Source organism: Leucoraja erinacea, chromosome 22, assembly GCF_028641065.1.
Source record: "Leucoraja erinacea ecotype New England chromosome 22, Leri_hhj_1, whole genome shotgun sequence".
NCBI classification, from domain to species: domain Eukaryota; kingdom Metazoa; phylum Chordata; class Chondrichthyes; order Rajiformes; family Rajidae; genus Leucoraja; species Leucoraja erinaceus.
The window spans coordinates 12,067,688-12,284,172 of record NC_073398.1 but is presented as its reverse complement, the minus strand read 5'-3'; the positions used below and the strand labels follow the sequence as shown (position 1 = coordinate 12,284,172).

The 216,485-nt window shown below is 44.2% G+C and overlaps 1 protein-coding gene across 1 annotated transcript; it reads right to left on the bottom strand.

Annotated features, from left to right (window-relative positions):
• Positions 1-22,085: 22,085 nt before the first annotated feature.
• lrrk2 (leucine-rich repeat kinase 2) lies at positions 22,086-211,280 on the bottom strand. The gene is made up of 51 exons (XM_055653579.1): positions 210,570-211,280; positions 210,384-210,469; positions 207,883-207,992; positions 204,832-204,920; positions 201,542-201,676; positions 200,461-200,595; positions 200,070-200,201; positions 199,828-199,947; positions 197,522-197,631; positions 166,252-166,331; positions 166,026-166,132; positions 165,798-165,927; positions 162,821-162,945; positions 160,325-160,449; positions 159,166-159,307; positions 157,601-157,740; positions 149,171-149,287; positions 148,901-149,071; positions 147,065-147,326; positions 143,989-144,186; positions 142,824-142,915; positions 141,107-141,170; positions 140,007-140,245; positions 136,256-136,500; positions 128,924-129,072; positions 123,399-123,492; positions 115,232-115,418; positions 112,070-112,251; positions 110,173-110,408; positions 105,565-105,692; positions 98,120-98,338; positions 96,067-96,268; positions 94,219-94,307; positions 93,471-93,658; positions 90,488-90,642; positions 89,333-89,485; positions 85,594-85,785; positions 66,733-66,879; positions 66,303-66,415; positions 64,423-64,613; positions 63,099-63,259; positions 59,835-60,005; positions 58,141-58,241; positions 50,103-50,297; positions 44,041-44,234; positions 41,900-41,972; positions 36,004-36,185; positions 32,140-32,289; positions 29,524-29,696; positions 28,088-28,168; positions 22,086-24,337 (listed from the first exon to the last, which is right to left on the bottom strand). Exons 1-51 carry the CDS (start codon positions 210,703-210,705, stop codon positions 24,216-24,218), a joined length of 7,518 nt encoding a protein of 2,505 aa, XP_055509554.1. The 5' UTR covers positions 210,706-211,280; the 3' UTR covers positions 22,086-24,215.
• Positions 211,281-216,485: the final 5,205 nt, after the last annotated feature.

Sequence of the window (216,485 nt, the reverse complement as noted above, 5' to 3'; positions counted from 1 at the left end):
TTAGAACATAGAACAGTAGAGCACAGGAACCGTCCCTTCCGCCCACAATGTTTGTGCTAAACATGATGCCTAATAAAACTGACTTCATCTGCCGGCAGGTAATCCATACCCCACGATTCCCAATACTTCCACGTGCCTATCTTAAACTTCTTAAAGCTTCTTAAACACCAATATCATTTCTGCCTCCAGCACCACTCCAGGAAATGTGTTCCAGCCACACACCACCCTCTGTGTAAAATTCTTTCCTCTCACTCCTCCATTAAACTCTCTCCCCTCACCTTATAGCTATGCCCTCTAGTATTGGGTATTTCTACCATGCAAAAAAGGTTCTGACTGTCTACCCTATCTATGCTTCATAAAATACGTCTCCCCTCAACATCCAACATTCAAAAAAAAACAATTCAAGGCTATCCAAGTTCTCCCTGTAGTTGAAACCCATTCATCCAGGAAGCATTCTGTTAAACATCATGGTCCCTGGAGAGGCTGGTGTTCACTCACCTGCGACCTCTGGTTAAACCCTACCAGGACCCCCTGCAGCTCGTTTACCAAAGAAAGATGGGGGTTGAGGATGCCTTCATCCACACCTGCTCCATCGTTCCTATGCTCACCTGGATAACCTGGGAAGCACTATAAAACTCATGTTTTTTTTTCTTCTCCAGTGCTCCGGACTACACTGCTAGGGAGAAAACTGAGGAAGATGCGGGTGGACATTCCATTGGTGTCCTGGATCACCAACTATCAGACTAGACGACCACAATACGTCAGGCTACAGAATAATGTCTCGGACATGGTAGAGAGCAACACAGGGGCCCCAAAGGGGACATTCCTCTCTCCCTTTCAATATATACACCTCGGACTTAAGATATAACTCGGACTCCTGCCACCTGCAGAAGTATTCAGATGACTGCAATTCTGGGCTGCATTGGTGAGGGGAGGGAAGCTGAATACAAACCTTTAGTCAACGACTTTGTTGAGTGGTGTGGGCTGAATCACATGCAGCTCAACACCGACAAGACTAAGGAGTTTGTGGTGGACTTTTGGAGGAGAGGAAAACCCCTGTTCCGTCTCCATCAATGGTGTGGATGTGCAGTTTACTAGGGAGTACAAATAACTTGGAGTGTACCTGGACAGTAAACTAGACTCGTTCAGGAACTCTGTAGAAAAGGCCCTGTAGAAGAAGGTCCAGAGCTGGTTGTACATTTTGAGAAGGCTCCACTCCTTCAACGTCTGCAGTGAGATGCTGCAGATGTTCGATGGTAGCCAGTGCCATCTTCTTCACTGTTGTGTGCTGGGGCAGCAGGGCAAAGGCCACTGACGCCAATGGGATTAACAAACTCATCCAGAAGGATGGTTCCTTCCTGGGGCCAGAGTTGGATTCATGGGAGGTAGTCTTGGAGGAAATGCTCCTCAAACTGCGGAGCATCTTACAATACAGCTCATCCCCTCCATGACACTCTGGTCAACCTGAGGAGTACCTTCAGCAACAGAATGAACCAAGATAGTGTAGAACGCCACAGAAGATCCTTATTCCTTGTGGCTATAAAATTGTACAATTCCTCCCCCTTCTGTCATGGGGTAGACTGACTCCCTTTTTAATAAATTAATAGAAGTTTTAAACTGAGGTGATTAATTCAGTTATTTTACCAGTAACAATTTTACCTATTAAAATTTAAATAACTGCGGATGCTAGAAATCTGAAAAAAAAAAAAAAAATTACCGGAAGAAGTCTGCAGTTTAGGCAACATTAGTTGAAGAAGAAAGAGTTTCAGATTGAAGGCTGTTCAGATGAAGGGTTTTTGGTTTGAAAAATGAATTGTTTCTCTTAATAGAAGTTAATCAAAAGTAATGAAATCAGATGTTGATGTAATCATTGTGCAGGATATAAAATAATTTGTTCTGTTAGCATTTAATTCATCATTGTATGCTAATACCAGTGAGGATTGTTTGATAATAAATATTAGTTTTCTCACAGAAGATTCATTATCTTTCAACCGGATCTAAAATTATATCAGTGGTGAATCTTTCAGAATGCGTGAGAAATGTTTCTGGCTTATTTACTATAATTAAAATATTCCGGTTAGTAATCTAACCGGATGCCACGATGATAGCTACAATTTCACCTGTTCCCTGATGGATGCCATTTTTTTGCTTATCTCTCCATATCACTAATCTTGGCTACTGTTAAACAATACAGTACATCCCTAGAATAAGGAGGGATTATGTTTCTAGAAAACTATCTGTATCATAATTTTCCACAATGCAAACGCTTGACAAAAATTGATATAATTTGGTGTTTTTCACTTTTTGTCCATTTATTTCTTGATTTGTTTTCACCTAAACGCCATGAGTCAAAGTGTTGTTTGATATCGAGTCAGAGTCCTACAGCGTTCAGTCCAACTTGCCCACATCGACCAACATGTCCCATCTACGCTCGACACTAACCTGCATTTGGCCCATATCCCTCTAAACCTGCCCTATCCATGTGCCTGTCTAAATGTTTCTTTAAAAATTGTGATAGTACATGCCTCAACTACCTTCTCTGGCAGCTTATTTCATTCACCTACCACCCTTTGCGTGAAAATATTATCCTTCAGATTCTTATTAAATCTTTCCCACCTCACCTTAAACCTATGTCCTCAGGCTCTTGATTCTCCTACTGAAAGATCCTCTGTGCATCTACCCAATATATTCCCCTCATGATTTTATACACCTCTGTAAGATCACCCCACATCCTCCTGCACTCCAAGGAATAGAGTCCAAGTTTGCTCAACCTCTCCCCATAGCTCAGGCCCTCGAGTCCTGGCAACATCTTCATAAATCTTCTCTGCACCTTTACCAGCTTGACAACATCTTTCCCATTAGGTGTTGCCCAAAACAAAACACCATACCCTAAATGCAGCCTCACCAATGTCATATACAACTGCAACGTGACCGCCTAAATCCCATGACCTCCCAACTACCAAACTCAATGCTGGGACTGATGAAAGCCAACATGCCAAAATCCTTTTTGACCACCCTATCTACCTGTGATGCCACTTTCAATGAACTATGCACCTGTACTCCTCAATCCTTCTGCTCTACAACACTCCCCGGAGCCCTGCCATTCACTGAGTAGGTTCTGCCCATGTTAGTGCTCCCAAAATGCAAAACTTCACATTTCTCTGTATTAACCTCAAATATCTAAAAATGTTTGGTACTGATTGTACTCAAATTGAAACCTCCATGTACATGCAATGCACAATGTCACCGTCTACTGCTCTGATCCACAATCAGTCCACAGACTGCTCAGAATCTGCGACTAGTTTGTTAGCATTGGGTGCCAGAGTCAATTACAGTTAAACCGATGCCAGGCTCTTTAGCAACTGGCCCGACTGATCTTCCATCCCCTTCACCATAAGATCGGATATCCTGAAAGTGCTGGGCATCTGGTTTGGAGGGGCCGAGACGTGCAACAAGAATTGACTGGAGTGAATAGCCAAGGTCAAACAAAAATTGTTTCCTTCTCGATAACCGGAAAAAAAAATGGTCATACTGTGTGAGGTGCTCTCGGGTCTGCTGTACTTGGTGCAGGTATGGCCCGTCCCCCACCTCTGCGATTAACTGGGCCATCTTCCGGTTCATTTGGGAATCAAAGATGGAGGGGGTCAGACGGGTCACAATGCAGGTCCGCAAACAGGAACAAAATATGTCCAACATTGCCCTCATCGTGATGGCCACCTTCATGTGTGTATACATCAGGCTATTTTTAGAGCCAAAGCACATGGGCACCAAATTACCTGCTGAGGTTCTACCTGAACCTGCCGTTAGTAAAATGGGCCTTTCCCGAAACAAGGTGAAAATATAAATAACAAAGGATATATAGGGTAGCCTATTATCTCACAGAGAGCCATGAAGACATACCTTAGTATTACATCATCTTACCTCGGATTAGTTGATATTGGCCTTCCAGATACCCTTTATTATGAAAACCATTTGTATATATAACCATCTGCATCTGCAAATTGCTTAAATACCTACTTGTGTTCCTGCATTGGTGTGTATTTGGCATTTCCAGCTGTTGTGATTTGCTAGTTCCAATTAGTGTGATAGATTTCTGGTCTGTGATGAAACTCACATCATTATTCTATTACTCATTGTTGTGTATAAGAATATGATTTGCATATTTGAATGACTTGCGCGATTGTACGCATGTGCGCGGGACCCAAGATGGCGAATAACATGACAACAAGCATTTTAACTACTTGTCTGTTCCGAGTTTTATTTTGAGTCCGATTCCAGCACAAATACATAACAATTTGGCGACGAGGATGGGATTCCGTTAACAGGAGCAGTATTGAGGTCGATTTGAGGTTTTCTCACAATCGGAAATGAAGCTAAAGACGAGTTAAGTATTTGAAGAACTTTGCCGCAAATTTAAGACTGGAACACACGATCGCCATGCAACAAGTAGTACTGTAGCGGTGCAGCGCAGCTCATCGAATTAGCCTAGACAGCAGAACATCAACCTGCCAGTGATATAGCAGCGAATTATTGAGTTTCCAGTGCCGTGCAGCCCATGGCCATGGCCAGCAACAGCCACCTACAATGAGAAGCCGGATAAGGGTAGAACGACACATCATTAACCAGTGCACCCCTGATGCGGTCAACTAGCCTAGCTGTAGGTCTACCGTGTCGCCCAGCAGTAACGTCGCGTAGCCTGAAAGTGAGATGGTGCCAGCAGTAGCATCAGCCACCAAAGCCAACCCGTGAGGCCAGCCTGAGTAGTCACCGACGCACCCGAGTCCTGAGACAGTTTGGTCTACAGTCAAGTCGACCTGTGAATTAATCGCAGCAAGATCTGGATTTAACAAATTCAGTTGTATTGATCATTGATGAAAATAAATTTAGAGGATATATGTTGTGCATGCATGTATATAGCGTTAAATATGGTAAATGTGGCATTTGGTAGCCATGTTTGAAGCAGCTGTGTTACCCAATTGAATGCAGTTAGAGATGAAACAAAGCCCTCTATGAGATCAACTCCAAGATTCAGAGTAAGTAGCTGAGACCTAACATCGATTAGTATACGAGTTATTGGTCGTGAATTTACTTGATACTAATGATGCGTTTGCGTTTTGATAAGGTCTCATACGAGTACTGGAATGGTACTCAGAAAAGTTGGGATAATTTGATCTAATTGTTGATCGTTACACTGTTACTACTCAGCTACACAACGTGCCCTCCTCTTACACCATGTCCTCTTCAATGGACGGCACGTTGTGTAACTGAGTAGTAACAGTGTAACAATGGCTAATCCAATCGTTGGGAATGTGCCCCAGTTAGAATCTGGTTATACATTTGAGGAATGGACCGAAGTCTTAGAAGGAATGTAAGGAGGTGTTAATTGCTCATTTCTCGCCAAACCCAACAGAAATAGTGCAGATATCGATTGTATACATGCACACAAGCAAGTGAAACAATTCCTCAGTGAAGGAGGGGACAATCCCAGAAAAAAGCAAACTACTTGGAGGAGGCCACGTCGAATTCATCAGAGGAATCCATGAGCTACTTGGAAACATAGAAACATAGAAATTAGGTGCAGGAGTAGGCCATTTGGCCCTTCCAGCCTGCGCCGCCATTCAATATGATCATGGATGATCATCCAACTCAGTATCCCATACCTGCCTTCTCTCCATACCCTCTGATCCCCTTAGCCACAAGGGCCACATCTAACTCCCTCTTAAAAATAGCCAATGAACTGGCCTCAACTACCCTCTGTGGCAGAGTGCCAGAGATTCACCACTCTCTGTGTGAAAAGAGTTTTTCTCATCTCGGTTTTAAAAGATTTCCCCCTTATCCTTAAGCTGTGACCCCTTGTCCTGGACTTCCCCAACATTGGGAACAATCTTCCTGCATCTAGCCTGTCCAACCACTAAAGAATTCTGTAAGTTTCTATAAGATCCCCTCTCAATCTCCTAAATTCAAGAGAGTATAAACCAAGTCTATCCAGTCTTTCTTCATAAGACAGTGCTGACATCCCAGGAATCAGTCTGGTGAACCTTCTCTGCACTCCCTCTATGGCAATAATGTCCTTCCTCAGATTTGGAGACCAAAACTGTACGCAATACTCCATGCGTGGTCTCACCAAGACCCTGTACAACTGCAGTAGAACCTCCCTGCTACTATACTCAAATCCTTTTGCTATGAAAGCTAACATACCATTCGCTTTCTTCACTGCCTGCTGTACCTGCATGCTTACTTTCAATGACTGGTGTACCATGACACCCAGGTCTCGCTGCATCTCCCCTTTTCCTAATCGGCCACCATTTAGATAATAGTCTGTTTTCCTGTTTTTGCCACCAAAATGGATAACCTCACATTTATCCACATTATACTGCATCTGCCAAACATTAGCCCACTCACCCAGCCTATCCAAGTCACCTTGCAGTCTCCTAGCATTCTCCTCACAGCTAACACTGCCCCCCCAGATTAGTGTCATCCGCAAACTTGGAGATATTGCCTTCAATTCCCTCATCAAGATCATTAATATATATTGTAAATAGCTGGGGTCCCAGCACTGAGCCTTGCGGTACCCCACTAGTCACTGCCCGCCATTGTGAAAAGGACCCGTTTACTCCTACTCTTTGCTTCCTGTTTGCCAGCCAGTTCTCTATCCACATCAATACTGAACCCTCAATGCCGTGTGCTTTAAGTTTGTATACTAATCTCTTATGTGGGACCTTGTCGAAAGCCTTCTGGAAGTCTAGATACACCACATCCACTGGTTCTCCCCTATCCACGCTACTAGTTACATCCTCGAAAAATTCTATAAGATTCGTCAGACATGGTTTACCTTTTGTAAATCCATGCTGACTTTGTCCAATGATTTCACCACTTTCCAAATGTGCTGCTATCCCATCTTTAATAACTGACTCTAGCAGTTTCCCCACTACCGATTTTAGACTAACTGGTCTGTAATTCCCCGTTTTCTCTCTCCCTCCCTTCTTAAAAAGCGGGGTTACATTTGCTACCCGCCAAATCTCAGGAACTACTCCAGAATCTAAAGAGTTTTCAAAGATTATTACTAATACATCCACTATTTCTGGAGCTACTTCCTTAAGTACTCTGGGATGCAGCCTATCTGGCCCTGGGGATTTATCGGCCTTTAATCCATTCAATTTACCCAACACCACTTCCCGACTAACCTGGATTTCACTAAATTCCTCCAACTCCTTTGACCCACGGTCCCCTGCTATTTCCGGCAGATTATTTGTCTTCCTTAGTGAAGACGGAACCAAAGTAGTTATTCAATTGGTCCGCCATATCCTTGTTCCCCATGATCAACTCACCTGTTTCTGACTGCAAGGGACCTACATTTGTTTTAACTAATCTCTTTCTTTTCACATATCTATAAAAACTTTTGCAGTCAGTTTTTATGTTCCCTGCCAGTTTTCTTTCATAATCTATATTTCCTTTCCTAATTAAGCCCTTTGTCCTCCTCTGCTGGTCTCTGAATTTCTCCCAGTCCTCTGGTATGCTGCTTTTTCTGGCTAATTTGTACGCATCATCCTTCGCTTTAATACTATCCCTGATTTCCCTTGTTATCCACGGATGCACTACCTTCCATATAACCATATAACCATATAACAATTACAGCACGGAAACAGGCCATCTCAACCCTTCTAGTCCGTGCCGAACACGTATTCACCCCAAGTCCCATATACCTGCGCTCAGACCATAACCCTCCATTCCTTTCTCGTCCATATAACTATCCAATTTATTTTTAAATGATAAAAACGAACCTGCCTCCACCACCTTCACTGGAAGCTCATTCCACACAGCCACCACTCTCTGAGTAAAGAGGTTCCCCCTCATGTTACCCCTAAACTTCTGTCCCTTAATTCTCAAGTCAAGTCCCCTTGTTTGCATCTTCCCTCCTCTCAGTGGGAAAAGCTTATCCACGTCAACTCTGTCATTTTAAAGACCTCTATCAAGTCCCCCCTTAACCTTCTGCGCTCCAAAGAATAAAGCCCTAACTTGTTCAACCTTTCTCTGTAACTTAGTTGCTGAAACCCAGGCAACATTCTAGTAAATCTCCTCTGTACTCTCTCTATTTTGTTGACATCCTTCCTATAATTAGGCGACCAAAATTGTACCCCATACTCCAGAATTGGCCTCACCAATGCCTTGTACAATTTTAACATTACATCCCAACTTCTATACTCAATGCTCTGATTTATAAAGGCCAGCACACCAAAAGCTTTCTTTACCACCCTATCTACATGAGATTCCACTTTCAGGGAACTGTGCACAGTTATTCCCAGATCCCTCTGTTCACCTGCATTCTTCAATTCCCTACCATTTACCATGTACGTCCTATTTTGATTTGTCCTGCCAAGATGTAGCACCTCACACTTATCAGCATTAAACTCCATCTGCCATCTTTCAGTCCACTCTTCCAACTGGCATAAATCTCTCTGTAGACTTTGAAAATCTACTTCATTATCCACAACCCCTCCTATCTTAGTATCATCTGCATACTTACTAATCCAATTTACCACACCATCATCCAGATCATTGATGTACATGACAAACAACAGTGGACCCAACACAGATCCCTGTGGCACCCCACTAGTCACTGGCCTCCAACCTGACAAACAACCATCCACCATTACTCTCTGGCATCTCTCATTCAGCCACTATTGAATTCATCTTGCTACACCATTAATACCCAACCATTGAACCTTCTTAACCAACCTTCCATGAGGAACCTTGTCAAAGGCCTTACTGAAGTCCATATATACAACATCCATTGCTTTACCCTCATCAATTTCCCGAGTAACCTCTTCAAAAAATTCAAGAAGATTAGTCAAACATGACCTTCCAGGCACAAATCCATGTTGACTGTTCCTAATCAGACCCTGTTTATCCAGATGCTTATATATATTATCTCTAAGTATCCTTTCCATTAATTTGCCCACCACTGACGTCAAACTAACAGGTCTATAATTGCTAGGTTTACTCTTGGACCCCTTTTTAAACAATGGAACAACATGCGCAGTACGCCAATCCTCCGGCACTATTCCCATTTCTAATGACATTTGAAATATTTCTGTCATGGACCCTGCTATTTCTACACTAACTTCCCTCAATGTCCTAGGGAATATCCTGTCAGGACCTGGAGACTTATCCACTTTTATATTTCTCAAAAGTGTCAATACTTTCTCTTCTTTGAATCTCATAGTTTCCATAGCTACTCTACTTGTTTCCCTTACCTCACATAATTCAATATCCTTCTCCTTGGTGAATACCGAAGAAAAGAAATTGTTCAATATCTCCCCTATCTCTTTTGGCTCTGCAGATAGCTGTCCACTCTGACTCTCTAATGGACCAATTTTATCCCCCGTTATCCTTTTGCTATTAATATAGCTGTAGAATCCCTTTGGATTTACTTTCACCTTACTTGCCAAAGCAACCTCATATCTTCTTTTAGCTTTTCTAATTTCTTTCTTGAGATTCTTTTTACATTCTTTATACTCCTCAAGCACCTCATTTACTCCATGCTGCCTATAATTATTGTAGATCTCCCTTTTTTTCCCGAACCAAGTGTCCAATTTCCCTTGAAAATCATGGCTCTTTCCTATTTTTACTATTTCCTTTCAACCGAACAGGGACATAAAGATTCTGTACTCTTAAAATTTCACCTTTAAATGTACTCCATTTCTCTTCCACATCTTTCCCATAAAATAAAATGTCCCAATTTACTCCTTTTAAATCCTTTCGCATCTCCTCAAAGTTAGCCTTTCTCCAATCAAAAATCTTAACCCTAGGCCCAGTTCTGCCCCTCTCCATAATTATATTGAAACTAATGGTATTGTGATCACTGGTCCCAAACTGTTCCCCAACGTATACCTCTGCCACCTGACCTGTCTCATTTCCTAACAGGAGGTCCAGCACCGCCCCTTCTCTAGTAGGTACTTCTATGTATTGATGCAAAAAACTATCCTGCACACATTTTACTAACTCCAACCCATCCAGCCCATTTATAGAATGTGTTTCCCAGTCAATGTGTGGAAAATTGAAATCTCCCACAATCACTACCTTGTGCTTACTACTAATATCTGCAATCTCCTTACATATTTGCTCTTCCAATTCTTGCTCGCCATTTGGTGGTCTATAATACACCCCTATAAGTGTTGCTACCCCTTTCCCATTTCTCAGTTCCACCCAAATAGCCTCCCTAGACGAGCCCTCTAATCCTGATTTATTCTTTTGCCAAACTGGGATAAACAATTTTTGTAGTTCATCCATGCAGTCTTTAAATGTCTTCCATTGCATATCCACCGTCAACCCTTTTAGAATCAATTGCCAGTCAATCTTGGCCAATTCACGTCTCATACCCTCAAAGTTACCTTTCTTTAAGTTCAGAACCATTGTTTCTGAATTAACAATGTCACTCCCCATCCTAATGAAGAACTCAACCATATTATGGTCACTCTTGCCCAAGGGGGCACGTACAACAAGACTGCTAACTAACCCTTCCTCATTACTCAATACCCAGTCTAAAATAGCCTGCTCTCTCGTTGGTTCCTCTACATGTTGATTTAGATAACTATCCCGCATACATTCCAAGAAATCCTCTTCCTCTGCACCCCTGCCAATTTGATTCACCCAATCTATATGTAGATTGAAGTCACCCATTATAACTGTTTTGCCTTTGTCGCACGCATTTCTAATTTCCTGTTTGATACCATTTCCAACTTCACTATTACTGTTAGGTGGCCTGTACACAACACCCACCAGTGTTTTCTGTCCCTTAGTGTTTCGCAGCTCTACCCATACCAATTCCACATCCTCCAAACTAATGTCCTTCCTTTCCATTGTATTAATCTCCTCTCAAGCCAGCAACGCTACCCCACCTCCTTTTCCTTTCTCCCTATCCCTCCTGAATATTGAATATCCCTGGATGTTCAGCTCCCAGCCTAGGTCACCCTGGAGCCATGTCTCCATGATCCCAACTATATCATAATCATTAATGGCTATCAACTAATCCACCTTAAGACGAATACTCCTTGCATTGAGACACAAAGCCTTCAGGATTGTTTTTACAACGCTCTTACCCCTTATACAATTATGTTGAAAAGTGGCCCTTTTTGATTTTTGCCCTGGTTTTGTCTGCCTGCCACTTTTACTTTTCGCCTTGCTACCTATTGCTTCTACCCTCATTTTACACCCCCCTGCCTCTCTGCTCTTGTACCCATCCCCCTGCCACATTGGTTTAAATCCTCCCCGACAGCACTAGCAAACACTCCCCCAAGGACATTGGCTCCATTCCAGCCCAGGTGCAGACCGTCCTGTTTGTACTGGTCCCACCTCCCTCAGAGCTGGTTCCAATGCCCTAAAAATTTGAATCCCTCCCCCTTGCACCATTTTTCAAGCCACATATTCATCTGCAATATCCTCCTATTTCTGCTCTGACTGGCCCGTGGTACTGGTGGTAATCCAGAGATTATTACTTTTGAGGTCCTACTTTTAAGTTTATCTCCTAGCTCCCTAAATTCATCTTGTAGGACCTCATCCCTTTTTTTAACCTATATCGTTGGTGCTAATATGCACCACGACAACTGGCTGTTCACCCTCACCCTCCAGAATGTTCTGCAGCCGTTCAGTGACATCCCTGACCCTTGCACCAGGGAGGCAACATACCATCCTGGAGTCTCGTTTGCGGTGCAGAAATGCCTATCTATTCTCCTGACAATTGAATCCCCTATTACTATTGCCCTTCCACTCTTTTTCCCCCCCTCATGTGCCGCAGAGCCACCCATGGTGCCATGAACTTGGCTGCTGCTGCATTCCCCTGATGAGCCATCTCCCTCAGCAGTATCCAAAATGACATACCTGTTTAGGAGGGAGATGACCACAGGGGACTCCTGCACTACCTGCCTACTGCTTTGCTGGCTATTGGCCACCCGTTCCCTTTCTGTCCTCTTACGTTTTACCTGCGGTGTGAGCAACTCGCTGTACGTGCTATCCACGACTTTCTCAGCATCGTGGATACTCCAGTATGAATCCAGCCGCAGTTCCAATCGTTCAATGCGGTCTGCCAGGAGCTGCAGCTGTACACACTTCCTGCAAACGTAGTCACCAGGGACACCGACCATATCCCTGATCTCCCACATGTTGCAGGCTGAGCAAACCACGGGGCCAATCTCCACTGACATATCTTACTCCCAAATTAACTCTATATTAAATATTAAAAAACACAAAACTTTATCCTTTAAACTTTACTAATAAATACTAATAAATACTGTACACTCAACTCCCAGAATCCTTAACTCCCAGAATCCTTAACCTGAAGGCAGAAATGTAAAAATGTAAACCCTTTTCCACCAATCAGAGGCTTCCACCAGACTCCTTCTCTGGAACGTTGCCTATTTTGGTGTACTTACAGCGCAGGTACTCCTCCCCTCGCACCAACGGCTCCCTGGGCCTCTGTGAAAGCAAGCCCCGCAATGTATTTTATACTTACAGCGCAGGTACTCCTCCCTGCACTTGGAAGAGGAATCGATTAACAAGTTGACGAACTCTGACCCGTATATAGCCACTTTGATAGTGAACGGCAGTGAGGTACAACTAGAAGTGGACACTGGAAGTCCATGGACAATCGTACCAGAAGAAGTCTTCAGCAAACCTGGTCAAGACCCCAGACTAGATCCCTGTAGCGTCAAGCTGAAATCCTACACGGGCGAGAAGGTTGACATCTACGGACAAGCAGAGGTACAGGTACAGCTCAAACCTCACAGGAAGCCAGAAATGCTGAGCCTAGTGGTAGCAAAGAAAGGTGCAAGCTTAATGGGAAGAGACTGGTTGAGGACGTACCCTGGATTGCTGTCAAATCTAGCCAGCCAGAACACGCGGGTTTCAAGCCAAAGTCCACCAAGTCGTATGCACAGTTTGCAAGATGCCATGAATACAGTACTCAACAAACACGCTAAACTGTTTGATAGCAGCATCCATGGAGCACTGAAGGATTATCAATCCAAGGTGTATCCACAAGACGAAAACAGTGGAGCTAGGTTTTACAAGGCAGCCCGTTTCATATGCTGCTAGACAGCAGATTGATGCCGCATTGGATGATTTGCTGCAGGATGGCATTACCAAGCTTGTGAAGATAGCGGATATCGCATGCCCGATCATAGCAGTTACGAAACCGGGAGCATGACAGCCTGCGGCAATTACAAGCTCACAGCAAATAATGTGCTGAAGTTGAACAGTATCCCCTTCCAACTTTGGAGGATCTCCTGCAGAAACTAGAAGGAGGAGAAAAGTTCTCTAAATTAGATCTCTCCCATGCCTATCATCAGATAGAGTTAGACCCTGAAGCTCGGAAGTTCGCCACAATCAATACGCACAAAGGTCTCTTTGAGTATACCAGGTTACCCTTTGGGATATCCAACGCACCAGCCATGTTCCAGAGAACAATAGAGAGCCTGCTAGCAGATATTCCCATGTGCAAACTGTATCTTGATGATATTATCATCAGCAGAAAGACTGATGAAGAGCACCTCAGGAACCTGGAAGCGGTCCTGTCAAGACTAGAGACCAGTGGGTTACGTCTGAAGAAGGAGAAGTGTGCACTGAAGCAAGAGTCAGTCGACTATCTCGGACATCGACTGAAACAGTATGGTCTTCATCTTCTTCAAGACAAAGTTGGTGCGGTGTGGGAAGCAAAGCCGACTTTGAGCCAAAGCCAACTTCAGGCACACCTTGGCTTACTTGGGTATTACAGGAAGTTTACACCCAACCTGTCACAGGAGATTGCACCGTTGACTCTAATGCTGGAGGATGTGTACAGATCAGCTGATTCAAAGAGTGGGAGGAGAAGCAGCAAGCCTGATCCCGTTCAAATGGGGAAAGGAACAAGAGCAGGCATTTCAGAGATTCAAGCATATGCCCCTTTGGCATAGGTGCTGTGATAAGCCATGTTGAATCAGATGGACAAGGACATAGTTTTTGCTTCATTCACTCTCAAGCCCAGCAAAGTGAACCACGCACAATATGAAAAGGAGGGTTTATCCATAATCTTCGGACTGAAGAAGTTCCACAAGCAGTTACTTGGAAGGTCTTTCACCATTGTCTGCCTCTCATGGGGCTCTTTGGAGACCACAAGCCTGCCAGACCAATGGCCTCTGCTCGCGTAGCAAGATCGTATATGATCCTGTCTGCCTACAGTTACAAGATAGTCCATAGAGAAGCAAGAAACACCAGAATGCAGGTGCGTTGTCGCGCTTGCCGATACACGAAGAGGACTCTTCATGAAATCACCCTGAGCTCGTGGATCTTGATGAAGCACCACAAGCACTCATCAACATGCTCACTGATCTGGGCACACACCCTGTTGATGCACAGGAAGTGAAGGGAGCCACCAAGAAGGACAGAGTTCTTTCCAAGGTGAAGAACCACATCATGGAAGGGTGGCCAAGTGCAAGGAATCTTCTATAAGAAGTAACGCCCTTTGCCAGCAAGAAAGAAGAGCTGTTAGTTGAGAATGACATAATCCTGTGGGGACCACGAGTTGTCAACCCAGATAATCAGGAGATGAGGACTAGAATCCTTGATGAAATTCATAGCAAGCACCCTGGCATCGTGAAAATGAAGGCATTGGCAAGATCATACGTCTGGTATCCAGGAATCAACAAAGAGTTGGAACAACAAGTGAGAAATTGTTCAAGCTGTCAGCAGAATCAACATAGTCCTGTTGCAGTCCAAATCCATCCATGAGAGTTTCCTGAGAGGCCGTGGAGTAGGATTCACTGGGGCCAGTCTCGACGATGAGAATTTGCTGATTGTGGTCGATGCTCACAGCAAATGCATTGAAGCCATTTGGGTGAAACACGCAACAGCAGCAGCAACAGTGATTGCCCTGAGACGGTTGTTTGCAACTCGTGGGTTTCCGGAAACGGTGGTCAGACAATGGTACGCAGTTTGTGTCTGAAGAATTTGCCAGCTTCCTCAGCAGCAACAACATCTGCCACATTCAAACATCACCCAAACACCCGTCCAGCAACGGACTAGCCGCAAGAGGTGTACAGACGGTGAAAGCAGGTGTGAAGAAAGGAAAATGATCAGACCTGGAACTAAAGATCCAGTAGTTCTTGCTGACATACCGAGTTGCACCTCAAGGAACGACTGGAAAGTCACACAGTGAACTGATGTTCAGACAAAAGATCCGCACTAAACTTGACAGTCTGCGTCCTGATCTAAGCAAATCTGTCCGAAGGAAGCAAGCCTCAATGAAACAGGCAGCAGATCGAGGAAGCAAGATATGAGTCTTTGAGGTGAATGATCATGTCATGGTAAAAACTTCACATCAGGTCCAACTTGGCTTTACGGAATGATAGCAGATGTCAACAGTGAAGTCTTGTACAATGTAAAGATGAGTGAGGGAAGTTGTCATGTAGGTCTTCGGTTAGTCATCCAACATTTCTTTAGCTTTGGATAGTCTGTGGTTTTGCCTGGTTGTATGTATACAGTTCACAGTGCCTTTTTTACACAGTATCCATTTTCCTAGTCTGGACTTGAGGATTTCATATGTAGTCTGATCATAGATGAATCAGTCCAAACGGTGAACAGAACAAGGATCAAATTCACTTGAAAATCACAATAAAATGTTAAAGAAGGGACAGAGCCAGCTGTACTTTTTGAGAAGGCTGTCAACGTCTGCAATAAGATGCTGGTAGCCAGTGGCATCTTCTTCGCTGCCGTGAGCTGGGGCAGCAGGTCAAAGGCTGCGGACACCATTAGGATCAACAAACTCATTAGGAAGGCTGGCTCCATCCTGGGGGTCAAACTGCGGAGTATCTTGGACAATACACTTCACCACCTTCTGTCGTAGGGGAAGACTGAGACTGATTCCTCCCCCTCCCCCTCCCCAATCTTTGCACATTCCTAATCCTTTCCACTTGACACTTTAATTTCATGTTTCATGTATTTTGTGTTTTCATGACTGTTGGCAGATCAAATTCCCTCCTGGGATAAATAAAGTTCTATCATATCGTAGTATTGTATCGTAAGTATTTGAGCAATAATTGGGGAAGATTTCAATTATCCTGATCCACACACAAAAACAAAGAGAAATTAAATTTAAGGATTCCTAAAGCAAGGCCAGGCAAGAGAAAATGATTTCATGTTTCTGACAGACTTGCAGATGGAGAAAAACTTGAGTTCAGAAGAGGAGTCACTTACAGAGTAGCTGTGAATGAAATTGAACATAGTTCTATAAACAGCAAACATCCCTATTTTTGACTTTATGAGAGAAGGAAGGTCATTGCATAAGCAGCCTAAGGGGTTCAGGTCTTAAGTACACCCTGAGTAACTTCTTCAGCAATGTTTTGGACCTCGGAAGATTGACCTCCAACAAGCATGACCAGCTTTTCTTGAGTATGATATGACTCCAGTCATTGGAATGTTTCCCCCTTGATGGGTTTTCACTGAATCTTTGATGCCACATTCGTTAAATCTTGCTTTAAAGTAATTTTCATATCATCCATATTTGGCCAAACAGTCTGCTGAGTTGAATGGTCTTGGCAAAACTCAAAGAAAGGATTGGGTGAGAGTTATTGGGCAGTATATTATTTTTGAAAGTGCAGCCAACAACCCTTGTGATCTCTGCTCAAGACTGAGAATAGACATACTTCATAATAGGAGCAGAATTAGACCATTCGCCCCATTAAGTCTACTCCACAATTAAATCATGGCTGATCTTTTTCTCTCTTAACACCATTCTCCTGCCTTCTCCCCTTAACCCAACACCCATAGTACTCATTGCAGAGTAATCAGTCAGAGATTTCTCCAACTTTTTGTGAATAGGATATATTCACGAAAATGTCCACATTGTCAGATAGACAACTTACTGCTACATCTGTACAGCTTCACAGCATGGCTAATTCTGGACCAACAGCTAGCAGTATCTTGCAGCCACAATGATGGCTCACAGTTCTTGCAGTATCCGGTGCTTTCAACCATTTCATATCGCAGGGAGTAAATCAAATTAGTTGAAGACTGCAGATAAACACAAAGTGCCGCAAACTCAGCGGGTCAGGCAGCTTAAAGACTGAGATCAGAGCTGAAGGTGGTACTGGAAGCAGCACATTCTGCTGAATCATCCACAGACTGAAGATGTTTTTTTTGAAAGGTTCAACTTTGTCTTAGCATCAAATGCGACAGTAGTAAAGCATAATTATTTGAGTATGTTGTAGACTTTATGAGAATATTGGCAATTTAATGAACAAGTACGCAGATATAATGAAGTATGATTTATTTTATGAAAAACAACAAAGCTGAAGCTATAAAATGTAAATATTATTTTGATGGTAGTAGATGTGGTGGAGAATAAAAAAAGAGGCAAATAGTTACAAATCTTTGGGCAAGCCCCAAGTAGAAGGGCATTATGGAAAAAGAGTTAAGAAAACAATTGGCGAGGCAAGGAAGTCATATATTTTTTTTAAACTGGTTAAATTTTAGTTGGAATACTATGCAAGAAGAATGCCAAAGCTCTGGCAGCCTACAAAGATTTGGCAAGGATAAAGGAGTTCATATGTGTGGAGTGATAGGAGAAGCTCATTGGAAAATAAATAAAGATGTGTTTATAATTAGGAGGATAAATTACTTCCCGTCCCAGTTATCTGAAACTAATACATACAGGGAAAGAGCAACTTGTGGTCATTGTTCACAGCCATCAAAAACCTTCCATGCAAGGAAGCAATTGAAATTATTTATATACCAGGTTGGCTGCAATAGCTGATGGAGCACGACACAGACATTTATAGAAGAGGTAAATGCTTACAGAATGGCTCAATGGTGCTTTATTGTCACATGTGCAAATTGCAAAGGCACAGTGAAATTATTTTCTTGCAGTCCAATAGAGTATCACTTACCATCCATGACCAACAATTGTACAGAAATAGTCTGCTGAGCCCGCATGCAAGAAGTGCCATGTTTTGGCACCATTTTCCAAGTCCAGTTGTTATGAGCAGTGCTTGATTCGGGCAAGCTCCAAGCTGCTGTGGACCTCCAGCCATTGCCTTCATTGGTTGTGCTGCAATCGACCTCCTCTCCTCACCTGTGCACCTTTGTTTCCCAGGGGCACCTCTCGTGGCTGACCTCTTCTACTAGCCTTGTTCCTTTCCCGTCACTTCCATCATTGCCACTGGCTCCATCCTCCCGGTCTTGGGTCCTCGGAGGGGGGGGGGCTGATCAGCACCCCCCCCCCCCCCCCCTTCCAGGCCGCCATCCACTGGGTCCTCCGAGCATGGACCGGCTTGACAGCTACCCCCTGCAGGCCATGTTATGCAAACCTATTAGTCTTGCAGCTGCATGCAATCTCCTGGCATATTTATTCTTCAACTTCTCATTGACTATTTGGGGGCCTGTAGTCCACTCCCCACAAGGTCATCATCCTCATTACTTCTCAGCTCTACCCATGTAGCCTCACTGGGTTGAACCATCAGTAATATCATCTTTATTACTCATTACTTTTATCATCGGACTATTGCCATGACACGACAATCTTATAGAATTTTTCGAGGTTGTAACCAGTAGAGTGGATAAGGGAGAGCCAGTGGATGTGTTATATCTGGACTTTCAGAAGGCTTTCGACAAGGTCCCACATAAGAGATTAGTATACAAAATTAAAGCACACGGTATTGGGGGTTCAGTATTGATGTGGATAGAGAACTGGTTGGCAGACAGGAAGCAAAGAGTAGGAGTAAACGGGTCCTTTTCACAATGGCAGGCAGTGACTAGTGGGGTACCGCAAGACTCAGTTCAGGGACCCCAGCTATTTACGATATATATTAATGATTTGGGCGAGGGAATTGAATGCAACATCTCCAAGTTTGCGGATGACACGAAGCTGGGGGGCAGTGTTAGCTGTGAGGAGGATGCTAGGAGACTGCAAGGCGACTTGGATAGGCTGGGTGAGTGGGCAAATGCATGGCAGATGCAGTATAATGTGGATAAATGTGAGGTTATGCACTTTGGTGGCAAAAACAGGAAACTAGATTATTATCTGAATGGTGGCCGATTAGGAAAGGGGGAGATGCAACGAGACCTGGGTGTCATGGTACACTAGTCATTAAAAGTAGGCATGCAGGTGCAGCAGACAGTGAAGAAGGCGAATGGTATGTTAGCGTTCATAGCAAAAGGATTTGAGTATAGGAGCAGGGAGGTTCTACTGCAGTTGTACAGGGTCTTGGTGAGACCACACCTGGAGTATTGCGTGCAGTTTTGGTCTCCTAATCTGAGGAAAGACATTCTTGCCATAGAGGGAGTACAGAGAAGGTTCACCAGACTGATTCCTGGGACGTCAGGACTTTCATATGAAGAAAGACTGGATAGACTCGGTTTGTACTCGCTAGAATTTAGAAGATTGAGGGGAGGGATCTTATAGAAACTTACAAAATTCTTAAGGGGTTGGACAGGCTTATTGCAGGAAGATTGTTCCCAATGTTGGGGAAGTTCAGAACAAGGGGTCACAGTTTAAGGATAAGGGGGAAATCTTTTAGGACCGAGATGAGGAAAACCTTTTTCACACAGAGAGTGGTGAATCTCTGTAATTCTCTGCCGCAGAAGGTAGTTGAGGCCAGTTCATTGGCTATATTTAAGAGGGAGTTAGATGTGGCCCTTGTGGCTAAACGGATCAGGGGGTATGGAGAGAAGGCAGGAACAGGATACTGAGTTGGATGATCAGCCATGATCATATTGAATGGCGGTGCAGGATCGAAGGGCCTACTGCTGCACCTATTTTCTATGTCTATGTTTCTATGACATTCTCCTTAATATATAAAACAAAAGCCCCTCCTTGTTTACCCCCACTCCTATCTCACATATACCCAGTAACATTAAGCTGCTAGTCCTGCCCCTCTCTTAGCCAGGTTTCAATAAAGGCTACAACATTCCAATCGCACATACTTATCCACATCCAGAGTTCATCTGCCTTGCCTTCAGACCTCTCATAATAAAATAAATGCAATTCACTCCACCAGTCCTTCCTCGCTCCGCGTCGTGCACCTGCCCATTGAACGTCCTTCTTTCATCACCTTTCTTACCAACTTCCACCTGTAGTGGCCATTTGGCTAGTTTTGTGTGTCATTGATTATGGCATGCATCTTTAAATTTCAGACTACCCGTTATATTGTGGGTGGGATTTATGACGTGTTTTAGGGCGTGTTTGAAGCTACGTTTCTTGCTCAGAAGCTTAGTTTTTAGTTTAGCTTTGGACCAGCATGGGGAAGGCATACCCTTTGAATATGCGAAGTGTAACGGAGACACGAGGAGCTTTCTGACGTTTAATGCAATAAGCTGGAGTTCTATGAAGATTATAGTATACGAGTCGGAAGAAGTTTCGATGTATACCTTATTGTTTTTCATCAACAATAAAGAATTTATTAATCAAAAGACTGTTATGAAGATTTATCTGTGAAGAAGCTCTGAAGATCCCCAATGGAGAGCTTGCATGCATATAACAACATTCCCCTTAACCATGTTGTCCACTTAGTGGCTTGAGGGAGTAATCTCTTGAACATTATAAAAATCTTCCGCTACGTTAAATCAAAGCATACCTCTGACAGGGGTGTGGAAGCCAATCCCAGAGAGTGGGACAGAACATTTGGCTAAGATCTCAAAAGAGGTTTTGGCCAGAAGACCGGTTCCAGCCGAGGAACTGAAGACAATAGATCTCGGCCAGAGATGGCTTAGAGATTTATCAATAATGACACGACTTAAAGTAGGATTCTGAAGACATTATCAAGATATTGTGAGTAAAATTGACAATTATTTGTTTGAATTTTGAAGCTGCAAAGCTTTAATTTTAAACGGCTTCTGTAGGAAGAGCTAGAAAGCCACTAGCTTGGAAGATAGCATAAAAGCTTTTTTCCACTGTCTGGAGATTCCAGCCAGTTCGGCATTGGATTGTTTTGAAGTCTTGATAACACGCATTCCTTTCGAACAATCGTCAGCTTTAAGCACATGGATGTTTGAGAGATGGTAGACAAAAATGCTGGAGAAACTCAGCGGGTGCAGCAGCATCTACAGAGCGAAGGAAATAGGCAACGTTTCGAGCCAAAACCCTTCTTCAGACTGATTTGGGGGGGGGGGGGAAGAAAGGAAAAAGGAAGAGGAGGAGCCCGAGGGAAGGGCTGAAGATGTTTGAAAGATGTTGTCTACAACATCAGTTTGTTATTGTTTTGAGAGAATTGTTTTCAAAATAGCCACTCGATGTTTACATAAAGCTGAAGCAGAATTCAGAGAAGACATTATTTGTTCACTTTAAAGCCTTTGTAATCTGCCAAGGCCTCTTTAAAATCATGGAGCTAGAAGATGAAAAGCCATGCTTGAGGAACAATAAGGTGACGGTCAAGCTTAGTCAAGGCCAACCTGCCTGTCTGAAGGAAACTAAGTAGGAGGAAAACTTGATATGTTAACGAGTCAATTTAAAGCTACAGAAAACGTATGTATCGAGAAGAGACAGATAATACACATGCTGCCTACTTGAGAGAAACAAATTATGGAAACAGGTTACCAGATTAATTGAGAAACAGAAGAAACTAATGGAATCAGTACAGAATGCGATCAAAGTGAAATCTAATATGAGCCAACTATGGAACCTCTGCCAAGCAGTTGGAAAGGAACAGAATGTGCTGCTGTGTTCACAGCAATCTCGGGAAGAACGCATAAGACACACCCAGTAGTGGGAAGACAAGGTATTCCATGATTTCATGGATAAGGCAGAGGATAGGAGTGGTTATCTGAAATTATACCACAACTTACGAGCTCAACTGGACGTGCGATGCAACACAGGCAGGGGAGTTTAGACTTACACATTGCTCTTTGATCTCATAGAGGAAAGAATGATGTTCCTGGAAAATCTTAGGTAATTTGCTTTCCTTGCCAAAAAGCTTCACCGTTCTTTAGCGAATCCACACAAATTGATAATTCATTATAGAGCGTCCACTTCCTGTCAGACACAAGTTTAACTTGAAGAATACAGAGAACTCAAAAAATATATGCAATGCAATGCACAATGAAATTGTCTGGAGGCACTGATGTTCACTGGGGTTTTGACCACAAGTCTTCATTACATAAGCAAAGTATCTGTTTACATTGAATGGACACATTGTAAGCACTAATAGGATATAATCAACATTTGTCACACTAGTAAATATTGTATTCTAATACCTTATTAAACACCTGTGAGGTCTACAACAGAGAATACATTATGCCTTTGTTTGTCTTGAAGTTTAGTTTGCTTTAAGAAAAGGTACCGCAACAACTGGAATAACTTGTTTAAATCATGAGAATGTGTGAACAAGCCAGCGGCATCCACGGATATTGATCCTGATGAATCAGGAAACTATTTGCTCTGAGACCTACTCAACGAGACTGCAATATATACTGATGATTCAAAGTAAAGTTAGGTAGGCACAACACAAAAAAAAATCTTATTTTTGCAGAAAATAATGTAGCTCACACAAAATCACTATTCTTGCTCTTCAACTTCTTTCAATTATTAATGTTACATATGGGAGAGTTAAGTTATTATTCTAACACATTGAAATCTTTAGTGCTAAAATTAACTAGCAGCTTGCAATTTCTTTCTATGACATAATTAAAATTGGCCACAAAGATATATATGCTGCAACTCTCAATTTGCGTCACTTAATTTAAATAATCTTTTGAAGCAAAATATTCCTACATAAGCTTAGTTATACTGAATTATACAGGACAACGAAATTGGACAATGAAAAGGCCTAAACATTTTCAAATACTTTCAAATGTAAACTGTATTGTACTATCTTTTTTTTATTTGTTGGTTCTTTGCGCTGCTTATCAAAGGGCGTATGAGATGGGAATCCAAAAAAATGAAAAGTGACAGATTAAAAACTAAAATTAAACAATGACAGTTTAACATAAAGCCGCTTTGTTTTTATATGCGTCTTATAAAAATTTGGGATTGCACTTGAAAGCAGATGGGGAAGGAATGTAGAAAAATGGTGAGTGGATGAGGCAGGGGGGTGAGCAGCATAGGATGGGAAAACATAAAAGTGGGAATGGGACAAAAAAGAAATACAGGACACTAATTTGATGAATAGGAAATCCGAGTGAAGCTGTAAGCATTAATTGTGGTGAATGAAATAGAAGTAGCAAAAATTTGTATTGAAATTGTGATTCTACTAGTACAATTATAGGATTGTTAGACAACCCAACAGTTTAAAGACACAAAGTATTATTATTTCACCTCAGGCTATACTTCAAATTGCAAATCTTATCAGGTATGGTTGGAATTTATACAGTTAACAAATAGTTTTTTCCAATGGAGACAAGAAACTGCAGATGCTCGAGTCTCAGACAAAACACATAGTGCTGGAGGAACGTAGCAGGTCAGAAAGCATCTGTGGAGGGAATGGACAATGTTTTGGATCGGGATCCTTCACTGAATGTTCTTTTTCAGCCAGCAATGCGGCATCAAATAAGAACAGTGCTGCCCTTGTCATTTTGCCCCCCAAATGCTCTATAAGTGGTATGCGGTTCAAATCTGTTTTTTAAATATATACATGCAATTATCTCAAGCAGGTGGTTTTCATTTTAAAAGGTAATTTCTCTAGCAAGTTCTAAGCATTATTCCATAAAAATTGAACATGGCTTAATATACATTTCATCAAATTCCCTGATTTCTTTCATTAGCTATTATTGATAATAGGCCATTTGATAGGCACAAATTCCAATGTGGCAACCATCAACTGGATTTGTTCTTTATGGCTCATGAAACTCAGCCCTCTCATATGGCCCTTCAGTGCAGAATTTAGAACATAGATAATGGAACCATCAGATTGCTACTCCCTCAGCATTATTTTGTGTTGCGAAATCACTCAGTTGAGGACAATAGCCAAAAAGGCACATATATTTATAAATAAACATAAAGGTTTAAAACAACATGACAATAACAAAATTATAGTCAGGATGAAAGTATTCCTACTCAAATGTAAAGTTTCAATTCTTACAAAGAACATTTGTGCAATGGGCAAGCACAGGAGACATTGTGTAGCTCTTGTGTGTGTAATACTTTGTATATTGCCTAACTAGAACTTTAAAATATTAGGTTGAGAACTTCATAATTTCAATACATATAAAACATTGTTAAGTTAAAAATATATTCATAAGTATTTGCCCACATGCAATTAGTTCAATGATCCACTCCTCATTTTCGTGGTTATTTCTCTTCGAATATCATTATGATTCTTCAAGTTCTGGATCTCATAAGGCAGGCTCATATCCCATACAAACAGCTGTGATTGTTCTTCTGAAATATGTAATTACAAATAATTAAAACATCAAGAAACAGTGCATCATTTATTGCCAATGTTCTATCTACCCACTATTAGAAGTGTTATATTGTTGTGAAGTTAGAAACATTAATGGAAAAGAAGCTCCCATCAACTGCAATTGGACAATTATTAAGTAGCTGACTTTTATGATGTTCATGAAAATGAAATATTGACAGAATTGTTCTTTTGTAGCCTATTTGTTAAAATTACAGCTTGCATGTTATCTTAAGGCTATGCATATGACAAGGCTAAAGTGGTGTGGCTGCTGAAATTGAGGAATGTATTCATTGATTCCTCCTGATTGATGGAGACAAAAGCTTTGGTGAGGTCAGAAATGGCCATGTGTTGTAGCCAGTGCTGGTCACTCCATTTTTCTTGGAGTTGCACATTGTGAATGATCTATACCATGATTTGGCGACTAGGTCTTTGGCCACCATAGAGGACCGACATTGACACCTCAATAATTAGCAGTGCTTGGCCTTCCTGAAGAGGGGCATCAGGAAGGCCAAGCACTGCCATAAGCTCAGGATTGAGGAGCACTTCAACAACAACTCCGACCCCCGACGCATGTGGCAAGGCATCCAGGCCATCACGGACTACAGACCCTCCAACATCACCCCCACATCCAGCGACGCCTCCTTCCTTGAGGAGCTTAATCACTTCTATGGCCGCTTCGACAGGGACAATCTAGAGACAGCCATCAAGGCTGTGCTACCTGCCGATCACCAACCCCTCACACTCACCCCCTCCGACGTATACGTGGCACTAAGTAGGACTAATGCACATAAGGCTGCTGGCCCTGACAGCATCCCCGGGCGCGTGCTCAGAGCCTGTGCTGCGCAGCTGACAGACGTCTGGACTGACATCTTCAACCTGTCACTTGCCCAAGCAGTTGTCCCCACTTGCCTTAAAGCCACCTCCATCGTGCCAGTGCCAAAACACTCAACTGCGGCAAGCCTCAACGACTTCCGCCCAGTTGCACTTACCCCCATCATCACCAAGTGCTTCGAGAGGCTGGTCCTGGCACACCTCAAAAGCTGCCTACCCCCCACACTGGATCCCTATCAGTTTGCCTACGCAAGAACAGGAGTACGGAGGATGCCATCTCAACGGCACTTCACTCCGCCCTCTCCCACCTCGACAACAGAGACACTTATGTAAGAATGCTGTTCATCGATTACAGCTCAGCATTCAACACCATTATTCCATCAAAACTGATCACCAAACTCGGTAACCTGGGCATCGACCCCTCCATCAAAACTGGATACTGGACTTTCTAACCAACAGACCCCAGTCTGTGAGGTTAGACAAGCACACCTCTTCAACCCTCACCCTGAACACCGGCGTTCCTCAGGGCTGTGTGCTGAGCCCCCTCCTCTACTCCCTCTTCACCTATGACTGCACACCTGTACATGGTACTAACACCGTCATCAAGTATGCAGATGATACAACGGTGATTGGCCTCATCAGCAACAACGATGAGCTGGCCTACAGGGAGGAGGTCCAGCACTTAGCAGCATGGTGCGCTGACAACAACCTGGCCCTTAACTCCAAGAAGACCAAGGAACTCATTGTAGACTTCAGGAAGTCCAGAGGCGGCACGCACACCCCCATCCACATTAACGGGACGGAGGTGAAACGTGTTTCTAGCTTCAGGTTCCTGGGAGTCAACATCTCCGATGACCTCTCTTGGACCCACAATACCTCTACTCTGATCAAGAAGGCTCATCAGCGTCTCTTCTTCCTGAGGAGACTGAAGAAGGTCCATCTGTCTCCTCAGATCCTGGTGAACTTCTACCGCTGCACCATCGAGAGCATCCTTACCAACTACATCACAGTATGGTATGGCAACTGCTCTGTCTCCGACCGGAAGGCATTGCAGAGGGTGGTGAAAATTGCCCAACGCATCACCGGTTCCACGCTCCCCTCCATTGAGTCTGTCCAAAGCAAGCGCTGTCTGCGGAGGGTGCTCAGCATCGCCAAGGACTGCTCTCACCCCAACCATGGACTGTTTACCCTCCTACCATCTGGGAGGCGCTACAGGTCTCTCCGTTGCCGAACCAGCAGTTCGAGGAACAGCTTCTTTCCGGCGGCTGTCACTCTACTCAACAACGTACCTCGGTGACTGCCAATCACCACCCCCCCCCCCCCCCCCCCCCCCCCCGGACACTTATTATTTTTTTTATTCAAATCGTTTGCTATGTCGCTCTTCAAGGGAGATGCTAAATGCATTTCGTTGTCTCTGTACTGTACACTGACAATGACAATTAAAATTGAATCTGAATCTGAATCTGAATTATCCCAGTTAAACTTGTCTATCTTGAAAATGTTAATTATTTCAGCAACGGAAGTCTTCTGAAACATCCTCCTTTTGCTAGATATAGATAGCAAACTCTTTGTCGTAAACAAGGCTGCATGTGTCCCAATACATTTTCTCTATCTTTCTTATTGCAATGTTGCAGATCACCACCATTAAACCCTCTGCAGGAATGAACCTCATCTTTAAAAAAAATAGGTAATTAGTGTGTATTGGTGTCTGCATTGCAGAGCCAAGGTTTACCCACATTTCAGTAATTGCGTTACATTTATGCATTCTCAAAGACTGAACTCAATCCATTTATTTAACACGTTCATTGATCACATGGGCAACACAGATGTCTCATAGCGTCGCCCGGATTCGATCCTGACTATGGGTTCTGTTTGTGAGGAGTTTGTACGTTCACTCTGTGACTGCATGGGTTTTCTCTGGGTGCTCCAGTTTCCTCCCACATCCCAAAGATGTGCAGGTTTGCAGGTTAATTGGCTTTGTAATTTACTCCTACTGTGTAGGATGCAAAAGTGGGATAACATGGAACTTGTATGAATGTGTGGCACAAACGGGCAGCGGTAGAGTTGCTGCTTGACAGCTTAAGTTAATAGGTTTCTGTAAATTCTCCCTGTGTGTAGGATAGTGTTAGTGTATGGGGTGATCACTGATTGGCACAGACTCAGTGGGCCGAGGAGCCTGCTGCTGCACAGTACCTCTTTCCAATGTCTAAAGTCCCTAAAGGGTGATCAATGATCGGCATGGGCTCGGTTGGTGGAAGGTCCCGTTTCCATGTTGTATCTCCAAACTACACTAAAAAGAGGGCAAGCCTTAAACTTAACAACTGCAAGATAAGGATCCACGAACAACCTGCCATACCGCCATACTAAAATTATGGCAAGATTCTGGAGATGGTGAACCACTTCCCATTTCTCAGCAGCCACTGCCAGAGGGAGGGAGACTAAGGTGATATTCACCATGGCCTTCTATGCGCCAGAACAGTCTTCAGTCAATTTGAAGATCAAAATCTTAGACGCGGCACTACAAAGGGAGCAGACCACTTAACAAACTACCCAGCTGCTCACTCTGTCAGCTATCATCCGGCCCTTCTGCCTAACTCACAACACCAGAGTCGAACTAAGTCATCCTTGGTCCTGAGTGATTGTCTAAAAATAAGTAATACTGACTTGGATATTAGGTGTGAACTCTCCTGCTCTTTTTAACCACAAAAACATGACACGTCTCATCCAAATGGAGCAGCTCTGATAGAAAAAGAACAATTTGACACAGCTTTGTGCTCAAGTCTTCGGAATGAAATGTCATTCCAAACCTTTTCTGATTCAGACGAATGAATGATGCTGCTTGAGCCCAGTTCTATTCACTTCAATTATTACAACAAAGTATCAGAAAATGCACAAACCTTTCTGCCATTTGTCGTCTTCGAAATAATCTTTATTAACATTTCCTAGAATCAGCAAGACAGTGCAATGGCATTCCTTTTCTAAAGCAAAAAATTGGAGAAATACATTAAAAAAAAATCTATTAAATGACCAAACTCCTTAATGAAGACAATGCACAACTATTGAAGATTAAGTATGCTTTTGTGTATTAAAAATGTTTATTTGAAAAAATTCACACCATTTTCTATTTCAAATTCATAAATCCAAATTTCATTATCATAGAATCAAAGGATAATAAAGCCATTCTGCATAGAAACGGGCCTTCAGCCCACACTGATAATTAAGCACCCAAATGCACAACCTCAATCCTCTCTTGCCTCATATTGTGGACACCGTCTTGATCCCAAAAACCTAGCACAAGTTACTGGGTAACTGCAGTAGCTTTAATATGTGCTATTGGAGCTGTAATTGGAGTTGCTGGCTGTTCAAGGATTCGGGTGTACTCATTCTAAGCACAGTGCCTCAAATGAAAGTGTACTGATACCTTATGGCACTTTCACACTCCAAATTGGGAGTAAGTCTTTTGTGCACCTGTTATCTTCTTTGGAAGCAGTGGCTTTTTCACAGGCTTCACTTTGGAATTAAAGTTCCTGTAGGTAACCTGCATCCTGTAAGTAATGTAGGTAATCTACATTATCTTTTGAATCTATGGTTGGCATCGATAATACCATCAAAAGTTGAACAGATATTCCACTGTATCATCGCCATTCCAAAGATGTATGAAAAACACACATACACCTGTATGATTATGTCCTGCCAACAGTGGAAGTACGGTAGTAGCGCAATTTATGATAAATCTTCCTGTCAGAAATCCATGCCTATTCCTTGATACTCACTTAATGTATCACATTACAAAATGGAATATTGCTTCAAGATTCTAGAGGCACAACTACTATGTGGCAATGTAAATATACAGTTACAAGATTCAGTCATATGACATACAAACAAGGCCCTTTGGCCCAACTTGCCCATGCTGATCAAGATGCAACATTTAGACTGGTCCCAACGCGTTTGGCCTATATCCCTCTTAATTTTCCCTATCCATGTACCTGTCCAAATGTCTTTTAATTTTTTGTGATGTTGCAGTACCAAATATTCTGCCACACCCCCATTAATGTCTCACCCACGATCAATCAGTTGCAAATAGGAAACATTAAGAAAACAAACATCATGAACATTTTGAGGATGGATCCATGGATGCACATATTGCAAAATAATGGTCTAGAAAAATAAGTGTTTCGATGCAAAAATCTGGATACATCTTTGCAACGATATCAGCTGCTTTCAGAATAAATCTCAACGCAACCTCGTTATTAAAGAACCCAACACAACCTCGTTATTAAATATTATATACTTAAACCTCAGAAATAAAGATTTCTTAAACTCAAAATCTCACCAATTTGTATTGTCACCATGCTTCTAATGGAGTGGCAAAATGTATCCAATACACAAATGGGTTGATGAGTGGAAAGGTCAAATAATATGATGTCACCCCCTCCTGTTCCAATCCAAAGGGTAGTTCCCTTTTGAAGATGCAATGCTTTCACTCTTGCAGAATAGGTGTCATTTCTAAAGAAATTATTGTTATTATAAATATTTTTGCATTCTTCAAATATTTATAAATTTGACAATTCAAGAAAGCTTCACTTAGGCATGAAAATATATCAGAATTATATTAATTTGAATACCATTGAACTATCTATTTTAGCAACATAACACTGAAAATCAATTTAACCTAATGGAAAGGGACAGAAGGGCAATGTACATGTCAATTCACACCAGTCATACAATTCCATGAGGCAATTCCGTTGCATGTCACACTTGCATCACTGATATGATTTCCTCCCTGGAGATGCACATGAAAAAAAAAGTTCAGCCTTCAAAATTTGTTTTGGAGCACTGCAGGGGAACTTATAGACTACATCAGGGGTTGGCAACCTACGGCTTCCCACTTCGAGATTATTTTTCCCCTATTGCATTACATTTAATCTGGTAACATCCCCAACCCCAATCCTTACTCCTCAAACCACGAGTTGTGGCTTAGTAGAGCTGTTGCCCATTGTGCCGGAGACCAGGTTTCAAGACTGAGCTCAGGTTCTGAATGTGCAGAATATACAGGTTTTCTCTTTGACTGTTTGGGTTTAAACTGGGTCCTTCCACATCCTAAACATGTGTGGATTGTTGAGTTAATTGGCCACTCAAAATTGCCTCATGTGCAGCTATGGATGAACAGCGAGGTCAGGCTACTGCTGAAAGCACGGGACACCGCTTTCAGGTCAGGCGATGCTCGAGCCTACAGTTCATCCAGGGCTAACCTGAAGAGGGGCATCAGGAAGGCCAAGCACTGCCATAAGCTCAGGATTGAGGAGCACTTCAACAACAACTCCGACCCCCGACGCATGTGGCAAGGCATCCAGGCCATCACGGACTACAGACCCTCCAACATCACCCCCACATCCAGCGACGCCTCCTTCCTTGAGGAGCTTAATCATTTCTATGGCCGCTTCGACAGGGACAATCTAGAGACAGCCATCAAGGCTGTGCTACCTGCCGATCACCAACCCCTCACACTCACCCCCTACGACGTGTACGTGGCACTGAGTAGGACTAATGCACGTAAGGCTGCTGGCCCTGACGGCATCCCCGGGCGCGTGCTCAGTGCCTGTGCTGCGCAGCTGACAGACGTCTGGACTGACATCTTCAACCTGTCACTTGCCCAAGCAGTTGTTCCCACTTGCCTTAAAGCCACCTCCATCGTGCCAGTGCCAAAACACTCCACTGCGGCAAACCTCAACGACTTCCGCCCAGTTGCACTTACCCCCATCATCACCAAGTGCTTCGAGAGGCTGGTCCTGGCACACCTCAAAAGCTGCCTACCCCCCACACTGGATCCCTATCAGTTTGCCTACTGCAAGAACAGGAGTACGGAGGATGCCATCTCAACGGCACTTCACTCCGCCCTCTCCACCTCGACAACAGAGACACTTATGTAAGAATGCTGTTCATCGATTACAGCTCAGCATTCAACACCATTATTCCATCAAAACTGATCACCAAACTCGGTAACCTGGGCATCGACCCCTCCCTCTGCAACTGGATACTGGACTTTCTAACCAACAGACCCCAGTCTGCGAGGTTAGACAAGCACACCTCTTCAACCCTCACCCTGAACACCGGCGTTCCTCAGGGCTGTGTGCTGAGCCCCCTCCTCTACTCCCTCTTCACCTATGACTGCACACCTGTACATGGTACTAACACCATCATCAAGTATGCAGATGATACAACGGTGATTGGCCTCATCAGCAACAACGATGAGCTGGCCTACAGGGAGGAGGTCCAGCACTTACCAGCATGGTGCGCTGACAACAACCTGGCCCTTAACTCCAAGAAGACCAAGGAGCTCATTGTAGACTTCAGGAAGTCCAGAGGTGGCACGCACACCCCCATCCACATTAGCGGGACGGAGGTGGAACGTGTTTCTAGCTTCAGGTTCCTGGGAGTCAACATCCCCGATGACCTCTCTTGGACCTACAATACCTCTACTCTGATCAAGAAGGCTCATCAGCGTCTCTTCTTCCTGAGGAGACTGAAGAAGGTCCATCTGTCTCCTCAGATCCTGGTGAACTTCTACCGCTGCACCATCGAGAGCATCCCCCCCCCCCCCCCCGCCCCCCCCCCCCCCCACGCGCTTTGTTTTTTTTTTTTTTTTTTTTTTTTTTTTAAATTCAAATCGTTTGCTATGTCGCTCTTCAAGGGAGATGCTAAATGCATTTCGTTGTCTCTGTACTGTACACTGACAATGACAATTAAAATTGAATCTGAATCTAAGTAGATGACCTGATAAGTCAGTAACCAACTGCTCGGAAGTATGATTTAAAACAGTTAAGCAGGTTAGATATCCATATTCACACAAAATCTATAAAAATCTATTTCTATTCACTGACTACCATGTGTATTGTGATACAAGATCACAAAAGAATATTTCAGAGTCGACGGTTGATTAAATACTTACTTAAGAACAGATGCACAGTCAATTATCAGACTTATTTTATCTACATTTTTGTCCCACAGTTCGACAACATGGCTGCCCTTCTTTACCAGATAAATATAATTATCAATCACCATTGTGATAATATTTCCATTATTACATTTCTGTTGTCTTCTGTAAGAAAATAAATGGAAACAATTAATTATCTTCAATTTTTAAATTGCAAATTACACTAAAGTGGGAGGTATCATAAATAGTGAAAATGTTTATCAAAAATTACAGCAGGATCTTGATCAGGTGGGGAAGTGGCTGAGGAATGGTTAACTGAGTTTAATGCAGATAAGTGCGAGTTGTTGCATTTTGGGAAGTCACACCAGAGCAGGAGGAGAGCAGGCGTATATTTCCTTGAAAGTGGCATCATAAGTAGTTTCGGTGATTAAGAAGGTTTTTGACACATTGGCCTTCATTTGTCAGAGTATTGAGTATAGAGGTTGGGATGTTATGTTACGTGTACCACATGTTGGTGAGCCCACAATTAGAATAATGTTTTGATCACCCTGCAATAGGAAAGATGTTGTTAAGCTGGAAATAGTGCAGGGAAGTTTTACAAGAATGTTGTCAGGACTTGAGGGCCCGAGTTATGGGGATAGGTTGGACAGGCTTTATTCAAGATGCACACATGACAAAATATTTTTTAAATTAAATCTCACTGTAAGTGGTGGCAGGTTTTTTATGGGATACTAGGCCACGTGGGATCCGTCGAGTCTTGTCCCCTCAACGCACGGTTGCAGGGGGGGGGGGGGGGGGGGGGGGGGGGGGGGGTGCGTCCTGCAGCATTACACACAAACCACCCCCATACATTAACCACCCCCCTTGACATTATATTAATATTATTCATTTGAGAAGAGGGGGGGGGGGTAGAGAGAGAGGAGGAGGGGGGGAGAGAGGGGAAAGGGGGGGAGAGGGGAGGGGGGAGGGAGAGGGGGGGGGGGGGGGGGGGGGAGAAAGGCGGGAGAGGGTGAGGGAGGGGCCAGGGGGGGGGAGAGGAGGGGGAGAGAGGAGGGGGAAGTGGAGGGGCTTGGAAAAAGAGGGGGGGGGGGGAAGAGGAGAAGGGGGGAGAGGAGAAGGGGAGAGAGGAGGAAGGGGGAGGAGAGGAGGGAAGGGGGGGGAGAGGAGGAAGGGGGGGGAGAGGAGGAAGGGGGGGGGAGAGGAGGAAGGGGGGGGGGGAGAGGAGGAAGGGGGGGGGAGAGGAGGAAGGGGGGGGAGAGGGAGGGGGGGGGAGAGGAGGAGGGGCAGCAAGGAGGTGGGGGTGGAGAGGAGGAGGAGGGGAGCGTTGGGTCCCGTCCCCTCAACGCGCGGTTGCGGGAGGGGGGGGGGGGGGGGAGGGCGGCCAGTGGTGTCACACACACTCTAAGCACCCCCACACTAACCACCTCCCTTGATATTGGAGAGCGGGGAGGGAGGAGGGGGAGAGGGAGAGGAGGGGGGTGGGGAAGGAGAGGGGGGGGGGGGGAAGCAGCGCGGGGGGAGCGGGCATCAACCAGAGGGCTGCGAATTAAGCGGAGAGGGATGACATCACTCGCAGCATGCGGAACACAGCGCTAGGCGTGCGCAGCAGACCCATTGTGACGTCATCAGTGAGACCATCTCGTTTATTTTCAAAGTTTTATCGAATTAGTGAACATTTTCATATACAACTCAAGAAATAAAGCACAAATTTTTCAGATGCCGATTTCGGACTCCAGGGGGTAAATCTCTGCTGGAATATGTAATAATTTTATTACATTACTGCGTTGTTTTATCGAGAAGATGTGACAACACACAAACAAATAAATACACAAATACACACAAATCCAATATCAGAGTTTTATAGTTATAAGTAGAGCCAGGATTTATACATTAATGCCGTGCCTTTTCATGCCTTTTTTGATGATTTCACTGGGATAATGTCTTTTTAACGATCGAGTGCCAAAATCAGCCTTTTTTTTGCCGTTTTGCTAAAAGGTTGTGCTATTTTCTCTTGTTGTACCGTGATTACAATGATGTTTTCTATGTCAACACGTTAATATTAATGTTATTATTAACGTGTTAGCATAGTATAACTTACAAGAAAACTTTCACATGCTGGAGAAACACAGTGAGTGAGACAGCATATATGGAGAGAAGGAATAGGCGATATTTATGGGTCAAGACCCTTCTTCAGACTGATGTGGAGGGGGCTTGAAAAAAAAGGAAGAAGCAGAGACAGTAGGACTAGGAGAGCTGGGAAGGGGGAGAGGGAGGTGGGAGAAGACAAGGGCTATGTAAAATTAGTGAAGTCAAGGTGATATTGCTGGGGTGTAGACTACCCAAGCAAAATACCCAAGCTTGTCTCCTCACTACATTTACTGCTGGCTCCAGTCGCAAATTTTTCTAGTGATCTGTGCAAGGCATTCATTGATGCTGAAATTCCACTGTGGAAATTGGAAAACAAATCTCTCAGAGGTTTTTTTGAGAAATACACAGAGGAACATAAACCAACTGAGTCATCATTACAGAAAAATTATGTTGACAGCAACTTCAACAATGTTGTGCAGAAAATTAGAGATTAAGTTGCATGCAACAGAAATATGGATCTCAATAGACAAGAAAATCGATGCTGTGGGGAGATAAGTTGCTAATGTGGTCATCGGTACACTGAAGGCAGGTCAACCATCAAAGGAATATTTGTTGACATTGGAAGTTTTGGAGAAGTCAAACAGCTCAACTGTTGCTCAGTTGTTTACATCTTCACTTGCTGTACCTTTGGCCAGAAGGTATAAAACATGAGAATATTTTTCCGTTGATGACTTAAAGTTTTATTCCCCAAAATGGTGCATTAGCTTAGCTCAAGGACTTTATGGAATTGCCAAGCACAGACGTAGCTGGTTTCCAAATGTCAATCGCCTAGTTTCCAATGTCAAGAAAATCCTCAGAGTACTGTCACGTGTGCAGTTGTTCAAGGAAATGGCATCCGTGATTCCGCTACCTCCTCAGCCCGTTTTGACTAGGTGGGGTATATGGCTCGCTGCTGTATTCTGCTGCAAATTTTGAAAAGATAAAAGAACAGTTTTTAAGAAGAAGAATCTGCTGCATTCAGGATCGTCAGTGAAATCATGCAGAAAACGTCCCTCCACAGCGATCTTGTTTTTATTGCTTCCAATTTTGCAAAGTTCCCACAAGCTATCACTTCCCTTGAGAAACGTGGTGAAACACTAAAGAATAACTTGCAGGTTGTCAACAAAGTAACTGACGATATTCATAAAGTTCCTGGCGATGTAGGTAAAGGCATACAAGGAAAATGTAAGAGAGGGATTTTAGCTAACAAAGATCTTGAAGAAATACAAAATATAGCTAAAGTTCTCAAAGGTAGTTGTAATACACAATATATCAACATGAATATAGAGTATGTAGCTTGTTTCGAGTATGCACCAGTAACCTCAGCTGGGGTAGAAAGACGTTTTTCACAACTGAAGCATATTCTGTCTGACAGACGGCATAGTTTTAACACCAGATAATTTGAAAAAAAAAATTGCTGGTTATTATGTGCAATCAGGCAACTTTGGTCATTTAATGTAGTATACCTTTATATTATTATTTTTAAACCATATTTTGGTGGTGGAAATAAATGCCTTTTTCTGCCTTTTATGCATTTATCGTGCCTTTTTTGTAATTCTATTATGCCTTTTTAGTGCCTAAACATCCTGGCTCTAGTTATAAGGATAAGGATGGGAAGAAAACGCCATTAAACCCATTGACATACTTTCAAAATGTACAAAAATGTTAAGGAAAAAGATCAACTGATCATATTTAAAGTTTATGCGACAAAATAAAATAATTTAACTTTGAAGAGAGAATCTCATAACTCACAGTGGCCTAGTTTTTGTCTCCATCATCTTCTGAACTGTAAAATCACAGTTGAGTGATACGACTTTTGTTCCACAGCCTGCCCAGTAGGTCACCTGTCCTGAAATGGACGAAATACTCAAACATACTAAAGGAGTACTGATGTCGCCAATTTCCACAACCTTCACTGGTGCACCATCTTGATACTGTTGGATCAGAATAAACCACAAACCGTTACTATGTAAAATAATGCATGGTAATTGGTAAGAATTATGGTTTTTAATGAGATTTCAAAAAACTCTGATAGCATGCTTGATATAAAACGCGCCAATAAAAAGAATCAATTTTAACAGTTCCGGAAATGTTTTTAAAAGAATGTCACTTAAAACAACGTACAATTCTTATTATAAATTTCTTTAAATTGGGGTTTCCTTTGAAATTAGAACATTTAAAGCATAACAGGGGACAGGGGGAAAGCAAGCAATGAATGAAGGTCCTTTCATGTTTGGGGCGGAGCATTCAGTGTCACAAGAGAATGCTCAGAAATGGATGGGACTGCGGGTGGATGTTGAAGGTTTGGGAGGAGTCACCGCTCTAGCCAGTCATGGCTAAAATGGAGATTGGCAATGGTAGTCCCTCAGTTATCCATGTTCTATAATCAAATAACTGAATGTATCCTACAAATAATTGTATATCAGAGTAATATAAGAAAGTTTACTTTTGAGATATGATGGTTAAATATAAGGCCATGTGGGAACCAGTTATGATCTCACTGCCCACCCAGGTTGTCAAATGTTAAGCAATATCAGATTCCGGGCGGGCGGCCACAAAGAAATGTCAGAGATAGCAAGGGAGCTGCTGGAGCAAGAGGTGATTAAGTAACGCTACTTCTGGTTATAACAGCCCCATCTGGCCTGTGAAAAATTCAGATGGGAGCTGAAAAATGATGGTCTATTACTGCCAGCAGAATGAACATGTTCCCCCCTCTGTAGCCCCAATGTTGTCACTATCGTGGATAAATCCTAAGGAGAGAGACTCCTTGAAATGCTGAGGTCGACTTGGCCAATGCCTTCTTCTTGATTCCATTGACTAAGGAGTCCCAAGATGAGTCTTTCATTTGGGATGGACGTCAGTATACCTTCCAACGAATCCCACAGGGATATTTGAATGGGCCCACCATTTGCCACAGAGTAGTTGGCAGGGATTGATACAATGCTCTCTCACCCCAGTCATTCAACTATTCCCCTACATCGCTGATGTGCTATTGCTGGAACTGACCGTGGAGTTTGTGGTGACTGTCCTGGTCACCTTAACAGTACATATGAAAGATAATGGGTGGGCTATTAATCCGCAGAAAGTGCAAGGTTCGAGGAAGGATGTCACGTTCCTGGATATCCTCTGGCACACAGGCCAAGGCATAATTCCCAAAAATGTGAAATGGAAGATCTTGGAGACATGCATCCCCACGAACAATCAGGAAACTCAGAGGTTTGTGGAGCTTTTGGGTTATTGGCACTGCCTCAATTTGCATTTGGCAGTCATTCCAAGGCTGCAGTATGCAGTAACCCAGAGAAAGATAGTTTGAATGGGTGCTGGTACAACAATGTTCCTTTGAGGCTGCCAAGGGCGCACTGGAGCAGGCCTCGTCTTTATTTCCCGTCAATCGTGGCACAACAGGTCATGCCATCGTCCTAGCCCTACACTCATCCCTAGAACACCTGGATAAGAGAAATACCTACATCAGACTCCTATTCATAGACAACAGCTCTGCCTTTAATACCATTATACCATCCAAGCTTATCTCTGAACTCCCAGGACTTGATTACAATCACGTCATTTACAGTGTATAATGGAATAAAAGGAATAAAGGTGGGCGGCGCGGCTCTGGCCAGCAGCGGCCTCTGCAGTCTGTCCGCGTTTTATTATTTTTCTGTCTGTGTTTTAATGTAGTTTTTGTTATTTTTTTTTGTTGGGGTGTGTGTGTGGGGGGGGGGGGGGGTGGGGTGGGGGGGGGGGGGGAAACTTTTTAAATCTCTCCCTGCACTGGAGACCCGACCTTTTCTCGTCGGGTTTCCGTTGTCGTTGGGGCCGCAACGAGGAGCGGCCTCCAACAGGAAGAAGCCGGGGACTCTGGTGCTACAACTCACCGTCGCCGTCGCGGGGCTGGCCGAGTCCGTAGCGGGTGGAGCGGTGGAGGAGCGCTGCTGCTGCTGCGGCCCGACCGGAGAGTCGGAGGCTCCAACGACAGGTCTGTGGACGGCGGCACCGGGAGCCCGCGGATCCCTGGAGGGAGACCGCTTTTCAGGGCTATCGCAACGGCGACTTCTCCCGCCCGAGTTGTGGGGTCGAAGAGCTCCTGGAGCGGGGCCTGACATCACCGCCCCGCGCGGCTTGGAATGGCCGCGGAACTCTGCGAGCGCACACCGGGGGCTCTAACACCAAGACCCGGTGTGCGACCTCGCACCACCCGGCGTGGCTTTAATGCCGGCGGGACAATCGCCATCGCCAGCCGGGGGCTTTGACTTTGACTCTGACATCGGGGGGGGGGGAGAGTGCAGTGGAGAAATAAGTTTATTTGGCCTTCCATCACAGCAATGTGATGGATGTTTATGTAAATTATGTTGCGTCTTGGGTCTATGTGTTTGTATGTATGGCTGCAGAAACGGCATTTCGTTTGGACCTCAAGGGGTCCAAATGACAATAAATGTATCTTATCTTATCTTATATTAAAGTTTGGTGCAAGGTAAAGCCAGTAAAGTCCGATGAAGGATAGTCTGAGGGTCACCAAGGAGGTAGATAGTAGTTCAAGACTGCTCTCTAGTTGTGGTAGGATAATTCAGATGCCCGATAACAGCTGGGAAGAAACTGTCCCAGAATCTGGAGATGTGCGTTTTCACACTTCTACACCTTTTGCCTGATGGGAGGGGGAGTGAAGAGGGAGTGGCCAGGGTTTGACTCATCCTTGATTATGCTGCTGTACTTGCCGAGGTAGCATGAGGTATAAATGGAGTCACTAGAAGGGAGGTTAGTTTGTGATGGTCTGGGCTGCTTCCACAATTCGCTGCAATTTCTTGCGGTTTTGGACAGCACTGTTCTCAAATCAAGCTGTGATGCATCCTGATAAAATGTTTTCTATGGTGCGTCCGTAGAAGTTGGTGACAGTTATAGGGGACATGCCAACCTTCATATACCTTCTAAGGAAATAGAAGCATTGTGCTTTCTTCGTCGTTGCTTCAATATGGGTGGTTCAGGAAAAGAAGTTATTGATATTAACTCCGAGGAATTTGAAGTTTTCAACTTTCTCGACTTCGGCACCGTCAATGCAAACTGGAGTATGTGTACCGCTTTGCTTCCTGAAGTCAATCACTATCTCGTTTGTCTTGCTGACATCGAGAGCAAGGTTGTTGTCTCGACACCAGGACATGAGATTCTCGATCTCCTTCTTGTACTCCATCTCATCATTATTTGATATCCGGCCCACAATGGTGGTAAATTTGAACATTTAATTAGCTTTGTACATGGCTGCACAGTCGTGGGTGTACAAGGAGTAAAAAAAGAGGCTGAGAACACATCCTTGCTGGAGTCCCGTGTTGAGGATTATCGTAGAGGATGATTTGTCCCCTACCTTCACTGATTGGGATCTGTTGGTCAGGATGTCGAGGATCTAGTTGAAGAGATGAGTGCTGACATGAAGTCCTGTGAGTCTGATGATGAGCTTGGATGGTATAATTATATTTAAGGCAGAGTTGTAGTCTATTGAATAGTTTTCACAAGAGAGTTAGATTTAGCTCTTTGGGCTAAAGGAATCAGGGGATATGGGGGAAAAGCAGGATATTCATTGCAGGGGCAATGATTTTAGATGATCAGCCATGATTATATTATCCAGGGGGTCTCGGGACAAGAGTAGGGCTAGGGCGTTGTCATTGTCCGTGGACCTGCTGTGGTAGTAGGTGAACTGCAGTGGGTCAAGGCCGCTGGGTAGACTGAATTTATTGCCTTCCATGACTAGCCCAGGCCCGTGATAACCTTAACAACTGACTATTGCCCAGCAGTTCCCCTCTCCAGAGGATGATAGGGGCTTCTGGGGATGAGAAAAATGACAGGTTGTAACTGGAAAAGGAAGAATCAGGGGATGACAACCTGAAGGTGGGAAATGTTAGAGTTATTCGCCCCAATGCACCGAGGAATATGGGAAGTAATAGCGAAGTGAGCGGGTGATACCTGCTGGGTATTGGAAGATGGACATCCCTCGCTCTCATGCTTAAACTACCAGAGATTGAGGAAAAGGAAGTGATGTGTTGATAAGATATAATGCACTGGTTTTCTCTGCAGGTGACCAAAGGGTATCACCACGTAGGGAGTAAGACCAATTCCACACCTCAGCTGGATGGCACTGACTACCACTAACACACAATATCTTTGTGACCAGTCACAACAACACGCTATTTCCATGCACGGTGGAGAATCCATGTGTTGCCACAGGCCTTATCAGGGAAGGAGGAATTGGACATTGATGAGCCAGGAAGGCAGATGAGCTTGGTTTGTTAGGGACCATGCATTAAAGATCATGCACTTGGAGAGGGAGGGAGTGGCATATGATATGTGGAGATGCCCTGTGCAGATCCAAATGTGATCCTGGTCAACAAAGAATGAAAAAATTACAAGTCAACACCTTTTTGTATTTGTTTTATGCTTATGCTAAAGAGTTCAATGTTTCTAGTTGTTGGATCTCTCTCCACACACCTATCCACTCCAAAAGGCAGAATCCTCTTTGAGGTCCAGTCCCTTTAACGTAATTGAGACACCCGAGTGGTACATCACCCAAAATGGCTCCAGCTCTAATCAGAAAAGCTGCCCACTTACTGATGAGGCAAATAGAATTCTGCATGCTCCCTTTGACTGCTTTCCAGGGATGATATCAGCCAAAGTACACCCATAGCCTGTCCCCTTGCATTTTGACCAATACCAACGTGTCAGGGGTGCACCTATGGGTGGCATCTGCTTGGTTAGGTATTTGACAGGTGGTCATAATGTAGGCTGCATTAACTGTTCACAAAGTTTAAAAAATGATGGAGAGGGTTCCGGGGGCTTCTTTGTTATCACAGCCCTGAACCGTACCAGTGGGAGCTCATTCAACGATACCTGGCTCCCTAGAACCACCCCTTGGGTCTCCACTGCCCTCATTTTCTACAATACCATCTATTTTATTTGCGTCCACAGAGCATATCCTTGGCTGCTGACCAACTGGACAGGGTAATGTTACCTGGGTTTTGTGTTAGCCTACATATACCTCAGTAATGCCCTGCCTGTAATAAGTGGGGGATGGGCTAAAAGGGTTATTTTAGAAACTGAACTACTCTTTGCCATATTGTGTCCTCCTTATGGAATGACTAAATCAGCCAAAGAGACCCCAAAAATGGCAGCCATGAGGGAAAGGATAGCCAATGAAACAACTGATGGATTGGTGAAGGTTGCTATTAATGATGAGATGGTTGCTGTTAGAATGGTGGTTTTGCAGAGCCAAGCTGCCCTAGAATGGAATGTTGGCTTTTAGGGAAAATCAAAAGAAATTTACATGCTGGAGTTATCACTGATAACTACTTTGTCAGGGATAAAGTATATCAAACGTAAGAGCAATTAAAAATTGTCACACTACTAAATTGGTGTCTTGTGGTAATAGTATTTGTTGCAAGACAGATTAAATAGTGGCATAGTTAAAAATACATGACTACAACCAAATTAAGGCAAAGAGAGCAAAAAGTGCATTTCATATAAATGCTTAGAAAGAATACTGGGGTGGCGTGGCATTTAAAACTAATCGAGAAAATTAAAAGACACAGCATTCATGGGTTCAAGTCATGAACAGATTTCAAGCATTTGCCATCAGCTTTAACTGTATTCAATAGAAAGATGAACTTACCTTTACCGTTGTATCCTTAAAAATAACAAGCTTCCCATCTGCTGTTCCCACCAAAAGCAAGTTGTCTTCTTTGCTAGGTACAATGCAATAACATTTTACAAATAATGACTGATGTCTCATTTTAATCTCTGGATGAACAATGAAACATTTTTAAGTGAAGTCACTGTCATAATGAAAAAGGCTTGGCAGCCAATGTGCATAAATCAAGCCCCCATTATCAGCATGTAATCATGAATTTGTTTTAATGATATTTGTAATATAAATTATGACCAGGACACTTTGTATAACTGAACAGCTCTTCTGTAACGTAGTGCCAACTGATCTTTTACAGCAGTCCGAGACAACAGGCAGGGTTTCATTCTAAAGTCTCATCTGAAAGATACCATATTGGACATTATTGCACTTCCTTAAATAATGCACATGGACTGTACCAGCCTTGACATTTGTGCTCAAATGTCTGGAATGTGATTAGAAACAGAGCCTTTGAATCTAGTTCTGGCAGCTGAGCTTTAGACCATACATAGATTTTTTTTTTTTTTAACTTTAATAATTCCAAAACTGAAATAACCTTTTAGGTAGCAAGTTTTAATATGTAATTTACTAGGCAAAGGCATCATATGTCAAGTTCAAGTTCACATTTATTGCCACATGTACCATTTAAGGTACAGTGAAATTTGATTTACCATGCAGCCACACAATCAAAACGAGTACAATACACAATATAATATAACATGAACATCCACCACAGTGGAATCTACATTCTTCACTGTGGTGGAAGGCAATAATATTCAGTCAACCTTCCTCCTTTGTTCATCCGTGGTCGGGGCCATGAACCCTCTGCAGTCGCCACTACGGACGGCCCGATGTACAAGCCCCCTCGGGATGCTCGAAACTGGAAAGTCCTCGCTGCGCCTGCTGCTGAAGCTCTAGGCCAGACTATGGGGGAGGCCACACCAGTACAAGTTCTTAGGCTGCGAGGGAGGGCGAAAATGCGACTGGGAGAAAAGTCGCATTCCACCGACGTAAGCGCCTAAAAAAGTTTCCCTCTATTCCCCCTAAAAAGTCGAAAGGACGAACAGCTGCTGGCGAGGCTGCCGGCTCGCGGCGTCACCCGATGGTCCCAAGTCAAATGTGTATTGTGGGACAAACATCACATGCCATCAGATTTCACAAAGGATGTTTAATTTAATTACAGTAAACCAAATGTGGCAAATATCTAAAGACTGCAGCATTCCTTATTTTTAAATCACTCACACCTGGTTATGATTTTGTAATTTCAGTTGGTTTTCCCATTTATATTTTCTCAGTTTATTTCCGTGTGGGGGTTCTTTTGTCACTGAGGTGAGGATGGTCATGTTATGATATCGGCTACATTGGCAGGGAGCAAATGACAAAGAGGCTGCTATATGGTAGGAACCAAATTCTGAGAGGGAAGTTACTACCCTGCAAACCTGTGACCAGAATGCCCAATCTCTGTGTGCTGCTACTGTTAATTTCAATACAGATCCAGGATACTGTAAGGAGTTCCTTATGTAGCAGTCATACAAACCCATTTTTATCTCACCGTTGGCCATTTTTGTATTGTTTGCATGCCGAATATGGTGTTACAAATGCTTGCGTTTTTTGTTTTATAGTTTTCCAAAGACATTGATTTAACGAGCCATTTTCTATCAATTATAATGCAAGTTATTTTGTACAATGATATGGGACTGTCCTTTTGTACAAGTGTATACATTTGAATATAATCAATTGCATGATTTTATAGCATCAAACCATAATTTCTCATAGATTTCTCATAACCCTTTAATTGCAACTAAAATCAATGGATTATGTTCCGATCCAGCTGCAATCTCCTTCAGATAGGCTGTCCTTCACTCACTTTCATGGAAATGTCAGTGAATTAAATCAAAACACATATGCAGCATCAATCCATCGCTATCTTGTTATTATCATTGCAATATAAATTAATGGAAAACTTGATCAAAAGAAATCAGCAGATTTTGAAAAAGTCCAGCTTCAAGACTCTAGATTTTTCCAGACGCTGCATTTACATGGAGAAATGAACAACTGTAATTAATCAAATCACATATGTTGATAAGTTAGAACTATCAGTGTAATACGGTAATTTAAATCATACCAACCTTTTCTTGGAATGATTGGTGAAGAACAAACATGTAATAGAATCAGACATTTTCCGAAGTTGATGAGTTGATTGTACATTCTCCGCGCTAACTACCCACAAACGTCCGGACTGTGTGCCAGCAACAACCCAGTTAACTTGTTCACCAATCACAGATATGAATGCCAGGCACAAAATGCAATTATCATTAATATCCTGGAAAAAGATTTTTTTTTAATCAGCTGGTGAAATGAGAAAACAAATTGTAAAGGGCACAATTTTATACATTGTTAAATTAAGTAAAACATTCAATTCACACAATTTACAGTAAAAGAAAATAATTTACATTAACACCCTTCTTACCCCATGGCAAATCAACATAAAATTTAAGTCTCAACACCATGAGTAATGTCAGTACATGGTGACATTTATTTGTGTTTGATTCTTAACACTTTTTTTATTTAGTGTAGTGCAGAGTTACAGCATGAAAACAGGCCCATTGGCCCATCGAGTCTACGCCGACCTTCAATACGCCGACCTTCAATCACCCGTCAACACAACTTCTATGTTATCCCACTGCCTACACGGTAGGGAAATTTTATAGAGGCCAACTAACTGACAAACCCACACTTATTTGGGATGTGGGGAACAAATCAGAGCATATAACCATATAACAATTACAGCATGGAAACAGGCCATCTCGGCCCTACAAGTCCGTGCCAAACAACTTTTTTTTCCCTTAGTCCCACCTGCCTGCACTCATACCATAACCCTCCATTCCCTTCTCATCCATATCCCTATCCAATTTATTTTTAAATGATACCAACGAACCTGCCTCCACCACTTCCACTGGAAGCTCATTCCACACCGTTACCACTCTCTGAGTAAAGCAGTTCCCCCTCATGTTACCCCTAAACTTCTGTCCCTTAATTCTGAAGTCATGTCCTCTTGTTTGAATCTTCCCTATTCTCAAAGGGAAAACTTGTCCACATCAACTCTGTCTATCCCTCTCATCATTTTAAAGACCTCTATCAAGTTCCCCCCTTAACCTTCTGCGCTCCAGAGAATAAAGACCTAACTTATTCAACCTTTCTCTGTAACTTAGTTGTTGAAACCCAGGCAACATTCTAGTAAATCTCCTCTGTACTCTCTCTATTTTGTTGACATTCTTCCTATAATTAGGCGACCAAAATTGTACACCATACTCCAGAATTGGCGACCCCCAGGAACCTTTGGAGCTGCTTGCGGGAGTCAGGAACAGGCCAGGTGGTGACAGCAGAGACCTTGGTGGGGTCCATCTTGATGTTCCCTTGGCCAACGACGTATCCTAGGAAGGAGACTGACGGGGAGTGAAACTCGCACTTCTCAGCTTTAACGAAGAGAGAGTTCTCCAGGAGCCGATGTAGAACTGCCTGGACGTGGTGTACGTGTTCCTCCTTGGTCCGTGAAAAGATGAGGATGTCATCAATATAGACGAACACGTACTTGTTCAACATGTCTCTGAGAACGTCACTGACCAAAGCCTGGAAGACGGCTGGGGCGTTGGTGAGGCCAAAGGGCATCACCAGGTATTCATAATGTCCCGTGGGAGTGTTGAAGGCGGTCTTCCACTCATCTCCCTCTTTGATGTGGACCAAGTGGTAGGCGTTGCGGAGATCCAACTTTGAAAAGATGGTGGCCCCCTCCAGGAGCTCGAAAGCAGAGGAGATGAGTGAGAGAGGGTAGCGATTCTTCACCGTGATGCCGTTGAGCCCCCGGTAATCTATGCAGGGACGCAGAGATTTGTCCTTCTTCTCCACGAAGAACCCAGCCCCAGCAGGAAACGAGGAGGGACGGATGAGACCAGCAGCCAAGGAGTCGTTTATGTATTTCTCCATGGAGCCTCTCTCAGGGGCGGACAGGGAGTAAAGGCGACCCTCTAGGAGGAGCGGAACCAGGCAGGAGGTCTATGGCTCAGTCATAGGGCTGATGAGGAGGAAGGGAGGTGGCCCTAGACTTGCTAAAAACCTCCCCAAAGTCATGGTACTCGGCTGGGACCCCCGTCAGATCTGGAGCAGAACTGGAGCAGGTGGCCGGTTGAGGAGCTGAGGCTTGCTTCAGGCACACTTGGTGGCAGGAAGGGCTCCAACCCAAGATGACCCCCATCCTCCAGTCGATATTGGGGTTGTGTCGCCGAAGCCAGGGGTAACCCAGGATGAGGGGAAGACGGGGAGACTGCAGGATGTGGAACTGGATGGTCTCATGGTGATTACCAGACAGGAGCATGTGCACTGGGACCGTCTGGTGAGATGGCCATCGAGGGCGTTGGCGGGAACAGGTTTAGGCAGGGGAACACAACTGATGCCTAGCTGGCGGGCTAGTTCCATGTCCATAAGATTAATGTCACAACCAGAGTCTATGAAGGTGGCGAGGGTGTGAGAACCATCAGACAACAGCAGACGGGCATGACAAAGAGGGCGTCCGGCAGAAAAAGTTCAGAGGTTCGACTGACCAGTAATTCCTCCGCTACTGGCGAGTCTGGCCTTTTACTGGACACTTGGAGATGTAATGACCCACCAGGCCACAGTAGAGACAGAGGTTCCCCCGACGCCGACGTTCCCATTCCTCGGGGGTGAGACTGGTGCGACCCACCTGCATGGGTTCGGGTTGCCTCGACGGTTGCCCCGACGAGGGTAGTCCAGTCTCCGGAGGAAAACGAGCTTGGGTGGATAGCTGGCGGACCGCCTTTCCCTGTCGCCTCTCCCGACGTCTCGCCAGGATGCGTCGGTCCAGACGGGTCGTTAGCTCGATAAGCCCATCCAGAGAAGAAGGAAGGTCGTGGGACACCAACTCATCCTTGATATAGTCATTCAATCCCAGCAAGAAAGCGTCACACTGGGCCGGGGCGTTCGAATCACTCTGACGGGCCCTGGTGCGAAAGTCGATGGCGAAGTCAGCGACGCTCTGGTTCCGCAGGCTCAACCCCAGCAGACCTCCCGCAGCGTCCAGACCCATTGAAACTTCACCAAACACCTTGCGAAGCTCCGCGGCGAAGGCCTCGAAAGAGGAGCAAGCCTGCGTGCGTCGCTCCCATTCAGCCGTTCTCCACAGCCGAGCTCTGCCAGTCAGGTGATTAAAGGTAAACGCCACTCTCGCCGCTTCCTGGGCGAAGGTGTAGGGCTGTAGGGCGAGGAGAATAGAACAGTTCGTGATGAATGGGTTGCAGCCCTCCGGGTCTCCAGCGTAGCGCTCCGGGGTTCCCACCCGGGGCTCAGGTGATGGTCCTGGTGGACCGGGAGCTGGTGATGTCGGAGCCGGAGGCGAAGCATGGGGTGTAGCCTGGGCGAGGGTGGTCGTCACCTGTTGGACCTGGGTGGCTAGTGCAAACAATGCTTGCTCCTGGTTTGACACAGCCTGTCGAACCTCGGAGTTGGAGGCAGTGAGCATAGCTTTGTGCTGCAGGAGCGCGTGCTCAATCCTCTCGAAGCGGCTTGACGGAGACGTTGTGTGCACTGAGTCCATTGTTGGCCAGATTGTACTGTAACGGGTATAGCTTGGACCCAATAGCAGCACAGAATCAGACAGGTATAATTGGTAACGAACTTTATTACGAAACTGTAACACAGAGTAGTAACACAGGAATGGGTACACCGTACTCACACAGAGGCTCAGGATTGAGCGAGGGTTCCGAAGAGGGGCAGGCAGGAGACGTAGTCGGGGTAGCGGAAGGTCCGGTAACCAGGAGATCCAACACACGATGCAAACAAACCAGCGAGGGACAGACGAAAGGAGAGTCGAAGCCAGGCAGAAAGTCGAGGAGCCGTTGCAGGGATACACCAAACAGCCCAGGAGAGAGGCAGACAGAAACCAGGAGGTACGGGACGAAGACTGTGGTCGGGGACAGAAGGCTGAGGTGATATCCGGGAAGACGACAGGACGGAATGGTCAGGGGCAGGCAGGTTCGAATCCGTGTAGGCAGTCGGGAAATTGCTGGAGAGTCTTGCATGAATGCTGAGAAAAATCTGGCACTGTGTGAACGGTGAGGAGAGTCTATATACCGGGTTAATAGGTGATCAGAGGCAACTGAGTGCAACAGGTGAGGAGAGTTGGGCTGATGAGAGGGGAGTGGCAGGTAGGCAGGTGAGGAGAAGGAGGGACCGGTGGAAAAGTACCGGGAGAAGTGGATGAGAATGAGGTGAGGGCAGACTGTGACAGTTGCTGCCTTACAGCGACAGATATCCAGGTTCAATACTGACCATGGGTGCTGTCTGCACGGAATTTGTACTTCTCCCTGTGACTGCATGGATTATCTCGGGATGCTCTGGTTTCCTCCCATATTTCAAAGACGTGCAGGTTTGTGGGTTAATTGGCTTCTGTATATCATCCCTAGTGTGTAGGACAGAACTAGCGTATGGGTGATCTTTGACGGCAGCGACTCAGTGAGCCGAAGGGCCCATTTTCAAGAGGTTTCGCTAAACTAAGGCCAGTTGGAAAGGGAAAAACTGAGCTAAAATTACAAATGGCTATCTGGATGAAGTGGCCATTTCTGAAACATTCAGAAAGAAAGAGCATGTTTTTTAAAAGTCAGAATTCAATATCAAATCTAGAAGGCTGCAACATGCCCAAATGGAAGAGGTGCCTTTCCTCAAAGCTTGCAGTGGACCCAGTGTAACAGTGCAGAAGATGACAGGCAGATATATCAGAATCGGATGAGAATGTTAAGAGGCAGACAACCTATTTGGTGTTCCTGTCTAATACCAAATTGGCTTGCCCAAATTTAGAAATGTAACTTGTGGACCAGCCCTATCTTTATCCAGAACTAATTTAAAGGTTATCGAACTGTGGTCTCTGGTGCCAAAAGGCCTGCCCTCTAACACTTCAGTCTCTTGCCTTGGTCAGTTCCTTAAGCAGTAGGTCAAGCTTTGCCCTCTCACTTTTAGGGCCCTAGACATATTGCCTGTGGAAGCTTTCCTGAACACACTTGACAAATTCCATCCCATCTAAGACCTTAGCCATCCCAGTCCATATTGGGAAAATCAAATCCAGAGTCATATTTGGGGCTAAAGAATCTGTCTGTCCTCCAAACTATTGAGTCTCTTATCACCATAACCATGTATGATTTCACCCTACCCTGTTGTGCCTCAGAGCCCGGCCTGTTGCGACTTGACTGCTGCTCTCCCAAGAATGGTTTGAGAGGAATGGCCGTGGGGGATTACTGCACTCTTTGACTGCTCACTTTATCACACATCCACTTTCTGCCTACGCCTTAGGTGTGATCACCTCACTATCATGCTGATCAATGGCACTCAGTCAGTCATAAGTATCAGCTGTGTGCACTACCCACCGTGGCACTTGGGGATGTGGTTTCCCAGGTCTCCCACATCCTGTAGTAGCAGCACACCACAGCCTTAGCTCTCATCCTTGCAGCACTAAGACTAATGAGGAATCAAGAGTGTTTTATTGTCATATGTCCAGAAATGGAACAAGGAGCAAAAAAAAGACCTTGCTTTATCTTACTTTCTGGCTCTGCTCAGCCTCCTAGCCACAGCCTCTCGAGCCAAAGTTTCAATAATTACTCGTGAAGTCAGTGCTTCACCTTAGAACACAGGTTCATCCAATAGTCCACTCTGCTAGTGCTTGTTTTCTTTTTATACACCATTAGGGGCAGTTATTCCCTAGCGGCTGTTTAAATCTCCCGTGCTTTTCATCCTTGCAGCTATTCACTCGCTTCTGCAACTTCGCAGACTAGGATCCACCCCTCCCACACCAGTCTTCTAACCTTGCATTTGGATGACTGTTTATTAATTGAAGTGAAGAATAAAATAAATTTAATTTCCCAAAACTGTCTCTCAACTTTCTTCTCCCCCATCCCCACCAATCTGGTTATTGACATTTTTGTTGTTATAATCAGTGAACATTTGTAGTGCATTTTATACATATGTTAAAAAATATTCAGACCGATTTTCAAGGCCAATTGACACCATTTACACACTTGTTTTGATATAACGACAAGGAACACATTGGTAGAAACATTAAGCATTTTCAGAAACAATATTCGGAGATGGAAACGTGTGTGAAACATGTGATTTTCACTATTACACATACCATAACAGTCTGGCCTTCAGTATCCAGCTCCAGAGAGGAAAGTTGTGCTTTATCTCTTTTTCCACTACCAATCCAGACGCTAGGCTTTTTGCAAATTGGGTTTGTGGCTACCATGCACTCTGCTGTAAGATTACTGGGTACGGCCATTATTCTCTTCAAACACAACAGTTGCACAGAGTTCAGTCTCTCATATACCTGGAGAACAAAATGGGCAAGAACACAAAGCAATATTTAATATTTTTGGCTCTATTTCTACGAACAGCCTCAAAATTATTTTTGGCATATTATTTCCCCACCATCATACATTTCCATCAGATTTTTTTCAGAGCTATTATAAAGTCATAGTCATACAGCATGGAAACAGGCCCTTTGGCTCTTCAGCCCATGTCAACCAAAATGTCCTATCTCCCATTTGCCTGCACCTGTCCCATTTCTCTCTAAAGCTTTCCTATCCATGTACCTGCCCAAATGTTTTATTAAATGTTGATATTGTACCTGCCTTAACTACTTCCACTAGCTGCATGTTCCAGATACCCTTTGTATGAAAACATTGTCCCTCAGGTTCCAATTAAATCTTTCCCCTCTCACCTTAAAACTGTACCTGTTCTTGATTACCCTACCCTTGGGAAAATAATAGTAAGATTAAACGAGTACTTACCAGTACGAAGTTTGATCTGTATTTTATGAGGAGTTACGATGAGGGATTACGTGAAGAACCCACCCAGCGCGCAGGCGCGGCATACTTCCAAGCAGCGGTGTGGAATCACAGATAGACACAAGTTGAAGTAAAGATAGTAAAGACCAATGAGACATCAGTCCGAGTTTGATCTATACCATGAGGGTGGGAGCGGAGGGCACGTAATCCCTCATCGTAACTCCTCATAAAATACAGATCAAACTTCGTACTGGTAAGTACTCGTTTAATCTTACTATTTTACTTCGGAGTCACGTGAGTGACTACGTGAAGACTTCAAAGGTCTGTGATTTCAAACCGTGTAACAGTTATATCACTCACTGCCGAAAGATCATCGAGGGAGGAAGTGGTATCTAAAGACCAACAAGTTTGTTTAGTTTTAAAAAACAAATGTTTATTAACTACAACAAAAAATAGCTCCCCTGGGCTTTTAAATTATAACTTTGCGGTTTCTAAAATTCTTTCCGCAAAGACGTCCTTTTCCATCAGCGGTTTCCTGTAGAATTTTTGGAATGTCGATTCCCTTGACCATCCCGCTGCTCTGAGGATGTGGTCTAGGGGAACCTGCATCCTATCCGCCGCTGAGGTGGACGCTGCCCTGGTTGAATGGGATTTAAAAACATCTGTGTTAATCCCTGCCATGTTAAGGACCTGTTTCAACCATCTGGATATTGTCTGGCTGGTAACCCGTCCAAAAGGCTTTTTGTGGCTGACCCATAAGGCTTTTTCTCTCCCTCTAAGAGTTTGGGTAGTGTCTAAATAATGATGAAGGTGGGTCACCACACACAGCCTAGGTTCTGGAGGGTATGCCCGGAAGATCAACGGGGAGTTGGATGTACCTGGTCTGCTCTGTTTTACCAACCCCGGCATGGTGAAAGTAATGGTATCTGGGGTGGTCACCATGTGGTTCAGATTTAACTGATGCAGCGACTGAACCCTTTGAGCTGAGACAAGCGCCATGAGCATGAGGGTCTTATAAGTGGACTGTTCCAGGCTCAGGGATCCCACCGGAGGCCAACCTCGAAGGTGTGTCAATACTACACTCACATCCCACATATGGGTGTATCTAGGTGTAGGGGGTTTGGTGTTAAAGATCCCTTTAAGGAGTTTGATCACCAGAGGGTGGGATCCCACACTATGCTGTCCTATGGGCATAAGGTATGCGGACAGGGCGCTCCGAGCTGTATTGATGGCACTGTAGCTCATCTTTAGGTCATGGTGCAGGTGGGCCAGGAACTCCAGCACATCCGAGATCGAAGCCGTCTTGTAGGATGTCCCTGCTTCCAGACAGTACTGTTCCCATTTCCTGATGTAGGTCAGGTACTGTTTTTTGGAGGAAACTCGCAGGGATGCCGACATGGTGGCGATTGTTCTCTCTGATAACCCCAATCCCCGGTAAGGTCTGTTCAGAATCTGGAAACCAGGAGGTTCAATTTTTGGTGGCATGGATGACTAATGCCAGTTACCGGGTGAGTCAATAATTGGGGGTGGTTATGAAGGACCATAGGTGTCTCTACCACCATGTCGTGGAACATTGGGAACCATGGTTGGGTAGGCCAGTCGGGCACGACCAGAATGCCGGAGGCTGAGTCTGCCTGAATTTTCTGGAGTACCCGACTGATGAGGCAGAAGGGAGGGAAAGCATAGAAAAAGAAATTTCCCCAATCCAGCGTGAAGGCATCTACCGCTGCTGCCTCTGGGTCTGGTTCCCAAGCCACATACATGGGTAGTTGGTGATTTAATCTAGACGCAAACAAATCTATATCTGGCGTACCATATTGCTTGACAATTCTAGCAAATAGTTTTGGGTCCAACATCCATTCGATGTTGTCATTGAATTTTCGTGACCTGGTGTCCGCCACTAAATTTAGCTTGCCTGGTAGATAGGCAGCTGATAGCCAAATATGTCTCTCGACACACCATTGCCAGATTATAGTAGTTAATTTGTCGCATGATACTGATTTTATGCCACCCATGTGCTGGATATAAGATACCGCCGTAGTGTTGTCAATCATAATCCTAACATGCACATGCCGCATATCAGATGTATATGCTTTTAGCCCATAAAAGGCGGCGAGCATTTCCAAGAAATTAATGCCCAGTGATTGTAGTAGCGATGCCTCTGAGTTAGTCCATCTGCCACCTGTGCTGTCTATGGAGTTAGTAGCTCCCCAGCCTAAAGCACTGGCATCCGTTGTAATGGTTATGTTAGGATTAGTGACGGCGATAGGACTGTAACTGTGCCAAATATTATCGACCCACCACTGAAGTTCTGATTTGGCTTCAGTGGGTAACTCCATTTTGCGGTCATAATGCCCTCTATTAAGACGTAGTGCATGAGTCCTTGCCCTTTGCAAATTTTGATAATGCAAGGGCCCATGTTGGGCAGCCGGGAATGCTGCTACTATGGAGCCAATAACTCTGGCTACGTGCCGTATCCTTGGTTGCGGTGTAGCAATTAAATTGTTACAAGCTTCGATGAGTGAAACTTTTTTGTTTCTAGGCAGAGTGACAGTCATATGGATAGTGTCAATAGTGAAGCCTAGGTAATCCATGTTAGTAGTAGGCTCCAATATTGATTTATCTGGGTGTAGGATGAATCCCAAAGTTTCAAGGAGTTGTTTAGTGGCTAAAACTCCTGCGACAGCTAGTTCCCTTGTTCTCCCCAATATGAGAACATCGTCCAGATAGGCCACGACTAAATGTTTTTGTTCTCTCAATTTTTTCATGGCCACTTTGAGAATTTTTGTAAATAATCTGGGAGCTGTCGTTAAACCATTGGGCAAGGCTCTGTACTGCCACAGTTGGCCCATCCAGATAAATTTCAGATATTTGTAATAATCTTTATGAATGGGTACTAAATAGTAAGCATCCTTGATATCTATGCTTGCCATGTAGTATCCCTTGGAGATCAGTTGTCTGGCAGTGACAAATGTCTCCATTTTGAAATGTTGATACTCAACAGACTGATTGAGTGACGTCAAATCAATAATAATGCGACACCCACCATCTTTCTTGGATTTAAGAAAAATATTTGATACAAATTCGTGCGGCTCGTGTGTGGTCATTTCTATGATGCCTTTAGCCACGAGCCTATCTAGTTCAGCTTGTCCTTCTACCTTCTCAAATGCTGAGGGAAGGAATACCCTTTGGGGCATGTGCTGAACTGGAGGTTCTAAGCCTGGTTTGAATTCAATTTTGTATCCACTGATACTGTTGAGTATAAACTTATTGTTAGTTAAGGAGCACCAAACATGCTTGAAGAACCTCAAACGTCCTCCTGTTAATACAGCACCCATTGTCTGTGTATGTTGGCAGGAACCAGACCCACCTACCTCCATGTTTATTTGTGGGGCCGTTTTCGGTAGGTTTGGCCCAAGGTTGTCCGTGTTGGTGCTGCGGTGGGGCGGCGCATCTTCCCACGGCTCCGCCCTGGGCCCCGCTCTAAAAAAGAGCTCTGGGGGTAGTGGGAGGCGGTCACCAGGCTTTCACCAGCTCGGTACCTGCTGGTGGATGCCGAGGCGTGCTGCCAACTGGGTGTCTTCACCCTGCTCGGTCCTGGCCCTGCCCTCATGAGGCCTACTGGTTTGGCCGCCTCTTCCAACTCCTTCAGTTTTTTGGCCAAATCTGCACCAAATAGCAGCGCCTCTCGTTCGGGCGCTGGAGCTTTGCAGAGGCCTGCATATGTCGGGTTGAGGGCAGGCCTAATGTTGTCCCGCCGTAGGCTATTGAGCTCATAAGTGGTGCTGCACATCAATGCGAGTGCATCCTGCTGGGGTATGGTTAGATCTTCGTTCCCCATGGACCGAGCAAAGGCGGTGATGGCTGCTGAGTGAAGTTTCAGGACCCGCTGCATCTTTACTTCCTGGGCCCTGATCTGCTGCCCCAGCTGGTTCCATATCTGCCCGTTGACCGTTTTGACCCGCAGCGCCTCGCAATTCTCTGGCGCTGTGTACGTGTCAAGGGCCTGCTGGACGACCTTGTCCTGCAGCGGCTTGTTGGACAGCCTGTTAATGCTGGCCGCCATTCTGGGTGGCAATACCATCCCAGTCGTTGGGGGCGCTGCGTACCGGCCCACTACACCCAGTAGCTCTTCTTCTAGCACGCCCGGCATACTGATGTTATCCTCCGCCTGCCCTTGGGATAGGCCAGCCCAGTCCTGGCCTCCCTTACTGCCCTCGAACATAGAGGGTACAGAAGGGTGTGGTGAGGAGGAGGCCAAAGCCCGTCCTCCTGGGAGATGCCTAGCCTGCATCTCCTCATCGATCATTCGCTCTAGGAGCTGCCTCATGCAGCTGATGCGAGCGTCTCCCCGTTTCGGTGGTGGAGAGCGTTCCCGTTCCTCCGATGAATCGGAGGACACCGGCCGGTCGGTTTTGTGAGTAGCCTTCCTCCCTGAGCGGGGCGTCGATATCTGCAGCACAGGGGGCGGCTCGGTGTCGGGTGAGCGGGAGCGTTGAAATGGCTCCTCCGCTACGAGTGGCTGCCGCCCAGCTATGGACCCCTCCTCGGGTGGAGTTGGGCAGGCAGTCCTTCTGGCTGGTCGCTTTCGAGAGGCCATGATTCTCCCTTGAGCGACTCTGTAACACAAAAAAGGCACTTACCTGAGGTCTTGTCTTTATGCTGCAGCTGGAGAGCCTGGCTCCAGCTGCTGCCGCTGTTGCACTGCTGACGTAATGCCGCGCCTGCGCGCTGGGTGGGTTCTTCACGTAGTCACTCACGTGACTCCGAAGTAAAATTGTGCATTCACCCTATATATGCATGAGGATTAGAATCCCCTCATGATAATATCACCCTTCAGCCTCCCACGCTGCAAAAAATAAAGTCCTAGCATGCCCAACCTCTCCCAATATCTCCGGTCTTCTAAGTTTTGGGCAACACAGTGGCGCATTGGTAGATTTGCGGCCTTACAGCGCCAGAGACACAGGTTCAGTCCTGACTTTCGGTGCTGTCTGTATGGAGTTTGCACATTCTCCCTGTGACTGCATGAGTTTTCTCTGGGTGCTCCGGTTTCTCCCACATTCCAAAGATGTACTGGTTTATAAGTTAATTAGCTTCTTTAAATTGGCCCTAGAGTATAACATAGAACTAATGCATGGGGTGATTGTTAGTTAGCACAGACTCAGTGGGCAGAAGGGCCTGTTTGCACATTATATCTGTAAAATAAACTAAGTCCTGGCAATATCATGATAAATCTTGTCTGCACATTGTCCACCTTAATGGCATCTATCCCATAGCAGAGTTACCAAAATTGAACACAAATTTCCAAGTGTTTAAGAAAGAACTGCAGATGCTGGAAAAATCAAAGGTAGACAAAAATGCTGGAGAAACTCAGCGGGTGAGGCAGCATCTATGGAACGAAGGAATAGGTGACGTTTTGGGTCGAGACCCTTCTTCAGACATTTCCAAGTGTAGCCTCACCAGCGTCTTGTTCAACTATAATATAACGTCCCAACTATACTCAATTCCCAGACTGATGAAGGCCAATGTGAAATGAGCCTTCTTCACTAGCCTATCTTGATGCAATGCCACTTTCAGAGAACTATGTACTTGTACTACTAGATCCCTCTGCTCCACAGCACTTCCAGGGTCCTATTATTCACTTTGAAGGTCTTGCCCTGGATTGACTTCCAAAAATGCAACTCGCAAATTTATCTCAATTAAATTCAATTAAATTTGCAATTCCTTGGACAACATATCCAGCTGGTCAGGGTCTTGCTGTAATTCTTGATAACCAACATGTGCCTGGATAAAGGATTTCCTCACCAACCGGCCCCAGACTGTGAGACTCGGCCCCCACCTCTCCTCCACTCGCAGGTTGAGTACCGGTTCCCCACAGGGCTGTGTGCTAAGCCCCCTCTTATACTGTCTCTACACCTACGACTGTAGTCCGGCCCACAACAACAACCGCATCGTCAAATTTGCTGACGATACTACTGTGGTCGAACTTATTTCGAAGGGAGACGAGGCAGCCTACAGAGAGGAAGTCCTGAAGTTGACAACCTGGTGCTCAGAAAACAATCTGGCTCTGAACACCAGGAAAACAAAAGAGCTCATTGACGACTTCAGGAGGCACAGCACCGACTTAGCCCCCTACACATCAACGGCGAGTGTGTGGAGAGGGTCAACACCTTCCGGTTTCTCGGCGTCCATATCGCTGCTGACATCTCCTGGACGGACAACACGACAGCGGTCATCAAGAAGGCTCAGCAGCGGCTGCACTTCCTGAGGAAGCACAACCTGGACTCTAACCTGCTGCTGACCTTCTACCGCTCGTCCATCGAGAGCCTGCTGACATACTGCATTACAGCATGGTATGGCAGCTGCACCATGGCAGACAGGGAGAGGCTTCAGAGGGTAACCAGGACAGCGCAGAGGATCATTGGCTGCCCTCTCCCCTCCCTGATGGACATCTACACCTCCCGCTGCCTTAGCAGGGCAAAGAAGATCATCAAAGACAGCTCCCATCCTGCGTTTGGACTGTTCGACCTGCTGCCCTCTGGAAGGCGCTATAGGTGCATCAAATCCAGGACAAACAGACTCAGGAATAGTTGCTTTCCGAGAATTATATCTACTATAAATTCAAATTCACACATGCACTGACTACACCGCCCAACACGGACTTCCATCTGTATATATGTATATATGTATGTAGCGCCGCAGAATTTGTGCACCTATCCCCCCCCCCCCCCCCATCTCCCTTCTGTTTTTTGTTTTTTTCTGTTTCTTGTTTTTTGTGCTAAATTGTATGTATGCACTGAGTACGAGCAGCTTTCAGTTTCACTGTACATGTATAGTGACAATAAATGGCATATCTATATCTATCTTCATCATCTATGATGCCACCTATTTTAGTATCATTTGCAGACATGCCTTGTACATACTCATTCAAACCGCTGATATAGATGACTAACAGTAATAGGCCCAGCACTGATCCCCAAGGTATATCACTAGTTATAGGCCTCCAGTATGAAAAACAACCTTCCATCACCACCCTCTGCTTCCTGCCATTAAGCCAGCTGGAGTTTGACCATCCATGAATTTGACCATTCATGGAGTTTGACCATGCACGGCTTATTGATCTTGTTGGTCTTCTTCATTAGCGAAAGATGGAAAAGCTACCATAAGTAACAAAGGTATATCAGAGACCAACAATAAATTCCAGATATTATGAAGTTCATTGTATGTAAATTTTCAAAGCAGTTGCCATAGATATAAATGCAATGAACTGCAGTCCATGTTAATTTATCCATACCAGAAAAATGTTATCCGACTTCCACTTGCTGATCATTACTATCATACATTGTTATCTAGTCTTTTTTAGTGCTTAGTTTTCAACCTTACCTGAGAAGATGTAGGTCTGTCCTCAGCATTTTGCTTCAGACAATGTTCAATTAAGTTCTGTATACCAGGCCATGGTGAACAGTTTAATTCTTTGACTGGATCTAAAATGAAATTTGAATGCTGATTAAGAACCATCATTTAATAGTACGTCAACATGCTCATATAATTGATGACTTAAAATTCACAGGTATGACAATCCATATAGCTGGATTCTACATTACTAGCTGTAGTAGCCATTTAGCTTAACTCGGTATGTTATAAACTATAACCAGTTACCTTTAAATTTTATCTGCCTGTAATTATGTGGGTGGGATTTATTATGTAGTCGGAGGCATGTTTGCAGCTGGGATTCTTTAGTAGTTTAGTTGTAGCCTATGAAATGTGACTGAATTCACTTTGCCTTCTATCGTGAACACTTTTGTGTGGCACTGGGCTTCATTGTCCTGTATCTGGTCCGACTACCTGCCATATCACCCATCCGCATTTACTAGTAGTTTTTAGTTTTGAAGAAGCATGGGGGAGGTCACAGTTTTCGATCATGCACGAGTTTGACCATGCATGGAGTTTGACCATGCATGGGTTTGACTACGAGTGAGATCAAAATGTACTTAAACAAGAAGAAGTTTGGATGAATATCTCACTGTTTTTACTATGACAATAAATAAACTATTAATTAAGAGACTGTTTTGAAGATATATATTTCAACGGCATTGAATGTCTCGTGGAGAACTCGCATGTGCAACAAATCTATCTCCTTACCCCTGTCTTCAATCTAGTGGCTAGAGGAAAGAATTCCTTGAACGATATAATAATCTGCCACTACACTAGCAAACACCATAAACTCAAACAAATCCACTAAAATAAATCATTAATTTAAATTAGTCTGATGAGACCCACAATTCCAAACAGAGAAAACTTGTAAAAAAGTTTCCTGATTCTTAATATTTTAATTTACGAAAAATATACAATTGAAGACCACAATTCACATGAACTAACTGAATATTCTCACATCGGGTGGAAACATAAATTCAATCACATTGCTCACAATAGAGCAGTTGCGAACATGCTAATGCTTTTTAATAGATGCATACAAAGCTATCAAAGTGCCATTGTAAACTAAAAGTAACGGAATTATTAAAAAAATTCGACATCATAAATAAAGATTTGGTATCGATGGATGGACAACCAAGTGACAACCAAGTCTCAAAATTCTTTTTTTTTTCAACTCCCGATGCTGATCTTAGCACTGTTTTAATTTTAATATTTGAATCTATTTGAAAAGTTTTTGAATGTCCCTTCCTAACAGGTAATTAAAATTGTTCAAAAACATTTATACAGCACCCAAGCACTCAAAGCTTTCAGGGTGTTGCAGTTGTGCTCAATGACAATTTGCTGTTCATAGCCACTCTGCCTTGGCTGTGAAGAGTCATCCTCTGCATCCAGATAAAGTAAATGCGGATGGGTGATATCACAGATAGTCAGACCAGATACAGGACAATGAAGTCCAGTGCCACACAATAGTGTTCACGATAGAAGGCAAAGTGAATTCAGTCACATTTCATAGGCTACAACTAAAGTGTAGATCTGACAATGTTTCCACTTTTAGGTTGCGGTGGTATGAAGACAAAATGAATCAATATTTTTGATAGAAATTTCACTCATCTTTTATTCGTTCATTTGTTTGAAATAAATACCTGGCAATCTCCCCTGAACTGCCATCTCATCAAAGTCATTCGGAAACTTCATTCCATCAGAGATTCTTTTACCATTCGTAATTATGTCATATAAAAGTAATCCAAAGGAATATATATCCGCTTGGTGATTGTAGATGACATTTCCTTTTGCAACTTCTGGTGCTCGAAATCCTAACAAAAATAATTATATTCCAAAATACTTCTAATCAAAAAATCATATTTATTACTCCTTCAAATCAAGTTGAGCAAAAGTAGGAATCCATTTTGGTCAATAATCATGGCAGCATTTTCTTTTCTCAAGTTTTGTTCAGATTGATGTTATATTTTACAAGTTATTCACAATTTTAACTTTACAAAATCCCACTTTGAGAAAAATGTCTTCCATCTGCCTGGCAGTTAGCAGCTATGATGTCACAATGGCATTGTAGCCCTGCCTGCTCAATGGTGCAATCCCAGGACACCGAGTCCTGCCAGCCCTAGCAAGTACACTTGCATTTTTTTTTAAAGTTTAAATGAGGGAGGGTGAATAAGGGGAAATGAGCCGCTCCTGCACAGTTGGGGGCTATGGGTGAGAGGCTGAATATTGCGTTGGGGGAAATGGGTCACTTTGGGGGAACGGGTGAGTGGTGGTATATTGCGTTGGGAACGGGTTGCTTTGGGGTACCAGGCTATGGAGGGAGTGACTGAGGGTAGGGGAAAGGAGAGGGAGGGAGAGGTGAGCTATGGAGTGGGGGAGGGGAGGAGGAGAGGGGAAAGAAGAGGGGAGGGTGCCGGGGGATGAGGGGAAATGATCCGCTCCTGTGCAATCGGGGGCTATGGGTGAGTGGTACAATATTGTGTTGGGGGAAACGGGTAGCGTTGTGGGAACAGGTGAGTGGTGGAATATATTTAACCACTTCCTCCCTACATTGTAAATACATTTTCAAAAAAAAAGCTCCCTATATCGCTATGATTTTTTTGCCATCTTACTCAGTCCTCCTCTCCTCCAACCGCCCCAACTGATCGGGGAAATAATTAAAAAATTATGAATGTTTAAAAAATCGTGAGATCAGCAGATTGGTCTTCTCGCCTGTCAGTCACCATGATGAAGGTGGAATATTGCATTGGGGAAACGGGTTGAGTTGGAGGAATGAGTGAGTGAGCGGGAACCCATCACTGGGTGAGTGGTGGAAACGGGTTGCGTTGGAGGAACAGGAGAGTGGTGGAATGTTGCCTTAGGGGAATGGGGCCCAACGGGTCCCACTTGGTGTAGTATTACATAAAAATATGTGCAACGTTGAATGAGTTTGTTCATGTCCAATACAATCCAACAAATGCAGATGCACAGCATAAGGATCACCTCCAAATGAATGATCTTAGCAAACAAGTTGAAACAGAAGGGATGTTTCTCAAATAATTGAAGGGAGTGTGATATTGCTGCACTAAATACCCAATCATGCTTAACAATTGCTTAACAACATTTATTTACAAGTCCAATCAAATCACATTATTTTAAAGGGGGTTTTTTTGCATAGTAATCTAGCTCTGATATGTCTTAAACATGTCCAATCACTGCACATTTACAAGAATTGGACAGGTTCCCAAGATTCATCATTCACTAAAGTAAGGCATTTGATAAAGTACTATGGTAGGCTGATCCAGAAGATTAAGATGCAAGTAATTCACAGTGACTTGGTTGGTTGGATTCAGAAGTGGCTCACTCATATAAAACTGAGGGGTTGTGGTGGATGGCTTGATTCTGCTGGAGGTTGGTGACCAATGGAGTTCCGGTGGGATCTGTGCTGGGACCACTATTGTTTATGATAGAAATAACTGAGTTAGATATAAATGTAGATGGGTTGGTTAATAGGTTTGCATACAAAACCAAGATAGTTGGAGTTGCAGACAGTGAAGTACAAAGTATACAAGTGGGATGTAGATCAACTAGGCGGCATAGTAGTGCAGCTGATAGAGCAGATGCTTCACAGCACCAGAGACCAGATTCTGTTTAGGATGCTGTCTGCGTATTGTTCCCTGCACTGTGTTATCTGTTATCCTTCCAGATCTCAAAGACATGTGGGTTTGCAGGATAATCGGCCTCTGTAATTTTCCCTGAGTGCGTTGGGAGTGAATGGGAGAGTCTAATAATATAGAACTAGGGTGAACGGGTGATCAATGGTCGGTGTGGACTCAATTTGGCTGCATGGCCTGTTTATATGCGGTATCTCTAAACTAAACTACAGATATAAGTGGAGAAATGGCAAATGGAGTTTAATACGAGTAAGTCTGAGGAATAGCACTATATGAGGTTGAATGCAAGGAGAAAGTATACAGTTAATGGCACAATCCTAAATAGCCTTAATGCAGAGGGATCTTGGGATCCAGGTCCATTGCTCCTTGAAAGAGGCAACACAAGTCCATTAAGTGGTAAAGGCGGAGCAAGCTATCCTTCCCCTCATTGGTCTGTGTGTTGAATGTAAGAATTATGAAGTCATGATGCAGCTCCATAAGATTTTGGTTAGACAGTATTCGGAGAACTGTGTGTAGTTCTGGTCACACAATTACAGGAAGAATGTGGACGATTTGGAGAATAGGTTTACCAGAATGCTGCATGGATTAGGGTATATTAGCTAAAAGGAGATGGTGAATTGTTTTCTCTGGAAAGCCATAAGTTTATATAATTATGAGGCAAACATTGTAGACAGTCAGAATCTTTTTTCCCCCAGGTGGAAATATCAAAGACTAGAGGGCATAGCTTTAAGGTGATAGTGGCAATGTTTAAAGGAGATGTGTGGTGCAGGTTTTTATTTTACACAGAGGATGTTGGGAACCTGGAACATACTGCCTGGGGTGCTGGTGGAGGCAGATACGATGGTGGTGTTTAAGTGGCTTTTAGGTAGGCACACGTATACACAGGGGATGAAGGGATATATGCCAGGAGAGATAAGTTTATCTTGACATCATGTTTAGCAGAGACATGGTGAGCCGAATAGCCTGTTCCTTTGCTCAATTGTTCTATGTTCTTTAATAAACATCTGGTCTTCAACTTCTCTATATGCTATCTTTGCAAGTTATTCCAAGAGAGAAGCTGAGAAATTCCAACAGAGAAGCTGAGAAATTCCAACTGAGAAAATTCACCAATTCTGGTTAGAGGCATAAGTGAATGGCAAACAAGATGCATTTAATAACTTAGTAGCATTAGAACCAAAATAAAAAAAGCATTATATATATTCTATAAAACGTACATCAGTTAATTCTACTTTATCGAAGATGGGAAGATTTTACCTGGTGTCCCCTCAGAGTTCTTAATTCCCATTCTACAGCAATATTGAGCAATACCGTAATCAGCAATTTTGGCAATTACAGCAGAATTCGGATTCAAGCTGAACAGTAGCACGTTATGAGGCTTCAAGTCTCGATATATTATCTTTGATGAATGTAGGTATCTGTTAAAATATTATCTTATATAGGTAACATGTCTTTATATAGGCAATATTAAAACATGGGTATAAGCAAACAAACAAATGCATCATAAAGACTATGTTTCAAAGTGAGTTTTAAAAATAAAGCAAATAAGTAGATTCAGCTGCAATCACAGATTTAAAAGAAACTGGATTTACTGTCCCCTGGTTTAAGATTAGACTAAAGTACAAAATCACAAGAAAAACTTTAGAATTCTTTACAGGGCAAAGAAAAGCCCATTGACGCAGATGAAGAGAAAAAACAAAAATAAGAAGCCCACTCAAGGTTCAAAATTGTTCATATCTTTTGAAAGTATATTGGTAACAAATTTTTTCAAAGTATATAGAAAATAAGGCAAAGATTTTGTGAATAAGATCCTAATAAGGACATTTTAAAAACTTCAAATAATAACAAAACTGAAATAAAAACAGAAAATATAGGTGTCCAATCTATGGAAAGAGAAACAGTTAGCCTTTCAGGTCAAAGTCTATTTGTTAGAACTTTGTAAGAGAAACCAAGTTAATTTTAAGTTACAATCTTTGCTGCAACTGGAAATTTGTTTTCTCTCTTTTGCAGTTCTGCCAAAAGATCTGAAATGTTAACTTTGTTTAATTTACTCATGCTGCCAGACTAGCTGAATCTTTCCTACATTTTTTGTTTTTATTGCTTATTTTTCTATATCATTACCCAAATATGTTCTGGACAATTTATGAAGAGCACACAAGTGCTTTACAATATATTTACAATACAACTAAATTTACAACTACTTTACAATACAACTACAATACATTTACAATACAACTAAAGATAAATTTTGACCACACGGTTTTTATATTTATTCATAGCTTGCAGTTTCACAAAATGTTTGCAAACCCACTGATGCAATGTCACCCAAAGTCAAGACTTTTTTGTAAACAGCATGATTACATAATTTTCTTCCTTTTCTGCTTATATTACAAATAATGCATTTCAATTTATAACAATCGTGAATCACAGCTAAAGCTAATATTAAGCGTTCCATGCTGACATACTTTTAAAAGGTATCCAGCACTGCAATTAATAATTTAGATTGTTTTCCAAAATCTATTGTCGTGTAGATGTACTGAACTAGTAGAACCAGATACACAGTGTACTGAGTTATAGATACCTTAAACCATCAGCCACTTGTAGAGCTATCCGATGTTGAAGTTTTTGATTAAGGTGTTCTTTCTCATGGTTAAGACACAGATCTAGGGACCCTTTGGGTGCCAATTCCAATACCAACATCCGAGGCCGAAAGGTAGCCGCAAATAATAAAATTAGACTTGGATGAAGCAACTGAGAAAGAACTGCAAGTTCCTGGATATTATGTAAGTGAAAAAGCATGTTAGTTACTAATAGATAAAAATGAGATTTGAGCTTCTGGTATAAATATCAAAATTTGAACCCAATTGATTGAACCCAAATCACGTCAGGTTTGAAAGCGTTTGTTATCAATTACCAACATGTCAAAAATGTGCAAGCTTCATACAGTTCACATAAGAAAATGTTATATCCAATAGATTTAAGTATTAATATTTGTAATAAATATCAATAGTTTGTAACTGCCAATATGGTACGCATTACTGATAAAATAATGTCCCCCTGAAATATTTGTTTTGTGAACACAGTCACAGGACAGAATATTGTGAAAAATGTATTTATATTTTCATGTTATTAGCAGAGCTATGTTTACATAAATTCAAATTTACCAGATTAGGATTCTAAACTCAACCAAAAACAAAAAGGTATAAAATGTCTTCTAATACTCGCACAAAACACTCACTTCTTCAGAGAATCTGAACATAAATAAAGTGATGCTGCTGTATTATGAATGTTCTGAAACTGTAACATTCATTTTTTAGTTTTGTCTTAAATTGTCAAACATATGAAACTCTGCTTACTTTAGTAACCTATCGCCAATTGCAATCCAAGGGTAAAGAATGAAGGCCCTGAGTTTGCAAAAACTAACATATTCCTTTACTTATTCAAGGATCTGATTATAAATCTATTCCATCCATTCATGAAATCCTGCTTTGAAATAGCATGTCTCCCTCTATAGGCCATCTGGGACACAAGCTGCAGTCTCTCTTTAATCAGACTGATGTATTCAAGGACTTCAGAGCCCTTGCCACAAAATCGAATTAGAACAGTAAATGTAATGTCATATCACACATATAGAGCAGCATTGAAGCAGAAAGGTACAGTATATGGGGAAAGTTAAATTAAAAGAGGGAGAAGAGGTATAAAATAGATCAAACAAAAATAATAGATCCTTATACTTTACCAATAATTAAACAAAGGGATGAGATTCCCTATTTGTAATAGTTAATTAACAAATACAGGCAGATTACGTGGCTATAATTCATGCTAATCACAGTTAAAGGTATATAACTTTATTTTTAATGTTTTAATAGTCAAGAGGATTTTAGTTACAGGCCAGAAGTAATTTCTCCACATGAAGTTGAACATTTCTGATACAATTATTGTGTCTAGTTATAAAGAATTTAAGGCCAAATATGCAAACATCTTAAGATACGGATCACATATGCTGTATTAAACATCTTTACTCTCAATGTTTAATCATCAATAATATATGACCATATCTTTAAAAGATATATAATTATTTATCCATAATACCGTAAACCCTATCATTTTGAGAAAGTGCATTTCTAATCAGTGTTCTAACGAAGTTCCGCTGGGATTTCCATAGGGATAGAAGAACCTTATGGGATAAATGTTGGGAGTTTTCCGGGTCCAGGAAAGTCAGTATGTTCGAGATGTTGTGTAAATAATTAATGGGCCTACCAAACAGAAAAGATTGTCTCCAGAAGTCAAAGCATACATATTTGGAAATAATCAATTTTCATAATTTTAACTGTAAAGTACTGTACCGGCATAGTATTTCACTGTGACAGTTCAAAACATGTTGTCGCTATATACTTGTCTCAAAATGTAGTCACATCTGACACCATCATTAAATATTTTAAACATGCTGCTATTACATACTTGTCTCAAAAGACGATGTAGAAACATCTGTGAAACGTGCTTGTTAAATATTTTAACAGCCACTTCTTTGTGTCTGTAAGTTGCATGATACACAGATCCAAATCCTCCATCACCTTTAAAAGAAAATAAGAATGCAGAAGTTGGCATTTCACCATGGAAGCTAGAAAACTTTTCAGATCAAAGTGTTAAGGGAATTTAATAATCAAATTATTACAAATTCCCAAATAGGCAGATACTCTTTTCAAATAAAATGTAATGGTTGGATCAGCCTATGGTAAAGCAGTTAAAGTGTCAGAGATTAGATAATTTGCTGTGCAAACATTTTCAACAAGAACATAACATGAATGTATCCTTTATTAAATGCAGCTTTTATCTTCATTCACAACAGTTTACAATTCAATGAATATGATGGCAAAAATGTACATCTTACCCAACAGAAAATCAGATGACTGTTCAAGTTCAAGTTGGTTAACATCCAGTATAATATTCTGGGGTAAATCAACCAGCACAAGATCTGGGGCAATTTGAGAAATTGAAATTTTCTGGCTTCTATCACATGGACAAGTCAAAAAATCATCTGTAGAAAATAAAACAGTTGGTTTGAATATGTTTAAAGATGACAGCTTGCTGTTATAAATCACATTCTTCGTCATCTTCATTGACTCATGTTAGGGTATGATTCAAAATAGAAATCAAGGTGATTTGTAAGAAAACACATCGACAAATTAATCAGTAGTTTTGTTTTCATTTAAACAATCGATATTTAATGTCCATTTAACTGTATTATAATTTAATACAAGCCAACTGAAATCTTCAGATCAAATCCACTTCTAAGTAGTTTACACCTTTATGGGCTTGTCCCACTTAGGTGATTTTTCAGTGGACTGCTGGCGACTGTCAGGAGTGGAACACACACACACACACACAAACGCATCGCTTCTTTCACCAGCCCGTTATGCAGGTGGGGGACAGGGCAAGCGGGGGGAGCGTGTTTAAAAAATTCACACGGTGCAAAGCCAAGGTGAAACAGACACACACCGCGATGAACAGGAAGGTTGGCGTTGTAAAAAGACAGCTAAAGCAGTCCTTTAAAAGAGGGGAGGAGAGGGGTGAGGGGAGAGGGGAGGAGAAGAGGGGAGAAGGAGTGGAAACAGCTTTTAAGAAGCCAGAGGTTCATGGCTGTGAAGCTCGGCGGACATTTAACATTACTAGTCGGTTATGTTTGGTGATGAAAACTACTGCTTCCCTTTTTTTCCCCCAATGAGCCAATGAAATTCACCGGTCAGCACCGGCTACAACCTACAACAACCTCCGAGAACCTTCGACCTCCTTGGCGACCCACCTACGGCTCGAGAATTCTCGCTACTCTCCATGGCGGCTTAATTCTCGTCACCACTAATTTTTCAACATGTTGAAAAATTCACGGCGACCATAATGAGGCCGCAACTAGTTCCCAGAATGCGGGAACTCCTCTCAACCATGAAGGCGACTCCCCGGCAGCCACCCACGAACATGCGGCGACCATGTGGCGATTGCACAGACTCCTGCAGTCGCATAAAATGTCGCTTAAGTGGGACAGGCCCATTAATTTACTTGAATTGATCAAGTGTGCATAAATATTAAAGTGGAGAATTCAGAAGAAGTCTTCAAAGATCAATAGAAATGGCAGTAGATAGGGATTTAATCTGAATAGAGGGGGAGTGGGGGGTTCAACAAATTGGAAAAATACGTATAAAATTAAATGGAAGGAGAGCAGAGGAGAGGTTACAAAAGTCTCCAGAATAAGAAATAGGTTCAAAGGTTCTTTATTAGTCATATACACCAATTGGTGTAGTGAAATGCAGATTGCCATTGCAGCACATAAAAATAAAAGAATGCAACATAACAATAATAAAGAAATTTAAACATAAAAAACATCCCCCCACAATGGTTCCCATTATGAGGGAATGCAAAAAGTCCAGTCCCCATCCCCATGTCCATGTCCACCCATAGTCGGGCTTATTAAGGCCTCCGCAGTCGCCTTTACGGAGGCCCGATGTTCCAGGCCCTTCTCACCGGATGATGGTGCTCCGGCGTCGGGAGAATCCTCACAGTCACATGGGAAACCAGGAACGGCCGCTTCCTTACCGCAGACCGCGACAGGCCGCGCTGGATGGAGCTCCACTACTGGCGATCTCGGCGAGAGATCCCAGGCTCCCGATGTTAAAGTTCAGCGCTGCCGCCCGCAGCTGGCTGCTCCACAGACCGCAGCTCCGCGATGTTTCATCGGCGGTCCCTGGAGTTCCAGCGCGGCGACCAGCGGGCTGTTCTGCCGCTGGAACCAAGGTTCTGGCCAGTCCCCTCAGGAAACGCCGCTCCAGGCCCGCTGGTAGGCCACGAGGACGGGTCGAAGGTGCTGCCCGGAGAAAACCCCCCTCTCCGACCAGGTAGGGACCCTCAAAAGCAGTTTCCCTCCCTCCCCCCTCCCCCCCCCCCCCCCCCCCCCCACATAAAAAAGAGACTAGAGCTCCAAATACAAAACACTCAACACACTAAAAATCAAAAAAAGAGGTGAAACAATGGACAGCTGCAGGCTGGGCAGCCATACCCACACAGGACGGCACCCTGAATCTGGACAGAAAGTTTACAAACTGATAAGAGTGTAATGTTAGGCATCAAGGTAACTGATTTGAATAGAAGGGTGGTGAATACAGAACTTACGGTATTATATCTAAAAGCATGTTTTATACGAAACAAAGGTGGATGAGTTACAGCACAGTTAGAAATTAGCATGCACAATGTTATGGACATCACAGAGACATGGCTGAACGAGGATCAGAGCTAGGAGCTGAACATCCAAGGATACACATCCTATTGAAAAGTCAGAATCAGAGGCTGGTTAATTTGCTGAGCAATCATTTTCAGCAAGATCATAATATTAATGCATCCTTTGTAGGCCTCAATGTAGACATGTATCTGAACACTGGAAATGGCTCGATTGTAATCATGTGTTGTCTTTCCACTGACTGGTTAGCACATAACAAAAGCTTTTCACTGTACACGAGACAATAAACTAAACAGGCAGATGGGGGTGGCAGATCAGACTCCAAGGGGCGAATGGCCTATTTCGTCTCCGATATCTTATGTTTAATGTCTTATGTCCGATGGTTTAATTCAGAATATTCATTTGGGATCTGCAATTAGCACATCAGTTTTGGCATCCATACTGTTACCAAATGCTACAAAGATTATGGATAGGTAGATTCATGGAAACGTTTCATAATATGACTACCAAGTCTCTTTGCACCTCTGATTTCTGGATTCTTCCTTTATTCCCACTACCAAAATGCATAACTCCACACTTTGCTACCTATATTCCATCTGCCACTTCTCTGCCCACTCTTCTAACCTATCCAAATCCTTCTGCAGAGTCTCTGCTTACTCCACACTGTCTGCCACCACCTATTTTCCTATCATCCTCAAACTTGGTCCCTAGGCCTTGAATTCCCTTATCCAAATCCAAGTGGTGGCTAAAATGTTGAATGAATAACGGTTTAGGATTTAATTTCTGCCTGGACACCTGACGGGGAATCAATAGAATCAGTCATATAGTCATAGAGTGAAGGGCAAAAGGGCTGCTCTGAAATTCACAGATTATTGACCTTGACAATTGTGGGCAAAATGTCAACCTTTCCTTGAACTCTGCCTTGAACAGCAACAAGACGTCAAGGCAATTGTATTGTATTGTATTGTATACATAAATCCCTTATACTGTTCAAATTCAAGACAGCCGTTTTGCTGCATATCAATTTTCAAATTAACTTTTAAGTAGTTCTCTATAATACAATTGCTTCTACATGAAGAAACAAACCAGGAATGCTGTGGAAGGCAATGGAAAAATCAATTGGAGCAGCTTCTCATAAATAGCTCAACTCTATGAGGGGCATGAGCGTAGTCTGTATTGTTCCATCCACGCCATAGGTCAGGTCAGCAAGTTCTATCAAATCCATTTGACAAAGATAGGTCTCACCCCGAAATGTCGCCTATTCCTTCTCTCCATTGATGCTGCCTCTCCCGCTGAGTTCCTCCAGCATTTTTTGTCTACTTTTGAAACCTATCGATGTTCTCCTCATTGTTCACAGCCAAATTTTATCACCTGCACCATTTTCAGATTTTCCCATCCACAAATTAAATTCCTAAAAATATCAGAAAGTGGTCCTATTGCTGACCACTAGAGGGCACCAATGACTCACAACAGCTGTTTTCTGTGCAGAGCCAATTTTTTCATGAGTTGCTGCTGCCCAATTTATTTGCTAACAAGTTTATCATCCAACTTCATCAAACATTGTTTAGAAACCCATTTAACAGAGAGAAAAAAAATAACCTGACAAAGATGTCATACTTGTTTAAGAAAGAACTGCAGATGCTGAAAAAATCGAAAATGCTGGAGAAACTCAGCGGGTGAGGCAGCATCTATGCAGGAAAGGAATAGGTGACGTTTCGGGTCGAGACCCTTCTTCAGACTGATCAGTTTAAGCAGATAAGTTTAGAGGGCTATGGGTCAAATATAGGTAAGTAGGACTATTGTCAATGGTTGCAACTATATTGGGCAGGTTGTTCTGATCCAGGCACGTGCCATGTGTAATTACTCAAGGTAGGCAGCTCGCGGCTTCACTCATGTCAGTTGCTTCCCGCAAATCCTTAAATTCCCACAACCGAGTAACCTCAATTGGACCCTTGAATGCGCGGTCGGAATTTAAGGATTTGTGGGAAGCCGGCCGGCGAGCGGCAGGGGACAGACGGAGAGCACTGCCAGAGGTGAGCGGGGACCAGCAGAAGGGGCTGTAATGGCAGCCGGTTGTGCTGTCTGGTCCCGGCGGCTGCTCGCAGTCACGCGAGCTGCTTCCTTCATCAGAGGTGGCGGCCAGTTCTGCTGTCCGTGCCCGGAACGCAGCGGCAGCCACCCAAGCTAATTCACTCCACGGCCACAAAGCAGTGGCTCCATGCCCAGAGGGTCGCAATTGGGTTACTGGCCCCGATCCCCTACTTCACAACGCTCCTGCCTTCCTCGCAACTTTACCCCGGGCCAGACTCCTCAAACACTGTGACAGGAGCTCTTCCCCCCACCCACCCCGGGAAATACAGTATTTAAAAACATAAAGTACCAAGAAATGTACTTACCACGGTATTGGTACACAAACTCCATCTTCTCTCTTTGCTTCCTAACGTACACTTCAGATAATGGCAATCCATATTTGAAAAACCTGCCAAGAAACTTGCGCTGCGCATGCGCAGTACAGGAAAGGCAGAATTTCAGCTGCCTTCGGCTCCGCTTGAAATTGACGGCTTCAAGCAGCGCGGACAGCCCGTGGGCTGCACATGCTACGTGCTGCAGTTGAAAGGCACGGAGAATTATGCCTACCAAAGAGATCGATCTCTTAGATAGGCATAATTCTCCTATTTATATTTAATGATTACCATGTAATAATTTTAGTCAGGGTAGGTAGTGCCTACCTTGCCTACCCTGACGGCACGTGCCTTTTCTGATCCTTCCAGTTGCCTAAACTCATTGCCCATGGAGCCTGCCCACAATAATCTGTTCAAAGTGGAGAGCCCAGCAAAGTAACACACTGTATTCAAGAGTGGATCTGGAAAATAAATAGAAATTACTTTGCCTCAGGTGCAAATCCCGAATACAAATCCTGAACTTCTGCCCAAAAAGCACACGTGGCCTGCTGATAGAGATGTAGGGGGATGGAGATGCTGGAATCTTGGGCAAAAAGCAAAGTGCTGGAGGAAATCAGCAGGTCAGGCAGCATAAAATCATGGAGAGTCATAGAGTGATACAATGTAGAAACAGACATTTCAGCCCAACTTGCCCACACCGGCCAACATGTCTCAGCTACACTAGTCCTACCTGCCCATGTTGGGGCCATATCCATCCAAACCTATCCTATCCATGTACCTGTCTAACTGTTTCTTAAATGTTGGGATAGTTCCTGCCTCAACTACCTCCATTGGCAGCTTGCTCCCTACACCCCTGCGATCTACAACACTCCCCAGAGGCCTAGCATTCACTGTGTCGATCCTGCCCATGTAAGACTATCCCTATCAGCCCTTGTTTGATACAATACGATAGAACTTTATTTATCCCAGGAGGGAAATTGATCTGCCCACAGTCGTAAGACACAAAATACATTAAATTAAAGTGACGAGTGGAAAGGATGGAGAATGTGGAGGGGAGTCAGTCAACCCCATGACAGAGGGGGTAGCAGTTGTACAGTTTGATAGCCACAGGGGAAAAGGATCTCCTCTGGTGTTCTGTACTGCATCTTGGTGGAACCAGTCTGTTGCCAAAGGTACTCCTCAGGTTGACCAGTGTATCTTGGAGGGGGTGAGCTGTATTGTCCAATATTTGACGAGTATCCTCCCCTCCAAAACCACCTACAGTAAATTCAACTCTGCCCCTAGGACAGAGCCAGCCTGCCTGATGAGCTGTTTAATCCTGTTGGCGTCCGCAACCTTCACCCTTCACCCTGCTACCCCAGCACATGACTGCGAAGAAGATAGCACTGGCCACCACCAATTGGTAGAACATCTGCAGCATCTTACTGCAGACGTTGAAGGAGCGGAGCCTTCATAAAAAATACAGCCGGCTCTGTCCCTTCCTGTACAGAGCCTCAGCATTCCTGGACCAGTCCAGTTTGCAGTCGAGGTAAACTCCAATGTACTTGTACTGTTTGGTAAATTGCACATCCACACCGTTGATGGAGGCAGGGGACAGGGGTGTTCCTCTCCTCTTGAAGTCCACTACTAACTCCTTAATCTTGTTGGTGTTGAGCTGCAGGTAATTCAGCCCACACCACTCATCAACGAAACCTCTGTATTCAACTTCCTCCCCCCCACTACTGCAGCCCACAATTGCAGAGACATCAGAGAACTTCTGCAGGTGGGAGAAGTCCGAGTTATATCTGGTCCACGGTGTAGATTGTGAACTGGAAGGGAGAGAAGACTATTCCCTGTGGGGGCCCTCTGTTACTCACTCCATGTCCCGAGACACGGTTCTGTAGCCTGACATACTGTGCTCATCCAGTTAGGTAGTTGGTGGATTGAGCATCCACCCGCAATTTTGTCAGTTTGCTCCCTAGTAGTGCAGTATCTGTGTTAAAAGCACTGGAGAAGTAAAAAAACATGACTCTCTCAGTGCTTCCCAGCTTTTCCACGTGAGAATAGGAATAATGGAGCAGGTGGATGATGGTGTCTTCGACCCCCATCTTTGTTTGGTAAGCGAACCGCAGGGGATCCAGGCAGTGTTTAACCAGGGGGCACAGGTGAGTGAACACCAGCCTCTTCAGGGACTTCATAATTACTTCATGATGCTCCTCTTTGGTACAGGAACCAGGCAGGATCTCTTCCATCTGGGTCTGAAGAGGGGTTTCGGCCCGAAACGTTGCCTATTTCCTTTGCTCCATAGATGCTGCTGCACCCGCTGAGTTTCTCCAGCATTTTTGTGTACCTAGGATCTCTTCCATATCCTTGGAACCCTCTCCAGCCTCAGTGTAGAAGAAACATTCAAAATCTTAATTTACTTAATTTTGATCGGAATTAAATATGGTAACGAAAGGGTAAGCGGATGTGGCAATTGGCATCTCTTGTTGACCAGCTGCAGAAGAAGATCGTGGGAAGATCATGGGAATCTGGCAAAACAAGTTTCATGTAATGTTGGTAACTATTGTGATCAAGAAACACAACACCAATAGCTGGGTAGACCACCCATGCCCCTTACCGCTAGTAGTGCAGAAACAGTAAATGGGGGCTTATGATTGGCTCGGGGAGAGGGCAATGGTGCAGTCTGCTTGAAAGATGAGATAGAATAATGTCAAGATGCCCTTGTATTATCAATGACTTGGATTAACCATCTGTTGTTGGATAAGAGTAACATAAACAAAAAGTATATTATGATTAATAACATAATTAATACCCATGTAGTGGATAGTAATAACAGGAAAACAAATAACTAAGGACGAAGTATATTTTCGTATAGTTGTATCGAACAAAAAAAATTGTTTACTACACTGTGTAACTGTTGGCTAATTCTGCTGCAAAGACAGAGAACTGGTGAGCAGTTAGCTGCCGCCATCTCTCCATGATATCATGCAATAAAGCCTTTTGAAGCAAAACTCAAAGTTTCCGTTTTACCTTTAATTTTCCTCTGTCAATTTCCTCGACACTCAGGCTCAGATTGAAGATCTGGAGTACTCGACACAACTGGCTGGCACTCGCCTTGAGCACCCTCGAGCTGACACCATCGGGACCCATGGTTTTGCCTGGGCATAGTCTGCTCAGCTCTTTCCTCACCTGCTCAGCCGCAACAAAGAAAGGGCAGAGGAAGTGGACCTGGGGAATTGAGGGGAAGAATCTGTCGGGGAGCAGGGGAGTGGGTGGGCAGAGGCCCCACCATCAAATCTATTAAAAAACAGATTTAGCTTGTTGGCCAATCCCTGATTGCTTTCCTTCCCCAGGCCACTGGTCATCTTGTAGCCTGTAATGCTCTTCATACTGCTCCACACATCCCTTATGTTGTTCTGCTGAAGTTTCAGCTCCAGATTCCTCCTGTAGTCATCCTTGCCTTGTCTTAATCTCGGCTTCAGATCTTCCTGCACCTATTTCACCTCCTTCCTGTCACCATTCCTGAAGGCCCTCCTTTTCTGAGAAGGGTGTTTATGTCACTTGTGACCCAGGGCTTGTTGTTACGGAAACAGTATACAGTCTCCTCAGGGACAACGTTATCCACATAGAACTTTATGTAATTGGTAACACAGTCCGCTAGTCCATCAATGTCCTCTCTATGGGGACTGCAGAGTGTGTCCCAGTCTGTGACTTCAAAACTGCCCTGTAAAGCGTCACATGCCTCCTGTGACCACCTCCTCACTGACCTTGTGGTTACAGGCAGCCTCTGGAGCATTGGCCTACACCTGGTTAGGAGGTGAGCCAGGTAGTGGTCGGATCTTCCCAGTGGCAGAAGGGCTATGGAGCTGTACCGCTTTAAGATTGGCATACAGCAGGCCCAATGTTTTCATATCTCCGGTGGGACAGTCAACAAACTGAGTGAAAGTGGGTAGGGTAGAGTCCAAAGTCACATTGTTGAAATCCCCTGATAGTGATGAAAGCACTCAGGTGCTGTTTCCGAGGTCTCGCGGTGACTGTGTGGATGACTTCACTCACTCGCAGCAGGTTGGCGGATGGAGGAATGTAAACAGCCATCACAATGGTGTCTAAATGCCTGTATATCTATCCATCAGAATAATCTCTAATAACTTTCCAACTACAGATGTTAAACTCACTGGCCTATAGTTCCCAGCATTTTCCCTGCACCCCCTTCGTGAATAGAGGCACTATGTTTGCCAGCCGTCAGTCTTCCAGCACCTCTCCTGTAATTAAAGATGACTCGTAAGTTTCAACCAGAGCTCCCACAATTTCCTTTCGGGTTTCCCACAATGTCCTCAGATATAACTGATCAGGCCCTGGAGATGTGTCTACATTCATACACAGAGGCAATCATCTATGATCTATGGAGGGAATTGGACAAACAATGTTTCAGGGCATAACCCTTTATCAGTCTGCAGAAACGTCTCAACCCAAAACAATGTTTGTCCATTTACATCCACAGATACTGCCTGATCTGCTGAGTTCACCCAGTACTTGTTTTTTTAATAGCTTGTCACTGTCAGAATCTATAGAGCTAATTTTAAATGTCCTCGATGCACAAAGTTCAGAGTAGATTAGATGCGCAGGAGAGAGCATCTCTCCTCTCTCCTCTAAAGGATGCAACATATGTGACATTAGAGCTAGTGAGGATAGAAACAAGTATGTGTAGGAAGGAACTGCAGATGCTGGTTTAAACCAAAGATAGACACAAAATGATCGAGTAACTCAGCGGGTCAAGGGCTTACACCAAACATCACCTATTCCTTTTTTCCCCAGAGATACTGTCTGACCCGCTGAGTTACTCTCGCTTTTTTGTATCTATATTCAGGATAGAAACAAAGCAGATATTGTCCCAAAATATTCTGCTGCCTGAGCTCATTACACATAGAGCCTGCAATATTCTGTTCAAAGAAGAGATGTGATAAATGATTAGAAAAATATATAGATTGAGGATTGAAAACAAAGATTACCATAAGGAATTACATAGTACCTACAGCATTGAGATAAATTGTTCCACCCAATGTGTATGCGCTATTGAAGTTTCTTCCAATCCTTCTTCATCTGATTCCTAACATAAGGAGGACTTTTACTGCTCAGCTGCAGCTGATGGTCCAGTGCTGGACATTGAACCAGTGGTTGTTCATCAGCACTAGTCCTGGTTATTGACAGGTCCATATAACCATATAACAATTACAGCACGGAAACAGGCCATCTCGGCCCTACAAGTCCGTGCCGAACAACTTTTTTTCCCCTTAATCCCACCTGCCTGCACTCATACCATAACCCTCCATTCCCTTCTCATCCATATGCCTATCCAATTTATTTTTAAATGATACCAATGAACCTGCCTCCACCACTTCCACTGGAAGCTCATTCCACACCGCTACCACTCTCTGAGTAAAGAAGTTCCCCTTCATATTACCCCTAAACTTCTGTCCCTTAATTCTGAAGTCATGTCCTCTTGTTTGAATCTTCCCTATTCTCAAAGGGAAAAGCTTTTCCACATCAACTCTGTCTATCCCTCTCATCATTTTAAAGACCTCTATCAAGTCCCCCCTTAACCTTCTGCGCTCCAGAGAATAAAGACCTAACTTATTCAACCTATCTCTGTAACTTAGTTGTTGAAACCCAGGCAACATTCTAGTAAATCTCCTCTGTACTCTCTCTATTTTGTTGACATCCTTCCTATAATTGTGCGACCAAAATTGTACACCATACTCCAGATTTGGTCTCACCAATGCCTTGTACAATTTTAACATTACATCCCAGCTTCTATACTCAATGCTCTGATTTATAAAGGCTAGCATACCAAAAGCTTTCTTTACCACCCTATCTATATGAGATTCCACCTTCAAGGAACTATGCACGGTTATACCCAGATCCCTCTGTTCAACTGTATTCTTCAATTCCCTACCATTTACCATGTACGTCCTATTTTGATTTGTCCTGCCAAGGTGTAGCACCTCACATTTATCAGCATTAAACTCCATCTGCCATCTTTCAACCCATTTTTCCAAATGGCCTAAATCACTCTGTAGACTTTGGAAATCCTCTTCATTATCCACAACACCCCCTATCTTGGTATCATCTGCATACTTACTAATCCAATTTACAACACCTTCATCCAGATCATTGATGTACATGATAAACAACAAAGGACCCAACACAGATCCCTGAGGCACCCCACTAGTCACCTGCCTCCAACCCGATAAACAGCCATCCACCATTATCCTCTGGCTTCTCCCATTCAGCCACTGTTGAATCCATCTTGCTATTCCTGCATTTATACCCAACAGTTGAACCTTCTTAACCAACCTTCCATGAGGAACCTTGTCAAAGGCCTTACTAAAGTCCATATAGACAACATCCACTGCTTTACCCTCGTCAATTTCCCGAGTAACCTCTTCAAAAAATTCAAGAAGATTAGTCAAACATGACCTTCCAGGCACAAATCCATGTTGACTGTTCCTAATCAGACCCTGTTTATCTAGATGCTTATATATACTATCTCTAAGTATCTTTTCCATTAATTTGCCCACCACTGAAGTCAAACTAACAGGTCTATAATTGCTAGGTTTACTCTTAGAACCCTTTTTAAACAATGGAACCACATGCGCAGTACGCCAATCCTCGGGGACTATTCCCGTTTCTAATGACATTTGAAATATTTCTGTCATAGCCCTGGCTATTTCTTTTTTTTTTTTTTTATTTTATTTTTATTAGCAGTACAGTAAATCACATTAATACATCGCATATATCTTATTATATTATGTTGCACCACTTCATTTTTTGAGCTTTAAAAAAGATAAAAATAAAAGAAGTAAGGAAAGTAAGCAAGAATCGTGAAGGTGCAGGAAAGTGTTGGGAGAAGAGAACCCCTTAGGGAAGGAATTCGAGAAGGAAGCAAAGAAAATAAATAAGACCCTAGAAAGAAAAGAAAAAAGAAAGAAGAAAGGAAAATCAATTGCTCTATTGTAACACAAAACTCCGCAAAAAAGGATATACCAACCGTGTTTTTATTAAAAATGTATTTTATACCCCCCGTTTCCAGGTCTTGGCAGCCTTTATGTTATAACTTATTATTGCACCTTGTGCTTGTAATAGTTCCATAAATGCAGACCACGTCTTTTGGAAGTGATCTGCTTTGCCTGCTAGGAGGAGTCTCATCTCTTCCATGTGTAATGTTTCGGACATGTTTGAAATCCACATTTTTGTTGTTGGTATTGGAGCATTTTTCCAAAATTTAAGTATAAGCTTTTTTTCCGATTATTAGCCCATAATTAAGTAAATTCTTTTGAAACATATTTAATTCTGGGTTACCTTCCGATATTCCAAAAATGATCCATTCTACTTTGGGTAGTAGTTTTGTTTTAAATAATTTTGTGAAGATTTCAATATTTCGTTCCAGAATTTTTGGATTTTTATACAGAAAACAAAAGAGTGCGCTATGTTAGCTTCTTGTAACTGACATTTATCACAAATGGGTGAGACATTAGGGAAAAGTTTATTTATTTTAGTTTTTGAATAATAGTCTATGCAATGTTTTATATTGGATTAGAGTATGTCGTACGTTGATCGAGCATTTATGCACATATCATAAGTGTTTATCCCAGCTCTCTTTTGAAATTTTTATAGCTAATTCTTGTTCCCAATCTCTTCTAATATTATCTGTTGTAGGTATTTCTATATTCAATTTAATATTATATAAGTATGATATTAGATTTGCTGATTCAGCCTTTATCTTCATGGCTTCATCTAATAAGTCTGGGGGCATATTATAATAGTCTTTTGTATATTTTTTCAGATAATCACGGATTTGAAGATATTTAAAATATTGATTATTTTTCAAGTTATATTTCAGTTGTAATTGTTGAAATGGTAATAATTTCCCTAATTCATACAGGTCTCCGAGCATTTTGATTCCTGTTCTTTCCCATTGTGTGAATGATTTATCTATAATTGAGGGTTTAAACGAAGGGTTATTGACTATTGGCATTAGCAGAGATAGATTTCTTAATTTTAAGTTCTGTTTTATTTGTTTCCAAGTTCTAATTGTACTATGTATCATTGGATTTTTATTATAATGTTTGTTATTCAAATTCGTTGGTGAGAGGAGAGTCGCTCCTGTGTTACCAGGAGCGCAGTCCTCTCTCTCCATTATAATCCAGTCCACCTGCTGGGCAGAGTTGTCCAGCAGGTGAATCATATTTTTAATGTTTACCGCCCAATTATAGTACATAAAGTTAGGGAGCGCTAGACCACCCATCTCTTTTGGTTTACTGAGGTGTGCTCTTTGTATTCTGTGGGATTTATAATCCCATATAAAGTTTGTGATGTCTGAGTAATTTTTTGAAAAAAAATTTTGGAAGATATATTGGAATTGATTGAAATAAATAAAGGATTTGTGGTAAAAAGATCATTTTTATAGCATTTATTCGACCTATTAAAGACATCGGCAGCGTTTTCCAGAATTTAATTAGATTGTTTAATTTCTTAAGTAAGGGGCTATAATTAGCATTAAACATACCGTGGTAATTGCTAGTGATTTCAATTCCTAAATATTTAAATTTTTCTGTAGCTATTTTAAAGGGTAATTTCAAAAGATGTGTTGAGTCTTTCGGTTTTATTGACATAATTTCACTTTTGTTCCAGTTTATTCTGTATCCTGAGAAAGATCCGAAATCCTCGATTAGGTTTAATATGTTTGGTATACTGATTTGGGGTTTTGTGATATATAGTAATACATCGTCTGCGTATAAGGATATTTTGTTATTTGAATGTTTTGTATTATACCCATAGATGTCAGGACGTGTTCTAATTTTTTCAGCTAAAGGTTCAATTACCAGAGCGAATAATAGCGGTGATAATGAACACCCTTGTCTATTGCCCCTTGTTAATTGGAATTTCGTAGATAGTATATTATTAGTTAATATTCTAGCCGTGGGTTTGTTATATAATAATTTTATCCATGCGATGAAGCTCTCTCCCATTTGAAATTTTTGCAATACTTTAAACATATAATCCCATTCTACTTGATCAAACGCTTTTTCTGCGTCCAATGAAATGATAGATAACTCTTGTTCCTGAAATTTGTGAGAGTGCATTATGTTAAGTAGACGTCTCAGGTTATTAAATGAGTGTCTCTTAGGTATAAATCCCGTCTGATCCTTATTTATTAATTTACTGACATATTGACTTAGTCTTCTAGCTAGTATTTTCGCTAATATTTTTTGATCAGTATTTAACAATGCAATAGCTCTGTATGATCCTGGTTCTTCTATATCTTTATCTATTTTAAGTATTAGTGTGATCGTTATTTCTACACTAACTTCCCTCAATGTCCTAGGGAATATCCTGTCAGGACCTGGAGACTTATCCACTTTTATATTTTTCAAAAGTGTCAGTACTTCTTTTACTTTGAACCTCATAGTATCCATAGCTACTCTACTAGTTTCCCTTACCTCACATAATTCAATATCCTTCTCCTTGGTGAATACCGAAGAAAAAAAATTGTTCAATATCTCCCCCATCTCTATTGGCTCTGCAGATAACTCTCCACTCTGTCTCTCCAATGGACCAATGTTATCCCTCGTTATCCTTTTGCTATTAATATAGCTGTAGAAACCCTTTGGATTTACTTTCACCTTACTTGCCAAAGCAACCTCATATCTTCTTTTAGCTTTTCTAATTTCTTTCTTAAGATTATTTTTACATTCCTTATACTCCTCAAGCACCTAATTTACTTCATGCTGCCTATAATTATTGTAGATCTCCCTCTTTTTCCGAACAAGATGTCCAATTTCCCTTGAAAACCAGGGCTCTTTCCAATTTTTACTGTTTCCTTTCAACCGAACAGGAACATAAAGATTCTGTACTCTTAAAATTTCCCCTTTAAATATCCTCCATTTCTCTTCTACATCTTTCCCATAAAACAAAATGGCCCAGTTCACTCCTTTTAAATCATCTCACATCTCATCAAAGTTAGCCTTTCTCCAATCAAAAATCTCAACCCCAGTTCTGACCCTCTCCATAATTATATTGAAACTAATGGTATTGTGATCACTGGACCCGAACTGTTCCCCAACGCATACCTCTGCCACCTGTCCCGTCTCATTTCCTAACAGGAGGTCCAGCACCGCCCCTTCTCTAGTAGGTACTTCTATGTATTGCTGCAAAAAACTATCCTGCACACATTTTACAAACTCCAACCCATCCAGCCCATTTACAGAATGTGTTTCCCAGTCTATGTGTGGAAAATTGAAATCTCCCACAATCACTACCTTGTGCTTAATACAGGTGCACAACCTTTTATCCGAAGATCCAAATAACGAAAACCTCCGAATAGCGACATTTTTTCAGTCCTTGAAGAAAGGTCCTTGAAAACGTTCACCGAGGGCGGCCCGCAGAGGTGACAGCGGAACCTCCGGTCGGTCCTCGAAGAAAGGGGAACTAAATCCCCATTCATAAAAGAGAAGGTGAGGGTATATTGCGCGAGGGTTAATAATTGACAATCTGCTGCTGCCTGCCCGCTGAGTTAAAAAAGTTCCCACGGTAGACTCACGATACACAGTGTATCGTGAGTCTTGCATGAGAACTTTTTAACTCAGCGGGCAGGCAGCAGCAAATTGTCGCTCCCTTAAGTTTCACCCCACCTACACCCCTCTGCTTCCCGGCCATGTGTGTGACCCCTTCCCTCCCCTCTCCAGCTCCCCGCCCATTGCACCGGCGCGGGGGTTTTGCACTGTCTTCACGTCGGAGCTAGTGCCAGTCACCGGAGACGTCAGGACCAACGGGACACCGGCCCCCAGGCCCACTGCAAGCACGGAGATCCCAGAGACCCACAGCCAGCAGCAGCCCAGCCCCGTTCCAATTCCAGAGGAACACGCTCCCCGTAGGGACCGAAGCTGATGGTGTGCAAGGTGCGTCTTGGTCTTGGGGTTGCGGATGAGGGGGCGCAGCTCGGGCTGTGACGTCTCCGGCCACCCCCTGTACAGGAGCTGAGACTGGGAACTGTGGGGTTGTTTGCAGTTGCAGAGGGAGGGGGCAAGGGCGGTACAGTTCCCAGTCTCAGCTCCAGTCCAGAGGGGTGACCGGAGACGTCAGGACCAATGGGACACCGACTGCAAGCACGGAGATCCAAGAGACTCACAGCCAGCAGCAACTCCAGCCCAGCCCCGCTCCAACTCCAGAGGAACCCGGGTTGCGGATGAGGGGGCGCAGCTCGGGCTGTGGGCGAACTGCCACTTGTCACTGTAGCGGCGCATCGCGGAGCGGGTTCCTGTTGGTCCTGACGTCTCCGGCCATCCCCCTGGACAGGAGCTGAGAGACGTCAGGACCACCAGAAGCCGCTCCCCGATGGGCCGCTACAGCGACAAGTGGCAGTTCGCCCACAGCCCGAGCTGCGCCCCCTCATCGGGACACCGACCCCCAGGCCCACTGCAAGCACGGAGATCCCAGAGACTCACAGCCAGCAACAACTCTAGCCCAGCCCCGCTCCAACTCCAGAGGAACCCGGGTTGCGGATGAGGGGGCGCAGCTCGGGCTGTGGGCGAACTGCCACTTGTCGCCGTAGCGGCCCATCGGGCAGCGGATTCCTCTGGAGTTGGAGGGACAGGGAGACACAGCGGCTTTTGAGAATGGTGGGCAATCACTTCCAAAGTTCTGCCCACACAGTCAGTACACCTCTCCTACACTTGTCTCCCGCACTAAGATCATCTCGCAGAGAATGATCCCAGCCTAACCCTCCCTATTCTCTCCTATTCTGCAAGAAAAAACTACATTGAAGACTCAAACTCGCGATCGAGTAACTGCCGGGATCGAGGCGCAAACTCGCGACCTTGCGGATATGAGCCGAGCACTCTACCACTGAGCCAGCCGTTAAAATCTACGCTAAAAATCTTCCATTCCGAAAGCCGAAAAATTCTGAATTACGAAAAGTGTCTGGTCCCAAGGCTTTCGGATAAAAGGTTGTGCACCTGTACTAATATCTGCTATCTCCTTACATATTTGCTCTTCCAATTCTCGTTCCCCGTTTGGCGGTCTATAATACACCCCTATAAGTGTTGCTACATCTTTCCCACTTCTCAATTACACCCAAATAGCCTCCCTAGATGAGCCCTCCAATCTATCCTGCCAAAGCACTGCTGTAATATCTTCCCTGACTAGCAATGCAACACCTCCACCTCTTGCCCCTCTAATTCTATCACACCTGAAGCAACGAAATCCTGGAATATTTAGTTTCCAATCACAGCCCTCCTGCAACCACGTTTCACTGATCGCCACAACATCATACTTCCAGGTCCTCACACAATCTGTTGATGTAGTTATTTAAGCTGTATATCCAAAAGTTTTTTCAATCAACAAAAAGCTTACTGATCAAGGATGTCATAGGTATACGATCTATATAATGAATTCAAATTAACTCTCATCAAAATTGTTGAAGTGATTCCAATACTCATAATGACTACACCCGAACAAAATATTAAATGGTCCAAGGCCATTCATTTTACTCTTTGTTTGGGCTATTATTTCAGATTAAGTTCACTCAGCAGGCTACAGAGCCACTTGTCATGAAAAAGTTATAGCAATAATGAAAATATATGACCATCTTAATGTTTGGCACTAGATTTGATCTTGCCTTAACTATTTGAAAATATGAATCTCCCCTTAGAAGAAGAACAACTTTATATGTTTTTTTTCACTCAGTCAGTTCATTAAAAATTCTTGCCAGTGCTGGGTTCCCTAAAAGGAAAGGTCACCTACCAAGATACAGACAGGAATATTATGCTCCCACCAATGTGGTGAGTGATCAGTAAGGGATCCAATTTGCCAGCAGGAAAGAGACATTTTACAAATGGAAACAACGCTGTAAATCATTCCCAGAACTGTCGAAATTTGGCTACTATTACAAATATCACTGAATAGTTTGCCTCATCATAATGGTGTAGAAAATCAGCTTGGTTAAGATGAACATCAGTATCACAGTTATTTTGCAAATTGCTGTAGCTTTAAATGAGCATAAATTCTCTACCTTTCAATTCCATCCCTCCAGAATTCATTATGGCTTATTGACCTTGTGTTTTAGATATGTGCAATCCCACAATTAATTGCTATCCAAATATGGCATTTATTTCCCAACTGACACGTGACTGAGCAACAAACCAGGTCTAATGAAATGATAACCAACTGAAAGCAAATTTGAATGTACAGCAGCAGTAAAGAAGAAAAATAAATTGGATAATTATTGTAATGTAGAATCTTCAGGTCTTTCTGATTTTCAATGTGATTCGTGACAGGTAGAATTAAATGCAGAGAAACTATTATCAGTGCACTTTAAAATGTATTTCTGCATTAAGCAACAAAGAAATGCCATCATTGATGGTAGACAAAAATGCTGGAGAAACTCAGCGGGTGAGGCAGCATCTATGGTGCGAAGGAATAGGCGACGTTTCGGGTCGAGACCCTTCTTCAGACTGAAGATCTGAACATTATTGGTGGCATTATTAGAGTAGATTGAAATCATCAAAACAGAATGGTAAAGGTAACATAGTTATTCCTGAATTAAATATTACAAAATGCTCTCAAGAGTTGGCCTTGGCATATTGGCGCAGAGAACCAGCACAAAGATGGTCAAAGGTAGAAAAAAGTGCTGGAGAAACTCAGTGGGTGCAGCGGCATCTATGGAGGGAAGGAAATAGGCAATGTTTCGGGCCAAAACCCTTCTTCAGACTGATGTAGGGTGGGGGGCGGGGGCTGGGGGAGAAGAAAGGAAAAAGGAAGAGGAGGAGCCCAAGGGCTGAGGGAGAGCTGAGAAGGGGAGGAGACAAGAGGAGGAGACAGCGAAGACTACCGGAAATTGGAGAATTTCCAAACAGTATCAGTAATTTCCCAAAAAGCTAGAAAAATACTATGATTAGAATGTTTGTGCCAAAACACATAACTTTAATATAAAAGTCTGATTTATCATTTCAAACTGATGAAAAGCAGTTACTACAACCTAGAAAAGAACTTCACAAAGTTATCACCAAGTACAAAGCAGGTTCAGAATGGAAAGATCTACAATTGATCAACTTACCATAATTCAAATTTTCATAGAAATAAATACCTTTTGCTGCAACATCTAGTAAGTCATCCAATAGGATCTGCTGGCATTCTTGACCATTTTCAAAACTGTACATGGCATATTTCTTCAATAGACTCCCACCATCACCATTTATATCCGTTTCCAGAAGTCCCGGAAACCACTCTTCTAACAGGGAATCAGTGTGATCCACAATTTGGCCCAACAGAATGTACCCTGATCGTTTTAAATGCAAGAAACACAAAGTAACATTTCTGATTGTAAGCAATTAGACATTTGATGCATGCTAAACATAATTTTACCCTGTTAGGCTGTGGGCCAAGGAGCTTGTTTGTTCAAGTTTGTGACCCAACTCAAGGAACTACCTGAATTTTTAACATATTGTGTAAAAATATTATATAAATCATACCTGAAACTCGTCAAGACCAAAACCTGCACATTTTTTTGAAATACGAGTAAAACTTCCAATTTTCCGAGCAGTAATTGTCCAATCAATGCATGTTTGACATTGAAGTCGGTGCAAATTGACCAATCCCGCGCTTTGTTTTATGGTCGCTAGGCAGCGAGGACCCTGGGATCATGGCTGCCTTCTAATCACATCAGAACAATAACAAGGTTTCTAAGGAATAAAGGTAATGCTAACCTTGCTGATAATTTTGAACTGTTAAATAAAAATAATAAATAACAAATGTAGAGCTAGGGTTAGGATTTGGAGTAGGGTCAGGGTTAGGGTCAGTCGGTCGGTCGGGCTTGTCGGTAGGCCGGTGAGTGCTGCGAGGGGTCGGTTGGGCTGTCGGTAGGCCGGTGGATTCTGCGAGGGGTCGGTCGGGCTGTCGGTAGACCGGTGAGTGCTGAGAAGGGGTCGGTCGGGCGGTTGGTAGGCCAGTGGATGCTGCGAGGGGTCGATCGGGCAGTCGGTAGGCTGGTGAGCAATGCAAAGGGTCAGTCGGGCTGTCACGCTGCCGGTATTGCAGCGAGTGAGAGGGTGTACTGCCAGAGCCAGCGCTATGGGGGTGCTGAAGGCAGCCTGGGCGGCGTGCAGGGCAGTGCTGCTCCCCACCATCATCTCCACAATGATCCAGAAGGGCATGCTAGCCGAGGTAAACTCGCTGAGCGGCCAGATGTACGGTGCCTGCAGCCGGTCCAAAAGCGGCTCCAGTTCCAGCCGTGGGCAGCTCTGGAAGGGGGGACAAGTTAAGGTTAGGGTTAGGCATTTTCCTCTCAATGGAAGATGCCTTAGCCTTCCCCCAGCCTGGCACTGCCCCTGTCCCAATATGGCTGTGATCCCCACTCTGCACACTGGCAGTCAGTGGGGTTCAGTAAATGGGGGAACCCAGAAGAACTGCCGTCACCCATTGATTAGGCTGGTTCAGGAGCAACTTTTGGCCCTCACGTATTATGACTTCCTTCTCAATAATATGTTATCTAAATCTGTGGAAAATATCATGTAGTTCCAAGACATGGGTCACAAAAGTTGATTTCTAAACACATTTTTGATGCTCAGCCCACATATATTCAATTTTTTCCAATTTTATATATACAATTTTTTTATACTTTACATGCAAATCCCATTAAGACCAGTTATAGGACAAATTGGATAATGAATCTTCAGTTATTTAATTGGATAACTTTTTTGTGATATGTATTAATGGCTTAGGCTAGGTTATAGTGATTTGCAAAAAACAAAAATGAGTTAACAGTCAGCAGGAAAGCAGAAAAGACATTGATGGCTTGATCAGTAGAGTAGAAAAGTAATAAATAAAATCTAATCCAGAGAACTGTGAGGTAAATTTGGCATAGTGCAACAAGGCAAGCGAATTTAATGTAAATGGTAAAATGTGGTACAGTTGGTGTGCAGGAATAAATGCATGTTGGAACATACTTTCACGGGTCCTTAAATATATATAGTTATATCAATAAGTTGGTTAACAATACAAGTGACGATTTATTAGTTGTGGTATGGAGAAGAAGAGCTGAGAGTCTATAAGTTGGATGACAGTTTGAGTATTGCATACAGTTCTAGACACCACATTATATGAACGTGATTCCTTCTCTTCTCTTGAACTCTCCCACTTCGCTGCAACTTAAAATAATCTTATTTTCTAGTTTCCCTGGTTCTTGTGAGGTAATCAAAACACCAACTCTTTATCTCTTGTCCCAGTGGCTGCCTGACCTGAGTATTTCACACATTTTCTGTGTTTTTATTTTCAGGTTTCCAGCATCTGCAGTCTTTTATCTTCAAGGCTAAAGAATGATTTTAATGCAAATATACAAAGGCCCAGACATAAATAGGAAGAACATATTTCCCTCATGAGGAGTTGAAAATCTGAAAACATTTTCTTAAAGTAATTGATAGGTTTGAACGGAAGAAGGGTGGAAGAATGTAGATGAGGAACTCTGGAGCACACTGCCTCAATAGGAACCCGAGACAGAACCCTTAAGACAGTTAAAAAGTACTTGGATGCATGCATGAAATACAATGTTATTACTTCAACCTTGGGCAACTCTTTTATAATGAGCACAAACTTAACGGTCTACATTGGATCAACTGGTTGAGGGGGATAGAGAGGGGGGGGGGGTGGGGGGGGGGGGGGGGGGGGGGGTGATTTGTGGGGGGATATGTGAGGTTACCTATAATTGGAAAATTCAATGTCGTATCATTGGGTTGTAAGCTATCCAAGCAAAATATTCCTCCAGTTTGCATATGGCCTTACTCTGACAATGGAGGAGGCCCATGACAAAAAAGGCCAGCGTGGGAATGGGAGTTAAAATTGTTTTCAAGGCAGACTAGGTATAGGTATTCAGCAAAACGGTCGCTGAGTCTACGCTTAGTCACTCCGATGTACAGGAGTCCACATCAGGAATACCGGATACAGTCGATGAGCTTAGAGGCGGTACACGTGAACCTCTGTCTCACCTGGATGGACTGCTGGGGTCCCTGGATGGATGTGAAGGAAGAGGTGTTACATCTCTTGTTGTTTCAGGGGAAAGTACCGGGGAGGAGGTGGTCTGGGCGCGAAGGGATGAATGGACGAAGGAGTTGCAAAGGGAGTGTTCTCCGCAGAAGGTGGATAGGGGTGGGGATGGGAAAATGTGACTAGTGGTGAGATACGTTGGGAGTATGATGTGTTGGATCCAAAGGCTGCTAGGGTGAAACGTGAGAACCAGGGAACTCTATCCTAGTTCCATCCTGGTAGAGGGGGAGCATGAGCAGAACTGCGGGACATGGAGGAGATGCTGATGAGGGATCCATCTATCACAGAAGGAGGAAAGTTACATTTACTAAAGAATGGGGACAACTTGGATGTCCCAGGATGAAAGTCTCATATTGGGAGACAGAGATGGAAGAATTGAGAGTAGGTGGGGGCAGAGGGGTACAATAGTAAGGCCTCTGTTGAGGACAGAACATTCCGTATTGGATAATTCTGCATTGTATAAACACAATAGCTAGGGTCAAAGGTGTGGAAGGAGGCTCTGGGAGGCACTGTGGAGGAATGATGGGGGTTTAGAGGGGAGAGGATTGAGAGAAGGTGTGGGGTAGAGGTAAGAAAAAGCATGATGTTTGAAGAGAGGGAAGGACAGCAGGACCCAGTGGTGTCAATTCTGAGGTTCCCTGTGGGAGGGGGAAGTAGGAAGACCCAGAAGAGTTTAACAAGTGGTGTTGGAGCAAGCAAATAAATATTATTTGAACAGTTTGGTATCCACCCTCGACCCAATTGCAAATAATAATATTTCAATGCAAAATTCAAAAATAGTTGCTTACCCTTTCTGGAGCATGGAACAGTTATTTTGAGAACACTCTCTGGTTTATTGTTCAAGGCTGCTGAGTCTACAAGACAATAGGCTTCGGGTGACCAGATCAGATAGATTCCATGTCTCCAATATGTCCTATTGGAACGGAGAGGCTTCCCTTCATCTGCAACAAAATAATTTTATTTTTCTTGATAATGCACACTGCACTCCACCCATGTGAACAATGTTGTGGAACATAAATTACTTCTGTTCCCATTGCAAACCATCCTAGTTTGTCCATTTTATATGTTACATTCAGTCCCATCTAACGTCGGCCCATAATTTCTTAGTTAACAAATGGCCTTTGGATTATCAAATTATTTTACACCGATAGTTTAAAACATTTCAGAATATGTGGCTTTGTACTACTCCTACCTTTGATAATTGCAGTAACAGGTTATTGAGATTATTAACAAAAGGCAAAGTAAACATTATACTGGATTAATACAAACATTAAAATGCTATCAATTATAAGAAATAAGGTGTTGGGGAAATATTAGCATCAACTTCCTTCTCAAATCAGATTCTGATTATAATTCTGAAATGTTCACTCTTTTTTTTCAATTCTCTGATGTAATTTAAGATTATTCAATTCCAATGATTGTAGATTGACTATCATGTATCCTCCACAATACACAAGCAGTTTTCGAAAATAATAGGTTAAATTCACTGTCAATGGCTCGATTGTAATCACGTTTTGTCTTTCTGCTGACTGGTTAGCACGCAACAAAAGCTTTTCACTGTACCTGAGAACACATGACAATATACTAAACAGAACTGAGTTATAGAGTAAATTTACAATACAGGCAATGCTTACAATGAAACCAAACCACAGGACATTATTACCTCCAAATTTAAATCCTGAAATGGTCATCCATAAATGTTACTAACTTTTATTTGAATACGCTGATATTTTTTTCCATAAACCACCATATAGCCACAATGATTGCAACATTTTATGCAGGTGGTCAATTAACAGCAATTTATCAGTTATGGTCACATCCCAAGAACAGTTTTTTTGAATTTAAATAAACACAATTCCCTCTCAACAGTTTTTTAGTGCTAAGCCCCTCCATCTTGTAACTATATTAACTGAGTATGCAATCAAATAGTAAAAAATATTTACCTTGTCTACGAAACATGCAACCCGAAAATTCAAGCAGTCTGTGGATAAGTCTAGACCAGAATCCTATTGGAATGTAAGGCATTTCATAAAGCCTTACTATCAATTCGCAGTTTTCACTATGTGGAAGTTCAATTGCAGGTCTCCGATCAGACAAGCTACAATACAAATTACAAGTGATAAGGAACCTACAATTCATTCAGATATTGAAAGACAGTTTTTTTTTAAATAAAGCACCCAGCAAATTAAACAGTGTTTGACTTTGTTACACATGAAATTCGGCACGTCTCCAATGATTCTTACAAACTTCTACAGATGCATCATAGAAAGTATACCATCAGGTTGCATCACAGCTTGATTTGGGAACTGCTCTGCCCAAGACTGCAATACATTTCAGAAAATTATACAACAATCAATCAACCTATATTGTCATCTTACAAGCAACAGTTGTACAGTGTAAAATGAAAAGACGTTTCCCAGGGAATACCGGAGCATCGCACATGAAATTTAAAACATTTCCCACCTAATAACACTAAAAGCAATCCAGTCCCTGATGGAACAGTATATATAGTTAAAAGCAGGTAAAATAACAACGTTAAAATACAGTAAAACCAATCATAAAAATGTCCGGGGCAGCTGATTTGAGTGGCCAGTGCCAGTTATTAGAGTGGCCAGTGCCAGTTATTACAAAGTGTCCGTGCCAAGCCTCAGAATCAGGTGACTGTGGGTACAGAGTGACTGTTTAGCAGCCTCACAGCCTGTGGCAGGAAGCTGTTTAGCAGTCTTGTAGTCCGGGCTTTGATGCTGCGATATCTCTTGCCTGATGGCAAGAGATCTAGGTGTATGTGAAGGGGGTGCAGTTTGTCCTTAGCAATTTTCTGATCTTTTTACCCAAGTCCATCACAGACCAGAATCCCCACCATTTACTTAATTTATACTTCATGATGCCTTGGAAAAACAGCCAACATAATCAAATACTTTTCCTAACCCAGTCATTCCTTCTTCTCCCTGCCCCGTTGGGCAAGAGGAACAGAAGCATGACAGCACGCACCACCAGATTCAAGAACAGCTTTTGTCCTTCTGCATGATCCTTCCATAAGCTAGGGTACTGTTCGATCCATCTGTACCCCATTGCGGACATTGGACTTTGGGTAGTTATGTGGGGGGGGAGAGGGGTGTGTGGGCGGGGGCAGTTGTGGGGGGGAGAGGGGTGTGTGGGCGGGTGGGGAGTGAGCTCTGAGGAAAGATGGGGAACAGTCATGGGGCAGAGGGGAGCATCACGGGGGAGGCGGGGGAGGATCGAGCGAGGTGGACCAGAAGGGTAGTGGCTGGAATTGGTGGTGTGATTGGGACTCACAGCGGACGCTGGGTGCTGGTCGTTCTCCTCCGCTGGGATCAGAGTTTCCGCTTTCCATTTGGCGACATCGGCGACATCTCCGACTCCGAGCTGGGCTGGGTCTCCGACTCCGGGCTGGGCTGGGTCTCCGACTCCGAGCTGGGCTGGGTCTCCGACTCCGGGCTGGGCTGGGTCTCCGACTCTGGGCTGGGTGGGTCTGGGGCCTGGGCGGCTGCTTGGGGCCGGGCTGCTTGGGGTCCTACTGAAAGTCCGGTTGGAAACCTCCGCCGGCCACCCTCAGCTCTTGTAAAGAAACGATGGCGCAAGAAGGGACGGACTGTCCCGGGGAGTGACAAGTGGAAGAGAGTAATCCTCGCGGCGCTGACTGGCAGAAGGGATCGATCTGCGCACGCGGGTTTTTTAGGATTTTTAAACCTCGCTGAGCTTTATGACATTCAACCGATCGGAACGAAACTTGGTGCAGTCACAGCAGAGAACCGTGGCGCTGTCACGGACCGTTTTTGCGCAAATACAAAGACCGCCAAACAAGAAGATAACAAGATCAGAGTTTTAGTTATGTACGCCAGCGCATCAAGAGAGAGAGAGGGACAGAGAGGGACAGAGGACACGGGGGGGGACACGGGGGGGACGGAGGGACGGAGAGGGGGACAGAGGGACGGAGGGACGGTGACAGAGAGAGAGAGAGGGGGAGAGAGAGAGAGAGAGATGGAAAGAGAGAGAGAGAGAGAGAGAGAGAGAGAGAGAGAGAGAGAGAGAGAGAGAGAGAGAGAGAGAGAGAGAGAGAGAGAGAGAGAGAGACAGAGAGAGAGAGAGAGAGAGAGAGAGGCAGAGAGAGAGAGGCAGAGAGGGGAGAGGAGAGGAGGGGGAGGGGGGGGGGGAGGGGGGGGAGGGAGGGGGGGGAGGAGGGGGGGAGGGGGGGAGGGGGGGGAGGAGGGGGGGAGAGATGGAGGGGGAGAGATGGAGGGGGAGAGATGGAGGAGGAGGAGGAGGGGGAGGGGGGAGGGGGGGGGGGAGAGGAGGAGGGGTGGGGGAGTAGGGGAGGGACTGAGAGGAGGAGGGGGAGGGGATGAGAGGGGAGCGGGGAGCGGGGGGGGGGGGGGGGAGCGGCCGTCAACCAAAGGACTGTGAGTTCGGCGGCTTCATTCCAGGGCCCGACTTGCTCGTTCTTTCTGCGTTTTTTGAATAATGGGGGGAGGGAGGGGTGGGAGGGTGACGTCACTCGCAGCGCGTGAAAGACAGCAGGCACACAGACCCATTGTGACAACATGAGCGAAAGAAAGTTTTGTCCAATATTTAAGGATGACAAGGCACCTTCAGACTCAACGGTCACATTCTCTTCCGGAATATGTTACAATTGTACCGCTTACGCATTGTTTTGTCGAGAAGACACAGACAGACAGACAGACAGACAGACAGACAGACAGACAGACAGACAGACAGCCACAGACAGCCACAGACAGACAGACAGACAAGATCAGACTTTTAAGTATATAGATATGATAGATGTTCATGTTGAACCACACTGGCACACCGTTAAAACTTTAGTTTTGCCTTTTGTCTAAAATCGTTTCATATATAAATGGTCATTTATGAATTCATCACAAGTAATATTCTTTTGATGAGTTGTACCTGCTTGGAATCAGTAGTTGTTCCTCTCCTAAAGGCAATGCAATTTGAATTTTTTCCAGAAGCCTGATGTATTGTGATAGGCAATTTTGGGGAAGACCATTTTCTTGTGAGAGAAATTTCTCAACATCAGATCGATAAATAATGCCAGAAGGGTGCTTTGGAAAACCAGATGCTTTAATAGTTACAATCTATTTTCAAAACAAAACACACTGGATTAATATTTATAACTTAAAGCACTTTCACATCAAATCTTAAAACATAGAATAATACAGTACAGGAATGCACCCCTCGACCCACAAAGTTTGTACATGACGCATATACCTCTGTTCCCTGCATTCCTATCTGCCTATCTAAAAGCTTCTTAAATGCTATTATCATATCTATCTCTACTACCACCACCCCGGCAATGCATTCCAGGCGCCATCCCCACCAAAGACCTGTGTAAAAAAAACCTGCCCCACACATCTCCATTAAACATTCCCCCTCTCACCTTATAGCTATGCTTCAAGTTTTAAACTAATAATTGTATTTGAAACAAACCCCATGGATTTAGTTACACAAAACTTTACAACTAACATTATTCTGAAGTTTTGTTAAAATCTAAGCCCATCAAATGTTGCATAAATAATGGTGTAGGAGCACATAGCAAGCATTTTAGTTGAAGAAGCAGAAATAGATTCTACAGGACTGAAGATGGTTGATTTTTATTGTACAAACTAATTTCAAAGCAAAGTTCTAAACATTTTACCTGTGAAATTGTTTTACACAGCAATTGTGGATCAATAAAATAAAGATCTTGTAACTGAAGGGCTGGATCACGAAAATGCAGCAGAACACCTGCAAAAGCAAAGTCACCTTTAAAATAGTATTTACACATTTACCTACATTATTAAATTATGAAAAGTGAAAATATTATTTGATTTATGTGTGCACAACCATGATACAGAACACGTAATTCTCTGCCAACATATCACTTTCTATCAGAGACTTTTATTTAATTTAACGTAAACAGTATACAATCTCCTTATATTCAACCTACAAAGGGGCAACACCTCACAATTTCTGGGTTTATACTCTATCTGACATTTCTCCATCAATGTATGTTAATGATATAATGATCCCATCAGAGACCCCTGCAGAACAACATTTATCACAGCCCTCCAACTAAATAACTCATTCACCAACACCTTGTCTTCTATAAGGAAGCCAATTCTGAATCAAAACTACCAAGTTAACATGAATCCATGGAACATAGAACAGCACAGCAACTGTACTCTTTGTACTTCCATGTGCCTATCCAAAAGCCTTTTAACCACCACTATCCTATCTGCCTCCATCACCACTCCTGGCAGCGCATTCCAGGCCCCCACCACTCTCCATGTAAAAAGCACTTGCCCTGTACATCCGCATTAAACTTTCCCCCTCTGACCTTATAGCTATGCCCTCCAATGTACATTTTCTCACCCTGGGGGAAAAGGTTCAGAATGCCTACCTTGTTTATGCCTCTCATAATTTTATATACTTCTGTCTAGTCTCCCCTCTACCCTTGACATTCCAGAGTAAACAATCCAAGTCTTCTCAACGTCTCCCTGCAGTTGAAACCATCTAATCCAGGCAGCATTCTGGTAAACATCCTCTGCACCCTCTCCAAAGCCTCCACGTGTCCTGGAATGGGGTGACCAGAACTGCGCGCGATACTCCACTGCGGATTAACCACAGTCCTATAGAGTTGCATCATGACTTCCTGATTCTTATATTCAATGCCCCTAGCAATAAAGGCAAGCATACCATATACCTTATTTACCTATCTACTTGTGCTGCCACCTTTAATGGTCTATAAACTTGAACTCTAAAATCCCTCCGCATTTAAGTCCTGCCATTAACAGTATACTCCCATCAAACGTTCAACCGCCCAAAGTGCAACACCTCACACTTGTTCAGGTTAAACTCCATCTGCTATTACTCTGGCCATTTCTGTCTCTGGTCTATATCTTGCTGAATCTTCTGCCAGCCTTCCTCGTGGTCTGCAACTCCTGTTTAAGGGAGATGTGCGGGGTAAGATTTTTTATACGGGGATCTGGAATGCATTCCAAGGGCTGGTCGTGGTGGCAGATATGATATGAAGGTTTTAGATAGACACATAGAAGTGCAAGGAATAGAGGGATATGGATGATATGCAGACAGATGAGATCAGTATAGCTTGGCATCAACCTCTGCATTGTGGGCCAAAGGACCCGTTGATGTGTTGTACTGCTCTATCCATGTGAAATCAAAACAAAACACCCTATAGATGGATATTCAGCAAGTCAAGCAGCATCTGTGGTGAGAGAAGCGGTTGACATTTCAAGACAATTACCATTTATTGTTGACTGTCCTAATAAAATGTCATCAACCTCACTTTCACTCTCCACATATGCACTTCACCATCTTTTGCATTTTGTTTCCAGCATCTGCTGTTTATTTCCTTTCTTTTTGTCAAATGCAGAAAAAAATGTCTCCCTCTCCTGTACAGAATTAAACAGAACATTGCAGTTTGATTGAACAGGTTCTTGATTGCTAATACGGCCATTTGAAACGGTAAACATAAAGGAAATACCAGAATCATTGAGGAAGTCAACAACATGGGGCAGTTCATTTTCATCCAACTGCAACTGATTCTCCTGAACTATTTCCAACAGCCTCTGCTGATGAATTACTGGAAATTCTGCCATGACACTCTTTCGCTCCTGTATAATCCTCTTTTCCAGCTCCAAGTATCCCTGAGGGACCAACTTGCCCATTACAGGCTGGTCTTTGATCTGTAAAGACATTATTTGAAGCTGTAAACATTGGCACAACTTAAATAACATGTTGAAGGTCCAATGTAAGGAGAAAGTATACAGTTAATGGCAAGGCCCTTAACACCATTAATAAGAAGGTATATTGGGATCAAGTCCATAAAGCCCCTGTCCCACTTAGGCAATTTTTTCGGTGACTACAGGCGACTAGGCTGTCACTACATGGTCGCAGGGTGACGCCTGTATAGTCGTGAGTAGTCTTCTCAAGTCGCCTAAAGAGTTGTAACATTTTTGTGATCGTCGCTGGATTTTGAAATGTTCAAAACCTTTCGGCGACTGTGGGCTTGACGTAGTTACCAGGATGACGCAGTTTGTCGCCAAATTACATTGGTTGTCGCTCGGTGCTGACCGGTGAATTCCATTGGCGACTACCTACATCAACCAGCAACAGGTACCGGTGACTGAATTGTCGCCGACAGTCATAGCTTGTCGTAGCTTCTCGCAGGTGAACACAAGTTGATTTTGGTTGCCGTAGGCTGTCGCCTATGTGGTCGTAGGTGTAGGTGTGGTCATAGGTGGACGTCCTAATGGGTTGCCGGTTGTCGGTAGCTTGCCGTCGACACGGTGGTAGGTTGGCGTGGCATGTCATAGACATTGTCGGGGGATCCAGTCGCTGCTTTTTCAGCAACCTGCTACAACTGTGACAGTCACCCAAAAAAAATCGCCTAAGTGGGACAGGCCCTTAACTCCCTGAAAGAGGCAACACAAGTAGATTGAGTGGTAAAGAAGGTATATGGTTTGCATTTGTCATCAGTTGATGCATCCAGTATACGAGTCGAGAAGTCACATTGCAGCTTTAAAATACTTCAGTTAGGCCGCATTTAGAGTATTGTGTGCAGCTCTGGGCGGCACATCAGCGCAGTGGTACAGTTGCTGCTTTACTGTGCCGTAGACCCAAATTCGATCCCAACTACAGGTGCTGTCTGTATGAAGTTTGTATGTTCTCACTGTGACCCTGTGGGTTTTCTCTGGGCACTCCAGTTTCCTCGCACACTCCAAAGACTTACAGGTTTGTAAGTTAATTGGTTCTGGTAAAATTATAAATTGTCCTTAGTATGTAGAATTGTGCTAGTGTACAGGGGGATCACTGGTCGGCGCAAACTCAGTGTCTCAGTATCTCAAAAGTGTAAAGTAAAATCTCTGGTTGCTCCATTACAGGAAGGATGTGGAAGCTCGAAGGAGTGCCGAAGAGGTTTACCAAAATGTTGCCAGCATTAGAGCGTATTACTGAAGTTCAACAAGGAGAGGTTGGACAAACTTGGATTGCTTTTTTTTTATCTGGAAGGTCAGAGGTTGAGGGAAGACTTGATAGAAATATGTACAATTCTGGGAGGCATAAATGGGGTAGATAGTCAGAATCCTTTTGCTCAGGGTGGAAATGTCAAAGAATAGAGGGCATAACTTTAAAGGAGATATGTGGGGCACTTTTTTTGCAAAGGTTGGTGGGTGCCTGCAACACGCTGCTGGGAGTGGGAGTGGAGGCATATATATATATATATACATACTTGTGAGTATATATATATATATATATATAAAAACACTAAACATTTTTATCTCTCTCGTTTATCATATTGTTTACTGTGTACTATGTTTACATATTCTGTTTTGTTGCAGCAAGTAAGAATGTCATTGTTCTATCGGGGACATCTGACAATAAAACACTCTTGACTGTTGATAATGGCACTCCACCCGTTGTAATTTATTGTTTGCCTCTCCTATCTCAGCCCCCATCTCCCACACAGACAGATGGAGCTGTAGCCACCTTTGCATAGAGATATCTACACAACTGGATTTTGTTTTAAATAACATCACCTTGAATGTCTGTATTTCGCTAATAATAGCTCTTCGCAGTTTTGCTATAGATTCAGATTCTTCTGTAGCCACCACAAAATGGCAATCACGGATTGAAGGGAAATTATGATGCTGAATGAATTCTGTCTGAATTCTGGGTATACAGCTTTGCCGATGCTTTTCATCAGTCACATCAATATGAGTTCCAACAAGAATTACAGGACAAGACGGAACATGGGCCTATTAAAAAAGAAATTTGCAAATATTATTACAAAATAATTATCAAGTCAAGTCAAGTCAAGTTTATTCGTCACATACACATACGAGATGTGCAGTGAAATGAAAAGTGGCAATGTTCGCGGACTTTGTGCAAAAAGACAAACAAACAAACAACCAAACAAAATCAACATCTTAAATAGAGGCTTTTGAAAAGAGCAATCATAGGTCATATATTTTATTCCCTTCACACTCCAGTGTAAAAAGGCAATATTAAAATACATTTAAAAATGTGCCAGATGCATGGCTAATGCCAGTAGTTAGGAGTGAAAGCACCTCGCAACACAAGATACTGCAGATGCTGGAATCCTGAGGGGGAAAAGCAGTGCTGGAGGAGCTGAGGGGTTCAGGCAGCTGGAGGAACTTGGATGGAATGGACAAACCTCGTTGTGGGTCAGGACTGATTGGAGAGGGGAAAGAAAGCTGGAATAAAGAGCGGGGGGATGGGACGAAATCTGACAAGTGACAGTTGGATACAAGTGAAGGACAGATGGTTAGAGTGAGTAGCAAAGGCTAGAGGTGAAAAGGAAACAAAAGGGTGTCAGATAAGGAAAGAAGAGGAGGAGTGCAATGTAAAGCCAGAGGGAAGGGAGAGAGGGGGAATAAAAGAGGAAATATGCACCCGAGGATGGGAGATGAGCATACAGAAAATAAAAAAGGAGCAGTGGACTGTGTTAGTGAGAGATGATGGGAGAAACATGTGCAAACTAGAGTGGGAAGGAGTGGGGAAAGAGGGGGTTGTAGGAGGGGGGATATTACTTGAAATTAGACAATTCATTGTTCATACTGTTGGGTTTGAAACTACCCAAGTGGAATATGGAGTGTTGTTCTTCCAGTTCAGCTGTGTCGATCAATGACAATAGTTTGCCCCACGCCATCTCTCTTTTCCAGCTTTCTCCCTACTATCCATCATTCCTGCACTTTGTATTTTGCTCATGACATCATTGTCGTTCGGCCATTTAAATTCTCAGAAGACTCAAGCTTCTGTGCATAGGTTATCAAACATGTCAGCCAGTCAGCCGTCAGATGCAATATGGAATGCACAGTCTTGCTGAGTTTCCTCCTAATCACCTCTTAGCGCTATGATTTCAGTGGGGATTCTTCAGCTTTTATTTTGAAGCAAAGGTAAGCAAGGTACATTTTTTGGTACATATTGCTTCAGTTTAAGGATTTTAATTGTTTCTGGTTAACATTAGAGTCGTCATCAGGGCTGTGTAGAAAATAGTTAATATTGCATGATTTCAAAGAGAGTTAATGTGGAGGAAAATGCAATGATATCCATTTCCCCATATTCTGCATCATTCCAGAAATTTAACTGGGCTCATTGTTCATGCGTCAAATCATGCAATTTCCTCGGCAAACCTCTTCAGGAGCATTGTTTGAAAAAGTAGACCCCACTGTCCTGGGATGATCATTGCTGAGCATTACCAAGACAACTAGATCTGCAAAGCATTGTTTGATAGCAGGGCTGTGGAGTCGGAGTTGGAGTCGCAGCAATTTTGGTGCTGCTGGAGTTGGAGTCGGTATAAAAAGTCCCGACTCCGATCTCAACATAAATTTCAAAGACTACGTAAATCTCTGTTTTATCCACTGACTTGGCCTACACCGCCATCTATGGCAAAGAATTCCACAGATTCACCACCCTCTGACTAAAGAAATTCAATCTCATCTCATTCCTAAAGGAATGCCCATTAATGCTGGGGCTAAGACCTCTAGTCCTAGACTATCCCACGAGTAGGAGCAGACTTAGACCATTCGGCCCATAAAGTCTACACCGCCATTCAATCATGACTGATCTATCTCTCCCTCCTAACCCTATTCTCCTGCCTTCTCCCCATAACTCCTGACACTGTACTAACCAATTTTACTTAGTACCATCTGTAAACTTGCTAATCATGCTGTGTATATTCTCAAGATGAATATATGGTAATAAAGCTAAACTGAACAGAATCAGGCCATATTGACCATATGCCTTGGTCCACATGACAATAAACTAAACTCTCCCCAGAAAAAGAAATAAGTTCAGCAAGCATTAAGAAATTGCAGCGAATTGTGGAAGCAGCCCAGACCATCAGACAAACCAACCTCCCTTCCATTGACTCCATTTATACCTCACACTGCCTCGGCAAGGCCAGCAGCATAATCAAGGACGAGCCTCATCCTGGCTACTCCCTCTTCTCCACTCTCCCATCAGGCAAAAAGTACAGAAGTGTGAAAACGCACACCTCCAGATTCAGGGACAGTTTCTTCCCAGCTGTTATCAGGCCACTGAACCACCCAACCACAACCAGAGAGCAGTGCTGAACTACAATCTACCACTTTGGTGAACCTCGGACTATACTTGATCGGATTTTGCTGGTTTTACCTAGCATTAAGTGCAGAGACGGTTCACCAGACTGATTCCTGGGATGTCAGGACTGTCTTATGAAGAAAGACTGGATAGACTTGGTTTATACTCTCTAGAATTTAGGAGATTGAGAGGGGATCTTATGGAAACTTACAAAATTCTTAAAGGGTTGGACAGGCTAGATGTAGGAAGATTGTTCCCGATGTTAGGGAAGTCCAGGACAACGGGTCACAGCTTAAGGATAAGGGGGAAATCCTTTAAAACCGAGATGAGAAGAACTTTTTTCACACAGAGAGTGGTGAATCTCTGGAACTCTCTGCCACAGAGGGTAGTTGAGGCCAGTTCATTGGCTCTATTTAAGAGGGAGTTAGATGTGGCCCTTGTGGCTAAGGGGATCAAGGGGGTATGGAGAGAAGGCAGGTACGGGATACTGAGTTGGATGATCAGCCATGATCATATTGAATGGCGGTGCAGGCTCGAAGGGCCGAATGGCCTACTCCTGCACCTAATTTCCATGTTTCTATGTTTCTATTAAACATTATCCCCTTATCATGTATCTGTACAATGTAAATGGCTTGAGTGTAATCATGCATTGTCTTTCCACTGACTGGTTAACACGCAACAAAAGCTTTTTGTTGTACCTCGGTACACGTGACAATAAACTAAACTGAACTGAAACTGAAGATAGACACAAAATGCTGGAGTAACTCAGTGGGACAGGCAGCATCTCTGGAGAGAAAGGAGTCTGAAGAAGGGTCTCGACCCAAAACATCACCCATTCCTTCTATCCAGAGATGCTGCCTGTCTCTCTGAGGTGCTCCAGCATTTTGTGTCCATCTTCGGTTTAAACCAGCATCTGCAGTTCCTTCCTAGCCATAAATTGAAACTGAACTGAACTACTGGAAACTTTACAAATCCTAGATAGTTCAGTCAGGACGTTCCGGGGAAGAAGCCTCCAACTTTCATCCTTACATAACGTTAAGCCCCAGCAGTGAAATCTACACCCTGTTAGTTAGGGGTGGATCATAAATGCCAATTACACCATCACCACCCACAACCCCACAAATGATGACATTTTGAAATAAGCCCAACCTCGGCCAAACATCTGCTGCCTAATCTCACACATTGCCATGCCGATAAAACCCTGTTGCTGCAAAGCAGCTACACAGAGAGAACTTCAGCACATATAATCAGGCTCGGTAAGGCACTGGTAAGGCTTCATTTGGAGTATTGTGAGCAATTGTGGTCACTATATCTGAGGGAGGATGTGCTGGCTCTGAAGAGGGTCCAGAGGAGGTTTACAAGGATGATCACAGGAATTAGTATGTTTGACCATCTTATCAACCTGTGATGCCACTTTCAATGAACTATGTTCCTGTACTCTGAGATCCCTCTGGTCTACATCACTACCCAGAGGCCTACCATTCACTGTGTCGGTCCTACCTATGTTAGACTTCTCAAAATGCAACACCTCACATTTCTCTGTATTATCAACCAAAACCATTCCTCAGCCCACCTGGCCAATCAATCCAGATCATGCTGCAATTTTTCACAATCAACTTCACTATCTGCAAAACTACCAACTTTTGTATCATCAGCAAACTTGCTAAACATCCCCTGTACGTTCTCATCCAAACCATTGATGTAGCTAACAGTAACGGGCCCAGCACTGAACCCTGAGGCACACCACCAATAACAGGCCTCCAGTCTGAGAAGCAACCTTCCACCATCACCCTCGGCTTCCTTCCTTGAAGCCAATTTTCTATCCATTCAGCTATCTTTCCTTGGATGTCAATGAACCGACAGTGGAACAATTACATTTTTACAGAGCAGATTTATAGGCCAATATACATAGATACCATGCAATAAACACAAAAATAAATGAATTAATAACACCAATACTATTGCATAAAAGCCCTACAAGTGCATACAATGTTGAGGGGAATAGATAAGAGTGAATAGTGTAGATGGGGCATAGAAACATAGAAGATAGATGCAGGAGGAGGCCATTTGGCCCTTTGAGTCAGCACCGCCATTCATTGTGATCATGGCTGATCATCCACAATCAGTAACCCGGGCCTGCCTTCTCCCCATATCCTATGATTCCACTAGCCCCAAGAGCTCTATCTAACTCTCTTTTAAATTCATCCAGTGAATTGGTCTCCACTATCTTCTGTGGTAGAGAATTCCACAAATTCACAACTCTCTGGGTGAAAAAGTATTTTCTCATCTCAGTTTTAAATGGCATGCCTTTTATTCTTAGACTGTGGCCCCTGGTTCTGGACTCTCCCTACATTGGGAACATTTTTCCTGCATCCAGCTTGTCTAGTCCTTTTTAATTTTATGTGTTTTTATAAAATCCCCTCTCATCCTAAATTCCAGTGAATACAAGCCCAGTCTTTCCAATCTTTCCTCATATGACAGTCCCACCATTCCGGGGATTAACCTCGTGAAACTGTGCCTCAATAGCAAGAATGTCCCTCCTCAAATTAGACCAAAACTGCACACAATACTCCAGATGTGGTCTCACCAGTACCCTGTAAAACTGCAGAAGGACCTCTTTACTCCTATACTCAAATCCTCTCGTTATAAAGGCCAACATGCCATTAGCTTTCTTCACTGTCTGCTGCACCTGCATGTTTACTTTCTGTGACTAGTGTACAGGGACAGCCAGGTTGCACATCCCTTTTTCCTAATATGACACCATTGAGATAATAATCTGCCACCCTTGTTCTTGCCACCAAAGTGGATAACCTCACATTTATCTACATTATACTGCATCTGTCATGCATCTGCCCACTCACTCAACCTGTCCAAGTCACCCTGCAACCTCCTAGCATCCTCTTTGCAGTTCACACTGCCACCCAGCTTTGTGTCATCTGCAAATTTGCTAGTGTCACTATTAATTCCATCTCCAAGCCTTGCACCGAGCTTGCGGCACTCCACTCACCACTGCCTGCCATTCGGACAGAGACCCGTTTATTCCTACTCTTTGTTTCCTGCCTTCCAACAAATTATCTATCCATGTCAATACCCTACCTCCAATACCATGTGCTCTAATTTTGCCCACTAATCTCCTGTGTGGGGCCTTATCAAAGGCTTTCTGAAAGTCCAGATACACTACATCCACTGGCTCTCCTTCATCCATTTTACTTGTCACATCCTCAAAAGATCCCAGAAGATTAGTCAAGCAGGATATCCCCTTCATAAATCCATGATGACTTGGACCAATCCTTTTACAGCTATCCAAATGCACCGTTATTACTTTTTAAATAATTGACTCCAGCATCTTCCCCACCACCGATGTCAGGCGAACTGGTCTATAATTCCCCGTCATCCCTGCTTATCCAGAAATAGTAAGATTTACGGCTGTGATAGTAACAGCCATACCACCCACTCAGGTCAGAGTGGAGGGACTGTTCTCAGTTCTGAAAATAATTCAATCAGATTTAAGGGCTTCAATGAAAGAGGATCTGGCAGAAGCAATTCTGTTCCAAAGGACAAGTTATTAATAAATTTTAGGTATGTACTTTTGCAGCAAACTTAACTACCTATGTATTTACTTTTAATTTCACGAGAAAAACATTTTGATCACAATTTAGCCATTTAGCTCATACCTGTGGCCTTAGATTAACAAATATTGGAGTAATGCTTTCATAATTATTATTTAATTCAATGGAATTTTAATTTTGTCATAGTTCTTTCTGTATTTTTTTTCTTTTAAAATAATGAATAATGTTTTTTTTTCAAGAATAAACAATAAAAGCACCACAATAGCAGAGCTACTACTGTGAGACTCAAAATTTTAAGGACATTGGTTTAAAAGGCAGCCTGATGATTCATATGGTTCTTATGAAATACCATCTTGTGTAATGTCATCATCGCAGATTTAGAATTATTATACGTAGGGGTCAGGTCGGAGTCAGATACACAAGAAATCAAGGAGTTGTTGGGTGTTTTGGGTACGACTCCACAGCCCTGTTTGTCAGGAAAATTATCCAAAATATATGAGAATACTAGACCAAGTGCAGGGGGGGGGGAGAGAGAGAGGGGAGAGAGAGGGGGAAGAGAGGGGGAAGAGAGGGGGAGAGGTGGGCAGAGAGAGGGGAGAGAGAGAGAGAGGAAGAGAGAGGGGGAGAGAGGGGAGAGAGGGGGGAGAGGGGGAGAGAGGGGAGAGAGGAGAGAGAGAGAGAGAGACGTTTTACTTCAACCCAAACCCAGACTACCATTTGCAGGCAGTGCGTGTTTACCTCTAACCATACTTTCATTTTCAAACCAAATTAAGACTACTCACAGTGCTGAGGGCATTTGTTACGTGTCATTCAGAGCTCTGATTGAGGCACACCACTTGCACAGACTGATTGAGGTACACCACTTGCACAGACTGATTGAGGTACACCACTTGCAGAGCTCTGATTGAGGCACACCACTTCCTGGTTTTATAGTCCCTTCCCCTGCCTCCAGCGGGGGCAGCAGAGAGAAAGGGGAATTTAGTAAAAACATTAATATCTATTCATATTTAATCGACGGGAAAAATCCTCAGCTCACATACGGCGGAGGGGGCTCTGAGCGAGGTGGCCAAAAATGATGGCCATAGGTGGCGGCGTTCTCTCGGAAATCGCAGCACAGAAAGCCAAAACCGGTCAAGAACAGAGTTTTAGTAATATAGATGTAAAGGGGTACACATCTCAAAGAAACTGTGTAAACAGATAATGGGCCAAGGTGCAAATGTGCCTTTTTCAGATATTTTTTTACAAAATGGTATGTTAACTTTACGGATTACTATGTCCACTGCAGGTAGACATTACTAAATGCAGTAACATGTACAGTCCTCCTCTCCTACCTTAATGTTGAAAAGCCAATGTCTGATAGCATCAATCTCACCAGCTCCTTTACTCAGGTCATAAACAACAAGGTATAGGGCTCGTTGGGAGATAAAGTGGGGAAACGTGCTGTAGAACTCAAACTGGCCTAATGAAAAAATGGTATATTTTTAGTATTCAAAAATCATAATTCATTATTTATAAGCATTTGTTATCTTCAAAATATTTCAATTATCTAAACTCTCCACATATCCAATTTAACTTCAAGGTTAATATAGATCTATCAATGATTTACATACAAAGTAATAAAATATAATTATAATCTATTTAACAAAAATACAATTGAAATGTACTCAGCATACACTGTGATAAGGTTGTTGAAGCATTTTGCATTATCTGAACATCTCAATCACCACATTGTTAAAATGGGGAATATTGTTCGCTGCTTAATATCGTTTGCTGGAGAAGGTTTCAATGGTACTTTATTATCAAGTGCACCCAAGTACAGTGGATTGTTTCTTTGCCTACAGTTCAGTGACAATCCTGCTTTAGAAGTGTAAATAAGCAAGTTTCACAATCTGAAGATCATCTTTAATCAGTACCCATATCATAACATTACAGCAGGTTGGTAGTTGTTAGTTCATCGTTACCGCTTCCAAGACTGACCAGTGTAGGAAGTGGGTGTTAGTATGAATCATACAGTAAGGTGGGGTTGGTGATGCTATTCTACTATGATTGGTTCACATGCAATAACCAATCTACATCCTTCCCCGTAAAGAGCGAATATAGTTAAACACAGGGTGCAAGGTCACCAAATTCAAGTGCAGTTTCCTACCACTTCAAGCAGGGTGGAAGACCACCAAACTCAAGTGCAGTTCCTACCACTTCAAGCAGGGTGCAAGGCCACCAAACTCAAGTGGAGTTTCTTGCCACTTCAAGCAGGGTGCAAGGCCACCAGATTCAAGTGCAGTTTCCTACCACTTCAAGCAGGGTGGAAGGCCACCAAACTCAAGTGCAGTTCCTACCACTTCAAGCAGGGTGCAGGGCCACTAAACGTAAGTGCAATTTCCTACCATTTCAAACAGGGTGAAAGGCCACCAAACTCAATTCAATTCAATTCAACTTTAATGTCATCGCACAAAATACAAGTATCAGTACAACGAAATGCAGTTTTGCGTCAGTCCGTAGTAGTTGTACATAAAGAGAAAAAAACAAGAAAAAAAAAAAAAAATAGAAAGAGAGAAGATACAGAATAATCAGGAAATACAGAATGATTAAACACAGGGGGACGGAGGGACCAGAGAAGTCTATCGTCGGGACTCCGAGTTCAGCAGTGTGATTGTGTTGTTATAGAAGCTTTTCCTCATCCTGCTGGTACGTGCTCCTGTACCGCCTCCCTGATGGGAGGAGGGCAAACAGTCCATGGTTGGGGTGTGAGGGGTCTTTGATGATCTTCCCAGCCCGTCTCAGACACCGTTTTCGGTGGAGGGCATCCATGGCAGGGAGCGGGGCACCGATGATGTGCTGCGCGGTTTTCACCACCCGTTGTAGTGCTTTCCTGTCCGCAGCAGTGCAGCTGCTGTACCATACCGTGAAGCAGGTGGTCAGGATACTCTCTATGGTACAGCGGTAAAAGTTGGTCAGGATCTGGGGGGACAGGTGGGCTTTCTTGAGCCTCCTAAGGAAGTAAAGGCGCTGCTGTGCCTTTTTGATCAGCTTGGAGGTGTTGAGGGACCAGGACAAGTCCTCCGAGATATGCACTCCGAGGAATTTATAGCTGGAGACGCGCTCCACCTCAGTCCCGTTGATATGGATGGCGGTATGACTGCCTCCTCTGGTCTGCCTGAAGTCGACAATAATCTCCTTCGTCTTTTTGGAGTTGAGGATGAGGTTATTGTCGGCACACCAGGTGGTCAGGTGCTGGATCTCATCCCTGTAGGCTGACTCATCGTTGTCGCTGATCAGTCCTACTACCGTGGTATCGTCAGCAAACTTAATAATGGCGTTGGATCCGTACTTTGGGATGCAGTCGTGGGCGCAGAGGGAGTAGAGGAGAGGGCTGAGCACACAGCCCTGTGGCACTCCGGTGTTCAGTGTGTTATAGTGGAGGAGGTGAGGTTATTGACCCTAACAGACTGTGGTCTGTTAGTGAGGAAGTCCAATGTCCAGTTGCAGAGGGAGGTGGAGATGCCAAGTCCACTGAGTTTGGTGATCAAGCTGGCTGGGATGACGGTGTTAAAGGCAGAGCTGAAATCAATGAACAGCAGCCTGATGTAGGAGTTGTTGTAGTCCAGGTGGGTCAGGGCAGAGTGTAGGGCCGCCGATATGGCGTCCTCTGTAGACCTGTTGGTCCGGTAGGCAAACTGATGGGGGTCCAGTGTGGGGGGGAGGCAGGCTTTGAGGTGAGCCAAGATCAGCCGCTCAAAGCACTTTGCAATGACAGGGGTGAGTGCCACTGGGCGGAAATCGTTGAGACTCCCTGTGGCTGACTGTTTGGGCACTGGCACGATGGTTGATGTCTTGAGTGGAGATTCATGCCAAGTGGAGATTCATGCCACTTCAAGCAGGGTGCAAGGCCACCAAACTCAAGTGCAGTTTCATGCCACTTCAAGCAAGGTGCAAAGTCACCAAATTGAAGTGCAGTATCATATCATTTCAAGCAGGGTACAAGGCCACCACATTCAAATGCAGTTTCATACCATTTCATGCAGGGTGAATCCACCATACAACCAGCATAAAACCACACAAAACACCACATAAACACCACACTCACAGTTCAGTAGACATTCAGTGTGTGGAGTTGATTCACAGCTCAGACAGTCGTGACATCTCCCTCTCCCATCTTGCAGAGACTGAGCCACACCCACACTTCCGGGTTTTATAATCCCTCCCCCTCCCACCGGAAGGGTCGTGGCCTTCATGGCGTGATTGACAGGAGAGAGATTCTCAACATTTTTTGAACACTAATAGCACTTTTATTTATAATTGATGGGAAGAATCCACTGCACCTGATGAGTGGAGTGGGACTGAGTAAGATGGCCATAAGTCACAGCCGTAAGTGGTAACGTTTTATCTAAAATCTATATACAGTGCAAAGAGGAATTTCACATGTTTCGACTTTCATCCATTTCCTGTGCTTTATTTCAAACCATCCCCCACCACCAACAACCATTTGCTGTGCTTTATTTCAAACCAACCACCACCACCAACCCCCATTTGCTGTGCTTTATTTCAAACCAACCACCACCACCAACCACCATTTGCTGTGCTTTATTTCAAACCAACCACCACCAACAACCACCATTTGCTGTGCTATATTTCAAACCAACCACATTTTCATTTTCAAACCACATTAAGGGCATCAAGATCAGTAAAACCACACTCACAGTTTAGTAGCCATGTGTTCAGTGTTATTTACAGCTCAGAATGAGAGACATGACCCCCTCGCTCCCCCATCTTGCAGTGACTGACTGAGGCACTCAACACTTCGGGTTTTATAGTCCCTCCAGAAGGCGCGTGGCCTTCAGGAGAGAGAATCTCAACATTTCTTAAACACTAATAACACTTTTATTTTTCATCAATGGGAAAAATCCTCTTGTCCTGCACAGCGGAGGGGGATTCTGAGTAAGATGGCTAAAAATCACAGCCGTAAGTGGCAGCATTTTTTCTAAAATCAATATACAGAACAACAGGAAATGGTCAAGATCAGACTTTTAGTAATATAGATTAAGGGTTCGGACACGCTAGAGGCAAGAAACATGTTCCCGATGTTGGGGAAATCCAGAACCAGGGGCCACAATTTAAGAATAAGGGGTAAGACATTTAGAACAGAGATGAGGAAATACCTTTTCACACAGAGAGTTGTGAGTCAGTGAAATTCTCTGCCTGAGAGAGCGATAGAGGCTGGTTCGCTGGAAGCTTTCAAAAGAGTGTTAGATAGAGCTCTTAAAGAAAGTGGAGTCAAGGGATATGGGGGGGAAGGCAGGAATGGGGTACCGATTGTGAATGATCAGCCATGATCACATTGAATGGCGGTTCAGGCTCAAAGGGCCAAATGGTCCACTCCTGCACCTATTGTTTATTGTCTTTTGTAAAGTACTGTCTATAAACAGCAAATCCAATTAAACAACAACATTATGTGCCCAATCCCCATCCATTCCAAGCAAACAACAGATATAATTTTTGCATTCTCAGGTCTCTGGAGAAGAAATATAATCTTCTGACTCAGCAGTGAGAGTGCTACTTAAAGGACCATCACTATAATGTAGGAAATAGACTGCTAGGAATTCATTTTGAAATCCAATAAACTTTTTAATTAGAGGATTATTTCATTATTTTGCCCCAACCCCCAGTGGTCTCTGCGAGTCGCAAACTGTTTTCCATACAAATTTAAAAACAAAACTAGGTAGTTTGGTCCTTGGTCAACCTTTTGTAGCATGTTAACTTTGTTAAGCCACATTCCAGCATCTTATGTATTAACATATTTCTCATGATATCAAGAATTAACTTTACGTACAGTTGTTAAAACTATGACAAAAATGAACAATAGTAGATTTGAATGTAAAGGTAAAAATAAATTCAACTGCTTTATCAGCAACAAGGTGACTGAAAATTTAAAAATAAATTACCTGCAAAATCCCAGACATTCAACAAGTAATCCTTTTTTTTCCCTATTTTTCCTTTTACATGAATGGTCCACTCCTTAATATCAATTCCAATCATAGATTTCTCTGGTTCAGAATTGGACCATTTGCATTTCATCAGGTGCTGAAGCAAAGTGGTTTTACCACTTCCAGAATTTCCCACTACCATCAGGTTCATTCTGTAATAAGGCACAGCTTTCTTCAGACGCTGATGCAGAAATCTAAAATAAAAAGGCAAACATAAGAGTTTTTGAAATAAAATAGGTGAAGCAATTAAATGAAACGCCTGAAATTTGCTTGGGGAAGAAACAAAAACATACTGGGGGTAATAATAATAATAATAATAATATTTATTTATATAGCACTTTTCAACAAAACCAGTATTTGAACCAAAGTGCTTTACAAAGATTGATTAATTAATTGAACAGATCAATGCAATAAATCCATACAAATCAAAAAAAGAGAAAAAAGAGAATAAGAAAAAAGACACAGAAACAGGAAGTAAGTATAGAATCTCCAAGTTCCCTGCAGAAATTACCCTGGAATGTTGAAATACAGGAGGTGTGCCAGCCAATTTGCCAAATTATTATTTTTGGTGGTGTGCACCAAGGAAAAATACTGTCCATGACTTTGGAGAAAGCTTCGATGCTCCATAGATCTCTTTAAATTCACCTGTGGGAGCTGAAATGGCTTGATTGATGCCTTTGCTAAAAAACGCCAATTCTTGACAGTGTAGCAATCTCTCAGGACTGCAGTGATGTAGAACCCTAGATTTTTTGTACTCAAATATCATTGATATAATTGAAACTACAACTTTGTAATTCAGAAAAAACATAAAACTGTCAAGAAATTTGCACAATTTTTTTTAATGCATAAATTGCTCAGGTTCTTCTAGGCATGATTCCCATTAGTGCTGACAGTTTTTTTATGTTAGTCATACATCTCAGGACATCAGGCATGAAGGGTCCAATGGACTGCACCGCACACATTTTTGATTTCAGAAATCAAGGATGAAGCATTTGAAAGACAATTTCTGATAAAAGGTATGAACTATCATCTGCATTCATAACCCTCATGAACAAATGAAGAGAGCCCCATCAGCAGATCACCCAGGAGATGTAACTGTTTCATTTAACATCATGTCTACTAGTAATTCTGGGTATCATATTACTCTTCCACATAATTCACTGCATAGATAAATGCTGTGAATTCTGCAAGCATGCTGTTAATCTGACCATGGGTTCACTCATGTCATGGTGCACAATCTGTGTGCGTTTTTTAGTGGTGGGATGAGTCACACGGAGAACAAATATCATGTCCCTCCCTGCTCTTAGTGCTTTATTAACAAGGCAGCTTTATCTGTTGCTACTCCCGGCCAATTGTGAATGCGCACAGATATTCTTCATCACAAGATGTCTCCAGGTGCTTTCCATGTAAGGCTGGAATGAGTAACTCACATTCCAAGAGCAGATAGGTTGCTCACCTGTCATTTGCCTACAGTAGTCGTTTAGAGTCAGGTTTGAGGTATTTGCTACCCCAGCAACTTTGAGCTAACCACTTTTGTTCATGATGGAAATCAGTCAGATGGGCAATGGAACTCACTTGCAGGAACACCAGTCATAATTAAATTCCAAATTCAATTAATTGTTCTTTGATATATCTGCACAAAAATCTTTACAATCTAGAATGTACTAGAATTTAGTCCCAGTCATACAGTGTGGAAATAGGCCCTTTGGCCCAACTTGCCCACGCCAACCAACATGTTGCATCTACACTATTGCCACCTGCCTGTGTTTGGCTCATATCCTTCTAAACCTATCCTATCCATATATCTGTCCAAATGTCTTTTAATTCATTGATTTTTTAAGATTAAGTTGGTCACCTGATTATATCTTTTGTTTTGCTGCCAACGTGTTTCAAGTCCAAATCCAGAGACAATCCTTGTAAGTCAAGTTCCCACAACTTTTGCAACTTTCCCATTTCATTAGGCAAGGATCTCAAGTCAGAGTTATGACCCAGGAGTAAAGACGTCACGTTGTTTAGCAGGCCAATCTGAGGAGGTAGCTGAAAATAACATAAATGTGGAAATAATGAAATAACATGGGTTGGTGCCCAAGTAAATACATTTTGAAAATGTTAAACAGGGAGACAAAGAGAGAGGCAGAGAGGCAGCGAGACAGAGACAGAGAGACGATGCGAGGGAGGCAGCGAGAGAGGCAACGAGAGAGACACAATGCATGGACACACACACACAGACAGAGAGAGAGAGGCACAGACAGAGAGAGGCACAGAGAGAGAGAGAGAGGCCCCCACTGAGTTAAAATTGGCATGTAGTAAAAGTAATGCTGTGGTTGTTATGGGAGATTTCAACATGCAGGTAGACTGGGAAAATCAGGTTGGTACTGGACCCCAAGAAAGGGACTTTGTAGAGTGCCTTTGTGATGGATTCTTAGAACAGCTTGTATTGGAGCCTACCAGGGAGAAGGCAATTCTGGATTTAGTGTTATGTACTGAACCGGATTTGATAAAGGCCCTCGAGGTTAATGAGCCATTAGGAGGCAGTGACCATAACATGGTCAGGTTTAATCTACAATCGGAAAGGGAGAAGAGTAGATCGGAGGTGTCAGTGTTGCAGTTGAATAAAGGGGACTATGGGGCCATAAGGGAGGAGCTGGCCAAAGTTCACTGGAAAGATACACTAGCAGGGATGACAGTGGAACAAAAATGGCAGGTGTTTCTAGGAATAATACAGAAGCTGCAGGATCAGTTCATTCCTCGGAGGAAGAAAGATTCCAAGGGGAGAAAGGGACGAACATGACTGACAAGGGACATCAGGGACAGTATAAAAATTAAAGTGAAGAAGTACAACTAGCAAAGATGAGCGGGAAGCAAAAGGATTCGGTAATATTTAAAGAACAACAGAAGATAACTAAAAAGACAATACGGGGAGAAAAGATGAGGTACGAAGGTAAGCTAGCCAAGAATTTAAGCAGGATAGTAAAAGCTTCTTTAGGTATATGACAAGGAAAAAATCAGTTCAGACCAAAGTTGGACCCTTGAAGACCAAAAAAGGTTAATTTATTATGGGGAACAGGGAAATGGCAAATAAGTTGAACAGGTACTTTGAATCTGTCTTCACTAAGGAGGACACAAACAATCTTCCTGAGTGGCCAGAGGATCTAGGGTGACACAGGGACTGAAGGAACACATTAGGCAGGAAATGGTGTTGGATAGACAGATGGGACTGAAGGCTGATAAATCCCCAGGGCCTGATGGTCTGCATTCCAAGGTACTTAAGGAAGTGGCTCTAGAATTCGTGGATGCATTGGTGATAATTTTCCAATGTTCTATAGACTCAGGATCAGTTCCTGTGGATTGGAGGGTAGCTAATGTTATCCCACTTTTTAAGAAAGGTGAGAGAGAGAAAACAGGGAATTATAGACCAGTTAGCCTGACATCAGTGGTAGGAAAGATGCTGGAGTCAATTATAAAAGATGAGATTGCCGAACATTTGGATAGCAGTTACAGGATTGGTCCGAGTCAGCATGGATTTACGAAGGGGAAATCATGCTTGATTAATCTTCTGGAATTTTTCGAAGATGTAACTTGGAAAATTGACAAGGGAGAGCCAGTGAATGTAGCATACCTGGACTTTCAGAAAGCATTAGATTAGGTCCCACATAGAAGATTACTGAGCAAAATTAGGGCACGTGGTATTGGGGGTAGAGTGCTGACATGGATAGAGAAGTGGTTGGCAGACAGGAAACAAAGAGTAGGGATTAACGGGTCCCTTTCAGAATGGCAGGCAGTGACTAGTGGGGTGCCGCAAGGCTCGGTGCTGGTACCGCAGCTATTTACAATATACATCAATGATTTGGATGAAGGGATTCAAAGTACCATTAGCAAATTTGCAGATGACACAAAGCTGGGTGGCAGTGTGAAATGTGAGGAGGATGATATGAGAATGCAGGGTGACTTGGACAGGTTGGGGGAGTGGGCAAATGCATGGCAGATTAAGTTTAATGCGGATAAATGTGAGGTTATCTACTTTGGTAGCAAAACCAGGAAGGCAGATTACTATTTAAATGGCGTCAAGTTGGGAAAAGGGGAAGTACAACGGGATCTGGGGGTCCTTGTACATCAGTCAATGAAAGTAAGCATGCAGGTACAGCAGGCAGTGAAGAAAGCGAATGGCATGTTGGCCCTTATAACAAGTGGAATCGAATATAGGAGCAAAGAGGTCCTTCTGCAGTTGAACAGAGCCCTAGTGAGACCACACCTGGAGTATCGTGTGCAGTTTTGGTCCCCTAATCTTGCTATTGAGGGAGTGCAGCATAGGTTTACAAGGTTAATTCCCGGGATGGCGGGACTGTCATATACTGACAGAATGGAGCAGCTGGGCTTGTACACTCTGGAGTTTAGAAGGATGAGAGGATATTTCATTGAAACATGTAAGATTGTTCAGGGCTTGGACACGCTAGAGGCAGGAAACATGTTCCCGATGTTGGGGGAGTCCAGAACCAGGGGCCACAGTTTAAGAATAAGGAGTAAGCCATTTAGAACGGAGACGAAGAAACACTTTTTCTCGCAGAGAGTGGTGAGTCTGTGGAATTCTCTGCCTCAGAGGGCGGTGGCGACAGGTTCTCTGGATGCTTTCAAGAGAGAGCTAGAAAGGGCTCTTAAAAATAGCGGAGTCAGGGGATATGGGGAGAAGGCAGAAACGGGGTACTGATTAGGGATGATCAGCCATGATCAAATTGAATGGCAATGCTGGCTCGAAGGGCCAAATGGCCTACTCCTGCACCTATTGTCTATTGTCACATATACACTGACACATGCACACATAGACACATAGACACATACACACAGAGAGACAGAGACACACACACACACACACACACACACACACACACAGTTTTTATATTTATAGCTTAAGGGAAAGCAGTTTTTTTTACAAACTAATCCTGCTTTTTTTAAATTTCATAATTTAAAAACATGAGCAGGTTACTTCTTTCACAAAAATAAATTAAAATGTGCATTTTACCTCCTTCAAGTTGTTATTGCAAAGATCCAACTTTTCTAGTCTTGACCATTTGCTCACTCCTTCATGGAGATCCAAAGAACCAATTTGATTATGGCTAAATATGAGCTCCCTTAGGCTTGAAGACTCCCAATGAACCGGCCCAGGAAGCAGTGAAATCTTATTGTGACTTAGGTTTACACTCCTTAAGCTAGGGAGAAAATAAAAACATCTCAATTCATTGGTTGAAAATTAGATTACTAGTAGGGGAAACATGATCAATTCTTCAATATATGGAATATGTTTTCATAGCAAATACTATTTTTTTCCAAAGTATTGATTGGCTTCAATATAATATATCACTGCATTTTTAAAAAGTTGACATTTCATTCCAACTGCATTCCATGATAGAAATGACTAAATATATACTTAATACCGTATAAAATTGTAACCTTCAAGATGGATTAACAAAATTGAATGCTTTCAACATCATTTTGATGGCTGTAGGAAGAAACTGCAGATGCTGGTTTTCACCAAAGATAGACATAAAATGCTGGAGCAACTCAGTCGGACAGGCAGCATATCTGGATAGAAGGAAATCGTCGCATTTTCCCCTTCCCTGACCCTCATTCTGAAAATGGGTCTTGACCCGAAACGTCACCCATTCCTTCTATCCAGAGATGCTGTCTGTCCCTCTGAGTTACTCCAGCATTTTGTGTCTAAATTTGAAGGGTATGGAAGCAAATCAGATTCATTCATTACACAATTGGAATAGGCAAATAGCTCAACTTAATGGCTCATGCAGATGAGATAAAATTGTGTAATGTCTATTGTAGTCGTGGGTATTTCAATTCAATTCAATGCTCAGAATTGACTGCATGTTCTCGGAAAGCGGCGAAGCAAATTGACAATTGGAATAAAACTCGACCTCAAGAAAAACATGGTTGCATCTGTCAGCTTTTCTGTCATGTAATTTATTGCAATTACTAACTTAGAAGAACATTACATACCAAATCAGCACGTTCCAGCAGTTTAACACCTAATGTACCATAATCTAGAAACTTTAAAGTGCGTACAGCAATCATTCAGGCCACTTGACCTGCATGCACCATCAACCAACAAGGAACTTTATGCATACCTGAAATTTCTGACAGCAGGTGAATACCAAATTCAAAAACTTGCAACTTGCTTTGCACATCTCATGGGCAGGTTTTTGGACTGGGATTCATTAAAGGTTTGGGGATTTTTTGGGGGTGGTGGGGGGTGGTGGGGGGGGGGGGGGGGGGGGGGGGGGGGGAAGAGGGGAGAAAGGCCACACTGGAAGGTAGAAAGGCCACGAGGATAAGGAAAGAACAAGCAGTTTGCTCAAAATTAACAGAAAGTTGGTGATCTAATATTTTTGAGGTGTAATAAATATAATTGTTTAGATCTAATTTAGTTTAGTTTAGAGATACAGCACAGAAACAATCTTTCAGCCCACCAAGTCTGTGCCGACCAACAATCACCCGTATATTAGTTCTATCCTACACACTCAAGACAATTTACAGAAGCAATTAACATAGAAACCCTCATGTCTTTGGAATGTGGGAAGAAACAGGAGTACCCAGTCAAAACCCACACAGTCACAGGGAGAATGCACAAACTCCACACAGACAGCACCCATAGTAAGGATCAAACCAAGATCCTAAGGCAGCAACTCTACCACTGTGCCACTATATTGCCCTTAGATCTAGTGTTAACTTCTAATAAAAAACAATCAGGTGGAAGCAGAATGCATGAAAAGGTGAAGATAGTAATCCTAATGCTTGGGAAATAATTTATCCATCTGAAACTCTATGAATAAAGGCTACACAAACAACATTTAAATGGATGTTGAAATAATTCTTGGCTCAGTTATTTTTTTTAAATACTGGGCCAAATGTTTTTAAGTATGGATATAGGCATGACAGATTGTCATTTCCTGGAAAAGATAATAATACAAGAAATAAAAAGTGAAGGCATTCTTATTTTATTTCCTGAGGAAAGGATTAAATGGATACATAAAAACATAACCAAACCAATAAGAGATAAAGCATTGAATTCTGTAATTGATAAAATTATGGCTCATCTTTGACATCTACCCCACTTTTCTCACAAACCCCTTATCTTTTGATTCCTTCAATATCTCAAAATCTACCAATATAAATATAGTCTTAAATATACTGAGGAACTGAACCTCCACAGACCGCATTCACAGATAATTCTAAGGATTCACTACCATCGAGTGAACGAACAACTTTTTATATTGAGACCTTGACCCCTGGTTCCTTCCAATTCGAGGAAGAATCAACACAACATTTTCCCAATCTCATCAAAGAATAAAGGGTTTGCGCGCGTTTGGCGTGACCAACCGGAAGCGGAGATCACGCGAGGTTCGCGCTAACTTCGCGCTAAGCACGCGCATGACGTCATTTATGTCATGTTTACCAATCAGCTGGGCAGGAGGCGGGCCGTTTGAATTTGGGCGTCGGGCTGTGACGTCATCATGCAACGCCACGCCGGGGGTGACATCATCACGCAACGCCACGCAATAGGCGTACGCGGTCAAGACGATGCGTACGCCGTCAAGACGCTGTGTACGACCGCAATGCGCCTGCGTGCCGACAGGCCGTTGGCGCGCAAAGATTTCGGCCAATGCATGAATTTCGGAGCCCCGCACAACTCCGTGCTTCTAAGTGGGACCGCCCCCACGCGGCCATATGGTGCCCGTATGCCTCAAGCGACCACGAGGTCGCGTAATTTGCGAGCCAAGGTCGCGTAAGTGGGACAGGCCCTTAAGAGTTTGTATGTTCTCACTATGACCGCATGCATTTTCTCCAGGTGCTCCAATTTACTCCCATGTTCCAAAGACATGCAGATTTGTAGATTAATTGGCTTCTATAAAATTGTCCCTTGTGTATGGAATAAAACTAGTGTTCCGGTGATCGTTCATCAGTGTGGACTTGATGGGCCGAAGGACCTGTTTCTATGCTCTAGAAGAGAGTCATACAGTAAAGAAACAAGCCCGTTGGTTCCTTAAGTGTTTTATATATTTCTAAGCTCTAGAAAACACAGGCTTTATCTGCCTAATCTTTCATATGACAAACCAGATATTGCAGAAAACAATTGGTGAACTTTTGCTGCACTCCTCTCAGTAGAGAGATAAGACATGTATCCAACATTCCAAATGAGATCTCCCAGAGCAAGATGTCTCAACTCTCACACTAGCCATCATACCACTAGCCTTCCTAACTTAACTTGCATATATACTTTCAGTGATTGAAATACAAAATACATCAGTGTCTCTGTTTACATCAATATTTAAAACAATAATCTGTCTTGATATTTTTGGTACCAGAGTAGATAATGTCACGTTTCCACAATATAGATTGGCATGTCTTTATTTGCCTGATGTCTTCTGGAATCCTCTCAGAGTCCAGAGGACCAACTATTTAGTTTAGTTTAGCTTGTTTTAGTTTATTATAATTGTCAAATGTACCAAGGTACAGGTCGGGGAGAGCTCCCCCCGCCATGGGTACCATGTAATCCCGTGCTACCTACCTGCTCCATGGTTGGATAGCCGGCGACTAAACTATCTTCCCCACCTAGTTTGCCAGGTGAGGAGGGGGCTGTAGACCCCCTGCAGGACCAAAAACAAGACCTGTCAAAGTGCAGATGAGCTGCTAGCGAGCCAATGGCCATCCACACTTCAATAGTAGTTGAGATCACTGCCGTACATAGCATTGTAAGGCACCGTGTCTGTTGATGTTTTTAACGATGATGATGATACAGCAAAAAGTGTTTTGATCTGTGCTATGCAGTCAATGAAAAGACTATACATGACTACACTCAATCCATCACAGTGTACAGTCACAGGATAAAGGGTATAACATTTAGTGCAAGATAAAGTCCATTAAAGATAGCTCAAAGGTCTCCAATGAGGTAGACAGGAGGTCAGGATCACACTCTAACTGGGAAGAGAACAGTTCAGTTGCCTGATAACACCTGGGACAAAACTATCCTTGAATCTGGAGGAATGCATTTTCACACTTCTGTACCTCTTGCCTGATAGGAGAGAGGGGAGAAGAAGGAGTGGCCAGGATGAGACTGGTCCTTGATTGTGCTGGTGGCTTTTCCGAGGCAATGTGAAATGTAATTAGAGTCTATGGAAGGGTGGATGGTTTGCGTGATGGTCTGGGCTATAGCCACGACTCTCTGCAATTTCTTGCGGTCTTGGATTGAGCTGTTCTCAAACCATGCTGTGATACATCCTAATAAATTGCTTTCTACAGTGCATCCGTAGAAGTTAGTGAGGGTGGTTAGGGCCATGCTGAACTTTGTAAGCCTTCTAAGAAAGTGGAAGTGTCGGTGTGCTTTCTTGGCCATAGCTTTGAAGTAGCTAATCCAGGTTAAATTGCTGGTGATATTTATTCCTAAAAACTTGAAGCTTTCAACCATCTTTACTTCGTCGCCAACAATGTATATCAGGGTGTGCGTACTGCATCACTTTTTGAAGTAAATCACAATCTCCTTTGTGTTGCTGACATTAATAATAATAATAATAATAATAATAATAATAATAATAATAATAATAATAATAATACATTTTATATATGGGCACCTTTCAAGAGTCTCAAGGACACCTTACAAAAATTTAGCAGGTAGAGGAAAAACATGTAAAGGGAATGAAATAAATAGTAGAGACATGGCTAGTACACAAAGTAAATACAGAATTCAATACAAAACACAGTATGAGGCAATTAATGCACAGATGAAAAGGGATGGAACGTGGGGCTAAGGATAGGCAGAGGTGAAGAGATGGGTCTTGAGGCGGGACTGGAAGATGGTGAGGGACACGGAATTGCGGATCAGTTGGGGGAGGGAGTTCCAGAGCCTGGGAGCTGCCCTGGAGAAGGCTCTGTCCCCAAAACTGCGGCGGTTGGACTTGTGGATGGAGAGGAGACCAGCTGATGTGGATCTGAGGGACCGTGAGGGTTGGTAGGGGGAGAGGAGGTCATGGGGGGGGGGGGGGCAGATGGTGGAGGGATTTGTAGGTGAGGATCAGGATTTTGTAGGTGATCCGGTGGGAGATGGGAAGCCAGTGAAGTTGTTTGAGGACTGGAGTGATGTGATGCCAGGATTTGGTATGGGTGATGAGTCGGGCGGCTGCGTTCTGGACCAGTTGGAGTCGGTTGATGTAGGTGGAGCTGATGCCAAGGAGAGGTGAGTTGCAATAGTCCAGTCGGGAGGAGATGAAGGCATGGATGAGTCTTTCAGCAGCAGGCGGTGTGAGAGAGGGTCTGAGTTTGGCGATGTTGTGGAGATGAAAGAAGGAGGTTTTAATGACATGGCGGATGTGAGGTTCAAGGGAGAGGGTGGAATCAAAGATCACGCCAAGGTTGCAGGCCTGGGGAGATGGGGAGACAGTGGTGCCGTCGATGGTGAGAGTGGGGTTATTGATTTTGCTGAGTGTGGCTTTGGAGCCTATGAGGAGGAATTCTGTCTTATCGCTGTTGAGTTTGAGGAAATTATGTTGCATCCAGGTTTTTATAGCTGACAAACAGGAGTTGATATGGGAGAGGGGGGGTTTGTGGGGATTTGGTGCCATGGTAGATCTGGGTGTCATCAGCGTAACAGTGGAAGTCCAGATTGAAGTGGTGGAGTATCTGACCAAGGGGGAGGATGTAGATGATGAAGAGGAGGGGGCCGAGTACGGAGCCCTGGGGAACGCCTTGAGTGACTGTGGCTGTAGCAGAGGTGTGGTTGTGGAGAGAGATGAAGTGGGATCTGTTGGAAAGGTAGGAATGGAGCCAGCTGAGTGCAGAGCCTTCAATGCCGAGGTCTTTGAGTCTGGTGAGCAGGATGTTATGGTTCACTGTATCGAAGGCTGTGCTCAGGTCGAGGAGGATGAGGATGTTGAGGGAACCAGTGTCAGCAGAGGTGAGGAGGTCATTGAGGACTTTGAGGGGAGCAGTTTCTATGCTATGGAGGGGGCAAAAGCCAGATTGGAGGGGTTCAAGTAGGTTATACGCAAGGAGGTGGGAATGAAGTTGCGACGCAACGATACGCTCCAGGGATTTTGAAAAAAAGGGGAGGTTTGAGATTGGGCGGTAGTTAATGAGAGAGGAGGAATCAAGCCCAGGTTTCTTTAAGATTGGTGTAACAGCAGCAGTTTTGAAAGCGGAGGGGACAATTCCTTGGGACAATTGAGTTACAGGTCATCTTGGCACCAGGTTATGAGGTTCTTAATCTCCTTCATGTAGTCTGTGACATCATTATTTGAGATACAGCCCAGTCTAAAGATGGATTTCGACCCGAAACGTCACCCATCCCTTCTCTCCAGAGATGCTGCCTGTCCCACTGAGTTATTCCAGCATTTTGAGTCTATATTATGCGATATTATTGCTTCAGCTATGATTTTGTAAATTGCTGATAGTGAGAAACTTCAGAGAGCTTTGGCAATACAGCAAGTTTGTTGTTTTTAAATGCTTTTACACATAGTTTAAATGGGAAGTCAGAAGACATTAAAATATTTTAAATGTTCATTGAATAAAAATGTAATCTGGAGTACATTAGTGGGACTCACAGTAGACGACCTAGTTGAAATGCAAGTGTTAAAATGCTCAGCATCACTTGCAGAAACATCTAAAGCAAGAAGCCATAAATAAAGGATCATCACTCATGAACCCACTACAGAATTCAGGAGAAAATTATCTAGAGAATTCCTCGTAATTTCTTATTTTTCCAACGAGATAATTAGCATTAGTACACTTTTAGAAAGTATGCTAAGTGCATAAGGGAGAAAGCTAGAGTGATAATAGAAAGATCATGCCAAACAAGACGACTCTTGGTATGGATGCGGTCAGATAGAACAGCCAATCATTAAGCTGTAAATTTACTAATTTTTCTCAATTTTACTCTTGGAAAATACTTTTTATGCACCAATGCTGGAGAGAATCAAATGTAATGCCCTTCTGAAGAAACAAACCCAAAGATGTTTCTACTAAGTAGAGAATATATTGAATTGCAGAGTTTTTTCTTGAAGTTTGTATGGTCACTTGTCATATAATGAACACACACATTTGTAACTATATACAGGCACTCTTCGACTTGCATAACAGGCAACTTATGTAAACTCGCATTTATGTAACCAATTCACAACAGGTGGTCCCGTTTCCTGAATGACCTGTGTTACCGCAACGGGATGACGGTGAGTGCTTCCTGTCTGCCTTATAGACATTAAAGCGTCGCCCAGACTCGCTGCTCTTCCAGTTTTGGCAACTCTCAACCGACTCGCCGATATCTTCCACAACGTGTACCAGAGAGCCCTTTTTACCAGAGAGCAAATGCCGCACAACTGTTGTTGCGGCTCACATTGTAGCTGGACAAGAGCACTTTCTTCAGACCACTGTCAGGACACATCCAGTCACCATGCAGCTCCCTCCCCTAGCTGCCGTTTCTTGCTGTTGACCGTGTTTTGTCCACACCGCTTAATTCCGCCTCCTGTCAAATTTTTCCACTCCGCTGCTTCTACCTTCCATCTCTACCTTGGAAGATTTTGGTTGAAGAGACATCATGTGCCAAGGGTTGCAATATGAGCCACAACAACAGCCGCATCAACCGGGAGGTGCAGCAGATGGTGAAGGGGTCGCTGGTGCAGACCAGCAACAATTTGAAGAAGGGTCCCAATCCACAAGGTCACCTACTCATGTTCTCTAGAGATGCTGCCTGACCTTCCGAGCTACTCCAGCACTTTGTATCATTTTATGTATTAACCAGCATCTTCAGTTCTTTGTTTCTATCTAGTTTTAAGGTGATTCCGACGCATAAAATCTGACCCATGTACGAGTTTACAGAACATAGCCCTTACGTAAGTTAGATAGTGTCTGCAGCAACATTAAATTGGAAAGTTAACGATGAATCGCCAAGTTCGACAATGATTTATTAAACTACCCCCTTTAATTCTGATTACCAAAATCAGCACAGATTGGTGAGGTGCAAGATACTCTTCCTTGCACAGCAAAATTAATTCCAGAATCACAACTGTTTCTGATGGAAGCGAAATACCAGGTGACAAAATATTTCAATTGTAACAAAAGCTTTGGTGGTCACATGTATTTGTTCATGATAATTAACATAATAACAAAAAAAGTAAACAGTCTAGGGCACGTACTGTTGAAGCTTGAGAACTGCATCGGGAACTCCGCTGAAATTATTGCTGGCCAAATCAATTGTAGTAATTTTCGATGGTAAACCAAACAAAAGGCCTGTTTAAGTAAAACACAAAGTCAAATCAAATAAAAATGTTATTATGCAAGAATATCTTAACTGTTTGTCAGTGATGCCTCGAATTTTCACCCCAAAAAGTTAAGCAATAAATGGGAAGAAAACAAAACTGAATAATATATACAGAAACAGAATGGGGAAAATATAGTTACTCAAAAGCAAGCATGATGGGGGAAAAATCAAAACTGTGATGCATTGAAATGCAATGTAAACTTTTAGTAATACAACCGCAATAAATTAAAAAATCTGACTTGTTAGAAAAACAAAAGTTTGACACAGGTGAGAGAGGGGGTTTTGAAATGCAGCTGGATGGTACAAAGGCCAAAGATAAGAAAGGAAGTTGTGAAACAGAATAGAAGAGTTGCAGATTGTAAATGAAATAAACATGTATTTCCCCGTGATCCTGCCAAATACAGTAACCCTTAAGTACTTTACAAGTTCTATCCACTATTATGTGTTCAAGTTCAAGTTTATTGTGCAAACACCAATTTGGTGATGTACAGGTACAAAGCAAAATCTTGCTTACAGCAGCATCAAAGGCACACTCAAACAAACATGCCAAAACAAATTATACATAAATTATTACACATAACTAAAGACTCACCTACCACTATGGCTCTGCCTGCATTACCCTTCCCTGCTGAACCTCAGAGCCAGACTGCTCAGAGGCGGGCAGGAACCTCAGAGCCACAACCCTGCCTGGTACTGCTGAATGAATGAATAATGATCAACCTTGATGTGTCATCCCCCACCCCCCTCCAACCCCACAGCACCCAAATGGGTGTACATGTTTTGAAGGGGGATGGTCACAAGGGTCTCCAGCACTTCCTATTTTTTCCTTCTTCATCTAGGCAGCATTTAAGTAAAACTCCTCTGCACCAACTTTAAAACCTTCCCCCAGCCCTCTGCCTCATCCTCTTCCTTTCTTCTTCCCGCCCCCCCCACCCTGCATCAGTCTGAAGAAGGGTTTCGGACTTTATCAAGTGCCTTGCTAAAATCCATGAAAACATCCACTGCCTTACCCTCATCGATCACACTCGTCAGAGTTAAATTCCATTTGCCATTCCATGGCCCACCATCCCAATTGATATTGTGTGCAGTTCGGGTTGCCAGCTATAGGAACAATGTCATTAAGTTGGAAAGGGTGCGAAAGAGATTCACCAGGATGTTATCTGAGCATGCAGGCTTGAGTTATAGGAAGAGGTTGGATAGATGAGGAAGCTGAGAGGTAGTCTTATTGAGCTGCACATGATTAAGAGGAGCATGGATAAAGTGAATGCCAACTATCTGTTTCTCAGAATAGAAGGTTCTAAAACTGGAGGTCATAGGCTTAAGATGAGTGGGGAACTTTTTAAGAGGGAAGTCAGGGACAGATTTAAGCCTCAGAGGCAGGGCCGGCCTTAAGCCGATTGGACCGATTGCAGCCAATTGGGCCCGGCGCCGAAGGGGGGCCCCACGCAGTGCCCGGTTTTGCACTGCAGATACTAGTTTATACCAAAGATAGACACGAAAAACTGGAGTAACTCAGTGTGTCGGGCAGCATCTCTGGAGAAAAGGAACGTGACGGTTCGTGTCGGCGCCGACGATGTAGTGCGGAGCAAAGATAACGGGTGTGGGGTGACGGAGGGTCGGAGCGAATGACGGGCCCCGCACAGCAGCGGCCAACTATAGGATCTTTGGCAGCGACAGCGATAGCGGCTCCTCCTCCTCCTCCTGCACCCCGCCAATCCGCTAACGAGGGAGGGAGGCGGAGGCCCCCTATCGCTGTCTGAGGTGCCTGCACCACTCGGCCCTGCACCTTGCTGGAGGAGGGGAGGCGGTGACGAGGAGATCCCAACGGCCTCCCCCATTGGCGGCGGCGGTGGACAGAGGCGGCCAAGGCTACGGGGCGATGATACCATCCCTGTCCGATGTACGCTGACCTTCCTTCCTCCCCACCTCTCTCTATCTCTCTCTCTCTTGGACGCCCCCCTTATCCTGGGACCCCCCCTCTCCACTGATCCCCATTCCCACCTCTATTCAGTCCTCACTGACATCCCCTGTGCTCCCCTCCCCATCTACCTCCACCCCCCCCCCCCCCCCCCCTATTCATCCTGCACTGATCTCCCCCCCCCCCCCGCCCCCCCCCTCCCCCCCCCCCCCCCCATCCATCCTATACTGGTCCCCCAATTCATCCTGTACTCACTCCCTTTCCCATCCATCCTGCACTGCTACCTCCCATTCATCCTGTATTGATCCCCTCATTCATCCTATATTGATCCCCCCCGATCCATGCTGTACTTATTCTCTCATTCATCATTTACTGGCTGACAACAGGGAAAAAAAGTTAAGTGAGAGCCCTGTGGAGTAATCTACTCTCGGCTCGGGTGGATCTACCCCGGGTGAAGGGTAGAGGGGTGGAGAGAGAGTAGAGGGATGGAGGGGGGAGAAAATCGGAGACGGGGAGGGGGGTGTGAGGGGGAATGCAGGTGTTGTTGGAGGCTAGTCCCTCAGATGTAGATATAGATAGATATGCCATTTATTGTCACTATACATGTACAGTGAAATTGAAAGCTGCTCGTACTCAGTGCATACATATAATTTAGTACAAAAAACAAGAAACAGAAAAACAAAAACAGAAGGGAGAAGGGGGGGGGGGGGGGTTGGGTGTTGGGCTGTGAAGTCAGTGCATGTGTGAATTTGAATTAAGAGTAGTTATAATTTTCGGATTTATAATTTGTCCTGCATTTGATGCACCTATAGCGCCTTCCAGAGGGCAGCAGGTCGAACAGTCCAAACGCAGGATGGGAACTGTCTTTGATGATCTTCTTTGCCCTGCTAAGGCAGCGGGAGGTGTAGATATCCATCAGGGAGGGGAGAGGGCAACCAATGATCTTCTGCGCTGTCCTAGTTACCCTCTGAAGCCTCTCCCTGTCTGCCATGGTGCAGCTGCCATGCCATGCTGTAATGCAGTATGTCAGCAGGCTCTCGATGGACGAGCGGTAGAAGGTCAGCAGCAGGTTAGAGTCCAGGTTGTGCTTCCTGAGGACCCTCAGGAAGTGCAGCCGCTGCTGAGCCTTCTTGATGACCGCTGTCGTGTTGTCTGTCCAGGAGATATCAGCAGCGATATGGACGCCGAGAAACCGGAAGGTGTTGACCCTCTCCACACACTCGCCGTTGATGTGTAGGGGGACTAAGTCGGTGCTGTGCCTCCTGAAGTCGACAATGAGCTCTTTTGTTTTCCTGGTGTTCAGAGCCAGATTGTTTTCTGAGCACCAGGTTGTCAACTTCAGGTGGGCGCTAGCCCATTGAGGGCTTTGTAGACATAAAGGAGGATCTTGAAATTTATTCGGAACTGCAGTTTATTCGGAGCCAGTGGAGAGAGGCCAGGATCGGGGGTGATGTGGTCCCTTTTTCGGGTGCCCGTCAGGATTCTCGCTGCGCCGTTTTGGACCAGTTGCAGGCGGGACAGGGAAGATTGGCTGAAGCCAGTGTAGAGGAAGTTGCAGTAATCTAGGCGGGAGGAGGTAAATGTGTGGATAATCTTTTCGAGGTCATCAAACTGGAGGAATTGTTTTATTTTAGCTATCGTCCGAAGCTGAAAGAAGCTAGCAAGAGAGGGAGGGAGGGGGTAGTGAGAGAGAAAGGGAGGGGGCAGAGGAAGAGGGAGGGGGATAGAGTGGGGGGGGGGGGGAGGGTAGAGAGGGAGAGGGCGAGGGTGAGTGTGAGGGAGGGGGTAGAGGGGGAGGGGGGTAGAGAAGGAGGGGGTAGAGATGGTGGGAGTAAGGGTAAATAGGGAGGGGGCATCTCCCTCCTCGACCCCTCCCCATGTCCCTCCTCCACACACCCCCCCTCCCCATTCCCTCTACCACCCCACTCCCCACCCCATCTCCCTCCTGCTCATTTCCCTCATCCTCCTCCCCTCACTCCCATTCCCTGTCCCAGGACCTACCTTGGTCGTAGAGCAGCGCCAGGGCCTGGAACAGGTTGGTTCTCGGCCCTGGCAATAAACTCCAGCCGCCAGCTCGGCCGCCGCCTGGGCCCAAGTGCAGGCCCCAAATTCATATTTGGGCTCGTCCCTGACCCCGGTCCCAGGCTCGACTTGTTTCCAGCAGCGGCTTCCTTTTTGGGCCCCGGTCACAGCCCCATCCCAAGCCCCGGGCTCGGCCCTCACTCCGGCTCCTGTACCACCCTCCCCACCGGGTGTCGGCAGCCGCCGCCACTCCTCGTTCACTCCGATCGCTGGAGTACCCCTCCCTCCCGGAGTGTCCCGTCCTGCCTTGCGAGTGCAATGTGATGTCACTCGGGTTTTCTTTGGAAATGGGTGAGTTTGAGGGCTGTTTTTAAAACTTTTTAAAACGATTAAAACTTTGGAAATATAGGTGGGAATACGACGGGGAAATGTTCATCGCCTCGACGGGGGAAAATGCGAGTAGGATATGTGAAAATGGGAAGGTTGTTGCCTAGCGTTTGGAAGAAAATAGGAAAAAAGGAAAATTAACCAGATTGACACACAGTCACAAACAAGACGAAGACTCTTAGTATTACAGAGATTTGGACAGATATGGATAGGAAGGGTTTGGAGAGATATGAGCCATATGCAACCAAATGGGACTAGCACAATATGCCAACTTGGTCAGCATGAACATGGTCTGCCAATGGACCCATTTCCATGATGTACAGTTCTGAGTCCTTCCCCCAAGCCAATTCTGAATCCAGTTCGCGAGCTCACTTTGGATATCTCAATTGTATTTGGAATTAATGCCAGAGAAAGCTATAGAAATCAATACAATTACAACTTTTAAAAGAGATTTGGACACAGGTACGATTTAAGGGCTTTGGGTCAAATGTAGGCAAATCGGTCATGCCCAACAAGCCAACTTACTGGGTGGGCAAGGGGGCTGTTTCCACGCAGTGTGATTCAATGACTACATTACATCATTATGTGACTACAAAGTCCATATCCTTTGTGAATACTGTTCATCTGAATTTACCTTAATTCTGTCTGCCAGTGATATATCATGACTTATTTTTGCCTTCCTAATTTCCAATTTAAAGCATCACCCTACATTTTTCATGAAGGCCACTGTAGTTGATAGAGCTGTTGCCTCACAGTGCTAGAGACCAGGGTTCAATCCTGATCTCGGGTACTGCCTGTGTGGAGCTTACACATTCTCCCTGTAACCACGAGGGGTTTTCTCAATGTGCTCTGGTTTCCATCCGCATCCGCAAGATATGCAGATTTGCAGATTAGCTGATCTCTATAAATTGCCCTGAAGTATAGGGTGTGAATGTGCAAGTTGGATAACATAAAACCAGTGGAAATAAATGATTGACGTTTGAGTGGACTCGGTGGGCCATAGGACCTGTTTACATGCAGTATCTCTATAACTATAAATGCAAAGCTGCAATTATAATTGCAAATATACTCACTGAGTCGATTCTCTGAGGCTCTGAATGTTTCCAGCTTTGAGCATTGTGTAATAAATGTATCCGATAGAGTTGAAATGCAGTTTTGACTAAGATCTAGTAGCGTAAGTTCAGTCAAACATAATGAAGGCACGGTTGTGTTAATTTTGTTTCTGAAAAAGGAAAAAGTGCAATTTAAAACCAAAATGTTTACTTTTATATTTCCAACTAATCATCGTAAGAATTAGGGCAGTACAGAGGCATTGCAGTAGAGTTGCTGCCTTACAGTGCCAGAGACCCGGGTTCAATCCTGATTATGGGTGCTGCCTGTACAGAGTTTGTAGTTCTCCCTGTGACTGCGTGGGTTTTCCCCCATGCTATGCTTTCCTCCCACATTCCAAAGACATAAAGGTATGTAGGTTAATTGGCTTCTGTAAATGATCCCCAGGGTGTAGAATAGAACTAGTATACTGCTGATTGTTGGTGAGGGTGGACCAAAAGGCTTGTTTCCACACTGTACCTCAAAACAAAAAAATAAATAAAAATGTTACTGATCCACATGACATTCAAGAAAAACAAAGCATGTAGTTTGTATTGGCCTAATTCTATTGCAAATTAAATGAACAATATCCTCAGATGAATATATGTTTCATGGTTGTTATAACATTTGAGGCATACATTTCTTTCTCATTTGGAAAACTATTATCTGTGCCTTTGCCAAGCCAAAGAAACATCTGAATTTACAACAGACTTGACACCAATACAGGCATTCTAAATCAAAATAGAATAGAAAGTAATCATAAGTTTTATAAATACTATTTATCAAACTCAGCTTTTATGGCATTATAATTAAATGCATTAACGTCCGTGGGTTTTCTTTATTACTATATAATACTCTGTAGTGGTCCACGCGTTGTGTAAACACTCTGTTTAATAATTAACCGATACAGCACCGTCACTCACCCGCGCTTCGTTATTATTTTACTACTACTGTGCCATCCCTTGTGAGCACACCTGAGTTCCACTCCAACTGCCAATCCTTTGAATTCCAACTGCCTAATAGCCCGCCCCCCTGACCGCTTGATTGATTGGTCCCGATCACTCCGGGCCTGTGAGCCGTGCCTTTAGGGATGCCTTCAGGTGCCGGTGAAAACGCTCCACTGGGCCGTTTGTTTGCAGGTGGTTGGTCGTAGTGTGGTTCAGCTGAGCGCCAAGCAGTCGGGCCATTGCTGATCACAACTCGTAGGTGAACTGCGCACCTCTGCCAAGGAGACATCCACTGGCAAACCAAAGCGAGCGATCCAGTGGGAAGTGAGGGCATGTGCAGACGTCGCAGTGGAGGTATCCAAGAGCAGGACGCCTTCCGGCAATCTCGTGAATCGGTCCACGATGGTGAAGTGGTGGGTGACACCTCTGGATGGGGGCAGCAATCCAACGATGTCCACGTGGATGTGGTCGAAACCAAACAAACTCTCTCGGTTTGTTGGCCAGGGCCTTGATCCTGGTTGCATGATCCTGGCAGCTGCTGGCATTAAACAGGTGCTAGAAGTTTACCATGCTGCCAAACTCTTGAAATCTCTTCACCGTAGAGGGTTTGGGAAACTGGCGAATGGCCTTGACCTTGGTCGGGAGCGGGACCGTACCATGCTGATTGTGTGGTGGCCGCGGAAACTGATGGAAGGGAGGCCAAACTGACACTTGGCAAGGTTGATGGCCAGGCCACGCTCGTTGAGCCACTGGCAGAGCAGCCGAAGGTGTGCGCGGTGTTCCTGGTGAGAGCGGCTGGCGATGAGGATGTCGTTGAGGTTAATGAACACGAAGTCCAGCCCGCGGCCGACCATGTCTATGAGCCATTGGAAAGCCCGGGCGTCGTTCTTGAGGCCGAAAGGCATCCGTAGGAACACAAAAAACCCCAACTTGGGGATGTCATCCGAGTGGACCGGAATCTGATGGTAGCCATTTACCAGGTCATTTTTGGAAAAAACCTTGGCACCGTCCAGATTGGCCATGAAGTTCTGGATGTGAGGGACAGGGTCGGCCGTTGTGACATAGTTGAGACGGCGGTTGTCCCCACTGGGTCTCCAGTCCTCAAATGCTTTGGGGACCATGTGAAGCGGAGATGCCCACAGGCTGTCTGAGCAGCGCACTATGCCCATTTCCTCCATCTTGCGGAACTTGTCTTTGGCAAGTTGCAGCTTGTCGGGAGGCAGCTGCGTGCCCGTGCATGGAGTGGCGGTCTGGTGGTGGGGATATGGTGCTTGACCCCATGCTTGGGGCTGGCTGTTATGAACTGAGGGGTTATGATGTCGGGGAAATCGGCCAAGATCCGGGCATACTCGTTGTCAGGGAAGGTCACCGAGCCGAGATGTGGTGCAGTCAATTTGGCGTGGCGCAAAGCGATCGACTCGAACCTCTCAGAATTGATGAGATGTTGTCATTTCACGTCGACCAGCAGGGACTGCGCCCGGAGAAAATCAGCGCCCACCAGTGGTTGGGAGACGTCAGTGACAGTAATGGGCCACTTGAAATGACAGGAGTTGAAGGTGAGCGGGATTGTGCAGACCCCGTATGTCTTGATGTTTCTTTCCGGAACAAGTGTCAGCTCTCGATGGGGGAAAAACACTGACCTCTGCTCCCGTATCCACGAGAAAGCGCCGACCCAAATTAAGATCCCAGGTGTAGCGGAGACGATGCTTCTGGCCGGCCGCAGTAGCCATTACTAGGCATTTCCCTGGATGCGTGCAGGGTGGTCAGCATCAGCAGGCCTCGGAACCCCACATACCTTTGCTGGCGTCGATCGTGGTGGGCCTCACTGCCAAGCCTTCGGTGGGGGACTAGGACCAGCCGCTTGACCCGTTGAGGCACCGCCGACACCGGACTGATTGTGGCACCACCCTGCTGTATGGTCTGCCACAGCACGTCCACACGGGCAGCCAGCCGTCAGGAGTCAGTGAAATCATCGTCTGCGAGCAGGCAAATGTCTTTAGGCATCTGCTCGAGGAATACCTGTTCGAACAGGAGGCAGGTCTTGTGTTCGTCCATCAAAGTGAGCATTTCATTCATAAGCACGGATGGCTTGCGGTCTAGGCCATCCATGTGCAGGAGTCTGTCTGCCCTGTAGCGGCGGCTGAGACCAAACGTGCGTAAGTGGAGCGTTTGAGGCTCTCGAACTTACCATCGGCTGGTGGTTGGTGAAGGTAATCAATTAGGCTCCCGGCGGTGTCCTGGTCCAGTGCCCTGACCACGTAGTAGTACTTGGTGGCATCGGCAGTGATCTGTTGAATGTGAAACTGGGCTTCAGCCTGATCAAACCACATGTGGGGCTGTGATGTCCAGAAAGTGGGCAGTTTGATCGAAACTGCGTTCTGCTGGTCTGGGTTGTCGGCTGCAAACATGATTAAAATCTAAAATAGGTTGTTTTGGATCGTCGGGGCACCACTGTAGAGGTTCACGCATTGTATAAACACTCTGTTAAATAATTAACCGATACAGTCCCATCGTTCACCATCAAGTTAATATTTTACTACTACTGTGCTGTCGCTCGTGAGCACACACAAGTTCCACTCCAACTGACAATCCTTCGAATTCCAACTGCCGCCTTTGAATTCCAACTGGCTAATGGCCCATCCCCCCACGATCACATGATTGGTCGGTTCTGATCACGCCCAGTCCACGCGAGAGTTCGAGCCAGACCAACGACGGTTCGATACCAAAATGGCTCAGGCCGCCACAACTGAATACAAATGGAGGCAATACCCAAAATCACAAACTATTGCATTATTGTAATATAACCTATTGAAATGTAATACCCTAAAATGATGTGGAATACAAAACTAAATAACAATATCAAAAATGCTTTGACATGTACTTTTAATTCATTTTCACCCTTGAAAGTAATCCAGATGGCTGCATCAATTCTCTATATTGGTCACTCAAGGAACCGCAGATGCTGTAATCTTGAGCAAAACACAGTGCTGGTGTGCTCAGCAGTCAGGCAGCATCTGTGGAGGGAATGGTTAGGCGATCTTTTGGGTCAGGACCCGTCTTCAGACTGAAGGCCATTACAAAGACTGTCAAATTATAAAGACGAGGTGGGTTTATGGACCCAATTGGGTGAAGTAAGTGACATAGGTGGGAGATGAAAATGAGGCAAAGTGTCAGATGAGGAGAGGAACTAGAAGGAAGTATATACATGATAGGGGTGAAAGACTGGCAGGATAGCAGGAAAAATGGATGCCCCCTAGGGTGGAGGTGGGGGGTGCACAGTAAAGAGTGAAGTAGCAGTCTGTGTATTAGTTCAAGTTGGAGAATTCAATGTTCATACCATTGGGTTATAACCACCATTGTGTACATTGGACTTTGTCTATGGAACTGAAGCGCGACAATGCTAAGAACTATATTCTGCACTCTGTATCTGGAATTTTTTCTATCTATTCTACTTGAGTTTGACTTGAATGTATTTATATATAGTATTCTCCAATCCGATTGTATAGCATGCATATATAAACAAAGCGTTTCACTGTACCTCTGAATTTTTGACAGTAATAAATTTAAATCTAATGAGATGCTGTTCCTCCAGTTTGCACCCGGCCAAGTATAAAGGTCATTGTGAGAATGTGGAGTTAAAATAGTACTTTTCCCTTTAACCCCAGAAGGTGCAACACTTGTCCCTTTACATCCCCTCTTACATCCATCCAGGAACTCTATCATCCCTTCCAGGTGAGACAGTTCATATGTATCTCTTCAAACCTCATCCATCACATCCATCATGCTCTTGATGTGGCTTCATTTATATTGGCGAGGCGAAGTGTAGATTAGGTGACCGTTTCACCGAATCCCTCTGCTCTGTCCAAGAAGGCCTGCCAGATCTTCTTCTTGCTAACTCTTATAACTCCTCTGTACTGTTCTTTCTTTTTACTGTTCTTTACCTCCTCCGTTGACAGAGTGAGGCCGCACACAGACTGGAAGAACACCTCATATTCTACTGGAAAGCTTACAATGCACTCGGCTGGACATTGAACGCTCCAATTTTAAGCAACACCCCCTCCCCCTCTTTTCCCTGTGTCTCCACGCCCCGGTACATACCAATTTCTCCCACTATCTCAACCCCTCCTGCATTACCTTTCATTCTTCTCCTCTCCTTATCTGACATCCTTTTGTCTCCTTTTCATCTCTAGCCTTTCATTTACTCCACCTACTTGTCAATCAACTCTAATCACCTGTATCCATCTAACACTGGCCAAGTTTTGTCTTGCCCCCACCTCTTTTTTCCAGCTTACTCCCCCCCTACTACAATCAATCTAAAGAAGGGGCTTGGGTCAAAACGTCACCTATGCATACCCTCCACAGATGTGCCTGATATGCCGAGTTATTCCAGCACTTTATGTTTTCTATTTTGGTGATATACCCCAATTTGATAACTTATTTCCTTGGGGACTAACAAGCAGGTTCTCATAAATGAATAAAGAAACTTTAAGGAAGATTTTGAGAAAAGTTTGATATGGTCATAGTTCTGGGAGCTTTTTGACCTGTCCCCAACATCTATAATTAACATTGCAAGGTGTTAAGTGACTTGATCAAAGCAGTTTTGGTCTTCTAATTTGAGGAAGGACATTCTTTATTTTAATATGACTTATTTGCACGGAGAAGCAATTAAATCTCCCATCCATATTTGGCGATCCTTGCATGGCCATGGGGGAATAGTGGGTGGAGATACCTGGCAATGATCTGCGTCCAATATAATGCAGCCTATACTGTATTTCTTCTAACCTAGCTCTTATCAAATAGTCTGTGATTGCTGAACTAAAATGATCTCCACATTTGGGCTAAGTAATTTAGGTTTAACAAGAAGATAGGAAACATTTCTTCCAAATGTTTTTTCTGCAAAGATTTCACTGTAGCATCAGTTGGCAGATCTAAAAAAGGTTCTGCTTCACAGAACTTTATCAGCTTGCAGAGATGAGTGAACATAATGGAACTTAATATTTATATTTATAGGATGTATTTGTGGAACACTTGGAACTTGGCATTCTCTCTGCAAATATACCAATATATTCAATTTCTTTTTAGCAGTTTCCAAAATGCTGAAATCTCAACAATCAATGTACAATTGAAAAATATGAATATTTCATGTCAAATAATGCTTATGATTACATAATAGAACTTTTAGTAGCATTACATATCACAATAGTTCACTTTTCTGCAAATACTAAATCTATTGCTCCCACACAAAAATTCTAAAATTGCTTCTTAGTCCAATCAGTGAGTGCCAAATTCCTTAAAATACAGCAGTTGCTCATAGCCTCACAACTATATTTACCTACGTGACTTTACATGATAAAAATGGTAATATTCCAAATTGCATTGCAAAAATTCATAAACAGATATTTATGGCATAGAGGAGGCTATTCCTCCCATTAAATTTGTACCAGACTTTCTTCATCAAGCTGAGGATAAAGTGAACCTTAAAATGTGATACTTGTTACATTAGTTTTATTGTGTCACCTAATGTTAGCTTGAAGGATAAAGGTCTGAACTGACAATGTTATTTTACTACAGCATGTAATATGACAAGGAGCCCTTGGTTGTGGCAGATTATCATACCCTGACAGAAGCACCACAAATGATTTCTAAATGATCATCACAACATTCTAATCCAGTGGAGCATGATGACCACAGTTAAACTTCACAGAATGGCATTATAATTTTGTGTTCTGTCTGCTTTGATAGCTTTTACTTTGTTATGTTAAGGTGCAAGAGCAGTTTACTGTCTCTCTGGCTCTTGTGGAGCGAGATGAACTTCACATATCTCCATTCATTTCATCACATGTAATATTTTACATTTACTAAAATTGACATCCATACATAACAATTCTGCTCATTTGCAAATTCCGCTGGGTTCCTTTGTGAGTCCTTGGTGCTTTCTTCAGTCCTTCCCCTTTCTTACCACGTACTCCTCCACCATCCCATTTTCCTGGTTTTCTTGGACTTACAATTTGCCTGTACCTCATTTGCACTATCAGATGGCACTATGGTGATCAGCACAACTCTCCAACACTCCAGTTAAATCATTTATATTAACTTATTTCAGTTTTCAAACAATTTCTTATCCAGTTCCATGTTTTATCTGCAATCTTCTTAAGAATCTGTAACAGTAGTTACAGAATAAATCATATTATTAATTCTTTGCAGTATTTTGGGGTACTTAACTAACCAACAATAACCAAAATATGGCAAATGGGGAAAAGCTTTCCCATCCAGTAAGTCCCTGACTTATAGCAGGTCTGTGCAAGTCCACAACTTAGTTTTGTGTGAATGACTGTTGAATATACAAATATGATTCGTAGAAAAACTTACCCTACAAGTAACAATTCTTCAAGTTTCTCTGTGGCTTCTGCAAGACATGCTGGGAAAGATGAGAGCTGGTTATGAGACAAGTTTAATTTTTTCAGGGTCGGGCATTTGCAGTTCATGTTCAGAAAATGTCCAATGATATTTGCGGAGATATCAAGGAATTTAATGAAGTGCATTTCAAGTATGCACGAAGGAAAAGAGGTCAGCTTGTTGTTGCTCAAGTCTATATCAGTCAGACACTTGAGAACCTAGGGAAAATTAAATGTCACCTTTCAGAAACAGAGATCTCACTTTAAAGCAAGTCAATACAATTCCACTCCATTAGATTACAAATGAAATTTAAGTGGTCCAGAGCCCACTCCACCTGTCATCAAAATCATGGATAATTTTCCACCACATGGTTATTTCCTGCACTATTTAATATTGCATGATTCCCTCTATAACAGAAAAAACTTTGGGCGAACTAAGAATTTGACAGGGGCGTTAAGAGTACATTAAAGAAGGAATTCTGGAGGGCACAAAGGGGACATGAGATACCTTTGACAGATAATGTAAAGAAGTATCCAAAGAGATCTGACAAGCAAGTCAAGGGAAAAAGAATGATTAGGAAGAGAATAAGGACCCTTGAAGATCAAATTTGGCTATGTAGATGAGTGAGGTGTTACATTTATAATTCTTATCTGCATTTACATGGAGAAAGACTTGGATGCAAGGGATCTTGGGCAAATTAATACTGCTTTTACCAGGGTATTTGTATATTATTGTCACGTGCAAGGAGATACAGTGAAAAACGGTTTGCATGCAATCCGGTCAATTCATACCATACAAAAGTGCAATTAAACCATGCACCATTACAGGTGCTGCAAAAAGAAAAATAACCAGAGTGCAGAATATAGTGTTACAGCATTACAGCCACAGATAAATTGCACAGAAAAAGCGCAAAGGGCACAATGAGCTACATTGGGAGTCTAAAGTAGAGTCTGGTGTAAAGTGAGAAGGGAAAGAGTTAAAAGGATCCTGAGAGGCAACTTTTCCACATGTATGGCGGTGCACACATGAAAATAGATGCCGGAGGAAGTGATAGAGTACAATTATGACATGTATAAGAAACTTGGGACAGGAAAAAAATTAGAGAAGGTTTTGAGGGATATGGGCTAGGTACAGGCAAATAGGACTAGCTCAGTTAGCCAACTTGGTTGGCATGGATGAGCTAAACTTAAGGGTTCAATTCCGTTTGTTTTACATAACTCTATGACAGTTATGTTAAACAAAAAGTGTTAATCAATTTACAAAGGTTCATTATTCACTGCATGAAACATTTCTGATAATCTCAATGCTAAATTGCCAACACCTCATTCTGAGACAATGTTCTGGACTCCACAATCAGCAGAACGTTCTTCCCTGTATCCAGTCTACTGAGCACTGTAGGGATGTTGTACGATTTTTGAAATCAGTATTTTGCAAAAAGAGTCCTCCAAATTTGTCTTCCTACAAAAGTGCTAATTTATTATCTGTGCATTACATGAAGTGATTACCAGGTCATGTTCTAATTAATACTGTATTTTATGTTTCTACCTTCTGCTATCCAGCAGCTTAAATTCTATCCTGTAAACACGAGCTTGGCTGACGAATAACCAACAGCTTGGCTGACGAGAGAAGTTAACGCATTGGTTAAGAATAAGAAAGAACCATGGAACAGATATAGGGAGCAGAGATCAAGTGTATCCCTGGAGGAGTTTCAGGTACGAAGAAGCAAAGTAATAAAGGAAATCACAAGGGCAAAAAGGGGACAGGAGATAGCTCTGGCATATAGCATTAAGGACAATCGATTTTATAAATACATAAGGGGGGAAATGGTAAGAAGAGAGTGAGTGGGACACCTCAAGAATCAAAGCGGTCGACTTTGAGTGGAGCCACAGTGGATGGGCAAGATCCTCAATTAGTATTTCTCCTCCGTATTTACCGAGGAGAAAGGCAGGAGACGGAGGAACTTGGAGAGCAGTCAGTGTCACTGTCGATGAGGTGCTGAAGGTACTATCGTGTATGAAGGTAGACAAATCTCCAGGGCCTGATCAGATACATCCAAGGACATTGTGGGGAACCAAAGAGGAAATTGTGGGAGCCCTGGTTGAAATTTACGAGTCGTCTTTAAATATAGGAGAGGTGCCGGAGGACTGGAGGGTGGCAATTGTTGTGCCTCTATTCAAGATGGGCTGCAGGGAAAATGCTGGGAACTATAGGCCAGTGAGTTTAACATCTGTAGTTGGAAAGTTACTAGAGATTATTCTGAGGGATAGGACCTACAGGCATTTAGGCGGAAAAGGGCCGATTACGGATAGTCAACATGGTTTTGCACCTTGGAAATAGTGTCTCACAAATCTGATTGAGTTTTTTGATGATGTGACCAAAAAGGTCAATGAGGGCAGAGCTGTAGATGTTGTATATATGGACTTCAGCAAAGCATTCGACAAATTTTGCATGGTAGATTGCTCTTGAAGGTTAGATTGCATGAAATGCAAGGTGAGATAACTGAATGGATAGAAAATTGGCTTAATGTAAGGAAGCAGAGGGTGATGGGGAAGGTTGCATCTTGGTCCGGAGGCCAAGAAGTGGTGTGGTGTGCCTAGAAGTGTGCCTCAGGCTTTGTTGCTGGGCCCGTTACTGTTTGTTATCTATATCTATGATTTGGGTGAGAACATACACGGCAAGATTAGCAAATTTGCAGATGATACAAAAGTGGGTGGTTTTGCAGATAGTGAAGATGATTGTGAAAAATTGCAGCAGGATCTTGATCGATTGGCCAGGTGGGCTAAGGAATGGTTGATGGAATTTAATACAGAGAAATGTGAGGTGTTGCATTTTGGGAAGTCTAACATGGGCAGGATCTATACAGTGAATGGTAGAGCTCTGGGAAATGTTGTAGAGCAGAGGGATCTAGCAGTTCAGGTGCGTGATGTCTTGAAGGTGGAGTCACAGGTAGATTGGGTGGTCAAAAAGACTTTTGGCACATTGGCCTTCATCAGTCAGAGTATTGAGCATAGAAGTTGGGAGGTCATGTACCAGTTGTGTAAGACTTTGGTGAGGCTGCATTTAGAGTATTGTGTTCAGTCCTGGGCACCATGTTATAGGAAAGATGTTATGATGGAAAAGGTACAGAGAAGATTTATGAGGATGTTGCCAAGACTAGAGGGTCTGTGCTAGGCTGGGACTATTCCTTGAAGCGCAGGAGGATGAGGGGTGATCTTATAGAGGTGTATAAAATCATGAGAAGAATAGATCGGGTAGATGCACAGTCTCGTGCCCAGAGTAGGGGAATCGAGGACCAGAGGACATAGGTTTAAGATGAAGGGGAAAAGATTGAATTGGAATCTGAGAGGTAACTGACAGTTGTACGGAACAAGCTGCCAGAGGAGGTAGTTGAGGCAGGAACTATCCCAACATTTCAGAAATAGTTACATGATTGGGACAGGTTTAGATAGATATGGACTTAAGGCCGGTAGGTGGGAGTAGTGTAGCTGGGACATGTTGGCCAGTGTGGGCAAGTTGGGTCGAAGGGCCTGTTTCCACAGTGTATCACTCTACGACTATGACTACAACACTGTTAAGCCTGCTATCTAATATTTAGTTAGTTAACTAAAAGACATATATTTTTCATTCTGATGTTATGATAAACACCAATGTTATATAATTCTTAATTATCAACAGTATATGGAAACAAGAGCATGCAAAATATCTGGAGAAGTAGTGTTCTTACAGAGCACAAATCCTGTGAGAAATTCCTCAAATTATTATGTCTTAGATCCAGTTTTTGCAGTCGTGCTAGCTGTCCAGCAATACATTTTTCACTGATGCAGTTTACATTGTCCAATTCATTTCCAGATAGGTCCAATGACCTGATATATTCTGTTTCAAAGCCAAGGTGTAACAAATCATCTTGTCCACTTTCAAACGAGGGTCCTTTTTGTGCACCATCTAGGAGAAAGCATGGGTATTTTTAAAGTTCCACCAAATGAAGCAATTTTTCACTTGCAAACAGTTCTGTTATAATGTGAGAGTTGTGTAACGAAAGGTCGCATTAGAAAACAAATTGTGTCAATGGGGAAAAGAAGATTAGAGGTTAGAGAATTTCAAGCTTGTAATAACGAACTTCGCCCCCACCCTCAACAGGATTTTGAAAAAGATATATTTAATAGCTTTAAGTTAATTTTCATTACTGCAAATTATGTTATGAGCAATTCAGCCCACATAACACAAATATGTTTCCTTAATTCACCAACAGCATTATATTCAATTTGCAGTACTGAAATTTGCGTTATACAAAATTACCCAAGAAATATGTTAATATTTATGGGACTAGCCAAGATGGAGCATCTTGGCCAGCGTGGACTTGTTGGCCCAAAGGGCCCAAGTACATACAAGGTCTCTCCAAATACACTATGGCAGTATCTAAACCTATTGCAGTCCTCGTCTAATATCAAACTATATAGATGGCTTACTCCATGACTAATAAACAAATAAAATGCATCAAATAATAGTCAAAATAAGGTCTATTGCAATTAGTCTGGTGGAAAATGGGAGGGGGAGAATAAAATATTACACCAGTACACTTCAGTGAATGAGAATGTGTTGAAAAGATAAAGATAAAGTCTAAGAAATTATTTAAGTGGTTGAAAGTATAATTAATAAGTAAATTAGAGCTTTAGAAAAGACAGTGACTGAACTTGCAGAACAATCCTGTATGATAATAAATGCCTTCTGTGAAATTAATTTAGATATTCTATCTCATCACTACTGATTTGGAATGGTCCAAATAAAACAACATTGTTCATAAATCAAATTCAGAGTTTTCATTACCTGATCTTGGAGAAGTCACTCTCCCATTTGCGTTAACTGCAAGCTCGACATCGTTAGGTTCATTCTACCAAAATCATAACCATAATCATAATCATACTTTATTAGCTAAGTATGTTTTGCAACATACGAGAAATTTGATTTGCCATACAGTCATACCAATAAAAAGCAACAAAACACACAAGATACATTTTAACATAAACATCCACCACAGTGACTCCTCCACATTCCTCACGGTGATGGAAGGCAATAAAAAAGTACAGAGGCAAATAAATAAATTATGGGTCTTTGTCCCAAACATTATGGAGGGCACTGTAGTTACTCCAGCACTTTGTGCCTTTATATAAAAATGAACAAATATTATACCAAACCAGAAATGGTATACATGAGGAATGTCAGAGTTGGCGGAACACTTTATTCTATCGGGACTCTTTAAAGTATTTGAGGTATTATACGGGAAACCAGAAATTCACTAGATACATGAAATTATTTTGGGGGGGGGGGGGGGGGGGGGGGAGAGTTGGGGGGGTGGGGGGGGGGGGGTTCAGGGCATACATTTTTAAGATAGCCATTAATAACCTCATAAGAGAATTCAGGAAAAATGTCTCCGCCTAAAAGGTGCAAAAAATAAGGAAAGGTTGAGCTGAAAGTGCTAATACATCCAAGGGGTGAGCAAATATAAAGGAAGAGATAGATATGTTAAAGGGGTGACGTGAGAACATCTCGAGACATAAATACAATAAGGCAGCACTGTGAACACACCATATCCATGTACTAAGAATGATTGCATATGGTGATGTTCAGGCTAAGGCATTTTTAAAGTAAAAAAGTATGAAACTAAATATGCATTACCAATTGTTGTAGGCAATCGCACAGATCAAGCCAATATTTTCCTTTATCCATAAAATGCAAGATCTTAAATGGATAGGGAATCCACCACCTTCAATAATGAAGCTGTGGAGTGTAGCTCATTTAGTATTTTCAGTGCTTTCTTGTGGGACAAAAATGTGCTGGTATGTATATCTATTTCAAATTAAGTCACATCTATCAGGAATTTTTTCCAGTTCTGATTTTATGATCAATCTACTTCCAGTTTAATAAATAACTAAAAAGTGTGAAATCACTGTCACAAAAAAAGTGTCGACTATTTTATCTCCAGGACAAAGTCATTACTCTGCTTTTCAGTACTTTTGAACAAAGCTGCTAAAAATATCACTTGCCCTACAAATGGAAGTCTTAAAACCACAAATGAAATTCAATATTAAAATGTTTCGGCACGTTCTGCAATAAGAAAAATAACACTATTCCCATGACATTGCCGTAAATTTGTCTTGTTTTACAGTTGACATTAGAGACTTGTTCAGAAACTCAGTCTCAAACTCGACAATGGGCCCAGAATTTCACCAGGTTCAATACTTCACCTTCATTGTTGATGAGTTAATTTTCCATTAACTTGCTGTGCTAAGAATTTATGCATTTCTTTAAAACTGCTGGAATTTGAATTATCAGTATGGAACAAATGCTTTCTGTGTTTTTTGTGAAACCTAGTAGATTTTATGATAAACATTTTGTCAAATAAAATGTAGATTTGAAACTGATATACATTGTGGTAAATAATGTGACTACTGAAAAATCTATTTGTGAAAAGGGAAACTAACGTACCAGATTGAATATTGATATTACTTGCAATAGATTTCTTTTGAAACTAAAATTTCCATACCAATAAATTGTAGTGCCTCAACTTAACCGTGGATTCGCTGTATGTTCCAGAACAGATGGTATCATTTGAATTCGTAGCCAGTGCTTCACTTCCTAAATTAAAAAGGTTGGGATATTTTCAATTAACATGGAAATAAACATACAGAGAAACTCCTACTAAGCAGATTTAAGTCAGCCAGACTAGAATACAACAGGAAAATAATCCTTCAATACTCAAATAACCTGCATTTTGGTTACAATACGCTTTGTTTCAGTCACCACAAATACATTTCCAGCAGTCAGACGTGTGTTTTTAATAGAGCAAATTGTAAAAATTAAGCGTTGGCATTATTCCTTATAATAGAATATGCAGCAAATATTAATGAAGAAAATCCATACACAAAAGCGATTGTTCCTTTTAACACATGGAGAAAAAAAATAGCTGATATTTTCATCGGAACCAAACAAACAATATTAAAGCCACTTGTGAAATATTTTCTTGCTTTCAAAGCAAGAAAGTTATTGCGATGTTAATTTATTACAGACTTATTTAAATGATACAGAGGCGGCTTAGAAAACATTTTATCAGGATGCATCACAGCATGGTTTGGGAACAGCTCAATCTAAGACCGCAAGAAATCGCAGAGAATTGTGGACGCAGCCCAGACCATCATGTAGACCAACCTCCCTTCCAGTGACCATCTGCACTTCACACTGCCTTGGCAAGGCCATCTGTATAATCAAGGATGAGTCTCACCCTGGACACTCCTTCCTCTCCCCTCTCCCATTCGGCAAGAGATACAGAGGTATGAAAATGTATACTTCCAAATTCAGGGACAATTTCTTCTCAGCTGTTATCAGGCAGCTGAACCATCCTAACACTATCTGTAGAGCGGCATTGAGTTATCATCTCATTGGAGACCCTCGGGCTATCTTTAATTGGACTTTATGCGGCTTTATCTTGAATTAAACATTATTCCTTTTATCCTATATCTGTACACTGTGGACAGCTTGATTGTATTCATGTATAGTCTTTCCACTGTCTACGTAGCACGCAACAAAAAAGCCTTTCACTGTACCTCGGTATGCGTGACAATAAACTAAACTAAGATAAAATAACCTCCCTAACTGCAATAAAACAAAGAGCTAAATTCATAAACTTGTTTGAATATCCGAAAGAAGCTCACCTTCGCTCACCAAGTCGTTAAAGATGAGATTTTCTTTTCCATCAGTTGCCAATACATTTGACAACAGAGTACAATCATTATTTTTATCCAATACTTCCTCATAGTAACACAGTTCAGAATTTGTATTTGAATTCTGCATTACCAAAGATGTTGATTCTGATGTACCATTTTGCCAGAGTCCAAAGGAAGCAACAGTCACTATAAAGAATAGAAGCAAAACTTACTAGGTTGCTTGCTATTAAAAAAATATGCTGCAAAAGATGTGTAAGAATCTGGCTAAGGGGGAAAATGCATGGTTAACATCACTGTGGTTGGGGATTAGGAAGATGTTGATTTTCTGGCATGCATAATGTGCATAGCACCATGTGCAAAAGCATCACAAATTTGGGGCTTTCAACTTAATAATGAGTAGCAAGTGGATATTAATTGGAAAGTCATAAACAGAATGATTTATCTCAAAATAGTGGGTGCACTTTAAGTGAGATCTTCTGCTTCAAGTAACCATATAACCATATAACAATTATAGCACGGAAACAGGCCATCTCGGCCCTACAAGTCCATGCCGAACAACTTATTTCCCTTAGTCCCACCTGCCTGCACTCATACCACAACCCTCCATTCCCTTCTCATCCATATGCCTATCCAATTTATTTTTAAATGATACCAACAAACCTGCCTCCACCACTTCCACTGTAAGCTTATTCCACACCGCTACCACTCTCTGAGTAAAGAAGTTCCCCCTCATGTTACCCCTAAACTTCTGTCCCTTAATTCTGAAGTCATGTCCTCTTGTTTGAATCTTCCCTATTCTCAAAGGGAAAAGCTGATCCACATCAACTCTGTCTATCCCTCTCATCATTTTAAAGACCTCTATCAAGTACCCCCTTAACCTTCTGCGCTCCAGAGAATAAAGACCTAACTTATTCAACCTTTCTCTGTAACTTAGTTGTTGAAACCCAGGCAACATTCTAGTAAATCTCCTCTGTACTCTCTCTATTTTGTTGACATCCTTCCTATAATTGGGCGACCAAAATTGTACACCATACTCCAGATTTGGTCTCACCAATGCCTTGTACAATTTTAACATTAGATCCCAGCTTCTATACTCAATGCTCTGATTTATAAAGGCTAGTATACCAAAAGCTTTCTTTACCACCCTATCTATGAGATTCCACCTTCATGGAACTATGCACGGTTATTCCCAGATCCCTCTGTTCAACTGTATTCTTCAATTCCCTACCATTTACCATGTACGTCCCATTTTGATTTGTCCTGCCCAGGTGTAGCACCTCACATTTATCAGCATTAAACTCCATCTGCCATCTTTCAGGCCATTTGGAAGAATGGATCTGTAGACTTTGGAAATCATCTTCATTATCCACAACACCCCCTATCTTGGTATCATCTGCATACTTACTAATCCAATTTGCCACACCTTCATCCAGATCATTGATGTACATGACAAACAACAAAGGACCCAACACCGATCCCTGAGGCCACCCACTTTAGTGTCATCTGCAAATTGATTAATCCTGCCTTGTACATTCTCATCCAAACTGTTGAAAAAAAACAAAAACAGCAAAGGGCCCAGCACCAATCCTTGAGACACATCACTAGTCACATGTCTCCTGTCTAAAAAACAACCTTTCACCATCACCCTCTGCATCCTTTCATGAAATCAATTTTCCATCAAGTCTTCCTGGATCCCATGTAATTTAACCTTCCAAAACAGCCTACCATGTGCAATCTTGACAAATGCTTGCTGAAATCCATATAGACATCGTCTACGGTTCTGCCCTCATCAATCCTCTTGGTTACATCTTCAAAAACTCAGATTTGTGTGACACAATCTCCCACGTACAAAATCGTGCTGATTATCCCTAATCAGCCCTTGTATACCTAAATTAATTGGATGGAAAAAATAGTGCAACACTGCTCCCATGAGCAATGGCCAGAGACAACTTCACCTGTGGAAGGGTCTACCTGTCAATGATAGGCCGAGTCAGCCACAGCAGGAAATGCAACCATAGATGAAACATTCTCCTCTCCAACACAACATTAAAGCCACACCAACTTTCACAGATGGACGGATGCTAACTCCCTAACTGATCTCAGCGCGATCACTTTAATGTCAAGCAAAGGCAATTGACAGGAATAGAGAAAAATTAGAATGTGGACAATGAGGCGAATACAGCATATGACCAAGCAGCAAGCTCAAAAGTTGCAGATCCACAGCTTCTTGGTCGCAGATGGCGAAACCTTTAAGGGAAAACGTCAGAGGAAAAAACAGAGTAGCAGACCCAGAAGATATTAATTAAGTTCAAGTTCAAATGTATTTGTCACATGCACCATAAGGTGCAGTGAAATGTAAAAAGCTTTCTTCACTGTTCAAGCCCACTGGTCAGGATGGTCGGAATGCCGACGTCGGGACAGGTCGAGCACACCCCGCGGCCCGGAGCTCTCATTCGACCACCTCCTTATTGGAGACTGCATCTTCCAGATGACCCTCGGAGAGGGATCGCCTGCTCCACGATGGTAAAGTAATGTCCGCTCCACGCCTGCCGCCAGAAGATCCACAGACCAAGGCTCCAAGATGTTGTAGGCCAAAGGCCAGCGGTCAGAGTGCTTCTCCGGCGACCCCCGGCAAAGGGGTCCGCAATGTTAAAGTCCCCACCGCGCCGCAGCTGAAGGTCTGGGCCCGCGATGTTAAAGTCCCTGCTGTGCCGCCGCTGAATCTCTGAGCCCGACTACAGAAAAGGCCACACCAAACCAGCTGTAAAGCCCCGAGGAGGGGGGCGAAGAAGCGACAAGCAAGAAAGTCACCTCTCCGTGGAGGTAGGTGCCTGAAAACGGTGTCCCCCTATTCCCACCCACCACCCCCCCACACAAGACATACAGAGAAACCCTAAAACATGCTTTTGGACAAACTAAAAAAAAAAAAAAAAGTCGAAACAACGAACATGCTGCAGGCGAGGCAGCCGACTTGCAACACCACCGGAACTGGAATCGTGTTTCCTCACTAATGCTGACAGCTAAAGCTGTGAAAGTCAAACAAATAATTCCTTCTTGTACTTACTTGGTTGTTGTTTTGAATGTGGAACATTTTCATCAGGAAACAGTGGATGCAACCAAGCAGCTTCAATCTTCCTCATATGAAGTCCACTTAAGCAAATAGCTTTATTGTTTTGATCTAATCCAAGTTTTCTTAATAGCATGCTTATGATTTTGTCATCCCCCATTTTAATGCTGACATGTAAAGCTTTCTGAATATCCTGCTCATGTGCTCCGCTGTTGAGCAGAAGTTCCACTAAAAATGGGCTTCTCTTTTTCATACAAGCCTATGGAAAACATGAAAGAGTTATTAAAATTCCAGTACAATTAACAACCTAATTAAACTGCAGACTATTTTTATTATTCATCGGATCCAAGAAGTACTCTGCTGTTTTTCCTCATGAATTTAGAATAATTTTAAATTTGAGTATGTGGGCACAGGCAAGGTTTTGAGGCAGAAAAAAGTGATAAGCTCCAAACTGCAAACTTCAGTATTTATCTCACAAGTAGTTGAGAAGAAGCAAGTTGTCTATTGTGGTGAAGCAGTACTTCAACGCAATTAAATTTAATGTCACACTCAAAATTTTCCTCCAGGTTTCCTGACACTTTCCATTGATAACTAGATAATGACATAAAAGCAAATAAGGCTGCAGAAAAGTAATATCAAATATAGACACAAGGAACTGGTTTATAAACAAAAAAATCATAAAGTGCTGGTATAACCCAATAGGTCGAGCAGCATTCCTGAGAACATGGATCGGTGATGTTTCGGGTTGGATAATCAGACTGATTATGGTGGGGAGGAAAATGCTGGAAGGGAGGTGGGGGCAGGTCCAGTTCCTACTGGGTTTCTACCCCCTACTACAATCTGCCTGAGAAAGGGTCCCAACCTGAAATGTCACCTTTCCATAAAAACTCATGTCAAAAGCGCTATTTATCCAAATATTCTTTTTTTTTTAAATCATAAACGATGAGGAAGATTTTGTTCTTGCACAGTTAATCAGTTGACTTTATACATGGGGACTTAAAAACAATGGGTTAATTGCTTTAGATTAGATCTCAGGGCAATAGTGCTATCAGCATGAACCAACAGACAGCTGAACATCAACAGAAGCTGGACATCAGAGGGGAGCATCAACGGTGATCGATTGTTCTTGATCCGAAATGGATTACATAAAGGGTAGTACCAATGTGTTAAAAAGTGAGTAGAAGGATGCAGCACAAAGTAGAGCATTAATCTCAAATGCAGGCAGAATTGACAGATGGAGAGACAAGGAACTGCAGATGCTGGAATTCTGAGCAAAATACAAAATGATGGAGAAACTTAGATGGAGGGAATGGACAGATTATGTTTGGGATCTGGACCAATCTTTAAACTAAAGTGGTGGCCTGGCCCACAACCTCATCTGTGCATTCCCTTCACAGATGCTGCCTGACCCGCTGAGTTACTCCAGCACTGTGTTTTGCAAAAACAATTTGGATTCTATTGTCACATTTCCCAAGACCTGGTAATCCTAGCCTTGACAGCAAAATGACTCATGCAGCCTCCTTAAAATGTTTAATTGGCTGAACTTGCTTCCCAAGAGCACGCCCCAATTCCCTCTATAAAAAAACAAAAGTTAGCGGTATGGGTTTGGAATTTAAATCATTTACATTTTAATTTCCTACCTATACCAAAACCACACATGTTTAAGCATTCAGCGTACCTTATATTTTTCTTTCGATTGACAAGCACATTTTCTATTTTCATGCACATTTCAAAACATAAGCCATATTGAATCTACTTTGGAATTGGCAAAAGATGATTTTTGGGTATTGTCATAAGGAGTTACAGTAGATTTAATATTTGAAAATGTTTTACCTGGTAAATTAATGATCCATTCTTACATTTCTGATTGACATCAGCCTTCGACTTGATTAAATATCTTGCTATCATGATATTATTTTCTGAGCAAGCACTTTCAAGCATCTGATTTCGTATTCCACGATCAATAGCCAATTTGGATATGCACTTGAAAAGGAGGGTCTGTAGCTGATCATTTCAAATTAAGCAATGTGAAATAATTAGCAAGACAGAATTAAAAGTAATGTTCCTCAAATTCTCAAAAGCAAGAATGGCAATTAAAATCACCTGTCTGTTTTTGCATTTTGCCAGCTGATGGGAAATAAATGTGTCAATGCATTCCTTGAAGAAAATTTCAGTGATAGCTGGTATGACTTCAAAATATAACAAAGCTGTTTGAAAACCCTAAATAAGAATAAACATTCAATCAAAATGTGATAATTCCATTAAACAAAATTACTTCCAGATTCCATCAAAATAATCTTGAAATATTTGTAATTATCTGCATTTGCATAGTTCTTTAAAAATCACATTACTTATTAACCATTTAATAATTGAGAATTACAGGTGCCAGTTTCTAAAAAGATAACACAAAGTATTGGAGTAGGGCGGCAGGGTAGCACAGGAGTAGAGTTGCTGCTTTAAAGCGTGAGAGATCTGGGTGCAAGTGCTGTCTGTACGGAGTTTGTACATTCTCCCCATGACCTGCATGTGTTTTCTCCGGGATTTCCGGTTTCCTCCCACACTCTAAAGGCATGCAGGTTTGTAGGTTAACTGGATTGGTAACATTGTAAACTGTTCCTGGTGTGTATAGGATAGTGCTAGTGTGCGAGATTTGCTGGTCTGAATGGACTAGGTGGGCCGAATGGCCTGTTTCTGCGCTGTATTTCTAAACTAAAAAAAGTAGCCCAGCAGGTCAGGCATCACCCCTGGAGAACATGGATAGGGGATGTGTTGGCACAGGAACCCAGATGTGTTGGGACAGGATTTGTGCAGATGGGGCATGATGGTCAGCGTGGCAAGTTGGGTCGAAGGGCTTGTTTCCACACCGCATGACTATGAGGACTCTCAGGTGTTTGGTCTACTGAAATTATTCTACCAAGGAAAAGATCACAACATAAAAGACAAGTACCTCTTGACATTTTTCAAGTTTTTAGTATCTCTTCTTGCCTTATAAACATCCACTTAACCAAAATGCTGGTTGCATAGCAATGTCAAATCAGAGGCCAATGCACTTTAGATTTTGTTGGCGCCAGTTCAGAGTGCAATTCCCCTGCCTAAGTGTCATCCAGTTTCATACTGTCACTCAGGCACAGGCACGTGGCACATGTAAACAGAAACCTCAGATGTGCTGGCATTCTTTGCCAGCCTTTTCCCAAACACACTCCAATGTCGGTCTCAGTCAACAAAGTTGTGGTAATTCTCCAGTGGAAAGACCTGTGCTAATTTACATCTGACACCAGAAAAGAATCTTAATTCATTTGAATGGAGAGGACTGCTTGAGAAAATCTAATTACATATTTTTGAGCTGATTAAGCTTGGTTAAATGCTTAATGGTTTCCAACTATGTATTTGTGATTTTCATCGAGTTATAGAGAGTCATATATCATGGAAACAGGCCCTTCCGCCTAACTTGCCCAATGCCGACCAACATGTCCCGTCTACACCAGTCCCACCTCTCTGCATTTGGACCATATCCCTCGGAATCTATACGTCCATGTACCTGTCTAAATATCACTTAAACATTACGAAAGTACCTGCCTCAACAACCTCCTCCGGCAGCTCGTCCCGTACACCCATGACCCTCAAGTTCCTATTCAATTCTTCACTCTCACCATATACCTATGCCCTCTTGTTCTTGATTCCCCTACTCTGGGAAAAAGACTATGTGCCGATCTATTCCTCTAATGATTTTGTACACCTCAATAAGATCACCCCTCATCCTCCTGCGCTCCAAGGAATAAAGCCCAAGCCTGCTCAACCTCTCCCAAAAGCTCAGGCCCTCGAGTCCTGGCAACATCCTCGTAAGTTTTCTCTGTACCCTTTCCAGCTTGACAATATCTTTCCCAGGGGGCGGCGTCCTGTATGGTATGACTGCCCAGCCTGCGGCTATCCATTATTTCAACTATTTTTTTAATTTTTAGTGAGTTTTAGTGTTTTTTTTCTAGAGCTCTTGTCCTTTTTATGTGGGGGGTGGGGGGGGGAAGGGGGAAACTATTTTTCAGGGTCCCTACCTGGTCGGAGAGGCAGCTTTTCTCAGGGCTGCACTTTCGACCCGTCCTTGCGGCCTACCAGCAGGCCTGGAGCGGCGTTTCCTGAGGCGACCGCCAAGAACCTCGGCTTCGGCCGCGGCACAGCGCTTGAGTGTTATCGCGGAGCGGAGCGGGCGATGCCTTGCCCGGGTCGCCGCGCTGGAACTCCAGTGAGCAGTGACCGCAGGTGAACATCGCGGAGCTGCGGGTCTGTGGAGCGGCCAGCGGCGCTGACATTAACATCGGGAGCCTGGGATCTCCAGTAGTGGAGCTCCATCCAGCACGGCCTTGTTGGCATCGGAAGCCTTGGTCTCCAGTAAGGAAGCGGCCTTTCCAGGTGTCCCAAGCCGCTGAGAGGATTCTCCTGACGCCGGAGCACCATCACTCGGCTAGAACGGCCTGGAACATCGGACCTCCGTAAAGGCGACTGCAGAGGCCTCAATTGGCCCGACTATGGGTGGACATGGGAAAGGGACTGGACATTGTGCCTTCCCTCATAATGGGAACCATTGTGGGGGGATTTTTTTATGTTTAAATCTCTTTATGATTGTTATGTCTGTATTATTTTTTTTATGTGCTGCATTGGCAAGAAGCATTTCACTACACCTAGATGTATGTGACCAATAAATAACCTTTGAACCTTTGAACCTAATATGGTGACCAAAGTTGAACACAATACTCCATATGTGGCCTTACCAGCGTCTTAAATAACTGAAACATTACCTCCCAACTTCTATATTCAATACTATGACTGATAAAAGCCAAAGTGCCAAAAGCATTTTTTGACCAATGTAGCAAAGTGCGGAGTCATGCATTTTGGCGGTAGGAATAAAGGCATAGACTATTTTCTAAATGGGAAGAGAATACAGAAATCAGAAATGCAAAGGGACTTGGGAAAGCTAGTGCAGAATTCCCAAAAAGTTAATTTGCAAGTTGAATTGGTAGTAAGGAAGACAAACGCAATGCTAGCATTTATTTCAAGAGGACTAGGATAAAAAGCAGGGATGCAATGCTGAGGCTCTATAAGGGACTGGTCAGGCCGCAATTGGAGTATTGTGAGCAATTTTGGGCTCCATCTTTGAGGAAGATATACTGGCTCCAGGGAGGATCCAGAGGTTTAGAAGAATGAACCCAGGAATGAGTGGGTTTGACGGGTGTTATGATAAATGTTTGACGGCACTGGGCCTGTACTCGCTGGAGTTTAGAAGGATGAGTGGGGTATCATTGAGATTTACCAAATAGTGAAAGGCTTGTAAAGAGTTGATGTGGAGAGGATGTTTCCACTAATGGGAGAGTCTAGGAGTAGAGGCCATAGCCTCAGAATTAAAGGATGTTCTTTTAGGAAGGAGATGATGAGAAATTTATTTTGTCAGAGGGTGGCGAATTTGTGGAATTATTTGCCAAAGAAGGCTGTGGATATATTTAAGGCGATAGATAGATTCTTGATCAGTACAGGTGTAAGAGGTTATGGGGAGAAGGAAGGAGAGAGGGTTAGGGAGAGATAGATCACCCATGTTTGAAAAACAGAATTGACTTGATAGAATGGCGGCGGCGCGGGCACACTGCGACGCCCTGTGTCTCCCTAGAATGGGAAAAATGGCGATAATCCCCTTACCTGCTTCAAGGCTGCTCACTCGGAGCAGTCTTGTATCCATCTCGTACAGCCGACAGGAACTTCTGGACTTCGGTTCCTGCGGCTGCAACAACTTTCTGGACGATCTCCCTCTTCCGTCTGAGCTCATCAGAGCAACAGAGCACCCGACTGGAGACCGCCAGGTGAGTCGCGGGGTTGGAGACCGCCATCCGACCCTCGGCCCTCACCCGACCCTCGCCCTCACCCGACCCTCGGCCCTCACCCGACCCTCGGCCCTCACCCGACCCCCGGAGCCCAACCGACCCGCGGAGCTGGAGAACGCCAGGTGAGCCCCGGAGCTGGAGAACGCCACCCGACCCACGGAGCTCACCTGACCTGTGGAGCTGGAGAACGCCACCCGACCCCCGGCCCCCACACGACCCTCGGCCCCCACACGACCCGCGGTCCTCACCCGACCCCCGGTCCTCACCCGACCCCCGGCCGTCACCCGACCCCCGGCCGTCACCCGACCTTCGGTCCTCACCCGACCCCCGGCCCTCACCCGACCCGCGGAGCTGGAGAACGCCACCCGACCCGTGGAGCTCACCTGACCCGTGGAGCTGGAGAACGCCACCCGACCCCGGAGCTGGAGGCCCGGAGCTGGAGAATGCCACCCGACCCCCCGGAGAACACCACGGAGCTGGACCGTCCCGACCCGGAGCTGGAGAACGCCTGGAGAACGCCACCGACCCGTGGAGCTGGAGAACACCACGGAGCTGGAGAACGCCACCCGACCCGTGGAGCTGGAGAACACCATGGAGCCGGAGAACGCAACCCGATGGAGCTGGAGAACGCCACCCGACCCGTGGAGCTGGAGAACGCCACCCGACCCGTGGAGCTGGAGACCGCCACCCGACCCGTGGAGCTGGAGAACGCAACCCGACCCGTGGAGCTGGAGACCGCCACCCGACCCGCTGGGCTGGAGAACGCCAGGTAAGCCCCGGGGCTGGAGACCATCAGCAGAGCCGCGGGGCTGAAGACCGCCTGCGGAGTAACGCAGATGCGGAGCAACGGAGCAGCAGAACACCAGCGCGCACCAAGCCAGCTCGGCCCACCAGAAACACCAACAGACGGTGATGCGTACGAAAACACCGCCGGGGACGCAGAGGTGGGTTAAAGGCCAGGTTAGAGCTAGCCCCACACAGGGCAGCGATTCCTAGCCTTTTCCTCGCCAACGTGCGCTCACTGGCAATCAAAATGGATGAACTCCGGCTAAGGATCACCTCCCACAACTGGATCAAGGATTGCAACATCCTGATCTTCACGGAAACTTGGCTCAACACTGACGTTCCTGACAGCGCCATCCAGCTTTCGGGGCGTCATTTACTCCGAGCGGACAGGACATCAGACTCTGGTAAGACCAGAGGTGGGGGCCTGTGCATTTATGTAAACAAAGCATGGTGCACGGACTCCACCATCATCGAGAGTCACTGCTCAGCTAACCTTGAGTTCCTCTTGGTTAGATGCAGACCGTTCTATCTGCCCAGAGAGTTCACCTCCACTGTTGTGACTGCAGCCTATATCCCTCCTGATGCTAATGCCAAGCTTGCAATGAAAGAGCTGCATACTGCCATTAGCAAACAACAGACTCACAACCCCGAGGCAGCCTTCATTGGTGCAGGTGACTTCAATCACTCTAACCTGAAGACTGTACTCCCTAAATTCCACCAACATGTATCCTTCCCCACTAGAGTAGACAAGACACTGGACAAAGTCTACACCAACATGGCTGAAGCTTACAAAGCCATCCCCCTCCCCCACCTTGGTCAGTCTGATCACGTCTCATTGTTCCTGCTCCCTAAGTACTCCCCATTCATCAGACGGGTTAAACCAACTGTGAGGACAGTTAAAGTCTGGTCAGAGAAAGCGGACTTCACACTTCAGCAGTGTTTTGGAAACACTGACTGGAAGGCGTTTGCAGCCCAGGCCACCCTTGACTCCCACACGGACATTGATTCCTACACATCCTCTGTTCTGGACTTTATAAATTCCAGCATCAATAGTGTCACCTCCCTCAAAAAGGTGACCATATACCCGAATCAGAAGCCATGGATGAACAGCGAGGTCAGGCTACTGCTGAAAGCACGGGACACCGCTTTCAGGTCAGGCGATGCTCGAGCCTACAGTTCATCCAGGGCTAACCTGAAGAGGGGCATCAGGAAGGCCAAGCACTGCCATAAGCTCAGGATTGAGGAGCACTTCAACAACAACTCCGACCCCCGACGCATGTGGCAAGGCATCCAGGCCATCACGGACTACAGACCCTCCAACATCACCCCCACATCCAACGATGCCTCCTTCCTTGAGGAGCTTAATCACTTCTATGGCCGCTTCGACAGGGACAATCTAGAGACAGCCATCAAGGCTGTGCTACCTGCCGATCACCAACCCCTCACACTCACCCCCACGACGTATACGTGGCACTGAGTAGGACTAATGCACGTAAAGCTGCTGGCCCTGACGGCATCCCCGGGCACGTGCTCAGGGCCTGTGCTGCGCAGCTGACAGACGTCTGGACTGACATCTTCAACCTGTCACTTGCCCAAGCAGTTGTCCCCACTTGCCTTAAAACCACCTCCATCGTGCCAGTGCCAAAACACTCCACTGCGGCAAGCCTCAACGACTTCCGCCCAGTTGCACTTACCCCCATCATCACCAAGTGCTTCGAGAGGCTGGTCCTGGCACACCTCAAAAGCTGCCTACCCCCCACACTGGATCCCTATCAGTTTGCCTACCGCAAGAACAGGGGTACGGAGGATGCCATCTCATCGGCACTTCACTCCGCCCTCTCCCACCTCGACAACAGAGACACTTACATAAGAATGCTGTTCATCGATTACAGCTCAGCATTCAACACCATTATACCATCAAAACTGATCACCAAACTAGGTAACCTGGGCATCGACCCCTCCCTCTGCAACTGGATACTGGACTTTCTAACCAACAGACCCCAGTCTGTGAGGTTAGACAAGCACACCTCTTCAACCCTCACCCTGAACACCGGCGTTCCACAGGGCTGTGTGCTGAGCCCCCTCCTCTACTCCCTCTTCACCTATGACTGCACACCTGTACATAGTACTAACACCATCATCAAGTATGCAGATGATACAACGGTGATTGGCCTCATCAGCAACAACGATGAGCTGGCCTACAGGGAGGAGGTCCAGCACTTAGCAGCATGGTGCGCTGACAACAACCTGGCCCTTAACTCCAAGAAGACCAAGGAGCTCATTGTAGACTTCAGGAAGTCCAGAGGCGGCACGCACACCCCCATCCACATTAACGGGACGGAGGTGGAACGTGTTTCTAGCTTCAGGTTCCTGGGAGTCAACATCTCCGATGACCTCTCTTGGACCCACAATACCTCTACTCTAATCAAGAAGGCTCATCAGCGTCTCTTCTTCCTGAGGAGACTGAAGAAGGTCCATCTGTCTCCTCAGATCCTGGTGAACTTCTACCGCTGCACCATCGAGAGCATCCTTACCAACTGCATCACAGTATGGTATGGCAACTGCTCTGTCTCCGACCGGAAGGCATTGCAGAGGGTGGTGAAAATTGCCCAACGCATCACCAGTTCCTCGCTCCCCTCCATTGAGTCTGTCCAAAGCAAGCGCTGTCTGCGGAGGGCGCTCAGCATCGCCAAGGACTGCTCTCACCCCAACCATGGACTGTTTACCTCCTACCATCCAGGAGGCGCTACAGGTCTCTCCGTTGCCGAACCAGCAGGTCGAGGAACAGCTTCTTTCCGGCGGCTGTCACTCTACTCAACAACGTACCTCGGTGACTGCCAATCACCACCCCCCCCCCGGACACTTATTATTATTTATTCAAATCGTTTGCTATGTCGCTCTTCCAGGGAGATGCTAAATGCATTTCGTTGTCTCTGTACTGTACACTGACAATGACAATTAAAATTGAATCTGAATCTGAATCTGATAGGTCGAATGGCCTGATGATGACCATCCTATCTACCTGTGACACAATTTTCAAGGAAAAATGTAATACTTTAGATTTTGTTTATTTAAAAAAAAAGTTGTTTGATAAGTAATGATTTAGGAATTATTCGTAAACACCTTTGACAAGTTAGACTGCCAATCAAGTTAGGTGCCATGTCGTAACCTACTGTTAAAGTTTCTAATCGGATGTCTTACGGGTGGAGTTTCATCTCACTTGTACAGTGCAATATTGACTTGGACGGTCATAATGCAACAAGTTTAGATGGGGCAGAATTTGTCAAATGTGTTCAGAAAAGTTTCAAAGAGCATGTTTCCAAGCTGTGTGACTGACTCTAAAATGAGCAATTATTCCTGAGCAAGTTTCCCTTTCATGTGGCATTAACTAGATTATTAGTAAGACCTGTTTGAAGTCAGTGCATAATGAGGATTGACATCACCAGCCACATGCAGTGCATTTCCCTTGTGAGTGTATGGAACAAACATGCTACTTAGTTTGCCCAAAAGCATGATCTCATGATTTCTTCACCTCACTTGACTTGAGTAAAACATTTTATCTGCCATTCTGGATGTACATTTCAGAGCTAAATCAAAAACCTGGCTGTCTGGCAGTCTCCTTGTTATTATCAAAAATATTCACACATTGTGCATTTGTACAAAAACATTTGAAATTAAAGACTAACGACAACACAAAGGGGAAAAATGTCAGCCAATTAACAAGACTGACACATTGTTTAATTTTCAGAATCATTGGACAAGCTCCTCATTAGTATTAACCAATCTTCATTTCGGTGCTTTTTTTTCCCAATGTCACTGAATAAATGTCTCAAAAAAGAATGCTTCCTCTTTACCTTAGTGTAATAAGACTTTAAAAAAATACCTGTATTTGCACTTCTGTGTCCTCTTCATATAGGTGTAATATCTCCACCAAAACACTTGCCAATAACATTAAAAATGATTGAGGCAAATCTTTCTCAGGAATAAGAACTTCCAATAGTTTTAGTCCCAGATACTGAATTTCTGAAATAGACGTTTGAAATATGTTCAATACTCCAAAAAGAAATTGAATAATTATGCAATAAATTATTTCCTACATTCATTCTCGTAGACATACAGTAACCTCATGATGAAATTAATAAAAACACATTTGCAACCTCAAAGACTCAGAGTCTTACAGCTCGAACATCAATGCTGTGAAGGATCTTGCCATTAACTGCAAACCATTTCCTTATATCCAGCCTCCAAAGTGAAACCACGCATTTGCACAAGTTAAACTACATCTGCCATTTCTCCGTCCATTTCTGCAACTGATCTATATCCCAATGTATCTTCTGATAGCCTTCCTCACTATCTGCAACTCCTCTAATTTTGGTGTCATCAAATTTACTCACCAACCCATCTATATTTACGTCTAGGTAACATCATAATCCTAACACCATTCCAACATCTCTTTATTAAACTGATTGGGAGTTTAACTGTTTAATGATCTGCGTTCAACTGTACAAGACCATGAAGACCATTCCAATTCATTTATTTGGAAAGGGACAAAAGTTGATACAGATTTATTTTTTTTAATTGCACAACCAAAGGAAATTAAGATAGCCACCACACAAAATTTTGCTGAAGACACTGAGTGAGGCAAAGACATGTCGATACAGAATTCTACAGCATATTGGAATCTCGGCAAATTATGTGTGTTTTGGGGTTTTAGGAGAAGGTACAGAAACAAAAAATAATCCAACATCAGAGCTAATATAGGATGGAGTTATGTGGCCTCATAAGAAAGAATTGAAAGTGATTTAATAATATTATGACACCAAGGATAAAAGTCAGCAACACATTTGAAGTGATGGAAAGTAGCCTCTATGACTAATCTGTTCAGAAAATGATTTTATCCAGGATAAAAAAGGATGCAGCAGCATTGTTGGCTTTTTTGAGTGGTAACATGAATAGAAACATGAAAGTGGTAGACAGTTGAAAGCAATAGTCAGAATGAGGAGTAAAGATAATGGGCCATGGAAAATTACAAACCACAACAAAATCAAATGACACCATTTACTTCTGCTGGCCTTTGACTTCACAGTTATCCCATGTTCATTCAACTCTTCTTTCTTCCCCCCCCAGATTCTCTCAATTGCATGCTCGTCCTGTATCTACACCATCCTACCCTGGGCTTCAGGACACCCATCCTCCCTAAATGAACACAAGCTTAAGTTGTTTTTTCTCTCTGCCTTCTGGAAGGCAGCCATTCAAGGCTTAGCTTCAAATGGAATTCTAATTTATTTTTGTACTTGTTATCATTTGAGGGTCAACAAATTGTTTATCCACAACTCACAAAAACAGTTCCTGACAATGGAATTTTTCCTTGATAAAACACAAGAGGGGGAAAAATAGGATTTTTTTTTAAATTACAATATAGATGACAGTGGTATATGTCATTCCTACCTCTTTTATATGGATACATTTGCAGAGTATGGATTATGGTGTCCAAAACCCCATGTTTTGTTAGATCCTTCGTGTCTGAGCAATCAGTAATAGAACACAACACTTGAAGGCCACACTGTTGGATTGCTGAATTCTGAATGAACTGAAAAAATGCACCAATAAATGTTAGCATTAACAAATTAATCAATGATAGCTAGCTAATTAGACTAGTAGTTAACATCAGGACCCTTCTTCCGACTCGAAACGTCACCCATCCTTTTTCTCCAGAGATACTGTTTGATCTGCTGAGTTACTCCAGCACTTTGTGTCAATTTTCGGTATATACCAGCATCTGCAGTTCCTTTCCACATAAGATATAATGTGATTCAACCAGGGGCGGAAATCGCTGTCAAACATGGGTACACAATTTCTTGGCGGTAGTGCGCGCATGCGCACACACATGCAAGACTGCGGGAGCGTCGGCCGTGGGCCCTGTGGACGATAACATTGGGAGCTGGCCTGGTTGGTGGCCGACTCCGAACTCCAGCAACAGTAGCTTCGTCCACCCCAAATCGTGGGGCTTCAATCGGCACGTTCGCAGGGCCTTTCATCGCTCGGCGCGGCTTACATCTGGCTGCAGGATCTTCCATTGCCCGGCGGGGGCTTCAACATCAGGAGCCTCGATCGCCTCGATTCAGCTATTTGACTGCTGGAATTTGGTGGAAGATCCCACAGCCGATTTTAAGCCGCGCCGGGCCAGGCGATGAAAGGCCCTGCAAACAGGCCGATTCAAGCTCTGCTCTATGTTTTCTCCACCAGGACGTCTCCCTCCTCCAATCATCACGCTGAATCATCATGCCCCCCCCCCCCCCCCCCCCACTGCCTGCTGACCGATGTCTCTCTCGTCCAATTGGTGCCCTCGATCATCAGTCTCACCCACACTCTCTCGCGGAAAGCGGAGATTTTTAATAGATTTTTTTTCACCGAATTTAAAAATCCGGATTACAAAACATGGGGGGGATTGTCCCCCCCATGGATTCAACTTATGGACTTGCAATTGTAATCTTATGTTCACAATTATTTTTCAAACGCTAAAATTGTGAACATTTTGGCCAATTTTATTGTAGAAACGCAATTGAGCACAAGAAAAAATGAGATCACTATTGGGTTTTTTTCTTACCTTGTTCAAAGATTGAAGAACCAATTTGTGTAAACCCTCCAACAAGCATTGTTTATGAATTAATTTCTGCATTGATTCCAACACATCCACATTTAACAAATCTTCTTTCCGATTGATCTTGGAAACTAATAGTAAAAAAAATACAATCAATTGCTGGTTGTTTAGAACATATAGAGCAAAACAGGCCTCAAGATCACTCTTCCAAGTGAAGTAGCAATACACTTTTGGTGCATTGCAATCAGTGCTCAGGATGTGGTTTCCTTCACTTTGTAGAATCCAAAAGACAGGTTTAACAAGAACTTTGCAAAAAATCTCCATTCAGTTGGTTTATGAAGTAATTTGAGCCTTCAGTTATTTTTCACAGTTAATAGGAAGGCACAGTGAAATTATTTGCTTGCATACACAATGTATACAAATAGCTGCCACCTATGGTGCTGACACATGTTTCAACCCTCAAACCCAATGCTAAATTCAGCAATGTCAGGCAGCTGGCCTCACCTTTTGGAAGTGGCTAATTCTAATGTCATATTATTTACCTTCAATAATAACTCCGTTTTTCTCAGCCTGATCTGCTGAGTATTTTCAGCAAATGTTTCAGATTTGCTGCAATTCCTCTGCTTTGTATCTCAAAGTTCCAGCATATTCTTTAGTTTCTTTTCTCTCTCTAACTGCTGGCATTAAAAGTAATAGTTACCCAGAATACCCCGAACCCCAATCTAGAGCAAAAAATCCCTCTGTTCTCTCAATATCTTCTGCTCTTCAATGCAACGTAAAGAATGATTGTTTTCTCACCTTTTCAATTCTGTTGGCCATTTATCCTTTAAAAGAGGGGAGAGAAGGATAGAGAAGGGGCGAGAAAGGGAGGGAGATGGAGGGATAAGGAGGGAGAATGAGTGGAGAAAACTTTTAAGAAGCCAGAGATACACGGCGGTGAAGCTTGGCGGACAATAACATTACTGGTCAGTTATCCTTGGTTCTGAAAACTACTGTTAACGTTTTTTTTTCCTAATGAGCCAATGAAATTCACTGGTCAGCACCGGCTACAACCTACGAGAACTATGAGAACCTTCGACATCCTGGCAATCCACTAGGACCACATGGCGACCCACCTACGGCACGAGAATTCTCGATACTCTTGGCGTCTTCATTCTAATCCTTTTTCAAAAGAGATCCACTAGTTACACAGAAAAGCTGGAGAAACTCACCTGCACAGCATCAGCGAGGAAATAGGCACTCCGTTTCGGGCCGAAACCCTTCTTCAGATGATCAGGGGTGGGGGTGGGTGGGCGTCCCACCCACCCCACCCCTGATTCTAAGGGTTTCGCCGCTATTTTTTTCATAAAGAGACCCCTGAGTTTCTCCAGTTAAAACTAGGATGTTACTCTATTAAAACTAGGATTATTGTCATTTGGGCTAACTTTTCTACACAAGATAAAACTCCTTCCATTTTTATTCATCTAATGTGCCTACAGCAATGGGATCTTTTTTCTCAATGTACAGAAATCTTTTATTGAACTATTACGGTTTTTCCAAATTTCACATGCTTCCATCATTGTGTACATGGCCACAGTTATGCATCCAATCCAGGTCATAAAATATTCTGGATAGAGAATTTAATTAAAATAACATACACTGCCTTGATACATTACCATGACCCAAACTAGTTTGTTGGAACACTCTATTCTCATGATAAATTAACTTCATCTAAGGTAAGTGGATAGTTGAAGCAGATCAATAGTTCCTATTTAAAATCTACAGATCTTAAATAGGACCTGTATAAGATGATTACATAGGGAAAGTTTAGAGGGACATGGGACAAATGAGGGTTGTGGAAATAATGTGGACGGGGCATCTTGGTTTGCTGGGGAAGGTTAGGTTATAGGGCCCGTTTCCAAGCTGTATGACTCTATCTATCTGCACATTGTCCATATCCTTCCATTACCTGCATATCCATGTGTCTGTCTAATGTCCTCTTAAACGCAACTATCTTGTCTGCCTCCATCACCACCATTAGCAGCACGTTTAAGGCACCCACCACACTCTGTGTAAGAAAACCTGATCCTCAGTTTCATCCTCAGTGCCATACAAAGTTTGTATGTGTTGAACAGGTAGTTATCGGAACAGATAGTCATTGGAAACATATGACATAATCTCTGTTTTGCCACTATGTCTGGGTTGTTGTGAAAACCCCAATAGCAGTGGAAGGTCAAAACTGACATGCACTATGTACTATAATGTACTATAATGTTATGGGCCCCCGGCAGAAAATGGCGCAATCTTGAATAGCCCCAATAACAATCAATAAACAGCAGCAAATTAAATGTTGTCCATTATGAGTTTAAGGGAAATCTTGTTCAAATCTGATACTAGTCATCGAGTAAATCACAAGTTCTTTTTAAAATAATTAAAACTACCTTTTCTTTCCCTTTTGGAAAGAAAAGTATGTTACTATGTAACATGCTTAGCACAAACAATGGATCAGCATTTTTCACTTACCTGGGCAAGTTATATGTGATATAACCTGAAGGGCCTCAAGCTGTACTGAACAATTGTTTGTATGGTTCTTTAATGTGCTCACTATTCTCGTTAATGTTAAGGTCCTGACGTCCAGATTCAAATTCCTGAAAAGACATGAAATGATTACAATACACAGGGCACCGCAGTGGTGTAGCAGTAGAGCTGCTGCCTTACAGCATCAGAGACCTAGGTTCAATCCTGGCTGTGGGTGCTGTCTGTACGGAATTTGTACGAATCGGTTTACTGCCATACTCAAAAGACATGCAGGTTTGTACATTAATTGACATTGGTAAAAACTTTAACTTGTCCCTAGTGTGTAGGATAGTGTAGCGAAGAGCTTGTTTCCCACTGTATCTCTGTCTAAAGAGATTAAAGCAGAAAATGAAAACAAATTGAAAAGTAAATATTTCTAGAATTTCACATGCCATTTAAAGGTTTACAAGAAGGAAAAATGAAATATATTCATGCTGATGACCAGAAGTGTGGCAGGAGTGCCTTCAGAGGCATTGTGATATCGAGCGACCGCCTGCGGTGTCACACTAACCACCCTCCACACACAAACACTAACCACCCCTCTTGATATTATATTAATATTGTTCATTCGCTCCTTTTACCCCATCATCCGCCCTATCCACTTACGCATACTCCCAACTCACACGCACGGCAAGAGGGAGAGGGGCAGAGAGAGAGGGAGAAAGGGAGGGGGCAGAGGGAGAAGGGGGAGGGGGAGGAGAGAGGGGGAGAGAGAGAGGGGGAGGGGGGGAGAGAGGGAGGGGGAGAGAGAGAGGGGGAGAGAGAGAGGGGGAGAGGGAGAGGGAGAGAGGGGGAGAGGGAGAGAGAGAGGGAGAGGGAGAGAGAGGGAGAGAGAGAGAGAGAGGGAGAGAGAGAGAGAGGGAGAGGGAGAGGGAGAGAGAGAGAGAGAGAGAGGGAGAAAGGGAGAGAGGGAGAGAGGGAGAGGGGCGTGTGGGGGAGGGTGTGTGTGGGGGACTTCAAAACCTTCATAACGTTTCCACTTTTTCACCGATCGGAACAAAACTTATTTGACTTGCAGCAGAGGAGAATGGCGAATAGAGAATAAAGTAAAGTATACTTTATTGTCATTCAGACATTTCAGTCTGAACGAAATTGGACACCTGAGTAAGGTGCCGAAAAATCGTAGCGTTATGGGGGATTGTTTTTGCACAAATTTAATTACAACGCAGACAGGAACTGGTCAAGATGAGAGCTTTAGTATTATACTAGACCAAGTGCAGACCCGTTGGGTCTGCTCCCCCAATGGTGTGATCCCCCAACCCAATATTCCACCATGCACCCGTCTCCTCCAACAGATCTGAAGCCGTTCCCAAAGTAAGATTCCAGCACTCCCCTGCCTCCCTCAGCAGTGGATTAAAAAAAAATTCCAATTGCACCTTCCCTGCCTGCTGCAGCAGTAAAAAGTTCAGAGTGTTCCTGTCTTGCAACTTTGTTTCGAAGTGTGTTGGAAGCTGATAGGAAGGAGCAGCCGTCAACGAATCAAAAGGCAGAAAGGCAGCCGAACGGCAGCCGGTCGGATGGCATGAGAGTTTTATATATTAACTAGACCAAGTGCAGACCCATTGGGTCTGCTCCCCCAATGGTGTGATTCCCCCAACCCAATATTCCACCATGCACCCGTCTCCTCCAATGGAACTGAAGCCGTTGCCAAATGTAAGTTTCCAGCACTCCCCTGCCTCCCTCAATTGCACCTCCCCTGCCTGCTGCAGCAGTGAAAAGTTCAGTGTTCCTGTCTTGCAACTTTGTTTCGAAGTGTGTTGGAAGCTGACAGGAAGGAGCAGCGAATCAAAAGGAAGAAAGGCAGCTGGCAGCCGGACGGCAGGCGGCAGCCACAGACTTTTATATATATACTAGACCAAGTGCAGACCCGTTGGGTCTGCTACCCCAATGGTGTGATCCCCCAACCCAATATTCGGGTAGATGCACAGTCTCGTGCCCAGAGTAGGGGAATCGAGGACCAGAGGACATAGGTTTAAGTTGAAGGGGAAAAGATTGAATAGGAATCTGAGAGGTAACTGACAGTTGTACGGAACAAGCTGCCAGAGGAGGTAGTTGAGGCAGGAACTATCCCAACATTTCAGAAATAGTTACATGATTGGGACAGGTTTATATATATACTAGACCAAGTGCAGACCCGTTGGGTCTGCTCCCCCAATGGTGTGATCCCCCAACCCAATATTCCACCATGCACCCGTCTCCTCCATTGGAACTGAGCCCGTTCCCAAATGTAAGATTGCAGCCCTCCCCTGCCTGCTGCAGCAGTGAAAAGTTCAGTGTTCCTCTCTTGCAACTTTGTTTCGAAGTGTGTTGGAAGCTGACATGTAAAAAGAAGCCTGTTTATTTTTGAAATACTTGGGGGTGGGTGAGGGGGGGGGGGAAGGATTTGATTAAAAACATGTACTTCAACACGACGAAATGAAATGAGGAGTGGATACTTAGAAAGAAAAGCGAAATCTCTACCGAAATGGAAAATATCTCGGAGATTGAGCGTCTGGATTGGGCGTGGCAATGAATCAAAGGAAGAAATGCAGCGGCAGCCGTACATGCAAATGAATCCATTCCGATTGGACATCTGCGAGCATCGGCCATTCCGATTGGACATCTGCGAGTATCGGGCACGAATCGAAAGGCAGGAAGGGATCCGTACTGCAGGCGGACGGACGGATTTGAGTTTGATAGATAGATAGATAGATAGATAGATAGATAGATAGATAGATAGATAGATAGATAGATAGATAGATAGATAGATAGATAGATATAGATCGATAGAGATAGATACCAATCACTTGCCTCAGACTGGATGAGAGTTGTTGACTCGAACGTATATACAAGGCAAAGGGAAATGATGTGCCTGCTTCAGCCTGCGCCAAGAAGTAGACCTTTTAAAAAGATATGATTTTGGCAAAAATAAATAAACATTTACCTTCCCAGATAAAGTTTATTAAGTAACTTGCAGGCACTTTCCAAGACATCGCTAGAGTCCAAATGCTTTTTCATTTGTTCTAAAATGTTGATATGTATCCCTTTGTCCAACAGTAGTTTCCTTATTTGCACTATTAAGCAAAATGAAACAAAACATATTTCAAAGAACTGAGTAAATACTTAGTTTGGAATATTTATTTTCTCCCTTCCCCCCCCAATTTTAACTTACTGCTTTGATCTGCCAAAGTTGCCAGAGTACTTGCAGCTGCCCGAAATACTTCCTTCGATCCGGAGTGTAACAACATGGCTGCCATCACTTGTCTATGAACGGGATAACTATAATACAATTTTGAAATTACGCAAGTTATTATATCAACATAAATAAACTTTTTAAAACATTTCCATCACAACAAATGTAATGCAGACAGAGCTAAGCATATTTTAAAACAAAATACCGTGCTTCTTCATCTCCAATTTTTGCATGAAGATTATTCTGATGTACCAGGAGATTGTTCAGAGCCCAACAAGCTGCTTCCTGAAAGTAAATGCATTATAAAATTTGATCCTATTTGTGTCATTCAATATATTTTGCACATCTACATCTTGCAGTTTTAACCAGTTACCATTAAATCTTCCCTCCTATTGGCATAAACTGTCAGTGACATAGAAACCGGCACGGTGGCACAGCGTAGTTGCTGCCTTACAGCAAATGCAGCGCCGGAGACCTGGGTTCGATCCCAGCTGCGGGTGCTGTTTGTATGGAGTATGTACGTTCTCCCCGTGACCTGCGTGGGTTTTCTCTGAGATCTTCGGTTTCCTCCCACACTCCAAAGGTGTATAGGTTTGTAGGTTAATTGGCTTGGTAAATGTAAAAATTGGCCCTTGTGGGTGTAGGATAGTGTTAGTATGCGGGGATCGTTGGTCGGCGCGGACACGGTGTGTCGAAGGGCCTGTTTCCTCACTGTATCTCTGTATCTCTAAACAAAACTGCAGCTGCTGGTCAACACAACAAAAGGACACAAAGTGGTGGAGTAGGTCAGTGGGTCAAGCAGCATCTCTGGAGAACATGTTGGGTCTAGATCCTTCTTCAGATTGATTGTAAAGTGGGTGGGGGGGGGGGGGGGAAGAGGTCAAAGCATGACAGATAATAGGTCGACACAGGCGATGGGGGCGGGGGGTTGATGGGCAGATGGTTAGAACAAGTGATGTGGATTGTGAAGCCAGGGGAACTAAAGTAGCGGAGGGGGTGGGGGGAGTTGTGAGATGATGGAGGGGAGAAATAGGGGAGTGTCCAGGTGCGGCCACAGGAGAGGGAATAGGAGTGCTGAAGTGAGGGGTTTAGGGGAGAAAGAAGGGGAGGAGGGTTGGGAGGGCATTACCTAAATGGGAATTCAATGTTCATACCATGGATTGTAAACTACCCAAGCAGAATACGATATGCTGTTCTTAGAGTTTGCGTGTGGCATCAGTCTGGCAATGGAAGTGGTCCAGGACAGAAAGATCAGTGGGGCAATGTGAAGAGGAGTTAAAATGATTAGCATCCAGGAGATCCAGTATGCCTTTCGTCTAATGGCCGGTTTTCACGGTGTGACCTGACGCAAGATGTCACCAGAGTGAAGTGGTCGTGGTCCAGCACGAGTTCCGCACGATATAACGGGGGGTAGATAAAGAGTTCCCACGGTACTCGGCAATTCTGTCATTTGTGCGAGTGACTTGTCCGTCTCCCGATCTTTCCCGTTAATCGTGAATGAACATCGTGGACTGTAGTGTAGTTAATCACGTGGCACAAATGATGTCACTTTTTTTCACACACTATATAAATATCCTCCGTTCGTAGAATTGGCTCATTTGCAGACATGCCTATACAAAGTTAGTTCGAGTACAGGCTGTCTGCCACTACTTTTACATTGCAGCTGCAGGGAACAGACAGACTTATAAGATAAATTTAAGGTAACTGCAAAAACAGCACTTTTACATCTGTAGCATTGTATGTTTTTAAATCATGGATAACATTAAATTGTTCTCCTGTACATAAACTAATATATTGTTATAGATCCTCACATGAGCACCCGGGATACTCCGCAGCCTTCGTCTCCAGCAGGTTGCGCTTTCTCTCCCTATTTCTATAATCCTCTCTGGATTTGTCATAGAGAATCTCATTGCATTGGCACCACTCCACCAGTTCCCCCTCTTGGTCCCTGTTGAAGTTATATGGCCTTACCTTCTGCCATCTTCCCTTTATGTTATCGTCTGCTGAGGCTATTGGGGAGGCAACAGCTACTGGGGAGGCAATCTCAAATCCACCTTGATCACCCTCTCCCTGCTCCAAGGAGCCCACAGGCAGTGGTATCTCTGGCATCTCTTGCCTCTCCACCTGTCTCTCTTGCTGAGTCTCCTCCTCATTTACCTGCATGGCTAAAAACTTTCTGACTTTCTTTGAGGCATCTCTGCAAGTCATTATTGTGAAAAAGATTTTCAAACAATGACAATTAGGTGGGACGTCCTCGATGGACACATGGTCCATTGGCGATATTGAGACCACCTTTTTTACTCACCTTATGTCCCCTATGTCAAGCTTCCGGGTTTACCGTTCGCAGGAGTTCCCACGGTACCCGCAAGAGTCATTACGGATATCGCACGGAAATCGCACTGGCATCTGCGTTCATACAATGTTGCAACGCTCACCAAAAAGTGCTCGTCACTCTTGGAGAAATTCAAAAATGTTTGAATTTTCTCCCGACCTTACAAAGTTACACGACTACCTGCCGTTAGCGCCACGGAGGTCCTCGGTGGTCCACAAATGCCGTACTGTTATCGCAGGAGGTTCCCACGATGTTAAACTCTTGTTAAGTCTTGCGTCAGGTCGCACCGTGAGAAAGCCCTTTTAGTTCTTAAGTTCCACGAGCAGAATTAAGCCATTCAGCCCATCGAGTCTTCTCACCATTCAATCATGGTTGATAAATCTTTCCCTCTCAACCCCATTCTCCTGTCTTCTCCCCATAAACCTTGACACCCTTACTAATCAATAATCTGTCAATCTCCACCTTAGTCTGAGTGAAATTCTGCTCTTGGCCTCCAAAGCAGAATTCTACAGATTCATCACCATCTGACTGAAGAAATTCCTCCTCATCTCCTTTCTAAAGGTACGCCCTTTTATTCTGAGGTTATGCTCTCTGATCCTAGACTCTCCCACTCGTGGAAACATCACATCCATTTTATCCAGGCCTTTCACTAAGCTTCAATGACGTCCACCCCTCATCTTTTTTAAACTCCAGTGAGTACAGGTCCAGTACCATCAAATGCTCATCATACATTAACCCAGGGGTCGGCAACCTACGGCCCTCATACTGAATGCAGCCAATAACCCGAAATCATCCGGCCCACAGGCGTGTTTCTTTCCCCGTAATCACCCGGCCCAAAGACTTCCGTCATCTTCGGTACATCCCAGGCCCGAGGCCATGGCGCCCAGGCGCAGTGACGCAAGGACGCAAGGAGGCCTGCGCTGCCGGCCGCAATGGCGGAGCCGCCAAGTTCCGACGAGCGCCGAACGCAGCCGAGCGCCGAGCTCTGGCTGTACCGCATCCTGCACAAAGCCGCCGGCACAGCCGCGCACCTTCTGTGTCTGGGCTTCACTGTCGGGATCGGGGTTGTCAATTGGCCGGGGACGAGCGAGTATGAGTATTTGAGCCACCGCCTTCAGGACAGAGCCAAGGCAATGGTCCGTAGGTGCGCCATGTTCGTGAGCGTCCGTAACTAGGGGCCAGTGCTCCAGGTGGCATCCTCGAAGGGGTGGATCTATGTGAACACGTGATTTGGTGCCACCATCCGTGGCGAGATGGAGGCGGGATCCATGTGTACACGTGATAGATGTGGCCCGCCATCCGCTCACAGACATGCGTCTTGGCCCCTATGCAGAACAAGGTTGCCGACCCCTGCATTAACCCAACCATCCCTGGGATAATTCTCATAAACCTCCTCTGGACCCTCTCCAACACATCCTTCCTCAGATATGAGCCCCAAAACTGCTCACAATACTCTAAATGCGGTCTAACCAATGCCTTATAAAGCCTCAGCATTTGAAAGTACAGAAAGGTACATACAGGAATGGGGAGTTAAAATGATTATCAACCCAGAGATCCAGCAAGCCCAATTTCAGATGTTTTAATCATTTTGAAATAATCCATGAAGGTTTGTTCTTGTTTGCATTGAAAAATGCAAAACACTGGAGGTACTCAACGGGTCAGGCAGCATCCGAGGAGAGAAATGGACAGACGATTTTTCGGACCAAGTCACTATTACAAAAAGGGGTTCCCACCCAAAACATCATCTGCCCATTCCCTCCACAAATACTGCCTGACCCGCTGAATCCCTCAAGGCTTTGTTTTTTTGCTGCAATGGATTCCTGTATATTGTGTCTCCATTCTCATTTGTATCTTAAACTTTATGCTTTGACGGAGGCTGTGTCTATCGCATTTACTAATCATCTGCTGCCTTAACCATCACTCTCACCTGCTTTCAGCATTCCTCCTCTGTACATACTTCTTGACATTGGTTTCCCTATCCTTCTCCCATTTCTTCAGCCATGATGCTCAGCTCATTAGTTCCTTCCTCTCACACTGATCCAGGTTAGCTTACCAAGACTCGGGTTTATCAGTAGATGCCTCTTACAATATTAAGGATGAGGCAACATGAAATTTAACAATGCCAAATTTGCAAACTCATTTAGTGTCCCTTTATTGAACACACTTGAACACACCATTTATTCAATCTCTGGGTCATAACTGACATGAGGGTAGCTTGTTATGGGAATGATCTCATAAAGCTAAACGGGCATGGTTGGGTACAAGTTGGAGTTGACAGCATACCCACCAGATCGGAGATTGGGGGTGTTATTATATATACAGATACATTGAGCTTGCTGGTACCTATGAGATGAAGGATACTTTCTTCATTGTTATTTAATAGTTTTCAAGAGAATGTTCGTGGCTCATTAGCAGCCAATAGAATGGATATTCCCATTTGTCCATCTTCTTGCGACAGCAGGAGGTTTACATAGTGCACTTTCAGAAGTTATAAAATGTTGGTTGATTATGCCTGGATGATTGCAGATAGAATTCTGTACAGTGTTGCATGAGTTATTGTTTAACTCAAAGCCAATTGTGACTATGGTCCAATTAAGGGCAATGGCCATGTATGCAAGTTAGCATCATGTTGTTAATAACCCATGTATTTCTACCATTTATGGTTTTATCTGTTAAGTGTTTCACACACAGATTGGGTTACTGCATGAAACCACATCGCTTTGGCCGTTTGAAAAATAAAATAGAAAGTTTGATCTTTATTTTATGAGAAGTTGAAGTGAGGGATTATGTGCCCTCCACTCCCAACCCTGATTCTCATAAAGATCATCCTGTAAGTTTAGGGTCGTTAATCTTTCTATAGTTTAAGTCCTGCAAATGGTCTGTGGTTTCATACAGTTCCTCTGAAGATTGATGCGCATGCGGGCTGGCGGGTTCTTCACGTAATCCCTCACTTCAACTTCTCATAAAATAAAGATCAAACTGCAAACGGTAAGTTTTCGTTTAATCTTTCTCTTTCTTTTTGCACTCAACATTTATTGACAAGACAAAATACACATACAAACAAAATATACAAATCACCTAGCATCTATCGGTATCGCATCGAATCATCAGCGTTCTATCGTAAAAGCATCCTATTCACAGGCACCAGAGCAAACTCATCCAATCGTGTCCTGAATCAATCTTGGCTGTTGTAGTAATACCGGTGTCCAAATAATATTGAAAGCATCAGTCCTCAACTAGAGTTTAGCTGTTATACTTTCCATCAAATATGCACTTTTCAGTCTTTCCCTCCACTGTTGAACATTTGATGGCTTTTCATTTCTCCATGACACTGTATTCATCTTCTTTGCAATCAGCAGCAACACCCCAAGCAAATATTTCTGATTTTTAGTATCTGTCATTACTGGAGTGTCTCCTAGTATGAAACATGCTGGCTTCAGAGGTAGATCCATCCCCAAAATTAACTTAATCTCCACCTGAATGTCTCTCCAATATTGGTACAATTTGGGGCAATCCCAAAAAATATGGGTATGATCACCAATCTTCCCGCATTGTCTCCAGCATAAATCTGAGGTGTTGCTGTATCTTGCTAACATAAGAGGAGTCTTAAATATGCTCATTCTAGTTTTCCATTCAAACTCCCTCCAGGTGGGGCTGTTTGTTAACTTGTGGACCCAAAAGACATGTCTTTTCCCACGTTTCGGCAGTAATAATAATATTCATTTCCAATTCCCATTTCTGTTTCATTTCTATAGTGTTTCGTTTTACATAATCTTGAAGTCCTTTAGATAAATGGGATATCAAATTCTTTTTTAACGCTCCCTCTATAGTCAACAGGAAAATGTTTTCTAAATTAGAAGGTAATCTACATATCTGCTCCCAATCTACGCGTGTCTGCAAGTAATGCCGTATTTGGAGAAATCTAAAAAATTTCGTCCCTGACAGTCCAAATTCTTTCTGAAGGTGCTCTTATGATTTCAAAACACCCCCACAAAAAAAACTGATCCACAATAGTGAGCCCTTTTGTCCACACAATTTCTGAAACCCTCGTCAATTTTGCTGGGTAAAAAATTAGGAATAGCAGCTATCTTCAGTGCACTAGATATAGAATTGAAGAGATTTAGTTGCTTTCTTATAACCAGCCAAGTTTTCATTGTGAATTTAATCCATTCATTATCTATTTTTAATTTCTTCCAGTTTGCTTGACTTAGAAATGAGAGCCCAGCCAGGGCAATATTGGGACATGAATTTTGCTCTATTCTCACCCATCCCGTTTCCTTATCATTTGTTATCCATGCTATCAGGGTTCTCAACTGCGCTGCCCAGTAATAGTATTTAATGTTGGGCATATTTAGGCCCCCTTTTTGTTTTGGTAATAACAGTGCCTTAAGTCTAACTCTGGGTTTCTTATTTTGCCACAAAAATCTTAATAGCTCTTTGACCTAATCATTTATTTGCGACGCCAATAGACCTGACAGCATCATTGCTTCCGATTTTAAATAATTTATTGTATATCCCGGTATAAGTCCATCTATCTTATATTACTAAAAGTCTGATCTTGACCGCTTTTGGCCCACTGTGCTGCGATTTCCGAGAGAATGGCACCACCTACGGCCGTCATTATTGGCCACCTTGATCAGAACCCACGTCTGCCTTCCTGGACCAGAATATTTTTCTCATCAATGAAAAATCAGAGAGAAATTAATGTTAAAAAAAAATTCACCATTCTCTTTCCTGCCCCTGCTGGAGGGAGGGGGGAGGGACTATAAAACCAGGAAGTGGTGTGCCTCAATCAGTCTCTGCAAGCTGGAGGGCCCTCTGAGCTCTGAATGACACTGAACAAATGTCTACACAACTGCGAGTAAGTACCCTTAATGTGGTTTGAAAATGAAAATATGATTAGTTTGAAGTAAAAAAGCACTGCCTGCAAATGGTTGTTTGGGGGGTTTTGGGTTGAAGTAAAAAAGGCTCTCTCTCTCACTCTCTCTCTCTCTCTCTCTCTCTCTCTCCTCTCTCCCCCTCTCTCTCAACCCCTATCCCTCTCTCTCTCTCCCTCCTATCCGTCTCTCTCTCTCTCTCCTTCCTCCCTCTCTCTCCCATCCCTCCTCTCCTCTCCCCCCTCTCCCCTCTCTCCCCACCTCTCCCCCCTCTCCCCCCCCCTCTCCTCTCCCCCCCTCTCCCCCTTTTCCTCTCCCCCTCCTCTCCTCCCCCACCTCCCCCCCCTAAACCCCCCCTCTCCTCCCCCCCCCCTCTACCACCTTTCCTCCACCCCCTCCTCCCCCCCTCCCCCCCCTCCTCCCTCTCCCATCCCTCCCCCCCCCTCCCCTCCACACCCCCTACCACCACCTCCTCCTCCCCCCCCCTCCTCCCCCCCTGCTCCCTCTCTCTCCCCCCTCCCCTCACCTCACCCCCTTTTTCTCCCCCCCTCCCCTCCCCCACCCCCCCCCCCCCCTCGCCCCCCCCTCCCCCCCCCCCTCCCCCCTTTCTCCCCCCCTCCCTGCTCCCCCCCCCCCTCCCTCCCCTCCCCCCCCCACACCACCCCTCACCCCACTCTCCCCCCCTCCCTGCTCCCCACCTCTCCCCTCCCATCATCTCACACCCCTCTCAACCTCTCTCTCCCTCTCTCCTCCCTTCCCCCTCTCTCCCCTCCATCCTCCTCCCCTCTTCCCTCCCTCTCCCTATCTCCCCTTTTTTTCTACCCTCCCCCCTCCCTCCCCTCCCCTATCCTCCCTCCCTCCACCCTCCCTCCCCCTACCCTCCACCCTCCCTCCCCTCCCTGCCTATCCTCTCCTCTCTCCCCCTCCCCTCACCTCACCCCTCCTCCCTCCTCTCTCTCCCCCTCTCCCCCCCTCCTCCCCTCCACACCCCCTACCCTATTCCCCTCCACCACCCTCCCTGCTCCCCACCTCACCCCCCCCTCTCAGCACCACATCTCTCTCCCCCTCCACTCTCACCCCCTCTCTCTCCTCCCCTCCTTCCCCATCTTTCCCCTCACCCACCCCCCCTCATCTCCTCCTCTCCACCCCCGTCTCCATCTTGTCCTTCTCTCTGTGTCTCTGCCCCTTCCCTCTCTGCCCTAACTCTCTACCTCCGCGCTAGGCGTATGGCGTCAAGATGCTGCATACCATGTCAAGACGCTGTGTACGACGTCAAGACGCTGCGTACGCCCATCGAGATGCTGCGTACGGCCTCAATGCGCCTGCGGGCCGACAGACCGTTGGAGCGCGAGATTTTCGGACAGTGCAAGATTTTTGGAGCCCCGCACAACTCCATACGCCTCCGCCGATAAAAGTGGGACCCGCCCCGCGAGGCCGGTCCCCCCCTCCTTGTCCCCCCCCCTCCACCCTGTTCCCCCCCGCCCCTCTCTGTACCCCCTCCCTGTCTTCCCCCTCCCCATCCTTTCTCCTCCCCCCTCTCCCCCTCCCCTCCCTCTCTCCTCCATCCGCCTCCCTCCCTCCCCTCTCCATCCTTCTCCCCCCTCCCCCTCCCTCCCTCCCTCCTCTCCCCTCCCTCCCTCTCTCCCCCCCCTCCCTCCCTCCCCCTCCCTCTCCCCCTCTCGCCCTCTCTCCCCCCCCCCCCCCCCCCCTTATCTCTCTGCCCTCACTCTCTAACCCCCCTCTCCCTCTCTAGGCGCGCCTGCGAGTTGAGTGCTTTTAGACTCGGAGAAAGCTCGTTCTTATAACACTTATTAAACTCTCCCGGAATCCCATCCGTCCCCGGGGACTTGGGAGTTCTTTAATTTTTTTTATTCTTTTATTTCCTGCTCTTCTATTTGTGTTGTCATATTTATCGCTTCTTCTTGGGAAAGGGAGGGCACTTTTAATCCAGAAAAGAAAGTTCTAATCTTTTCCTCTTTATCTATGATTTCAGGAGAGTCGTATAGTTATTCATAAAAGGATGGAAACGCTTCTGCGATTTCTCGTGGTTGTGAAACTAAATTTCTAGAAATCGGATGTGAAACTTTGGAAACCACTCGATTAGCTTGCTCCTTACGCAGCTGAAATGCCAGAAGGCGACTTAGCCCCGTTTCCCTTCTCATAGTATTTTTGGTTTAAATATCGGAGGGCTCCTTCTGCTTTGTATGTTAGAAGCTCTTCTAACTCGTGTGTTTTAGTTCATTTAAAAGATTCTTATTTTTATTATTATTTTTGTATTCTGCTTCTAATACCTTTATTTTACTATACAGGTCAGATTGCTTCTTCAACCTGTTCTTTCTTACTCTACTCGATATTTCGATCATTTTACCCCTCATTACTGCTTTCGCACCATCCCAAAGAGTGGATGGTGTTACTTCACAATTATCATTGTTGTCAAAGTACTCTTCAATACAGTTCCTAATTTCCTGGGTCACTACAGTATCGGTCAGTAAATAAATGTTTGCTCTCCAGTATTTGAAGCACTTTTCTGTTCCTAACTCCAGGGTGAGAATTATGGGTGCATGGTCACCGATTGTTATTGAGTTTATTTTGCAATCTACCACTTTATGTATATATTCTTTGGGGACACAAAACATATAGATACGCGAGTAACTCCCATGCACGTTTGAAAATAAACTATAATCCCTCTCCCTTGGGTTTTTATGTCTCCATGGGTCTACTAATCCTAACACCCCTAGCATGTTATTTAGTGTTTTGGGTTTTTTTGTTTGGTTGTACTCATCAGGTAATCTATCCAGCCTCCCATCGAGAACAGCATTAAAATCTCCATAAAATATTATCATACCTTTGGCATTTTCTGCAATTATATTTGCAATGTCTCTAAAGAAAGAGTAATCATCTTCCGTTGGTGCATAAATATTTATTATCGATACTACCTTCCCACTTATTGTACCAGTTACCATTACGTATCTCCCCAGTGTATCTTGGAGCACTTTCTCTACTGATAAAACTACATTTCTATTGTAAAGGATGGCCACCCCTCTCCTTGTCCCAGAGGAGGCGCTAAATACCTCACCCACCCACTCTCTTCTAAGCTTTTTATGTTCAATTTCCACCAAATGAGTTTCCTGTACCAATGCAACTCCGCATCCTAAGTTTTTGAGTTGGCTCAGCATTTTTCTCCTCTTTATGAGATGATTTAAACCGTGAACATTATAACTTACTATCTTTAAGTTAGTCATTATCCATCGTTGTGTATTCTACTAGTTACTTTCTGTACCATTTTTGTTTCTTGCACTGGTTGGCCTGTGAATATCCACTATGCTCACAATACGATTTACTAGGGTGCAATGCTGTGATATTAGTCCTAACATTAAAGAACATTTGCAAAACGAACAAATCAATAGACAATAAAACTTTACACATAAGACGAGAAATATATAGGAAAAAAAAAAGGTACTTCCTACCTAACCAACCCATCTGGACACCCTGAACTAACTGGTGTACCAGTTCCTCGTAAAAAGGCGAAGAGATGTGACTCGGTCTCTCCTGGGTAGCCCACTTATGTGTGGTTGAACTAAAGTAAGGTTGCTCTAAATCCTACTTTGGGACTTCTAAGTTACAGATATAAACAAAATAAATGGCAGGTATAGCCCCCCAGCCTGAGAGAGCCCCCTCAATCCCACTCTTAGATAGTGCATTTAAATCAAGTAAAAAAAATAGAATACAAAACCAGCCATTATACGTACTATTAAACGTGGCATAACTAGCCTTCTTCGAAACAACACTGCAGAGTATATATACATATTATTTACATATTATTTATATCTCCATATACTATTGTATTTACATATACATATTATTTGTCCGCTTTGTTGTCTCAATGGTCTCTTGCAGTCATTTTACCATAGGACCCACGTTTCTGTAATTGTTTCAAAACTATCTATAGTCCTTCTCTTATGATGCCCAAGATGGTGCGAAGATCATCCTCTGACAAAGTTGCCAATCCTCTCTGCCCACTGGCTTTATTAGTGTCCCCTGACCAATGGTCCTGCAGCAACTCTCTATTCAACTAATCTCTGGACTCCGTTCTGATGTGGATCCCCATCTTCTCCAGTGTGGGTGCTGCCTCGATCAGTGACTTGAAGGCTTTAACTCCGGAATCTAGGAAGATCTTGAGCTGTGCCGGAAATGGAGACTTGGTTCTGATATTTTTCTCCCGCGGTTGCTTAATCACCTGTCCTTTTTTTTCCTTTCCCTCTGTAACTCCATATATCCGCAAATTCTTAGGACTTGCTCGATTTTCCAGGTCCAAGCATTTCTCCGCTAGCTTAGCCCCACTCTGTAGCAGGTACTTAATAGCCCTCTCGTATCTCATTTCCCTATCTTCTGTTAAACTTGCTCTGTCCTCCATTTCCTTCAATTTCCCCTCCAGCTTTTCGAGCCGTTAAATCCTTCATTTTATCCTCCATTCTCGCTAGTCTCTGTTTGGTGTCTTCTGAAGCTTCTTTATGTTCTTTTCTCAACTCAGAGAGAATTAGCGGCCCTTCCTTGTCGGACTCACCGTCGTCTGTTGGTTTCTGTCCTTCATTTTCCCTTTTCCTCCCGCGTTCATACACCTTATGTCGACCCATCATGTTCGGGCAGCCGCCAACACACCTTAATCCGCGTATGCCACGATATTTATTTTATTTATGGCTGGTTTGAAGAGGGCTCCCAGAGAGCAAGTCGACTACACAGCCCTCACTGTCATGGCATCACCGGAAGTCCTCGTTTAATCTTTCTATTAATGTTCAGAGTTTTGTTTGAGTTGAGCTCAATAGCCTGATGGCTGTGGGGAAGTAGCTGTTTCTGAACCTGGACGTTGCAGTCTTCAGGCTCCTGTACCTTCAACCTGAAGGTCGCGGGGAGATGAGTGTGTGGCCAGGATGATGTGGATCCTTGATGATGCTGCCAGCCTTTTTGAGGCAGCGACTGCGATAGATCCCCTTGAAGGAAGGGAAGTCAGAGCCGATGATGAACTGGGCAGTGTTTACTACTTTTAGTAGTCTTTTCCGTTCCAGGGTGCTCAAGTTGCCGAACCAAGCCACGATGCAACCGGTCAGCATGCTCTCTACTGTGCACCTGTAGAAGTTAGAGAGAGTCCTCCTTGACAAACCGACTCTCCGTAATCTTCTCAGGAAGTAGAGGCGCTGATGTGCTTTCTTTATAATAGCATCAGTGTTCTCGGACCAGGAGAGATCTTCAGAAATGTGCACGCCCAGGAATTTGAAGCTCTTGACCCTTTCAACCATCAACGATTTGATATAAAGGGGACTGTGGGTCCCCATCCTCCCCCTTCCAAAGTCCACAATCAGTTCCTTGGTTTTGCTGGTGTTGAGGGCCAGGTTATTGTGCTGCCACCATTTGGTCAGTTGGTTGATCTCACTTCTATACTCTAACTCGTCCCCAGCAGTGATATGTCCCACAACAGTGGTGTCATCAGCAAACAAGCACATCCAAGGCCCCACTTCTCTTCCCACAAGCTGATCTCACAAACCAACTTCCGGGAAGAAGGACTAGGTGCAACATTACAAAAATGTGCAATTGCTGAAACTTGAGAAAGGCATCTAACCTGGGTCGATAATGTGTGACAGTATGCAAGAGAAAGACAACTACATTCTATCCACCCTGTAAAGAGTATCAAAATTCCTGTGCATTAATCTTTAAGACAGGGGCTTTCATGCTGAGCAATAACATAGGAGTAGATAAGTCAATAAATGCTTGCATCTCTCAAGGCATTAAACTTGTGCTAAAATTATCTCTTCTTAAGTTGTAAATAAGGATCGTCACTGTTCCTAAGTTATCTATTCCTGTTATAAGCAAGGTTTTGGTTTTCATTTTTTTATTTATAAGTGATTGCCATATGAATAGATTTAGGAAACTGGAACTTCAGTACTGGAAGCTTGTGACTATTTAAAAACAAACTCCAATGTTTCCATGTGGGTAAAGAGAGTAATTTTAATAAGAACCATGAAAGTACGAGTGTGGGGAAGGAAAATGTGATTTGAACTTTTGATAACATTTAAAATACATTTTGACGGGTACATGCATAGGAAAGTTTTAGAGGGATATGGGCCAGGTGCAGGCAACAGGGACTAGTTTAGTTGGGGGCATCTTGGTCGGCATGAAGGAGTTGGGTCAACGGGCCGATTTGGAAGTCAAAATTGATAAGCAGATTTTCATCATCAATTGACTCTCGATATCATAAGAAAATTAAAAAGAATAGATACTATTATTGTGTAAAGTGCTGGCAGCAATTTTCAAATCAATTTGACCATTCTTTCAAGAAATTCATTTGAATCCGATATAACCATTTCAATAATATAAATAAAAATGAAACAGATATTACCATTTTAGCTGAATTAACATCCACATGAAATTTCTCGTCTTAATTTTACTTTGGAGTCACGTGAGTGACTACGTGAAGAACCCGCCTCAGCACGCATGCGCGGCATTACGTTTCAGCAGGCAACAGCGGCAGGCGGGAGTTAGGCTGGGAAAAACCAGCATCTGCAGTTCCTTCCCAGCCCTCCCGCTACAACCCTGAAAGGAAGCCAGGTAAGTCTTCCCTTCAGGTCAACAGCGACTCGCGTCTGTTTGTTGCTCCAGGAGGAGCAAAGCAGCAGAAGAAGCGGCCCCCGTTGGACTCCGGGGAAGGAGTGTTCCGTTTCCACGGAAGGGGGAGAGACGCCACCAGGACCGCACACGCTACGGTCCACGGACAGAGAGCTGCGCCGGTACCAGTCCAGACGCAAGCAGCCCCCGTTGACTCCGGGTAAGGAGTATTTTCCGTTAGGACACGCTGCTGCGGTCCATGGACAGGGAGCTGCACCAATGTCAGTCCGGATGCAAGCGACCCCCGTTGGACTCCGGGGAAGGAGTGTTCCGTTCGCGGAAGGGGGGAAAGATGCCACCAGGACCGCACACGCTGCGGTCCACAGACAGGGAGCTGTGCCGGGTTCCAGTCCAAAAAACACGGGAGTCAGGCGCTCCCGCTAAAGAATGGACCATCAGGTAAGTCTACTCTGAGGTCGGTTTAACTGGCAAAGGAGAGTTCTTTGCTTGTTCCAACAGCCAAGAAGAAAGAACAGAACAAGACTCTCCAAGAAACCTGTCCCCAGCTCGGTTCCAGCAGACAGGCGTCTCATCACAGGGGGACAGAGGGCGGTAGGACCGCCAACCCGGCGCACCGCCATCCCGGACACCGAGCCGAGCCCAGTTCCACTAGCGCCTGAGCAGCGGACTGGATGTCAACAATCCGGCCGGTGGTTCCGATTCGTTGGACGGGGACGTCTCACCGCCCGTTTAGGGCAGAGACAGCCGCCTGAGCCACATGGAACGGCTCGTGGAGCATAAGCTCCAGCGAGACTTGCTTATGGGGAGCAGTTTCGCGGAGGGAGTTCAGGCACTCCCTCCACAGTGCCTCATGCACTGGCCATTGCTTCTTCCTCATATAAGGACAGCTTTGGCGACCAGAGCTGGGCTGGTCAAAAAGAGGGGCACTGGCTGAACAACATCGGGAGTACGCATGAGGTACAGGAACAGGAAGAGCTGCTGGGTGTGGCCGCTATGTGGTTTCACCACGAGCGAAATGGCTTCAGTTTCAACTGATGGCCAGCCTACTACCTGTCTTTTCCAAAAAACCTCTCCAAGACAGGTAGCCATGAGGCGTTGGATTTATCACCCTAAATTGCATTTACTCAAAGTGCCCGCCATTATTGGGGGATACATTGAGCAGTGCATTTAACCTAAATGTTTTTTAAAAATGCATTTGATACCTGACGTCGGCTATCATGTCCACCTGCTCATTCCAGAAGGGCAGGGTAGTATGGCAAAACACCTGACCCAAATGTTCAACGGTATACCCCATAACTTCTCTAGTGAAGTCACAAACCTGCCCTCAATCTAAAAAATTAACAGGATCATGAGAATGCCGACTCACAAGCACAGAACCTGCTACCTGGCATTTAACAAACCAGTCCTAAAAAACTGGACGAAGTGTTCAAACTATTCGGCACAAGAGGGCAGAGTCTGGAATGAGCACCACACAGAATACCAGACAGCAGTACCTCTCCGCGTCCACCAGCGGCGTCTACCCCAAGGTACTGGTGAAAGCTCGGGGCCTGCATGCCAAACCCGTAGGTTTTAGGCCACGGCCCAGAGCAGGCCCCAGGGAAAATGTGCCACCCCCAACAAACATCATCCCTACAAGAATAAGGAACCAGAAACCAAAGAAAACAGCAATAAAGACAGATAAGTATGGTTCCTACCACCACATAAAGGTGAAGGGTTGTACTAACAAGGGGTGGGTGAATCACACCTGGTTAGGAAGCTATCACTTTGGTAGTTATATACAATATCTTGCCACCAATTTAGCAAGCACCCCAAGGGGTCTACCCTCCCGCGATGGTGAATGTCGCACCATCATTGATAAACCACTTGAGTATTCACCAGGTATACCCATTCATGGGATTTGTAACTACTACCATGGGACCAAGGATACTTTATGGTAGACATCAACCTTGAAGATGCATACTATTCAGTACCTTCGCATATAAGTTTCGGATACCGCAATTACCTGGATGGAGTAACCATGATGAGCATTGCGGCATTTAAGTCTAAGCTATCCTGTATCAACCAGCCCTGACACTTAAGAAACATCCGTCATGGCATGTCTATATATTAACGACACACTATCCTGTGATACAGCGTTAGCTGCATTAGATACTGACTTATTTAGCGGGCATTGCCATATATCCAGATATTACGTGACCATCCACAACTTTGTCATCTGGTATTCATTAAGACTATCAGTTATGGTAACATTAACCACCAATCAACTACGTGGCAAAGTATTGGGATAGTAGCAGCATTACCAGCTACTGAACATTGTACCTTTCCTATGAGCTGAGATACTAGTGTTCAAAACTATATCCATACCTGTGATATGGGGGTATATGGATTAATCTGGAGTGTTATCATGGTATTATCGGCAGGAAGGATTATGGTTGTACTCTTCCACCTGTTTTGAGTAACATCTTATGTATCCTGATGTGTTACTGAGCTTGTAATACTTAGTGCCTATGCAAATTGACTAAAACGTGTTATATATTAACTTACTTAATTTAATTCTAGTGAAGCATTTGCTCAGTAACCCACCAAATTTGCATGTTCATTTATAAGTTAACAACATCACAGTGGTGGCATATACCAAACCACTTGGGCAGGGAACATCGATATTAGGTGACAATTTATTAACAATTGGTAACCGTATGTCGTCAAACATATTTGACCATCAGTAACCTCACCTATCAGGTGAACTAAATACTGTAAACATACATTTAAACCAAAAATATTTGCTGAAATTACTAAGCAATATGGACACCAGATATCGATTCCTTATATCCAATCAAATCACCACGTATTAACTTACGTCACATGAAACCAATTTCAAGGCAGCGGCTATGGAGACATTCCCACGTATTGAAGGGTGGGGGAAATCTAATCTCTAAATTCTCCTTTCCTTCTACCTCTTCAATAGGTACTACGGCTTCATCAGTTGGGTACTACGCAAATTACAGTGGACCAAGTCCACAGGCATGCTTCCCAGTGATCCTCAATATGGTCATTAAAAGAATTGCAAAATTGGGAAGACCACTGCTGTGTTTGGATCAGCAGCGCTATCAACCTGATGACAGCATTCTGTCGCATATCCTAAGGAACACACCTGAGGAGCATCAAGAAATGGGACACCGTTTTTCCAAAACAAGAATTACACATTCAACTACAACAAAACTGTACTGGAGCTCCTGGCAGGTCTTCACCACAATGAAGGAAATGTTCTGTCAGCCTACTCAACTTGGGTACCGCTCACTGGTGATCAGATACAGGAGAGGTATATTCAGTTCATTCCCCAGAAATAGGTACACCCAAATTGGGATGTCAGTGAAACCCTGACGTACCTTAGGGGATGATCACCAGCCAGGTCACTCACCCTGGAACAGCCTACCCTGAAGATGGACATGCTGGTGGCCTTACATCAACACAAAGAGCCAGTTCGCCCATCTACTGCAATGGGACAACATGGTTATGACACCAGATAGTGTCACATTCCCATTCAAGGGTTGGCCAAACAGAACAGACCAGGAACATCAGGTCCAGTCATGAAATCCGGGCATACCCACCTGAACCACGTTTTATGTGTCATGACCCACTCAGAGATCTACATCGACACAATAAGGAATACCGAGGGAGAGGAAAAAGCCTTATGGGTCAGCCACAATAAACCTCTTGGTCGGGTGACGAGCTAAACTATCTCTAGTGGCTCAAGCAGGTACTGGGAGTTGCTGGAGAAAATACTGACGTGTATAAGTCTTATTCCACCAGGACGGCTCCCACGTCAGTGACTACGAGAATGGAAGATCCTATGGACCTCATCCTGGCTACAGCAGGTTGGTCCAGGGAGTTTACGTTCCAAACGTTTTTTAACAAACCACTGACAGAACCTGTATCGTTTGCAGAAAAATTATCTGCAAAAAATATATAATTTAAGCCCGGGGGAGCAATTGATCTTGTTGTTGTTAATAACACCATTATTGTTTTACAAACAGATTCATGGTTGATTATGATAACATACTTCCTCCCTCGAATGACTTCGGCAGCGAGTGAAGTATGAACTGTTACACGGTTTGAAATCACAGAGCTTTGAAGTCTTCACGTAGTCACTCACGTGACTCCGAAGTAAAATAGTAAGATTAAACGAGAATTTACCAGTTCGAAGTTTGATCTGTATTTTATGAGGAGTTACGATGAGGGATTACGTGCCCTCCGCTCCCACCCTCATTATATAGATCAACTAGGAAACTGATGTCTCCTTGTCTTCACTATGTTTACTTCAAATAACTGTGTCTATCTGTGATTCCACACCGCTGCTTTGAAGTATGCCGCGCATGCGTGCTGAGGCGGGTTCTTCACGTAATCCCTCGTCGTAACTCCTCATAAAATACAGATCAAACTTCGAACTGGTAAGTTCTCGTTTAATCTTACTATTAAAAGACATTGCACAAAACACTGACTTTGTGGAACAGTATAGAAAAAAGCTAAAAGCTTAAGCAGCAAAAAAAAAAAATGTTTCTTCAAAAAGGGGAATAAAAACCAAGTTTCCCCCGAGGCAATACAGATTTCAATGGGGTGTATCAGAATGAAAGTATGCCCCAAATGCTACTTCTTCAACTATGATTTCGCTTCCTTATATTTAATTATTTTCCTCACTTAAGAGATTATTTTCAGTATCATTCAGTATCATTCAGTATCATTCCATGATCATTATCATTCCATGACACAAATAGCGAATCGAATATGGACAACTTATGACTAGCTGCACTGATTGCCAAAGGACAGCACAAAGCCCAGAGTCTAAAGGGGACCAGCAAATCTAAAAGGGGAGTAAATAGAGGCAGCAAGTTTAAAATAAGCAGAAATAAAGTCTCTGAGAGTGTAAGAGACTTAGCAAGATTAAATTGTTTGGAGTGTTGAGAATCAAGTAGGAACCTAAATTAATTAAAAGTAATTTAATTTAATACAGATGGATAAGATGCCTAGAGATGTGCTCACACTGTGGGTAAAGACTGTACAAAAGGAAGTAAATGCATGACTGATAGCCAAAGTAGAAGGCAGCAATAGTGTCAGAATCCCTCGTGGCCATCCTTCTATTAATGATACTGCTTTGAAGTTGGCTTATCAGGAGAAAGGTTGGGGAGTTGGCTTATCAGGAGAAAGCAGCAGCAGTCAAGTTAATAAAGGGCCTGTCCCACTTAGGCAATTTTTTAGGCGACTGTCATAGTCGTAAGCAGGTCGTCGGAAAAACGGCAAGTAGATCCCCCCTACGACAATGTCTACGACAAGCTACAACAACCTAACACCGAGTCGATGTCAATACAACAATACAATACAATAGCGTTTATTGTCATTTGAATCTCAAATTAAGTTCAAACAAAATTTGGTTTCTGCAGTCATACAACAAGAAAAGAACCAAGACACACACCAACACAATTTACACAAACATCCATCACAGTGAATCTCCTCCTCACTGTGCTGTTCTCTCCTCTGCTATCCATTCTTTCCAACCCCGCAATTCGGGCAGGAGAAGTTGCCGTTGCGGGAGCTTCGAAAAGCGGTCTCTCCACCAGGGACCCGCGAGCTCCCGATGTTACCATCCACCGGGCCTGCGGCTGGTGCCTCTGAAGCCCCGGTAGGGTCGCAGCCGCGCGCCACCACAGTTCTCCAACGCTCCGATGCCGGCCAGCTCCACAATGGTAAGCCTGCAGGCTCCGCGACTGGAGCCCCCAGGTCGTTCCGGCTGGAGGCCGCTCCACGGTGCTAGGCCCCAACGACAACGGAGACTTGACAGGAAAAAGATCGGGTCCCCCGTACAGAGAAGAGATTTAAAAGTTTCCCCCCCCCCGACCCCCACACATACACAGTTAAAAACAATTTAAAAACACTACAAACTATACACTAAACGGGACAAAAAAGAAAAAAAAAGAAAGACCGACTGCAGAGGCCGCTGCAACATCGGTCGCGCTGCATTCAGGATGTGTGTACGAGGGCGGTTACCGACAGTTACAGCAAGTTATTGACAACCGGCGACCCAATCGTCGCGACTTAGGACATCCACCTACTACCACACAGGCGACAACCTATGACAACCGAAGTCAACCTATGTCCACCCGCGACAAGCTACGACCCTGTCAGCGACAATTGAAGCCAATGCCTGTCGCTACTTGACTTCTCTTGACGCCGGTACCTGTCGCTGGTTGCATATTGTGATATTGGTAGTCGGCAAAGAAATTCACAGAAGTCAGCACCGGCGACAACCTACGTCACCTGACGACAACCTACGACAAGACAGCACCTATGTCAGGAGAAGTCAAGCTACGTTCATTGGTGTCAAACCCACTCGCCGACTGTCGCCAACATTTTTTGAACATTTTGAAAATCCAGCGGCGATCAGAAAGACGCTATGACTCTTTGGGTGACTGAGGAGACTACTCACAACCATACAGGCGACACGCCGGCGACCATGTGGCGACAGCTTAGTCGCCTGTGGTAGCCTAAAAAATTGCCTACGTGAGACGGGCCCTGAAGTAGCTGCTGCACGGAGGAGGACAAAGAGTGGCAGGAATATGGGTATAAGGGATTTAACTGAAAGACATTTATGCAGCTGGAAACAAGACTACAGATGGTATGTTACCTCCATGGTGCTATAGTCAAGGATGTTATGGTGTGACACACGTTCAGAATAAAGTAATCTTTATTGGCAGACACAAAGTCAGACACTCGCGCGCTGAGAGTGAGCACTAAATGAGTCCTTGCAGTTGCAGTCGGGCACACCCGTGACTCATAACGTCATCTTCCCACCACAGTCAGTCACATGCCCGTTCCAGTTCTACTAATGAGGGTTTGATCAATAACTGGCCTAACCACCAGATGGCGCCACATGAACCCCTATCCCCCTCAGAACCGGAGTAAAACGAACAGGCAGACGAACTAGGCGGCCGGACCTCGTATACACATCGCCCAAGGGTGGAGACACACCGTCAAAGGCAAAGGCAGGAGTGGCGGGCACGGCAAAACACCCTAGCCGATGATGCAGGGCCACCTGCATGGGCTGAACAATGACTTGGGTCAATCATCTGGATGCACAGGGATTTGATGATAGCTCCGCACCTAGGTCGACCTTGGAAAAAAACATGGCGCCAGTCAAATGAGCAGAAAAGTCCTGGATGTGCGGAACAGGATACCGGTCAGCAGTCATGGCATCATCCCCACAAGGCCTCCAGCCCCCGGACGCCTTGTGACCATGTGCAGTGTAGATGCCCAATGGCGATCGGATCAACACACAATTCCCATGGCCTCCATCTGCCGATACTCTGCCTTGGCAATATGGAGCTTATCAGGGGGAAGCTGTCGCGCTCGGGCATGGAGCGGTGGGCCAGAGGTGAGAATATGGTGCACCACCCCGTGTTTTGGGGGATTAGTAAGTCGGTGAATTGAGCCAAAATCTGTGCATGCTCATTGTCCACTGAAGACACCGGGTCGCGGTGTGACGCAACTAAAACAGCGGGGCATAAGGAGATCGCTTCAAATGTCGCCGCATGAACGGGGCACTGCCCCCTCACATCTACCAGCGGCGATTGAGCCCGGAGGCAATCGGCACGCAACAACGTCTGGGAGATATCAGCAACGGTAAAAGTCCGAGTAAAATGGCAGGAGCCGAAGATGAGAGGGACTGTGCAAACTCCATACGTCTGGATGGAGCTGCCATTAACTGTGGTAAGGGAAAGTCCCCACTTACCAGAACGAGTGTCAACTCCCGACGGGGGCAAAATGCTGACCTCTGGGCCTGTGTCGACGAGGAATCGCCGCCCTGAATGATGGTCGCACCAGACATAGAGGTGATGTTTCAGGCCAACCGTAGAAGCCACTACTGGCAACCAGTCGTGGTGTTTCCCGGAAACATGCAGGGTAAGCGGTGTCGGCGGGCCTCCGGACCTCAGCATGGTGATAGAAGCACCACATCTCCTTACCGCCATTGCTTGGGCCTGGCTTCACAGCCAAACCCCCGGTGGAGCAGGAACCACCGAGGCACCACTGACACCCGATCGATAGCAGTACCGCCCTGCTGTTTGGCCTGCCACAGCTCACTCAGCCAACTGCAGAGGATTGGCGAAATCCTCACTCACGAGGAGTAGTCTGATGTCCTCGGGCATCTGCTCCAGGAAGACGTGCTCGAAAAGGAGACAGGGCTGATGACCATCCATCAAGGTGAGCTTCTCGTTCATTAACACGGACGGCTTGCGATCACCAAGACCTCCCATGTGCACGAGCTTCGCCGTCCGATCGTGGCGGCTGAGACCAAAGGTACGTAGGAGGAGCTTCTTGAGGCCCTCATACTTGTCGGCAGCTGCCGGCTGGTGCAAGTAATGCACGAGGCGACCGCCCGTGTCCTGATGCAGCGCGCCAACCACATAATACTTTGTGTCGTCGGCCATAATGCGTCGAATATGGAACGCGGCCTCAGCCTGCTGGAACCACACCTGGGGCTGTGATGTCCAGAACATGGGCAGTTTGAGAGAAACAACATTCTGTTGAGCCGGGATGTCGGCTGCTTCGGGCTGCTGAGATAGGTTGTCGGCTGCATCCATCGTGAAAATCCAAACGAACCGTTTTGGATCATCGGGGTCACCAATATGGCGTGCAGGGTGAGCAGCGTGCAGGGTGAGAACGTTTAGAATAAAGTGATCTTTATTGGCAGATACAGAGTCCGATATCGCGCGTTGAGAGTGAGCACTAACTGAGTCCTTGCAGTTGCCGTCGGGCACACCCGCGACTCATGTCTTCTTCCCACCAAACGCAGTCACGTGCCCACTCCAGTTCTAATGAGGGTTCGATCAATAACTGGCCTAACCACCCGATGGTGCCACAATGTCTTTAGAGTGGCTGTGAAGCATTCTGGAGGAGGAGGGTGAACAGTCTTGGTGCACAGCAGCACCAACAATATGAGTTAAAAAAAGGCCTAGGTGCTAGGAGTTGATGAAGAATTTGGAAGTATATCTAAGAATAGTACTTCTAAAATTAGTAATGTCAGGATTACTACCAGTGCCACGTGGTAGTCAAAGTAGAAATAGAACGATAAATCATATAAACATATGGATGGAGGTTGGAGGATTCAAATATCTGGAACTGGTTGCTGGAGAGAGGACAGTAGAAGCTGGATGGGCTACACTTGGACAGGATCAAGACCAATGTCTTGTGGAGGATGTTATCATTAGTAGTGAGGGGGCTGCACAAAAATAACAGATGGACGGAAAATCTATACAGGAAGACAGAGAAAAGGGAAAGGATAGAAATAAAAGACAGGAAGGGGAAAAGTGAAAGTATTGGTAGAGGAATGAAGGGCAAAACACAAAAACGGCAATGATACAAATCAATGCAGAGAACAAACAATGTTTAAAAAAATACAAGCCAAATGGTTTTGTGACAATGCATGGAGCATTCATAATAAGGTAGATTAAATAATGGGGTAAATATAAATGTAACAAGCTATGATAAAATTGGGATTACCAAAACATAACTGAACATAAAAGGATAACAAATATTTGGGAAAGGTCAGTAAAAAGAAAAAGGCAGAAAAGATAGCATTGCTGGCTAAAGCAGTGATTAACATGATAGAGAGGAAGGATACTATTTCAGAAACCCTGCAATCTTAATACATAGAGCAAAGACCCACCTCGGTACATAGATCGATAGAACTATAAAAAAGGCTTTCAAATAGCACTTGCCATAGAAGGATAACATTGAAGACGGCATTACACACAAAATTAAAAAAGCATGTAAAAGGGTACAACTGTAATCACGGGTTACTTTAATCCAAATATAGAATGGACGATGCAACGTAGTAGCAAAACGGAGAGGAATTCCCAGAATGTTACAGGACATTTTTCTTGACCAATGTGTTAAGGAACCAAATGTCGAGATTCATCTTGCACTGTACCTGGACATCTATTTTACAGCTCCAACGAATGTTTATACCTTTTTTTTTTTGCTCTAAGGGTACAGGAGGTTTTCTGGAGTAATACGTTGAGGAATCATATGACAAACAGGCCATCCTAATTGGGGATCTCCCTCACACACCCATCATTTAATCTGCTGCCTTTTGTTGCCTCCACCTATTACCTCCAAGCCCCTGTCATTATTTCCCCTCTTCCCTCCCCCCATCTCTGCCAACCAATCCACCCTTTGCTGTTTTCACCTAGAGTTTGCAAGCTGCCATCCTCCACTTCATTTATTTGCATTAGGTACCTCCCTCTACTCTTTCAGTCTGAATGAAGTTTCCCAATCCAAAATATTGACTGTTTATTTCCCTCCACACATGCTACTCAAATCGGCTGAGTTTCCCCAGCAGATCCTATGTCTCAACCCCAACCCCAACAGTAGGATTTGATAGGGTTTATTGATCCTAATGTGGTATTGTGCACTGAAACCGAAAGAATTAGGAACACAAAAAAACTGGGGGACTATACCTCAATGGGCAGGTGGAAAAAGAATAAAATTAACGAGGACCAAAATGTAGGCTCCAGGGGGGGGAGAGGGGGGGGAGAGAGGGGGGGGGGGAGAGGGGAGAGGGAGAGGGGGGGGAGGAGAGGGGGGGGAGGAGAGGGGGGGGGGAAAGCAGGGGGGGGAGAGGGGGGGGGGAAGAGGAGGGGGGAAGAGAAGGGGGGGGGGAAGAGGGGGGGGGGGGGGGGGGAGGGGGGGGGGGGAGAGGGGGGGGGGGAGAGGGGGGGGGGGGAGGGGGGGGGGGAAGGGGGGGGGGGGGGGGGGGGGGGTAGGAGGGGGGGTGGGGGGGGGGGGGGGGGGGGGGGGGGGGGGGGGGGGGGGGGGAGAGGGGGGGGGGGGGGAGAGGGGGGGGGGGGGGGGGGGGGGGGGGGGGGGGGGGGGGGGGGGGGGGGGGGGGGGGGGGGGAGAGGGGGGGGGGGGGGGGGGGGGGGAGGGGGGGGGAGAGGGGGGGGGGAGGGGGGGGGGAGGGGGGGGGGAAGGGGGGGGGGAGGGGGGAGAGGAGAGGGGGGGAAGAGGGGGGGAAGAGGGGGGGGGGGAGAGGGGGGGAAGAGAGGGGGGGGGGAGGGGGAGGGGGGGGGGAGGGAAGGGGGGGAGAGGGAGGGGAAGCGGGGAGGGGAGGGGAGAAGAGGGGGGGGAAGAGGGGGGAGAGAGGGGGGAGGGGGGGGGGGAGGGGGGGGGGGGGGGGGGGGGGGGGGGGGGGGGGGGGGGGGGGGGGGAGGGGGGGGGGGGGGGGAGGGGGGGGGGGGGGGGGAGGGGGAGGGGGGGGGAGGGGGGGGGGGGGGAGGGGGGGGGGGGGGGGGGGGGGGGGGGGGGGGGGGGGGGGGGGGGGGGGGGGGGGGGGGGGGGGGGGGGGGGGGGAGGGGGGGCGAGGGCGGGGGGGGGGGGGGGGAAGGGGAAGGGGGGGGGGGGGGGGGGGGAGGGGAGGGGGAGGGGGGAGGGGGGGGGGGAAGAGAGGGGGGGGAAAGAGGGGGGGGGGAAGAAGAGGGGGGGGGAAGGAGGGAGGGGGGGAGAAGAGGGGGGGGGGAGGGGGGGGGGGGGGGAAGGGGGGGGGGAAGGGGGGGAGAAGGGGGGGGGGAAGAGTAGGGGAGGAGGGAAGAGGGGGGGGGAAGAGGGGGGGGGAAGAGGGGGGGGGAGAGGGAAAGAGGGGAGAGGAGGGGGGAAGAGGGGAGGAGAAGGGGGGGAGAGAGAGGGGGGAAAGAGGGGGGGGGAAGAGGGGGGGGGAAGGAGGGGGGGAAGAGAGGGGAGGGGGGAGAGGGGGGGGGAAGGGGGGGGAAGAGAGGGGGAGAGAGGGGGGAGAAGGGGGGGGGGGGAGCGGGGGAGAGAGGGGGGGAGCAGGGAAGGGGAGGGAGAGGGAGAGAAGGGAATCTCTAGGGGAATGAGTGGAGGGGAGGGAGGTTTAGGGGAGGGGAGGAGGGGGGGGGGGAGAGGGGGAGGGGTGGTAGAAAAAGAGGGGAGAGAGAGGGGGGAGGGGGGAGGAGGAGAGGGGGGGCGGGGAGGGGGGGGAAAAGGGGGGGGGAGGAGTGGGGGGAGGAGAGGGGGGAGAGGGAGGAGGGGAGGAGAGAGAGGAGGGGAGGAGAGAGGGGGAGGAGAGGGGGGGGAGGAAGGGGGGGAGAGAGGTGGGGGGGGGAAGAGAGAGGGGGGGAGGAGAGGGGGGGGAGGGGGGGGGGGAAGGGGGGGAGAAGAGGGAGAGGGGAGAGAGGGGGGGGGAGAAGAGGGGGGGGGAGAGAGGAGGGGGGGGAGAAGAGGGAGGGGAGGAGAGGGGAGAGGGGAGAGGAGAGAGGGGGGAGAGAGAGGGGGGGGAAGAGAGAGACGGGGGCAGAGAGGGAGGGGGGAAGGAGGAGGGGGGAGGCGGAGGGGAGGGGGGAGAGAGGGAGGGGGAAGAGGGGGGGAGGGGAGGGGGAGGAGAGGGGGGGGGGAAGAGGGGGGGGGAGGGAGAGGGAAGGAGAGGGAGGGAGGGGGAGAGGAGGGGGGGGAGAAGAGAGGAAAGAGGGGGAAGAGGGGAGAGGCAGAAGGGGGGGGGGGAGAAGGAAAAGAGGGGGGGAGGGGGGGGGGGAGAGAGGGGAGAAGAGGGGGGGGAAGAGAGGGGGGGAGAGAGGAAGAGGAAAGGGGGGGAAGAGGGGGGGGAGAAGGGAGAAGGAGGAGGGGGGGAGGAGAGGGGGGAGAAGAGAGGGGGGGGGGGGAGGGAGGAGAGGGGGGGAGAGGAGAGGAGAGGAGAGGAGAGGGGAGGGAGAGGAGAGGAGAGGAAGGGATAGGAGAGGGAAGGAGAGGAGAGGAGGGGGGGAGGAGAGGGGGGGAGGAGGAGGAGAGAGGGGGAGGAGAGGGGGGAGGAGGGGGGGGAGGAAGGGGAGGGGAGAGGGAGGAGAGGAAGAGGAGGGAGGAGAGGGGGGGGAGGAGAGGAGGAGAGGAGAGGGGGGAGGAGAAGGGAGGGGGAGGAGAGAAGAGGGGGGGAAGGGAGGGAGAGGAGGGAGAGGAGAGGAGGAGAAAAGGGGGAGGGGAGGGGGAGAAGAGGGAGGGGAGAGAGGGGGGGAGGAGAGGAAGGGGGGAGAGAGGGAGGGGGGAGGAGAGAGAGAGGAGGGAGGGGGGAAGGAGAGAGGGGGGAGGAGGGGGAGAAGAGAAGAGGGAGAGAGAGAGGGGGGAGAGGGAGGGGAGAAGAGGGGGAGAGAAGGGAGGGGAGAGAGGAGAGGAGGGAAGGGAGGGAGGGGGAGGAGGAGAGAGAGAGAGGAGGGGAGGAGGGGGGGGAGGAGGAAGGGAGAGGAGGGGGGGGAGAGGAGGGGAGAGAGAGGAGGGGAAGGGAGAAGAGGTGGGGGGAGAGAGAGGGGGAGGGAGGGGGAGAGAGGAGAGGAGGGGAGGAGAGGAGCGGGGGGAGGGAGGCAGTGCTTTTTTACCTCTAACCATATTTTCATTTTCAAACCAAATTAAGGGTACTCACAGTGCTGTAGATATTTGTTCAGTGTCACTCAGAGTGACAGAGACTAATTGACAGAGCTCCATCTTGCAGAGATTAATTGAGGCACACCACTTCCTGGTTTTATAGTCCCTCCCTCCCCCCTGCCACCAGTGGGGGCAGCAGAGAGAATGAGGAATTTTGTAAAAACATTAATATCTCTGTCATTTTTCATCGACGGGAAAAATCCTCGGCACACATGCGGCGGAGGGGGGCTCTGAGCGAGGTGGCCAAAAATGACGGCCGTAGATGGCAGCGTTCTCTCGGAAATCGCAGCACAGAAGGCCAAAAGCGGTCAAGAACAGAGATTTAGTAATATAGAAGATAGAGAGATGTGTGGAGAACATTTTTTTTAAAATAGTGGTTGATGCCTGGAACACGCTGCCGAGGATGGTGGTGGTCCATATACAACCGTTGCATTTTAGAGACCTTTAGATAGACCTGTGGATATACAGGGAATAGAAGGGTATGGAACACATGTTGGCAAATGAGATTAACTTGGCACAAACATCGTGGCTGAAGGGCCCACCCTTGTTCTATGTTCTATGTAAATGTGAAGGAATCATAGATCTTGGGAGGAAGTGAAGGAGAAAAAAAACATTGCCAGCAAAATTTTACAGAAATTGATGGGATAGCCCAATAATGCATCAGCAGTTTCTTTTCAACAGTTTTTGGACTCTGGATCAGCTCCAACAGATTACATGTCAGCTAACATAAAACCGCTATTCAATAATGGGAGCGAACAAGGTAAAAGATAATTGAAAGCCAGTTAGCCCGACTCTTGTGATAGGGAAAATACTACTGTCCATTGTCAAAGATATAATAGCAGGTCCTTTGGAAATGAGTGACAGGATTTGTGAAAGTCAGCTGGGATTCCCAAAATGAAAATAACACTTAAAAGATTTATTGGAATTTCTGTCTCACAAAGTCAGAGATTCGGGTTCGATCCTGAGCTCAGGTGCTGTCTGTGTGGAGGTTGCATATTCTCCCTGTAAGAGCATGGAATTCCTCCGGGTGCTCCAATTTCCTCCCACATCCCCAAGACGTGCTTGTTTGTAGGTTAATTGTCTTATGTAAATTGCCTCGAGTGTGTAGGGAGTGGAGGCAAAACTAAGCCAAGGTTGTCATAAACACAGGGCCTATTTCCATGCTGTATATTTCAATCAATCGGGGTCCCACAAAAGTGATTAGTGTAAGATTTCAAAGTAAAATGGTATTGTGGGAGTAATGTACTGATATGGATAGAGAATTGATTTGCAGACAAATCTCCTCAAGCTTCCTTTCCCTCCCCCCTACAATAAGTCTGTAACCATATAACCATATAACAATTACAGCACGGAAACAGGCCATCTCGACCCTTCTAGTCCGTGCCGAACACGTATTCTCCCCTAGTTCAATATACCTGCGCTCAGGCCATAACCCTCCATTTCTTTCCCGTCCATATAACTATCCAATTTATTTTTAAATAATAAAAATGAACCTGCCTCCCCCACCTTCACTGGAAGCTCATTCCACACAGCCACCACTCTCTGAGTAAAGACGTTCCCCCTCATGTTACCCCTAAACTTCTGTCCCTTAATTCTCAAGTCATGTCCCCTTGTTTGAATCTTCCCTACTCTCAGTGGGAAAAGCTTATCCACGTCAACTCTGTCTATCCCTCTCATCATTTTAAAGACCTCTATCAAGTCCCCCATTAACCTTCTGCGCTCCAAAGAATAAAGCCCTAACTTGTTCAACCTTTCTCTGTAACTTAGTTGCTGAAACCCAGGCAACATTCTAGTAAATCTCCTCTGTACTCTCTCTATTTTGTTGACATCCTTCCTACAATCAGGCGACCAAAATTGTACACCATACTCCAGAATTGGCCTCACCAATGCCTTGTACAATTTTCACATTACATCCCAACTTCTATACTCAATGCTCTGATTTATAAAGGCCAGCACACCAAAAGCTTTCTTTACCACCCTATCTACATGAGATTCCACTTTCAGGGAACTGTGCACAGTTATTCCCAGATCCCTCTGTTCACCTGCATTCTTCAATTCCCTACCATTTACCATGTACGTCCTATTTTGATTTGTCCTGCCAAGATGTAGCACCTCACACTTATCAGCATTAAACTCCATCTGCCATCTTTCAGCCCACTCTTCCAACTGGCATAAATCTCTCTGTAGACTTTGAAAATCTACTTCATTATCCACAACCCCACCTATCTTAGTATCATCTGCATACTTACTAATCCAATTTACCACACCATCATCCAGATCATTGATGTACATGACAAACAACAGTGGACGCAACACAGATCCCTGTGGCACCCCACTAGTCACTGGCCTCCAACCTGACAAACAACCATCCACCATTACTCTCTGGCATCTCCCATTCAGCCACTGTTGAATCCATCTTGCTGCTCCACCATTAATACCCAACAATTGAACCTTCTTAACCAACCTTCCATGAGGAACCTTGTCAAAGGCCTTACTGAAGTCCATATATACACAACATCCACTGCTTTACCCTCATCAATTTCCCGAGTAAACTCTTCAAAAAATTCAAGAAGATTAGTCAAACATGGCCTTCCAGTCACAAATCCATGTTGACTGTTCCTAATCAGACCCTGTTTATCCAGATGCTTATATATATTATCTCTAAGTATCCTTTCCATTAATTTGCCCACCACTGACATCAAACTAACAGGTCTATAATTGTTAGGTTTACTATTAGACCACTTTTTAAACAATGGAACAACATGCGCAGTACGCCAATCCTCCAACACTATTCCCGTTTCTAATGACATTTGAAATATTTCTGTCATAGCCCCTGCTATTTCTACACTAACTTCCCTCAATGTCCTAGGGAATATCCTGTACGGACCTGGAGACTTATCCACTTTTATATTTCTCAAAAGTGTCAGTAGTTCCTCTTCTTTGAATCTCATAGTTTCCATAGCTACTCTACTTGTTTCCCTTACCTCACATAATTCAATATCCTTCTCCTTGGTGAATACCGAAGAAAATAAATTGTTCAATATCTCCCCCATCTCTTTTGGCTCTGCAGATAGCTGTCCACTCTTGACTCTAAAATGGACCAATTTTATCCCCCGTTATCCTTTTGCTGTTAATATAGCTGTAGAAACCCTTTGGATTTACTTTCACCTTACTTGCCAAAGCAACCTCATATCTTCTTTTAGCTTTTCTAATTTATTTCTTGATTCCTTTTACATTCTTTATACTCCTCAAGCACCTCATTTACTCCATGCTGCCTATAATTATTGTAGATCTCTCTCTTTTTCCGAACCGTGTCCAAATTCCCTTCAAAACCATGGCTCTTTCCAATTTTTACTATTTCCTTTCAACCGAACAGGGACATAAAGATTCTGTACTCTTAAAATTTCACCTTTAAATGTCCTCCATTTCTCTTCCACATCTTTCCCCATAAAACAAACTGTCCCAATTTACTCCTTTTAAATCCTTTCGCATCTCCTCAAAGTTAGCCTTTCTCCAATCAAAAATCTTAACCCTAGGCCCAGTTCTGACCCTCTCCATAATTATATTGAAACTAATCACTGATCCCGAACTGTTCCCCAACGCATACCTCTGCCACCTGACCGGTCTCATTTCCTAACAGGAGGTCCAGCACCGCGCCTTCCCTAGTAGGTACTTCTATGTATTGCTACAAAAAACTATCCTGCACACATTTTACAAACTCCAACCCATCCAGCCCATTTACAGAATGTGTTTCCCAGTCTATGTGCGGAAAATTGAAATCTCCCACAATCACTACCTTGTGCTTACTACTAATATCTGCAATCTCCTTACATATTTGCTCTTCCAATTCTCGCTCCCCATTTGGCAGTCTATAATACACCCCTATAAGTGTTGCTACCCCTTTCCCATTTCATCAGTTCTATCTGTAGAAGGTACCCAACCTGAAACGTCACCTATTCATGTCGCCTGACCCACTTAACTCAATGCGGAGTTACTCCAGCATCTTGGGTCTGTTTTTTAGCTGTGCAACTTGTGACTGTCAAATTTTACATCTTCAGAAAATAAATCCTATAATTTGATACAAATTATGCAAAAATCATCTTTAGTGGTTAATGTATATTTCCAGAAAATCAGGAATAAACAATTCAAATAGAAAAAGCAGTGATATCCCTCACCTGGACCTTTGTATTCCCCTTGTACAACTCCAAAGCTTTGCAGCAAACCTCCAGCCAGCAGAGATCATCTTTTTGCTCACCAAGATCCTTATTTGTGAATATTGTTTCAGCTTTACAAACAGACAATGAAGCATTAGAACATATCCTAATCAAAGGGTTTACTGTATATATGGCAAATGACCAAATAGTATGTTTTACTCAGAATCTGGTATTTCATACATCATTTCTGCTGCTAATACAGCAAAGGTACTACTGCATGTTGAAAATAAAGATTTTCATGTAGATTTTGCTGAAATTTTCTCAAGCCATTATCTGCATATCTCAGGACTCCCAAAACAATGTAAGTAAAAATCTTTTAATAATAATATTTTATTGTCATTGCACATAGATGCAACGAGATTTGATATGCAGCTTCCATCCGATGTCATAACTTAAATAACTAATAAAATGTAGATACCCAGAGAAACATGATTTATAAAAAAGAACAGTAAAACAGTAAACAGTCTAAAGTGCAAATAGGTCTGTGCCGGGTCGATGTGGGACGTGACCATCCGAGGGAGTCAGTTCATGGGGATAGGGGCACTCAGCGCAGCTATAGCTCTGGGGATGAAGCTGTTCCTGAGTCTGGAGGTGCGGGCGTAGAAGGCCTTGTAATGTCTGCCAGATGGTAGAAGTTCGAACAAACTATTACAAGGGCGTAAGGAGTCTTTGTGGATGCTGACGGCCTTCCTGAGGCACCGTGTATAGTAGATGCCCTCCAAGGCTGGTAGCTGTGTCCCAATTATCTTCTTTTGTTGGGAGCTCTGCTGACAATTTCTTGTCTTGTTCATAAATGGGCCCTGCACGGTCTAATAGTGGACAAGAGTTCATTATAATCACCAGTACACATGCTAGGGAATCTGTTGCCCGATTCTATGCCAAAATTAACATGGTACATAATCCGAGAATAATTTAAATGGCAATTATATGGCTGAGAGAAAGAAGAGCAGGGCGTGTTACCTTTTTGAAATAAATATTTTTTGATGAATTTACTTCATTTTTTAAAAGTTTATTTCATTTATTTTGTCGTTTGTTATCTTTGACACAGAACAAAGCAGCGGGCACAGGACTTACGCTGTTCAATTTATGTTGTGAACCAACCACATTGCTCAAGTTCATCTGCTACACAAAGCTATGTCACTCAGCTTCAGGGTAGTTTCAGTTGGCAAGATCAGCCAGAGAGTCTGGCTTTCATAAATGTTCCAAAGAGGAATGCAAGGGTCAAGGGTGAATACCTTGTCTAACTCAACAAAATTGAGACCAAACCAAGTGATGATGCATTTTTGAAATGGAATCATGAGCGACCTTAGAAGCACATAACTCAATTTACACACAGCAGGCTCCTACAAACATCGCGATCAGATATTCGCTTTTTGCGATATTGATTCACTTTGGTAAAGATACTGGGAATATCACCCCCACTTTTCTTTTAAAAAGCATCATAGGACATTTTCAGCTATCTTAGAGGGCAAACTAAGCATTAGTTTAACATCTGGTCTCAGAGTCTTGATTTATTGCTTCAACTGAAAGACACCAATTCCAAACAAGGCAGCACTTCTGCACTTACGTGCTATCCTAGGTATATACGTCCAATTTTCTGGAGTAAAACTTAAATACACAAAGTTTAGACTAAGACAAAATAATATTATCGGCTGAGATGTAATCACACTATGCCAATTTGTTAGCTTTGAGCAGCAATTTCTCAGAACAGACATGAAGACGTGTGCAGGAAGGTAACAAAGCCATTAAAAACTTATATCAACATTTCTAATCACGAAAGGTGACTGATATTTCATGGTAAACTCTTAATTAGATTCTAACATTTGTGTGCCCAGCTATCCCCTACATGTTGTAAGTATTTAATTTGGGCTTAATCTAAAACTATGCCATTCCATGCACATTTTTTGAAGAAATTATCTAGCTCAATCCTCACAGTAAAGCTTCAACAGGATGTTCATGAAGAGAAGGTGGTCAATTTCTTCTTTAACAAATTCCCTTTTACCTTCATTCTACTTCAGGAAAGTACTAAGTAGAAAGCTGATATTTCCTGATAAATAAGAATGGGGAAACAGTAGCTGCGGAAGTAAAATATAGAGTCTCCACATGATATTTACAGGTTCTCTAAAAGTAACATTAGTACTGGGTCATTTTCATGAGGTGACTTTTGATGGATGATGAAAAGCACATGCAAACCAGGAAGTTAAGCTCCACATCTCTGAATGGGTTTCAGGTGAATGTTTTAATAAACATTTTAGAAAGTTTCTTACTTAAAAGAGCCATACTGCTCAGAGCTGCAGCTTGTAAAGTTCCATTCAGTGGATATTTCACAACCGCTTCAATGACAATCTTGTGTGCACCATTCAGAACCAAAATACTATAAAAATTATCTGAAAAACAATATATGAATAGTTTAAAATATGAATAAATAAATGAATATTTATCCTTAATAATTCACTAATATGTTTTCAAAATGGCTAATTTTTTTAACTTGCAATGAAATTAAACTCACCAAGTGCAAACCTCTGAAATAAACAGCAACCAATTTCATGAATCGCCTCACTGTTGGAAAATCTTTTCATTACATCCATTACCAAATTGTAACATTTTTCATTTCCAGACATCAACATTTCCACATTATTTTCTGAAAATAAGAATGTATATTTAAATTAAAAAATATCTAGGTCCCTTGCACAATTTACTGAAGCATTCATCATCAAATGAATGTTCACAGATGTTAAATAGTCTTTTTGTCACAACAACCAGTCAATGACAGATTCAACACAATCACCACTTTGCAAGTTCGAAGTCAGTTAGTGGATAACAACTTAGCAAGTATTAAATAGTTATCATTGTAAATGTGATAACATTCTGATCCAAGATTATCAAGGTGGAAGACTTACGTGAAGTAGCCAAGGGAAGTAGAGCCTTTAGACCATTCAAAACTGTACCCTCATGTTCCGAAAAGTTTTTTATGGCTTCAAGAATGACTAAGTGATCTCCCACTTCCACAAATTCAAGCACGTGTTCATCTGAAACTTAAATCAATTCCAATTAATATATATCGGGTAAAAATATTGGAGGGCAGAGTTCTACAACAAGGCTGGGACTATTCCCTTACAGAAATAATTTAAAATGTACTTGTCACGGGTGGGAATTATTGATGGTTGGGTTGTGGAAGGAAAGGATGCCAAGATGCAAGAGCTGAGCATTCTCCTGATAGCGAATATCCTCTAATCCAGGCAATATTCTGGCAAACCTCTTCTGCACCCTCTCCAAATCCTCCACATCCTTCTTGTAATGAGACGGCCAGAATGCCACCTAACCATAGTCCTATAAAGCTGCATCAGGACTCCTGTAATCAAAGGCCCCATCCATGAAGCCAAGCATACAATATGCCTTCTTTACCACTCTATCTGCTTGTGTTGCCACTTTCAGGGAGTTATGGACTTGGACCCCACGATCCTTCTGTATATTAATGTTGTTAAGGGGCTTCCATTATTACCAGCATACCGTTGCCTTACATTCAACCTCTCGAACTGCAACACCTCACACTTGCTTGGATTAAACACTATCTGCCATTTCTCTGCAGATTTCTACAGCTGATTGGTACCTCGCTGTATCTCACAGTTCGCAAGTCTAGCGATCTTGGCATCGTCTGCAAATTTATCAACTAACCGATCTACTTCTTTTATATACACATCACAAACAGCAGAGGGCCACGAACAAATCCTTGCAAAACTCCAGAGTGACAGTTCAAGTCAGTGACAGTTCAATTCACTTAAAAAATATTTTGTTTCTGTAATAAACAATTGCAATGCAGAGAGAAAATCAAAAAAAACAAATCACCAAGATAGCATAAAATTGCTCAACAGATATATATTTTGAAAAATAACCACCCAAGACATGAGTTTTCACTATCCACTGAGCTATAAAAAAAATCTTATTCCAATCCCATATTGAATAGTTATTCCATTGTGGTACCTTTTTCTAAGAGTCGGTGTAATACTTGACATCCATGCATCTGGATTTCACAATGTTTGGCAAATTGCCGCATCCCATCGATAATAATAGAAAAAACATCAATTTCTTCATCTTGGAGCAATAATGAAATTTCATCTGCAATGGGATGTCAAAGCATATGTTTACATGAAATCTAAATCACATTAGCCCATCAAGAAAACAACATGCAAAAAAGCAAACCTAAATAACTAAATATTTATTATTTATGAAAATAATTTTCACTTAACAATAAATAATCCATTAATCATTCAATGGGGATCATGACAGTAGCCTCCTCATGGCGATCCCCAGAAACGACGGCACGATGCACTCTGTGACGCGTCAGGCAACCAATTCTGTCAACATGATTGAAGACGACGGAAGTCGACAATGAACTATGCGTTGTCTAGCACACGAGCAAACGAACGAATCATTCACTTTGGAATACATTTAAATCAGGCAGAACTTGTATGTAAATGAATTTAGAACATCATTAATACATTTGTCAGCTTTCGGGGAAAAAATGATTTGTCACAAATCTCTGAATTCCATCTCTGCTTCACCCTCCTCTGGATTTTATATTCTGCACTCATTTCAAATGACCATTTATCTTTATACCTTTACAAATGTTATGCACTACATTACAACATAACATTTTTAACCTCTCATTACTGAGGTTTGTGGTTCTCACTTGCTTTAAAAGGAGGAGGCCCAGGACAGAAAGGTCAGCATGGGATAGAGAAGGGGAGTTAAAATGTTTGGCAACTAGGAGATTGTGTAAGCCAAGGCGGACTGAATGTAAGTGTTCAGCAAAATAATCGCTAAGTCTGTTTGCTCTCGCCGTTGTATAGGAGTCCACAGTGAGAACACAGGATACTGTAGATGAGGTTGGAGAAGGTGCAAGTAAAGCTCTGCCTCACATGAAAGGACCATTGGGGTCCCTGGATTGAATTGAGAGAGGAGGTACAGGTGCACAACCTTTTATCCGAAAGCCTTGGGACCAGACACTTTTCGTAATTCGGAATTTTCGGCTTTCGGATTGGAAGATTTTTAGCGTAGATTTTAACGGCTGGCTCAGTGGTAGAGTGCTCGGCTCATATCCGCAAGGTCGCGAATTTGCGCCTCGATCCCGGCAGTTACTCGATCCCGAGTTTGAGTCTTCAATGGAGTTTTTTCTTGCAGAATAGGAGAGAATAGGGAGGGTTAGGCTGGGATCATTCTCTGCGAGATAATCTTAGTGCGGGAGACAAGTATAGGAGAGGTGTACTGACTGTGTGGACAGAACTTTGGAAGTGATTGCCCGCCATTCTCAAAAGCTCCCTGTCCCTCCAACTCCAGAGGAATCCGCTCCCCGATGGGCCGCTACGGCGACGTGGCAGTTCGCCCACAGCCCGAGCTGCACCACCCCAAGAACAAGACGTACCTTGCACACCATCAGCTTCTGCCCCTACGGGGAGCGTGTTCCTCTGGAGTTGGAGCGGGGCTGGGCTGGAGTTGCTGATCTGGGATCTCCGTGCTTGCAGTGGGCCTGGGGGTCGGTGTCCAAATGAGGGGGCGCAGCTCGGGCTGTGGGCGAACTGCCACTTGTCGCCGTAGCGGCCCATCGGGGAGCGGCTTCTGGTGGGTCCTGACGTCTTCGGCCACCCCCCTGTACAGGAGCTGAGACTGGGAACTGTACCGGCCTTGCAGGTGAGCAGGAGAGTGGGGTTGTTTGCAGTTGCAGAGGGAGAGGGCAAGGGCGGTACAGTTCCCAGTCTCAGCTCCTGTCCAGGGGGGTGGCCGGAGACGTCAGGACCAACAGGAACCCGCTCCCCGATGGGCCGCTACAGCGACAAGGGGCAGTTCGCCCACAGCCCGAGCTGCGCCCCCTCATCCGCAACCGGGGTTCCTCTGGAGTTGGAACGGGGCTGGACTAGAGTTGCTGCTGGCTGTGAGTCTCCAGGATCTCCGTGCTTGCAGTCGGTGTCCCGTTGGTCCTGACGTCTCCGACCACCCCCCTGGACAGGAGCTGAGACTGTGAACTGTACCGCTCTTGCCCCCTCCCTCTGCAACTGCAAACAACCCCACTCTCCTGCTCACCTGCAAGGGCGGTACAGTTCCCAGTCTCAGTTCCTGTACAGGGGGGTGGCCGGAGACGTCACAGCCCGAGCTGCACCCCCTCATCTGCAACCCCAAGAACAAGTCGTACCTTGCACACCATCAGCTTCTGTCCCTACGGGAAGCGTGTTCCTCTGGAGTTGGAACGGGGCTGGGCTGCTGCTGGCTGTTGGTCTCTGGGATCTCCGTGCTTGCAGTGGGCCTGGGGGTCGGTGTCCCGTTGGTCCTGACGTCTCCGGTGACTGGCATTGTATGCTTGTGAAGACAGTGCAAAGCCCCCGCGCCGGTGCAATGGGCGGGGAACTGGAGAGGGGAGGGAAGGGGTCACACACATGGCCGGAAAGCAGAGGGGTGTAGGTGGGGTGAAACTGAAGGGAGCGACAATCTGCTGCTGCCTGCCCGCTGAGTTAAAACGTTCCCACGCAAGACTCACGATACACTGTGTATCGTGAGTCTACCCTGAGAACTTTTTAACTCAGCGGGCAGGCAGCAGCAGATTGTCAATTATTAACCCTCCCGCTCAATATACCCTCACCTCTTTTATGAATGGGAATTTAGTTCCCCTTTCTTCGAAGACCGACCGGAGGTTCCGCTGTCACCTCTGCGGGCCGCCGTCGGTAAACGTCTTCAAGGACCTTTCTTCAAGGACTGAAAAAATGTCCGCTATTCGGAGCTTTTCGTTATTTGGATCTTCGGATAAAAGGTTGTGCACCTGTATAAGGAGAGGTGTTGCATCTCCTGCTCTTAAAGGGAACAATTCCTGGGGAGGGGGTGGTTTGGGTGAGGAGGCATGTGTGAACCAGTGAGTTGCAGAGGGAATGGTCTTTGCAGAAAGCAGGAGTGGAGATGGGAAGATGTGACTAGTAGTGGGATCCCATTAAGGTATCAAAGGTTACGGGAAGGCAGAAGAATGCAGTTGAGAGGGAAAGGTAGATCAGCCATAATTAAATGGCAGTTTACTTGATAGGCCGAATGGACTCATTCTGCTCCTATGACTTATGAAACATATGTGAACAAGATAGATCTGAAATTGTTTGGTCTGTGGTTGAACATAAACAGCTGCACACCACCAATTAGTAAGAAAATGTAAATTACAACTTTTCAGAATTGATCTTTATTGAGACTAATGATGACACTGACTAAAATAACATACAATGAATACTGGAATACTGTACCTGATTGAATAAGCAGTATTAACACCTCAAAGCCAATCAGCAGTATGGTAGGATCAAAACGGTAACTCGACAACAAATTCAGGATTTGTCTAAAATATATAAATACACAGGAAAAAAAGTAATACAGCATACTGATAAAATAATATTTTTTAAAGTGCAGTTTTTCAACATTGGTTTCAAATATTTTGATTTTAAAATGTAATCAAAAACCATTCCCTCCAGATTTCTGAAGGCAAAGCCAAGCTTTTTAATTACCTGAATATATTAGTTAGTCAAATATTTTCACAACTTAGGCCAACAATACAAAAACAAAGTCAACTAGGCCTCCTATGCTGGCCAAAAATATGGGGTGGTTGGCCAAACTACTTTCTTGTTGAAATATTCAACAAAAAAAATAAAGAACTGAAGAAATTGCATTTACATAGCACTTTAGAATATCCCAAAATTATTTGGGGGCATAAATAGGGCGGCACAGTGGTAAAGTTGTTGCCTTACAGAGTAAGCCGTACAGAGTGCTGCTGGACAGTGTTTGCGGAGTTTGTATGTTCTCCCTGAGACCGTATGGATTTTCTCTGGGTGCTCGGGTTTCCTCCCACATTCTAAAGACATCCAGTTGGCTTCTGTTAAATTATAAATTGTCCCTAGTGTGTAGTATAGTGCTAGTGTATGGGTGATCACTCGTCACCGAGGACTCGATGGGCTGAAGGGCCTATTTCAACGCTGTATCTCTAAAATCGAAGGCAAAATCCAAAGTACACAAAGTGCAGGAAAGAACTGCAGATGCTGGTTTAAAGCAAAGGAGGAGAGTGTAGGAAGGAGAGGAAAGAAGCAAAATAACTGGAATGGTGTGAGATGGTGGGAACAATAAGTGTGAGGGGGCAGGGGAAAGAGAAGGGGATGGAGGGTTTACAAAATTACAGAGCTACCCAAGAAGAATATGAAGCTCAGTTCTTCCAGTTTGGATCTAGCCTCAAGGGCCTGTCCCACTTGGGCGACCTAATCTGCGAGTTCTGGCGAGTTTGCCCTCGACTCATACTCGCAGCTTGGTCGCCACGAGGTCGTAGGAGGTCTTCGTAACTCTCCTTCATGCTCGAGAGTGGTCTCCGTGTACTCGAGGCCTCAACTAGGTCGCGGCGTTTTTTTCAATATGTTAAAAAATGCCAGTGAGTAAAAAAAGGACGCCATGGAAAAAAATCGATATTTTTTTACTCGTAGGTTTAGTCGTAGTAGGACATAGTAGGTCGGCATGTTTGTCATAGGTAATCGAGGGTAGTCGTAGATAGTCTTCATCATAGTCGAAGGGAGGTCAAAGGAGGTCGTCTTCACTCTCCACTATTCAGTGTCCAATTTTCCCAAAGGTAGTGGTAGCTAGTCGAAGCTGGTCTTCAACATAGTCGAAGCAGGTCTTCTACATAGTCGAAGGAGGTCTTCAACATGTCATTTTTTCAAACTCTTCCAAACTCGCCAATTAGGTCGCCCAAGTGGGATAGCCCCTTCACTCTAGCAATGAAGGAGTTCAAGGACAGAAAGGTCAGTAAGAGCATGGAAAGGGCCGTTCAAATGTTCAAAATGAGGAGCTCCAGCAGGCCTTGAAGGACTGACCACAAGTGTTCAGCAAAATGTCTACACCTAGTCTACACTTGGTCTCACAAAGGAAGCCACAGCAGGAGAACCAGATGAAGTAAACAAGGTTAACATTGTTAACTTATACCATAAATAGACAGCATCTTCAGGACTACAGAGTTGGAAATTGGTGGAAAGTAAATAAAAATGGTATTTACTATCAAATATTCCATATATTGCTAGCAAGAACATGGAAAAAAATCTTACCAGAGTTGATTTAAAACTGCTGGTAAAACAGCAGCTTTGATTTAAATCAAGAAGAGGCACTTAATTGGTAAATATATTAACCAGCAAGGAAATGAGAGTGTATAACAGAAAAAAACTGTAAGTGTGTCAATTAAATGTAGGACTCAAATGAAATTAGTTTCTTTTCAAAAAAGAGTGACAAAAAAATATCCAAAAATGTTAAGGAAGCCATCAACTTAATGAAGTTTCTAATATAAAAAAGGTTAAATGCTTGCAGATGTGAAATTAAAACAACTAACTGTAACTGAAGGGCCCGTGTCCATGATGTATCTCTAAACTAAACGAAAAGAAAGAAGATCACAAAAAATCACCCAAAAAAATCGAGTTGTGACACAAAGGAAAATGCTAAATCGTTTGGTGAGAAGAACAATCCATGAACAAGAAATTAGTATGACCAAGCAAAAAAATATTAAATCTTAAATTAAAGGAAAAATTAAAAAAATTAATGGAATTATTCCTCAGTGAGATAACAGACTGAATTATAGCTTTGCACAATACTTCACCATTTAAATAAAAACAAACAATAATTAGCAATTTAAAAAATAATTAATTATGTTTACTCTCATGCTGTTCCACATCTTACACGTAAACGATTGGATTCAGTGTCTTGTTTGAAAACCATTGTTTTCCAACCGCTTTGGTTTAGAAAAACAACATGGAAACAGACTTCGGCCCAGTGAGTCCATGCAAATCCGTTTACATTATTCTATGTTATCCCAAAATCCTTGGGGCAATTTTAGAGAGGTCAATTATCCTGCAGGCATACACGTCTTTGGGATGTGAGAGGAAACTGAAGCACCCAGAGGAAACCAACGCTGTCACAGTGAGAACGTGCATACTCCATACAGACAGCACCCAGACTCCCAAGGATCGAACCTGGGTCACTGGCGCTGTGAGGCAGCAGCATTACCAGCTGTGACACAAAGCTGATTGTGCAATGGTGGAGGATCAATTTAGTCACTATTGAAGTGACCATTATATTTTGCCCTCACACCAGTTACTGTTCCACCAATCTCAAAGATCCCAACATTTTACTCAAAGCAGATCTGAAACCATTAAAAAAAATAGGAAAGTGAAAATCATTCTGGCATACTGCAAAGTTTTTTTTACAAAAAGAATGTTAATTTCAGTCATATGTTATTTTACACACATTTCATCCTGTCATGTGGAGAAAATACTCACTGATGCACACCAAGAACATCCCAGTCCTTCCCCACATCTTGGGGTACAGCCAACTTGTTAATTGTGTCTGGGCACAGCTGAACCAGTTTACAAAATAAAGACCAACCTGTCTGGTCAAAATAAAAATAAAATATACATTGAAGCACCCTGCCATAAAAAAGTTAATAAACAATATTTCTGTTCAGTCTCCTTTTTTTTTGCAACACAAATTTAAACCTTCTTCATATGACTAAAGTTTATAAATCACAATACAGTTAACACTTGTTATATGAGATCATGGGGGAGGGAGGGAGGAAGGAGGGGAATAACCAAATAAGGGATCATCGAGTTATTGAGTATCATTGGAAAAGTAAATGGAACAAAGAACTTCAGATGCTGATTAATACACAAATGGACACAAAGTATTGAAGTGACTCAGCTGATCAGGCAGTATCTCTGGAGAACATGAACGTGTGAGGTTTCGGGGTGGGGACCCTTCGTCGGACTCTGGGCCTGGAATCCAAACGTTGACAGCCCTGCAGGGCGGAGCACAGGTAGTGGTCGCTGGTGCCGACAGCTGGCGCGGCCTGAAAGTGGACGAGGAACCTATGTGGGCTGGCATCGGCAGCATTAGCACCCCCTCAGATAGCGTTTCTCAAATTCCAACCTTTGCTCCTCTTGAAAACTCTCACCATGCTCATTGGTTTTAGATACCTCTGCTATGGAGAAAACTTCCCTATGATCGGTTCCCATCAAAATTTTGTACTGTATCGGTCACTCCTCAATTCCAACAAAAAACCCCAGCCTCTCCGGTCTCTCCTCATAATTGAAACACTCCATCCTCGACAATATCCCAATAAATCTTCTCTGTAGCCACTCCATTGCAATTACACTCTTCCTATAGAGTGACAACTATAACTGCACATACAATCCCAACTCTGTCTTAAACAATGTTTTATAAAGTGTTATCATAATCTCCCAGTTGATGAACGAAGTTCCCCAAATGCCTTCTTCACCCCCTTATCTACCAATGCTGCTATCTTTAAGGATCCCTAGACTCAAGTACCTCTGTTCCTCAATACAGTTCAAACCCCTACCATTCGTTATGTAAAGGGATGCACGTTTTCATCAGGCATGCATTGATCATGGCATTCATCACTTACTGGAAAAATTGTACAAATTAACACCGACAAAAGTTTACCTCTTTATAATATGAGTAGATAATTTTCAAAATTACACTTGAGCCTTAGATAGTGCAACAAACTGCACCGAAACAAACATATCAATTGGATATTAACACCGGTCATTGCATTTTATATTTAAATATCATCGACAGAAAACAGACCATCATTTAAAACGAAATGTCACGACATACCCTTAATAATCTACAAAATTCATCACTCTGAATATATCAGGATTAAATTTAACTGCGTTCCTCTGGCCATCTTAACAACTGATCATTGTTTAGTAACTTATGATGATCTATACACACTAATAATTTTCTTGTCATCTATGAATAATACCTCTCACGTTTTTTGAATTACTTTTTTTTTAAATACAAGTATCTTCTAACATTTACTATGTTCCCGTGCTTTCATTTATTTATACCCACCATATGCTTCCATCATTTTTATTTACCATTTGATAGCCCTTGACATCGAGGTTTTCCTGGATTTCCGGGCCTTACCTCACACTCTTATGGAAATATTTTGGCCCTGAACTCTCACAATTTCACTTTTAAAATAACAATCAAAGTGAATATTTCAGTTAGAGTGAACGCAATCAGGAACTTTTTTCCCCATCTTTACCAACTGCATCACGAAAGCAGGGACATTTGTAAAAGTATACTAAAATAATAAGTGTTTATTTTAAATTCACTTTTTCCAAGATTGGATTTGTTGCTTATTCACAGATTGCTCATAAAGATGGTAGTAATCACCTTCATGAACTGATATAATATTTTTAGTACTTGATATATAACACAATCTACTAAGGTAAATAGCACAATCATAGGTATATAGAGAGACCACAGATAGGCCACAGTCTCGTTCGAAAGACAGGAAGAAATAACGATTTTTGTGAATTGTAGGCTGTCTGACAATTTAACTGTCACATGGAGCACTTTCTCACAGATCTCCAAGTGGAGCATTAGTGCTGTTCAGGTAAAGCATGACTGCAAAGCTTTAAAATATTCTATCAACAGACTTATGGTGTTCAAAAATGTTTGAACAAACAGTTTAAGAGTTGTTTAGTGAAAAAGGGATGCACGTTTTCATCAGGCATGCATTGATCATGGCATTCACCACTTACCGGAAAAAATGTACAAATTAACACCGAAAAAAGTTTACCTCTTTATAATAAGAGCAGATAATTTTCAAACTTACACTTGAGCCTTAGATTGTGCAACAAACTGCACCGAAACAAACATATCAATTGGATATTAACACCGGTCATTGCATTTTATATTTAAATATCATCGACAGAAAACAGACCATCATTTAAAACGAAATGTCACGGCCTACCTGTTGAATACTGGATACATCAGCAAAAGATTCCAGAACAACCAACAGCGGCATGTGGACATTCTTATTTTCGAATAGGGTTGAGGCTATTAAAAACATAAACAACCAGAACTGGGCGTAAAAACATGACTGACAGATCTTCCGATGGCAGATTTTAAATTATACTGAAATGCTCTCAACATTTACCATTTTGAACGGTGGTAAGGTGAATTAAATCTTCCAAAATCTGAAGCAAAGCATTTAATTGTTTTCCCTGCTCCACGTTTTGGAGCCGAACGATAAGTTTCTTAAGCTTTTCTTCCAGTTGCTCAGAGTCCGCCATGGTACCCTCAGCATTGGACGTCTCTCAAGTTCGCACGAAGGCAAAACCTTCGGTGTGCGGCAGCTTTCAAGGTCAGAATTGCTACTTTCAAATAGTTAGGGATCGGACCTGTTGGGCCTTGTCAAGTCACGTCCAATCCGAAATAAAAACAAAACGATTTACTAGTTTCCGTCCCAGCTGCAGGGACTTTCCGACGGAGGCTTCACCACAGCCCGGTCGCGTTCCGCTTTCACACTAGAGAGATTAACAAACAGTACTGCGCCCGTCCTTCTTGAAAATTATCACAATCAACAAAGATACCTCGCACCATTTGTCTCCAAATCTAAAATCGACATTGGTGTTGGGCAATTCAGATCTGATATCAAGGCTGGGCCGAAGAAGGCAAATCCACGGCTGCCGCTACCAAAGGGAAATTGGCAAATTATCAAGGATGTGTGGTAATTTATCGACAGCGGCTTTTATCTTCTCTAGTGTTTGGTTCTTGCATTACCATATTGCTCCGAGATTTACAAATAAAAGTTTTTTTTGTCACGTTTAAGAAGGATCGGTTCATTTAAGATGGTTTTAATTAAATGCAATTCTAAGATTGCTCCGAAAAAGTATGAATCGTTACTAAACCAGATACTGCAGCTTCACGTTCCACTGCGCTGGTGTATCCCGTGGGATGTCGTTCGTAAAGTAGCAAAGGTGGCATTGGCTTAAAACATAACTTGGCAATATTTCAAACTGCAGGTTAGTTCTGCCGTTTCTTATCCAAAGTTTGTGTCCACGAAGCATGGTTTGGTCCTCCAGTTGCCATGGACCTCACTATAAAATATTGAACATTGAATGGTAGAACTGCCCTGCTTAACCCCAGTTGTGACCGATTAGAAATGTCACTCTGCTATCATAGCTGGGAACTCTGACACATTAACAGTGTCAGCCTGAGTGAGATAGAATAAGCAATAGATGGTCACCTTAAAATACGAGGTGGTGAGTATATGTCTTGTAAAAGAGGAACATACTTTTTCACGAAGTGGTATTCACTGTTAAAGATGAGTTAGAAGGCAGTAAAAGTGATTGCCCAAGCTGAATAAGTGAAAAAAACTCATGACCTTTAGCTCATGACAACTTGAAATCAGGTCTCTATGGTCATCATTACATAAGCAACAATATGCAGGAAGAAGCACAGCCGGGTAGTCTGATTTAGCAAAATATAGGCAAGGAATGAAGCGTTAGGTGTCTCTAAAGGGCTTCCATATCCTTCTCCAGCATGCATATGGATGTGCAGGGCCGGCCTAAAGCCAATTGGACCAATTTCTCCCAATAAGGGGGCCCTGCACCTAGGCTGGTGGGCAACACACTCTATCACCTCAGCAGCGACCCCAGTAGGTGAAATTCCTCACCAACAAACACAACCCCGCGGATAATTCTCAATACTGTCACCACTTTCCGGGATACTATTCCTGTATCCCTTTCTGCACCCACACTTACCGGTGTTTTACACCCGGGGCACGGGGGACCAGTTACTACAACTTTACTTCAGACAGTTACAGTGAGCCCGCCAGCGGATGGGTACACACGCCTGATGTTACCAGGATGGCACTGACCGAGCAGCTGACTCTTATCGGGAATTAGTCAGTCAAGGTGCAACAGCGCCGTCCGCTCCCAAAAGCAGCAGTTACCAAATGGAACAGCATTTGATTTACGCCAGACACTCACATGCATAAACGTGTGGACACAATAGTTCCTTCATTGTCACGTCTACCAAGGTGCAGTGAAATTAGTTTGCATAGAGATCAGCGTGATTATTGCCGTACCCAAGTACACTGCCCGGTTAGCACATAATACACGTAAACAGGCACTGGGTCTATATGCAATAGTCGCCAGGTGTAGGCGCCATTTCACAGTCCCAAAGGCCGGTTGTAGCCGTCGTATGAACAGATACATCACGTCCCCTTCTCTCCCCATTCGGACACAAAACGTGTGTGTGTGCATAATACAGGACCCAGTGGTAAGCCACGGCTGCGATTGGTATGTGTAGTAACCAACAGGTGTGTCGGAAAAAAAGTGGTCAATATCAGCTTCACAAGGATGAAGCTTAAGGTGATGCTGGGAGCAGTCGTGCGGTGAAAGCGTGGCGGCAGTGACAGCAGGTGACATTCCCCGCTCCTTCCCATCATCAACCTTGGGGCCTTCCGATTCCCGCCCTTCATTCCCACCCATCGCGAGGGAGTTGTACAGGGATGACATTCTCCCTGACCACAGACTGAAACATTGATTGCAAGGAGCTGGTTGTAACCGCAGAGCCCATAGAGAATATTAGTAAACCTTTATTTGATAACGCGTGGAATAATGCAGTTTAATGGTAATTAGCAGCTATGGTAGAGGTTGGAAGCCAGCGGTGGTACTGACAGTCAGACGAGAGCAGGAGAGATTAAGACAGTGTATAATCCATAGCACCTTAGTGTACAATTTCATAATATATACTAAATAACAGGGCTGACAGACCTTGGCTGGGAACCTGGGGCTCACCAAAATGTTCCAAATTGGGCCTCGCTCCTCCTAAGGCCGGCCCTGTGGATGTGTTACTTTAAGACCCCATTCATTTCCTGTGGTTCCACACATGTATGTATACATTAATCCACTGACCCATAAAGAGCAGACATGAGGAACTGTAGATTCAGGTTAACAAAAAACTTGCTTGAATAACTCAGTGGAGCTCAGTTCAGACTGATTGCAATGGGTGAGGAAGAAAGCAGGAAGAGAAGTGGGGCGAAACAAAGGAGGCCACATCAGGAGAACCGAATGCAATAGATGAGGATAGAAGAGGTACACATTAGAAGAGTTCGCTCAGTCCGCCTGAACCTACCTGATCTTCTATTTACTAAACACTTTAATTCCTCTTCCCATTCCCACACAGAACTTTCTGTCCTCTGTTTCCTCCATTGTCAGAGTGTGGCTAAATGTAAATTGGAGGAACAGCACCTCATATTTTGCTTGGGCAGCTTAAACCCCAGTCCTGACATATTGAAACCCGCCGACAAGTGAGGCGCCATGGTAGTCTGGCGTGCTGACCTCTACTGGGCTGAGGCCAGGCGACAACTCTCATGACTCCCACCTCCTCCTACTTATCCTTGGACCATTATCCCATAGATGAGCACCAGGCCTTAATCTCACAGGCCATTTCTGATTGTATCACTTCTGGCTGTTTCCTTCCACAGCCTCCAACCTTATTGTTTTCCAGCCCCGCACAGCCCAGTTTTACCTTCTCCCCAAAATCCACAAACACAACCGCCCTGGCAGACCGGGTGTTCAAGAAGGAACTGCAGATGCTGGAAAATCGAAGGTACACAATAATGCTGGAGAAACTCAGCGGGTGCAGCAGCATCTATGGAGCGAAGGAAATAGGTAACGTTTCGGGCCGAAACCCTTCTTCAGACTGATAGGGGGTGGCGGGGAGAAGGAAGGAGAAAGGAGGAGGAGGAGCCCGAGGGCTGGGGGATGGGAGGAGACAGCTCGAGGGCTAAGGAAGGGGAGGAGACAACAAGGGCTAACAAAATTGGGAGAATTCAATGTTCATGCCCCCCGGATGCAGGCTCCCCAAGCAGAAGGATGTGATCGGTGAGGATAAGCGGAGGAGGTTGGGCGATCGTTTCGCCGAACACCTCCGCTCGGTCCGAAAGAACCTACCTGCCCTCCCGGTGGCTCAGCACTTCAACTCCCCCTCCCATTCCTAATCCGACCTCTCTGTCCTGGGTCTCCTCCATTGCCAGAGTGAGCAACACAGGAAATTGGAGGAACAGCACCTCATAATCCGCTTGGGGAGCCTGCATCCGGTGGGGCATGAACATTGAATTCTCCCAATTTTGTTAGCTCTTGCTGTCTCCTCCCCTTCCTTAGCCCTCGAGCTGTCTCCAAAAATTATACAATACAATACAATACTGTTTATTGTCATTTGAACCTCAAATGAAGTTCAAACGAAAATTGGTTTCTGCAGTCATACAACAAGAAGAAACAATTAACAAGACACTCATCCAACACGATTCACACAAACATCCATCACAGTGAATCTCCTCCTCACTGTGATGGAAGGCAAAGTCTTGTCTCTCCCCTGCTCTCCATTCTTCTCCCGATGTTAAAGCCCCCCGGCGGGCGATGGCAAGTCCCGCGGCCGATGTAAGGCCCCGCTCCGGGTGTTGATGTTGGAGCCCCAAGCGGGCGTTGGCAAGACCCGTGGCCGTTAAAGCCGCACCGGGCGATGTAAGGCCCCGCTCCGGGTCGTTTTCAACCCTGCAATTCGGGCGGGAGAAGTTGCCGTTGCGGGTGCTCCGAAAAGTGGTCTCCCACCAGGGACCCGCAAGCTCCCGATGTCACTATCCACCGGACCTGCGGCTGGAGCCTCCGAGCACTGGAGTCGGGTCACAGCCGCGCGCCATCCACAGCTCTCCACGCTCCGAAGCCGGCCAGCTTCACGATGGTAAGTCCGACTGGAGCCCCCAGGCCGCTCCACGGTGCTATGCCCCAATGAGAACGGAGACCCGACTTGGAAAAAGTCGTGTCTCCCGTACAGGGAAGAGATTTAAAAGTTTCCCCCCGCCTCCCACACATACACAGCTAAAAACAATATATAAACCACTACAAACTATACACTCAACCGGACAAAAATGTAAAAAAGACAGACGGACTGCAGAGGCCGCTGCCGCAAGGCGCCGCCATTTTACGATTATGTAAGAAGAACAAATATCCCATTGTCAGTTCCCAGTTAGGGAGATATCTCACCCAGTCTTTGACCTGGCTTATGCAGTTGGTGCAAACAATCCCCGAACCACTGATGTATATTCCCCATGGAAACCCAATGAAATGATGGCAGTACTGAGTAAAAAACCTGACAGAAAGAAATCACCTGCTTCCTTTGTGGACTATCTCCGGACCACTATGCGTCTGTATCACGCTGACTCAAGAGAATTATGGGCTGTAATACAACAGATCATAACTCCTACAGAGCGTACCAAGTTCCTACCCACTTTATGACACCCAACTCATGAAGCACTGGCTAATGTGATCGCTGATAATAGTGCGAGAGAAGATGCAGTTTTAACGGCCCTTGCTAATACCCTTCAAAAGCCGATAGATATTGCTAGGATTCTGGATGTTCGGCCAAAGAAAGGAGAGGGAGCAGATGAGTTTTTAGAAAGGTTCTCGGAACTATATATGGACCAGTCAGGAGATCTAAATTTTCGGAATGGGGAAAATTCTCCTCAGTACTGCGCAATATTGTTAAACTGTCTGCCAACTAATGTGGCTGAAGCAATTAAGACAAACAACATGGACTGGTCAGAAAACAGTTCTAGTCAAATGGCTCGTGCAGTGAGGTATCACTGGAAGGATATCAAGAAACAAGAGAGTCAGCCAGTGGTTAAGGCAAAAACTGAATATGTGACAAAAAAGGAGGTGCCAAAGTCTAATTTAGATTAATGGAGTCCAAAGACAAGAGCAAGGCATGGGTTGATAGAATGGACAAGGGCACCAGAGCCAGATTATTCAGGCTACCCTGATGAGCCACCTCCCCTAAAACCAATTTCCTCAAGACCGAACTGAAGAGGCAATAGAATATTGGGACCAGACCAATGCTACACTTGCGGTGGATTGGGTCATTGGAGTAGGGAGTGCCCAACATGAGGACAAAATGAAGGAAATGGTCACCGAAGAGATCAGAGGGTGCAAAGAGGGAACTGGCACAGAAATCAATGGCAGAGAAGACAAACACCCGTCTCTCAGATTAGTCCATTCTCAAGTTC

What these genes read in the sequence shown, in the direction of transcription:
- lrrk2 (XM_055653579.1), bottom strand. Translation starts at nt 210,705, where the DNA reads ATGGCGGACTCTGAGCAACTGGAAGAAAAGCTTAAGAAACTTATCGTT. An exon ending in ATTTCAGAGGTTTGCACTTG is followed by an intron (nt 199,948 to 200,069) that starts GTGAGTTTAATT and finishes ATTGTTTTTCAG; the next exon opens with ATAATTTTTATAGTATTTTG. An exon ending in TTGCATGTTTCGTAGACAAG is followed by an intron (nt 89,486 to 90,487) that starts GTAAATATTTTT and finishes ATTTTGTTGCAG; the next exon opens with ATGAAGGGAAGCCTCTCCGT.